This window comes from Echiichthys vipera (genome assembly GCF_963691815.1).
Source record: "Echiichthys vipera genome assembly, chromosome: 12".
Lineage (NCBI taxonomy): Eukaryota > Metazoa > Chordata > Actinopteri > Perciformes > Trachinidae > Echiichthys > Echiichthys vipera.
The window spans coordinates 30102524-30390881 of record NC_139837.1 but is presented as its reverse complement, the minus strand read 5'-3'; the positions used below and the strand labels follow the sequence as shown (position 1 = coordinate 30390881).

At 43.0% G+C, this 288358-nt stretch overlaps 2 protein-coding genes across 2 annotated transcripts in view; both read left to right on the top strand.

Moving 5' to 3' along the window:
• Window positions 1–47280: 47280 nt before the first annotated feature.
• adck1 (aarF domain containing kinase 1) lies at window positions 47281–184361 on the top strand (the record flags this gene model as incomplete). The annotated part of the gene is made up of 11 exons (XM_083924799.1): window positions 47281–47404; window positions 52577–52716; window positions 53873–53956; window positions 91235–91438; window positions 113524–113682; window positions 116516–116674; window positions 129786–129902; window positions 138898–139047; window positions 168210–168407; window positions 177143–177336; window positions 184202–184361. Exons 2-11 carry the CDS (start codon window positions 52585–52587, stop codon window positions 184359–184361), a joined length of 1557 nt encoding a protein of 518 aa, XP_083780925.1. The 5' UTR covers window positions 47281–47404; window positions 52577–52584.
• Window positions 184362–267872: 83511 nt separating this feature from the next.
• Window positions 267873–288358, top strand: part of nrxn3a (neurexin 3a) — a gene marked incomplete at both ends in the record, with an annotated part of 319661 nt that continues 299175 nt past the window's right edge. The window contains 1 exon segment of the mRNA XM_083924038.1: window positions 267873–268557. Within this exon segment, the coding sequence (XP_083780164.1) occupies window positions 267873–268557 (685 nt within the window).

Genomic DNA, 288358 nt, shown 5'->3' with positions numbered 1-288358 from the left:
CGGACATGGGATGCTGCTGCAGAATTTGGGTCACAGTTTCATCCAGATTGAGGTCCTCTATTGGAGTTAATAGATTGTCAATCAAAAATATCATGAAAAAAAGTCACGCGGCAACAAATAAATGTCACCTATCTCACAGTACAAACAAAACCCATTGATCACAAGGAGTCTGTTGGTCTTTCGTTAGCTGCCTGAGCAAGTTAGTCACCAGTCCACCTATCATTGAAACATATAACATTAACATATCATTAGTTAATGTTTAGTTGACTTAAATTCGGGTTAAAGAGCAGTGCAAGGAGACATATTATTGTAGGGATACATGCTCTATGATGATGTACAATTCATACAAAAATATGCGCACCTAACGTTATACTTTATAAGATTAACAGTATATTTCCCAGTGGTATTTGGAGATAAGGTGAGCAACGTTAGCATCAATAAACACTAGCTGGTTAAATATCTCTGTGAACAGATATTGCCACCTTTAAAAGAAGATAAACGGGAAACCAGACTAATTTTAAATATTCCGTGCTGTGCCATCATACGATGAATTGTTCTCTCGCACAGTCCGAACACCTGTGCTATTTTCTCGGCAGTGTGTCCCCAGAGTAGGTGTGCTTCGATCAAAGTGGGGGGTATATTGTACGACGGACGTCCAAGGGTCCCTTCTTCTATGTCTGACAGGATGTAAAGTTGGCAGGCGACTTCTTCAAGACTGTTTAACACGGAACACATGGATTTCCGTATCCATATCAGCATTGAACTGAGCCAAGTCATCCACCAATCTATCCAGACGAAACTGAACATAGTCGTAGGTTGCATGGTCCTCTAAATCATTCGCTAATGATCGTAATTCAATCGCAATCACTCATACAAAAAATTACTAAACCAGACCTACATGAATAGCAAATGTCAACAACTGCACCTAACGGCTAGCTGAACGGGCGCTAGCTAACAACATTGCTGTACATGAATCAGCGCCGCTCGTAAGGCAGAAGTAGTGGACCTGAATCAAGCACACTCCTGTTACCAATCATGCTGTTGACTGAGGTTAGGACCTCCTACCTCATTAACATATTGACACAGAAATACAAGAAAAAATAAATGTAGGTGAACAGAAATGTAGAAATAAATATAAAGCATTTATTTATTGTTTTAGTCATTTATTTATTATTTTATTCATTTATTTATACATGTATTGATGCATTTGTTTATTCATTTATTCATGCATTTATTTATTGATGTATTTATTTATGCATTTATTAATTCATTTTTTTATACTTAAGTCATGTTTAGTCCTCCACAGGGCAGCAGCAGGACACACTGCATGAAAAGTGGGATTTGTCGCAATTATCGTCTCAGTAAATTGCTGTGGCCCAACCAACTGGAAATTTCAGTCAGCTCCCAATAAATGCCAGGAATTGTTTACTGTTAGGACTAGGCGAAATGAGGACTCAGGGGCAGTCAGGGTACAAAAAAAGCAGGCTTTATTTCTGACAGACACGGCTGTGGTAATGGCTGGAGGTACACAACGAGACGATATACTCTGGCAACAAGACAGGGACTATATACACATAAGGGAGGATGACATGTGGAAGAAAACATGATTGAGAAAGTGAATAACAGGACAAGGTCACAGTGTACTTGGGACATAGGCCTGATAAGCACACATTCTGTTTAGAGAATAATAGAACTATATTTGGGCATGACGACGTCTGGACACAAAGTAGATGGTAAATGTATGAGTGTGTATTGGAAAGACCTGATGGGAGTTGTGAACGTTGTCAGTACACAAACCTCAGTATAAGAGGGGAAGTTCTGTTAAGAGACACTTGGAATTTTGAATTTAGGATTTGGAATTCTGTGATGAGAGTGTGTTGACTTTGATTCAATAAATTCCCCTTGATAGCTGTGAGACGTCTCTGCTGACTCCTTCTTGTAGACCTTTCTATTTTAAAATACATTGTATTGTACTGCCCCGGCTCCGGTTGCGTACCGCCAGCAAGCTCGGTAGACTCGATCACCTCTGGTGGGGGTGGGGAAGTGGCGGCCGGAACTAAGGTGCTTTTCTTGGCTAGCACCCAGACCAGGTGTTTGCTACATATTGAGGGATTCTGGCACACCACACACCGGAAGGCCTGTTTCCAGCTGCTGGTTAAGGCGTTCTGTCTGGCCGTTCGCTTCCAGGTGGTATCCCGAGGTCAGGCTTGCCTCGGCCCCAATGAGTCGGTAGAACTCCTTCCAGAACTGGGATACAAACTGAGGCCCCCGGCCTGAAACAATGTCCTTGGAAAACCCATGAACTCGGAAAACATTAGTCATCATGATCTCCGCCGTCTCCTTGGCGGATGGTAGTTTTGGCACAGCGATGAACCTGACCATCTTAGAAAATTTGACGACAACAGTTAGTACAGTAGTGTTACCTTGCGAGACCGGGAGACCCGTGACAAAGTCCACAGAGATGTCTGACCATGGTTTTGAAGGGATGGGGAGCGGCCAGAGAAGACCCATTCGGGACCTGGATGAAGTCCTATTCGGCACAGACCGAACACGCTTCTATGTACTCCCGGACCTCCGACTCCATGGACAGCCACCAGAACCGCCGGGAGATCACAAACATTGTACTTTTTACTTCCGGATGAGATGAAAGCAGTGAGGTGTGGGCCTATTCAGTGGGCTATAGTCGATGCAGGGTCTTAGGGACCCGTCTTTCTTCTAAACAAAGAAAAACCCTGCCTGTGCTGGAGATGAGGATGGACGAATTAAACCCGCTTCTAGTGAGGCCGAGATGTAGGTGCTTATTGCGGCCCTTTCTGGACCAGAGACGGAGTACAGGCGTCCCTTGGGAATAGTTGCAGTGGGTAGCAGGACTATGGAGCAGTCATATGATCGGTGAGGAGGGCCTTTGTCTTGTTGAAGACTTGTCCAAGGTGGTGATAACAGGAGGGAACAGAGTTCAGGTCTGTAAATTCTGGGTCTGTGGCAGGATTGGCAGAAAAAAGATTAATCTTCTTGACTTTTCTTAACACAGTTTGCGGTGCATTCCTTTCCCCACTCTCTGATCTTCCCTGTTTGCCAGTCAACATGAGGGTTTTGCTGACACAGCCATGGATGTCCCAAGACAAGAGTATGAGAGGATGAAGTGATTAGATATGGACGAATGTGTTCCTGGTGTTAATTTGGACAGGTTCGCTGATGTGTGTGATAGTGAAGCGCTCCTTACCATTCAGTGCCCTGGCTCTTATTGGTCTGGCTAGCAGTTCAGATTTGAGTCCTAGCTTCCTAGCTAAGCCCCAGTCCATCAGACTCTCGTCTGTCCCCGAGTTGATTAGCGCCTCTATATCTGTGGCCGTGTGGTGAATTACTGTGACTTTGGTGAGGGGGCGGGGCCTCTGGCTTGCCGCCGGAGCACAACTCACCCCCTGGGATCCCTTGGCCAGACATGAAGAGACACGATGGTCACCTTCTCCACAGTAAAAACATCTCCCCTCCATCAGCCGCTTTCGACGCTCCTCTGGGGTCAGTCGGGCTCTTCTCAGCTGCACGATCAATGCGGAGATGAGGTAGCGGCTCCCGTGAAGAACGCTGGGTGGTTGACCAGCTAGGTGCAGAAGGATGGGTGGTTCTCCCTGCAGCAGCCGACCCTCCCCCTCGCTGTAGCTTGAGCTGGGCAAGCCGGTTGTCTGTCCTGATGGCGAGTGCAAAGAGGGCATCTAGGTCGTCGGGAAGGTCCAGGGGAATGAGGAGGTCCTGTATGGAGGCAGTGAGCCCTTTCAGAAAAACAACATAAAGCGCCATGTGACCCCACCTCCCCTCGCTGCTAGGGTGTGGAAGCGGACGGCGTAGTCGCAAACGGAACCGCTGCCCTGCTTTAAACGGGTCAGTTCTTGTGCCTTTTCCCTGCTGGAGGACACCGGGTCAAAAGTCTTAGTTAGGGCAGCTTGAAAGTCTGTGAAATAATTGCAGAGTGGCGAGCCCCGTCCCCACTCAGCGGAAGCCCATGCCTTAGCTCTGTCAGCAAGGTAGGAAATCATGAATGTAATCTTGAACCGGTCAGTGGGTCAATGCATTAGGCATCATCTTATAGTGAATAGAACAGTCATTAAAAAAGCCTTGCACAAACCGGGGGCTCCAGTGTACGGAGTCAGAGGTGCCGACTTGCATCCGGCTCCGGGGAGAGGAGGTGAAGTCGGGGCGGGAAGACGAGGACTATATACAGATGAAGGAGGATGACACAGGTAGACAAAATCAGGTGATCAGGGAACACAGCAGACCAGTGACACAGGAGGAAGGGCATGTGACCTGAAACTAGAGGAAGATCTATTTTCAAAATAATTGACACAAGACAAAAAACCAGGACACCTCTCAGTTTACTAAGAATGATAAGTTTACAGTTTATAGTTTACTATGAATGATAAGAAACATAATAAAAATAAAAGTTCAAATTTTTAAGAGTGCCTGACAATTCAAAACAGTTTACATGTTTGAAAGTATAGAAGTATCTATATAAAAAGCAAAAAAATCCTATCTGACAAAATTATTTTACACATAAAAATTATTTGAATATTTTCACCGAAAAGGTTATAATAATTACACAATATTATTGTGTGTTGTGTTTTCTGTGGAGTTTTGTTATAGATAGTTTTGTTATTTCTAATTTACAATCCAATTAAATGTTTACATTAAACCAGAGCTAAAAAATGCTGTAAGTAACACTCATTGATAAACGGGTTTGAAAGGCCAAATAGTGTAGTGCCTCTTTAAGAGAGGAGTGCACTGCGGGTCCATGTGACCGGTGTTTACCCTGTGAAAAGGAAGAGCGAAATTAGTTTTCTTTGAACGTGATTCAACCCGGTGTGCAGCCACTTGGTAAGCTCTGTTAATTGTTTGTTTGCTTGCCTGTTTTCATGTTGTACGCGTTATGTTGTCTGTTTTCATGTTGTACGCTGATGTTGTCTGCTACCATGCTGTATCGTTGCACTGTTTACGTCCGCTCCCGCTTGTTGTACGGTAAAGTTACTCCGGTAGATTCAAGCAATTATGAAAGTTATAAAAGTTAACGAAATGCCGAAGCTGTGGGACATAAAGCTAACACTCGGACTTAAACGTTGCTGTCTCATCCGTGTCCATCCATGTTTGTTTTCTTTAGCTTTGTAAATGAATGAATGAATCTCAGGGACCGCTGTTTGACGTAGTGCTGTACTTCCTGATTTACCGCGGGGCACCTTGGGAGCTGTAGTTTCTTATAGAGAAAGACTAAATGCTGTTTTCCATAGGCCTTTCAGTAGGATTTGAATATGGTGCATAATATTTGACATATCAAGCGTGTACATGAAATAATTATGTATTATTATTATTATATATTTCTAATTCTTAATTAATACATATGATATTTATTATGCTATCACTAGCTGATAAATATTTGGTGATATTTGTTATGGAAATGGGTTGATATTTATTAATTATTATTGCTTATTGTTATTGGGCTATTGTCGTGAGAGGTGATGTTTGTGTTTTGCATGAAAAGTAAAATGTTGCAATCCTTATATTTCAGGTTTATTACCTGCTTTCCCCTTTTAAGGAATAAAATAAACAACGAATAAAACAAACAAAGTGGAAGACTGAGTAGTATCCTTTGTGCACCGGGTTGCCCTTTCCGTGGGGAGAAAAACGGAACAGTAATAAACCAACGGTTCTGAGCGTGTCAAGCCAAGTCTGCCACTATCCTATCAGCGTTGACCTGTGAAGGGGCACCGGAAGAGGAATAGGCCGAATAGACCCCTCTGTTTGACAGCGCCTTGGTCAGTTCGGGAGAAGGAAAATGGAGTTGGCAGAATTAGTGGCTCTGAAAGGAAAACGCTCAACAGCACAAACCCTCTTCAGCAAGAGAGCCAATAAGCTGTCCCTCACTGTGGATCTTCTAGAAAAAAGGGCACTTATCGACGAGATCAGAGCACTTGGTGTGGACTTTGGAAGAGTGCACGATGCTGGTCTCGAATATGCTGATGCTCTGGAAGAAGTGGAAAATGAGGAAGAAGCGGCTCATGCAAGGGAGAAAACGAAGAAGTGCCTTGCTTTATATACAGATACACTCCAGCTCGCTAAGGAGACATTATGGTCCAAATTCGCCTATGTCGATCTAAAACTGTACACTGACGGTGCAGAGGAGAAATGTGCAGAGGTTGAGAACACAGACGTGAAGGAGTTGCCGGAGGAAGACTGTCAAGTCCTGAGAGAGATCCTGATGGAGAGGATCAACATGCTTGAGCGGAAGGTACTTGAATGGGAAAATCTTGTCTCTGGGGCCAATACAACAGTGTACAAGCAGCAGCTATACAAACTGGGAAACAGACTGCATGACTGGGTGCAGAGCTGGCAAAAGTTGAAGCGGACAGAAGAGCTTAACGGGGGAGCAAAGGTTGAAGAAGCAAGTGCTGATGGAGAACACAGTGAGTCTGGCGAGAATCCCACCGGTCCACAGGCATCTGTATTCCCGAACCTCCCATATGCACCACCACAAGCAATCCCTGGCACACATCCAGGGGTGTATGGCTTCAGACCGCAGATCAGTCTTGAAAGAACGCGCCTGCCCACGTTCTCAGGAGACATGACCGACTTCTACCGGTGGAAAGCTGAGTGGGAGGAGCTGGAACAGCTGGGAAATCCACAGAGGACGGCTGGTGTTACAAGGTTCCACCTCCTAGCAAGTCTCAGCGACAGGGTGAAAAAAGACCTGGTTCTATCCAGCTGCGCGATGGCGGATGAAATGTTCAGGCGCCTCGACAACCGTTTTGGAAACAAGGCGAAAATTGTCCTTAAAATATCTGAGGAGGTTCAGAGCCTACCCCCAGTAAAGGGAAACAACCCCAGGAAAGCAATTGAGCTGATCCAGGCTGTGGAGCGGGCCCTTAGCAACCTCGTGGTCCTGGGAGAAGAGGATGTTATAAAGAACCGTTGGGTAGCTCAGTCCCTTGAAAGCAAGCTCCCAAACTCTCTGAAAGAAAAATGGATTGCACACAAGTCTAAGAATTCTGTGAATGGTTTTGCTCCACCTAACCACTTTGACTGTTTACTGCGCTTCCTGAAAAAGCAGGAGGCAATCCTGGAGGAGCTGGATCTGCTGGAGGCAAGTCCTGGAGAAGGGTGCTCCTCAGTGAAAGGCCCAACAGACAAGCCAGAAAGAGGAGTCAAGAAGGCGTTCTCCAAAGCCACCTCAGGCCAAAGAGGGCCTCAGTCGAAGCCACGCTTGGGCTCATGCACTGCCTGTGCCGATGAAACACACGCTGGCAGGCTGTTTGCCTGTAAAGCCTTTAGGGAGATGGATCTCCAGAGGAGAAAGGCTCATCTAAAGACCCATAGCATATGTAATGGATGCCTGTGCTTCCACCTAAAGGATGGCCGTTGCAACCCAAAGTTTCTCTGTAGTAAAATGGACTGCCGCAAAGAAGAGCCTCACCACTATCTGCTTTGCTCCAAGTCCATCGCTCAAGAGAAAAACGCTGGCAGCGAGGAGCAAGGTGCCAAAAGGGTGGAGAGAAGAGGTCTTGGGCTGACCAGCCAGCAAGAAGAGCTCCTGGCGAAAGTCAACCCGGAACTAAGAGCTGAATTCAGGAAGGCATTTTCCAACAAAGCCTCAACTACGATCTGCACTGCTGGAAGTGGACTGAAAGAGTACCCAGTGATAATGATGTTGCTAGAAGTAACAACTAATTCAGGCCAGCTGATCGGCACTCTTATTGACCTTGCCTCTGACACCAACTATATAACAAACAACGCTGCTCAGCGACTTGGACTGATTGGTGAGAGCATCAGGTTAATAGTTCATGGAATAGGTGGAATGAAAAAGACCGTCACAGCCAAGAGGTACTCCCTGCGACTAAGAGTGAAGACAGCCAAGGGGGCGGTAGCGGAACATAAACTGCTCTGCTATGGCCTGGAGAGTATCGCAGAGATAAATCAGCCTGTCACTCCACAGCAACTGCAAAGAATCTTTCCTGGTGTCACTGCAGAAGAGCTGGTCCGTCCTGAGAACATCGATCTTCTGATTAGCCACAGGGAAGGTCGCCTAGTTCCACAGCCATTTAAGATGGAGGGAGATCTAGTCCTCTGGGACGGCCCACTGGGCAAAACCGTTGGCGGCACTCACCCTGATCTCTTCGAAGCGGTCGACCTAATGCTGCACCAGTCCGAAACTCACTTTGCAAGGTCCATGAGAACATCCTCAAGAGTGTACAAGGAGGTCCTTGTAGACACCATAGACCTGAGTGAGGGAGACCCAACGAGGATGGAAGAAGTAACCTTCAGTAGCACCACTGCCACAAATAAGGAGGTGTTTGAGTGGTTCAAGTGGGATAGTATTGGAGCAGCATGTGACCCGAAATGTGGGAGCTGCAAGTGCAGCAAGTGTCCCCCGGGAGGCAAAGAGATGACCCTTGGAGAAGAAAGGGACTTAGAGAAGATAAAAGACTGCCTCTCTTATGTGCTAGCGGACAAACACAGCGACGCCCCACACTGGGATGCAGCCTATCCATGGAAGGCCAGCCCAGCGATTCTGCCAGATAACCGCCGAGCAGTAGAAGCAACCTTCCGTAACACAGAGGCTCGACTGGCAAGAGAACCTGTATGGAAAGCAGCATATGGAGAGCAGATCCGTGAGATGGTATCAAGAGGAGCAGCCATCAAGCTCTCAAAAGAAGAGATCGAGGACTGGACCGGGCCAATCTGGTACATCAGCCATTTGGTCGCCCCAAATCCTCATTCTAGCTCCACACCAGTAAGGATAGTCTGGAACAGTAGCCAGGAGTTTAAAGGGTTGAGCCTGAACAACCTCCTGCACAAAGGCCCTGATGTCCTCAACCCAATCCGAGGTGTCCTCCTGAGATTCAGGAGCAGATTATACGCTGCTCTTGGAGATGTTAAAAAAATGTATAATTCAGTGTGGCTGAAGGACGAGGAAGTACACCTCCACCGATTCCTCTGGAGGGATGACCCTGAAGATGAAATCAGTGTGTTTGCCGTCGTCAGGGTCAACATCGGCGACAAGCCTGCCGGATGCATCGCTCAGGTTGCAATGAGGGAGACAGCAAACCTGCCCCAGTTCGCATCCATGGTTGCAGAACGCCGAATTCTAGCTGAGGACTGCTATGTGGACGATATATTGACATCACATAATGACCTCCAAACCCTGATTAAACTGACCAAAGGAGTGGAAAAGATCCTAAAAGCAGGCGGCTTCTCCCTCAAGCCCTGGGTCCTGACAGGCCAAAGTGGGAGGAGTGAAAAGTCCACTGACCCCAGCAAGATTGGGTCAACAAAGCCCAAAACCCTGATACTCCCCAACCAAATGCGGGATGAATAGAATAAGGCATTGGGAGTGGGATATGAACCTGAATTAGACAAACTTCGTGTGCTGACGTCGGTGAACTTTTCAAAGAGGCGAGGGAAGATGAGGACCGGGCTAGATCTAAGGGAGGATGAGATCAAAGACAGCACCCCTGACCCTCTCACCCGGCGCATGCTGCTGAGTCAGATCGCAGGGTTCTATGACCCCATCGGCCTGGCCTCACCTGCCAAGCAACGAGGAGTGATGCTCATAAGGGAGTCCTTTCAGGAAGCAGGTAGAAACCGTCACTCCAAGGACACCTGGGATGATCCTCTCTCCCCATGTCTTCGAGCTGCTGCAATAAAACTCTTCGAGCAGTATGTGAGGCTTGGCCAAGTCAGATTCGAAAGGAGCCTCACACCCCATGGAGCCATAGGCCGCCCGATGGGGATCACGTTTTCCGATGGCAGCGAAGCTTCCTATGGAGCCGTTCTTTACCTTCGGTGGGAGACGGAAAAAGATGGAGTCATAGTGAAACTAGTTGAATCAAAGGCAAAGCTCACCCCGCTAGACCAGAAAGGAGATGCCATTAAAGCAGAACTGTGCGGGGCTGTCTTCGCTATCCGCTTGAAGACATACTTTGAGAAGCACTGCCACATCAAGGTTGATCGGTGGATCCATTTTGTCGATAGCCAGACAAACCTGGGAGCCATCCAGAAGGATAGCTATGGCTATCAGACATTTTTTGCAAACCGGATTGGAGAAATCCAAAAGGCGGGACCAGTGGATAATTGGAGGTGGGTCGAAGGAAAAGAGAATATCGCCGACCTCATCACAAGGGGAGCATCCCCTGAGGAGCTTGCAGAGGGATCGGTCTGGCAGGAAGGCCCTGGATTTTTGAAATCGCCTGAATCAGATTGGCCCGTGAAAACTGCCAGAGAGATTAACCCCTCTGTCGCTGAAGAGATCGGAGGACTTCGGAGGAAAGCGTTCTCGGCCCTGGTCACAGCGGGAGCTCAGCTCAAGAAATGGTCAGGCCCAACCAGTGTTAAGCTTGTGCGCCTTGTGGATCCCCGAGGGTTCAGTTCACTGGCACGCTTATGCGGGACCATCGCCTGGATGAGACGAGCAGTGGAACTCTGGCTGGGTGGCAACAGCCAGGCCCCAGTTCAGTCGAAGTGGGAGGAAAAGCCATACCTGTCTGTGAAAGAAAGAGCATCGGCTTTCAAAGATCTAGCTCTTGCAGCTCAAGACGGTGTCGAATTCCGCGACACAACCCTGGATCGCTTGGTGGTTCAGAAGGAGGAGAAGACGGGACTTTTGCTCTGCGGAGGAAGAATCCAATGCTGGGATGAGGACAGGGTGTCTGTACCACTAATCCCATGCCAGTCGTGGCTGGCAACCCTACTGGCTAGGGAGGCACATGAAGAAAACCATGAAGGTGTCGCCTCTACCCTTCTACGGACAAGAAGGAAAGCCTGGATTGTGCAGGGACGAAGAACGGTTAAAAAGGTGCTGAACAACTGTGTCACCTGCAGAAAGCAAAGAGCTGCGATGTGCCAGCAAATAATGAGTAATCTCCCCCATGAGCGTACTAAAAGGGCAAGCCCATTTGAGTATACAACCCTCGATCTTTTTGGCCCCTTCGAGGTAAAAGATGCTGTTAAACGAAGGATAAGCAAGAAGGTCTGGGGCATTGTTTACTGTTGTATGGCCTCGAGAGCAGTCCATGCGGACCTCACCGATGACCAGTCGGCAGAAAGCTTCCTCCAAGCTTACTCCCGCTTTGTTGCTCTGAGGGGGCATCCGAGAAAATTATGGTCCGATAGAGGCACTAACTTTGTTGGCGCCAAGCAGGCTCTGTGTGAGCTGCATAAACATCTGGCTTGCTTGCAGGCTGCTTCTATGGAAGATGTAGCCGCCAAGAACGGGACCGAGTGGAAGTGGGAATTTCACCCTGCAGATGCACCCCACAGGAATGGAGCCGCGGAGGCTGCTGTAAAGCCTTTGAAGAGGGCACTCACGAGCCTCGGAGGAGCTACAGGGTCTCTCACATGGGGAGAACTCCAAACTCTGTTCTATCAGGCAGCCAACCTGACAAACGAACGCCCAATTGATGCCAGAGAACAGGAAGACTCAGTTGAGTATCTAACTCCCAACTCCCTAGTACTGGGTCGAACCTCGCTTGGAGGAGACACCAGCGGGCTTGACCGAGAGATCCATCCCTGGCGCCGACTAAGGGCTATTCAAATCGGAGTGGACCGGTTCTGGGCAAAGTGGAGAGAGCTAGCTGGCCCAAATCTGTTCGTTCGACATAAGTGGCACCGGACAGAGAGGAACGTCCAGGTCGGCGACATCGTCTGGATTGCTGACCCAAACGCTCTGAGAGGTCAGTTTCGTCTGGGCCGGATCCTGACAGTCTACCCCGACAGTAAAGGGATCGTCAGGGATGCCGACATCGCAACTTGTGCTGGCCTTCCTGTTCTCTTGGCAGGTGGCCGAAAGAAGAGTTCTTCACTGCCCAAGGCAGTTCTTAGAAGAGACGTGAGAAGGCTGGTGGTCCTTCTCCCGGTTGAGGACCAAACTCATCCACCCCAGCTGCCATGACACTTGCATCTTCCTGAGCCCTTCTCATTTTGCACACCACTGTCACGCACACACTCCTACCCAAACCCCAGTCACCGCTCTTACGCTTGTTGGCTGGCTGGTGTAAGCCTAGCGCTGCCACAATGCCCATCACTTTGGTGTAAGAACCAGCACATCCCTTGGCAGCGCACCACACAACTGCCAAAGGGATGTGATTGACTTGGACATTGGACACTTACATTTACTTGTGGACATTGTGCAAAGCTACAAAAAAAAAAAAAAAAGGTGTCACTAAGAGGGGTCTTTGAGTGATTTTGGTAAGTTTCCTAGATCATAAGATCAGGAACTTAAGTGGGAGGTGTTGTGTTTTCTGTGGAGTTTTGTTATAGATAGTTTTGTTATTTCTAATTTACAATTCAATTAAATGTTTACATTAAACCAGAGCTAAAAAATGCTGTAAGTAACACTCATTGATAAACGGGTTTGAAAGGCCAAATAGTGTAGTGCCTCTTTAAGAGAGGAGTGCACTGCGGGTCCATGTGACCGGTGTTTACCCTGTGAAAAGGAAGAGCGAAATTAGTTTTCTTTGAACGTGATTCAACCCGGTGTGCAGCCACTTGGTAAGCTCTGTTAATTGTTTGTTTGCTTGCCTGCTTTCATGTTGTACGCGTTATGTTGTCTGTTTTCATGTTGTACGCTGATGTTGTCTGCTACCATGCTGTATCGTTGCACTGTTTACGTCCGCTCCCGCTTGTTGTACGGTAAAGTTACTCCGGTAGATTCAAGCAGTTATGAAAGTTATAAAAGTTAACGAAATGGCGAAGCTGTGGGACATAAAGCTAACACTCGGACTTAAACGTTGCTGTCTCATCCGTGTCCATCCATGTTTGTTTTCTTTAGCTTTGTAAATGAATGAATGAATCTCAGGGACCGCTGTTTGACGTAGTGCTGTACTTCCTGATTTGCCGCGGGGCATCTTGGGAGCTGTAGTTTCTTATAGAGAAAGACTAAATGCTGTTTTCCATAGGCCTTTCAGTAGGATTTGAATATGGTGTATAATATTTGACATATCAAGCGTGTACATGAAATAATTATGTATTATTATTATTATATATTTCTAATTCTTAATTAATACATATGATATTTATTATGCTATCACTAGCTGATAAATATTTGGTGATATTTGTTATGGAAATGGGTTGATATTTATTAATTATTATTGCTTATTGTTATTGGGCTATTGTGGTGAGAGGTGATGTTTGTGTTTTGCATGAAAAGTAAAATGTTGCAATCCTTATATTTCAGGTTTATTACCTGCTTTCCCCTTTTAAGGAATAAAATAAACAAGGAATAAAACAAACAAAAAGTGGAAGACTGAGTAGTATCCTTTGTGCACCGGGTTGCCCTTTCCGTGGGGAGAAAAACGGAAGAGTGTGTGTGTGTGTGTGTGTGTGTGTGTGGTCTGTTTCCATGGAAATGGCCCCATGACTATGACGTCGGGGGCTGGGGGCGGTTATCGTGACACAATATATAACCACACAATATAACATGATATAACCTCCTAGTATTAACATTAACTATGGATGCAAAATCCAAGCAGTGGTCGTCGGTGGGGGAGACAAACCGTCTCCTTGGAGTATGGTCGTCGTCAAAGGTAAAGAACAAAGTAGAGGGAGCCTCGGAGAAATCCCCATTTAACGTTTACAGACACGATGTGACTTCTAGACCACGGGGATTAAACTCAAGCAACTTCACTTAACCTGGTAATTTTCACTTTTCAAATTTTTCGCCTTGTTGCTATTTAGCCGATGTTACAGAGAATGAAATATTAGCTGATGTTCACAAACTTAAAAACAAGATATCAAAGGACAGTGATAGTATTGACATGAAAATAATTAAAATGACTATAGATTGTATTCTCAAACCATAGATCTCATCTCATCTCATCTCATCTTCAACCGCTTTTCCGGGGTCGGGTAGCGGGGGCAGCAGCTTTGGCAGGGGAGCCCAAACTTCCCTTTCCCGGGCCACATTAACCAGCTCTAACTGGGGGATCCCGAGGCGTTCCCAGGCCAGTGTGGAGAAATAATCTCTCCACCTAGTCCTGGGTCTTCCCCGAGGCCTCCTCCCAGCTGGACGTGCCTGGACCACCTCCCTAGGGAGACGCCCAGGGGGCATCCGAACTAAAGTCCCGAATCACCTCAACTGGCTCCTTTCAACGCAAAGGAGCAGCGGCTCTACTCCGAGTTCCTCACGGATGGCTGAACTTATCACCCTATCTCTAAGGGAGACTCCAGCCACCCTCCTGAGAAAACCCATTTTGGCCGCTTGTATCCGCAACCTCATTCTTTCGGTCTTGACTTTCATGACCATAGGTGAGGGTAGGAACGAAGATTAACTGGCAGATCGAGAGCTTTGCCTTCCGGCTCAGCTCTCTTTTCGTCACAACGGTGCGGTGGAGCGACTGCAACACCGCCCCCGCTGCTCCGATTCTCCGGCCAAACTCAAGCTCCATCGTCCCCTCACTCGTGAACATGATCCCGAGGTACTTGAACTCCTTCACTTGGGGTAAGGACTCATTCCCTATCTGGAGTAAACAATCCACCGGTTTCCTGCTGAGAGCCATGGCCTCTGATTTAGAGGTGCTGATCCTCATCCCAGCCATTTCACTCTCGGCTGCGAACCAATCCAGTGAGTGCTGAAGGTCACTGACCGACGATGCCATCAGGACCACGTCATCGCAAGCGCACCCCTGGCAGAGGCCAACCCCCACCTGGAACGAATCTGACTTACTGCTGAGGATCCGGACACAGCTCTCGCTGTGGGTGTACAGAGATTGGATGGGCCACAGAAGTGACCCCCTCACCCCATACTCCCGCAGCACCTCCCACAGTATCTCCCGAGGGACCCGGTCATATGCCTTCTGCAGATCCACAAAGCACATGTAGAGTGGATGGGCATACTCCCGCCCCCTCCAGGATCCTTGCGAGAGTGGAGAGCTGGTCCGTTGTTCCATGTCCAGGACGGAATCGGCATTCCTCTTCAATCTGAGGTTCGACTAAAGGACAAACCCTCCCTTCCAGCCCCTTGGAGTAGACTTTACCAGGGAGGCTGAGTAGTGTGATACCCCTGTAATTGGCACACACCCTCTGATCCCCCTTTTTAAATAAGGGAACCACCACCCCGGTCTGCCACTCCCTTGGCACTGTCCCAGACTTCCACGCAATGTTGAAGAGACGTGTCAACCAAGACAGCCCCTCCCAACCTAAAGCTTTCAGCATTTCTGGATGAATCTTATCAATCCCTGGGGCTTTGCCACTGTGGAGTTGTTTGACTACCTCAGTGACTTCCGCCAGAGATATTGACAATGATTCCCCATCAGTCTCCAGCTCTGCCTTTACAAAAGAGGGCGTGTTAGTGTGATTAAGGAGTTTCTCAAAGTGCTCCTTCCCCCGCCCGATTACTTCATCAGCTGAGGTCACCAGCGTCCCATCCTTACAGTATACAGCTTGGACGGTTCCCCGTTTCCTCCTCCTGAGATGTCGAATGGTTTTCAGAAGCACCTTGGTGCCACCCAAAAGTCCTTCTCCATGACTTCTCCGAAGTCACCCGCTGCTTTGCCTCTGACACAGCAGAGGCTGTAGCCCTTCTGGCCCGTCGGTACCTTGCAACTGCCTCCGGAGTCTTCTGGGATAACATATCCCGGAAGGCGTCCTTCTTCAGTTGGAGATCTTCCCTGACCACCGGTGTCCACCACGGTGTTCGAGGGTAACCGCCCCTTGAGGCACCTAAGACCTCGAGGCCACAGCTCACCGCTGCAGCTTCAGCAATGGAAGCTTTGAACATTGCCCACTCCAGTTCAATGCCCCCAACCTCCACAGGGATGCCAGAAGAGGTGTGAGCTGAAGATCTCTCGGACAGGGGCCTCCGCCGGACGTTCCCAGTTCACCTGCACTACTCGCTTGGGCTTACCTGGTCTGTCCAGAATCTTCCCCTATCCTCTGACCCAACTCATCACCAGATGGTGATCAGCTTACAGCTCTGCGCCTCTCTTCACTGGAGTGTCCAAAACATACAGCCTCAGATCAGATGATACGATCACAAAATCGATCATCGACCTTTGGCCTACGGTGCTCTGGTACCACGTACACTTGAGCATCCTTATGTTCGAACATGGTGTTAGTTATAGACAATCCGTGACCAGCACAGAAGTCTAATAACAGACGACCGCTCGGATTTAGATCAGGGAGGCCGTTCCTCCCAATCATGCTTCTCCAGGTGTCTCCATCATTGCCCACGTGGGCGTTGAAGTCTCCCAGCAGAACTACGGAGTCCCCTATTGGAGCCCCATGCAGGACTCCATTCAGGGTCTCCAAGAAGGCCGAATACTCTGAATTGCTGTCCGGTGCATATGCACAAACAACAGTCAGAGTTTCCCCCCTACCACCCGCAGGCGTAAGGAGGCGACCCTCTCGTCCACCAGGGTGAACTTCAACACTGCGGCGCTCAGCCGGGGGTTTGTGAGTATCCCCACACCCGCCCGGCTGCTCACACCCTGGGCAACTCCAGAGAAGAATAGGGTCCAACCCCCAGAACCGAGACTGTGTGTGGAGGTAAGGCAAGGTTGTATTTGCTGGAAACATCTGTAAGCACAAAGACGTTCTCGTTATTGATTGGTTCAAGCAGGATGAAATCCATTGCCAGGATTTCATTAGGCTCTTAAGCAAGCAGATGTCCAATGAAGCTACGAACGGGTGGCCTGGAGTATTTAGCCACTTGGCACCACTCACAAGTTTGACACCAGCGCTACACATTAGATGACATCCCCGGCCAATAACACCACTGCCTGAGCAATTCCAAAGTCTGGCCTACTCCCCAGTGGCCGTGATTTTGATGAACCTCCATGAGCACTGTCCCTCAGAGCAGCTGGTAAGCCTGTGAATATTCTCATTTGTCCAGGTCATCATTATCCCAAAAAGCAATTTTAGTAAAAAGCAACTGGACTTGGTTATATGTCTAGGAAGATGTTTCAACTCTCATCCAAGAGGCTTCATCAGTTCATGTACCCATCTGACCCGGCTGGGACTGGTCCAACTATCTGGTGTGGAGATCCAGGTATTTAACCTTTCACAAGGCCGATGATGTCACAGGAACCCTGTGGGCTCCAAGTGCCAACGACTGTCGTTGGAGCGACAGTTGTTGGTGGGAAGTTGGTTTCGACTTCATTAGTGCTCTACTGGGTTATAACGACAGCGGTTGGAGTCACAGGAGGCCATTTGTGAACACTTGTTCTTTGAGGTTAGATTGTTGAATCTCCTGGGAAGGGATGAAAAGGCAGCAATGGAAATTGGAGATAGGTGGTGTCTCAGACCTCCTCCTCCTTTTAGGAGTGGTTTCTCTACTATTACATTGATGGCTTCTTTTACTCCTCTTTCAAACCATCTGTCCTCTCTTTCCAGAATGTGGACATGGTTGTCATCAAAGGAGCGGGCTTTCTCCTTGAGATGTCAGTGGACAGCAGAGTCCAGGCCTGAGGAGTTAGCTCTCCTGTGTCGGGCCATGCGTTTATGCAGTGGTTGTTTTGTTCCTCCAATGTGGAGATCTTTGCATTCCTCGTTGCATTGGACAGCATAAACCAGATTGTAGCTGGTAAAAGCACCTGGAGAACTTTTTCTCCCCCATCAGTGCGAGAGACTTGCCGGTACACCACCCAGGTCTGTTCAATCAATCAATCGCTCCCACTGCTTGAGAAGCACCAAGCCTGGTGGAGAGAACTGCTTACGATTGTCATGATTCGGGTAATGTTTCTGCTGCCAAAAAACAAGAACTTTATGGATAACAGGATCAGCTCGGTTTCCAATATCTGCTGGCAGATGCTGGGGCAAGGCCTAAACAGCAGCCTGACAGGCTGCAGGCCCACTGACCTGAGAACCTGTTTCAAGGGCTGCGGAAGTGAAATACCAATGGCAATGACCTCAAGGGCCGTGGTTCTGGGACGATGCAAGCGAGACAAAGCATCCGCATTTGTATTACTCTTGCCAGAGCGGTAACGGATCTCAAAGTTAAATGACGCAAGTTAGGCTGCCCAACGCTGTTCCAGGGCTCCAAGCTTAGCTGACGACAGGTGGCTAAGCAGGTTATTGTCTGTGAAAACAATGCATTTGTGGCCAAGAAAGTATTCACGAAATTTCTCAGTAATAGCCCATTTTAGCGCTAAAGACTCTAGCTTCATGGAGCTATAATTGACGGGGTTCTGGCAGTCGGCCTTAAACTTCGACTGGCGAAGGCTATGGGCCACACCTTTCCCTCAAACTCTTGTGAGATGACTGCACCCAGGCCTCCATGGCTTTTGTCAACTTCCAAAATGAATGGAAGTGAAAGGTCGGTGTAAGCCTGCACGGGTGCAGAGGTAAGCTTAGATTTTAAAGCCTCAAAGCTCCACTGGTGTTTTCTTGCCCACTGTTCTACAACAGGTTCATGCCGTCTGGACTTGGACCTCACAAGTTTAGCTACCAGATGATGTAGAGGGGCAGCCAACTTGGCAAAGCCCTCCACAAAGCAACCATACTAGCTTCTGAAAAGTAAAAAGTGCTACAGCGCCAAGATGGTGGTGAGAGGCTGGCAGTTGGCTACCACCTTAGGCTTGCTCGAGTCAGTGGAAACACCTTCAGCTGAAATAATGTGGACCAAATAACGCACCTCCTATTTAAAAAAGGAGCACTTTGACAACTTTGCTTTCAGACCCTGTTGTAACCGCCGCATAACTACTTCCAACCTATCTAGATGTTGTTGAAAGGTGGATGAGAAGACCATGATGTCATCCAGGTACAATAGCATCAACTGACATTGCTGATCCCCAAAAACTTGTAACATGAGCCACTGGAAAGAGCTGGGTGCATTACACAACCCGAACGGCATAAGATTCCACTCAAAAGTCTGAAAGGAGTGCAAAATGCTGTCTTAGGTCGGTTGGCTCCCGTGAGTGCATCCAGCGACTCCTTGATCCGAGGGAGAAGGAAATGCGTATTTTCAGTTACAGTGATTTCTCCAATGTAGAGATCTTTTCTTTCCTCGTGCTGGTAGTCTAAAAATAAGCGCAGACAACCATCCTTCTTTTTAAGCAGCACGATCAGTCAAGCAAATGGACTGCAGCTTTCTCTGATGTCCTGCCCACCCAACAGTTGGTTGATGTGCTCCTTGACCACTTTGTATTCTGATGGCGGAATACGCCGATAGCGCTGATGGATGGGAGTATCGTCAAGAGTGGGATATCATGCGCTGTAAAGACAGAAGGATATTTCCAAAGAAGAAGTCGGGCTTCCCTCTGTTTATTGGCTGACAAAGACAATAGATCCACTGCATCCATTTGATTCTGCAGCGTAGGAACCACACCTGGGATGCAATGGTGGCCAGATAAGATGGAACCTCCTTAACACCAGAAGGTAAGCTTACAACACAAACCCCACGCAATGCACCAACCTCTGTACAAGGGTAAAGCAACACATCAGAATTTCCGACATTCACTAGAGCTGGGAATGCAAGCAGTCCAGCAGGCAGGCCCCTATCTAAGGGCTCAAAGAGCACAGCAGTAGCAGACTGCTGTGCAGAACAGGTGGCTAGAACAAGCTGCATGGTGCCACCAAAGATACGGCAAGCTTTCTTGCCTTGCAGCTTAATCTTGCCAATGGTGTCGAAAAAGGAAGTCAGAGAGCCTTGATGGCATCTCTACAATGCCTGCACCACAGACTCAGCACCACAGAGCAGGGGGAGATGCAGCAGCTAGAGGGTCCCTGACCACCAGTAGCCCACACCCTGGCAGAGTCCTACCACAGAACTCACCTTCTAGTTCCAAGTAGCCGAGGTATGGGATAGGCAGACCATTGGCGGCTTGAAGCTGTAGCCAATGGCAAGATTGAAGTTTCTCATGGTCCCAAGTCTCAAAGCTGGAAGAAGCTTTCTCTGACAGTGGAGGAAGCAAGGAACCTTTACTTCCCCTATATCTAGGTCATGTGTGGTCAAGGGCTGATAAGCTTAGCTTCTCTCCCACCCCCCCACATGACAGGTGAGCCAGTGGCAGCTCCCCTTGAACTTTGGCTCCGCAGTTCCACGGGCACTAGTTTCCTGAATGCTGAGCTGAAACTCAATGAGAGGCTGGCCGCAAGGAAGCAGACCCTAAGGGTTGAGGAGGGGCACACTTTCCTCTGCCCTCCCTGGCGAAGTGGCCAGGCTGCTGACACTGCCGACAGATGACTGGACCACGGTAAGGAGAATGGTTACGCTGCTGGTTGATCTGCAGCTGACCAAAAGTTTCTGTGAGATGCTTAAGCTGTTCCTGTTGGAGCTTCAGCATTTGTTTCACCTCCTGTAGCTCGGAAGCCTGGGGTGGATGAGCCACTGAAGGAGCAGTCTGGACACCACACTGCCCGCACATCCCCTAGCAATCCCTCTCGCTCCCAAAATAATTGCCTCTGCCCTAGCATCCAGCAGAGAGATGGTAGGTCGCCTGCATACTAATTGTTTTAATCTCGACAAACCATCAATGAATTTCTCGATAAACTGATCGGCTGGCAACTTCCCACCAACAACTGTCACTTCAACGACGGCCGCTGGTGGAAAGGTTAAATACCTGGATTTTCAAACCAGATAGTTGGACCAGTTCCAGCCTGATGAGATGCGTACATGAACTGATGAAGCCTCTTGGATTAGAGGTGAAACGTCTTCCTAGACAAATAACCAAGTCCAGTTGCTTTTGAATGCAATTGCTTTGGGGATAACGATGACCTGGACAAATGAGAATATTCACAAGGTTCAGCAATAAAAAAAGGAGAAGTGAGCCCAACTGAAAAGGCTGAGGCTTACCGGCTGTAGGAAAGGTTTGGTAGGGGAAGTTACATCCAAAAGAAAGAGAATACCCCATGCACACAACAAAAAGGTATGTGCAAACAAAGAAAATCTTAAAAAAGGGGATCACACAGCACCACCACCCAGGAGAACCACCACCACCACCACCACCACTGTTGGGCTTCAGCACTAGGAGGAAAGATGAAACACAATTTACAGGGCTCAAAATAAAATAAAAATATTCTATAGTGCGTGCCAACCATTGGTTAATTAATGAACTGAAAAGGGTTAAATTAGATTAATAAATCAACCTGGCAAAAGAAACAAAAGAGTCTCTGACCAGAGATATCAAATCACCAACTCAAATTGATCAAGTAACAGATATTCAACCCTTAAACAGAAAGTAAATAAATAAACAATTAAACCAAACCTTGACAGCTTTTAAAACACAAACACAAACACACACACACACACACACACACACACACACACACACACACACACACACACCAAGCAGTCTTAATGAGTGACTGACAGTCCTGGGAAAACTTGCCGCATCATGGGGCGGGTTACAGCCACACACACAAATATACACACACACAAAGCAGTGTCACACATAGCAGCAGAAAGCAGGCAGAAGGGCAGCAGCAGCAGCAAGGCAGCAGCAGGACAGCGGCAGACAGCAGCGAAGCAGCGGCGAAGCAGTAGCAGCGTACTTAGCGTTAGCTTTAGCGTCAGCCCTAGCTTTAGTGTTAGCTTTACAGTTACAGTTACAGTTCCAATTATAAGTCAGGGTGCATTGGCATCCCTCCCAAAGAGGGAGAGGGGTTAAGAGAAGCAAACATAGCGGGGAAGACAACCACCATGAAGCACACGACCAGCAGGTCATCAATCACCAATGCTCTGGTCTGCAGCGGTAGACAAATCTATTAATGAGCGACGGTTTTAATTAAATGAAACACAGACAAATATATGCAAAACAGCATGGCAATGTGTGCCTACTTGTGCTCGGACGCCAGTGGCAAACACAACAACCCGGAAGTGGGCGGGCCAAAGAGGTAGGAAACAGTTTTTTTTTCTTCAAAACTTTATTCAGAACCTTTTGTAATCAACAAAATCCTTACAAACATATTCATATGGTTCTATTGACAATACAATAAAGTACATACAAAAAAACAAAGACAAAACAAAAAAGAAAATAGAAATAAAATTAAATACGCAGTACATATATGATTAAGTCAAAATATTTAAGGCTTTCTTTTTTTCTTTTTTTAAACAAGGGGGAAAAAACAGTTTAATTAGTTAGCGGACAGAGTGGGGAAGTGTTTAAAGATGTTATATAATTTTTGTGCTTTAGTTCCATTGATCAATTTTAGAGATTTAACATATATTTTAAATCCATTCAGGAAAAAAAATTAAATTGGGGGAAGATTTCAGAATTCTATTTTTGTGGATGAAAAATTTGAGCAAACATAAAATTACATTACAATAGAGTTCATTGGTTTTGTTTTGCAAAATCAAACCAAATGTGATATTGTCTCTGGAGATAGAAGCTTGAAATGAAGAGATTTTTATTTTGATCTAGTTGTGGATGTCAAAACAAGAGAAAAATATATGGTCCGTCGGCTCAATATCACTTTCCCAGAGTGAGCACATGTTATCATCAATATTAAAGCGTAGCCTCAGTAATTCTTTGGAAGGATAAATGTCGATCATAGTCTTGAAGTGTATTTCTTTCATCTTGGGTGGTATAGGGAATGTTCTGTACATAGTTCTCAGTTTATTTATTGAGTTTTTATCAAATTTGTGTAAGATGTTGTTTTGGTTTTGTCTCCCAGGGAATAATTTATCACTGAGGCTGTTTCTTATTAAATTATTCTTACATTTTCTGTCCAGAATTGAGATTCCCTGAATTGTAAGCGGGGCCGGTTGCGGCTGTAAAGGTTGATGTGCCATAATATTTAGTGTTAGAAATACAAATTCTTTGGATGGCGCTTTATGCAAATTTAACAAAGTCTGATTTCGAAAGGGATGAAGTCGTGTTTAGTGCAGAACTGATCGTAGGCTAGTAAGTGACCCCTATCATCAATTAAATAGACCCAAACCAGTCTCCATAAAATAAGGACTTATGTAGGTACAGTATGTATCTGTTGTTCCAGTGTATAGTATTATGAGGTGAGAAGTTATATGCATATAACATTTTCCAGTACATTAATATCTGTTTGTGGAACTCTGATAATGAAACAGGAAGTTTATTAATAAATGTATTTTCAAAGTTCAAATAAGGCAATCCAAATCAATAACCTTTAGGCCTCCTTCTGCTATTTGTTGCTGCTATATGTTTCTCCAAATAAAATTGAGGTTAATTTGGTTTATGGATTTTATGAGTTTATGTGGGATGGCATGAGAGTAGGTTGGGTAAATGTATCTTGACAAACTTTCCAAAATTCGACCTAGTATTGATAAATCTCTCTGGAGAGCTTTTAGTTTGTTATCCACATTCAATGACTGACCTACTTTGTGACCTTTGTTATGTGGACTCCTAGATATTTGATTTCTGATTTGATAGGGATATTACATATATTATCTAGCAGTGTGTCGTGAATTGAAAATAGTTCACATTTTTTAAAATGTAATGATAATCCTGAAGCCTTAGAGAATTTTTTCAATAGTCATTGGGATTTGATGTCTATTTTCCGGAAAAATTGTTGTGTCATCTGCCAGTTGACTAATGTTAATATCTGTACCTAAGACATTTAGTTTTTTAATTTCATTGCATCTTTTAATATAAATTGCTAACATTTCAGTGACTAATGGAAACAAATATGGGGAGATGGGACAGCCCTTGGGGACTCCCACATCAATCTTAAAGCTGGGAGTAGTTCCGTTGGACAACATTACACAACTGTTAAAATTTTGGTATAATCCCCTAATCAGATTTCTAAAGTTAACTCCAAACCCAAAATGTTCAAGCACCATCATTGGAAATGTATGCTCCACTGAATCAAATGCTTTGTAGAAATCTAAGAAAAGAATAACCATTACCATTATCTTCAATGAAATTTCTGTATTGGATTTGATAGATTCAAGATTCAAGATTCAAAATTCAAGAAGCTTTATTTATCCCGAGAGAAATTATTGTGCAACAGTTTCAATACAAAGGTGGGAAAGGATCAGAGTGACAATAAGCTAACATAACATAATAAATAATAGATTAGAGCCTTATATTATTGTTGATTGATCTTCCTTTTAAGAAGCCTGATTGTGTTTCTGCAATAAGATGTGAGATTCCTGTTTGAAGACGGCTCGTGAAAATGTAGGTTAGGAGCTTGTAATAGATAGATAGATAGATGGATAACTTTATTTATCCTCGAGGGGAAATTAGGTCATCGTTGCAGCGGTACAAAACAATCAGAAGTACAAAAAATAAAATACAATATAAAATACAAAATATGAACTACAATAACAATACAGTATCGCAGAAAACACTATATTACAATATACTAAGTGGATTTTAAGGTGCAAGAGAGAGAAAGGTGCATTTCAGTAATAAGTCACTTCGAATAATGTGAGTTTATTCCCTGAGTGTTGCTCAGCGTTGCTGTGCAGCGTTGTACAGTCTGATGGCAGCAGGTAGGAATGATTTCCTGTTCTGTTCTTTAAGGCAGCGAGGTTGACGGAGTCTGTTGCTGAAGCTGCTCTTAAGCTTGTCCAGGGTTTCGTGGAGGGGTGACAAGCTTAGACCCAACAACAGACCCTGCCTTCTTTATAAGTTTGTTCAGTGTGTTTGCGTCTTTTGCTTTGATGCCCGCACCCCAGGAAACCACAGCAAAGATTCTTCTTCTCTTTGCTGGGGATGGTGTTGTCTATGCAGAACCCAATGTAATCAGAGACGCAATCAGTGATGCCATCAATGTCCTCGCTGTGTGGTTTGTAAAGTGCATCCCAGTCAGTGGCTTTTAGGGCACCCTGCAGTGACTCCATGGCCTCAGGAGACCATTTCCTCACAGTTCTTACTGTCACTGGTTGCTGCTGAACCACAGGCTTGTATGATGGGGAGAGCAGGACGAGGTTGTGGTCTGACCTTCCCAGGGGAGGGAGGGCAGTGGAGCTGTATGCCTCTTTGACATTTGCATACAGCAGATCTATGGTTTTATTGTCCCTTGTTGTGCATTTGACAAACTGGTGAAACGTTGGGAGAGTGGATGAGAGAGAGACGTGGTTGAAGTCACCTGTGACGATGACGAATGCTCCGGGGTGTTTCGTCTGTAGTGCTGCGGTCGCGGAATGTAAACAGTAATGGCGATGGCGCTGGTAAACTCCCGTGGCAGATAATATGGACGCAGTCCGATGGCGATGAGCTCGATGTCCGGGCTGCAGAACCGGTCTTTCACGGAGATGTGCCCTGGGTGACACCACCTGTTGTTGACGAGCACGGCGAGCCCTCCTCCTTTCTTCTTGCCGCTCTCGGTGGTGTCTCTGTCTGCTCGGAAAGTGTGGAAGCCGGGGATAGTGGCGTTTGAGTCCGGTATCTGGTCGTGTAGCCACGTTTCTGTGAAACACATGATACTGGACTCTCTGTATTCCCGCTGCGTCCTGGCGAGCGCTTCCAGTTCGTCCATCTTATTTGCCAAGGAACTTACGTTTCCAGTAATAACTGCCGGGATGCAGGGTTTAGACTTCCTCCTCCGTTTAACTCCTGCTCTGCAGCCTTGCCATCTCCTCCTAAGCTCCTTCAGAACTGTGGGTCTCTCCCCGACGAAGAGGGTTTTGGGCCCCAGGGCGATTAGATGTTCGCGACTGTAAACAATGCCGGCTGTAGAGCAGGCACGGCTTTCAGTCACCAGGAGAGACCAAAGCATGAAAAAAATAACTAAGAGATATCCAAATTGTTGGATAAACATCTTGATGTGTGGACAGTGTGTATCCACAGCGCAGGGTACAGATAAATAAATAAATAAATAAATACGCTAAAAACACAATAAATTAATAAAAACTACAAAGTACCGGGAGCTGCTACGATAGGCTGCCACTAGCATGGCGCCATCTTGTTACATTTATATGAATTTCTTAGCGTAATAGGCCTTCTGTTTTCTATAACTCTGGGGTCTTTATTTGGCTTTGGAATTGAGACGATAACCTCATGTCTCATTGTGGGTGGGAGCATACATGTCCTGGAAATTTCTAAGAAGGCTGGATACAGTAATTTTCTTATATCTTCCCAGAAGTGTCTGTAAAATTTTCTCGTGAGACAATCTTTATTAAGAGAGACACGTCCTATTACTGCATCAAGTTCTGTGATTGTTATTTAATTTTCACATGTTTTTTAATAGTTGTCATCGATTTGGGGAATGTATTCTGCTGTATCCTTAAAAAATTTATGAGAATCCTCTTAAGAAAGTTTGGAGCTGTACAGCTGGCTATAAAACGACTTCGGAAGAGATTAACTTTTCATCTGTGATTTCTTTGTTATTAACTGTCAGGGATCTGATATTATTATTATTTTGTCTTCTTGTTTTCAAACCACAAAAATATGCTGTGTTTTTCTCTCCCTCTTCTATCCATTTAGCCCTGGACCGAACAAATGCTCCTTGTGCTCTATGAGTTTACATTTCATCTAGTTTGGGTTGGAGGTTTAGTATTTTCTGTCTGTCAGCTCCATGAAGGGTTAGGTTTATTGCACTATTAATTTAGTTGTCTGATAATATGGGGGAAGCTGGTGATGGCTTCCCCCGCTCTCTCTCCTGCTCTCTCTTGCTAGCGTTGGAGGCGAGGCTCAGTGAGAGGCTAGCCGGCCACCTATAACTTTAGCCGGTGCGAAGCCACATAGTGTAGTGTTAGCCTCTGCCAGCCCTCCCCCGGCAATCCCTGAGCAGCCCAGGTCCTACAGTAATGTAGGTTGAGTTAGCTGTACAGCTTACCTCCGATTATCCAAGCTAATGTTGTTAGCAGCAGCGGCGCAAATATGTCAGGTTGCCGGTAGCAGTGGGCGTGCACATGGACCCCCAACTCAGGATCCAATTGTCAGCGGTTGCAAAACTTCAACATCCGGGTAGGTTTCTTTTCGGAAGTTGGCAAACCTGAGTGACGTCATCGTGGCTCCGTCTATTCATTATAAAGTCTATGGTTGGACCCCACAAGGGATCCATGTGCCCGCCCACTCCTATTGGCAATCTGACATATCTGAGCTGTCCAGGATGTGAGCCGCTTGGATAATCGGAGGTAAGCTGTACAGCTAACTCAACCTACATTACTGTAGTAGTACTATGTTTGGTAAACATGAAAAATAACTGTTAACCTTGTATTGTTATTGAAGCTGATGTTACACAGTGTAAGCTGTCAAGTGTTTCCCACAGACCAGGTAGCAATGTGTGGTGCAGGGCCGTACGGAGACCTTTTGAGGGGCAGGGGCTCTGACCTCTCACCTGTGCAGACTCTGACAACAGATATGTGTACTGCTTTTATCTGACTCATAATATGCAAATATACATGACTATATGTCTGTGGGTATAGTAGGTAATATACTGTATGTCTTTTTTTAAACTTCCATGTTTCTTGGAACTGAATAATCACAATCCAATTTGAAGTTTATAGCGTGATGGGGCGGACATTTATGTGATTAAGACATCTATTAGGCTATACTTGTATATATTTATGTGGGACACATTCAAGCCACCCAGTCCTTTTGATCTATAGTAATACCTTTTTATTTGACTGAAAGATCTTTTTGACAATTTCATCAATAACAGTTATAACGATAACAATACTGCAGCTGGACCAGAAGCCTGTTATTTAACACAGTTTAATGAGACCAATCAGTAGGGATGTAAGGATACACTTGTAGGAGATAGAGCCTACACGTATTACGGCCAGAATAGATTAGTCACCGAAATAAATATGAATTAACTCGACTCGTTAAAATTTAGGATTTATTTTACCTCGAAGTAGGGCACCACAACAAATTAAGGATGTTTATTAAACTTTGGTGAAGGTTTAAAACCTGTTAGCAACTTAAAGTAATTGATTGTTTAAATTTTATCAGTCTCGTCTTGAACGCGTTAATTCGTACCACCTTATCAGGGACCATCAGTTTCTGCACAGAAAGGAAGACTCTCACGACGACGTAAAGTTATAAACATTTATTTGGTTAACTAGCAAGGATAATACAGAATAGTGCAATACTGAATAGATGAGTGACAAAGGGTTAAATGTGGATATAAAAAGTTTGAGACCAGAGTGAGTCAGACCTAAGGGGCTGGGTTATAATATTACTGGCGGACTTAAACCGGCTCTAATTAGCCTCTCAACAGAACTTGGATCAGGACTTAATTACCACCAACATTTTTTATCCGGGAGTTGTAGTAAAAGGCTAACCTTACTTTGCCGTTGATATTACAATCGCCCGGGCGTCTTACAGGACAGTTTGAAGGTCCGTAGGTCCGAGTCACAGTGTTTGGCGGACCTGATGTCTGGTCTGTAGACTGGGTCAACTGCGTAGTTGGGTCAGCGGGGCTTGTTCCTTCACGTCCCGGCTTGGATTCCGGCCCTTCAGGTGACTTGCCTCTGGCTGTTGTTTGGTGGTCAAAAAGAAGTTCTGTTGCTGGTGTTGCACAGAGTTCAATGCCATTTGCCGGCCGGACAAAATGCAAAGACAGCACGAGGGGATTAACTATACTAACAAGATAAAAACGTATCGTGGAAAAAGTCGCGCATTAAAATAGTTTAATAAACGAAAATACTTTAGTAAGAAAACAAAATATAACGTAACGTTTCTTGCAAACTCTTGAGCAACAAAGTTGAACAAAAGAAACAAAAGAAAAACAAAAACGGAATAGAACTGAATATAGAGGTGCGGAGGAAGAGCAGAAGAGGGGGAGAAGTAGTAAGAGGGCAGAGAGCGAGGTAAGAGCAGTAAGATGAGTAAGAGACTAGAGTCACCTCTGTGGCAACCCTTTATTCCCTGGGGGCGCGAGAAGGGGAGTCTTGGGCTAACCCAACCCTCTGCGTTTGGAGCGAATTAACTGCTTTATATTCCAGCATTCTAACGGGGAAGGTTAAACTATCTCTGGGTGATTTTCCGTTATTAATCTTTCTGATATCCAATTTAACCAAAATCTTTAGACAGGCAGTTTTAACAGATAACCTTACTGAGTGAAGGGAAGTATAATTAAAACACAGCATATTCAGGAATTAGACAGAGACTTTACTCCCCTCCTGTGACCCTTTACCAGATGGTCACAGAGGGCAATCAGGAATGTGTGTCCTACAGGAGAGCTTTCGTCTCAAGGTTCCTACACACTGACCAAACTCACAATTGGATTCCATTCACAATATGATGTTTTCAATAAAAAGTGATCAAATCTACAAAATGTATAGGCTATTCTCTTCTCTTGTCTCTCTCCTTTTTCAAATGAAAGAATGATTATCTCTGAGGTATAAACTTCAAAACAGTGCACAATTCCTTTTCTATCAATCCAAGGAAAACTTTTTTGAGCGGGGAGATAAGGCAGGGAGACTCCTGGCACAGCAGGCCCGCGCAGATAGTGCTTCTAGACTAATCTCTAAAACTCAACTACCAGACGGTAGCCACACTTCTGATCCAGTGGTGATCAACAAGTCTTTTTCTGATTTTTACACCGCGTACCCTCAGATTGATATAAACATCGCTAGGGAGCTCAGTAGACCCATCTCTCTGTTGGAGGTGCATGAAGCGATCAAGTCTATGCAGAACAGGAAATCTCCTCATCCCGATGGTTTTACAGTGGAGTTCTTTAAGACATACTCGACACTATTAGCCCCCATCCTTGTGAGAATGTTCAATGACTCCTTTACTGAAGGCAGACTGCCAGCAACCTTGTATGAGGCATCTATTTCATGCTCCTGAAGAAAGACAGGGATCCTACTTCATGTGGCAGCAACAGACCGGTCTCACTTTTAAACATAGATTGTAAGATCCTTGCTAAGGTCCTCACCCTCCGCCTCCAAAGTGTGATGTCATCGATAATTTCACAAGACCAGACAGGCTTCATATTAGGGAGACATCCATTCTTTAACACCAGAAGGCTGCTCAACATCATATTCTCCCATGGATCGGACACTCCCGAGGTCATAGTGCAGGGACACGACTGTGGTCGCCAGTGGAGAACAGCGGAGTTTATGATCATAAAGTGTCGTCCTTTCTATCTGCCCAGAGAAATGACTGTGATTCTATTAGCTGGAGTCTACATCCCTCCCCCAACAACAACAGTGATAGGAACGCTGCACTTAATGAACTGTACCAAGCCATCAGTGAACAACAAACAGCACATCCAGATGGTTTCACTATCCACACAGGAGATTTTAACCATGCTGATCTCAAGACTGTACTGCCGAAATTTCACCAGCACGATAACTTTCCAACAAGGGGAGTTAACACCTTGAATCTGGTCTACACCACACACAAAAGAGCGTACAAAGCCACCCCTCTCCCCCACATTGGCCTATCTGACCACCTCAATGTTATGCTAATGCCAGCATACAGACAAACAGTGAAAGCCACCACACCTGGCCAGAGGGAGCCTTCTCAGCTCTGCAAGACTGCTTTGACACCACAGACTGGGAGATGTTCAAACAGGCAGCCACTTACAACAACACAGACATTGAGGAGTACATAAACACTTTGACCTCCTACATAGCCAAGTGCACTGATGATGTGATCCACACCAAGGACATTGTCACTCGGGAAAACCAGAGGCCATGGTTGGCGGGGGACGTCCACAGGCTATTGAGGGCCAGAGACATGGCCTTCAGAGCTGGAGACGAATCTGGCTTGAGAACAGCAAGAGGCAATCTTTCCCGGGGCATCAGAAAAGCAAAACAGGATTACACACACAGAATAACATCCCACTTCAACGACAGCAAAAAGGCACCAAGCCTTTGGCAAGGCATTCAAGCTATCACAGACTATAAGCACGCACCATAGAGCTGTGAGAATGACTACTCCGTGCTCAACAACCTGAACAGCTTCTTTGCACGCTTCAATGCACAAAACAAAACTCACCCACAGAAAACCTCAACACCTCCCCATGACCAGACTTTGTGCCTGTCTGCCGCCAGCGTAAAGAGGACCCTCTCTACCATCAACACCCAGAAAGCAACAGGCCCAGACAACATCCCTGGTAGGGTACTGAAATTCTGTGCAGAGGAACTGAAGGATGTCTTCACTGACACCTCCCTGAAGCAAGCCATTGTCCCACCATGCTTCAAAGCTGCCACCATTATACCTGTGCCAAAGACATCATCCCCATCCTGCCACAACGACTACCGTCCTGTGACACTGACACCCATCATCATGAAGTCCAGTCCAGTCACACATCAAATCCCCCCCCCCCCCCCCCCCCCCACACACCCCCACACACACACACACCCCCACACCTTCGATCCCTTCCAGTTTGCATACAGGGCGAAACGATCCACAAAGGATGCAAATTGCTCTGCCCTCCACCCGGCTCTCACCCACCTGGAAGAGAAAGACAATGTGAGAATGCTGTTCATAGACATTTAATACCATAATACCACAACAGCTCATCTGCAAACTGGACAAGCTGGGCCTCAGCACTTCACTCTGCAACCGGCTCATCTGACCCAACTGACTCATCATCAAGGGCGACGAGACAAACTACAGGAAAGAGGTAGACCTTCTGTCCACGTGGTGTCGGAACAACAACCTCCTGCTAAATGTCAGCAAGACAAAGGTCATTGTTGTTAACTTCCAGAGAGGCCACACCCACCACCCACCACTAACCATCGACGGTTCTACTGTGGAGAGAGTGATTAGCACCAAATTCCTGGGGGTGCACAGTCACATCAGTGAGGACCTGTCATGGACTACAAACACTACATCACTGGCAAAGAAGGCACAACAGCGCACAATAGCAGTTCGATAATTTATGTTTTGTCACTTACCATTGTGTCTTGCCACTTTACTTATTGTGTCTTGTCTTTGTCTTGTCTAGTCTACGCATGGGATAGTGAGAAACGAAATTTCGATTCCTTGTATGTCTTGTCCATGTGAAAAATTGACAATAAAGCTGACTTTGACTTTGACTTTTCCTTGATCAATTGTTTTGGCCTGGTCCACAAACTCTCCTTATATGCCAATGACCTTCTCTTATTTATTTCAAACCCCACAACCTCCCTCCGCCCCAGTTTTATCAATCCTGAATCAGTTTGGACACCAGGGAATTAATTCAATATTCAGAAAAGTGAGTTGTTCTTTGTCAACAACCTGGCGAGATCACTCCCACAATCTATGGATTAAAACAGCTGACAAGGGGTTCAAGTATTTGGGGGTGTTTGTCACCAGCAAGAACTTCTATTGCCGCTATTGGATAAATGCAAGTCAGACTTGTCTAGAGGGGCAGGCCTCCCACTGTCCCTTGCAGGCCGTGTTAATCTTATTAAGATGGTCATTTTACCAAAGTTTCTGTGCCCTTTTCAACACCTCCCAATTTGTCTTAACAAATCATTCTTCACTAACCTAGACCAACAACTTAACGCCTTTATCTGGCGAAATAAACCAGCCCGTATCAAAAAACATATTCTTCAACACTCTAAACCTTCTGGTCTTGCAACATTAATAAGCTTTTATATTGGCTCCGCAGCGAAGTTGCAGACACCTGCCCGCAATGGGCTCATACTGAGATAACATCTTCCTCCTGCTCTTTGCACTCTACGATTTGCTCACAGCTCCCCATAACTGCCCATAAGGTCTCACCTAATCCGGTTGTCGTTAATGCCATTAAAATTTGGATCCAGTTCAGGAAGCAGTACAGCTTGCTTCGGTCTGGCTTCGGTCCATGCCCCAGTTTTGAATAACCATGCGTTTCTCCCTTCCTGCACCGACCCTGCATTCCACATATGGTCAGATAAGGGCCTCAAAACTCTAAAGGACCTGTATGACGAAGGTTTTTTTTGCGTCCTTTGCATCTATGTCGGACAAAAACAGCCTGCCTAATAGCCACTTTTTTGGTACCTTCAAATGTTGGGGTTTTTCCTTTTTTGTCTGTGTTTTTTCTTTTTTTCACCTTAAAGCAGACGTACTGTACATGTGCAAGGTTCCCATGACCCTGTCGCTAGTAGGTAATCATGTTGAAACCATAGCTTTTCACATCATGCCATCTGCTAATGCCCCTGTAGTTCTTGGTCTCCTCTGGCTCATTGATCACAATCCGGTTATTGATTGGGTAGCAGATAGGGTTGTGAGTTGGAGCAGCGGTTATCACTCGTCATGTCTTCGTTTGGCCCCTTCTAAGAGCCTAAGGGCGCACTCATACTGTCCATCCATACCGTGCCCCGTGCTCTAGGGTACCGCATTCAACACACCATAAGGTCCTTTTGAATACCTGGTCATGCATTTCGGTTTAACTAATGTCCCTGCCGTCTTCCAGGCATTAGTTAATGACGTACTTTGGGACCTGTTGAACCGCTCTGTCTACCTGGATGACATTCAGATTTTTTCCAAAGACGTGTCAGAGCACATCAACCATGTCCGCCAAGTCTTACAGCGTCTACAAGAGAACTGGCTGTTTGTCAAGGTGGAGAAGTGTGAGTTTCACGTATCATCAGTGACTCTCCTGGGCTATATCGTGGAGAGCGGATCTGGCCAAGGTCCAAGCCGTGACGTGAGTGGCCGCCTTCTTCCAGGAAACAAGTACAACGTTTTCTGGGGTTCGCTAATTTCTATCGTCGGTTCATCTGAAATTACAGTCAGGTTGTTTCCCTGATGACCAGATTAACCTCTCCGACTACTCCCTTTGTGTGGTCTCCTGCTGCTGAGAATGTGTTTCAGGCTCTGAAGAAGTGCTTCTCTTCCGCACCTGTGTTGGTCCAGCCCGATCCCTCATGCCAGTTCATTGTGGAGGTGGTTCGGACCTCAGAGTGGGGGCTGTTTTGTCCCTGGGCCATGGATGGCCATCCGGCGTTCAAGGTCAGTTCAGTCCTGGATGTGCAACGCAGAGGGCGTGTCTTCCAATACCTGGTCGATTGGGAGGGATATGGCCCTGAGGAGAGAAGTTGGGTCTCCCGGTCCCTGATTTTCGATCCATCTCTCAGGGATTTCTACCGGGCTCATCCTGGGAGGCTTCGTTGATGGAGGGTGGGTGGTTTGTACTGTCAGGATCCAGGTTCTGGCAGCCTTTTCCTTTTGTGCTTGTGCTTGTCTCCCTCTGTCTGTGTCTCCCTGTATGTGTCTCCCCTCTCAGTGTTTGTCTGTGAGGCGTGGTTCAGGACCAGCTGGACTCAATTCCACTAATCACCTCCCCAACAGTATAAGAAGCCGGATGTTGGACACGTCCGGCGCCAGATCGTTTTATTAGCTACTTGGTATCGTGTCTCGTTTGTTGGCTGCATTGGTTAGAGAAAGTTAGTGTGTTCCATGTTTTCGCTGTTCATTGTTTCTTTGTTTACTTTTGTTTTAGTTTCCCGTGATCCTGTTTCCCTGTCTGCACCCCTGCCTGCTTGCCTACCACATGTTTTTCCTGTGATCACCTCGTTGTTGTTTATTCATTCACCGTCACTTGACTCACTCTGGAGAGCTGCACCTTCACTTGGACCTCACCCCCCCCCCCCCCCCCGCTTCCTGGACACTATTGTACATAGTTCTTTTATTAAAGGCGTTTTTGAACCTTAACAGCGTGCTCACACTGTCCTTTTGGCCGCGGCCAAAACCGGTTTTTCAGCTAAAGTCTAGTACCTTTAAGTAGTGTGAGCGCACCCGCTCCGCGCTCAACTGCGGCCAGCGGACCGTCCACGGCCCGCTTGAAAGAGGTGGGCTTTAGCGGAGCCGTTTGCACATGTACGAGCACGAGCGTGCGCACGTGCACGCGCACGCGCACGAGCCCTACGGCAGTAGCGTTATGTCCGCCTGTTCTGACATGTAAATAGAAGGACGGACCATGCGCGGACATTTAACTACAACAACAATGGTGGTGAAAGGTTCACGTTGGTGTGGTGCGGAGGTGGAGTGTTTACTGCAGATTTGGTCGGATGAAAATATTCAAAAACAGTCGACAAGACGCACAAAAACTCCGAGGTCTATGGAAAGATTTGTAAACAAAGCCACACACCCGATCAATGCGTGTGACGTGTTACGGCTTGATGGCGTGTGGACAGCAAGAAGCATTGGCCGAGGCCCTGGTAGTGTGAGTACAAACGGGGCTGGGGCGCGGGGGGGAGAGGGAGGGGGGACAAGTACCCTAAAGTCCGGGTCTCGGTCCGGGAGGACAGTGTGATCACGCCCTGACTCAGTTTCCATGTCTGCATTTGGGTCCCAGCTCTCTGTGTTGTTCTGAGAACCGTTCATGACATATGTGTCTGTCATCGGGTTTGTAATCAACATTGACACCCTAATGCAGATTATTCCTGAGCTGCTCCAAGTCCAGCGGTATGTCTGCATCTACCAATTCAGCCATCACTTGGAGCTTCTCTTTAATTCAATCAGAGCATCAGGTAGGCTTCACATTTTACAGCCTTTAAAAAAAAAAAGAAAAGATCTTTGTTGTAATTATAGTGCATGGGTGTGTGTTGTTTTTTTCCTTAAGGGGGCTGGAACAACAACCCATCTGCCTGCCAGTTCCAGGGCACCTTGGTGGTCCGGTGTGGTGTCTCACCAAGTGGGCTAGGAAACGTGGCAGCACAGGATGAAACAGCGTCTCTTTCTGCTGTCGAGATGTCATGTCCCGAAACTGCAGGCGAACTCCCTTCCCTATTTGTTAACTTTGCAGCCCCTGTGTGCAACCACAACTACCTTCCCACGCGCTTTGGGGGCCTTGTGGACAGTGCTGTGGTCTACATTGCAGGGTTTGTGGTTCGGCAGGTTCTAAGAAGGCTCTCTCGCGATGTGTGCTGTTCCAGCCTGATGACAGACGGCGTACATTCTTCACACGATAAGAGCTACCCCCTACTTGTGCTCAAAAATAATGGTGGGCTGATGATTCCATCAGAAGGCACAGTCCAGGGGCCTCATGTACCAAGACTTGCGTGGATTTCTTACTGAAACATGGCGTATGCTAGAATCCAGAAACTGTTGTACGCACACAAAAAATCAGATGTATCAAAGAATGGATCCAAGCACTTTTCCTTTGTACATCCTGATCATCATGGAATTGAGCGCACATGTAGAAGTGCTAAACTCCTCCCTGTCAACGCCCCCATTTAAATATGCAAATCAATTTAAATAGGGCCTGCACCAGGGATTCCCTCTCTGCACCATCAGATTTAAACGATAAGTAAAGGTAAGAAGCGCAACTTCAACGAGTGTGAGCTCGAAATTTTATAAAATGAAGTGGAGACCCGAAGAGCTGTTTTAATTGGTAGCCTCTCTTCAGGGATAAACACAAAGAAAAATACATTTGAGTGGGAGTGTGTGTGTGAAGCAGTGACCGCTGTGGGGTCGGAGCAGTGCACACCCACTGAAATAAAATAAAAAAAGTGAAGCGGAGGATTTTGGCCCACCGCCAAAGTATCACCGCAACGGGCAGGGGGACAGTAGGGGAGGAACTGACCCCCTTTGATCAGTGAGTGGCGGCTATTGTGGGGGACACAGCTCTAAGCGGAGTTGTGGGGGCCCATGAAGGCGACACAGATCATCCTCAAGATAAACGTGTTAAACTCAGAAATGTCATTATACTGGTCGTACAATAGTCTGCTCACATTACACATGCTCGTGCGTTAAGTTGCCAGGATATAAACAACTTGACTCATGTTTAATTATTTCATTTTTTAAATTATTATTTGTCAATAGACGATGAACCAGGAGAGGGCTCCTCTCTCTGCATCGTGCGCCCTGGCGTCTCCACCGACACCTCGCACCCTGGCGTCTCCACTGGCTCCTCCAGCACCACGAGCCCCAGCGACTCCACGCCAGCTGCTGACGTCCGTCCAACTGGCCGTGTCCTTTCACAAGCTGTGCTGGAATCACAGGAGGAAATAGTGAGAGCAATCCGTGGCGTCAGTAATCGTCTTGATCAAATTGTCAATGCACTGGGAGATATTTGTCACGCAATAAATGCACTTAAAAAGTAAATTGTGTCCTTGCCTCTTTACATCGTTGAAATCAGATGCTGCCGGGCCCATATCACTTCGCGGGGTGGGTCAAGGTTGACGGGTCCGGCATCCGGTTCCTCCGGTGGGGGGAGGTGCTCTGGCAGTGGTATGTCATGGTGGTGTGCCAAGTTGTGCAGGACACCACAGGACAGCACGATGCGGCACACCTTCTCAGGTGTGTACAGCAGCACCCCGCCCGACCTGTTTAGACAGCGCCAGCGCCCCTTCAATAGGTCAATTGCCCTCTCCAGCACTGCCCGAGTTCGGGAATGGCGGTCGTTGTACCTCCCCTCTCGGTGCCGAGGTTAGTCAGAGGGGTCAACAGCCAGGTTCTCAGGGGGTAACCACTGTCCCCTGGAGCTAAATAAAGGAAGAATAGAACACGTGAACTAGATTTAATTTCCTTTGTTCATGCACCACTTGATTAAATCACTTACTTTTCTAAAGATATATATATATATAATCACACTACTGTTCGTGGATAGACAAACAGGACAAAACAACTTCATTACAAAGATTGACAAGACTGATCACACTTATATTAATGACTGCAGAGTTGCGCCGTGGCTACTGCAGTGTGACATTTCCAACTTTACGCACGCGTTTATTGGAAAATAGCGTACGCCACGTTTTTGTGCGTTCACAACATTGATACATTAGGCCCCAGGTGATGAGAGCAGCAATGCAGGTGATTCGCCAGGTCCACTCAGGGCAAGCTCCTAAAGTGTCAGTGGCCAAGCATGTGGTCTGTGAGGAGATTGGCAGAGAGGATGTGTTTTTGCTCGGGGAACATACTGGAAACACACAATTTGGCATTGACAACCACCATTCTAACCTACTAAAACTAGTGGTGTCTGTTCCTCAAGATGAGGCTGCATCACATTGCAAAACTTACCATGTTCAAATACCAGAGTGGCAGCACAAGAAAGAAACTCTGCACAACAGTTTTCTTTCAGGGGTTTTAGCTCCAATTCATGAAAGGCTTGTCAATACTCATGTAATTAGTTTTCTGGGGGTAATGTTAATCTTCTTTCTCTTGAATATTTTAAAGTTCTGCTACTTAGACCCCTGGTAATTCAAATAACCTGTTTAATTTGAATATTTGTTATCAATCAAATCATTGTATTCATAGAGATGGTGATACTGTTCAGGGGGTTGTGGGAGTTTAGGAGCTGGACAGCCATGAGGAACAAAGTTCTCCTCTGTGTCCTGCAGCGTGCAACAAAGTCTGGGTCCTCAGGGGAAAAGGGTTCCTGCAAGCTGTTCTGACAGTCTGATATTCATATATCTGGAAAACTAAGCGATGGTCGATTCACTGTTTTAGATTCTCACACTCTTTATTCCACTTTCAAAATCGGATGGTTAAAAAGATATTTAACTAATCCAACCTCATTATGGAATTTTATTTCAACATATATAGTTGAAGCTTAAGGATGATTTAATTTTTTTATTAAGATGATTTCAGATTCCCATAAAGTTGATTTTAAGATGGTCCTTTGTGTATAAACATAATTTTCCCCTCCACAAATGTTACATTTAGAATAACCAAGATATATGTTTTAAATGCAAGTCATTGTTTTTAAAGAATTGGGTTGATAATGGTATAATACTTGTCTGCCAATCGCTTAACACTTAACTTAACTTAAGGACAGACATTTGTTTACATATTTTTGAGTATAAAACTAATAATAGATGTATAAGGCAATTAATACAAAGATGCACAATTAGTAAACCTGCTTCTATACATTTTTGAGTAATCTGTATTTTGATATAGAATGGGGAAAACATGGTTATTACACAGGAAATCTCTCTGAAATGATTGCACAGGTGTTATCATGTTAATTCAGTTATTGTAAGATTTATGTTAAATATTGATCCTCTCTGCTCCTTTTGTCACATCACAGATGAAACAACACAACATCATTTTAGGGAATGCTCTTTTAGTCAAACACTGTGAAATTTCCCTCTTTGTAAACAGAAAGTTAGGTATACAACTCAAACGCAAATTTGATTTTGAAAATACATTTCCCATACAGAAAGTTGTATTTTTTGATTCTTTTGTTATTATTAGGAAAATTATATATACATACCACAAATTTGCAAATCAGAAACCTACTTTAACTCTTCCCTGGACTCACTAAAGTACTGCACCAACTGCAAAGCTGTGAAAACCAAAGACATTTGTAATGTTCAAAATGGCGCCGCTGATGGCTGCCTCGATTTGTTGGTGCGTTTTGTTTTGTCTTGTTTTGTTTGTAAACAGTGTTTTTTGTCTGGATTCACGGCTGTCTTTCACCAGAGAACAGCTCATGAACATTCGGGTAACAACTCCGCGGGATTTGTTTCCCGAATTTCTGGCTCCCACATCGGTTCTTGTGAACTTTTTAGTCCAAGGTGCCCTCGCCTTTACAACTGCGCTTGTGCGCCTTCGCCAGAGGGGAAGACGCACACCGCTACCTGGAATATTTCTCATATATATACATATACTCATACATATATAATATACACCTCATACATCAGCTTCTGTGAGGACTGCTGTGTACCAACACGCACCAGGGTGACTTATAACAATGACAAGCCCTGGTTCACACCCAGACTACAACAGTTGAGGTCTGACAAGGAAAGGGCTTTCAAAAGTGGCAATAGAGCAGAGTACAGAGAGGCCAAGTACAGGTTTAGCAGGGCGATGAGGGACGCTAAACAGCTGTACTCCAAGAAGCTACAACATCAGTTCTCCTCTAACGACTCTTTCTCTGTCTGGAGGGGGCTCAGGTAGATCACCAACTACAAGCCAAGAGCCCCCCCTGCTGCTAACGATCAACGACTTGCCAACAACCTCAACGACTTCTACTGTCGCTTTGAAGATCACCTGGACAGTACTCACACCACCCCCCACCACACTACCCACCAGCTCCAGCCCATCCGCCCTTCTCCCCCCACCACCACAATAGAGACTGTAAACCTCCTACCACTACAGCTGCCCCTCCCTACCCCCCCTCCACCGACACCTCTGTCTGTCCTTGAGAGAGACGTTAACAGGCTCTTCAAGAGACAGAACCCCCGCAAAGCTGCTGGGCCAGATTCCGTGTCACCATCCTGCCTGAAGCACTGTGCAGACCAGCTGTCTCCTCTGTTCACGGACATCTTCAACACCTCACTGGAGACATGCCGTGTGCCAGCTTGCTTCAAGGCCTCCACCATCATACCAGTCCCCAAAAAACCAGGACCCACTGGATTAAACGACTACAGACCTGTCTCCCTGACCTCTGTGGTCATGAAATCCTTTGAGCGCCTAGTTTTGTCCCACCTCAAATCCATCACAGACTCACTCCTGGACCCCCTGCAGTTTGCCTACAGAGCCAACAGGTCTGTAGACGATGCTGTTAACATGGCTACACACTTCATCCTCCAGCATCTGGACTCTGCAGGATCCTACGTCAGGATCCTGTTTGTGTACTTCAGCTCTGCATTCAACACAATCATCCCGGCTCGTCTGCAGGACAAGCTTTCTCAACTCAACGTGCCAGACTCCACCTGCAGGTGGATCACCGACTTCCTGATGGACAGGAAGCAGCACGTGAGGCTGGGAAGCCTCAGCTCGGACTCCAGGACCATCAGCACCGGCTCTCCGCAGGGCTGTGTTCTTTCTCCCCTGCTCTTCTCCCTGTACACTAACAACTGCACCTCCAGTCACCAGTCCGTCAAACTCCTTAAGTTCGTGGATGACACCACCCTCATTGGACTCATCTCTGGTGGGGATGAGTCTGCCTACAGATGGGAGATCGACCATCTGGTGACTTGGTGCAGGGAGAACAACCTGGATCTCAATGCTTCGAAAACAGTGGAGATGACTATAGACTTCAGGAAGAGCACAGCCCCACCCTCCCCCATCATCCTGTGTGACTCTCCAGTGGACACTGTGGAGTCCTTCCGCTTCCTGGGAACCATCATCTCCCAGGACCTCAGGTGGGAGCCAAACATCAGCTCCCTCATCAAGAAGGCTCAGCAGAGGACGTACTTCCTGAGGCAGCTGAAGAAGTTCAATCTACCGCGGACAATGCTGGTCCACTTCTACACCGCCATTATCGAGTCCATCCTCACCTCCTCCATCACCGTCTGGCACGCTGCTGCCTCTGCCAAGGACAGGTGCAGACTGCAGCGTATCATACGTTTTGCAGAAAAGGTGATTGGCTGCAACCTCCCTTCTCTCCCAGAACTCTACTCTTCCAGGACCCTGAGGAGAGCAGGGAAGATAGCTGCTGATCCCTCCCATCCTGGACACTATCTGTTTGAACCTCTTCCCTCTGGCCGGAGGCTGCGGTCCATCAGGACCAAAACCTCCCGCCACAAGAACAGTTTCTTCCCCTCGGCCATCAGGCTCTGGAATTCTGTTAAAGACACTTAACGGTCTTTCGTTATATTAACGACATCTGGAACTCATACGTTATATTAACGTACCCAAATCACAGGTGTTATATTAACACCCCCCCCCCCCCCCCTTTTTCACTGGACACTTTAACTTGCACATTACCACCTGCACTGGTCATACAAATACAGTCACTTATTTCATGTATATAATTCAATGCCATATGTTTAGTCTTGCTTGTGTTCAATTTTATATTTATGTAGGCACTGTCAAATCAAGTCAAATTCCTTGCAATGAAAATTGTCTGGCAATAAACCTGATTCTGATTCTGATTCTGATGAATTTGTTCGGTAATGATTTATGTACTTCAATGTTTTGTTTAATGTTTAATGTTCATATGATATATGCACTACCTCAAGCGATATTGTTACTGTTCTATTGTTTGAAGATTGAACAGTAATCAATGGTGTAAGTCTATTTGTGTGAATCAAGTTACGAAATGAAAAAAAAAGAATCATGTGAATAAAACTATGCTTTTTTTTCATTGGTTGTTGCGTTAAATCTTACCCAGATACAATAGGGCTATTTTCTGATTGGCCATTGTGAGGCCCCCGTCAGCTCGACTAACTTTCAGAGCGAGTAGCATCCAGCTGCAGACCAGGAGCACAAGCCCCTCACTTGACACAAGTCCCTCACTTGACAAAAGCCCCTGGCTTGACGGAAGTGACGTATGATATCAGAAAGTAGGCGGGAATTTGAGCATACTCGCTGTCACGACTGAACATGATGAAGATAATGGAGACGTTTAAAAACAACGTAAGCTTCGCTATGTTGATAATGTTGCTAACTACGCGCTAACTAGCAATCTTTGATGTGCGGGAATTTGAGGATACTGCTGTCACTCTGTGGCAAATACATTTTTGATAAAGTTTTTTAACAACCTGTGAGATGTGTAAGGGTTTTTCCTGCGCTGAGATTGTTGTGTTGGCCGCTAAAGGCTTATTAAATTGTCAGTGCTAATGAAAACCATGAGCACCACAATGATGAAAAGACAAGCCAGCCTTGGCATATTTCTCTTTAACCCGTATATGGATGCACCATTTGACTTCACTGTTGTAAGTAGACATTATCAAACAGAAATAATATCTCTTTGGAAACATACCAAAGAGATATTACCGGAGGTTACCGTGCAACATAGAAAAACACAAACATGCACTTTGTATTTGTGGCAATGTTCTTCCTTTAGGATGACATGGCAGCTCTGTGGAGATGGTGGTGTGCAGTGCTAGAGGAAAACCTGCACCTGGAGGGGTCTGTGTCTGTTTTTGTCTGTCATATTTTGACTATTTGTTTTTTCTACAGACAATGCAGAAGGTTAGCCCATTTTTTCCAAGGAGGCAGAAAGCATGCTGAATGGTCTTCTTCCATCAGTCTTTAGACTAAAATGAAAAAGAGGTGAATTAAGTGTCCAATATTATAAAAGGCTATGTATGTGAATCACCATAACAGTTTGACATGGTAAAAAAATATATACTTTCCTCAAAAGGACACAGCTGTTTTTAATGTCCAGGAGGGGGTGACAAGCCAAGGGGAGGACAAAAATGGAAAGGTTTGGGACATTATTTGTTTAAGAAATGAATGTGTTTTTTTTTACAATTTTCAATAGTGGTAGTAATGTAAACTATCATGACATTACTAAAAGTTCATTATATTATAAATGTGGCCAACAGGAGACAACACAGGATGATCACATCATCAGGGAGCGCAGTGACTTAAAGAGGCCATGCACAATCAACCAGGCTGAGTTGGTTAGTATGTGATTTAGTTATTAGTATCAAGCATGCTATCTAGTCTCCCCAATTTATATCAAGCATTTACTAAACATAACTAAATTTCAAAATGTTTACTTTTAGGACAATGGATCTAAGGGAGCATGAAAAGACTAGAGGTCAGTAAAAAGCCATCTAAGTATGTGGAATTAACAGCGCTTAGTATAATTTTAATATTTGTTTTATGAAATTACAGGAAATGGTAGAAGAGGCACAGGATAAGTGGAAACAGCAGTGTTCAGTACTGATTGACTTCATAACAGGGAACACTAAACTAAGACAACACCTTGAGGTATCTATATGGTACTTAATTAATTTGCAGTCATGGCATTCATTGGATGTCCATCTTAAAGCATTTATCAGAAGATAATCAATGCCATGTAGTCTTAAAGTGATGATTATTTGCAGGCCATCACCACCGGCTATCTGCATTCACTGTGGGAAGGAACAAAGCAAATGGCCACCATCTACTTTGATGATGACACGCAGCTTGATGAAGTTGTCTCTTTTCTTTTTGGAATCCTTAAAGACACACCAGGAGCGAGACAACCTATAGATTCTGTTGCCTTTGTCTTTGACGTGCTTTTGCCTGAGGTAAAATGTCATTGTTCATCATTCAGATCCAGATTGGTAGAAACTGGTATATTGCCTTACCCTACATGACTATTGGTGTTAAAGATTTGAACGGTGTAGATGTGAACCTCAGTGCAGGACACCCCTGTGGCCTCCAGGAAAGGAAGACACCTACTTTCACTTCAGTGTGAACGTGGAGATCCAGAGACATGTGGAGAAGTTACCAGAAGGAGCCGCTATCTTCTTTGAATTCAAGCACTACAAACCTAAAAAGAGGTTCACCGGCACTAAATGTTTGGCTTGGGCCCCATTGTCATGGAACTGTACAAGAAGCCCACAGACTTCAAGAGGAAGAAACTGCAGCTTCTAACAAAGAAATAACTCTATCTCCATCTTCACAGCCACTGCCTTAAGAAATAACATACAAACGGCATCATGTTTTGATCCATCCACCTCCACCGGAATTCTGTCCAGAATGGTTTCAGTGTGCCATAAAGACTTTTTTGATGTTTAATTATTACCATTTAAATAGATGAAATTAAAAAAAAGCTAGATCGGCTCCAGCCCCCCGCACCCCGACAGGGACAAGCGGTTGAAGATTAATGAATGATTACAAACTGGTTAACTTTGCCTCATTAAAATCGAAGTAAAAAGTGACAAAATAACTTTTATGTAGGTTGATGATTATTGAATTCTAAAATTGGATCATAAAATGAATATTAAAAGGCTATTAAATTAAACTTTGTTAATCCATACTAATGTGTCTGCTGATCAAACTCGGCACCATCTCACAATTTGTCTGCTTTAACATTTACAGTTTCCATTTTGTGATTTCTTTAAAATTAACTGACCTTTCACATTAAATATAGTCATTTATTAATATAAATGTATATATTTTTCAATTTCATTAATATTTATTGGCAGTCACAGGACTGTTGTGCTCGTGGACTGACTAAGTATCATCCTTTCCTACAGCCCACTACTTTTATTTTGAAATTTCATGTCAGTCTGTTATAAAGGGCTTTTAAATTTTTGTTTATTGAAGTTGCATTTAATTTTTGTTTCCATTAAAACTTTGCAGATGTTTATCTTCACTAAAACATCCACATTGTAATATTTGATTTTAAGTTTTATCTTTGTAATGTCACAATATTCAGGACTAAATTAACTGTCAGATACGCTCTCTTACTGTGTATAAAGGACTGAGACCTGACTGAGGGGAATTGTATGTTCTTTTTCAAAAAAACGAAAACTTATTTTTTTCAATAAAGTTTAAAAAAACGATTTCCTTTAACTTGCTATGTTTTGTGCTTTTTCAAAAAAGTAATAAAGTTAAAAAAAAGATTTCCTTTAACTTGTTATGTTTTGTGCTTTTTCAAAAAAGTTTAAATAACCTATTAAAAAAACTATTGCGTGACTTTCAATAAAGTTAAAAAAAACTACATTTGCGTCACTTCCGTCAAGCAAGGGGCTTTGTCAAGTGAGGGACTATCTACCATAGACATAAAGAGTAGACGCCTCATCGAACGTTGGGCCTATTGGCGCTGACGAGCGGTGGAGCCGCCATCTTGGCCCGGTCGCCCGCTCCACTCAGTGTAAGGACAGGACACGGTTCAGCGTATTTTAATATTCACAGTGGGATTAACAGTAATAGAATATTCTGATATATGATATATGTGATGTATGATAGGTGTTTTGCAAACACTATAAATATAAACACAACAAGAGAAATCATTTATAGAGTATTAATAGGCTGTATTTCATACATGAATACATAAATCTCTCTTTCACTCACTCTCTCTCTCTCTCTTTCTCTCTCACACACACACACACACTCACACACACACACACACACACACACTCACACACACTCAGAGAAAATTAAAATACATATAAATCAAGAGTATCAATACAATTAGGTCAGAGAGAGAGATGACATTTTGGACACATCTAAATACAAGTCAAACAGACACACTTTCATTTAAAGCACTAAAAAAAAGCAAGAGCCGAACCCTATATGTTAATAAATATTCAGAAATGATCCATGCTCTGCCAGTCGCATAGTCGTGGTAGTGGAGAGGAGAGGGAGCGAGTGTGTGTGGTATAAAAATATATATAACATTTTGTTAAATCGATCATTTTCACACTGTTTTGTTATTGCACAGTTACCAATGAGAGTGTAGCTCTAATTGGTAAAGAAAGTGATGTTGTAGGAGTACTTTGTAAAGTATCTAAAATGACTGTGTCCTTTGTTTTTAGGCAAGGTCTAATTATGTGAATGTCTTCTTTATTACATATTTTAATTATGTAGTAATTGTATTTAATGTGCAAACAAAAACACGGGGCATAGTTCAGTAATATCCATTTTAAATTATACAAACCATTTAAGATTTTTCCTTAGTTAAATAAATGTATGATTTTTTCTTTTCAGACTGTTTCAACTTCTGTGGTACAACTGAACTAAAAAAGCCTGGACTCATCAGTTCTGCTTTACAAACATGTGACGTTCGTCCTGCTTTAAGTGGAGATGTGGAGAACCAAGTAAAAATGTATGGGACATTTTGTTCAGCTGTGAGAATATCGGGCACAGAGTGGAAATACATGTTAAATCTCTGATTCATTCTTTATAATAAAGCCCACATCATGTTGCTCCTGTTTGATGAAACAGTTTAACAGCAAAGGATGTTTATCAGATTCTGCCACTTCTCCTTTGATAGTCTAAACTTAAAAAAAAAGTGACATGACATGAAAAATTATCTCATAATTCATCTCAATGTCATGTTCAGTATTTAAAAAGACAAAACTGAGAATATCTGAGGTGACCTGAGATGAACTGTCTCTGAAGTGTCTTCCTCTCATGAAACCACAGCACATCCTCCGCTGACCTACTGCTGGAAATGTGTAACCATTTACACTGGACCACATGTACGACAACCCCTCTCCTCCCTGCTTCTCCTTTAATATCTACACAGGCTTGCACACACACACACACGCACACGCACGCACGCACGCACACACACACACACACACACACACACACACACACACACACACATCTGGCCGGGGGGTAAATTAACTAAGATTCCCACAGAGGCTAATCTCCACGCCTCTACTGTGACAAGATAATAATAATAAAATAAGGGACAGCAGCTCCTCTGGCAGCTAAATATGTATCTACCTGCCACAGCCTGAGGGACTCACTATAACATTCAAAAATGCATGGATTTATGTATAATTGTTTAAAATTGTACTGTACTGTACTGATTATGAATTGTAATATTGTAATATTAGATTAGAGCAGGAACACGCTGCACAGGGCTCTGGCATCTTGTTCCTTCTGCTGCTCAACTCAGAGGCTCAACGAGTCACTCATAGAACTGATCTGGGAGAAGGACCGGTCCAAGATGGCGGCCGCATGTCTCGCGGCCCAACGTTCGATGCGGCATCTACTCTTTATATGTCTATGCTATCTACGGCCATGGGCATAGAAACAAGAGGACATGGACGCACCCCCGTGTGTCGCGTGTAAAATACGTCATCGTGGTCGACCGAAGTGTAGTTTTATCAATCATAAACAGCGACAATCAAGACATCCATTTTTCTTACCATATCAGCGCATACAGCTTGACCCATTGATAGGCAACACGAAGGAAACTCCTCTATAGAGTATCGTGGGAGATCGGCAGCAAATGTGAATGTAGCAGCCTTCGTCTCTAGTAGTACTACACTAACCAGAAGTCTTTGCTCTCATGTCGAAACTCGGCTCGTGAAGAGGTCAAGACAGACAACGCGCGCGGAACACCGGTAAGGTAACCTTAACTAGTATTTCCACACACAGTGTTCTTTTTGACAGCTGACGGTTCTGTGTGGATGCAGGTGACTGTGCTACTGTGGGGTAGTTTAGTCTACAACACACGCTTGTTATAAAATACAGCCAGTTTGCATAATTTCGCATTGGCAGACCACAGGCTGCTCCAGTAATCTGTGCACAACATAAATTAGAGTCCACGCGTGGTTTCTAAGGCGTCCAGCTGCAGCAATATAACGTAACAGCCATGGGTGCAGATCACGGGAGGGGGGACGGGGCGACATCCTCCCCAATTTCTGAAAAACATGAATTGTCCCCGCCAATAAAATGCTCGAAATTATTCAAAATTGAACAAATGTATTTTCAGACTTCACATTCTTCAGATTTTAGATTCACATCTAAACAGAAATGATCTAAATGGTGGAACAAATCATTTTGTTGGGTCAACTTGCGATGTGTTTATTGTGCTTTTAGAACTGCTGGGCTCTTTCTTCACTAGGAGCACTGTGGCCCCCAACCGAACATTTTACGGATGTAACCAGAAATTTTAGGGGCACACACGGTAAATCAATAATAGATGCAGAAATTACAATATGCTGTTTCAAATTCAATGTCACATTTTTATTGTGCTCTTTTGAAGATCAAACATAGAAGGTAAACCTGTGATGCCAGTTAAATATTAAAAAATATACCATACATTCAGAATAAGGGGTGTGACAAGATACACGATATTAAGTCCACAAAAACGATACACAACAACATTTTAACAATTTAAATTGTCAGTATTTTATTTTAGCAGAGAGCTGTGGTGGGGCTGCAGGTGTCTTTGCATAGTACCTGTGTTAGCTGCGGTGTAGCCTACGGTACTCACAGAGGTAAAGTATAACCGCCCAAAAATACCAGACTAATATGCAAAAGAACAGATTGTTAATGATTGAGTCTGAATTACAGAGAGGAGGTGACAGACTCTCCTAGGGATGCATTGTATAGTTTAATGACCACAGGCAAGAAAGATTTCCTGTGGCTCTGTGGTGCATATGGGTGCAAGGAGTCTTCTTCTGAAGATGCTCCTCTGCTGGGCCAGTGTGTCGTACAGAGGGTGGGAGACATTGTCCAGGATAGACGGGAGCCTGGACAACATCCTCCTATCTGCTACGGTCGTCAGGGTGTCCAGCTCCTACCCCACGACATCACCGGCCCTCCTGATCAGTTTGTTCAGTCTGTTGGTGTCTGAGACCTTCAGCCCACTGCCCCAGCATGTGACAGCGAAGAAGATCACACTGGCCACAACAGACTCATAAAACATCCTCAGCATCGTCCGGCAGATGTTAAAAGACCTCAGCCTCCTCAGGAAGAAGTGTCGACTCTGGCCCTTTTTTGTAGACAGCCTCTGTGTTTCTAGTCCAGCTCAACTTATTATTGAAGTACACCCCCAGGTACTTATACTCCTCTACAGTGTCCACAGGGACCCCCTGGAGACAGGTGTTTTTACCCTCCTCCGATCCACTTCGAGCTCCTTTGTTCTAGTCACGTTGCGCTGCAGATGATTCAACTCAAGTGACAGAGTTGCCCACAACAGTCCTGTATTCACTTTCATCCGCCTTTCCAATGCAGCCAACTATTGCTGAGTCATCAGAAAACTTCTAAGGGAGGCAGGACTGCAATAGTTGAAGTCTGAGGTGAAGAGAAAGGGAGAGAGGACAGTCCCTTGTGGTGCCCCAGTGTTGCTGACCACCTTGTCAGACACACAGTTCTGTAGGCGTACATACTGTGGTCTGCCCATCAGGTATTCCCCCATCTAGACATTTTTGGGACCTCCACCTACATCGCAGCCATCTTCTCACACAGTAGAGATAGACGGATGGTGTTGAATGCACTGAAGAAGTCAAAGAACATGACTCTCACAGTGCTCGTAGGCTTGTCCGGATGACTGTAGACTCTGTTCAGCAGGTAGGTGATGCAGTCCTCAACTCCCAGGCAGGGCTGGTAAGCGAACTGTAGCGGATCAGTGAAGGGCCTGACCATCGGCCTCAGCTGATCCAGGACAAGTCTCTCCATGGTCTTCATGATGTGGGACGTCAGGGCCACCGGTCTGTAGTCCTGAGGGCCACTGGGACGCGGCGTCTTTGGCACAGGCATGAGGCAGGGTGTCTTCTACAGCATAGGGACCCTCTGGAGGTGCAGGCTTAAGCTGAATAATTGACTCAGTACTCCACGAAGCTGGGGGGGCGCAGGCTTTAAGCACCCCGGGAAATACGCCAGGGCCTGTAGCTTTGCCAGAGTGGAGTCTTGTCAACTGTCTTCTCACCAGGTCAGGCGTGAAGGAGACTGAAGAGGTGTCCTTTCGGGGAGGGCTGAGTTTGTCAGGTTGTGGAGGACATGATGTAGTGCAGGGGGAGGGGTGAAATAGGTAGGTGGAAAGTGAGGTGGTGAGGGGCAGTCAAGGGGTCTGTTAGGAGGAGTAGGGTGACGTAGAGTGGCATTAGTTGAGGGGCCTGCAGAAGCAGAGTCATGGGGGAGATGGGCCACAGTAACAAACCTATTGAAAAATAGTTTCAGTTCATTGGCCTGGTCCGATGGTCTGAATGATTTCTTGATTTTATTCAGGATGGCCTGAATGTCCTTGGTCATCCAAGGTTTATTATTGTCGTAGTAGGTTACAGTCCGAGCTGGGACATTGCAGTCCACACAAAATTGAATGTATTCTGTGATGCACTCAGTGAGCCCATCGAATTCAAAGCAGCCATGCAGTGTCACATAAGCCTCCTCAGACCCCCTCCTCACAGTCCTTGTGGTCGTAGGCTTCCTCTCCACCAGAAGCACATAGCAGGGTTTGAGGTGAACCAGGTTATGAACTGACCTGCCCAGAGGGGGGAGAGAAGAGAAGATATATGCATCCTTAATGTTGGCATTCATCAGGTCCTCTCCTCTCTGGTAGGACAGCTCACATACTGTTGGAAGGTCGGCAGAACTCTATCCAAGGTGACTTGGTTAAAGTCTCCCGACGTGACTCCAGACTCGCTGGTGTGTTGAGTCTGGAGTCTGGAGATAGTGGTGTGTATGATACAGCAGGCAGATGTCAGGTTTGCAGAGGGAGGGATGTACAGAACAACAGTGATGACATGCGGGATCTCTCTGGGCGGTATGGACGTCCAACAGCCAGCAGTTCAACATCCGGGCTACAGAGTTGCACGGTGATATGACCAGGATACACCATCTGCTGTTTACTAGAACAGCAAGCATCCCCCTCCTTTCCTCTTACCACTCTCGGTGCAGTCCCGGTCAGCCCAAATGGTGACGAAGCCATCCACAGAAACGTTCTGGTCCGTAATGTCCCTGTGCAGCCATGTCTCTGTGAAACACATCAGACTGCGCTCACGGTACTCCAGCTGGCTCTGCGTTAGCACCGTTAGTTCATCCATTTTGTTGTACAGAGACCGTACATTTCCTATAACAACAGAGAGGACACACAGCTTAAATCTTCTCCTCTCCATAAGCCCGTCCTGTCTTGACCCTCCACTATTGCCCCGATGTTACTTCCCACCTCTGCATCCCCGGTGTGTTTTTCTCTAGAGTTTGGGTAGAATCTCAGTTTGTGTGGCCGATTTGCCCGCTGGCATTGGGGCGATCCCTGGAGTAAACAAAGACAGCGTGTCTTGGCGGAAGATAAAAACAGCACGAAAAAAACACGAAAACAATTGAAAGTAACCTCATTGTAGAGGGAAGAACTTCACAGACGTTAGGGGGAAGAAACAGAACGAACAAAAAAGAATAGAAGTTAAGAAAATTTAAAAAAGCGAACTCAAAGGTTGGAGTAGCAACAGGCAGCATGCAACTTTTCGCGCATGCAACTTTTTCGCGCATGCACACGATGATTGATCTGTATATGTGTTTTAAAAATATGAACCGTATCTACATTGACTGATCAGATCAGTCTGTATATGTGTTTTAAATGTATGAACCGTATCTACACTGACTGATCAGATCAATCTGTATATGTGTTTTAAACATATGAACCGTATCTACATTGACTGATCAGATCATTTTGTGTATCATCTGCTGCCTCACTCGCTGGGCGGAGAAATAAAGTCAATGAATCAGTTAAACACCGTTCATTTCTTACCATAGTGCTGACATGAAAACTTTTTAGTAATGCTGTCACTCCGCTCGGGAGCTGCCGTCTGTCCCAGCTCGCTTTTGGTGTGACTGCACGGTTACGTTTTTGTGTTACTGTGCTGACGGCACTATCCTCTTACAGTTCTTATTGTTCCTGTCTTATTGGTCACTCTGTTGCTGTTTAGCCTCTTACAGATTGATATGGCAAGACATCTGGGCGCGCATGTGCAAATGGACATAAAATTCAGTCACACTCTCGCCTCACGCCCGATGTCAGCTGGGATCGGCTCCAGCACCCCCGCGACCCCCCCCGGGATAAGCGGTTGAAGATGAATGAATGAATGAAGATGCGACCATTCGGTCGCCTTCTTGAGCCCTAGAACTGTTTACCAGTGTAACTGCATTGTAAAAAACATGATCAGTTAGTTTAGTCAGTCAGTTAGGGCGTGTTGATATTCATCCATATCACTGAATCATGCATAAAGTAGTCCCGTACGCTGGGAAAAAAGCAAGATGGTGAGAAGAACTGGGGGTGAGTAGACATTACATGACAGGGACCCTTTACTAATATAGAAACAGTTAAGTAAGCAGTGATACTCTGTTAGCTGTTTAGGACAAATAAACAAGAAAGGTATGAACAGTCAATGATTCCATGTGCAGTACTTTTTGAAGTTGTGATTTATGGTGGCATGGTATGCGTTACATACTGGCAAAAATTTAACTTACTGCAGCATCTCTGAGTTTTGTGGCTTGCATAGTGCTCTTCCTTCCTATTTTGTTCTCACATGGCTTTTCTCCCATCATTTTGTCTTTGTTTGTGTGCTTTGTAAATAAAATGACTACACAATTATTTTTCAAGTCCATTTTTAGCCCAAAACGAAAAACCATTTAATTGTGTATAAAAATACAGTGGCAGTGCTAGGGCTTTGTGAATGGTGATAACCAAAGATAAATGACTTCACTCTAAATCACTTTTCTTACAACTACTTTTAAGTCACTTTTTGAACTGCTCTTAAAGGACTTATTTCTCATACTCATTCTTCCTCCCGTAGTGGGTCTGATGGCGAGTCAACTCCTCAAAGTCTCCTCTCTGGCCACAGCAGTGTTTGCCTCCTCTGGGGTTTACCTCTACAACAGACATTTGGATCTTAATGACCTGAGTGTCATCCGCTTCGGACGAGCTGCAGCCACTGTGAGTTGCTGCACACCTCTGCCCTGAGAGTTTTTATTTGGGGATTTTGTATTTGATGCACCCCCAATTTAGATATTTGATGTTTTTGTCCTGATGTGTTTGTGTTTTACATTTTGTCAGTTTTTGCAAGCAGAGGCCTATACAAACAAGCAAGATTAGTGGGTTAAGCCAGCTATTTTTGGTCCTAACTCAAGTTCAATTTTTAAGCAGGGTAGCTCACCGTGGCAACAGTTAACCAAAATTAGAGAACAAAGTATTAATACTTGATTTATTCTTAAAATATTGTTATTTTTTATTGTTCAGAATTTGATGAAATATCTGTTGTGGCTGTACCACTGCTTTACTATCCATCCATCCATCCATCCATCCATCTTCAACCTCTTGTTGATCTCTCGGGCCGATCCCAGCTGACATCGAGCGTAAGGCGGGGTACACCCTGGACATGACGCCAGTCTATCGCAGGGCACATAGAGACAAACAGAGACAGACAACCATTCACACTCACACCTACGGGCAATTTTAGAGTCATCAATTAACCTAACACATGCATGTCTTTGGACTGTGGGAGGAAGTCGGAGAACCAGGAGAAAACCCACACAGACATGGTTAAATAACCAAGGCACTTCAACAAAAACCTTGTTGAAGAGCGAGAAAAATTAGAGAACCATTGTGTCAGTAGATTTCAACAATGTTTTCTTCGGGCTATAGGATTAAAAAACCATGAGGAAGGCACAATGACTTCTGCTGTTATTATTATTATAATAATAATGCAAGGTATTGCAGCTGCTATCCCTTTTCATACGACTTTGAAGGATTTGGTGTAAAACTGCAAAACACATTAATTCCCTATAACTTCTTCACAATAGAAGTCCCCTGTGATTTTAAAGCATTTATTGTGAAGTGGTCAATTCAGGAAATGTTGTGTTTCTATCAGCAATAACTTCTATCCTGTCACCCAGCCCTTTGCGAACCAATTCATCCTATTCACAAAGATTGTTATACTGTAAAGCTGATAATGTCAGTATTATTCTATGGTAACACTCAAACCTAAATTAGTTTTTGCTCATTTTCTGATTGACTGTACAGTGGTTTTCAAAGAAAAGTGTAATTACTGACATCTCAGTTCTTTATATGTCACTACTCTCTTCATCTGCAGACGGCGGCAATCAGTTTTGACTATCTGACTGCTTTCAAACATGTGGAATACGGCACAGAAGATTACTGGGCACTCAGGTCCAAGGTAGGTAAACAGTGCCATAGTGTAGAGTGGGGATACTTGCACTGGCTCAAGCCGTGAGCAGTGCGACCATTCATGCTATGCTTTTCACAGCACAGCAAGGTGAAAGGAGATGTGCTGATTTGCACAGATCACAGTTCTAACAGCTCAGTGGGAATGTTTCCGCTTGTTCCATTCTTCCCCGTTTGTCAAATGGCACAGAATATGTCCATATCTGGTTGTCCGGACCACTTTTTATTTAACAAGATGAGTTCCCCTACTAAATGTAAGTCCAATATTCAATATATAGTGATTTATGCTGGAATTTGTTTGCTGGACGGCCACAGCTCAGTCAGCTTCACTCGGCAGACTGCTGCTGGAAAGGTCAGTGAACTGGCAAAAATTACCAAGTTCTGCAGTGATTGTGCTAGGGCATGGCCAGCGGGCTCCATAGCGTCCCCAAATGAATAAGTTCCTTTGATATTCACAAATTTGGTATGATCATTACTCTCTCGTTGTTTAATTTTTCCCCCACCTGACAAACTAACAAAACGTTACACCCATGTTCAAACCTCTGATTTTTCCGATTTGATTTTACAATTTGGACTGGGCATAGCAAGTCGCAGTCGCCTCTATGGTGCCCCCCGATTACTTTTAGGCCTTTGCAGACAGGAAAACTTCTGAAATCTTTGAACTTTGAATATACAGCGATTGGGTCCATAGCGTGTGCTAATGTGTAGAAGGCCTTAGCTGGGGCAGTGTTGCTCAGATATTTACAAAATTTGAAATCAATGTAGCTCTCATCATTTCAAACTTATTTAAAATTGCCTTTTACTAGCTCTACCTAACCAGAAGTCAGCAATTTAGAATTTTGTGCGTTTTTATTGTATTTTATGAAAGAAAATCAAACTAGTATCGAAGATCAAAATTAGAGAAAAAATTATCAATACTTGATTTATTCTGAAATATTGTCTATTGTTTTTTTATTTAAACAACACTGTTTACAGTAACCGGCTGGATTGCTTCAGGTCAGTGTAAACCGCTTGCGTTCTGCCAGCCGGAAGTATCTTAACACCTATTGTTTACAAACATTCTGAAATGCTGTATAGCAGGTTGGTTGGAATGAAAAACTGCAGCCACAGCAACTGTGGCATCTGGTGGTTGAATGTCATCGTGCTATACATTGTGTCATCATGCTAAATGGGTCATATTTGACTTGGAATTTATATAGGTTTTCACAGTATTCCCTAAATTCCCTGTTTATGCCAGCAGGATCTATTATTGTATCGCCATTATTGTTGATAATTGATGGATGCTGCCCTTACTGCTGATATTTTTTTATATTCTGCTTCTGGGGTTTTATTCCTGAATACCTTCTCTTGAAGAATTTGTATTCTGGATTCTAGTTGTTTTCTTGTCTGGTGTAACTCCCTGGATTTGGACGATGTGTAACTTATTATATGTTCCCTCATCCCACTTGATAAATGCTGCTGTTTGTGTTGTATAATCCTTAAAATAATGATCTATTTCTGTTCCCAAGTACTGTAAGCATTTCTGATCCCATCTAGATGGATCTCTAATAAGGTTCCCATCTGTGTATATCATACAGCACATATACTGCCGTAACAACAATCCTGTATTTTTTTAAACCAATGATGCAGATATTAAAAGGTAATCTATACGTGAGTATGTCTGATGATAGGAGTAGGCAACATCATTAGGTTTCAAGTGTCTCTAGATGTCTGACAGATTTAATTCTTTAATGAAATGATTAATGGTTGTTCTTCTATTATGAGTATGATCGGTACCTGTAGATCTGTCCCTGACTGGATATAGCGCACAGTTCCAGTCCCCAGCAATTATATACTCTCCTGGGAGGGATGCAAGTATGAGAAATACATTTATAAAAAAGCTGGGGTCATCTATTGTGGCCGTATATATTAACCAAATTAAAGTTTACTAAGAGCAGCCTGGACTATCAAATATCTACAAAATGTAGCCTCGATTACATTAGAAACCTGGAGGGAACTGACTGATGGATTAGTGTCACAACTCCCCTGGCCTGTGATGTAAATGATGCTGCATAGATGCTCCCCAGCCACCTCCTTCTAATTCTTAAAATGTTTTCTTTTAAGGTGTGTGTTTCCTGCAGAACTTTTTTGAATCGTGTCTTTAAACTTATTCATAACATGCTTAGGCCTGTGAATGTTCTCATTTGTCCAGGTCTTCGTTATTCCCAAAGCAATTTCAGTCCAAAGCAACTGGACTTGGTTATTTGTCTAGGAAGACTTTTCACCTTTCATCCAAGAGGCTTCATCAGTTCATGTACGCAACTGATCAGGCTGGGACTGGTCCAACTATCTGGTGTGGAGATCCAGCTATTTAACCTTTCACAAGGCAGATGATGTCAGTGGAACCCTTTGGGCTCCAAGTGCCAACGACCGTCGTTGGAGTGACAGTTGTTGGTGGGAAGTAGGTTTCGACTTCGTTAGTGCTCTATTGAGACTTAACGATAGTCGTTTGAGTCACAGGAGGCCATTTGTGAACAGTTGTTCTTTGAGGTTAGATTGTTGAATCTCCTGGGAAAAGATGAAAAGGCAGCATTGTAAATTGGTGATAAGTGGTGTCTTAGACCTCCAACTTCTGCACAGATGGCTTCTTTTACTTCTCTTTAAAACCATCTGTACTCTCTGTCCAGGATGTGGACTTTGTTTTCATCAAATGAGTGGGCTATCTCCTTGAGATGTAAGTGGACAGCAGAGTCCAGGCCTGAGGAGTTAGCTCTCCTGTGTTGGGCCATGCGTTTATGCAGTGGTTGTTTTGTTTCTCCAATGTAGAGCTTTTTTGCATTCTTCGTTGCATTGGACAGCAAAAACCAGATTGCTTTTGTGGGTGTGTAGTGTTCTGTCCTTGGGATGTACTAGTCTCTGTCTGCGTGTGTTACTGGGTTTGAAATACACAGGGATGCAGTGTTTGTTGAAAATCCTGCTGAGTTGCTGGTGGGTATGTTATCAGCTCTGTGTTGCAGGGTTATGGCAACTCCAAGCTTGTGTTCCAGGGGGTGGTGGGTGTCAAACAGTAGATATTGATCTGTGCGAGTGGGTTTTCTGTATACCTCAATGTGGAGGCTCCTGTCATTCTCCAAATGGACGTCACAGTCGAAGAAAGGCAAACTATTGTCCTTGACTTCTTCTCTCGTGATTTTGATGTTTTTGTCCACTGAGTTCGGTAAAAATTTGCACCTCTTTGGATTTGACTTTAACCCATGTGTTGTCCATATATCTGAACCATTGGCTAGGTGTTATTTCTTTGAAGGAGTTCAAAGCCTTGTCCCCTCTACCTCCTCCATGTATAAATTTGCCAAAAAAGGGGATACCGGTGAAACCATGGCACAGCCGTGTTTCTGCCTGTAAAAAGTGCCATTAAACTGGAAATATGTGGTATTCAGGCACAAATCCAGAAGTTGGCAAATGTGGTCTGGTTTGAGATTTGTTTGGTTGTGTAAGGACTTGTCCTGTGTGAGCTGCACTCTTACTGTGGCCAGAGCCTCCATGGTTGGAATACAGGTGAACAAGGAATCACGTCGTAGGATGCCATGGTTTCATCTGGATCCATTTTTAAGTCTCAGACCTTGTTCACAAATTCTATTTAGTTTTGGATGTGGTGTGGGGTGTTGCCCACCAGTGGTGCCAGGATATTGGCTATGTGCTTGGCAATGTTGTAGGTGACTGCTGACAATGGGCCTGAGCGGGGCTCCTTCTTTGTGGATTTTTGGGAGTCCATATAAGCAGGGGACTGAGTCCTGGGGATAGAGTAATATCAGGCCCATTGACAGCAGCATAAATTCAGCATAAATGCCGTGTCTGAGAGCCAGGCTCAGCAGCTGCTGGCGCACCAAGTCGTACTGCCTCCGTTGTTTGTGCACCCCTGTGGCAAGGTTGATGTCTTTCTTTACCTTAGCCGCTTTCATCACTGTAACTTCTATGCTTGTAGTTCAGGAATCTCATTATCAACGTTCTTGGTTGAGTTTCGTTGTCTCTTCTCGGGCACGGCAGGAGAGCCAAGTTTAGCACCTTCGGGAGCTAGCCCTCCAGGAATGAGCAAGGGTCTGGGCCCTCGGTCCCCTCGGGCAAGTCCACCAGCCTCAGGTTATTCAGGCGCAATCTCATTTCCATATCTACAACCTTATACTCCAGAACTTTTCTTTCTTCAGTGCTTTAGTGATTTAGTCTATTTTTATTTTTAATTATTAATATGCCGATTGCACTGGGTCTGAGAGGACTGTAATTTCATTTTTTGCATTTTGTATGTCATGCATATTGCAATTTTTGACAATAAAACTGACTTGACTTGACTTGACTTTAGGGGTTTCTTGTAGCTTGGCGTGAACGTCCTCCACAGTTGATAAACGCACCTCTGCTTGCTTTATCCTTTCGGTGCAGTCGGCCAGTTCATTCCTGTTTTCTTCAATGGTTTGGTTGAGAACTCTGACTTCAAGCTGTGTATTGCTGCCAGTATCGCGGATTTAGCTCCTGTTAGGTCGCTGGCGCTTCCCTCAGGAGCCTCCGTGCTCCGGTAGCCTCTTTGCTAGCTAGATTTTCCATGCCTTACGTCCTAACGTCAGTTAACTTCGCTTGCGTCTGTGTTTTCCCTCCTTTTCTGCTTGGTTTTACAAGATTTGACTTCACCGCTTTAAGACCAAGGGTCGCCTGCACTTATAGGTGCAGTTCTGTATTGTATATCAGGGTTTTCTTTTTAGGATTTTTAGCGGAGCAGGGTTGAGCGTAACTCACTAACTCATAGTCATACCGGAAGTCCCCACTAGCATGTTTTGGTAAATAACCAAGGCACTTCAACAAAAACCTTTACTTAAAGGCAGTAAGCAAAATCAGAGAACACTTTCAGATACCTCCCAGTTATTGGTGTTAATCTGGCACCTGGTGACAATTTACTTAATTGTTGTACAAACATTTATGTATTTGGGAGCTCTCCAGGGGCCTCATTTACAAAACTGTGCGTAGAATCCTTCCCAAAACATTGTCCTCGCACAAAACCATGAATGTGCTGCACGGAAAAATTTGAGATGTATAAAACTGTGTGCCGCACATTTGCACGCAATCATTCCTTTAATAATACCGATAAATTCCCACCTGTGGTGAATTGTGCTGGGATGATCTCCGCCCAGTGTCATCCCACTTTTCCTCCCACTATCGACCATAAATGGTGTATGTTAAATAGCTTATGAATATGGACGCTATCTTAATGAGGACATCGCATTGACTGAGGTGAGGAGAATGACACAGAAGAGGGCGGAAAAAGCAAGGTTCTCCAAGGAGGAAATGGAGGTGCTTTACAAAGGTTGAGCACTGCAAAAAGGTTATTGTGTTGTTTGGAAGCCTCAGTAGAGGCATGTCAAAAAATATAAACAGAGCGCGTGGCAACATGTAACTGCAGCTGCGATTCAATTAAACATGTTAATAAAAACATGTAGACTTGATATTTTATTCAAACTGCATCTTATCTCTTGGTAAATGGACTTTTACTTATATAGCGCCTTTCTAGTCTTCTTAAGGAGCTTTCACACTATTTGTCACATTCACCCATTCACGCAGACAGTCATACTGATGGCAGTGGACATCTACATACCATCTAAACCAGGAATGTCAAAGTCAAATACATCAGAGGGCCAAAAAAACAAATTTGCTACAAGCCGAGGGCCGGACTGGTTCAATGTTTATTAAAACATATTAAAATGATTGCATATAATCTATTGAACCAAGACCTAACACAGTGTACTGTATTTTATTTAATAATTAAATTAATAATCCAATATTTTTGAAAGTTGACATCTGCCCTGAATGCTGATGAATAATGAAGCCGAGGCGGCCCACTTGCGGCGCTGCAGTGAGTTCGCAGGCTACCATTGCATTGTGGGTAATGTAGTTTTGGTGCAAGAAACACACCAGCAGACGGCTGTGGCGGGCCGGTTCTAATACTAATCGAATATCATCACCGGATCTGGCCCGCGGGCCTTGACTTTGACACCCATGATCTAAACTATCTAACCATTCACACCACAGTCACACACCCATGCGCAGCACGGGGAGCAATTCGGGGTTCAGTGTCTTGCCCAAGGACACTTAGACTTGCGGACCAGAGGAGCCGGGGATCGAACCACAGATCTCGCGAATGGAAGACCTCTGAGCCAGAGGTACAAACAATACAACAAATTATAATACAATTTACACAGATAATTAAACTAAAAGCTAGAAAGAATGGCCTTCCCTGGTTAAATAAACTTATTCTGAAACTCATGAAAGAACGAGATCACTCTTTGAAGTTGTCAATCAAATTAGGACACCACAAGACACACCAATTAATTTACCCCGCCTCACGCCCGATGTCAGCTGGGATTGGCTCCAGCACCCCCCGCGACGCCGACCCCGGGATAAGCCGTTGAAGATGAATGAATGAATGAATAGGGTAGTGAAAGAAATCTAAAGAAAAATCTAAAGCTGACGTTTTCATTACTGCCTTGAATAGTGCAAGGGGGAATTCAAAAATAACCTGAAATTATATTAAAAAACTATTGGGTGACCCCCCCCCCAAAAAAAACCTCCCCACAAATAATGCAAATTCAATTAAATGGAAATATCTTGACAGAACCTCAAGTAATGGCTGATGCTGAACTACTTCATTGAGTCTGTGTCAGAAATTTCTGATAAGTTTACAGTAAAACAAAGGAGGGAATACCCTGCATTGTCTGCAACATAGCGTTATTTTTGCGTCTGTTTTACTTTTAGTTTTAGTCTAGTCTTTGTGTCAAGCTGTCATTTTAGTTTTCATTAGTTTTAGTCAAGGTTATATTCTTTTGTGTAGTCAAGTTTCAGACGACTAAAAGTCTGAGCATTTTAGTTTTAGTTATTTTAGTCAGAATAGTCCATGACTATTTTGTCTAGTTTTAGTCAAAGAAAATTGTTTATTAGTCTTTTTTTTAGTAATGCAATTATATTTCATCAATATAATAAAAGTACGTAGTAGTATTGACCAAACCAACATTTTCTTTTAGCCAAACCCATGCAAATATCTTTTGTTTACATGCATGTACGGGTCGAGAATAAGTTATTCAAAGTCATGTTGATGCCAAATTCAGTTCAGTGGGATTGCTCTGTGAATAACAAAACTAGTGAAAGTATTTGGCCAACAAGGGATGCTTAGTACACTTGTAGAGTGAGTCAGTCAGGTAGTAACTAAAAACCCACTTTACACTCACACACATTAACCCACAATACACTCTCTCACAAACAAATATACATACACATGATAGTCACACACATTTGTTCTCAGCTCCAGTGGCTAACATCTAAAGCTAGCGTTAAAATTCGACACATTAACCGTAGCCTCATGAGTTGGCATGTTGCATGCGCTTTCTAAAATATAAAGTATCGTTACTTTAATGTCTTGACGTACCTAAATTTTATTATGGAATGCCCTGAGATGTCTCTTAAGATTTGCTTTTTTCCTGTGATTTTGTGGCCGCGCTTCTCCCCATCTTTTTCCACAACACAATCCATTTTCTTTTCCACATCTAAGTAATGAAAGTGTTTCTTCTTTTTCCCTCAAAGACAATCCCCGGCTGGCCAACCATTGGTCCCTTTCTCGGTGTCAGACTTTGTTCTAATTTTTCTTTCTTAGTTGTCGTTAACGCTAACCCACAGCAGCTGGATCTTCTGAATCTAAATAATGCTGCGTGTGGGGATTGAGGAAGTGACGTCGCCCAGATGCGAGACACAGGAAACAGAAAAATTGCTAAATAATAATATTAACGTAACTAAACGAGACGAAAAAACGTTATTTCGCCTCTTTTTGATCAACAAAAATGAAGAGATATTTTAGCATAGTTTTTATTTTGTAAACCACATTTCGTCTCGTTTTTATTCGTCAACTACATTGCATTATATGTTTAATTATAGTTATCGCCACACGACCAGCATTTACGTTGCGTCTCGTCTAGTTTTTCTCACGTGATAAAGGTTCATTGACGACAATATTTTGTCATTTTCGCTGACGAAAGCAACCCTACTGCAACGCAGTCGGTTACCCTTACAAGTATTACTGAGACTGAAGTTATCGATTGAGTTTGATCACTTAAACCATCTAAAGCAAAGGATGTTTTTGGAATGGATCCGAACATGCTCAAAGATCTAGGTTCAGCTCTCGCCACTCCTATTGCTTCAATCATTAATCTTTCAATTTCATCGGGTCACTTTCTAAAGGCCTGGAAATCTGCTATTGTTACCCCTTTCTTTAAATCTGGTGACTCAACTTCTCTGCATAACTATCACCCAATAAGCATTCTTCCGACCATTTCCAAAATCGCAGAAAAATGGGTGGCACAGTAGATTGTCCATCACTTTAAAGCAGCTCCCCCTCTCTCCACGCCGTGCAGTTTGGTTTCAGATCCAAGCATTCCACTGAAATGGCTACATGCCTCTTGGGTGGAGTTGTAGTGGCGGTGTTTTTGGACCCAAGGAAAGCATTTGATACAGTAAATCATTCTGTTCTTCTTACCAATCTCAAAATTTTACCTCTCTCAAAACACTGTGAGCTGGATTGAATCATATCTGCATGATCGAACACAATCTGTATCAGTTAATAACTGCAGATCTGACTCTCTTAGGCTAACCTCCGGAGTCCCTCAGGGGTCAATATTAGGCCCCCTTTTATTTGGTCATTATATTAATGATTTGCCCACTGTTTGTTCTAAAGCTGAGTGCTTAATGTATGCAGACGACACGGTTTTGTTTTGTTCATGGTGACACCAAAGACACTGTTGCTGTCTGCAGCTAAACGTTTCTAAAACTGTAGGCATGTATTTCACAAAAAAAAAAGAGTATCATCTGACCCCGACATACATGTTAATGCAGAAAGAACACAAATTGTCAGCGAATATTAAGTTATGGATAAAAAACCTAGGCACTATCATCACTGTGCAATTTAAAAAACAAACAAAAAAAAAACAGTATTGGGACATTGGGACAGTCTTCACACATTTGGAGACTTAAAACTGACCTATAAAGTACTGCATAAATTGGCTCAGAGTTCATCAGCCAAAGAAACAGCCTTGAGGCTCTGTCAGAGGTGACTGTTATATTCCTCTGCGCAGGAGTACTTTCAGTTAGTCGTCCTGGTCAGTAAGGAGTGCAAATGTGTGGAATTTGGTTTTGGTGTTGAATACAGTGATGAGGGAGTCCACAGAAAAATTACTGTCTGCAAGCATTGCTTCACATATCTCTGATGCAAATTGTAACACTTCCAATATGAGCGCACATTTGCGGGGCCGCAGCCCAGCAGAACTGTCTGTAAATAGCTTGGATAAGCAGGTAACAATGTCATTTAAGCAGCAGTTTCCTCTTCCAACAAGCCTATTCTACCAGTTCAGATAAACACAAGAAAATAACAGGTGCAGTTGGGTGTTTATTGCAAAAGATTTGCAGCCCTTTTCCTTGATTAGAGATGCAAGATGCTTTCGTCATCTAATGAAAACGCTCAATCCACGCGCATTTTTTAGCATTAACGTAATTACCGACCTCTATAAAACAACAAAGGCATTAAAGTGGAACTGGCTCTAGAAGAAGTAGCACTTTTGCATTTGAAAGTGTTAAAATATTTTTTACATACTTTTATTTCTTTTATTATAGATGTAGAAGAGAGAACTACATGTATTATAATAAATAATTAATTACCTTATTAAGTTCTAATTAGGCTAATTATATCTTGATAAAAGGGGCACCACCATAGACATAAAGAGTAGACGCCTCATCGAACGTTGGGCCTATTGGCGCTGACGAGCGGTGGAGCCGCCATCTTGGCCCGGTCGCCCGCTCCACTCAGTGTAAGGACAGGACACGGTTCAGCGTATTTTAATATTCACAGTGGGATTAACAGTAATAGAATATTCTGATATATGATATATGTGATGTATGATAGGTGTTTTGCAAACACTATAAATATAAACACAACAAGAGAAATCATTTATAGAGTATTAATAGGCTGTATTTCATACATGAATACATAAATCTCTCTTTCACTCACTCTCTCTCTCTCTCTTTCTCTCTCACACACACACACACACTCACACACACACACACACACACACACTCACACACACTCAGAGAAAATTAAAATACATATAAATCAAGAGTATCAATACAATTAGGTCAGAGAGAGAGATGACATTTTGGACACATCTAAATACAAGTCAAACAGACACACTTTCATTTAAAGCACTAAAAAAAAGCAAGAGCCGAACCCTATATGTTAATAAATATTCAGAAATGATCCATGCTCTGCCAGTCGCATAGTCGTGGTAGTGGAGAGGAGAGGGAGCGAGTGTGTGTGGTATAAAAATATATATAACATTTTGTTAAATCGATCATTTTCACACTGTTTTGTTATTGCACAGTTACCAATGAGAGTGTAGCTCTAATTGGTAAAGAAAGTGATGTTGTAGGAGTACTTTGTAAAGTATCTAAAATGACTGTGTCCTTTGTTTTTAGGCAAGGTCTAATTATGTGAATGTCTTCTTTATTACATATTTTAATTATGTAGTAATTGTATTTAATGTGCAAACAAAAACACGGGGCATAGTTCAGTAATATCCATTTTAAATTATACAAACCATTTAAGATTTTTCCTTAGTTAAATAAATGTATGATTTTTTCTTTTCAGACTGTTTCAACTTCTGTGGTACAACTGAACTAAAAAAGCCTGGACTCATCAGTTCTGCTTTACAAACATGTGACGTTCGTCCTGCTTTAAGTGGAGATGTGGAGAACCAAGTAAAAATGTATGGGACATTTTGTTCAGCTGTGAGAATATCGGGCACAGAGTGGAAATACATGTTAAATCTCTGATTCATTCTTTATAATAAAGCCCACATCATGTTGCTCCTGTTTGATGAAACAGTTTAACAGCAAAGGATGTTTATCAGATTCTGCCACTTCTCCTTTGATAGTCTAAACTTAAAAAAAAAGTGACATGACATGAAAAATTATCTCATAATTCATCTCAATGTCATGTTCAATATTTAAAAAGACAAAACTGAGAATATCTGAGGTGACCTGAGATGAACTGTCTCTGAAGTGTCTTCCTCTCATGAAACCACAGCACATCCTCCGCTGACCTACTGCTGGAAATGTGTAACCATTTACACTGGACCACATGTACGACAACCCCTCTCCTCCCTGCTTCTCCTTTAATATCTACACAGGCTTGCACACACACACACACGCACACGCACGCACGCACGCACACACACACACACACACACACACACACACACACACACACACACACACACACACACACACACACACACACACACATCTGGCCGGGGGGTAAATTAACTAAGATTCCCACAGAGGCTAATCTCCACGCCTCTACTGTGACAAGATAATAATAATAAAATAAGGGACAGCAGCTCCTCTGGCAGCTAAATATGTATCTACCTGCCACAGCCTGAGGGACTCACTATAACATTCAAAAATGCATGGATTTATGTATAATTGTTTAAAATTGTACTGTACTGTACTGATTATGAATTGTAATATTGTAATATTAGATTAGAGCAGGAACACGCTGCACAGGGCTCTGGCATCTTGTTCCTTCTGCTGCTCAACTCAGAGGCTCAACGAGTCACTCATAGAACTGATCTGGGAGAAGGACCGGTCCAAGATGGCGGCCGCATTTCTCGCGGCCCAACGTTCGATGCGGCATCTACTCTTTATATGTCTATGGGCACCACCACCGTAATTTGGAGTAAGCCCGATGGAAACCTATTTACCTGCAAGAATTAAAAGAATAGTTTTCTACCAGTTTCTCTTATTTGTCTCAATTCATTTCTTTAAAATATGAAAGCGTTTGTTCTCGTAAAACAGTGACCTCAAAACGTTGCGAAACGGAATGAAAGCTCACAGACAACAGCTGGGGTTTTCGGGGTTATACTACAAAAATATGATTAATAATAATACATTTTATTCATAGGTGCCTTTCTAAGCACTCAAGGACACCGTACATTTGTTAAAAACAGTGCAGCACAAACAATAATAAAAATGTGGAGTAAACAAAATGATCAAATCAGGTAAAAATAACAACATAGTGCAAATGAGATCAAAGGGAAAAGGCAGTTGAATGAGAGGAGGAAGTGGTCGGTGATGGGGAGTTCAGCTGCTGCACAGTCAACAGGGGTGACACCAGAGCAGCAATATTAAATCCAGGATGTGTCCTTTGGAGTGTGTGGGAATATGGGTGTGCTGCTGAAATCTGGAGCGCTCAAGGCAGGATGTAAAGTCTCTGGTAAGAGGATGGTTTATATTGTCAAAGTGTATGTTTAAATCTCCCAGCAATATTGTGTTCGGTGAGAGAGTGGAAAGGTGTGCGAGAAAAGCAGCAAAGTCATTTAAAAACTCGCTATTTGTTTTCAGGGGGCGGTAAACAGTTGCAATAGTTGTAGGAGTAGGTCGAGGCAGTTAGCAGACATTGGATTCGAAGGAGCTGAAGGCAGGGACAGCCAGCGGCGAGACTTTCCACATATAGCAGTAAATTATCGCAAGACCTCCTCCCCTGCCAGAACAGTGGGGTTGACAGATGTAAACAAACCCTGGAGGAGTTGAGTCGTTGAGTTGGGAAAAGTTGTTGGGCTGTTGCCATGTCTCAGTTAAACAGATAAAATCAAACTTCCGATCACCGAGGAGATCCTGGATGAGATGCCCCTTGCGGATGTTTATCAGACCAAAGTTGACAGTGGTGGTGCCGTACTTAACAGCTGTGTTCCGGGCTAGGCTGGTTAGCACGCTGTGGTTGGCAACACGGCCGGTGTTGGGTGGAGAGCGACGGGAGTGGGACCAGATGGACTTGATTGTTTTCGAAGAGTCCTCTCGGAAGCTCCGACGGGGCAGGAAAGAGATGTCCGGTCGGAGATCTCCCCTGTGGAGAAAAAGGAGAGGGAGAGCTCGACAAGCTCCAGAGTACAAACTTATTTATGGAGATTTTCAACTCTGAACACCAACACCTTCAAATAGACTGGACTGGCCTCCCGAGTAAAATGACAATAACAGATATGGTGGGTACAAAATACATAACTGAAAAGGAAGGCACAGAACTTTTGAAAATATTAAAAAACAAATACCTCTCAGAGAGCATCAGAGATGTGCGCTGGCTCTTATCTGTCAACAGACTTGCTGTCAGAGCTGTTGTGTCTTGTGGATGCTACGTAAAAACAAAAAAATGACCAATGATCAACTGCAACGATGATGAGACACAACAGCATCTATTAATGGATGCTACAGAGCAAAGGAAGTCTGGGACAAACTTAAAGTGTACGGGGTAAACTTTGATTTGTCCTATAAATCTGTGATGTACTGTGTCCTGGAAAACATCCCCACAGTAAAACACAAAGAACTGATACAGCTGATCATCTGCATCATCTGCGTGACACTTTGGGAGACCAGATGCATAATGATCCTCCATCAGACTGTAATAGACAGTGACTGTGTGCAAACAGGTGCTCACTAAGCTCCGGAGGAGAAGAACCCTGGTAAACAACTGAACTTGTAATTACAGCACTTTGTAAAAACCTCATGGACTTCATATGCACTTTTACTGACTTTGCAGTATTTATTTATTTTTCTTTTTTTATCTGTACTGTATGTTCCCTTTTTGAGTGTATATAATATGCAAAATTGTAAACTTCAATCATTTTTTTAAAAAAGGAAATAAAAAAAGATAATGAGATGCATTCATTTAACACCCTCTTTCCTTTGTCTCCAAAGAGATCGGTTTTCATATACATATACAAATCCGGCCAAGTGTAGGAATTTAACGGTGAATACACACACATTAAAACATAATGTGAACATTCCTCTTAATAATCATGTGGGAATGTTGTCAATGACAATAACGTCAAATAATAACATATTTATATGTTAAAATAATCATTCTTTGATAGTAGTCTAAATATATCTTGATAATGTGTTAAAATAAGATCCTCAATGATAATACATGGTATTATTGAATGATACATGCATACAGACTGGGATGAACTTAAAAGATAATCCTTGGTGGATCCTTAATGTCAATACTTACATGATAAGGTTTAATCATTACATTTTCTGTAACTTTGGCAATCTTGATCATAGAACAACCAGAGTCGTCCCAAACAAAACAAATTTCTTTACACATGAATAAAATACACATAACAGTTTAAGAATATTAAATGGTGAGTCGCTGGTCTTATCAGATCAGGTATGCGGGTTGCTCAGAGTCATAAAAACTGTCAGGTTTTTGTGAGGAAATGCGGGGGTCTTGAGTTAGAGTCAGGGTGCAATAAAAGTTTTCTTGAGAAAGCCTTTTCTCCATTAGTTAACAGATACATTTTCACAAACAGTGTCTGTTTGTCTAACAAAGTCTCACATGGTCCTTCATTTAATGACCTTGACGTCATTTTGTTCACTCTTCAATGAGTTCCCGGTTCATCTAAAAGGTCAAAAGGTCCTGAGAGTAGAGCAGGGAGGGCCAGTTCGTAGCTGGGTCAAGGAACAGAGATAAGGCAAAGACATTCTAAAGAGAGGGGGGTTGCGATGTCTGATAAGGCATCAGAGATTTCTCATTGACTGGCATCTAGGGGTGCCATAAAATGTGTCCCCATACTTTTGATGACGACCTACTGTATAAGAGCAATGTTTCCTACATGTTACGGCCACCAAGTCAAAATGCCACAAAGGCCAATAACATAACAACAACACCAGGTTCAAATGCCAAAATGATTTATTGTTTCCTACCAAAAAGAACTAAACCTGAACTAAAACAACAGAAAGGCCAGATTGGCTGGTAAAAATAACAATAACAGGTGGTCTGGCCAACCACGCAATGGGCCGTCAGACCAGAGACTCTGAACTACCTAAATAATGACCTAAACTTGAAACAAAACCACGAAAACAGTAATGCCAGCCCATCCTTCCCAATCTAAGTAAAATTAAATAATAAATTAAAACTACATAAAGAAAATTATGTAATGAATCATACCAAAACACCAGGCTGCTGCCACCAGTCTGAGTGGAGAGAGACAGAGGGCATAGCTCTCTTAAAAGGCTGAGGCCTCATTAGGCCAACATGGTGCAGCTTGGGACAAGAGTCTTCAATCAGCCAATCAGGGTTCAGGAACAGCAAGGCAGCCTGAGGACCTAATGGAGCAGAGACACAGGTTAATACAATACTAAGACAAGCAGAGGGAGTGCATAACACCCTAAGTCACTGAAAAAGTTTCTGAATATACAATACCCCCCCCCCCCCCACCAAATTTCAGAAACTATTTAGTAGCTCAAACATCACAGGCGCGGCAATGCATCAGCCAGGACATTATCCCTGCCACGGATATGCCTGACTTCCAGATTGTAGCCCTGCAACTGCAAACTCTAATTCAATAACCGTCGGTCTTTATTTCTCATCCTACTTAAGAACACCGTCAGATTGTGATCAGTGTATACGATGACAGGAACATTTGAGGAGCCCACATAGACCTCAAAATGGTCTAGAGCCATTAGCATCGCAAGAGTCTCTTTTTCGATGGTAGAGTACCATTTCTGATGGGGGTTAAACTTTTTAGAAAGATACTCCACCAACTCCACTATCTCTAGCATCCACTGCTAACTTAAAACGACTGCTCAAAATCAGGTGCTACGAGTACAGGTATGCGCACGAGAAGGCTTTTTGTCTGTTCGAAAGCAGTTTGACACACATTGGACCACTCAAAAATTACATTTGGACTCTGTTAAAGGAGCAGCCACTACAGAGAAATTTGTACAGAACTCTCTATAATAGCCCATCATTGCCAGGTAAAGATGAAGCTCAGTCTTAGAGGTAGTAGCTGGAAACGCAACAATATGCTCTACCTTCACCTGGAGAGTGCGAACCTGACCCTGGCCAACCACCTTACCAAGATATGTAACTGTAGCCCAGCCGAATTCACACTTTCCAAGATTGATGGTCAAGCCATGACAGTATATTGAAGGGAATCATCAGTTCTAACGAATGCAGAGATTTATTTTGCACGCTCAGTTAGAGGGAATTGCCAATATCCCTTCAATAAGTCCAATTTTGTAAAAAAGCAGCACTAGCCACACAATCCACACAATCCTCCATACGTGGGAGAGGATATTGGGTTTGGTTATGCCATTAACCTGCAAAAGTCAGTACAGAACCGGTTGTCACCATTAGCCTTATCAGTCAACAGACGAGAGCTCCATGAACTACAGCTAGGTTCGGCAAGGCCATGCTGCAGCATATAGTCAACTTGATACTTTAGACGGTGGCGCTTGTCTGGATTAACGTGATACGGGTGTTGCTTGATTGGCTTATTATAAGCCACATCAATGTCATGTTTCAGAACGGAAGTTTGTGATGGCACATCAGAAAAGAGCGACATATGTGACAGATCTCTTTGCTGACTCTCAGTCAAATTGGATAAACACAATGGAAGTTTCTTCAGTGCCTCAGAATTAGACAGTTTACCATGCGTCATAGCCACAGATAAACCAACTTCAGCACCAGTGTCTGGGGGCAGCACCATCGCAGCCAAAACAGGTTTGGACAACACTGTCCGACAAACCGTCTCACAGACTTGTCGTGATATTGTTTTAGCATGTTTATATGGCAAAGCTGATTCTTATGCCTCCGATCAGGAGTGGCAATTAGGTTATCTCTCTCACCCATTTTCTTTTCCACCAGATATGGTCCACTATAATGAGCTTGCAGACTAGACCCAGGAATTGGAAACTAAACACCAAAAATTTGTCACCTGGCAAAAAGTCTCTGCTCTGAGCATTCTTATCAAACCATTCTTTCATTTTTGTCTGGGTAGTTTCAAGATTTTCCATAGCCAACTCACATGCCTGCCGCAGTCTGAATCTAAAGCAACTGACATGTTCAAAAACATTTTGCTTAGTGTCTTCCTGTAGCCACTTCTCTTTTAGGACTCTTAAAGGACCACGTACCGTATGAGCAAAAACCTTACGTATGCAACATAGACTTCAATGTCTGAATGAAACGCTCAAGAGCGCCCTGGCTCTCAGGATAAGCGCTTGAAAGACAATGTTTGATGTCTAATTGCTTCAACACTTGAGCAAATACTTTAGACATAAAGTTCAATCCCTGGTCACTTTGTATCACCTTAGGTAGACCAAACAAGGAAAAAAACTTAGTAAGAGCCATCACTATTGTGGTAGCAATTATCTTCAATAATGGAATCACCTCTGGAAAGCGGCTAGATGCACACATTATGGTTAACAAAAACTTGTTGCCAGCTTTTGTTCAAGGTAGTGGACCCACACAGTCTATCATAATGCGCTCAAAAGGCTCACCAACTACAGGTATCGAATACAAGGGTCCAGGGACAATAGTCTGATTTGGTTTGCCTGCTACTTGACATGCGTGACAACACTTGCAATGCTGCACTACATCCCTCTTTGTCCCAGGCCAAAAAAAATGTTGTATACGGTCGTATGTTTTATTTACACCTAAATGGCCAGCAAGAGGATTGTCATGAGCCAAAGTAAGAATTTTGTTCCGATACCTACGTGGGACTTCAATTTGCTTAACAATGCTCCAGTCATCCTGATCAGATGCATTAAAGGAGACCATTTATGCATCAGCAAGTGATCCCTCAGAAAATAAACCTTTGACAAGGAATCCACTTCCACCTCTCTGACACTGCACTGTCAAACAAAGCAGACAATTCAGCATCACCTTTCTGCTAAGCAACCAACTGATCACGTCACAACAACACTGGTTTATTCTCAGACCTACCAACTTGGAACGCAGCCACATCCTGCACAACACAGGATCCACCATCATGCTTCATAAAAAACACTCACTCAAGTCAATTTCATCATAGAATTTAGCTTGGTTTTTAGCCATAGCGTGAGTGACAGCACATGAAGCAAAAACTTTCGGATGCTGCGCAGCAAGTTCATCTGGACACTGCAACATTGGAACTGGCATCACTTCAGGAGTAACCAAAACTTTGCCCCCAGCCAAATCGTTTCCCAGAATCAAAGATACTCCCTTTATGGGAAAATATGGCCGTATTCAAGGTTAACATTATGCAATGGCACTCCCATGCTTTCCATGCCAAACCCTACAACTGGTACACTAGAACCAAGAGAAGATTCAGCTGAAAAAGGTAACACATCTTCCAAAATGAAGGACTGAGAGGCAGCCATATCACGCAAGATTGTCACAGGCACCTTACTGTCCTCTTCCCCCATATACACAAATCCTCTCATGAGAAAAGAAGAAAACTCCACCAAATCATCAATCTCAGGCACCACAGGAATTGCATGTGCCTTCTGTGTGTTGACCAAAACCACCGTCTTTGCTTTTTTTCTTTTTTTTAAGAATGTGACAAATGTGTCCTCTCTCCTTACAGTAGAAACACATTGGACTTTCCTTAGCCCCAAAATCACCGTCAGTTTTATCAGGTTTGACTTCCCATTGTTTTGAAGTGCTGCTATCAACTGGTACAGAAAATGTTTTCCCACTGTTACCAGCACCACCACCACGATCAGATGGTCTCACACTGAAACCAGAGGATCGCTCCCCAAAAAACGCCTTATTTATGAGCACATATTCATCTGCCAATAGAGCGGCCTTAGACACATCGGATACTTTATGCTCATTGAGGTATGTTGTCACTCTTTCAGGAAGACCATTTTTAAAATCCTCCATTATCACCAAGATTTTAACTTGGGAAAATCTTTTCAACTCAACATCATCAGGAATAACAGTAGGTAAAGGCCAAGACACGTTGTGTAGTAATGGGCAGATTTTTTAGACGGAGGGAGCCCAAAAAGAGCAATCAGAGGATTTGGTTCCAAATTTGTGTCAAGAGCCTGTTTGAGGGTTTGAAATATATCGGACCAAAATTCAGCAAGCTTCGGGCACGATCAGAACATGTGTCGGCTGAGGACTGCTTACAGCAGTTACAAGCGTCACTGTGACTAGGGTATATCTGAGCCAATTTAGCGTTGATGAAATGGGCTCTATGAAACACCTTCCACTGTAATAGGCCTTGCCTGGCACAAATCGAAGAGTGTGGACCAGTATCAGAATGTCCCTACACTGGTAATCAGTAATGTCTACCCCAAAATCCTTTTCCCATGCATTTTAGGTGAGGCAGTGGGGACTGGGCTCAGAAGAGTGATCTTATTATAAATTACAGATATCAGTCGTTTGTGTTGTACGTTGAGAGACAGGAATTGGTCCATTTCAGCTTCAGGGGGGCGGTTCGAAAAATGTGGGAATTGCTTTTGGAAAAAATGTCTCATTTGAAGGTACCGAAAAAAGTGCCTACTAAGGCAGGCTGTATTTGTCTAACATAGATGCAAATGACGCAAAAACCCCTTCGTCATACAGGTTCTTAAGAGTTTTGAGGCGCTTATCTGACCATATGCGGAATGCAGGGTCGGTGCAGGGAGGGAGAAACACAGTTATTCAAAGCCTGGGCAACGACGGAAGCCCTTTGCAAGCCGTACTGTTTCCTGAACTGGATCCACATTTTAATGGCATTAACTACAACCGGATTGGATGAGACCTTGTGGACAGTTACGGGGAGCTGTGAACAAATCGTAGAGTGCAAAGAGCAGGAGGAAGATGTTATCTCAGTACGAGCGCATGGCGGTCAGGCGTCTGCAACGTCACCGCAGAGCCAATATAAAAGTTTATTAATGTTGCAAGCCCGGAAGTAGTGGCGGAAATTAGGGAGTGCTAGTCCCTCTTCAGGCTTAGGGAGTTGAAGAATATGTTTTTTAATACGGGCTGGTTTATTTTGCCAGATAAAGGCATTAAGTTGTTGGTCTAGGTTAGTGAAGAACGATTTGTTAAGACAAATTGGGAGGTGTTGGAAAAAGGTACTGAAACTTTGTAAAATGACCATCTCAATAAGATTAACCTAGCCTGCAAGGGACAGGGTGAGGTCTGCCCATCTAGATAAGTCTGACTTGCATTTATCCAATCGTGGCTGGAAGTTCTTTTGAAGGAGCTGGTGACAAACACCCCCAAATACTTGAACCCCTTGTCAGCTGTTTAAAGGGGAATATGGATTGTGGGAGTGATCTCGCCAAGTTGTTGACAAAGAATAACTCACTTTTCTGGATATTCAATTTATACCCCGATAGGTGTCCAAACTGATTCAGGATTGATAAAACTGGGGGGAGGAAGGTTGTGGGGTTTGAAATAATAAGAACAGGTCATCGGCCTATAAGGAGAGTTTGTGGACCAGGCCAAAACGAATGATGCCTTCAAACTCATTCTGGTTTCTAAGCCAGATGGCTAACGGCCTGATGACTATATTGAACAACAAGGGTGAGAGTGAACAGCCCTGCTGGGTCCCACGCCTGAGAGAGAAACATGCTGAACGGACGCCGTTAGATTCAAGATTCAAGATTCAAGAAGCTTTATTTATCCCGAGGGAAATTATTGTGCAACAGTTTCAATACAAAGATGGGAAAGAATCAGAGTAACAATAAGCTAGCATAATCAAATCAAAATAAAGCTAACGTAAAATAAATCAAACAATAACTAAGTGTGACAGAGTGTAACAGACATTGTGGTTAAGCGTAGGTTTATACAATATACAACAATACGCACCGTGCAGCAGTAAGTTACAGTACCACTAAATAAAGTGATGTAGTGGTGATATAAAGTGACAGTGTAAAGTGTAGCAGCATTTCTTACTGAAGTAAGTGACAGTACAACTGAATAAAGTGGTGCAGTGATGATATAAAGTGACAAAGTGACATTTTCTCATGATACAGTGTCTCCACTGTTCCTTACCTGACCGGGGGGAGATTAATTATAAAGTTTGATGGCCACCGGAAGAAAAGACTTCCTCCGGCGTTCAGTATTACACCGGGGGAGAATGAGTCTATGGCTGAAGGTGCTTCTGCTGGAGGTCAGCAGATGGTGGAGAGGGTGAGAGTTGTTGTCCAGGATGCTGTGCAGTTTAGACAGCATCCGCCTCTCAGACACTGCCACCAAAGAGTCCAGTTTGACCCCCAGGACGGAGCCAGCCTTCCTGATGATCTTACTGATTCTCTTGGCGTCTGCTGCCCTCAGTCTGCTGCCCCAGCACACAACAGCAAAGAAGATGGCACTGGCTACCACCGACTGATAGAACATCCTCAGCATGGTGTTACATACATTGAATGACCGGAGCCTCCTCAGGAAATAGAGACGACTCCGGCCCTTCTTGTAAACAGCCTCAGTGTTCTTGGACCAGTCCAGTTTGTTGTCCAGGTATACTCCAAGGTATTTGTAATCCTGGACAACATCCACAGCCACGCGTTGATGGAGATGGGCGTGGGGGCAGATTTACTCCTGCGGAAATCCACCAATAGCTCCTTAGTCTTGGTAGGGTTTAGAATCAGGTGATTAGCTGCACACCAGTCGACGAAGTCCACAATGCCCCTGTATTCCTCCTCCTTTCCCTCACTGACACAGCCAACAATTGCAGAATCGTCAGCAAACTTCTGCAGGTGGCAGGACTCAGAGAGGAGCTGAAAGTCTGAGGTGTACAGGGTGAACAGAAAGGGGGAAAGAACAGTTCCCTGTAGAGCTCCAGTGCTGCTGACCACAGTGTCAGACACTCCGTCCTGCAGTCTGACATACTGGGGATGAGGTTGTGGTCTGATCTTCCAAGAGGAGGAAGGGCAGTGGAGCTTTAAGCCTCCTTAACATTAGCATACAGCAGGTCCTGTGTCTTGTTTTCCCTGGTGGGACAGTCCACAAACTGCTTGATAGTGGGCAGTGTTGCAGCCAGAGTGATGTGGTTGAAGTCACCAGATATTGCAATGAATGCGTCTGGGTGCCGTGTCTGAAGGCCCGCGACGACGGTGTGGATGACGTCACTCGCGTGCGCCGCGTTTGCAGTCGGAGGAATGTAAACAATCAGTACGATCACGTGTGAAAACTCCCTCGGCAGATAGTATGGCCGAAGACTCACGGCAAGCAGCTCAATGTCCGGGCTGCACACACGCTCTTTTACAGTAACGTGTCCAGGATGACACCACTTGTTATTAATAAGAATAGCAAGTCCCCCACCTTTCCTCTTGACACTCTCACGGTGACTCCTGTCCGCCCGAACAGTCTGAAAGCCGCCCACAGTTACGTTAGAGTGCGGGATGTCCTCTTGGAGCCACGTCTCCGTGAAACACAGCACACTGCTCACACGATACATCCACTTAGTCTTCACCAGGCCCGCCAGCTCGTCCATCTTATTAGCCAGCGACCTCACGTTCCCCATGGTGATGGAAGGGAGAGATGGTTTATATCTCCTCTTCTTTTCCCGGTGTTTACGTCCAGCCTTACATCCCCTGTACTTTCTTCTCAGTTCTGTCGGGATTTCAGGCCTCTCCCGCATTAGCGCTGTTGGTGTTAGCGACAACAGCTGTTCGCGGGTGTAAACAATGGGGCCGCCGCATTGTTGCGTCCAGACGGAGACGCGGTCGGCAAAAATAGTCAGAAGAATGAGACAAACGGACAAAAAACATTTTTTGCAGAGGGGGTTGCATTGTAGGAACCCCAATACGAAGTGCTCTTTTGTGAGTTCTTTGTGTCTGTTTTTCTGCTCAGCGTCACAGGAAGGGAGTGGGAGATTTTTTATACTTGTTTCAATGTGAGATAAGGTGTGTTTTACAACCTCAAACCCTCCTAGGGTAATTAAAACCCAGCACTTCAGGACAGAGGACCTTCTATCCTAAATCAACGTCCAATCTGACCGCAATTTGAACTGGAGGGTCAGTCTCTGTTCTGGAGACAGAGGGACGTTCAGTGATAAAGACAAGAAACAGGACTTAGGAAAGTTTGAAAAACAGTTAAAGTTTGATGTTTCATCGCAACTGGCTTCAAAGACATTCTTGCAAATGTGTGTATGTGTATTTGTATCTTGTTGTGACTATGTTTGTGGTTTTAGAAGTGCAAAGTCTCTGTCTAATTCCTGAAATATTCTGTGTTTTAATAATACTTCCCTTCACTCAGTAGGATTATCTGTTAAAACTGCCTGCCTAAAGATTTTGGTTAAATCGGATATCAGAAAGATTAATAACGGAAAATAAACCAGAGATAGTTTAATCTTCACTGTTAGAATTCTGGAATATAAAGCAGTTAATTCAAGCTTAACTCAAGAAATAAAATTAGAACCTAAGCCAAATTTCTCCAAAATATAAAATAGGAAGCCCCACTCTACCCGGTCAAAGGCTTTCTCCGCATCTAGCACCACTACGACCTCAGGAGTGTCCGATCCATGTGAGAATATAATGTTGAGCAGCTTTCTGGTGTTGACAACTGGATGTCTCCCTAATATGAAGCCTGTCTGGTCTTGTGAAATTATCGATGACATCACACTTTGGATACTGAGGGTAAGGACCTTAGCAAGGATCTTACAATCAATGTTTAAAAGTGAGACTGGTCTGTAGCTGCCACATGAAGTAGGATCCCTGTCTTTCTTCAGTAGCAATGAAATAGATGCCTCATACAAGGTCGCAAAGGAGTCATGGAACATTCTCACAAGGATGGGAGCTAATAGCATCAAGTACTTCTTAAAGAACTTGACTGTAAAACCATCGGGACCAGGAGATTTCCTGTTCTGCATAGACTTTATCGCTTCATGCACCTCCAACAGAGAGATGGGTCTACCGAGTTCCCTAGCGATGTTTATACCAATCCTAGGGTACGTTAAGCAGTCTAAGGGGTTGGGGGTCGCTGCAGTAATTGGGTTGCATTCAGAAGCATAAAATGCAGTGTAAAAATCTGAAAAAAACTTGTTGATCATCACTGGATCAGAAGTGTGGTTACCGTCTGGTAGTTGAATTTTAGAGATCAGTCTGGAAGCACTAGCTGCGCAGGCCTACTGCGCCACGAGTCTCCCTGCCTTATCATCCTGCTCAAAAAGATTGTTTGTTTGGATTGTCGCAGCTGTCTCTCCAATTTGCGTTGAGAGGCTGTGTTCTGAACGTAGTAGTAGCCGTTTCTTATATAGAGGGGGTGATTCAATTCAATTCAATTCAAAAAACTTTATTTGTCCCCGGGGGGCAATTCAGGGCACACAGAGCAGCAAATAACGGCAGTGCAACTATACAAAAAAACATTTTAACCTATCAACAAGAATAAAGTGTAAAAGAAAAATAAGTGTGAGGATGTGATGGAGAGGTTAGTAAGTTCCATCGAGTTTTACCAGTTCCTCCGCAATTTCCACCAGCCTTGCCCGTTCAGCCCTTCTCATTTGAGAAATTTAGGATATCAGTTGTCCTCGAACAGTAGCTTCAAGTGCTTCCCACAGAGTGCCGCTGCTGACATCAGGGGTGTCATTAAACTCTATGTAAGAGCGGATTTGAGTCGCAACAAAATCTTTAATCTTACTATCCGACAGTAAGTGTGAGGTGAACCTCCATGGTGAACGTGGAATTGTATCTCGGGGAAAACTAATGTCAACTGTGGTAGGAGCGTGGTCAGAAGTGACTATTTGGTGATATTCACATGTATTCATGCAGTCGAGGAGATTGTTAACGGGTAAGAAGAAATCAATTCGGGAGAATGTGTGGTGTACATGGGAAAAAAAGGAGAAAGCTTTCCCATGGGGGTTTCTAAACCTCCAGGGATTAGAAATTCCCAACTGTGGTGCATATGTTTTTACTGTGTGTGCTGATTTGGATAGCGTAACCTGTTTAGGAGAAGATCTGTCAAGAGTCACATCCTGCACCAGGTTGAAGTCTCCTCCTATGATAATGCCATGATTGTCAACGTTGGGATTTTGGCGAATAGCCTCTTAATACGCGAGGTGTCGGCTGCTTTGAGATGTGTTTCCTACAGAAACCTCACATCCCCCTGAAGGTGCTGCAACTGTGTCAGGACCTTACCGATTTTGATCGCTTTGTTCATTGCCTTAGTATTCCAGGAAATCAGATGCCTGTCTTTACAGCATTAGCCATAGGAACAGAATTCATAATTTAGAATGACAAAGTAAAGTAATCTGTAGTAGGGGAGGAAGGGTAAAAAAAAAAAAAAAAAAACCCACAAGACAAACAAACAAACAAAAAATAGGCCCAAACGCACTTAGAACATATCAAAAACAACATAAAACAAGACAGTAAGAATGTGAACAATCTGAGGGCTACTCCCATAGAAAAAACACATTCTGAGCTCTCTAGCTCAAACTAACCATTAAACTGAACTTCTGGGGTCTCCTCCCTAAACAAGTGTTTGACCCCTTAAAGTCACATGAGAATAGGTAAGGAAAAGGTAAAGAATAAAACATAAAAATAGTATTAATAATTATTCCAGAACAGACATTAAATTAGTCAGCAGAGGGCGCCAAGATGCCATGGGGCAGGCAGGCCATGAGGGTATTTTTCTACCTGAGCTCAGATATATAGAATGCATTTATAAAACCCTCAAACCTGCGCTAGAATGCACGCTGTATCGATACAGGTCACCTCTGCACATCAGACTATAAAAAGTGACAGGCTTCAGTAAATCCCTTTGACCGAACAGAGAACAAGAATTCAGATAACACTGTGGCGGTGGGCAATAAAAAGTTTATAAAAAATAAAATAAAACTTTGAAAGAAATATGTAATAACAAACTGAAATCCACATGCATATGAGCTTCCAGTGCTTGGCCCGAAGGCCGACCAAAGACAAACTGAATTCACATAAGAGTGTGATCAGGCACAAAAACAGCAAAGAGAATTTCAAAAGCATCAGAAAACACCGGACCTCGAGTCAACATGTCCACAGTGCGTTAAAAAGACCACTTAGTGATTCGTGTTCAAAACTTTAACAGACAGAAAATTGGCAGCCTGTCAGGACTTTAACTGTTAACCAGGCGGTCTAAAAATAATATAAAATATATAAACTCCGGTCAGTCCGGGGCTGTCATAGCACAGCGACACAGTCAGCACCACTCACGGTTATCCAGACAACATGACAGCGGCCCGTCTGCAGTGAAATCAACAGCTCTCCTACGGTCATAAGGGCATCTCTGTACGGGTGGATGTTATGAAGGCTTTCGCCTCTGTGACTGTGGAGAGCCTCTTCCTGCCTCCGTCCTTCATCATGACGACTAGTCTGGCGGAGAACAGCAGCGCGGGTCTTAAGCCCCGTTTGTAAAGCTCCGACATCACCTCCGTGTATTTCTGGCGCTGCTCAACCACCTCCGGAGCGTAGTCCTCGTAGATGGCTATGGGAGACCCTCTGTATTGTAGCTGGCCTCTCCTGGCGCGGGCTTTGAGTATGATTTTTCTCCTTTATCTGGTACCTGTGCAGCCTGATGATGACTGTAACATGCTCTCTGCCCCGGCTTCGGTTTCTCAGCTAGTGTGCGGTGAGCTCTTTCACACTCCGGTGGTGATTCCAGGAAGCCTTCTCCGAAAACCTCTATGAGCAGCTCTGTGAAGAAGGCTGTGGGCTGCGGACCTTCAACAGATTCTGGTAATCCAATCACTCTGTTATTGTGCCGGCTCCGGGACTCCAGATCAATTAATCAATCAATTGGGCGGTAGTAGCTCAGTCCATAGGTGACTGGGCTGGGAACCGGAGGGTTGCTGGTTTGAGTCCCTGTGTGGACCATGAATAGTGTGGACTGGTGGCTGGAGAGGTGCCAGTTCATCTCCTGGGCACTGCCGAGGTGCTGTTGAGAAAGGCACCGAACCCCCAACTGCTCAGGGCGCCTGTCACTGGCAGCCCCCTCGCTCTTACATCTCTCCATTGGTTGCATGTATATAGGTCCTGTCTGTGCATGTGTGTTTGTAAATCAAAAAATAATAGAGTGAAAATTGAATTTCCCCATTCGCGGGACTAATAAAGGAATTCTTCTTCTTCTTCTTACTTTAGCCAGCAGCTTAGCTTTGTTCTATGTTAGCGTGGCACAGGAGGCCTCCAGCCTTCGCCCCCTGGTCTTTTACAGTCTCTGGTCGAATGTGTCGGAATATTTAGGTGGTGTATCCGTTAAACGAGACAAATACTACTATTGTTGTGATTTTCATGGTCAAATTATCAAAAGTTGCAGGAGCAAGACTCGACCCGTGTCTACTCCATCTTAGCCAAACCGGAAGAAGGCAAGCAATGTGAAATATTTGTCAACATCTTTTTCACTGAACGGTGGAACCAAACGAATATTTCTGCTCACAACAAAACCATGCTCTTTAGAAGAGAACCGGGAAGTATCCAATTGCTGAATTTCAGCCATTTTGGTTTCTTCCTCAAGCCATTTCAAGAACATTCTCATTTCAAGAACATGTAGAACTCTTTCTCTTTAAAAGACAGTCTCTGTGACTCAAGCTCCATCTCCTTCAACTTAATGACTGCCTCCCTTTTCTGGCTGTGTAGGAGGCTTAGGACTGTTAGGACAACTTGGCAACACCTCTTTGTCAACCAAAGCAGTCCATAACAATGTCTTAATTGACGTTTTGTTTGCGTGTGTGTTGATAGAAACGCCATAGGTATCTGCAAGCAACACTAAATTGTCCTTAGTACAGCGAAGAAACATCTCTAGGCTAGGAGCCTAAATTTCCACCTTGAATTCCATTTTCAAGGAAATTCACCTGCTCAAAATAGGACAACCAGTAGAAGCCCATATCAACCACAATTGAGTACCAAACCAAAAATTACTTTGCTGCCCACAAATGCTACCAAAATAGCCAAAACCACAGGTTACCAGAACCCCAAAACAGCAAAAAGGATTAACTGACCTACTAGGCTACCACTGTCTCAAGAAGCCCATTACCATACACAAAACGTCTAGAGTTTACTCAAGAAAATTTGGACGAGCTCCCATAATTATGTTACGGCCACTAAGTCAAAAAGCCACAACGGCCAATAACATAACAACAAAACCAGGTTCAAATGCAAATATAATTTATTGTTTCCTACCAAAAAGAACTAAACCTGAACCAAAAAAACAAAAAGGTCAGATGGGCAGGCGCTCTGGCCAACCACGCATGGGCCATCGGACCAGAGACTCTGATCTACCTAAATAATGACCTAAACTTGAAACAAAACCACAAAGACAGGATTGCCTGCCCATCCTTCCCAAGCTAAGTAAAATTAAATAATAAATTAAAACTACATAAAGAAAATGATGTAATGAATCATACCAAAACATCAGGCTGCTGCTGCCACCAGTCTGAGTGGAGAGAGACAGACACAGCTCTCTTTATAGGCTGAGGCCTCATTAGACCAACATGGTGCAGCTTGGGACAAGAGTCTTCAATCAGCCAATCAGGGTTCAGGAACAGCAAGGCAGCCTGTGGTACTAATGGAGCAGAGAGACATGTTTATAACATAAGTAACGGTGTAACTAATGCTGTTATTTTTTCAGTAATGGGGTAATCTAACAAATTACTGTTTACTCCGCTACAACGCCGTACTGAACTTTAAATGCGGTGCGTTACTATGAATTGATTGAATCAAGTGTGTAATCTGAGGGTTAACAACCAGATAAGCGATTGGTTAAGGCAGAGTCACGTTTCATGGTAGCCAATCAGAGCCAGTGTTTTTACACACAAGCCAGGACATGCGCTGATCTATTTAATTTGCCAAATTTACTGTAAACACACTTTATATTGTGTAACTGTTTACTTTTGAAGAAAATAATTGAAGAATGTCTACCAGACCAGTCCTGTGAGATTGGGAGTATGATTTATGTAATTAAGACTTCAGACTTTATGCACTTTTTTGGTTTAAATGTTGACTTTTGTTGTGGACAAAATACTTGGAAGTACAGGTTGTTTACTTGAACAGTTGTCTCAGGTTGTGAGAGTTTGATTTAATTTGTTATAGAGTTAAACACACTTTATGTTGTTTACTTATATTGTTTACTTTTGCTACAAACAATATTGAAGGTTATGTACAAGTACCTGCCTGTTCTACTTATTTCAACTGTCTTGTGAAAACTGCTCAGAAAAAATCTAAATTCTTTGACATATAGCAACTTTTTAGGAACAGTAACGCAAACAGTTACTTTCCCTAATAACTAGTTACTTTTATTATAGAGTAATTCAGTTACTAACTCAGTTACTTTTTGGATAAGTAGTGACTAACTATAACTAATTATTTTTTAAAGTAACGTTACCAACACTGGTAGAGATACCCAGAGGCATTCTGCACTAAGCTCCTGTGTCTTTGTGTTATACCACAAATTAAGCTGTGTGTCTAATTTGCTTGTGGTCCATTTGATTGGATGGCACATGTGTGGAGATGGTAGGTGGAGGACAGCATCAGCCCATCTCAGAGCAGCGTACCCCTCAGGCTGTGAGCAAGCAGCATTGCCATGGTGATGTCATCATCAAGCTGTGAGCCTGCCTCTATCAAACAAGGCATTCTGATTAGTAGGAGAGAGGAGTGATGATGAATCTAATGATAAGGATAGAAGCCGTGGGTAAACTGATATAAGATTTTCATACTGATCAGCCCCCCAAATCAGCTAACAAACATATTCTGTCAGAAATAGCCCTGATATGACTTCAGGTGATCCGGCTGTTTGAATATGTTTTTGTAATTGATTTAAAACCTGTTTGAGAACACTAGTACTCAAACACAGCTTTCATTTGCTGTACATTTACAGAGGAGTGAAAAAGCCTTGTTAATAAAGAAATGCCCTTACAATTTCTCTGCAGTTAAAAACAAAACATTAAACAGACTAAAAATGGCTGCCATTTAAAACTGAATAAACAGGGTAGTGTTTCATACCATGTCATTCAACCAGATGGCAGTGTCAACAATCTAATAACTATAATAATTTTCATTCATTTTTCATTTAATCTCATCAGAATTAAAAATCCTGCAGAAAAGCATTGACTTTTGTAACTTCAGTTTGCTTGTGATTATACAGTATGTACACACTATTTTAATACTGTTGGATCATCCACTTGTTATGATTAGGTGCAATAGTTTCATCAAGATGCTGTCGTTGTGTTGTTACTAATTTTATTAACTCTCAAACCTCCTTGCAACTGAGTAAATATGGCAAACTCACAAAATCACATATTTAAAAAGCAAGTGATATTCACTCCAATAAACGGTGTTGTTAAGACAACAAAAACAACTATCTGATTTTGTTCGTTTTGATTACAAATGGCTTTGAACTATTAATTTGCACCCCAAACAAGTATTGAACACGGTATGATCACTCAATGAAAGGAAGACTGTATACACAAAAGGAGATTTCAGACAGACCCTAGGAAAATGTTTGAAAATCTCTATTATCAGATTTTTTTTTTAAATTGCCAGCATTGTGTGATTAATATTTGAAATAATGACACATCTAATATGTGTTTTTGTCCCCATGTTGACCTTATGAAAAAGCATTGTTTTAAAAAAAAAAAATTAACCTTCAAATATTATGATTGATTGAAAATAAACAATCAACGTTTTGGTTAAAAAGCTATATAAAAAAGATTTTACTATGAAAGTCGGGTATTAATTCAAGGTTCACCCCAAACATTTGTATAAATAATAACTTTGTGTGTGTGTGTGTGTGTGTGTGTTTGTGTGTGTGTGAGATCAACCGCATTAATGTTTTTGCCAATAATGTTTTGAAGCTTTTACCGCACAGTCAGACAAGAATAGGTGGTTCTGATGGTGTTTTTTTTAAGGAGAAAGTCTGGTGATCTCTGGTGACTTGTTTCTGCCATAGATGTGTCATGTGTGTGTGTGTGTGTGTGTGTGTGTGTGTGTGTGTGTGTGTGTGTGTGTGTGTGTGTGTGTGTGTGTGTGTGTGTGTGTGTGTGTGTGTGTGTGTGTGTGTGTGTGTGTGTGTGTGTGTGTGCGCGTGCATGCGTTTTGGAGGGTGTTGTGTAATGAATGAGCAAGGGTGAAAGAATAAGGGAGTGAATACTTTCCAGCTTATCAGTTCTGTTGTATGGTTGTGCTCTATAGATTTTATTGCAAACTATAACTGTTTTTCAAGTTAAAGATGTGCTGCTGATAACAGCCTGAAGTGGCGATGAGGTCTTAAAATATTTTGAGAAGATCTTTAAAGTGTTATTGAAATCAACTTAACGATTCCCACATACACTGGAGACGGAAATTAGAGAACTAATTATTCATACTTGATTTATTCTAATAATAAATAAATAATAATAATAAATAATATAAATTAAAAAAAATCTTCTCCTCACCCTCTGCGGGTGTGCAGGTTATTGACCCTCTCTCTAAGCTCGGGTCCTCTACCAGAGGCCAGAGAGCTTGAGGGTTCTGCGCAGTATCTTTGCTGTTCCAAGCACTGCACTTTTCTGTACCGAGATGTCCGAGGTCGTTCCGGGAATCTGCTGTAGCCACTCCTCCAGCTTGGGGGTCACTGCCCCTAGTGCTCAGCTCACCACGGGTACTACTGTCACCTTTACCTTCCAGGCTCTCTCCAGCTCCTCTCTTTTCAAGTTTCGTGTTTACCTTTTTGCGGCTGTTCCCATCGCTTGGTATCGCCACATCCACCACCACGGCTTTCCTCTGTCCTTTATCCACCAACACGATATCTGGTTGGTTTGCCATTACCATCCTGCAGTGGCGGGCCGTGCATTTCAGACCTGCGCCTGCAGCGATGCCCTACCAGACTTAATCCACCTCTTAAAACCATAATTATGATGCCATGGCTCTACACATAATGCATTTAGACCAAAACGCAGTACAACTGGGCGTTGCATCACCTTAACATATAGTCAAGTACAACAGAGTTATATTACTCTACTGAGTTTTATTCACTCCACCAACAGTATGAGCTTTAACAAGTTTGTTCACAAAACAGCGCAGAGCGCACTGTCAAATCAATTCAATCAACCAATCAATCAAGTCGCAGCCGAAGCAGCGTCACAGAAACACTCGTTAATATTTTTTTTAACAATAATATTAACTCAGCAAAATAAAGAAAGCTGCAAAAGTCCCCAAATCACATGCAAAAATAACTCAACTATAAGCTGTACTGTCACGTTCATTTGCTCCATGTATTCCACCACGGGCTCACGCGCCATTATATATCACACAAAGGCATCATTTCAGAAATAAATAAAAGGCTTTTAAGGTATAATACAAAGTTGTATGAAGTCCAGCAACACTATAGCCATGAGCTTTAACAAGTCTGTTCACCAAACTGCATCATCCAGTGGTGGACCCTCAAGGCCAGCAAGGCCTTCTCTGCTGGCCTAAACATAATCAGGAATATACTTTTTTAATATATAGTCTTTCCACAAATATGTATTAAATTGTTCCCCATAGTCTATACTCTTCATTTCATAGCTTTGTTTCATAGCTAAGTTGGTTGCTCTGCTTCCAGCCCCGAGTAAAGATCTGGGGGGCTGGCGTTTATGTTAGAGTTTTTATCCAATCATTATTCAGCTATCATGTCTTGCCAGGGTCCCAAATCTGCCCATAGGCCTTCAGAAGCAAGAGTGCAGGCGCATGGTAGCTTAAAGTCAATGATAACGGACCTGTGGCATTAACCAATCAGCGTCAAGTTGGGTCCACTCTGCGCCTGCTAGCAGGCCTACAGCGTCATCGCGTGCACGTCTTTTGATTGGATACGCGCTAGAGAGAGGCAGAGCTATGCAGAGCTATGCAGAGCTATGCAAAGCAGACCTGAGCACACATGTCAATGTGATAAACGGGAAATAAGGACATTGCTAATTTGTGTAGCGCGACAAGTTGTTTTATTTTTTTCAACACTATAGCCATGAGCTTTAACAAGTCTGTTCACCAAACAGCGCATCATCACACACAAACCGACGCACATTCATTGCAAAATAAACAATTTACAGAATATTTGCCAATTTAGGTTGTTAATACATATTTAACATTATTAAATAAAATGGGGAAAAGCCATACAAATCTAATAAAAAATAAAGTGCTTTGTACTCACTCAGATCAAGTGTGTTTGAATAATGCTGAGTTAGGCTTGCTAGCGTCGGGGTCGGACGGCCTCTCTTTACAGTGTCTAGCTTATCTTGAAAAGTTTTTCTCGAGAATGGCGTTGTAATTAAATCTGCGATCAAATCGTTATTTTCGCCTCCTTCAGCCATTGTGGGTTGAAAAAAATAAAACAACTTGTGGCGCTACACAAATTAGAAATGCCCTTATTTCCCGTTTATCACATTGACATGTGTGCTCAGGTCTGCTTTGCATAGCTCTGCATAGCTCTGCCTCTCTCTAGCGCATATCCAATCAAAAGACGTGCACGCGATGACGCTGTAGGCCTGCTAGCAGGCGCAGAGTGGACCTAACTTGACGCTGATTGGTTAATGCCACAGGTCCGTTATCATTGACTTTAAGCTACCATGCGCCTGCACTCTTGCTTCTGAAGGCCTAAGGGCAGATTTGGGACCCTGGCAACACATGATAGCTGAATAATGATTGGATTAAAACTCTAACATAAACGCCAGCCCCCCAGATCTTGACCCGGGGCTGGAAGCAGAGCAACCAACTTAGCTATGAAACAAAGCTATGAAATGAAGAGTATAGACTATGGGGAACAATTTAATACATATTTGTGGAAAGACTATATATTAAAAAAGTATATTCCTGATTATGTTTAGGCCAGCAGAGAAGGCCTTGCAGGCCTTGAGGGTCCACCACTGCCATCCTGTCAGTCTGTATCTGGAAGTCCCACAGAATCTTAGCTCGCTCATTCTCCACCACCTTTGGAGGAGTTTCCCATTTGGATCTTGGGGTTTCCAGTCCATACTCTGCACAGATGTTTCTGTACACTATGCCAGCCACTTGGTGGCATATATATATATATATATATATATATATATTAGTTTTTTTTTTTTTTTTTTTGTTCCTAATTTGATAGAATATCAACTGTGGCTATACCACTGCTGTACTAGCATGTTTTTTTTTTTTTAATAATCAAAGCACTTCAACAAAAACTTTTATTTTGTAAAGAAAATACAGTGATCTAAATTAGAGAACAGTAACCATTATGTCAGAAGAGAAGATTTTAACAATGTTTTCTTCTATAGGATTTAAAAAATGAATAGGAAGTGTAGAGGCCACAGCTTTGAATGACTCCAGCACATCTGCGCCCACAGGACATCACTAGCTTCTCACACTGCTTTGGTTTGATCTGCGTCCATTCTTCTTCAGTCTAAGGATTTTCAAGAGATTCTCTATGGGGTTTAGATCTGGACTCTGGGCTGGCCATTTCATTGTTTCAATATTCTTAGCTTCAAGAAAGTGCTTCACCTGTTTTACAGTGTGACAAAGGGCATTGTCTTGTATGAAAGTTGCAGCTGATTCGGAGACAATTGCAGTGAAGGTATTCACATGGTTCACATAAACATTTTCATTGACCCTGCCATGTAGTTGTACAAGAGGCCCAACTCCTGCTGCAGAGCACATACCCCAAACCATGACGTGATATTGCTTAAGTTCAATTTGTTTGTGTCTGATGGGAAACATTATGTTTTGGTGTCAGACTGGGAAATGACTGATCCCCAAAGTTTCTAAAGAAGTCAGTTAAATTTGGAGCAGGAAGTGTCCAGATCTAAACACCATAGAGAATCTCTGTAAAATCCTTGGCAACAAAGTAATGTCTAAGAAACCCACTACAGTTAATGAACTGTGAAACAGACTGTAAGAAGAGATTCTCTATCATCATAAGTAATGCTGTTATTTTTGAACGCCATTATTCCCATCACTGAACGTAACTACATTCATTGATCAGCTCCAAGTCTGTCTGAGTGTCTGTATCTCTACAAGCGTGCAGGAAAATAAAATCAATTACTCAAAACAGAAACACTGTTGATTTCTAATTGAGCAAATATGAAAACTATTTTGGAAGGGTCTAAAATAGTCAGTGATAACTAAACAATGAATATTGTGCTTATTTCATATCACACACCATGCACACCTGTAACTTAAAAAAGTTGTGGGAAAAAATGTGGTTTTGTGTTACCTCATCACGTGGTAGCGTCACTTGACGGCAGTATTGCAGGACAGGATGAGTCTTTTGAAGTACTTCATGTCTGCAGATGTCAGAGTATGGGGTCTGTAGTCAGACATGTAATTCCTGTACGCCTGGGTAGAAGGTGGAGAGGGGAGGACATGATGCAGATTACAGCATGCTGATAGAGCTGATTCTTAATTTGGTCTCAATTCTTTGAATTTATCTGATGATTTTGGTTTTGGTCCCCACTGACTGAAGTTTCTGAATCTTGTCGTCTCTCCAGTGAGACATTTTCGTTGTTGACTTTGTGTAACTCACCCTTCTTCACCATCAGAGGTTTTTTTTGCGCTACTGTTTGCCAACGCATGATATAAATGACATCAAGATGCCCCATTCAACTCTGTGAATAGACCAGATCATAATCAGCTGTATTCACACATGAGCCTACTCAGAGATTACCAGTTTTTTTTTACTAGGGAGCTGGCAGGGTAAACTCTGATTGATGTCCGCTCTGACTGAATCGAACATCTGTTTGCTGTCAGCTGTTTGGTAAACAGGCTTATGGTTATTTAACCTTATGATGGTCTTGGTTGGTAGGAAGACCTACTCATAGAAGTTGATATGTGAGCAAACTATGTCAGCCGGGGTGTTGATTCCTTAGGGCCACTAAGGGCGTGATCACACTGTCCTTTTGGCCGTGGCCAAAACCGGTTTTTCAGCTAAAGCCTAGTACCTTTAAGCCATGTGAGTGCACCCGCTCCGCGCTCAACTGCGGCCAGCGGACCGTCCACGGCCCGCTTGAAAGAGGTGGGCTTTAGCGGAGCCGTTTGCACATGTACGAGCACGAGCGTGCGCCCTACGGCAGTAGCGTTATGTCCGCCTGTTCGGACATGTAAATAGAAGGAGGGACCATGCGCTGACATTTAACAACAACAACAATGGCGGTGAAAGGTTCACGTTGGTGTGGTGCGGAGGTGGAGTGTTTACTGCAGATTTGGTCGGATGAAAATATTCAAAAACAGTCGACAAGACGCACAAAAACTCTGAGGTCTATGGAAAGATTTGTAAACAAAGCCACACACACGCGATCAATGCGTGTGACGTGTTACGGCTTGATGCCGTATGGACAGCAAGAAGCATTGGCCGGCCCTGGCAGTGTGAGTACAAACGCGGCTTGGGCGCGGGGGGGGGGACAAGTACCCTAAAGTCCGGGTCGTGGTCCGGGAGGACAGTGTGAGCAGACCCTAAGAGCGTGCTCACATTGTCCTTTTGGCCGCGGCCAAAACCGTTTTTTCTGCTAAAGTCTAGTACCTTTAAGCCATGTGAGTGCACCCGCTCCGCGCTCAACTGCGGCCAGCGGACCGTCCACGGCCCGCTTGAAAGAGGTGGACTTTAGCGGAGCCGTTTGCACACGTACGAGCACGAGTGTGCGCACGTGTACGAGCACGAGCACGAGCCCTACGGCAGTAGCGTTATGTCCGCCTGTTCGGACATGTAAATAGAAGGACGGACCATGCGTGGACATTTAACAACAACAACAATGGCGGTGAAAGGTTCACGTTGGTGTGGTGCGGAGGTGGAGTGTTTACTGCAGATTTGGTCGGATGAAAATATTCAAAAACAGTCGACAAGACGCACAAAAACTCCGAGGTCTATGGAAATATTTGTAAACAAAGCCACACACACGCGATCAATGCGTGTGACGTGTTACGGCGTGATGGCGTATGGACAGCAAGAAGCATTGGCCGGCCCTGGCAGTGTGAGTACAAACGGGGCTGGGGCGCGGGGGGGAGAGGGAGGGGGGACAAGTACCCTAAAGTCTGGGTCGTGGTCCGGGAGGACAGTGTGAGCACGCTCTAAGACACTCCCCAGTCAGTGGACTTACTGTAGTTCTGGAATGTTTAGTCCTTTTAAGCTGCTGTCTGTATGCCGAGACCATCTGTATTATGCAGTGTGAGTGTCCACTGGGAATGGAGTGGAATATAAGTTTTATGGTGGAGTAAACATGGTCCACACTTTGGCACACTTCTCCAGCTGTTTGTAGCTCAGCTGTTCATGTTATAGAATAAGTCAGATGAAATCTCCCATGACAAGAACCACTGAGTTTTGCTGAGAGTTTTCCACAGAGGAAACTGCTCCGCCAGGAGGTGTTGTGCTTCTTGGACAGGGTCTTGGGGGGGGGATGTAAACACAATGCTACCAAAAGAAAAAAAAACATTTAGAGTTTAATGACCCTTACAGCCTTTCCCTGCCATCCTGAGACTTTGTTTCCTGTTTTTGACATTTTGTGTTTTTTATCTGTTCCATCACCTGTAGGTGCATTTGCGGTCAGCAGAGCGTCTTCGAGACTTGTGCTGTGCCAACAGGGGTACTTTCATCAAGGTGGGTCAGCACCTTGGAGCTCTGGACTACCTGCTGCCTGAGGAATACACATCCACGTTGAAGGTGCTCCATAGCCGAGCTCCTCAGAGCAGCTTGGATGAGATCCGACAGGTCATTAGGGAAGACCTCGGCAAAGAGGTAAGTTAAAATAGAGTGGTTTTCTATGCATTAACATCATGGTAATGGCTCGGATTCTGTTATTCAGGTGACCACAAAACAGATTTTTAATCTTTACCTCTATAAAAAACTAAAGTGATTATCTGTCTAAATTAATCTCCACTAGCTACTATTTGAGATTAACATAATGAAGAGTTTCAGTATAGATTTTACAGTTATTGTTCTACAGAATGGTGTCACAGAAAACAAGAGAAAAGAGAGAAGGAGCTGCTAGGGCAGTCCTGGTCCTGCCCCCTGTCGGTCTATCCCTGCCTCCTACAAGATATCTAGTGCTGATTCGGGTAATAGATAAATATTGATCAGAACAATCAAAAACTAAACTGTGTAGAGACACTTCAGTCAATACTCGGGGGTTTGGTTAAATGATACAATCGTTGCATTTGTCCCTTGTATCATATCTGTTCACATGGCAAATTTCAACAGCGGTTCAAAGTTATAAACAAAGGCAATGCAGAAGCAAACTTCTTCTCATTTGTCAGAAAATCTCCTGATTACCTCTTTTTTTGTGACCTTGACCTAAAAGAACTCACATTATTGGGAACAAAAGAGGGTTTTGACCCCAGAATAGCCTGTGGTTACCACTGTAGAAACAGCAAGCAATAGGGCTGCACCAACAAAGTGGTTAGTGCACATACTTGCTTAGTTGAAGTAAGTGCAAGCAGCAAAGCAGTCTTAAATGACAACGCCTTCAGAGGAGCGCTCCAGATGCTTGATGGGATCCTTCACTAAGGCCTGGAGCACCAACAATTGTTCTCGTTAAGGGGAGGAGGCACGAATCACTGGGTGTTGCCTCCTGACCCCTAGAGGAACCACTTCACAAGAGGGTGGCAAAAGACTTTCGTCTGTCACCAAAACCCCTTGATGTAGGACGGGGTGGCTGCTGAATACACCTTAATGGTGGAATGAGACAGCGCCCTATCCATCAAACATTTCCAAAATGAAAGGTTAGAACCAACTGTACATGACAGGGGAGCTAGCTTCTCTTCCTTTCACCAGTGTTAGAACCCCAACCCTTTACCTTGTGACAGGCAGAGGTGGGTCCTGCTCTTGTCACCTGGAGGGTCTGCACAACCTGTACAGACAGTACAGCACCCCTTGTCGTGCCCCTCTCAGGAGCCAGGACTGGAGTGGTTTTCCTAGAGGGTTTAACTACCTATCAAACCATCTCCTGAGACAGAGCCCCCCAGAACTGGTGGATTTTTCAGGCCTGGGCTGATACCATTTGAGTCATTTCTGCATTTCTGCATTCAACATCTCGCCGAATAACTGATAACTGCTCCAATCTCACCCTCTCCAAAAAAGGAGAGATGACACAAAGTGGTGGAAAGGCGTAAAGCAGCTTCCTTCACCATGGTGCATGCGCAATTGCATCGACCCCCAGATATGGCTCATCTTGTGGCGCAATGAAGAAACCATAGTGGTCAGTGGGTGTCAATTGGCGAACAGATCCACGTCTGCTTTCCTGAACTGGATCCAAATCAGCTTCACCAACTCGGTGCGAAGCCTCCACTTGTCTGGTATGGGGTCCTCTTGAATGTGGAGAGCCTTCAGAGACAACAGGTGCTTGAGTAAGTTAATGTGTCGTACCTCTCTCGGAAGCTGCACACCACCTACTGCTTGCCCCGGCTTTGGTCGGCTTTGGTCATCCTCCATTCCAAAGATCGGTTCCTCCAGTCAGCTTGTCGAAGTGGCAAGACTCTGAACCGCAAATTGCTCACTGTGGTGCACATGGGTGTCTGAACGTGGTTTAAATTATTAGATTAAATTAGATGCCCTCTGCCATCAGTGTATGCATGTCTGTGTGAATGGGTAGTGTAAAAGCGCCTTGGGTGGTCAGACGATTAGAAAAGTTCTATACAAGTTTACCATTTCCCACCCCACCCCATCTGGGACGCATACGTAAAGACTATGACATTGGAGGTAACATATACCAGTGACGTTCCCTTCACAGAAAAAAATAATGTGACCTGGGAATGGGTTTAATTAGTATGAATGTCAATGAAAAGTTTTCAATATTATATGAAAATTGTTGAAAATTAAATGTATTATTTAAAAGCAGATGTAGGGCTCGGCAATATACCGGATATATTCTTTTTATCGTGGCTTGTTCTATGACTATATTGTATTCAAGTGTAGGGAATATAGTCTACACGTATTATGGCTCGAATAGATTAATCGCCGAATTAATTGTGAATTAATTTGACTCATTAAAATTTAGAATTTAATTTACCTGGAAATAGGGCACCACACCAAAATAAGACAGAATTTGGTAAAGGTTTAATACCTGTTAGCAACTTAAAGTATTTGATTATTTAAATTTTATCAGTCTCGTCTCACTGGATGTCACTCTATCTCCTTAGGGAAAGACCGACCCTTAGTTCAATTAGCGGTCATATGTCCAGTTGATTTAAAGGGAAGGGGGTTCTTCATCCTGGGAGGAGACTGTTCAAATCCTTATCTTACATTGCCAGGGTTATAAACTTCTTATCTCACACTCCCCTCCTGTGAGACTTAGCAGATCAAAAAGGGGGGTGGGGGGTGGGGGGTAAGGAATGAGAGTTCACAGAGGAGCAGTTCACATCGAGGTTCCTACGCAAGTATATATTTCATATCATCTTTTTGAGATGCTGGTGTTGTGCCGATCAGCATACGTGGACGATTCTGTTTTCTTTTCACTACTAGCTGGTCTCTCGCCAGATAAATAATATTAGGTCCAAACAGTGACTCAGTTGAGAGGGGCATGTTGAGAAGGGCGCATTGGTCCTCATCATTGATGGAAGATAGGCTAAGCCAAAGGCACTGCTGCCCCACCTGAGCAGCAAACATGGCCTGGCCACTGCCGATGGCAGGTGCTGATGAGTCATCCGGAAGAAAGCACAAGCAGGAACCTCTTTGGCTCTACTGTATTGTGTATTGACAGGGGGCCCCTACTAATTGTTACACCGTCCAATTAGCTGCCGCCAGGACCATTGTGATTGGTTTAAAGAAATACAAAAAAGCCAGAGCGTTTTTTTGCATCTCAGAATGATAAGCAGGTTTAGCCAGCAACATCTTTAGGAAAGTTAGGCAGTAATGGAAAGCATACATGAAGTTTGCTAAATATTTTTCCTCGTATATATAAAACCAGTCTTGGGAAAGTTCATTTTCTACATAAACAAGTTTAAAGTTCAGTTCACAAATTTTAAAATGAACTATTTCAGTTGTTCACAGTTCCAAAAATGAACTAGTTTTTTTTCAATATGTTGCTGCAAGCTATTATTTTTAAAAATTATTGCCACAGTATAGAACACAATATAGAACCACAGACAGTAATTATTTAAAAATGTAACACTAAAACTATGCGTCAGAATCCATCTTCATATCCAATTTTAAATCCTTATCCAACCAGGGTTTACATTAGAATTGAGGAGACAGCATTTCCCCATTGTTGCTTTAATACTTTGCTGCTGTCCACATTAGTAGCAGCTGCAGCTTTCACACCTACAGTTTATTCTCAAAACTTGCTGCTTGAATGGTCTTTTGTAATGAAGAATTTTCCATTTCAGTACATACAAAAAATGAATACTGGAATCCTGGTTCAACAACAAGTTACATGAATAGTAAAACCAGGAACCAGGCTGAGGTAGGAAATTAAGGTTGAACTTGAAATTCATTTTATGAAAGCTGGGCTTTCCACTTTACTCAAAGGCTGCAGGTCTCCATCAGTATACTGCACCACCAAGCCATCCAGCCGGGGCTGGGAGATGACAGCGGAGCTGCTACTGGATCTGTCTTGACCGTTTTTTGATTTTTGATTTTTTAAACCTGGCGCCCTATTGAACAAAGTTAAACTGAGAGAGCATGCCGTTCACAGACACGGGAATGAACACGTTCACAGTTATGTTCATCAGGCAGTAATACAGTACGTTCAGTTCACCCAAAATATGATTGAGTTCATGAACTTTTGTTCAATGAACGCGTTCAGGCACAACACTGTATCAAACCATTAGAAACCAGTGGAATCTGCTAATAAGATAAATTGAATCCCGGTCAACTCAAATAGCTCCACTGCAATTCAAAGCCACTTTCTTATTCATGTTTTTTTTAAATTAAGGTGTGTATTTAGTTGGATTTCTTCCTGTATCTGTATGGGCTATCATTACCCTTGAAAAGACGGCAATATAGCTCCTCTGTCTACAAAGAGGGCAGCAGAATGAATCAGCCCTCATCCTACTTGGAGTAGCAGGAGAAGAAGTGACACTGATGAGCAGTGCCAAGCAGCTCTGGAGTCAGGCTGGCATCATTTCCGTTTGACTTTCTTTTTTTCAACACGTGAATGCATTCTCATGACTGTTTGATATTTTCAAATACAATTTGTGAGTAGTGCCATGCTGTTTTCAGCACCATTTGTGGTGACATATGCATTCTCACTCTGCATGGATTTGGAGAGCTTAGTTCTGAGGGTAATTTCTCCTGTGTGAAACTGAAATATGTTTCCATGCCAAATATTACACTAAGTTGGTGCTGAGGAGGCAGGAGTGCATCATGGATGCCTCGGGTCTTGTCAAGGCAGGGTGGTGAGTGGAAGGACATGGAGATTCAGGAAGTGGCACTATGTTCTCATAACCAAACTGGTATTATCCACCTTGAGCCAAAAAAGTGTGTGGCTTGTGCATGAACTGTGAACTTCGCTGAGTGGTGAACGTAGAGGCGCGTTTTTTTTTCTAAAACCCGATGATTTATGTTGGCGGTTTCAGTGTATATGATCAAACAAATGTTGACGACTGCCTCTTTAAACTGAGGACTACAGTGATGTTCTGTATATTGACTAATCTGAACAAATTGTAGCCTATACTTTAATACTCTTTAGTCACTATGATTCATGCTGGAATTAATAAAATAAATGCTACAATTTTATATACAAAAATGAATCAAGATGTAATTAGTTTTTTAGGTTGTTACATAATGCTCCATATTATTACATTTTCATTTAAAAAAAGTGCAACTCCTGCATTTTGTAATAACTACTTCATTATTTAACATTTATCACAAAATGCAGAAAAATTACTATCTTCATCGTAATTTAGTCTGTTGTTGCGGGAGAATACCCAGAGTTTTTTCTGCATTATAAAGTTTGAGACGGCCGCCTCGCTGAAATATTCTGCCGCCGCGCTGGAATATTGATTGAAAATCAATGTAGTTCTCCCTTTTGCCACTGATTTTTTAAAAATGTATTTAAAATGTTTTGCAAAATGTATAAATTCCGTATAAATATTTTGGGAAATAATTTTGACAAACGCAGGCTATTATTTTTTTTATTTTAAGGCCTTATCAACACAGGTTCACAGAGGTTCCGTTGTCAACGTCAGGCAGGCTCTTGTTTGCCAAGTAAAGAGGTTTCCTGCACGTTCCATGCAGCACACATCCATGGCAGAAGCAGACTGGTAAATTTACAGTCTAATGACAGAATGAGGAGGAAATATGGCAAAGAAGCGCATTTTGGATTTGTTTGAAGAACACTAGTACCGCAACCACAACGGTAAGCAGCCGGAGTGAGGAGACTGCCCGCCGGCCTCTGCCTGCAGTTGCACCGGCAGGCCCAGCCCCAGCACACGCAACCCAGCGTAGTGTGATTGGATTACACGGGCCTTTCCAGCCAACATTCAGTTTCACATTTCCTGCACGGCGCTGTGGTAATGGAACGTTCTCATGTTCTGTGGCACCGGCTCGGTACTTGAAACTCCAGCTCAAAATGCTAGGCCCAAGCATCGCCAAGCAGCTTACTAATCTCACAAAAGACAGGGACTAAGTGTGTTACAGTCAAAGATGTAGCGCATGTGTGACCAAATATTAGTGAATCTCATTTTATATTTAAAATATTTAAAAGGCCTATGTTTTTTAAATAGGCCTATAGGCTCATGGTTTTTTTTATAAAAAAACAAAACAACCAAAAAACAATTTTTTCACAGCACCCCCCTGTCCAAAATTATTTCCAGCAGCCCTGGCGGTATGTGAAGATTGACTGAAGGAAACGTGCAAGTATCATAAACGTGAGTCGCAGATCTTATTTTCTGACATAATCTATTTTGGATCATGCGAACCAGTGCAATGCTAAACTTAAGGGTTTTGATGTCAGCCCTGGCACACTTACTGCTCACAAATAATAAGGCAGAGGCTAATGCGACAAGGGAACATAAAAACCCTTTTGGGGAAACATCGGACTCGGGGAACATAGGGATGACCCTGTTGCTGCCCTGTTAGCTTAACCGAGCATAGCCTTTTGAGCTTTGTGAATTAATTTTCTTAAACTAAATAAAGACCACACATATAAACACGAAACTGCGTTGCTAGCTTAATCCTGTTATAACTAAGATAGCTGCGGGAATTTTTTTTTTCTGTGGGCAGACTTAGCTACTTCATCCTTTATAAATATGTTGTAAAAATTAAGACTAACCATCACTTTATAAATATGTTTTACTAAACAAGACTAACCAATCACTTCAAAGGCATGTTGTCCCTACATTGTATAAAAGGATGAAAGCGGCGTTACATAGAATTGTGAGAAGGAATTGGATGTTATAGCCATGGTATTCAGGCTATATACCATGTCCAAAAACCATTCAGATTTCTTGATTTAAGCCATCCATTTTATATTATTACATAATGAAGGGAAAATGTATTACATTTTGCCATTTCATTACATAATGCGTTATTACATAATGCGTTATTACATAATGCGTTATAACATAATGCGTTATTACATAATGTGTTATTACATAGGCCTGTGAATGTTCTCATTCGTCCAGGTCATCGTTATCCTCAAAGCAATTTCAGTCAAAAACAACTGGACTGGTTGTTTGTCTAGGAAGACGTTTCACCTCTCATCCAAGAGGCTTCATCAGTTCATGTACGCATCTGACCAGGCTGGGACTGGTCCAACTAACTGGTGTGGAGATCCAGGTATTTAACCTCTCACAAGGCCGATGATGTCACTGACACCCTTTGTGCTCCAAATGCCCACGCCCGTCGTTAGAGTGACAGTCGTTGGTGGGCAGTTGGTTTCGACTTCGTTAGTGCTCTATTGAGTCTGAACGACAGTCGTTGGGGTCACCCGGGCCATGTGTGAACAGTTGTCCTTTGAGGTTAGATTGTTGAATCTCCTGGGAAGGGATGAAAGGGCGGCATTGTAAATTGGAGATAAGTGGTGTCTCAGACCCCCTCCTCTGTTTAGCGATGGTTTCTCCACTTTTACATAGATGGCTTCTTTTACTCCTCTTTCAAACCATCTGTCCTCTCTGTCCAAGATTTGGACATTGCTGTCATCAAAGGAGTGGGCTTTCTCCTTGAGGTGTAAGTGGACAGCCGAGTCCAGGCCTGAGGAGTTAGCTCTCCTGTGTTGGGCCATGCGTTTATGCAGTGGTTGTTTTGTTTCTCCAATGTAAAGATCTTTGCATTCCTCATTGCATTGGACAGCATAAACCAGGTTGCTTTTGTGGTGGTGTGGTGTTCTGTCCTTCGGATGTACTAGTCTCTGTCTGAGTGTGTTACCGGGTTTGAAATACACAGGGATGCAGTGTTTGTTGAAAATCCTCCTGAGTTTCTCCGATACCCCAGCCACATATGGGATGACTATGTTGTTTCTCCTGTTATCTTTTTCTTTCTCAACCACTTTGGTTTTCTTTCTGGAGGCAGCTGCCGTTTTAACAAAGGTCCAGCTGGGGTAGCCACAAGTTGTGAGGGCGCCTCTCAGGTGCTTGCGTTCTTCCCCTTGAGCTTGTGAGCTAGTGGGTACGTTATCAGCTCTATGCTGCAGTGTTCTGATAACGCCAAGCTTGTGTTCCAAAGGGTGGTGAGAGTCAAAAAGTAGATATTGATCCGTGTGAGTGGGTTTTCTATGTGGAGGCTCCTGTCATTCTCCATATGGACGTCACAGTCCAAGAAGGGCAAGCTGTTGTCCTTAACTTCCTCTCTGGTGAACTTGATGTTTCTGTCCACTGAGTTGATATGTTCAGTAAAAGTTTGCACCTCTTTGGATTTGATCTTATCCCATGTGTCGTCCACATATCTGAACCAATGGCTTGGGGTTACTCCTTTAAAGGAGTTCAAAGCCTTGCCCTCTACCTCCTCCATGTACAGATTTGCCACAATAGGGGATACTGGTGAACCCATGGCACAGCCGTGTTTCTGTCTGTAAAAAATGCCATTAAACTGGAAATATGTGGTATTCAGGCACAAATCCAGAAGTTGGCAAATGTGGTCTGGTTTGAGATTTGTTCGGTTTTGTAAGGAAATGTCCTGTGTGAGCCGCTCTCTTACCGTGGCCAAGGCCTCCATGGTTGGAATACAGGTGAACAAGGAAGTCACATCGTAGGACACCATGGTTTCATCTGGATCCATTTTTAGGTCTCGGACTTTGTTCACAAAGTCCATGGAGTTTTGGATGTGGCGTGGGGTGTTTCCCACCAGTGGTGCCAGAATATTGGCAACATGCTTGGCAATGTTATAAGTGACCGAGTTTATGCTGCTGACAATGGGCCTGAGCGGGGCCCCTTCTTTATGGATTTTTGGGAGTCCATATAAGCAGGGGGTTGAGTCCTGGGGGTAAAGCCTGTAATACTGTGGTTTGCTAATGACTCCTTCTTTTTGTAGTTGCTGTAGACATTCTATCACCTTCTTTTTGTAACCGCTGGTAGGGTCTCGTTTCAGAGTTTCATAAGTGTTAGAGTCACTGAGTAATGCAGAGATCTTTGCCTGATAATCAGTTGTATTGAGAACAACTGTGCATCTACCCTTGTCTGCTGGAAGGATAGTGATGCTGTGGTCTTTGCTCAGTGCCGTTACTGCTTTTCTCTCCTCAATGGTGAGGTTGGATGGGGGGACCTTAGCCTGGAACAACGCTGCTGACACTTTCAACCTTAGCTGTTCAGCCTCAGTTCCATTAAGGTGGTTGTTCTTTATAGCTGATTCCGTAGCCGTAATCAACTCCACAACGGGTACCTCTTTTGGTGTCATGGCAAAGACCTCCTTCTCTGGGTGGGAAAGATCTCTGTCCGACAAATTCTTAACCCTCTGTTTTGTGTTTCTTCCTTTGCTGGGAAGTCAGTTTTTTTGCCTCCAAGTGAGTATTTCTGTGTTTTTGCCAGTGTCCCGGGATTGCAAAATGTGAAATTTTTTGGTTTGTCTCTCTTTGCTCTTGTTGTGCTGAGATAGTTGGGCTTTCTGGGTGAAATCCACAACTCTTTCCATGATAGAGACAGGTAGGATTGATGTCAGTTTCTGGAGTGAGAAGTCCGCTTTCTCTTTAAGCCCTTCAATGGTGAAATTGACCTGCCTTATTCGCTCACCGAGGAGTTGGTTTTGAGCCTTTTCTATGATTCAATGTTATTACATAATGCGTTATTACATAATGCATTGTTCAGAGTGTCCGCACATCCTTAAAAAGTCTTAAAATGTCTTAAATTCATTAAAATGTTATATGCTGGTCTTTAATACATTACTCAAAGGTCTTATTTGTTGGGCAAGACTATTTAATGTTATATATTTCCTTTTTCTTGTGGGACTTTTCACGATGCAGATTTAGAGAGGCTACTTTCTTACGAGCTGCTAATATTCAATTCAATTCAACTCAAACTTTATTTGTCCCCGGGGGGCAATTAAGGGCACACAGAGCAGCAAATAACGACAGGTTAAAAATGTTTTTGTATAGTTGCACTATCAACAAGAATAAAGTGTAAAAGAAGAATAAGTGTCAGGATGTTAGTGTGTTAGTACAGGTAGAATAAGTGTCAGGATGTTAGTGTGTTAGTACAGGTTAGAATCCAGTCACAGAGTTAGATACGGAGAACATCGTCGGCGTGAGATGTAGAAAGACATGCGTGTATCAGATGTAAGCAGACATGTGAACGGGTGTATATGATGTAAACATGCAGTAGACTGATGAAACAGGTATAAACAGAGCTGTAGTGCAGAAAAGATGGTGGACAGTGATCGGATTCAGATGTGGTCAGACATGATACATATATGTAATGAGCAGACGTAAACAGAACTATAGTGCAGTAATAGAGTATAAATATAATATATAAATATAAGCTATGTGCAGATACTAAATAATAAAGTGATAGTGGTGCACGGCAGGAAAACAGCAGTCTAAGTATATGCTAGCTCTGTGTAACCAGATGAATACTAAAAAAATAAAGTGACCATAGTGCTATGATGGATACAATATAAGACCTGATAGACAGAATAAAGTGGAGTAGTGCATTAATACCATAAATTAAAAGTAACAGAATCAAGTAGACCAGTAAGAACATAGTCACAGAATAAGTCCGGTGTGAACATAATAACAGAATAAATAAGTAAGTGGAGTAGTGCAACAGACCGGGGTAACATAGTAAACAGAATAAGTAAGTGGAGTAGTGCAACAGACCGGAGTAAAATAGTAAGCAGAATAAATAAGTGGAGTAGTGCAACAAACCAGTAATAAACAGAATGAACAGAATAAAGTGGAGTAGTGCATCAAACCAGTAGTTCACAGCTTTGAGGACAGGAGTGGAGGTAGGTAGCCAGTGCACGTGTCCGGTAAGTGTCCAGGGGGTGAAGGTGTCCAGGGAAGGTGTCAGGGGTGGGAAGGGGGGCTGATGGTGATGGTGTCCAGGGAGGGTGTCTGAAGAGGGGAGGAGGATGGGTGATGGGAGGAATATCCGGGGTGGAGAGGGGGGTGTGGTGTCCAGGGAGGGTGTCTGGAGTGTGTGTGGGGGGTGGGGGGGGGTCCAGGGAGGGGGGGGGGGGTGAAGTGTCCGGGGGAGGGTGTCAAGAGTTGGGAGGGGGATGGTCAGAGGGGTCAGGAGTTGAGGAGCTGGACAGCCCTGGGGATGAAGGTTGCTCTTCTCCTCTGTGTCCTGCAGCAGGGACAGCCCCTTTGGTCTATATAAATGGTTATCTGCGTGCTTGCTAGCTGTTCTTTGATTATGGTGAGTGCAAATTTATTAAGAGCTGGCTGGACTACGTATGTTGGCTCACATCTGTTGCCAACAGAGACGAGGCCAGATGTGTTACAGGGTTTAAAATAGACAGCAATGCAGTGCTTGTTGAAAATCCTCCTGAGTTTCTCTGATACCCCAGCCACATATGGCATGATTATGTTATTTCTCTTGTTTTGTTTTTCTTTCTCAACCCCTTTGGTTTGCATTTCTGGAAGCAGCTACCATTTTCACAAAGGTCCAGCTGGGGTAACCACAAGTTGTGACAGCGCCTCTCCGTTACTTGCGTTCTTCCTCTTGGACCTGTGAGCTTGTGGGTATGTTATCAGCTCTTGTTTCAGAGCCAACCTTTCATGTTTACTGCACCATTTTAAGGGGTGCCGACCCAAAATGTTTTGCAATAAGCCTGAAACCGGGGTAAGGTTACTGATATGGATGTAAACACATTGAATGTCCACATCCTGGACAGAGAGGACAGATGGTTTGAAACAGAAGTAAAAGTAGGAAAACCATTGCTAAACAGAGGTCTGAGATACCACTTATCTCCAATTTACAAATCTGCCCTTTCATCCCTTCCCAGGAGATTCAACAATCTAACCTCAAAGAACAACTGTTCACAAATGGCCATCTGTGACACAGACTGTCGTTAAGACCCAATAGAGCACTAGTAGTGCACTCCAGTGAGTCTGCAGCTTATTTGTGCTTTACAATTTTTTTCAAACTTTCTGTCATTTTATTTTACGGTGTAAAAATCCCACAGTGAAGACACGCTGACTCACTGACCGTGACCATTGACCGGGACTGTCGCTGCGGGTCTGTGGGCGTGTAAGTCAGGCTGTGCACTAACAAAGTGCAAATGAACTTCCCACCAACGACTGTCACTCCAACGACTGTCGTTGGCACTTGGAGCACAAATGGTTCCAGTAACATCATCGGCCTTGTGAAAGGTTAAATACCTGGATCTCCACGATCGTAAGACCAGTCTTGTCAGTTGCGTACATGAACTGATGAAGCCTCTTGGATGAGAGTTATAACGTCTTCCTAGACAATAACTAAGTCCAGTTGCTTTTGAGTTAAATTTCTTTGGGGATGTCTGTGTGTGTCTTTCTGTAGCTGTCATGGGCTATGACAGGCAGGTCATCGACGATGCAATTTTGATGCAATTTTTTGCAATCTGGGGAAGCTGCAAACATCTTCTGCGCTCGCCTAGGAACGCTGGTGGCTTTCTCCTCGCTGTCGAAGGACTTTATAGCGTCATTGACGTAGAACTCTTGGTCTATGAATCTTCTTGCATCGCTGCCATAGTCAGCCTCCGTTTCTTTAGCGGCTTACAGTAAACATACACAGCCACGGCAGGTGAGGGACTGTTCACGAAGAGGTGAACTCATATCATGTAGTCGACAACATGGGAGGTAAGGTCATAGTTCCTATACCACAGGAAGCGAGGAAAGTCCCGGTGATTCTCCTTCATGACAAAGCAGTGGAACATGTGCTCGATGTCAGCGGTGATTGCTACTTGTTTCTTCCTGAACCTGATAACACAGAATGGGCTTTTGTTAAGGTCAGGGCCAGTGAGCAAAACATTGTTGAGCGACATTCCTCAACATTATTTATTTACTTTGCTCGTCCAGTATGGCGTACATACTCTTAGACTCCTCTCTTTGTCTGGTTGGGAAGACGCTGACATGGCAAATCTTGGCGCATACTGTGTGCAGCTCGATGAGACCTCCTGGTTGTGCACTTTGTCCTCCTCCCCGCGATCCCTGAAGTGGGAGGGACCGACTTAGATTTCCAGTTTGCTTGTCCGGGCTGAACATTCTGTACATTTTACGTCAATAGTGCAATTCTTGGCGAGATGCTCTGTTGAGGAGCAACAACGAAAACAGATGTAGTGTTCTGTCAAAAACTGTTCGCAATCTATTCATGCAGGTGGCAATTTTTGTTCGGGTCAGCTGGTTTGAACTTACGCTTGTCAGTTGCTGAAACATGTCTTGTGAACACGTACAGCCGTCTTCATGGGCCTCTCCCATTTATCCTTTCTTTCTGCTGAAGCTTGTGTGAAGAGGTTAAAGCTTGGGTCAGTGTGAGCCTTTGCTTCAGTGAGAATTAATTTTACCAACACAGAGAAAGGTGGGAAGGTGACGAAATGATCACGTTTGTATTTTGTCCCAAAGTACAGCCACTTTTCTTGAATGTTTTATGGGAGTTTCACAATGATAGCGTTTACTCCTCTGGAGGTGTCCAAGTATGACAAGCCAGCGAGATATCCATCTTCCTTGGCGGCTTGTAGCTCTGATATCAGGTCGACTAAGTCTCTGAGTTTCTGTTGATCCTTTGTTGTGATTTTAGGAAAGCTTTTCTATTTGTTGAAAAGAGCTTGTTGAACAGCCTCCGGCGAGCCATAGATGTCTGCTATTAACCCATTTATTATTTTTACCTGCTATGTTGACTCTTTTCCCAGTTGGTTAGGTCGAGTTATTCTGCCGCAGACATGTCGAGATCAGTGATAGCATTATGGAATGATGTTTTCCACGCCCAATGGTTCATTGGCTGGCCGTCGTACATAGTGAGACCTTAGGTCGCCAGGTGACTGCGGGCAAGATTCTTGGCGAGGTAACTGGTGGTTTTAGAATGGTCAAGGTTAGCTCCATAAGGCATCTCATGAACAGTTGGGTGCGTTGGGGATGGCAAACGCTGTTGTGAGTCCTGTTGTGGCGGTGCCACACTAGGCAGAGGAGCCTGGAAGGAGTGGTGGGGCATATTGGCAACAGAAGGAGCAGCTTGGATTTGGTTGGGATTGAAAGGGTGGAGTGTTGAAGGAGTAGCATTGGTTTGTTGAAGACTTGAAAGATGAAATGTTGGTGAAATGTCATCACTCCGCTTTATGATGGAAGACCTATTGCTGCATAGGCTGACCTGCGCGGACACATAGGCAGCGATCGCTGGTCTTTGACAGATTGCGGGACAGGGTTGTTCGCCTAACTGCGTACTTCAAGGCCAAGGTCTAATAAACCAGCAACAAGTGTGTTCGCTTCAGCTATGGCAACATCCTTTTCTTTTTCATTGTTTAATGCATCTTGCTTGAATGCGTGCATGTTCCACACGTTCAATTTCCCTTTTTGAATGTGCTGCCCTAGCCTGCGCTGATTCGGCTTTTGCCTTTGCCATGGCGATCGTCATGTTGATCTTTGAGCTGGACGATGAACCAGAGGAGCTGAACTACTCCATGAGTGTACAGATTGTTTATAAATATATATACATAAGGCAATAGAATGACTTTAATGATCCCAGATTGGGAAATTATTTTGTAACAGCAGTAGTGGGTCAGCAAATAAAAACTTTGTACATAACATAAATCGAATCCAATATATACATAGTGTATATATACAGTGCACAGTGTGCTATAAACAATAAACAATAATAATATATACAACAAAATACTCAAAATATACTATAACAATAATAATATATACAAAATAAAACAACAACAACAAAAAAAACAGTAGTGAGAGGGAATGTTAGGATGCAGCGTCTGTATCTGGGCAACAGCGGAGTGGATGACGTCACAGGCCAGCGCTGCATCAGCTGAAGGAGGAACGTACACACCGATAATGATGGCAGATGTGAATTCCCGTGGCAAATAATAAGGCCTCATCCCCACAGTCAACAGTTCAATGTCCGGGGTACAGAGACGTTTCTTCATGTGAACGTGTCCGGGATTACACCACCTCTCACTCACGTACAGTGCAATCCCTCCTCCTTTTTTCTTTCCGCTGCTTGTCACGTCCCTGTCCGCCCGAACAGTGCTGAAACCGGGAATCGGCATGTTGTGGTCCAGGATGTGTGAGTGAAGCCATGTCTCCGTGAAACACAACACACTGCACTCACGATATTCCCTCTGAGCCTTTATCAGTGCGGCGAGCTCGTCTTGTTCCCCAGAGACCTCACGTTTCCCATGACGATCGCCGGTACAGCCGGTCTGTGTCTCCTCCTCTTCACCCTCTGTTTCACTCCAGCTCTGCAGCCACAGCGTCTCCTCCGCAGCTCCTTCAGGACCTCAGGTCTGGCTCCGGGCAACAATACAAGTTCACACAGCGCAATCAGCTGGTCGCGTGTGTAAACAATGCGCTCAGTGATGCGCTCCTGGCCCTCCGTTGCTAGGGTTAGCAAAACCATCACAAAAACAAAAACAACACAAAAGTGCAGTGAAAGTTCAAAAAAAGAAAGGTGTTTGTCCTCTCCCAGTCTCCGGAGAAGAGTCGCCAAAAGTTGAGCAAAAACCAGAACACAAACACAACAAAAACTTTTTAAAAACTTAAAAACCCACAGTCATGGGCTATCTTTCCAATCAGTTTAAACACTCCCAAAAAACTCTGGTGTTTCGGTGATTAATCTCCATAAAGTTTACTGGGAATCTTGTGAAACTGTAATCAAAATACAACCAAAAACGTATGCATTATTAAACAGATAAACTTACAGTACAGTGCAGTCAGTACAATGCAGTAGCTAGGCAACTAGCAAGGCCTGGCTAGCATAGCGGAGTAGCTAACATGACCAATGGATTATTGAGCTAGCTCCGCTCAGCAACACAACAAGCATACAGCTGTATTTACGTATATTCACACAAACACAAAATAACTCAACGGTCTAATGATGTTAGATGTATAATACTCACAGACGTTGCCTTAGCAAATGGGGGAAATGGAGAATAATGCCTTAGCTGAGGAGCTGATAACTGCTAATGATGAATGAGTCAGCTGAACTGCATCTCTAGTGACATCTCTGGGGGCATAACAGTAGCTCAGGGGTAGAGCGGGTCGACTTCCATTCAGAAGATTCTAATCCACATGTCAAAGTGCCCTTGGGCGAGATATTGAACCATAAATTGTGAATAGGGTTTAAATGATTAGATAAGATCCGATAATGGGCAGGTTGCCTCTGAAAAATGCTATAGATTGATTTTCTTATTTAGAAACAAGGAAAGTGCATGTTAATAAACATATACATGTAAATATGTAAGATTATAGCCTGTAGCTAATTTTCCATATTTACTCCCTTGGGCAGGTTGATGTTAATAAGAAGGTAAACACATCACAACACTATCAAATCCACCTCATCTGGATCCGATCACTGTCAACTTATATCTTTTCGGCACTACAGTTCTGTTCATACCTGTTTTAACAGTCTACTGCATGTTTACATTGTTTACATCATATACACCCGTTCACATGTCTGCTTACATCTGATACACATATGTCTTTCTACATCTCATGTACCTGTTCTCACTATTATCAGAATGTGGACATGTGTGGCCTTAGCCACCTCCAAATGTGGGTTTTCACCTCCCATTGCAATGTGATCATGGTGTCATACCGTCAGTGAAAAAATCAGTCCCCCCACACCTCAGGTCTCCATTTCAACACATTATTGGCTCCTCTTGGTAAATAATTGTCCACTATGGTGGCACAGTGGGGCATTGAGCACATCAGCTTCACACTGCACAATAGTTAGAGCTCATAGAGAGCAAAATCTAGATCAAATAGAACATTGGTTAGGTACTGTAATCTCAGATTCTTTGAATGCACTATAGAAAAAGTTGGCTTATTTGGTACATGTCTCTGGTCTTGCAAGTATTATATACCCTAGATGCGTCCCTGAGAGGGGCAACTGTGCTGGGTACAGGGAAATCTTCTTGATTGCGCATGCATGCAGGGATAAACCTAATAGCGACAGTTTTTAGAGGGCTATGCCTATATTAATATAATTTGGGATTATAATACATAACTAATTTCCCTTCTGCTGAGAGGTCCAAAATCAAAATCCGAAATATTCTGATTCGTGACATGGTAATTTAGTATAATCAAAAACAGTCACAGATTAACAGCATGTTGACATGTTCTTGTTGTGATGAATAGGTGCTGTGGAAATGTACATTATACTGAAATATATTATACAGGTAAAATATTAAGTTATATTCTATTATTCATCTAGTCTATTAAAGCAGTTCTTACCTTTCTGCCATTTTTACACTTTTCTTTTGTAATCTTAAAATGCTCCAAATAAACGTATGGCACACTAAAATGTTAAAGAAATCCACCAGGTGTTAAGACTCGTCAATATTAATTTCTCATATATTTCTGAACAATCAGTCTGACCAATCATCTTATTCAGTCCAAATTGCCAAGCTCATGCTACGTTCAAGGGCCATGGTAGGTCAGAATTTTTGGACCTCTAACTAGACAAAGTGAAATCGAATACCTCAAAATGGAACATCCCACTAGCATAGATTGGTCTCCCCCTCGAATTCGCTAGTAGTAGGTTCCACTTTGAAAGGCATTCCAGTGCACTTTGCCTAGTTGGAGGTCAGAAAATTCAGACTTCCAATGGCACTTGAACGCAGCATTTCTCTCTCAACGCTTGTGTTAGGGGAGGAGGGAGTGTCAAAGGTCAGGCAGGGGGAAGAGGGTGGGACTGTGGAGGGAAGCGCTGTGACATGCAAGAAGGTAAGAATTGCTTTAATAGCAAATTAAAACAGATGAGAACAACAAATGGGGGCTTCTCACTAAATTATGATTAAGGATACTTGTAACAGTGAAAGGCCTCTCTCTAATATGAGATTGTCAGATACAAGTCTGTTTTCTCTGCAGCTGAGTCTATATTAGAGACCACTCTGAATTTGAGCATTCACAGTAGTCACAGGGCCTGTTCTCACCTGGTATTAACATTCAATCAATTGTGATCTGATCACAAGTGTTTAGCTCTCAGTACCTCTGTTCTCACCTGGCAGCAGCATGTGTCTCTACATGCGTCTTCTGTGATCATTTGTGATCCGTTTCCACTTCCCTATTCTGTATATAAATAAACATGTACATCATTTCCATTACCATATAGATAACCTGCATATTTGAATGAAAAATTATTTTCATTGTGTGTATAAATTGTAATAATACCCTGTAATAATGTAAGCGTAATGCTATTACTTTCACATTATTACAGAAAAGTATTATTTTGACCTTTTCACCTTCGCTTTCATCCCTATTGAGAATGAACAGACACGTGACAATTTCGGAGGGGTCTGAGCCCATCCATATTGGAATCCCACGCTATTGGTTGCCAGGGCAACACTGCACTGGAGGGTGCTACAGTATGGAATTTGAATCACAACTTGAAGCACAAAGAGACGGATCACTGCGTTTAAACTGAGATGTGACGAGACGATTGTGAAGAGATGGAGAGGAATATGGCAAAAGCAAAGGGTCCTTACAGGGAAAAACTTACAACCAGGGCTGAGCAGAGATATTTAGAATAAGACCAAAATAAAATGATCCTTACAGGGAAAAACTTACAACCAGGACTGAGTAGAGATATTTAGAATAAGACAAAAGAAAATGGTCCTTACAGGGACAAACTTACAACCAGGGCTGGCCAGAGATATTTAGAATAAGACAAAAGCAAAGGGTCCTTACAGGGGCAAACTTACAACAAGGACTGAGCAGAGATTTTTAGAATAAGACAAAAGAAAATGGTACTTACAGGGACAAACTTACAACCAGGACCGAGCAGAGGTATTTAGAGAAGCTGGCAGATAGACATGTTGACCCATACGAGATGGCTGACATGTCTTGCAGCTACTTTTCATTTCTTGCCGGTACTATTATATTGATCAATAGTGCGCATAGCGCACCAAAAAATACACTTCATTATTTATTATAGTCAACTTATCAAGAATTCACCAGGACTTCCTATCACTCAAGTATTTTTATCACACTGCTAGTGTTAAAGTCTCAGACTTTGCAACAAACTGTCTGTCTGCTAAAACACTTTGATTACCAGCTGAGCACGTTGGCACAAGATCTAGTTAAGCCGTACACGCGCTGCTCGCTCGTTGTCTGTCCAGCGAAACATTGCACACATAAAAACAGAATATTGAAACTTCAACATATTTTTTTGTATATGTTGTTTTTATTTGGGAGACTTTGCAACAAACGTCTGTCTGCTAAAACACTTTGAAATCCAGCTGTGCATGTTGGTGCAAGATGGTTAAGAAGTACGCGCATCTTGCGTGAAACGCTGCACGGAAGGTTCAGACAATTCAGAGACAGTTCAGAATGATTTATATGCAAGGTATACTGGGGACAACGTGTTGCTTCTGGTAATTTGACGTTAGCAGGTGTGTTGTCATGCTGAAAGTGCAATCTTTTTCCGAGACAGAAAGAAAAAAGCACCCCTGAGTGTGAGACAGAGCAAGATGTAAATGTTCTTGTCAGGCTAAAGCCATTAATGTTGTGAATACAAGGTGAATAAGTTCTGCCCCTGCCAACAAAACAAAGAAGGCGTTTGATGGGACCCTGCCACAATGATGAATACCATGATTTTGGGGTGGGCCGCTGTGTCGTGACAACAGATTCTCATTTTCACTACTGGGGTTGTGTTAAGTTACTGCAGATCGGACTTTTATTGTAAAGGAATTTAGGAAATTATTTTTTATCCATGTTAGAACGGCTCTGGCTCCTAAATAGCAACGACAAACAGGAATATATGTAGTAATATATCGTACTTATTTGTGAATTCGGGTACATTTTATGAACCTAAAAAATAAGGCTACTATCCAGCAGCTACCTTTTAAAGGCAACAGCAAAAAAGCTGCTCCAGAGAGCTGTTTAAGTTCAATTCAATTCAATTAATGTTATCTCAGGACACTGTACAAACTAGGTAAAGACTACACTCTATGACTTATTTATGATTAACATAGACCCAACAATTCCCCCGTAGAGTACGGTGGCAATGAAAACCTTTCCTATAACAGCCAGGAACGTCAAACAGACCCAGCTCTGTGGAGGACGGCCATCTGTCTTGACCGGTTGGGGAGGAAGAAAAGGAAAGAGAAAGAGAGAAAAGACAGACAGATGGACAGAGAGAGACAAAGACAGACACAAAGACAGAGACAGACACATTTCCAGTAACTATAATAATATCTATAGTAATGTGAATATGACTTATATGTTATGGCAGTTAATACAGCCGAATAGTAGAAACAAGCACAGCTAAGGTTATAGATTGTAATAGTAGCAGGAAGCGTCATGCAGGACCACGGCAGCAGGCACCACCACGATCAGCAGAGACCTGCGAGATTACAAAGCACAAACAACTCCGGGGAAGAAGTTGAATTAGTTACATGCATTGATGAGACATGAATGATACAGACGGAGAGAAGAGAAGCTCAGAGTATCAGGAAAAAAGTATTATCCCCTGGCAGACTAGGCCTATAGCAGCATAATTAAGCAGAACAAAATCAGCTTAAAAATAACAACATAGCTGAGGGCTCGTAAGCCCTAGCTGTAAGCTTTATCAAAAAGGAAAGTTTTAAGTTTACTCTTAAATATGGGGACAGTGTCTGCATTCCGAATAACACTTGTAAGTTGGTTCCACAGGAGAGGAGCGTGGTAGCTGAAGGCTCTGCCTCCCAACGAACGACGAGTAGCCCTGCATTCTCAGAGCGCAGCGATCTAGTCGGGTAATACGGTACTATGAGCTCTTTAAGATACGACGGAGCCTGACCAATAAGAGCTTTGTAGGTAAGAAGAAGGATTTTAAATTCTATTCTAGATTTTAAAGGTAGCCAGTGCAAAGAAGCTAATACAGGATAAATATGTTCTCTTCGATTTCTTTTAGTTAGTACACGAGCTGCAGCATTTTGGACCAACGGGAGACTCTTAACAGACTTATTGGAGCAGCCTGATAATAAGGAGTTGCAGTAGTCCAGCCTAGAAGTAACAAATGCATGGACTAGTTTTTCTGCATCTTTCTGAGACACAATGTTCCTGGTTTTCGCAATATTACGCAGGTGAAAATATGCATTCCTAGTAAGTTTTATGTGAGAATCGAAGGACATATCCTGATCAAAAATAACACTCAGATTCCTTACTGTGGTGCTGGAGGACAACACAACATCATCCACAGTAACAATGTCTTTAGCTATTGAGTTTCGGAGGCCTTTGGGGCCAAGTACAATGACTTCAGTTTTATCTGAGTTTAACATCAGAAAATTGCAGGTCATCCAGCTTTTTATTTCCTTAATGCACATTTGAAGTTTATCTAACTGATCGGTTTCGTCTGGTTTGATCGACAAATATAATTGTGTATCATCAGCATAACAATGAAAGTTTATGGAGTGTTTCCTTATAATATTTCCTAAGGGAAGAATATATAAGGTGAATAGAATCGGTCCAAGGACAGAACCCTGTGGGACTCCGTGACTAACTTTAGTGTGAATGGAGGATTTGTCATTAACATGTACAAACTGAGATCTATTTGATAAATATGACTTAAACCAGCTCAGTGTGGTTCCTTTAATGCCAATTAGATGCTCCAGTCTCTGTAGCAGGATGTGATGGTCAATAGTGTCGAAGGCAGCACTAAGATCTAGTAAAACAAGTACAGAGACAGGTCCTTTGTCTGAAGCTATTAGAAGGTCGTTAGTAATTTTTACCAGTGCTGTCTCAGCAAGTGCAGGTGAAGCCTGTGAATGAGGACAAACTTCCTCTCACACACAGGTAGGCAGTGGAGTAGGCGCTCCTTAATGTGGACATAGTCACATACCTGTTCTCACTACCATCAGAATGTGGACATGTGTGGCCTGAGCCACCTCCAAATGTTGGTTTTGATCTTCGATCACAATGCGATCATGGTGTCATACTGTCAGTGAAAAAATCAGTTCTCCCACACCTCTCCTCTTGGTCTCAGCAAGTTTGGTTTCAGGTCAGAAGTCTCTAGCATAAGCCTAATACAACCATTATCATTACATCATTGCATATCAAACAGTTCACCTTGTTTCAGTTGAGTTGGTGTTTTATTGCCACGACATAACAAACGTGTACTTGGCCAAAGCAGAAATTGAGAGAATGAATCACATTTATACACACATTTACATATCTCTGCCTGTTATTTGTTTAGCCTCATTCGTTGTAAAGTACAATTGCTTGCCCACTCCCAACTCCACACCCCTTCACCTCCCATCTTCTTTATTATTCATTTTATCCTGTGCTCTCTCCCACTCTTTTCTTCTTCATCCTTCTCTCTCTCCTGCAGCTGTCAGAGTTATTTGTCTCATTTGAGGAAAAGCCTCAGGGTGCAGCCTCCTTAGCCCAGGTCCACAAGGCAGTGCTGCATGATGGGAGGACAGTGGCCATCAAAATCCAACACCCCAAAGTTCAGAGACAGAGCTCCAGGGACATAGTTGTGATGGAGGTGAGTCTGTGTCTGTCAAACTACTTTGAAATGATAGAAGTGTTAGGGTGTCTGAGACAGAGACTTGTGTAACACGTCTCGAATGTGATATTCTTTATCAAAGACCTAATATTCAACTCGCAAAATGTGCAGAAAAGAATAATAAAGTCATGAAAAAAGTCAGGTCAATTTTATTTATACGTGCCAATATCATAAATCGCACAACTTGTGAAACCATTCAAATTATTGTGGTACCTGGCATAATTTTTTTTTTCTAAAATCACATGTTATAAAATAGTTTTATAACTTCTCTTCTTTATAGCATCTATAGTCTAAGTGTAACTACGTTGATTATTTCAAGTTTCGATCTGCTTTCAAGTTTATAACTACAGTCTTTTTTTGTTTTGCTGCCTAAATGTCCCAAACTAATTAATGCAGTGACATTACTGGAAATGTTTACAATTACTAAAAGGAGACTCTCATCATTTATTTAAAATAAATCATTTAAGAAAACACTACCACGGCGGAAAACTAAAACATCATCAAAAGTAATACAATAAAATAGTAGATGACAGAAGTGGAACTTAAAATTATTCATAAAGCTGCTGAGCTTAATAGCTACTTAACTTGTTATAACACTAATGAAATGATTATGCAGCTGTTTAAAAATAAAAAAGATTTGTCACGGAAAATGGACACATGAAAACAAGAACATGTTTGTTATTACCTGGACTATTCTTTGGCAAATTTAAGGTTCTTGGCGTTGTTGTGCTGTTGATCATAAGGACATCAGCAAAAGTTCTGGTAGAGTTAATGGGCCTCATTTATCAAACTTGCGTGGAAACGGGTGCAGATCTGAGCGCAGAATTGGTTGTAGGAAAGGACCCACGTGTGATTTATGAAACATTCGTATCTGACCAATCTCAGCGTATGAATGAGCAGGCCTTGATAAATGCGGCGGCTGTATAAGAATAACGGAGGAAGTCAAACCGAGGCAGCGCTCCACTGAGACCCGTGTGCGCCTGTGCGCACTGTTGGACAGGTGTGCCATATTCAGCACCCCTGCCGTGAAATGCACCCCCTCGCTATATAGGTGATATTCTGGATCAGAAGGCTGTTGTTTCCACCTATAGGAGTAGTTTATTTACTACTCTACCGCACAACACCGGCGCTACCGGGGGGTTATTAGGTATTCCGTAAGAAGATACCTTTGTCATCTAGAAGAACCATACCAAGATGTTAATCATCTGATACCTTGTTTGATTTAATGCAATTTATCAAGGGTAGCCACGAACCGAGGAGATGACTTTGGCTCTGCAGTGTGTCTTGCTGCAGCCTTGCGCCAACACATTCATTCATTCATTCAATGTCGGGGTCGCGGAGGGCTGGAGCCGAGCTGTTGTGAAATATAAAAGAATCGTGTGTCCCCCCCCCCCGGCCACCTGGCCACCTGGCCACCACGTTTAAAAGCGACAGCTTGGCATCACAAATCACCTGTACATTTATCGAGTGGTAGTTTTGGCGATTGATGAATGCGTAATCATTCATGGATGGTGCCTTCAGACGCACATGAGTACAATCAATCGCTCCAACCACAATTTTTATTTTTTTATTCGTTTAAAGAATCCCTTTTGATCTGTTCTTAATATGTGACTGCTTATGCTTAATGACAGCTGAGGTTTGTTAATTATTTTCAGCCAGATTCTGCTGTGCTGCACCGCAAATCCACAGGCTGAAGTTTGCGTACACGACCTCAGACCAGATGTGAGATTTGATCGTAGCTCCCGCTCACGTCCAAATTGATAAATGCCGACGTTCGCCAAGAAATGGTCGTACACACGTTTTTCTGCCTTACGTTCGTTTGATAAATGAGGCCCATTGTCTCCAGTGTGAACTGTTTGCATATGAGAGATGTGTGAACCACACCGGTCAGTTAAGCAGTTAGATTTACCCCTGACTGCCTTGTGCAACTCTGATGGGGAAAAAGATTTGTCACTAAATAAATACTTGCTCAACTTAATGTTACATCTGGGGATATTTATGTTATCTATCTCTAACCTGCAGCTCTCTGAACTCTTTGAACAAGTCCTCATGTCTGTCGGTAATTGGTCTGACCGGATTTGTGATTTCGGTATGGACTGGAAGTAGAGAGGTGAATGTGTGTCAATAAAGTTTACAAAAGAGAAAAAAAATACAATAGTCAACACACATAGTGACCATAACCGCACCTGTGGCTTGGTGGCAGAGTGGGTCGTCCTCTGTTCAAGAGATTGGTGGTTCGATCCCCATCTCCCCCCGGTCCACATGTCGAAGTGTCCTTGGGCAAGACACTGAACCCTGAATTGCTCCCCGTGCTGCGCATGGGTGTGTGAATGTGGTGTGAATGGTTAGATTAGATGGTACGTAGATGTCCACTGCCATCAGTGTGAATGTCTGTGTGAATGGGTGATTGTGACAAACACTGTGAAGCGCCTTGAGTAGTCAGATGACTAGAAAGGCGCTATATAAGTACAAGTCCATTTACCATTTACCATTTACCATAAATGTGACAAGATGGAGGCTCTGAAAGAACAGGCTCACCTGCAGTTACAGATTACTGCCACAGAGGCCGCTAGAAATAACATATGTCAAATCTTAGGGAGTACAAGTCTAATATAAAGCTGTTTTACAGCAGTTTTCTGTCCTTACATGTCATATACAATGTTAAGATCTTTCAGTACCGAATCCCATGAATTGGATTCGTTCTGAAATTAACACTGGCATTAAATAGGGCATTGATAAGGCCCCACTCAATATGTACATGCCTATTTTATTGTACTTGACTCTAAGACTTATTCTGATTTGTAATTTGAAGGTGCTGTTGAGAACAGTCCATTGGGTCTTCCCAGACTTTGGCTTCATGTGGTTGGTGGAAGAGGCCAAGAAGAACATGCCGATAGAGCTGGACTTCCTTAATGAAGGACACAATGCTGAGAGGGTGGCCAACATGCTGTCCCACTTCCCCTTTTTCAAGGTACACTAGTGAAGGCGCAGTTCTCGCCCCTCTGTGAGCTCTGCTTAAAGTTACGCTATTTGTTTATTTTTTTAAATATTACTGTGCTTTGTGTGATCACTATTGGACAATGATAACATATGAATACAAATCACTCATCAGGATAGGGCAATCAACTCACTACATTGCAAAAATTCTGCATGCTGACTCTGGTAACTGGCGTAGGGCTTTTGACTCCTGATCAGATTATTATTGAGTATTCTCAATAGTCAAGTCAAGTCAAGTCAAATTTATTTATATAGCACATTTCATACGACAAGTGCTTCAAGAAATTAAAACAAAGATACATTGTATAACATAAAATAGCATATAGGATAAAAATAATTAAACACAAACATTAAACATAAACTTTAAAACAAAACATTTAGGACATTATACAATCATAAAAGAATATATTATTATCATTTAAAAAGGAGATAGTAATAATAATGATAATAAAAATTCTTAAAGCAAACAAACAGGACAGAATTAAAACATAATTTAAACATAATTAAAAGCTTGCGAAAAAAAGATACGTTTTTAGTTTACTTTTAAAAGAAGACACTGTTGGAGCAGACCGTAGTTCATGTGGAAGAGAATTCCAGAGATTAGGACCATAGTGGCTGAAAGCGCCATGAGCAGATTTGGAGTTGATTCTGGGTATAGTGAGGAGCTCTTTAGCTGATGATCTAAGGGATCTCACTGGTGTGTATTTAGTGAACATGTCAACAACGTAAGAAGGAGCTTAGCCATTACAACATTTAAAAACAATAAGAAGTATTTTAAAATCAATTCTTTGTTTAACTGGGAGCCAATGAAGAGATGATAAAATAGGAGTGATGTGCTCAAACCTCTTTATTTTTGTTAGGACTCTGGCTGCAGCATTTTGAATATGCTGGAGTTTATGTAAAGTCTGCTTATTCAGTCCAGCAAAAAGAGCATTACAGTAGTCCAGTCTCCTGAAAATAAAAGTATGAACCAGCTTTTCAGAGTCTGACTGAGACAGGAAACATCTAACTTTTCATAGGTTTCTAAGATGATAAAAAGCAGAGATATGCCTTTGGAAGGTAAAATCAGCATCTAAAATCAAACCCAAGTTATTGACATGCTCACAAGGTTTTTACAGACAGGGGAGTTAACAAGGATTGAATATTTTGCCTCAGAGCCTCAGGACCTACCAAAAGAATCTCTGTTTTGTTCTCAATGAGTTGTAAAAAATGTTTTACCATCCAGCATCTGATGTCTGTGATGCAATGGATGAGATCATTTATTGGGCATAGATTATCGATAGAAACAGAAATGCATAACTGTGTGACATCAGCATACCATTGATATGAAATATTATGTTGCTGTATGATGGACCCAAGTGGTAGCATGTACAAGTTGAACAACAGAGGACCAAGAATTGACCCCCCGGGGACTCCATATGAAATGCCAACCTCATCAGATTCATAATAACCAATGGACACAGAGAAAGATCTTCCAGTAAGATATGAAGAAAACCAGTGAAGAACTGTGCCTTTAAGGCCTGGACAGTGTTCAAGGCGCTGAAGAGAAATTTTATGATTGACATTTTCAAAAGCTGCACTGAGGTCAAGAAGAACTAGAATAGAAACTTCACGATTGTCTGTACTAATTTTAAGATCATTGACAACTCTTAGCAGGGCAGTTTCGGTACTATGGTTAACTCTAAAACTGGACTGGTAAACATCAAACAAATTGTGGTTTGACAGATACCTATATAATTGTCGGTGCACAACCTTTTCAAGAATTTTCCGCCAAAATTGAAGGTTTGATATTGGTTTGTAATTTTTGAATACAAGTGGATCAAGATTACCCTTTTTTCACAGAGGTGTTACAATAGCATGTTTGAGACATGAGGGGAAGATTCCTGAGTGTAGGGAGGCGTTAACAATATCAAGGACATCCTCTATCAAACAGCTAAAAACATTTTTGAATAATTTTGTAGGCATCAGATCAAGAGAGCATGTTGCAGAACTGAGCTGCTGCACCACATCTTGAAGCTCACTGGACTGAATCAGTGTGAAGCTGGAAAGAGTGCTGGTAATGCTGTGTTGGGTGCAGAGAAGTTGGTCACACCCATCAGTAGGGCCATTTGCGTTCAGATTTGCGGCAGGTTCTTTTTAGTGCCCTCACTCTTTCCATATTCCTCCAAGGAGCTTTTATTTGACCAGAAATTAGATTAGTTTTCATAGGAGCAACATCATCCATAATTCTTGTCACTGAATTTTTAAAATTATTGACCAAATTGTCACATAAGGGCAGAGAGGACAAATTAAAACCAGACTGTGAACTACTACCCCTAACAGAGTTTGTATATCTAGTAATAAACATGTCAGATGTCTCTGCACAAATGGCCCGTCTTTTGACTAGCTTTAAACCAGGTACATGTCAGCAGAGCAACATTAAAAAAAATACAAAAATGATCTGAAAAGCCAACATCCTATATGCACTTTGGGGTTAAGTCAATGCCTTTTGAGATAACCAGGTCAAGAGTATGACCTTGATTATGTGTCGGCTTGGTAATGTGTTGGGTAAGTCCAAAAGCTGATAATGTGTCAGTGAACTGGTTGGCAAAACAATCAGTAGCATTATCAATATGAATATTAAAATCCCCAGAAATAAGGATAGAGTCAAATTCAACAGTAATTAGAGATAAAAGCTCACCAAATTCAGATAAAAAGCCTTTTTTGAGTCTTGGAGGGCGGTAAACTGTGAGAACTAAACATGGATATACAGATTTGATTATTAGAGCTAAATATTCAAATGCTGAATAGAAACCAAATGAGATGTTTTTACATGATAACATATCTGAAAAAATAGCAGCAACACCACCACCTTTCTTGTTAGATCTGGAACAGTGTGAAAATGAAAAATTAGATGGTGAAGCTTCAATCAGCTCTTTACCACCAGTCTCATCAAGCCAGGTCTCAGTGAGGAGAATACAGTCAAGTTGATGTGATGTTATAGTGTCATTAACAATGAAGGTTTTAATGTTAAGGGATCTTAAATTGAGGAGAGCCATCTTTAAGGAGCTTGCCGAGTGAGTAGGAGTGTCAGTTAAGGCAGATTCTGGCCTAGGATGGCAGGAATTGTTCACTGACAGTGTTTGAGAATCAAAGCACACAGTGGCAGGACTCATGCTGTTAAGACTTTCTGTGTTATTTGGAGAAACAGAGGCCTGGATCGAGTCCTGCCATAGTGTATAACAGAGTGAGAATGCTATAAACTGAATAAAATTAGTGATCAACGGATTTGTGCCCTTTCTGTTAGGATGCACACCATCTGCTCTGTATAGGCTTGTATTAGTCCAAAAGTCATCAAAGTTTGAGATGAAATCATATCCTGCTGCAGAGCGAAAGTTTTGTAGCCAGTGATGGAGACCGAACAGTCAACTAAAGCGTTCTGAGTTTTTGGAGAGAGTTGGAATGGCGCCAGACAACAGACAACATTTTCCCAGACTCTCAATTGTGTAGCAGAGGGACTCCAAGTCTGCTTGCAATTTGCTCAAATTTCTAGCCATGACGTAATTCGTGTGCTAGAACAATATTAACAGTGGGCTGTAGGTCAATGAGCGTTGGAATGAGTTTGATTGAATCGACTACCTTTCCACCAGAGAGACAATAGGTAATAGCACCAGGGAGAGTCAGATTCCTAACGATAGAGTCACCAACTATCAAAATCTCCGGATTGCTGCCTACCGCACTGTTGCTGTAGACGGCTAGTTTCATGAATGAAGGAGGGGATGAACGTCTGAGATGTTTTCCCCTGGACATCAGTGGACTGGTTGGAGGAGTGTGACGCTTTCTGTTTTGGGAACTGAGCGGTGCTGGCTTTTGCAGAGCGGTGTGTGGACGTGTGGCCGCTCGCTCCGTTTGCTTCTCCAATGGGGTGAAGAAGTTGGACAGCGGGATAAGATAATCATCTTCATCTTCTGAGCACGGAGTAAATAGGGGGAGAGAGACCGGTCTCCTTTTCATGGCGACGGTTGCCCACGAGGGAGATCAACCTCCTTCCTCACTCTTAACAACACAGCAGCCCAATGCTATGTTCTGAGCCCCCTGCTGTTCTCCCTGTATACACAAAACTGGGAAGCCATTTTTTATGCCATCAGTATAAATGTCTGTGGGAATGTGACAAGTAGTGTAAAAAGCACCTTGAGTAGTCAGAAGACTAGAAAGGCGCTGTACAAGTCCATTTACCATTTACAATTAGACCTGTGCACTACATATTGACTAAATGGTAAGAAATAATTTCTACTCCATCCTCAAGAGCACCCTGACGTGCAATATCACCACTGCATACACTAAGCTGCTCTATGCTCTTCTATGCTCTCTATGCTGCCTAAAAGATATTTACACCAGACACTGCAAGAATAAGAGAATCATTAAAGTTTTTAACCACAGGCTTTTTACTGAAAAAGAAGGTAGAAGAAAACAACTTCCAAGATTACATTTCATTAGAATTGTGTTTTTAAATGATATTTCATAAAAAATAAATAAATAGGTTCATACACATTTCTACAAGGCTACCTTTTATGATTAACAGGTCTATTGGGTCCACGGTGGAATAAAGTTTTTACCCTGTGGGTCAAAGTCCCCACATATTAGTAAGCATCTGGTAATAGGGTATGCAATGGAATAATAAGGGTCTTTAAATTTAAGATCCTAGTATTTAAAATTGTACCCAATACAGTTAATGGAGGTCAGACCTTTACAACGTGTATGACAGCTTCCTCTGTCAGCTTACTCACGTCGGCTCTTACTAAATGCTAACAGAGTTAGCAGAATTTCGCAAAATCTTGACTGCCACGTCAAGGATTTTTAGCCTCGGTATATGGGGCACCCGCTGTAACCACTGAGTCACCAGGTGCCCCATTTTTCACCATTTTTTAAAAGATTTAATAGCTTTAGATTTTCTTGTTCATTTGAACTTTATTTATCTTTTGATTTGATTATATTAACTGTTTCCAAAGCCTTGAACAAATGCCGAGCAAGTTTTCTAAAGTATACTGTATGTGCACCATCTCGTGATTAGTCCTAAATGGCTAGCTATTATGCAACCTAATGCCTCTCGATATGAGTTGTGTTATATGTGAAAAATGTGGCCTAGAAGTCCCTGGGCATCACAGCCCTTGCGTCTGGCGACCAGCTGTGCGGCATCAATCCGGTCAGCCAGCCTGATTTTCAGTGGGGGTGTTCAGTTAAAATTTTGTAAACAAAGTTTTGTGTGAGAACACCTTTTTGAAGACTGAAGAGAGAGAAGAGTCTTGCCTCTGGTGTCTTCCTTGTGGCATGTCTGATCGAGCTCAAAAGTTCCCAAGTGTTTCCACACAGGTGCCACTGATAACGGCTTATGAGTCAAGGCTGCCACCCGCCAAGTGTGACATCAGTGATTACGTTGCCTCTTACTGCTTGCCTAAACCACTCCTACATCTAAAAAGTTTTTCTTTGATTTCTCAACACATTTTATTTACATATGTGCACTGCATAATGTTTGAAGACAGTTGTTACAGTAATAGCACTATTAAATATTCACTATCTTTTGCTTACGAAAGAAAAAAGTGTACAAACTAAACCTCCAAAAACTGTTTACAGGTAAGCTCCCCTACTGGCATACGGGATAGCCTATCTGCCAAGACTTTATCCTGTCCAGCAACATGTTATGCAACATCCAGTGGCTAAAACTAGTGCCCACCTGAAAAAAAAATGGTTGACCATGAAGACAAGAACTCTTTAAAGCTTTCTTCTCAATGGCTAAATAAGGCTTCTGACGTTTGTTTAGCTTTTTTAGAGAAATAAGCTACTGATCTGTCTAGTCCAGCTGCATCTGCTAGCAGTACCATCCCCACTTGAATGTTGTAGGCATTCACCACCAGCTTGAAAGGTGCATCAAAATTTGAGCAAACACACAGGTTCACACACCCTGAAGACCAGGAAAGGAACTAAAGACACATGGTAACGAAAATAATTCACCATGTTTGGAAAGGTGCTTTCAATATTCCAAAAGAAAAAAGTAGGAGGATAGCACTGTACGTGAGTGAGAGGTGGTGTAATCCCGGACATGTTCACGTGAAGAAACGTCTCTGTACCCCGGACATTGAACTGTTGACTGTAGGGATGAGGCCTTATTATTTGCCCCGGGAATTCACGTCTGCCATCATGATCAGTTGTGTACGTTCCTCCTTCAGCTGATGCAGCGCTGGCCTGTGACGTCATCCACTCCGCTGTTGCCCAGATACAGACGCTGCATCCTAATGCATTTATTGTCATCACTGGGGATTTTAATCACGTCTCACTGGATAAAACCCTTCCAACATTTCACCAATATGTTGACTGCCCCACCAGAGACTGTAACACACTCGATCTGTTGTATGCAAATGCTAAAGATGCATACAGTCCCACAGTCCTCCCCCCTCTTGGAAGTTCTGACCACAACCTGTTTCTGCTGACCCCTAAGTATATTCCCCTTGTTCAGCGGCAGCCTGTCTACACTAGGAGCGTGAGGAGGTGGACTCAGGAGGCTGCTGATGCACTACAGGACTGCTTTGAGTCGACAGACTGGGATGCACTTTGTTGAGCCACATGGAGAGGATCTGGACAGCATGACCGACTGCATCACAGAATACATCAGGTTCTGTGAACACACCACTACGCCAACCCGGACTGTACACAGCTTCCCTAATAATAAGCCGTGGATCACCAATGACCTGAAAGCCCTTCTTAACAAGAAGAAGAGGGCGTTCAGGTCTAGAGACTGGGAAGAGCTGAGGAGAGTGCAGCATGAACTCAGGGATATGTTGAGGACCTTTAAAGACGTCTACAGGAGGAAGCTGGAGGCCAAAGTCCAGCAGAACAATGTGAGGGATGTGTGGACTGGTATGAAGCAGATCACTGGGTGTAAGGTGAGCGGCAGACAGTCATCAGGCAGCCTGGAGAGGGCAACGTGCTGAACAGATTCTTCAATAGGTTCAGCTCACAGCCTTCTGTCGTCTCCATGACACCTCCAGACCCCCACACACCCTCACTGCCCCAAATGCTTCCTCTCCCCCTCCCTCAGTCCCCTGCTGTGAGCTCTCCTGTGCAGCACCTCTCCTCCTCCTCCACCTCCTCCTCCTCTGCCTCCTCCTTCACCTTCACCTCCTCCTCCACCTCCTCGTCCTCCACTGAAGACACCAGCAGCCTCCCCCGCATGACTGTGACTGCTGGCCAGGTTAGGAGACAGCTGGAGAGACTCCACCAGCATAAGGCTGCAGGCCCTGACGGTATCAGCCCCAGGATCCTGAAGACATGTGCCAGCCAGCTGTCTCCTGTCCTACAACACCTCTACAACCTGAGCCTTGGTCAGGAGAGAATACCAGTGCTTTGGAAGACTTCCTGCCTGATTCCTGTTCAAAAGAAGTCGACACCATTAGACTTCCATGACTATCGACCAGTGGCCCTCACATCTTACGTCATGAAGGTGCTGGAGAGACTGGTTTTGGTCAGCCTGAGGCCGCAGGTGAGAGCCCTGCTAGACCCTCTGCAATTTGCTTACAAGCCCCACTTGGGAGTTGATGACGCTGTCATCCACCTGCTGCAACGAGCCCATTTGCACCTGGATGGTGGAGGAGATACTGTGAGAATGACATTCTTTGATTTCTCTAGTGCTTTTAACACCATTCAGCCACTGCTACTGGGGGAGAAGCTGCGAATGATGGGAGTAGACGACACAATGATCTCCTGGATTACTGACTACTTGACAGGCAGGCCACAGTTTGTCCGTATGGGCAGTGTTCTGTCTGATGTGGTGGTTAGTGATACAGGAGCTCCACAGGGGACTGTACTGTCTCCTTTCCTGTTCACCTTATACACCAGTGACTTTCAGTACAACACTGGGTCGTGTCAACTGCAAAAGTTTTCCGACGACTCGGCTGTTGTTGGGTGTATAAGTGAGGGACAGGAGGAGTAGTACAGGGCACTGGTGGACAACTTTGTAAAATGGACTGGACAGAATCACCTGCGGCTGAACATCAGCAAGACCAGAGAGATGGTGATAGATTTCAGGAAGAAGAGGATGACGGCTTTCCAACCTCTGTGCATTCTGGAAAAGGATGTGGAGGCGGTGGAGGATTACAAGTACCTGGGTGTTACCATCAACCACAGACTGGACTGGAGATCTAACACTGAAGCTGTTTACAAGAAGATGATGAGCAGAATTTACTTCCTGAGGAAGCTGAGATCCTTCAGCGTGTGCAGCATGATGTTGGAGACCTTTTATCAGTCTGTGGTGGCCAGTATACTTTTCTTTGCGGTGGTTTGTTGGGGAAGCAGCATTGGAGCCAGCGACACCAACAGACTCAACAAAGTGATCAGGAAGGCTGGCTCTGTGATAGGCTGCAAACAGGACTGAAAAACTGTTATCCATCATGGATAATCCTCTCCACCCTCTCCAACTCACACTGGTCAGACAGCGGAGCACCTTCTCCAGAAGGCTGCTTCAGCTTCGCTGTCGTAGCAACAGATACAGGAAATCTTTCCTTCCACAATCTATCACTATATATAATAACTCTCACACCTCTACCTGACAGAGAACTCTGCTCTCTCTACTGTTTTGTTCTATATATTATTATTGTTATAGAATATTTTAAGTATTAAGTATTTAGTATATTGTTTATTGTTTATAGCACACTGGGCAGTGTATAGATACACTATGTATATATTGGATTCTATTTAAGTTATGTACAAAGTTTTTATTTGCTGACCCACTACTGCTGTTACAAAATAAATTCCCAGTCTGGGATCATTGGAATGAAATTCTATTCTATTCTATAAAGTAGGTCAAGCTTGACCAAATAAAGCACCATAGTCATAGTCAAGCACTGATGCTGTTTTTCCATACACGTGTGCTGGCTTGGCTCAACTTGATTTGACTTTGCACTTTAGCCCAACACGCAGTTCTATTACAACAGGGCTACTCTCTTGATGATGTGTCTTCGGTAGCTTGGTTTTTCAGAGCTTTTGCTCCATGGTAGCTCAGTGTATTTTGGCCGTTTTTGTATTTTTAACACAAGTATTTTTCAAGTATTTCTCATGTCAGAGAAACCACTGAGTGAATCTTGTGTTGTTGTTAGTGATGTTATTATCGTACTGTCACTGATATGTCTGTGTTTTTCTTCTAACGTTCTTTAAGGGTACAGCCACGCGATTGTAAAAACATTGAAACCCCCCCCCCCCCGTCGTTCTTTAAAAAAAAAATTGTCCACACGGGCTTGGCTCAAGAAATATCTGCGGCCACACGAAACCAGTCAAATCCAGAAGTTGGCAAATGTGGTCTGGTTTGAGATTTGGAATTTCCCCGGCCAAACCAGGACCAACCCTAACAAAGGATTTATTAAATTCTCCTGCAGCTGAAGCCATATAGTCATATTATTAATGTCTAACAAAGGCCCTGGGGACTATGCAGAAAATTTTCCAACAAATGAATATTGAAATGATTATGAATAAAGGCCAGTTGGGTTTTGTGTTTCATCTGCATGTGCAACGGATAACAAATTGATTTCAAACTAGAAACATTTACTGGGGGTTTAAAACCCCGGAGGAGGGATATGTGGATTATGGCCAATGCAGTCCAAATACATGTACAGTATTTTTGTGTCTTTAAGAAGAGATTATGGACTCTGTCTGAACTTTACTTTGATAGAGCATAACAGCACATGTTTTTTTTTAGGTCAGAGAAAGTACCAGTACACTGAGAACAGCCAAGAACAGAATAATAGAACTTTAATTGTGAAAACAGGATGTTGCTAAACACACTGCTTGCAGAAGGTGCCAGGTTTTTCGTTTATCAAGGTTACACTGACATTAGGGCCGAATCAGGAAATGGCCTTACATGAACAATTGGAAGATGGCAGGGACTCAAAAGGTTGGTATGATAACAGGTCATTCGAAAATACCTTCCAAAAGGAATGATATTTGTTACACAAATGCTGACAACAAGGTTGTTTGTAAAGGTGTCATTGATTATCTTTGAATATGGAGCTTGACATACCCCCCTCCAACCACCCACCCACCCACAGTACTAGAGCTATGCTGCAGCTGTAACCCAGCCTGCTGTCACAGTCCCTTCCCTTGCTACCTCCGAGCTGAGAGACATCAGGGGATTTCTATGGACAGAGGCCTCACGTTTGACGCGTCATCAGAGAATGGTCAATCCTACTGTGATCAACATGGGAAACACCGTGAGATCCCCGCAATTCTCAGCTGGATGGATTTCCTGGTGTGGATTTTAATGTTTTGCGACCTATACCGAGATTCACCCCACAGTCATTGGTCGAATTTGAACTTTTTGATACTTAATCCATCAACAATAAATCTACCCTTATTGAAGAACACATACGTTGAAAAGGAGTTAACTTCATGTGTCTGGCAAAAACCTAGCACCAGCAAGGGGTTTACTCCGCCTTCAATGAAGCCTGTCCCCCCAGTTACACGTACTTGGAGGCACCACCGCAGCACTGGCCGCGGTGGTGGCTTAGCTGTCATCCACCGACTGGACCTGGAGTTGTCCCCAATCCTGCTGACTACAACATTGCCCTGTGAGTGTCTTAAATTTAAATGTTAGCCCCCCTTTTCGATGACCGTTCTGACTACCTACTGACTTCCTCTCTGTTGCTGACTCAGTGGATTCCCCGCAGTTGTATGTACCTCCCCGCTCCCTTAAAGACCAGATCAGTCTCCTGCTCATGCTCAGCATCCTGGTACACCTGTGAGCAGCGAAAGTTAAAGGCGGCCAGACGTGTCCTTGAGCGCCGACTTAAGGCCTCTGGACTGAATGTTCACAAACAGACATACAGGGACCAGAAGAAGGCATACGCCCTGGACCCCTTCCCTTCAGCCCTGCAAAAGGCCAACCTCTGCCATCTCTCCATTCATCACCAAGATCATCAACCACTCACTCCTGAATGTTATCAGACCACTACTGAAAAAACCCACCCTGGATCCAAAAGTCCTTTCCCATTACAGGTCTAATTCCAATCTTCCATTTCTTTCAAAGGTTCTAGAAAAAACAGTTGCCTCACAACTTCAAGATCATCTCAAAGTTAATAACCTTTTTGAGAAGTTTCAGTCTGGTTTCCGCTGTGACCATAGCACAGAAACAGCCTTGGTCCGAGTGACCAATGACCTTCTGATGGAAGCTGATACTGGTTCCCCATCTCTATTAACCCTTACTGGACCTAGCAGCTGCCTTTGATACAGTTGAACACAAATCCTCCTCCACCTGCAGTACACCCTTGGACTCTCAGAAAACGCACACAAATGGTTTACCTCATATCTGACCAACAGAACCGAGCATGTTGCCCCGTGCGGTGTCCCTCAGGGCTCGGTGCTGGGCCCCAACCTCTTCGTCCTCTATCTGCTCCCACTGGGCAAAGTCATTCGCAGACATGGAATATCCTTTGTTATGCTGATAACACGCTTTGAATAAGGACAACCCCCACTGTTTCTGCTTCCCTGCCAACACCCACATTGACCATCTGCATGGAGGGGATAGAGGAATGGATGAAGTTCAACTTTCTTCAGCTGAACAGAAGCCACCCTAGTCTGCACTCCACATCAGCTATGCTCATCCACCATCACCAGTATCACCTTCTCCGGCCAAAACATCCCCCTTTCCACATCCGTCACTAACCTCAGTGTTAAAATGGGTCCTCAACTCTCTTTTGACACCCATCAAACACATCTGTAAGACATCCTTCTACCAACTCAGGAACATTTCCAAACTCACCCTGGCAGATGCAGAGAAGCTCGTCCATGCCTTTGTCTCCTCCAGGCTCGATTACTGTAATGCACTACTCATCGGGCTCTTTGGCAAGAGCATCCAAAGGCTGCAATACATCCAAAACAGTGCTGCCAGGATCCTGATGTGGTTATGCAAACACAATCACATCGCCCCCATCCTGAAATCTCTTCACTGGCTCCCTGTCCCACTCAGAATCGAGTACAAGGTCTCTCTCCTCACCCACCAGTGCATTCACGGACATGCCCCCCTATACCTGAAGGAACTCCTCGTCCCCCAGAACTTCTCTCGCTCCCTCCGTCCCTAAAACCAAGCTCCACTCCATGGGTGATCGGGCCCTTTCCACGGCTGCTCCATAGACTGTATTAAAGCGTGTATGATCTATCTATGATTTAAACTGATATTCAACACAGTACCATGCTCATAGACTGTAAAACACAGACCCTCGCGGCTCAAATTCTCTCGGTGCTCCAGATTAGCATCTAGTGTATGTGCCATTGATAAAGGCTGTATGCAAGTCATGGTGCAAGTGCGGCTATTTAATTAGCATAACAAAGCTAACTTTGACATAGTGTGTTCCTAAACCATCTGTTTGTACAGTTGATCAAAGAGCAAACCATCTTGTCACTTATAGTAACATCACCACACGAATGACCACAGTCGAGGTTGAGATCACGCAGTTCGCATGCTAATCCTGACAACTAGCCTCCGAGATGAAGTGAGGGCCAGAGGCTAGCTGTCACTCAAGGCCGCGCCCCTAATTATTCATAAACTTTAACCTCCAATAAAATACAAACTAGCCTGTTACAAAATTCACCCTCCTAAGTGTTATCATGGCGATATGACGGAGAACTGCAGTTTTTGGCACTTCCGTATTGGATCAACCAGGAAGTCGCTGTATTGGGGGCTTGAGCGGCTCTGAGGTTATAGAACGTCCTCTCTTTTAGATGTTCTCCTTTTAACTTATTACTTGTTTTTCATTTTACCTATTATTTTGATATTGTTTCTATTCAAAGTGCTACAGAGCAGAAGCACTTTAAGATTGTTAAATGTTAAGTGCAATACAAATAAAATGTATTATTATTATATATTCCTTAGCCTGTCTTTGGAGTTATGCTTTGAGTTACTTTACTTTCTTTAAGTAACATGATATCTGAGCACAGATATTTCAGATCTAGTTCTACAAAATAAAATCTAGTGAAAAGAAGTTGACCACACACTGTCAACAAAAAATGTATGAAAAAATAGCAACATTTTGGTCTCTTCCTCCCCTCTTCTATCTCTCTCTCTACAGGTTCCCATGATCCACTGGAATCTGTCTACAAAGAGGATCCTGACCATGGAGTTTGCTGAGGGTGGACAGGTCAATGACAGGGACTACATGAAGAAACACAACATCAATGTCAATGAGGTATTGCCTCCCTGTCAGGTTATGTCTTTACAGTAGCATAGACAGACGAACGGAAAGTGTGGCTGAAAGTATCTGAGTGAGAAAAGACTCACTCATGTGATTTGCACATTTTGCCTTACAACATTCCAGTGAAATTTTTTTTTTCAGAATTTCTGAAAACTGATAAAAAAAATGAAAAAGTAGAATAGCAGGGTTGGAAAAGTGATGAGTCCTCGGATTTAATAATTTATAGAGGCACCTTTTGCTTTAATTACAGTCATCAGTCTGTTTGGATTTGTCTCTACCAGCTTTGTGCACCTAGATTGGGAAATAATTCCCGATTCTTCCTGCAGAACTGTTCGAGTTCAGTCAAATTCCGTGGTGAGTGGTGATGGACTGCACTCTTTAAGTTCATCCCCAGATGTTCTGTAGGATTCAGGTCAGGGCCCTGACTAGGCCACTCTAGGACATTCACCTTCCTGTCCTTTAGACACTGTACTGTTTTTATGGAGGTCTGTTTTGGGTCGTTGTCATGCTGGAAGGTGAACCACCTGCCCATTTTCAAGTGTCAAGCAGAGGGCTGCAGTATTCCTCAAGAATTTGGGTGGACTTGGCAGCATCCATTTCCCTTCAATCCTGACCAAGTGCCCAGTCCCCGCTGAAGAGAAACAAGCCCACAACTAGTGGTGGGATATGATTACAAAATAAAATTAGAGGCTTTGTAATTATTTAATCACAATGAATTGCATATCAATATTTGACACAAGAAGCAACATTTTGCAATTTAAATGGATTTTGGTATATAACTTAATTGATGAATAGACAACAATGAGTTTTAACAAGAAAATGTGTTTATTTTTATCAGTGAGCACTAACTTTTTGTAAACTTTTACATCTTAAACACAACCCAGCAACGACTCATCATCTTGCTTCCCATTGGTTTCATTACTCCCGTGTTGTGTCCTGTGCGGCAGTATTACGGGCCGGGCAGAAACTCATGCAATGAGCAACGTTCTGCACTGAGTGTAAAAATAAATTACGTTTAATTGCGTTATTTTGTTTTTGTTGCGTTATTTTTTCTGTAATTAATTAATTGTAAATAACGTGTTAAAGTCCCAGCCCTACCCACAATATAATGCTGCCACCACCATGCTTTACTGTAAACATGGTTTGTTTTGGGTGGTGTGCTCTGTTTGGTTTCTCCCAAACATAGCACTTGGAGTTCAGCCCAAAAAGTTCTATTTTGGTCTCATCTGACCATATAACCTTTTGCTCTACTTTTACTTTAAACGATATAAATTTTTTCAGAAGAGGCTTCTTTCTTGCCACCCTGCTATACATTCTAGTACAGCAGTGGTATAATCACAGTGGATATTCTATCAAATGATGAACAATAAAAAAATAACAGTATTTAAGAAGAAATCAAGTATTTATACATCTCTTACTCATACTTATATATTCTCTTATTTTTATCTCCATTGTAGTTTTAATGTCTCGGTCCCTGTCTTGGTGAACCTCTTTTAGTTCCTGAAGTTAATTTATAAGAGAGTCTTTCAACTCACCAAACAAGTCTTCAAGCTCACATTTCTCTGCAATGTTGTTTGCGTCATTAGTTTGTTTGTGTTTCTTGCTTTTCTTCTGTAATTTAGGTTCATCCAACTGGCAGCGCAAACATAGATTAATTCCCCAACTTTAGCAACGTACATTGACACAGTATGCTATATTTAATTAAGCGCTACTCTACATTTTCCAGAGGGACGGGGACATCACAGCAAATGCGCAATCACCCTTGGATTTACAGACAGAGCGGATAGGGATATGAGTCCTTGGTCAAATGCTACGAGTGGCCTAGAGGTGGTGTAGGGATGTAGGAGTTCAGAATTATGAAGGGGCAAAACAAAGTAGGATCTTCCAAATTGAGATATCGGCGGTTTGATCCCCAGCTTCCCCATTCCACATGTCGAAGTTTCCTTGGCCAAGACACTGAACCCAGAATTGCTCCCCGTGCTGTGCATGGGTGTATAAATGTGGTGTGCATCAGTGACGTGCAGTGAAGGTTGGGGTTGGGGAGGCACTGACTCACAAGTAAGATTTACAAACATACAGTAGGATGCCAATAGGATAGGATGAGAGAATAGGAGCGAATAGGATGCTGAAAACCATTTTAAAACACCAGTGCAGCTGTATATTGCAGTATATCTTACCTTTACTGACTGAAAGTCCAGCTTTGAAAAAATTTTTAGTTTTAGAAATCAAATCCTCAATTTTCAGGGCGAGAAATGACAGCTTATCGCTAAGCTATACAGCGTTGCACAGCACATTTCTTGTGTTTACTTTTGCACACGGGTTAGAGTTCACCGTGACCTGGCTGGTGGCAGGCTATCAGGCTGCTCACTATCGCCGCCTTCCTTGAGGCAGAGGTACTGCCTGCCTCAAGGCAAGCATTTTCCCTGTGGATTTATGTCATATCAATAAGATGTAAATATTACACACATACGTAAAACACATTACTGAACACCATGGAAAAGAAGATGTATACTTTTATTACATAAAAGTGTCCTCAACCATCATATTGGAAACATACACAGAAATGGGAACAAGCATGCGCCATTTGCACGCGCTCAATCCAGTTTGTGAGTGATCACGCAATCTGGAGGGAGGCTCGGCTGTCCATGCCTCACCTCTCGCCTCCGAAGGAGACTCCGTTTATTTAAGCAGGAAATACAGAATTTTCTGCCATTTTACTATAAAAATTGTCAAAATACATTAAGAACCACAACAAAATCATAGTCAAGAGGACAAATATTAATACTTGTGTTATTTTATTATTTCGTTTCTTTTTCCTCTCATGATGACAGGGGAGGCTGTGCCTCCCCTGCCTCCCCTGACTGCACGTCACTGGTGTGCATGGATCGATTACATTAGATGGTATGTAGATGTCCACTGCCATCTGTGTGAATGTCTGGGTGAATGGGGGAATGTGACAAGTAGTGTGAAACGACTTGAGTAGTCAGAAGACTAGAAAGGCGCTATATAAGTACAAGTCCATTTACCAATTACCATTTACCATTTACCATCACAGGAAGGCCATTTTAGCCAATCACAAGGCTGGAAAAATCATACTGGAAAAACAACAATAGTGAACTGAGGCCGGGCAGCGATATTTTCTTTTCCCAGGACTGTAGGGGAAGATCCTGCCTTTTTTGCCTCTGATTGGCTAGAAGGGCTCTCCTCCGATAGGTTATTTGATTTGGCCGTGAAACGTCATCTCACTTTCACGGTGCTGACAGCAGCTAGTCTGTTTTGGATCATCTTTGCCGCCAACAGAGAAAAACTAGAGGAAAACGATGTGATAAGTGGGTGCCATCAGATTCAAGTTAGGACCAACACATCTCTCGTCACCTTGGGAGACTTAATAAACTCTGTGTTGACTGTTCTCTTCATTGAGCTGCTGTACTAAGCCTGTTTGCTGGTTGGAGCCTACTTGTTGTTGTCAATGTTACTCCAATGCAGTGTACATAGTCATTACATGTCTCGCTGCTTTCCATACCTAGTTCCCTCTTGTTTGATTTATTTAATGGACCTTAAGTCAAAGCTTAGCATGATGATGCATTACTAGTTTCCATTAGTCTAGAGGACCAGCAGTGACCTCCATCCAATAGTGCAATTTATGGTTAAGAACTATAACAATGTCAGAGTACCACATCAAATTTCAGCAATCTATGATATTTTAGAAAATAGCCACAAACAACAAGATACAAGGGCAAAGTTACAATGGGAAGAATAACTTAATATACACATATCTTGGGATACCTGGAGGGAAATGAATAGGAATGTACACACAACTACAGCATCTCCTTATTGAAGAGAATACGCATGGAAAATACAACATCAGTGCAACATGCTAAATATAATAATAAAATATGACATAACTGCTGGAGGGAATGTGGTGAATCCTATGCCAATTTTGGTCAACTCTTTTGGTTCTGCCGATCATTACAATTGTTTTGAAACAATATACGGAAGGAAATGAATACCTTTTATAATGGTGTTATTCACTTGAATACAGACTTTCATTTGCTTCAAAAAACATGTCCCTTGATAGCTTAATGGAGAGAAACGGTTTAACAAATACATCAGATGGAGCAATTAACTTGTAAAATAAGGGGAAACTTGAAATTCTTTGACAAAAATGGCCTTAGTGGTCAATATATTATGATATGGTAAAAACACAATGAATTGAAATTACTGGACTGTGATTCTTCATATCAGGGATGACACTACACAAACCATACTTCAAGTAAGGTCTTGTATTTTTATTTTATTTTATTCGATTTGGTTATTTTTTCCACGTTTTCTTTTTTTCTCTCTTTATGTTTACTTTTATTTATTTTCTTTTTTTTCCGTGTGTGTATACAATTTTTTGGTTGATCTGTGTTTTCTGTCTGCTTTGTCATACTGGTGCATAAACTTATTTGGAAAAAACGTATGTGTTTATGGAATAATAGTAGCCAGTCTTTCAAATAACAATTCTTTTGTATGAATTTAATTCTCTATGTATGGATTTTTCAAAATACTGTAATAACCTAAACCTGTACGGTAAATATTGGTATCACCAATTTTTAACTTACATCGACTGTCAGTTCAACTAAGGCAATCACTGGGTGTTACACCTGCTCCTCTTATTTATGTAAAAAATGTATACAAAAAATTATTTTTACATAATTTATATAAAATGGGTAATGTATGATAAGATACCATGACAATAAAGTATTAAAAAATAGTCAGTAGATTAAAAACAACCTAGTCAGCAGGCTAAAAACAAGCCCAGATAGGCTAGCCAATCCGCCCTGACAGGTGAGGCCCAATAGAATTCAATGTAGCCAGTAAAACCGGATAAGATCTGTAAAAGTTTTCAAAACCAAGCACTATAGACGTTGTAACTGTACAGGGGTTTAGTAGGCTGGTCAGTTAGTAGCCAAAAGAAGCCAAATAGAAGCTTAGCACTGTGAGTGTGTGATATTCAGTTTGTTTGTGAACATCACAACTATAGCAGCCACTGACATCCCTCCCCTCTCACTCTGTGTTTGTGTGTGTGTGTGTGTGTGTGTGTGTGTGTGTGTGTGTGTGTGTGTGTGTGTGTGTGTGTGTGTGTGTGTGTGTGTGTGTGTGTGTGTGTGTGTGTGTGTGTGTGTGTGTGTGTGTGTGTGTGTGTGTGTGTGTGTGTGTGTGTGTTGCATATCAGGTATACAATGAAATTGAAGCGCTTCTTCAGCCACTGCATAATGAATATAAATAATAATAGTAAAAAGAAAACAGTAAAATAGTAATCAATAAATTAATAAAATAACGAAGGATATAAGAGAGGTAACAATACACATCATAGCAGACACACAATACACCAGAGATCAACAAATTATACTTGATTTATTATGAAATATTGTTATTTTATATTGTTCAGAGTTTGATAGAATATCAGCGGCGTCCACTGCTGTACTAGCATGATTTTTAAATAACCAAGGCACTTTATCTTGTGAAAAAAACAGTGGGCATTGTGTCAGGAAGGGAAGATTTCAACAATGTTTGCTTCTATAGGATTCAAAAATGAATAGGAAGTGTAGAGGTCACAGCTTTGAATGACTTCAGCACATCTGCGCCCACAGGACATTACTAGTTTCTCACACTGCTCTGGTTTGATCTTGGTCCATTCTGACTCAGTCTCTTCAACAGTTCAGTAACTGTAGTGGGTTTCTTAGACATTACTTTGCTGCCAAGGATTTTCCAGAGATTCTCTAAGGGGTTTAGATCTGGACTCGGACACTTCCTCCTCCAAATGTAACTTCTTTAAACACTTTGGGTTCAGTCTTTCCCCAGTCCTACGCCCAACATAATGTTTCCATCAGACCCAAATAAATTGCACGTCCTCACATCACTTGTCACTCTGGACCACTTCCCTTCTATCCACACAACATGCTCCTCAGCAAAGACGAGTCCAGCCTTTGACCCAAACAAATTGAACTTTAGCAATGTCATGTGATGGTGTGGGGGATGTTTTCTGCTGCAGGAGTTGGTCCTCTTGTACAGCTACATGGCAGGGTGAATGCAAATGTTTATGTGAACCTCCTTCAGCAACATGAAATACCTTCACTACAATTGTCTCCCAATCAGCTGCAATTTTCATGCAAGACAATGCCCCCTGTCACACCGCAAAACAGGTTAAAGCAGTTCCTTGAAGCTAAGAAAATTGAAACAATGAAATGGCCAGCCCAGATTCCAGATCTAAACCCCATAGAGCATGAGTGTCAAACATACGGCCCCTTGGGATGACTTGGGATGAGTGCAAAAAATTAAATACATGAACTGCAATTTTTCAACAACAGTGACTGCTATTTCAAAGCACGCAAACTATGCTGGAGCTGCCAGTGTTCTTTTGCTTTCAGGTAAACTCTTATTTATAAGTGTTTTTTATCTCTAACCCTAACCGTGTTTTTGGTGCGTTGTAGCCTTTTTGCTCACTTTTAAAGGGTCGACTTCCAGTCCGTCACTGTCTTTTGCTTTACGAAACCTGGATTTCAACTATAAATGCCATATTAAAACAGAGATTTTATTATATTTAGGATTAGGTTAAAATAGTTAACTAAATGTGAATTTTCACAATGTACTTGTACTTTTTTGCAAAAAAACAAAAAAGAAAAATCTGTTGCCGTCGTTATTTGTGGTCATTATGCTATGGCTTTACTGGTCCGGCCCACTTGAGATCAAATTGGGCTGTATGTGGCCCCCGAACTAAAATTAGATTGACACCCCTGCCATAGAGTATCTCTGGAAAATCCTTGGTAGCAAAGTAATATGCTAAGAAAACCACTCCAGTTAGTGAACTGTGGAAGAGACTGAAGAAGAATGGACCAAGATCAAACCAGAGCAGTGTGAGAAACTAGTGATGTCCTGTGGGCGCAGATGTGCTGAAGTCATTCAAAGCTGTGGCCTCTACACTTCCTGTTCATTTTGGAATCCTAGAGAAGAAAACATTGATGAAATCTTCTCTTCTGACACAGTGGTTACTGTTCTCTGCTTTTGATTGTTTCTGCTATTTCAGAATAAATCAATATTTAATACTTTGTTCTCTAATTTTGATCTCCACTGTATATGGGCCTTATAATTTGCCATTCTCAGTTCAACAAACTAAAAGTCTAACTTGAAGGATAGTAATAAGGGAATTTAAACATTATGCTATTCAAACAAACACATCAAGAAGGTTCACTTTAACACATAAGACACACAAATATTGAATGATTACAGAACATTTATATTCCTACATGAATATTTGTCCATGACAACCATGCCTTACCAGGTCCTTCCACTGGGTGTCGCTCTGGCTGCACTAAAGAAACATTACAGATGTATTGTCCTGTTAATTCCCACACCCACAGGATGAAGACAGAGATTCAGGCAGTCCTCGAGGGGAGAGGAAAGAATCTGAGGTGTTTTCTCCTGTCCTGCTCTTATCAAAAGGTCACTTGGTCTGAATGGAACTTCATAAAGGGGGTCTAGTTGATTTACCATGAATAAATGAGTGTTTGGGTTAGGAAGTTGAGAAGGTGCATTCCAAGGTTCAGAAAGGGCCATTACAATAATTTCCAGGGATTATTCATGGAAGACTGAAGGGTCAGTTCTACATTCATCATGAGAGAGGAAATCAGAGAGGAGGAGGGGGCCAAATGCACAACTTTTCCTACACCAACTCAGTGTAAGAGCATATTGTCATTTATAGTTTATGTATTGGTTTTGAAAAAGACAGGCTAATGCTTCAATTGTCCAAATCAAATGCTTGATTTAAAAAAAAAAATTAAAACAGTTTACGGATGGCATTTTGTCCGAGATTACGACATAATTTATCAAAATGCCCACAAAAGTTTACTATATAAATAAAAATAATATATACTCTAGACAAGGAATGATATTGTTTACTAATTAATGCATTTGTGAGGAAAACGATTCAACTGGAAGTGCATTCATAATTTTATTTTGAAATGTATCTTCTGCATTTCTTGACCTGACAGTAGAGTTGTTCTGACAGTGGAGCCTGCGGCGGAAGTGACTTTACAGTGGAGGTCTGCAGCCAGGACCTCTTGCTATCTTTTGACTGTACATGTGTGAGTGCAAGGTTGATGCCAGATTTAAAAAAAAAACACTGAATAAAATTTTTTATCTACATTTTGCGACCTGGACACAGTAGAGTTCGGTTTGTCTAAAAAGAGCCAAAGATCAACTCAAGAACTTCTTGGGTCTTAAGAAGCTGTTTTCATTCATTGGCAAACTATTACCTACACTATCACTTGACAACTTCACTGCTAACCTTCTCCTCTGCTCCTATCACCAACAATCCTTGCCCAGCTGCTCAAGGATCCTGGTCCTTACCCACAAAGCTCTCCACCATATATCCCCCATATCTCACTGAACTCTCCCTCTACCAACCATCACGGCCCCTCAGATCCACATCAGCCGGTCTCCTCTCCATCCGCAACTCCGTAGTTTTCGGGACAGAGCTTTCTCCAGGGCAACTCCCAGGCTCTGGAACTCTCTCCCCTAACCGATCCATGATTCTTGACACCCTCACCATGATTCTTGACACCCTCACCATCATTCAGTCCTGCCTCAAGACCCATCTCTTCTCCTCTGTCTATCTTCAGCCCCACAACCCTTCCCTCTTCACTTGTGCTTGAATGTTGCCCTTTTTTTGTTTTGCTTTTGTTCTGGCTTTGTTATGTTTTTTAAAGCCACTTTGAATTCCAAAAAAGGGCCATATAAATACATTGTATTATTATTATTATTATTATTATAATTATTTGAAATTACTGGACAAGAACTGGAACTGCAGTGTTGCATGAATGTCTTTGCCTTGCAAGGGTGACAGTGACATGATGTTTGTAGTCTAGACCTGTGGTAGTCATAATAATTAATAATGATAACAACAATAAACCAATATCGTTAATCATTAATGTCATCTCCCCCACAGATCTCAGAGAACCTTGGTAAAATATACAGTGAAATGATCTTCATCCATGGCTTTGTTCACTGTGACCCGCATCCGGGTAACGTGTTGGTCCGAAAGTGTCCTCAGAGCAAGAAGACTGAGATCGTCCTGCTCGATCATGGCCTTTATCAGGTGAGAAATCTCCAGGCTGCCATTTGTTATAAAGTCGCAGTCAATGTTTTATCATGCTGCTTCGGCCTTGAGTTCATGAGCAGAATAGCAAACACTCAGTGAAGATGCATAAAAAAACACATGGATGCTACACACACTCTCATAGGCAGACACTTTAATCAGAGCTACAGCAGGATAAAAGCTTTTTCATAAACAACTGATTTGATGTTGTTCCAAGCAAAGTGCAGTAAGCTGTGTTTGAATTGGTGCACCACAGCCTTAATCATACAGGCGCATAGGTGCACTTTCATGTTCTACACAAACACACACACAAATACACACACGCACACACACGCTCTTTGATTGTTAACGCACTTGCTCTTACAAACAAGCGCAGGCTGTTGCAGACATCCGCAGGTCTGACATGAGTTTGTTTACTGCTTGTTCCTGTAGTCATGAAGAGAATTTAGTGATAAATATGCACCATCTTCATCTTTGACACACACACACGCACACACACAAGCGTGCACACACACACACACAAACACCCACACACACACACACACACACACACACACATACGTGTAGAAGAGGACACTGGTGACCACAGACTGGTAAAACATCCACAGCAATTTGCTGCAGATGTTGAAGGACCGCAGTCTCCTCAGGAAATACAACCTGCTTTGTATCTTCCTGTACAGGGGGCTGGTGTGTGTTGTCCAGTCCAGTTTATTGTCCAGCCACAGCCCGAGGTATTTGTATGGATCCACAGCCTCCACCTCAGCTCCCTCTAGCAGGACTGGTCGCTGTCTTGGTCTGGACCTCCTAAAATCAATGCTCCTTCATCTTGGAGGTGTTGACCAGAGAGCAAAGTCCCCAAAGAGACTCCGATACTCCTGTTCTCTGTCACCCCTGATACATCCCACGATGGCTGTGTCATCGGCGTACTTCTGTATGTGACTCCGAATTGTAACAGAAGTCTGAGGTGTCCGACATGGTGTCCTTCAGCTGTGGCCTGTTAGTGAGGTAGTCTCTGACCCAGTTCACCTGATGGGGGTCCACTCCCATCCTGTTCAGCTTGTCCTGAAGTATAGGGGTTGGATGGTATTAAAGGCACTGGAGAAGACCAAGAAGAGAATCCTTGCTGTGCCACTTCCCGAAGTGTATGGTTTTTGGACACTTTTGCCTATACAAACGTGTTGCCATTGAACCTGTACGGCGGCACTGTACATGCCCTGGTGCATTTTGGTCCCAATGGCCTGTCTGACCGTCTTGGCACCGGGACCTGGCTTGTGCCTGCAGACAAGATCCACCGGGTGGCCCTCGCGTGACAACACAAAAACAAGTCTTGCCATAGGGCCAGGGTCTTCCGTACACTGGCTAGGAGCTGCCATTGGTCCGGCGCTAAAACGTGTGGCCATAAGACGCTTTTTATTTGAATTTGCCGCCAAAGGGGTCATGTGATGCCCTTCTTTTTTTTTTTTTCCCCGACTGTGCATCAAACCATTTATTTACAATCTGTTTATTAAGTTTTCAGCCATATCAAACATAGCAGGAACAATATTAATGTATGCGACCACGAGAGTCCCTTGTTTCCAAGAAATAAGTATGCAAACAAATATTTGAGAATGATGGCTCAAACGTACATATTAAGTATTCAAGATAAATGAAGATGTATCTTTGTAAACTTAGGTTTGTAAATATAAAAATAAAAAGGTTAAGATACAGTCTGTTTGATTAAACATCAACAGTAAAAAACAAACAAAGTATACAAAAAAAATACAATTTCATCTTGAAGGCAGCTCCTGAGGACCCACAAAGAGTACCATTAAGTGTTTTGTAAATATCAATAAAGAAATTGTTTAGTTGCAGAGGTAGTGTTTAATCTCCCCTAGCTGTGTCCAACATACTAGAAAAGTATTTTTCTCTATAAATGGGCCCCAGATATGTTGAAACTGTTCTTGCTTATCTTTAATTGTGTATGTGATTTTTTCCAAAGGTAAACATCTTGACATTTCCTTGAGCCACTGTCCAATGTTTGGTCTATGGGAACTTTTCCATGTTTAAGCTATTGATCTTTTGGCATGTAAAAGACACAAGTCTATAAATATCTGTTCTCTACATTTTATTTTATGTCCCTTTGGATAAATGCCAAGAATAAAGAATCTAGGATCTGCTACTAAATGGATTGATAGTATCTCCTGAATTGTACGACACACAGTTTGAGTTTGAGCCCTCCTACATGCCTTGTACCATTCTTCAATTGTCAGTTCGCCCTGTAAATCATTTTTCCATGCTTTGAACTTAGATTCTGTGGATTCCCGTGAGTAAGTCAACAACAAATTGTACACTTCTGATATGATTCCCCTATCAAAAGGGTTCTTAATTAAAACTTTCTCTAATAAGGATAGAGTAGGAATGCTGATGACTTGCTTTTGATTAGAACCTATAAAGCTTCTGAGCTGGAGGTATTTAAAAAAATGCTTGAGGAATATCATAAATATCACTAAAAAGATAGACTAAAAAGTAATCAATTCTGGAGTACGACTTATGAGTGTTAGAAAAACAAGAATAAACTGGTACGTCAGGGTTTCTGTCTCTCCATACATCACATAAATTTAGTGACTCAATAAATAAGTGTAGAATTTCTCTACTTTTGTTATGGGAATTGTCCACCTTTGATGACCTGTCCTTATTGGGGTTAAGGGTACTGTTAAAATCTCCTGCTATTATGTATTGACCTGGAAGGGCTGACAAATTAAGAAATAGGTTGTTAAAGAATTCAGGGTCATCCTGATTTGGCACATATATGTTGACCAAATTTAGAGATTCTGATAAAAGCACACCCTGAACTATGAGGTACCTGCCTGCTTTATCAGCAATCACGTTGGTGATTTTCAAAGGAATGGATTTGTGAATGAGAAAGGAATGGATTTGTGAATGAGAGTCACAACCCCTCTTGCCTGGGTATTAAAAGGTGCCGACAAAACCTTACCTTGCCACCTCCTTTTTAATCTAATGTCTTCATTAATAGAGAGATGGGTTACCTGAAGAAAAATTATTTGAGAATTAATGCTTTTCAACCTCCCCATTACCTGTTTTAGCTTTCTATAACTTTGTAAGCCTCTGCAATTCCATGAAGTAAATTTAATCTCAGATTCTTTAGTCATTACTAAATGTGTCATCACTGTTGGTACCTGAGGGATAAAGTGCAAATTCTGCCTCCAGATGCAAAAAAACAAAAAAACAAGCGAAGAAAAGTCATCCAAAACAAACCTGATGAAACATATCAACATTTTCCCATGAACAAACCACACAAATCCTGTTGCTCTAGAACCGAGCTTACCCCCTCTCCCAAATGTACACTTCTGCAACGTCGAAGACCACACCACACTTGGTGAGGAGTGATCAAGCAGTGCTACTTAATAGTTGCTTCTACAGAAAAAAACTAAAAAACAAAACATAGATATCCTCCCTCCACAAATTATGACAAAGAGAAACCTAAAGCACAACAAAAAGGGTCAGTGAAGTATAGCAAATATCCCATCACAGAGTCTCTGGAGTATACTTTTCAAGTATCTGGTAAAGTGCTAACTTCTCCAAGGGCTCATTTAAATTATAAGTGTGCATTTTCTTATGATTAGAAGATAAGGAGAGAAAAAAGAACAGAACAGAACAAAAATGCAAAATGCATTTCTTTCTCCCTCCTCCCTCCCCTTTAGAACTGAAAACTTAAGGCTTGATTTTACCTTGCCTAGATATTGATAATCGGAAAATTAGAGATGTGCACTTAGTCACCCATACTAACCCGGACCATAGTAGTATAATAATGACATAAGCCTTGAAAGCTACAAACTTTTCAAGGCTAAATGTTCATTCATTACCATTTTCCTCTTGGATTTGCCTGACGAAAGCCTCTGCTTCGGTGGGTGTTTTAAAAGTTTGTGTGCTGCCCTTAAATGTAATCACGAGTCGAGCAGGAACCAGGATGCCGTGCCTTATTCCCATATTGCGCAGCTTTTGTCTGACACCATCAAATTCTTTCTGTCTTTGGTGGACTCCCGGTGCCAGGTCTGGGTAGAAATGTACTGGATGACCCTTGTAGAGAGTTTCTTTTGGTGATATCATTGGTCCATAAGGCTGAACTTAACAGGGTATAGTCCATAAGGCTGAAATTAACAGGGTATACTCCCAAAGGCCCAGTCAACAACATATCTCAACCCCACACCTCCTCCAAACGTTTCAATACAGCTCACCGAGTACAGAGCCGGCACCCACCATATGTTTGTCCCTGTGATGACAGGAGTGTGCACTGTTCATTTCAGACTTATAACCCAATGCCTTATGGCTGAACTGCTAGTACACCACTATGGCGTTGGGTTATAAGTCTGAAATTGATAGGGCACTCTCCAGAAGCCCAAGGGACCCAATGATATCAATGCCAGCTCTTGGGTACTTGGCACTTGGGAGATAGGCCCCGTGTCATACCCAGGCACGCTGTAACATTTAGAGTGTGGGAAAGGGGCCAGGCTATATCTCCAGATGGGCTAGGGCTCTGATACTCGGGGGGCAGCATCCCCCCTCGGTCAGCGTTCAGCCCTAAAAATTTGGAGCAGATTGGACGACCTTTGATTTTGACCCAAAATTGAGATTCAGCCTCAGAATGTTTAAATCGAGTCAAAAATTCGACCTACTTTGAATTGTTCCAAATTTGGCACACTTGATGACCGTGGGGCAAAATGTGAGTATTCCAAATTTTCAGTCTCCTAGGCCCAATACAGACCCTGCGGTGACCCCCTCCCACTCTAGCTATGATTTAACATTAGGGTGTCACAAGAGGGCCGGGCAAGAGGGATCTCCCAAGCGCACTGAGATCCAAGGCTGAAATTGGGACATGCTGCCATTGGGCCACCAATGGCCCTCCGCCAATACGTTGGAACAGACAGTCAGTTCAAAGTTGTAATAATAATAATAATATAAATTATGACCCCATGTATAATGAATGGGCCCAAAGCCAACACTTTCTAAAGATGCCCAATGGCCACATGTTTCAACGGGGGCCCTATGGCAGCATGCATAGCGGGGTCCAAATCGCGGCATGCTCCGCTGCATTCAAACGTATGAGCGCTGGACCGGCCCGGGCCAATTTTTGGCCCAATGGCAGCACGATTGGTAGGGCGTTACATGTGCCAGTGCCACTGGCGGAAAAACGGCGGTACTGCAAAAATCACCCCAACTTAGGAGGGCCGCTGCGGCCCCCCCCCCCCCCCCGGGTCCCAGGGACACGGGAGGTCCATGGGCAGCGGGAGCAATTTTAATGTGGGTCCCTAAAATTTACTTTTCCCCCAATGTTAGGGTGCCTGATCTGGACAGCCAGGGTCACCAGTTCCGTAAGGTAGAATGAAGAGGATGGCATCCTCCACACCAACATCTGGCTGACAGCCAAAGTAGATTCCAAAGTTGAATGATTAAAGTCCCCAGAGGTGATCATAAATGCCTCAGGATGCTGTGTCTGCAGCCTTGCAGTGACTGAGGGCGCACTCACACTGTCCATCCGTACCGTGCCCAAGCACGTTTCACGGCTAAAGTCTAGTTCGTTTGACCAGTTTGAGTGCAACCGTACCGTGCCTAGGTGCGGCACGCTTGCCGGCCACGGACCGTTTGGTAGAGGTGGGCTTTTGTAGAGCACATGTACGAGCACTAGCGTGCACATGTGTACGAGAATGAGCATGAGGCCTACGGCGGTTCTGACGTCATTTTATGTGCGCCTGTTCGGACATAGAAAAAAGAAGGACGGACCATGCGCGGACATTTAGAACAAGGGCGAAAGGTTCACGTTGTGTGATGCGGATATGGATTGTATGCAGATTTGGTTGGATGAAAATATTCGAAAAAAGTTGGACAAGACGCCCAAAACTCTGAGGTTTATGGAAAGATTTGTAAACAAGGCGATGCACCGTGATGATGTCATTCACTGCGTGTGACGTGTTATGGCGTGATGACGTATAGGCAGGCAAGAAGTGTTTGCTCGAGGCCCAGGTAGTGTGAGTACAAACGGGCCTGGCCTGCGGGGGGAAAGAGGGAGGGGGGGACAAGTACCCTAAAGCACAGGGCACGGTACAGATGGACAGTTTGAGTGCGCCCTGAGTGGATGTTCTCATAGGCAGTGGCTGCGTCCGCTCTGGGAGGGATTTAAACACAGACGGTGATCATTTGACTGAACTTTCTCGGTAAATGATATGGCCGTAGGCTAACAGCCAGCAGCTTGAGGTCCTGGCAACATGAGACTTTTTTTACTGAGATATGTCCTGGGTTACACCATTGGTTGTTCACATACATGATGAGTCACCAACCTTTCCTTTTCTGCTCGCTTTTTTGTCTCTGTCGGTTCTCACAGCGTGGTTTAGCCATGTCTCCGTAAAGATGAACTAGCTGCTCTCATGGTAGATCCGCTGATAGTTCTGCGCGAACAGCTCGACAATCTTGTTCGGCAGCGAGTTCAGATTCCCCATGATTACGGAGGGAATCGATGGCTTGTAGCGCCTCAAATTCTCCACCATTGGTCTGTTTCGCTGGTTCTTCAGCGTGGACAGCTCGTAAATCTTGTTCTGCAGCAAGTTCACATTCCCCATTATTACGGAGGGAATCGACGGCTTGTAGCACCTCCAATTCTCCGCTAGCTCGGCCTTTAGCTTTGCCCCAGCCTTGAAGCCCCTGGGTCCTCTTGTCAGCACCGCTGGGACGGGGTGTCATATCCCAGCTCGTCCCTTTGTGCGCAGAGCCAGCAGTTCCCCTCTTGAGTAATTGAGAAAACTGCCTCTTGGTTGCATTTTAGAGTTAGAAATATCCATAGGATATATATAAAATACACAATCTCTTTACAAGAAGAGTAAAAAAGTAGAAAGAGAGAGGTTAAAAATAGGGAAGCGAAAGCTTTCATAACATCCACCCACACGGACGAGACCTGATGACCGCGGAGGGTTGTTGATTTCACAGATGAGCCACTGTCGGGTTATATGTATAGCCGTGAGATGATGTGGTACTAACTGCATAGCTGTGCTTTAGCCAACCAAGACTGACTCAGTTTGTTATTATATATTTTCTTCACAGCTTTATTTTATTTTATTTCTAGTTTTTATCGCCCACCGCCACAGGGTTATCTGAAGTATTTTTGTTAACTGTTTGGTCAAAGGGCTTTACTGAAGCCTGATACTTATCATCGATTGATGTACAGAGGTGACCTACTGTATATCGAGACAGCATGTGCATTCTAACCCAGTGCGGATGGTGGGTTTCATACAGGCATTCTATTCATCTTAACTGATGTAGAAAAATATCCTCATGGCCTGCCTGCCCTAAGGCGTCTTTGCGTGAAGTTTGCACTTGCGCCCCAGAGCACACTTCACACAGTTGGCTCTGGAATATATATCTTTGCATTTTATTATTTTTTCTCCTTTCTTGTGGTGACCTAAGGGGCCAAACACAGACCCCAGAAGTTTCAGTTTAGCTGTTAGTTGCGAGCTGGAGCGCTCACAAGGTTTTTTCTACGGGAGTAACCCTCAGATTGGTCACAATGTCATTGTCCTATGTTGTTTTGTTCTGTTTTATGTGTTTTTTGGCCCTTATTTCCCTTTTTATTTATTTTTTCCCGCCTTTTATTATTATTATTATTGTTAAATATTATTATTAATTGTTTTTTGTTAGTTTTGTTTTGTTTGTTCTGTTTTACCTTCCCCTCACTCTCTTCCTCCACTGCTACAGAATACGTCCGGTCACGCAGTGTCATTCTAACTTATTATTGTTCCTATTCCTGCTAATGCTGTAAAGACAAGTACTGGAGTGCGTCTGATTTCCTGGAAAACTAAGGGAATGAACAGTGCGATCAAAATCGGTAAGGTCCTGACACAGTTACAGCACCTTAAGGGGGATGTGATGTTTCTGCAGGAAACACATCTCAAATCAGCCCACGTATAAGAAGGCACGGTTGAGTCACTTATTCCTTTCCAAATTTACGGATAGAGTTAGAGGGGCAGCTATCATCATTCAAAGAGGTTCCTGTTTGAGCCGACAAATGTAATCCTAGATACTGACGACCGCTATGTCATATTTTCAGGCACATTCCAGAACACAAGTGGTTTTAGTTTCGGTTTATGCACCCACCTGGGACGATGAACAGTTTTTTTAAAGGCTATTTGCAAAAATCCCAAACGCCATTGTATTATCATGGGTGTAGATTTCAATCTGTTGCAGGATGTGACTCTTGACGGATCTTCTCCCACACAGATTATACTATCCAAATCAGCACACACACTAAAAACATATGCATTTAGAAATCCCCATGGTAAAGCTTTCTCCTTTTTTCCCCCTGTACACCACACATTCTCTCGAATTGATTTTGTTTACTCAATAACAACATTCTCGACTGTGTGAATCCGTGTGAATATTACCCAATAGTAACTTCTGACCAGGCTCCTACCACAGTTGACACCAGTTTTCCATGGGATACAATTCCACGTTCACCATGGAGGTGGTTTAGTTCACACTTACCGTCGGACATTAAGTTAAAAGATTTTGTTGCGACTCAAATCGCTCTTACATAGTTTAATGATGTCTGCAGTGGCATTTTGCCCCCCACCCCCATGTAAGAAACGGCTACTACTGCATTCGGAACACGGCCTCTTAATGACACTTTAAGTTGATAGATAGCTGTGACAATCCACACAAAGGATTCTTTTTTTTTTTTTTTGCTTCTAGACTGATCTCTAAAATTCAACTACCGGACGGCAGCCACACTTCTGATCCAGTGATTTTCAACAAGTCTTTTTCAGATTTTTACACTGCACTATATTCACTCACCAGCCACTTTATTGGGCACACATGGTGCTTAACAAAGTTCCAGTGTGGTCTTCTGCTGTGTTTACCTATCTGCTAGAAAGTTGAGAGATTGTGTTGTGTGTTCACAGATGCTCTCCTGCATTCCTCTGTTGTAACCTGTCGATATTTGAATTACTAATGCCTTTCTATCAGCTTGAACCAGTCTGGCCATTCTCCTCTGACCTCTGGCATCAACAAGGCATTTGCTCCCACAGAACTGCCGCTCACTGGATATTTTCTCTTTTTCTGACCATTCTCTGTAAACCCTAGAGATGGTTGTGCGTGGAAGCTTCTGAAATACTCAGACCAGCCCGTCTGGACCCAACAGCAGCATTAGCAGTTGGACATGTGTACCTAATAAAGTGAGTGTACTTCCGAATGCAGCCCAATTACGGCAACAACCCCTAATCCCTTGGAGTTTGACTCGTCTTGGCCTAGTCCACAAACTCTCCTTATATGGGGACGACCTCATCTTATTTATTTCAAACCCCACATCCTCCCTCCCCCCAGTTTTATCAATTCTGGATCAGTATGGCCACCTATCAGGGTACAAGTTGAATATTCAGTTAGTTATGTTTTGTCAACAACTTGGCGAGATCACTCCCACAGTCTATATTTCCCTGTAAAACATCTGACAAGGGGTTCAAGTATTTGGGGGTGTATATCACCAGCTCTTTCAGGGACATACTTCAAAAGAACTTCCAGCCGCTATAAGATAAATGCAAGTCGGACTTGTCTAGATGGGCGGGCCTCCCCCTGTCCCTTGCAGGCCGGATTAATCTTATTAAGATGGTCATCCTATGACAGTTTCTGTATCTTTATCAGCATCTCCCAATTTGTCTGAACAAATCGTTTTTTTTACTAATCTAGACCAACAATTTAACACCTTTATTTGGCAGAATAAACCAGACCATATCAAAAAACATATACTTCAACTCCCTAAACTCTGCGGTGAAGTTGCAGACGCCTGGACTCATACAGAGATAACATGTTCCTCCTGCTCTCTTCACTCTACGATTTGCTCACAGCTTCCCATAATTGCCCACAAGAACTCAAGAATCTAATCCGGTTGTCGTTAATACCATTAAAATTTGGATCCAGTTCAGGAAGCAGTACGGCTTGCAAAGGGCTTTGATCCTTTCCAGAGTTTTGAATAACTATGCGTTTCTCCCTTCCTGCACCGACCCTGCATTCCGCATATGGTCAGATAAGGGCCTCAAAACGCTTAATGACCTGTAAAGGTGTTTTTGCATCCTTTGCATTTATGTTGGACAAATACAGCCTGTCTAAGTCACAAAGACTCAATGGACAAACTATGAAGAAGAAGAGAGACCCTGCCCTGAGGAAGCCCGGGGCCCCCATCTGGAGCCAGGCCCAGATGGAGGGCTCGCCCGTGAGCGCCTGTTGGCCGGGTTTGCCACAGCGCCTGGATGGGCTCAGCCAAAAAAGTGACGTGGCGCCTCCCTCCTCTCCATCCTGTGGGCCCACCACTCGCAGGAGGAAACAATTGGCTCTGGGGACGTGGAATGTCACCTCTCTGTCGGGGAAGGAGCCGGCGCTTGTGCGGGAGGTGGAGCAAGTGTGGGGATACTCACAAACCCCTGGCTGAGGGCCGCGGTATTGGAGTTCACCCCGGTGGACGAGAGGGTCGCCTCCTTACGCCTGCAGTTGGTAGGGGGGAAAACTTTGAATGTTCTTTGTGCATATGCACCGAACAGCAGTTCAGAGTATTCAGCCTTCTTGGAGACCCTGAATGGAGTCCTGCATGGGGCTCCAGTAGGGGACTCCATAGTTCTGCTGGGAGACTTCAACGCCCATGCGGGCAATCATGGAGACACCTGGAGAGGCGTGATTAGGAGGAACGGCCTCCCTGATCTAAATCCGAGTGGTCGTCAGTTATAAGACTTCTGTGCTAGTCCCGGATTGTCTATAACTAACACCATGTTCAAACATAAGGATGCTCATAAGTGTACGTGGTACCAGAGCACCCTAGTGTGGGTGTGGGAGGAGTTCGGAGAAGTCATGGAGAAGGACTTTCGGGCGGCACCAAGGTGCTTCTGGAAAACCATTCGACATCGCAGGAGGGGGAAACGGGGAACCGTCCAAGCTGTTTACAGTAAGGACGGGACGCTGGTGACCTCAGCTGATGAGGTAGTCGGGCGGTGGAAGGAGCACTTTGAGGAACTCCTTAATCCGACTAACACGCCCTCTTTTGTAGAGGCAGAGCTGGAGGCTGATGTGGAATCATTGTCAATATCCCTGGTGGAAGTCAGTGAGGCAGTCAAACAACTCCACAGTGGCAAAGCCCCAGGGATTGATGGATTGTCACCAATCCTGTTCGTGATTTTCATGGACAGGATATCGAGGCGTAGTTGTGGTGGGGAGGAGGAGGATCTCGTCTCTGCTTTTTGCAGATGATGTGGTCCTGATGGCATCGTTGGTCAGTCACCTTCAGCACTCACTGGATCGGTTCGCAGCCGAGTGTGAAACGGCTGGGATGAGGATCAGAACCTCTAAATCCGAGGCCATTGCTCTCAGCAGGAAACCGGTGGATTGCTTTCTCGAGGTAGGAAATGAGTCATTACCCCGAGTGAAGGAGTTCAAGTACCTCAGGATCATGTTCACGAGTGTGGGAAGGATGGAGCGTGAGTTTGGCCGGAGAATCGGAGCAGCGGGGGCGGTGTTGCAGTCGCTCTACCGCACCGTTGTGACGAAAAGAGAGCTGAGCCGGAAGGAAAAGCTCTCGATCTACCGGTCAATCTTCGTTCCTACCCTCACCTATGGTCATGAAAGCTGGGTCATGACCGAAAGAAAGAGGTTGCGGGTACAAGCGGCCGAAATGGGTTTTCTCAGGAGGGTGGCTGGAGTCTCCCTTAGCGATAGGGTGAGAAGTTCTGCCATCCGTGAGGAACTCGGAGTAGAGCCGCTTCTCCTTTGCGTTGAAAGGAGCCAGTTGAGGTGGTTCGGGCATCTAGTAAGGATGCCCCCTGGGCGCCTCCCTAGGGAGGTGTTCCAGGCACGTCCAGCTGGGAGGAGGCCTCGGGGAAGACCCAGGACCAGGTGGAGAGATGATATCTCCACACTGACCTGATAACGCCTCGGGATCCCCCAGTTAGAGCTGGTTAATGTGGCCCGGGAAAGGGAAGTTTGGGGTCCCCTGCTAAAGCTGCTGCCCCCGCGACCCGACTCCGGATAAGCGGATGAAGATGAGATGAGAAATACAGCCTGCCTAATTGCCACTTTTTTAAGTACCTTCAAATGAGACATTTAATGCAAAAGCAATTTCCACATATTCTGTACTGCCCCCCTGAAGGTGAGATGGACCAATTCCTGTCTCTTAACATACAACACAAGCAACTGATATCTGTAATTTATAATAAGATTGCTCTTCTGAGCCCAGTTCCCACTGTATCGCCTAAAAATGCGTGGGAAAAGGATTTGGGGGTAGACATTACTGATGTCCAGTGGAGGGACATTTTAAAACTGGTCCACTAATCCTCTATTTGTGCCAGGCACGGCCTATTACAGTGGAAGGTGCTTCATAGGGCCCATTTCACCAACGCTAAACTGGCTAAGATATACCCTAGTTACAGTGATGCTTGTAAGCGCTATAAGCAGTCCCCAGCCGACCACCCACAGTTCTGGACGTGCCCGAAGCTTGCTGAATTTTGGTCTGATATATTTCAAACTGTCAAACAGGCTCTTAAGAAAAATTTGGAACCCAGTCCCCTGACTGCTCTTTTTGGGTTCCCTCCGCCTAAAAATCTGCCCATTATTACACAGCGCGTCGTGGCCTTTACCACCCTGCTCGCCAGACCTAAGATTCTCCTTAAATGGAAACATGGTTCTCTGCCGACTCATAATAGTTGGATACATGAAATTTTACAATGTCTCGGTTAGAGAAGTTAAGGTTTTCACAGAGGAGATCTTTGACCACATTCCACCAAACTCGGGACCCACTGCTAACCCACTGCAGATGGAGAGGTGTTGTACAGAAGAACGCTGGGGGGAGGGTCAAGCCATTTGGGACAGCGTGAGTGTGTGGGGGGTTGTGGGGGTGGAAAGGCCAGCAGGAGGTGAGCTAAACATTTTGAAAAACTGGTTATACTGGTTACCTGTATCCAGGCTCCCAGATGTCTGCATGTATTTCTTCTTCATCCCTGTGATGTGCTTCATTCCTGCCCACACATCCCATCCCTTGGAGTTTGGCCTCCAGATTTCTCTCCTTTTTCTTCCTTCACACAGACATGTTCGGGATTGCTGTTCACATTACGTCTTTAAATGTGGCCTGTCTATGGATTGCTGTGTGAACAACTCACGTCCCTGAAGTCGCCCACATGTGCAGTTGATCAATGATGACATCATGCCACAACATTATTTACGGAAGCGAACATGGCAACGGCAACCGGAAAACAGATCGGTCACGATAAGACCCTTCAAGTGTCACACCAAATAGTAATGATGTCTAAAACCTTGTTATCCCTCCACTGGCTGCCTGCTTCGTTGCTGTCCTCCATGTTTGAAAAGATCGGATTCCGGTCACTTGGAACTGCTGCGTGAACATAGCCTTAGCCTCTGTATATGGAAGTGTTCGCCCCAACGACTGAGCCACCGGGTGCCCTGCCTTCCAGGATTTATCCTGAAGCCAGACTACTTGGCTACTCGATTATGGCAAAAATCATAATCACCAAATATTTTGGTCAATACTGAGACAATTAATTACCATGATTACTCTGACATTGGAAACACCATGCAAAAAAAACAAAAACAAAACAAATGAAAAACAAATAAAATAAATGCAAAGACAAATAAATAAAATAAAAAAATACTATTATATGATAATAATATAACTATATCCTTATTTCAGTGTATGTTCTCAATGTGCTGATGGATAATTATTCTAGGAGACTTAGACTTCTCTTTATTGAGTCTAAGTCTAGGCTGCTGTATTGTTTAAGGTTGTTTCTAGATTGTTTGATTGTTTCATACATCATATAATGCAGCTTCTTCAACACATCATTAGTGATAGTACCCGGTCAAGGAGGGTTTTCGGGTCTATCAGTCCCCCTCACCCAGGCAACCCAACCGGGAGTAATCAGCTCCCAGCCTATGTCCAAAAAGCGCTCATCCACTGCTTGTCCCTCTGGTTTCATAGCCATTGTGAGACTCTCTCAGCAGCCTCGGAAGCTGTACAGATAGCTCTCCTCTTGCGTGCACCTGTGATGCCCAGGAGAGCGTAGGCCTTGCAGAGTGACTTCCCTGCAAAGCCCCTTCCCTCAATGGGAAGGCATCTCACACGCCACCCCCATCTGCGGCAACCTCCACCAGCTCCCCTCTTTATCTCACTGGTTTCCTCCATTCTCTGTGATGATCTAAGGCTGGTTTCCATGATGTTTTCAGGAAATTTCAGTTGTTTACCCAGGTCCACCCTTACCTGCCAGTCCTTTGCTGTTCCCAGGCCTGTTTGGGCTTTGGGCCTGAAATGTGGTTGTTCTCTGGCTCTTACGAATGGAATTCCTAGCCTTGGTGGTTGCACACGCTTGCTCTGGTCGATGGCAATGTTGATGGCCTCAGCAACCACCTTCAGCACCCGGTCATGGCACCAGCGACAGCGTCCATCTCCAAGCGCCTGAGGACAGCTACTGAGTCCCCAAAGCAATTTCAGTCAAAAGCAACTGGACTATTTGTCTATGAAGACGTTTCACCTCTCATCCATGAGGCTTCAGTTCATGTACGCAACTAAATAGGCTGGGACTGGTCCAACTAACTGGTGTGGAGAACAAGGTAGTTAACCTCTCACAAGGCAGATGATGTCACTGGAACTCTTTGTGCTCCAAGTGCCAATGACATTTCGTTAGAGTGACAGTCGTTGGTGGGAAGTAGGTTTCGACTTTGTTAGTGCTCTATCGAGTCTTAACAACAGTTGTTGGAGTCACAGGAGCCTTTTGTGAACAGTTGTTCTTTGAGGTTAGATTGTTGAATCTCCTGAGAAGGGATGAAAGTGCTGCATTGTAAATTGGAGATAAGTGGTGTCTCGACCTCCTCTGTTTAGCGATGGTGTAGTTGGTTTCTCTATTTTTGCATAGGTGGCTTCTTTTACTCCTCTTTCAAACCATCTGTCCTCTCTGTTCAGGATGTGGACATTGTTATCATCAAAGGAGTGGGCTTTCTCCTTGAGATGTAAGTGGACAGCAGAGTCCAGGCCTGAGGAGTTAGTTCTCCTGTGTTGGGCCATGCGTTTATGCAGTGGTTGTTTTGTTTCTCCAATGTAGAGATCTTTGCATTCCTCGTTGCATTGGACAGCATAAACCAGATTGCTTTTGTGGGTGTATGGAGTTCTGTCCTTGGGATGTACTAGTCTCTGTTTGAGTGTTTTACTGGGTTTGAAATACACAGGGATGCAGTGTTTGTTGAAGATCCTCCTTTCTCTGATACCCCAGCCACATACGGAATGAATATGTTGTTTCTCTTGTTTTCTTTTTCTTTCTCAACCACTTTTGTTTTCTTACCGGAAGTAGCTGTCGTTTTCACAAAGGTCAGCCTGGGGTAACCACAAGTTGTAAGGGCGCCTCTCAGGTGCTTGCGTTCCTCCCCTTGGGCCTGTGACCTGGTGGGTACTTTACAAGCTTTGTGTTGCAGTGTTCTGATAACTCCAAGCTTGTGTTCCAGGGGGTGGTGGGAGTCAAACAGTAGATATTGATCTGTGTGAGTGGGTTTTCTGTATACCCCATTGTGGAGGCTCCTGCCATTCTCCATATGGACGTCACAGTCTAAGTAAGGCAAACTATTGTCCTTGACTTCTTCTCTGGTGAACTTGATGTTTCTGTTCACTGAGTTTATATGTTCGGTAAAAGTTTGCACCTCTTTGGATTTGATTTTAACCCATGTGCCGTCGACATATCTGAACCAATGGCTGGGGGTTACTCCTTTGAAGGAGTTCAAAGCCTTGTCCTCTACCTCCTCCATGTATAGATTTGCCACAATAGGGGATAATGGTGAACCTGTGGGACAGCCGTGTTTTCGTCTGTAAAAAGTGCCATTAAACTGGAAGTATGTGGTGTTCAGGCACAAATCCAGAAGTTGGCAAATGTGGTCTGGTTTGAGATTTGTTCAGTTGTGTAAGGAGTTGTCCGGTGTGAGCCGCTCTCTTAATGTGGCCAAAGCCTCCATGGTTGGACTACAGGTGAACAGGGAAGTCATGTGGTAGGATACCATGGTTTCATCTGGATCCATTTTTAAGTCTCCGTCGCGCCATCACCTCCGCGATGTAGTCAGGAAAGATTAGGATTCGATTACCTTCGTATTCCATTGAGCTCTGCCTCCCAAGCCGCAGAATCTCTTCTTTCTCCTGTGTAAGATGCACCCATGCGATTATCATGCAGGGTTGAGATCCTTCTGGTCTGGGCAGTTGTGTATGGTGTGCTCTGTCAATAACGACTGGCGTGGTGAAGTTGTCGTCCCCAAGTAGCTTGGGGATCAGGTTAGACACAAACTCAGTCGGCCTCCCCTTCTCATCACCTTCGGGGACGCCAAGAATTCCTTGTCTCCCTTCAAGATCGGAAAGCCTGCCCCGTAGCTTCTTATTCTCTTGCTGCAATTAAGTGACAGAAGTTTCCACTTTGTGGATACATTGCTCATGGTCCACAGCCCTGCTCTCGGTGGTAGTCAGTCTCTCGATTAGCTCCCGCTGGGTGGACCAAATGTTCTGAAAGCTCTGCTCGAACTTGACAAACACGCTCATTAAAGGACTGCAAAAGCATATTTGACAATTCATGCCAGGCGGGTGGAAGCTCGTCTTCATCTTCAGCTGGTGAGTTTCCCGGTGATTTCTTGCTAGCTTGATTACGACTAGCATTAGCCACGGTGTCGGCTTGCGGGCGGCTGGCTCCCTTTCCGCCTCGTGCAGTTTTACTGGACATTTTTGCGTTCCACTTAATGGTGGTGTAAACACGAAATAAAGTTAGTCCGAAAAATTGAGTAAAGTGTGCAAAAAAAGCTGTTTTAAATAATAAGATTTGGCATGAGGAGCTCCAAAAAAACACGTATACACTGCTCTCATCTCACTAGCGCCCCCATACCCTTTCATGTTGAGCGTTCATCTTGGCAAATCTCTAACAAATAATAGCACACCATTCCCGATCATTCAGCATGTTTTGGTGTATGTTGTGCATGTGTTGGCAATAGGGCTGCAACTAACGACTATTTTAATAGTCGACTAGTCACCGACTATTGAAACGATTAGTCGACTAATCGGATAATTATTAATTTTTTCTTAAATTTAGCATGAGGTTGCTTTAATTATGTGGCAAATGATAATAAACAATAAACAAATAAACATGAGGCTCAGGCTATGTCGTTCAGTTTATTCATACTAAGAAAAGTCAGCATATCCACATGGTCTCGTGTGAGGCTTGCTCTCTTCTGGGAGCAGATATTTCCTGCTGCTGAGAAGATTCGCTCTGCCGGGATGGATGTTGCAGGAATGCACAGAAGAGATCTTGCTAGGTTTGACAGTGGGAAAACGCCCCTCATTTTCTCTCCACCAGCTGAGAGGGTCATTGTTTTTGGCTATTGGTGCCTCTGTGAAAAACATCTGAACTTCCCTCCTCGCCATTTGGATTGTTTTGTCCTCCAGGGTTTCCTCCTCTTCCTCACTCAGACTGTCAGTGTCAGACTGAAGCAGGTTATCCAGCGCTGACTTTCCCCCTGGGACATGACCCCTCCTCTTCTGCTGTAGCTCAGGGTCATCATGTATCCCAGTCTTGGCCTTTGCTTCTTTTATGGCGAGAACTTCAACTGTACTTTGCACCCTTGTGCCATCTTCAGGTGAGATAAACTTCATCTTTCTGAATCTTGGGTCGATGGCAGCTGCAAGAACAACTGGGTTGTCTCTCTCTGCAGACACAGTGTTAAGATTCTCCCATCTCTCACTTATTCCTTTTCCTGCAATGGCTCGAAAGGCTTTTCCTGAGCTCGTCTCATACTGGGTTTGGTGTATGGACCGTTGCAGCCCTTTGACTAGCTGTGGAAGACATGAAGCAGTAGCATACTCCTGTCCACTGAGGAAAACGGTCGCACATTCAAAAGGCCCCAACCCTTGCACCAGCTCTTCAAGTAGCACCCACTGTTCTGGTTTCAGGTCAAAGTAGTGCTTGCCTCTTGGTGTTACCTCAGGGTCAGAGAGAGTTGCAGTGACTGGCCAGCGCTGCTCCAGGAGTCTCTCCACCATGTAATAAGTACTATTCCATCGCGTACTGACATCCCGGATCAGCTTGTGCTCTGCGGTGTTCATTTGCTGCTGCTTCTTCTTTAGTTTTGAATTTGCCAGCTCACTTCTCCTAAAGTGCTCCACTAAGTTTCTTGCAGCAGCAGTAGCTTTGTTGATGCGGGGCTCTTTGAGGGCACTGTTGACGATAAGTTGGAGGGTGTGGCCAGCACAGCGGACTGAAGACCAATTGTGTTTTTCTTCCAGGAGTCGAGCTGCCGCCACCATGTTAGACCCGTTGTCATTTACTATTGCTTTAATTTTGCTAGGCAAGATGTCAAATTTCTCCATCACCTCTTCCATCCACATCATGATATTCGCAGCAGTATGCCTCTCCTCCAGAGGTAGAGTGGCGAGGTTCAAAGTTTTCATTTGCCAGTCTTTGGTGATGAAGTGACACGAAACTCCAAGATAAGCCTCTGTGGCACGGCTGGTCCAAACATCACACGTCAGTGCGAGGGAGCTGTTGACCTCTTTTAGTATCTCCTTTACCTTTAAACACAAAAGTTGATTTTTGTAAATATTTAACGTGCAAAAACCTACATGTCAACAGAAACAATTAAACATACAAGTTTTACAGTTTTAATAATTGCAGCAACTCTATGATTTTACCAAAATTAAGTTATGTATTTAATCTATTTTAATATATATGTATATATATATATAATTGCTTTTATGAATGAAATATATAATTGCTTTTAAATGAAATTTGCGATTGCTTGTATGAAATATATGTGTTGGTTTATATGAATTATGATATGTGTGTGTGTGTGTTTGTGTGTGATTGCTAATATGAAATATATAATTGCTCTTAAGTGAAATGTGTGATTGCTTATATGAACAGTGTGTGTGTGTGTGTGTGTGTGTTTTAAACAATTACCTTCGGAAACGTTTTACTGTATTTCTGCTCCATCAAGTGGGTGAAATGGGTTCTGGATGGCAGGACGTATTCTGGGTTGAACTGGGCAATCATCTGTTGAAACCCGGCACCCTCAACCATGGAGAGTGGCCTCATATCATAGATGAGCATCTGCAACACTGACTCAGTGAGGGGAGTCGCCTGTTGCGGGGTGCACGTCTGCTTCTTTTGCAGAAAGGGGTCCAAGGTGGCTCTCCTCTTCGGACTGCATGCATTTAATTTAAAAAACGTTCGTCAGGCATAACGTTAAAGCTCTCTTTTAAAGCGAAAATACGCTTTGCAAACCTTGCAAGTAATCTTTTTATCCGCCGTATCCAGGCTAAAATGCTCCCAAACTTTGGAAGTTTTCGTGCGCGCAGTTGCTGTGTTGGATGCCGCCATTTCTGTGTGTGTTACCGCTCGTCAGAGACGCTATTGCGCATGTGCGACTCGGCAGAGATTGTAATGAAGTGAGATGCCTCACTCTGTTGGAAAAACACGTCTAGCGACGAATGTCGACAATTTCCATTATCGATTTTTGTCGACAACGTCGACGAATCGTTGCTGCCCTAGTTGACTAGATGCCAATCAAAGTTTTAGGGCAGAAGGGGGAGAATAAGCAGAAAATGCATTTCCTGCGGAAAATGCATGGAAATGCTAAGAAGCTGTATTGCTAAAGCTAAACTGTAGTAGGAGTAGCAGTATTATAATAAACAAGTAGGAGACACATTGCTACATTTACGCATTTATATATTTATTTGGCAAAAAGGTTAACAATTGTTTGCCTTCTAGGTAAAAATATAAACACTTTTACATTATCAAATCTTAGAAAAAATGAAGAAAATAGGTTTTCTTTCACTAAAATACGCACAAACAGCAATCCCTGAACTGACTGGATAAAGGCTAGGGTTATTCAATTAATATGGAATTGAGGCTGGTTGACGAAAATTATCCAAAATGATGGGCTGTAAAAATATGAGCATCACATTAATGGATATTGTAAAACAATGCAGCGACATAGGAGTACATATATTGTCTTTATTTTATCAATGTTAATATTAGTCATGACCTCAAAGTGCAACAAGCTTGTCAAAAAACAGTCCTTGTTAAATAAACAAACCTGTTAACCAGAAGTTTACACTCAATTATTGGAGTTTGAGGCTCTTGTCCTTTACTTGAGTATTTTATTTACATGCTACTTTATTCTTCTACTCCACTACAACAAGTGGAAATATTCTACTTTTTACTCCACTACATTTATCTGAATACTTCAGTTACTAGTTACTTTACCAGGCTTACAAGTACACATGAAACATTAGTTTTTTCATCAAAAACTGGACTGACAAAAATGAATGTAACATAAATGCAGAGTAGCATGATTTTTATTAGAATGCCTTCTCAGCTTATCCTCTTTACACACAGATATGGCTGCAGAGTAAACACAGGCTTCACAGTGACAGAAACAAAAACTTCTCTGTCCATTCTCTGGTGAACTGACGGTTTTCTGTGACAACCTTTCTTTTTTCAGAGTAGAAAGAGACATTGATGTGGGGATTTAACCACGGATTTAACCAGACAGAAAGGAACAAACAGAGCAGGGCTTAGCGAGCTGTTGCCAAGAGCATTCAGAAACCCACGAAGAAGAGCGTAGCGAGAGCGTGCGTAGCAGGAACGTACGTAGCGGGAACACGCGTAGCGTTGAGGCCGGGTGTCTACAGGGAGCGCGTGGAGCAAGTCTCCCAGCATGCTTGGATTTGACTCGCTGAGACGTAGCGCTGAGATATAAGAAAGGACAGCGGTCATGATGACTTAAGCTACGTTGCACCTCACAAACCGAACGGTACACACGTGTCACTGCACATTAACTTTAAAGGCGAGGCAAGGCATCTTTATGTATAAAGCGCATTTCAAACCAACGTGCTTTACATGAAGACAAAACATTTTTTTAAAAGAGTATAAAAACAAAAAAGACAGTTAAAAGCCGGAGTGAAGAAGAATAAGAAATTAAAAGAAAAGAAAATAGATCAAGCACTAAGTTATTAAAAAGAGCTCATCTATAAGCACATTAAAAGAGAAGTGTTTTTAACCTGGATTTAAAAGTGCTCACACTTGGGGCTGATTTCAGTTCTGCTGGTAGTTTGTTCCAGTTGTGTGCAGCATAACAGCTGAATTCTGCTTCACCATGTCTAGTTTGAACTCTGTGCTCCACTATCTGACCTGAGTCAGTAGATCTCAGAGCTCGACTGGGTGTATACTCTACTAACATGTCATTCATGTATTCTGGACCAAAACCATTCAGTGATTTGTAAATAAGTAGGAAAACCTTAAAACTCTATTTTGTAGCTGACTGGGAGCCAATGTAAGGTCTTAAAAACTGGGGTGATGTGATCTGATCTCTTTGTTCTTGTTAAAACCCGAGCTGCATGTTCTGAATGAATTTTGGTTCATCCAATTTTTGACTTGCTCTAAACAGTGACATAATAACTCTACTGGACTGAAGTCATCTGGAGACAGTGCAACAGAAATCTGTGTGTCATCTGCATAACCATGGTAGTTGACATTAGAATTCTGCAGAATTTGGCCCGAAGGCAGCATACAGTATATAAGTTGAACAGAAGGGGTCCAAGGACTGACCCCTGAGGAACTCCACATGTCATAGCCACTCGATCGGATTGATAACTACCAATGGTCACAAAATAACTATGCTCCTCTAAGTTGGACCTAAACCATTTTTGGACTGTACCGCTGAGTCCTGTCCAGGTTTCCAACCTATTCAGCAGTATACTGTGATCCACAGTGTCAAAGGCCTGTCATTTAACACTCTAATAAAAGCTGTTTCTGTAGTGTGTTGGAGTCGGAAGCCTGATCGAAATTTGTGAAAAAGTCCACTGGAGTTCAAGTAGTTGCTGAGTTGATTAAACACCACTTTCTCAACAATCTTGGCTATAAAGGGGAGATTTTAGACAAGTCTGTATTTGGTTAAAATGGTGGTATCCAACGCTCTCTTTTTTTAGAGTGACTTGATGGCAGCTACTTTTAGGGGTTTAGGAAACGTGCCTGATTGAAGTGAGCAATTTATTATTTGCTGCAGATCTGTTTGGACAGAGCTTACAATAGTTTTAAAAAAAAGTCAGATGGCATTGTGTCAAGACAACATGTTGATGATTTAAGATGCTGAACTGTTTCTTCTACTGGGTTTTTTGGGGGGGTGTAAGCTTGTCAACCAAAGCACACAGAGCGGGAGTGTTGTTGATGTTCTTATTAATCATTTCAGAAAAGTGTTGCTGTCTAGCCTTGAATAACCCATGGTTAAAATTAGAAAGACTTTGTTTGTAGAGGTCATGGTGAATTTGAAGTTTAGTTTTTCTTAATTTATGCTCTGATTTCCTGCATTTTATAATCAGAGCCTTTACCATCATAGTTCTCTGTCTGGTCAAGGTCATTTTAGTTTTAATTGGTGCAATGGTATCAATTACATTTGAGATTTTGCAGTTGAAATTATCCAGGAGTTCATCAACTGTCACTGCACTCACATATGGTGACATGGCTATAGCTTCCATAAACTTTATACAGGTATTCTCATTAGGGATGCATTAATCTATTTTAATCGAGTGATTTCAATAAGAAGTCATTTCAATAAGAAATTACTTGATATGGAGGTATACCAGAGATTATCAGAGATTATCAGTGAACTACGAAAGTGCGAACAAGCAATGGAATATTTCCTGGCCCTTTGAGTAGAAACCTGTATGAAACAGTAATTCATGGCTATAGTGGCCAATGTTGAATGCTGTCCTCTCTGATCTAAGTGCGTCAAATACTGGTGCATTGGGAGACTTGCTCCAAGTGCTCCCTGTAGGCGCGCAGCAACAATGCTCCTCACGCTCCCACTACGCTCTTCTTCGTGGGTTTCTGAATCCTCTTGGCAACAGCTTGCTAAGCTCCGCTCTGTTGTTGTTCTCAATCGTTTCAGTTTGGTTATATCTGTGGTTAAAACACCACTTCAATGTCCCTTTCTACTTTGAAAAAAAAAAAGTTTGACAGGAAACTGGCAATTCACCAGAGAAGTTTTAGTTTCTGTCACTGTGAAGCCTGTGTTTATTCTGCAGCCATATTGGTGTGGTAAGAGTATAAGTTGAGAAGGCATTTGAAGGACAATCATGCTATCTTCAACACCATTTTCCCACTGAACCGCTCTGCATTTATGTTACGTTAATTTTGTCAGTCCAGTTTTTTTCATGAATAAACTGTTTCATATGTGCTTGTAAGCCTGGTAAAGTAACTAGTAACTGAAGTAATCAGATAAATGCAGTGGAGTAAAAAGTAGAATATTTCCCACTGAATTGTAGCGGAGTAGAAGTATGAAGAAGCATGAAAATAATATACTCAAGTAAAGGACAAGAGCCTCAAACTTGTACATTAGTACAGTAGTGAAAACCTCTGGTTAACAGGCATTTTTTCATTTAACAAGGATTGTTTTTTGACATGGTTGTTGCTTTGAGTTGGCCTATCACTACTTGTTTTGATCAGCTGTTATGCTGTTGCACTCTGAGGCCTATTGCTACTGTTTATATTGATAAAATAAAGACAATATAAGCACTCCATTGTCACTGTAGTGTTTTACAATATCCATTAATGTGACATTTATATTTTTCTGGACCCTCATTTTGGATTATTGTCGTCAACCGGCCTCAATTTCAAATAAATTGAATAGCCCAGCCCTAATATATATTCATACTTATGAATTTTTCTCTCAAAATGCATCAGATTGATGCTTGTAGGTGGATAATATTGCACCGCCCCTTCTCACCTTTTTCTCCCCTGACCCGTTTTCACGACTGAAGTATTTTAAAGTACAACTCCACAACTTCGTTGAATTACCACCTAATATGTCACATTGGCCCTCACAACAGAAAGCTACATCACAGTTACATGCCACTACATTGAACCGGACTGGCAGGTAATGTCAGCAGTCCTACTCACAGAGAGCATGTCACTAAGGCATACGGCCTCACTGGCATAGTATTGTATTATTCTATTCAGGATTTCTTTTTTTTTTAATGATTCCAATGTCAAGGATGAGAGAATTTATTTTCATGTTAAGTAGCTTGTGTAATATTTTTATATCTTATATTTAGAATATGTTTGATATGCTACCAAAATGTTATTCCCTGCTCTCAAGTGAGTTATTAAGGAATATGATTTGCATTTTTATGTTTCGTATAGACCTTTTCAAAGTTGTAAACATAAACATTCTAAATTGGTCAATTCAATTCAATTTTCAGTAAAAAAAAATTTATAGTGCCAAATCATAACAGAAGTTATCTCAGGACACTTTACAGAGTAGGTATATACCACACTCTACCACAGGAATGTCGGAAAGACCCAGCTCTATGGTGGACAGACATCTCTCTTGACAAAATCATCTCAAAATAACAACGTAGCTAAGGGCTCCTAAGCCCTAGCTGTAAGCTTTATCAAAGAGCAAAGTTTTGAGCGTACTCTTAAATATGGCGACAGTGTCTGCCTCCCGAATAACACTTGGTAGTCGGTTCCATAGGAGTGGAGCTTGGCTCTGCCTCCCATTCTGCTTTTGAAGATTCTAGGAACGACAAGTAGCCCTGCATTCTCAGAGCGCAGCGATCTAGTCGAGTAATACGGTACTATGAGCTCTTTAAGATACGACGGAGCCTGACCAATAAGAGCTTTGTAGGTAAGAAGAAGGATTTTAAATTCTATTCTAGGTTTTACAGGTAGAAAGCGCAAAGAAGCTAATACAGGTGAAATATGTTCTCTTCGATTTGTTTTACTTAGTACACGAACTGCAGCATTTTGGACCAACTGGAGGCTCTTAACAGACTTATTGGAGCAGCCTTATAGTAAGGAGTTGCAATAGTCCAGCCTAGAAGTAACAAATGCATGGACTAGTTTTTCTGCATCTTTCTGAGACACAATGTTCCTATTTTCGCAATATTACGCTAAACTAAGAGAGATTCCTCCAATTTAGTGGAAGCCCATTTACTTTCCAATTTTTCCGCGATATTTGTTTTAATTCACAGGTTTGTGAGTTATACCATGGAGCTAACTTCCTCTGTTTCATTTATCTTCTTTTTTAAAGGAGCAACAGAGTCGAGTGTTGTTCATAGTGAGCCTGCAACACTGTCAACAAGGTGATCAATTTCAAAGAAACTAACATTAGTACAGGAATCTTGAATATTAGGAGAAGGCATTCAATTAAATGCAGATAGAATCAATTCCTTAAATTTGGTTAAAGCACTGTCAGATAAACATCTAGTGTAGAAACCTTTGCCCTGAGGTGAGTAGTCCTGTAATATGAATTCAAAAGTTATTAAATGATGGTCTGATGAAATAGGATTTTGTGAAAAGACTATTAAGTCATTGATTTCCACACCATAAGCCAAAACAAGGTCGAGGGTGTGATTAAAACAGCGAGAAGGTTAATGTACACTAAAACCAATCAAATCTAATAGAGAGATAAACGCAATACTAAGGCTATTGTTATCAACGTCCACGTGAATATTAAAATATCCTACAATGATTACTTTATCAGATTTAAGGACTAAAATTGACAGAAACTCTGAGAATTCAGATAGAAATTCAGAGTAACGACCAGGAGAACGGAACACTATAACAAGTATAATTGGCTGCACAGCTTTCCAGGTTGAATATGAAAGACAAAGAACAAGACTTTCAAATGAATTATAGTTTAGTTTACGTTTAGGGTTGATTAATAGGCCTGAGTCATAAATAGCTGCAACGCCTCCTCTTCGACCACTGTCTTGAGGAATATGAGTAATTATATGACTGGGAGGAGTGGATTCATTTAGGCTAACATATTCTTCATGACGCAGCCAGGTTTCAGTCAGACAGAGTAAATCAATATGGTTATCTGATATCAGATCATTTATTAATACAGCTATAGATGACAGAGATCTGATGTTTAAGGGTAACTGTATGTTTGGAGTTATCTGTAAGTCAAAGATCACACAGAACACTTTTGTATTGAAATTGTTGTACAATAATTTCCCTCTGGATAAATAAAGCTTCTTGAATCTTGAATCTTGAAGTGATCAAAAAGAGCCGAGTCTTTGATATCAATAGAAGTAATGTCAACACCTCTAGATATAACCAGATCCAGAGTGTGTGTGCCCTTTCACATGTTGGAAGATGCCAACTTGTGAAGGTGTCAAGAAGAGAACAAAGTTCTTTTGCATTTGTGTCCATGTTATTGTCTAAACGAATGTTAAAGAAAAGTTGTAGTCAGTACAGATTACTGACAGCAGCTCAGCAAACTCATCAAAGACTTTTCCTGGATATCTTGGTGGTCTATAAATAATTAGGAAGATAACTTTTGTCTCCCCCACTAAAAACAGAGATATTGAAAAAAGCTAAAATCACCAAATATAGTTTCCTTGCACTGAAATACCCACTCACTCACTCACTCACTCACTCACTCATCTTCAACCGCTTATCCTGGGTTGGGTCGCGGGGGCAGCAGCTCTAGCAGGGGACCCCAAACTTTCCTTTCCCGAGCCACATTAACCAGTTCTAACTGGGGGATCCTGAGGCGTTCCCTGTCCAGTGTGGAGATATAATCTCTCCATCTAGTCCTGGGTCTTCCCCGAGGCCTCCTCCCAGCTGGACGTGTCTGGCACATCTCCCTAGGGATGCCCGAACCACCTCAACTGGCTCCTTTCAACACAAAGGAGCAGCGTCTCTACTCCGAGTTCCTCACTGATGGCTAAACTTCTCACCCTATCTCTAAGGGAAACTCCAGCCACCCTCCTGAGAAAACCCATTTCGGCCGCTTGTAACCGCAACCGCGTTCTTTCGGTCATGACCCAACCGACAATGCCATCAGGACCACATTATCTGCAAAAAGCAAAGACGACATCCTCGGCCCACCGAACTTCAACCTCTTTCCACCAAGACTACGCGGCGGAGGCCCACCCCCACCGGGAATGAATCCGACTTACTGCCGAAGATCCGGACACAGCTCTCGCTTTGGGTGTACAGAGATCGGATGGCCCACAGAAGTGACCCCATCGCCCCATACTCCCGCAGCATATGCCTTCTCCAGATCCACAAAGCACATGTAGACTGGATGGGCATACTCCCAGGCCCCCTCCAGGATCCTTGCGAGAGTGAAGAGCTGGTCCGTTGTTCCACATCCAGGACGGAATCTGCATTGTTTCTCTTCAATCTGAGGTTCGACTATAGGACAAACCCTCCTTTCCAGCACCTTGGAGTAGACTTTACCAGGGAGGCTGAGTAGTGTGATACCTCTGTAATTGGCACACACCCTCTGGTCCCCCTTTTAAAGTAGGGGAACCCCCACCCCGGTCTGCCAATCCCTTGGCACTGTCCCAGACTTCCATGCAATATTGAAGAGATGTGTCAACCAAGAAAGCCCCTCCAAACCCAAAACTTTCACCATTTCTGGACGAATCTCATCAATCCCTGGGGCTTTGCCACTGTGGAGTTGTTTGACTACCTCAGTGACTTCCGCCAGAGATATTGACAATGATTCCCCATCAGCCTCCAGCTCTGCCTCTTCAAAAGAGGGCTTGTTAGTCGGATTAAGGAGTTCCTCAAAGTGCTCCTTCCACCACCCGATTACCTCATGAGCTGAGGTCACCAGCGTCCCGTCCTTACTGTAAACAGCTTCGGCGGTTCGCCGTTTCCCCCTCCTGAGGTGTCGAAGGGTTTTCCAGAAGCACCTTGGTGCCGCCCGAAAGTCCTTCTCTGTGACTTCTCCGAACTTCTCCCACACCCGCTGCAGCCCTTCTGGCCCGTCGGTACCTTGCAACTGCCCCTGGAGTCTTCTGGGATAACATATCCCAGAAGGCCTCCTTCTTCACTTGGACAGCTTCCCTGACCACCGGTGTCCACCACGGTGTTCAAGAGTGTAGGAATAGTCTACACGTATTATGGCTTGAAAAGATTAATCACCGAATTAATTGTGAATTATCTCGACTCATTAAAATTTAGGACTTAATTTACCTCGAAGTAGGGCACCACACCAACTAAGACAGGGTGTTTATTACGTTTTGGTGAAGGTTTAATACCTGTTAGCAGCCTAAAGTATTTGATAATTTTAATTTCATCAGTCTCGCCTCGAACGTGTTAGTTCGTACCGTAACCTAACAGTGACCATCAACTTCTGCACAGAAGGGAAGATTCTCACAACGATGTAAAGTTATAGGCATTTATTTGATTCACTGGCAAGGATAATACAGAATAAGGCAGTACTGAATAGATAAGTAATAAAAGGGTTAAATGTGGATATAACAAGTTTAAGACCAGAGTAGTTCAAACCTAAGGGCTGGTTTATAATATTACTGGTGGACTTAAACTGGCTTTAATTAGCCTATCAACAAAACTCGGATCAGAACTTAGTTATCACCAACAGTCTTAACCAGGAGCTGCAGTAAAAGGGCCGACCTTACTTTTGCCGTTGGAGCAGCGGGATTGCTGCTGTTTCACAACCCTGCTTTGATTCCGGCCCTTCAGGTGGCTTGGCTCTGGCTGTCGCGCAAAATTCAATGCCACCTGCCGGCCGGACAGATGCAACGACGATCAGTACGAAGTGGCTTTACTATAGTTACAAAAAGAAGATAAAAAATTATCATAGAAGACTTACAAAGTAGCGTGATAAAAATAGATTAATAAACGAAAACTCTTGAGTAAGCCTGGCTCCAGACGGGGGCCCCTGGCTTCCTCCGGGCAGGGTCTCTCTTCCTCATTGTTCCATAGAGTCTTTGTGAACCATCCTTAGTCCGGCCCCTCGCCTGAGACCACTCTGCCATGGGAGACCTTACCAGGAGCACCAGGGTCTAGACAACACAGCCCTCAGGTTCACAGGGACACACAGACCTCTCCACCACGATAAGGGGATGGTTCCTGGAGCTGTCATTTACTAACAAGTATTTGTTGGCTAGTGCACGTCATAGCATAGATGCTTAGAAACTTTACTTAAACATACATGCAGAGTGCAATAGAAGATAAGTGTGCAAAATGTACAAAAATAGTTGTTTGCAATACAATTTACTGTTTACAGTTTACTATAAATGATCAGTAAAATAAAATTAAAAATTCTAACAAAAGACACCTCCTCCCCTTCAGGTTCTGCAGCCAGACTTCAGGTTGAACTACTGTCGTCTGTGGCAGGCTCTGATTAAAGGTGACATGTCCGGGGTGGAGCGTTACAGCCTCAGGCTGGGAGCTGGAGATCTGTACCCACTGTTTGCCTGTGTGCTCACAGGTCGCTCCTGGACTGCCATCAATGTTGGCATCACTTGTGTGCCCATCACAAACTCTGAGGTATGGTATATGAGCTCACACACAGATGTAGATAGTATTTTCATAGCTATAAAACATCAGTCAAAATTCTCATTGTATTACAACTGTTATTATTGCTACTCATATCACTGATCATATTTACCACATTATTATTATCATCATCATTCATTCATCTTCATCACCTAAGCTGTAGTGGTTTCTACTATTTATATCACTCTGATATATTAACTGCCGTAACAATTAAGTCATATTCACATTATGCGCATTTCCCCTAGCCCTATAACGTGGCCTCCCGGAAAGTTTGAGGGCACGCCCTCTCAAATTGCCTCTCACTCACCCAGTTTCCATTACAAAAAAAGGCCAGAGAGGGATTTACGAGACTCCGGAGGTGACGTATCACTCTGAATGGGTTTCAATCGCCGTTGATCAGCTGATCAGTGATGCCGTGGCGCGCCACTCGTCCTCTGAGTGAGAAATACAAAATAGTTGTAGTGTGATTTAAGGTGGCCCGTATGATTCACAACATTAACTTATATACAAGTAACATGGAAGAAAATTCTCCACCTTAAAGATTTGAGGCACTGTAAAAGTGTTTGTTGACAGGCTGTCAACCTGCTGCAGTACGGTGTGTGTGTGTGTGTGTGTGTGTGTGTGTGTGTGTGTGTGTGTGTGTGTGTGTGTGTGTGTGTGTGTGTGTGTGTGTGTGTGTGTGTGTGTGTGTGTGTGTGTGTGTGTGTGTGTGTGTGTGTGTGTGTGTGTGTGTGTGTGTGTGTGTGTGTGTGTGTGAGAGAGGTATAGAGCATGCATCAACCACAGGTCGGAAATTAAATCCAGAATCTGTGCACAAATCATTTTCTGCGCTGCGTTCTTCTACACCACTGGATAAAAGTGTCTACTCTACTTCGCCGTGTTGTGGTGGCGTCTGTACTACCACGTCACATCCCGCTGAGAGCTACATCCAATCAGCAATCGGGTATATCTCAGGGTACAAAAGAGGCCCTGCTCTCCGATAGGGCCATTTTCTACCCAGTCAAACGGACTCTTGAGCTACTCACATGCAAATTAGGGGCTTTTTTGGCAAGATAGACGCGCCTCATTCAGGGTAGTCGACCATAGAGGAGCACCTATTACTAAGTGGCCAAAATTAGGTTTTCAAGGATAGGCTTAAACTCACCCTGAGTTGTGAGCAACCACAACTATTTAAACCAGGTACAAAGGCAAGTATTACTCATGAAAATGAAAAGCAAAATAAGGCAGCAACTTAGCTCTCCATCTAACAGCTCACTGAAACAGGTGTCCATGGCTTCCACAGTGCAATAAAAGCAGGCTCTACTGGGTCCATGGATAAATGGCTTCAGATGCATGATGTTTTGCAAAGAAGCTGTATAGTTTTTGATAACTGTTGGCTTTGTGTTCATCCATTCATTGCCAGGTTTCTCATTATTGAGGGAACAGGCTACAGTTGTGTGTGTTTATGTGTGCATTTTAATGGTTATTTAATAGTTGTATTCCAGTGTGAGAATGTGAAGTAACATGTTCTATTCTCCCTCCCTCTCTCTCCCACTTTAGCAGAGATGAAAGCTCTCTCACACACACAGACACACAGACACAGACACACACACACACACACACACACACAGACCCCATTAGGCAGACTCCACTCAAGTGTTCTCTACTTGAACACACTTGTTGATTTTGTAGCACATTTGAAGACATTTCCTTGGTCACAGCCAATCATCTGTTTTGCTCTGTCTGTGTTATCCCTTCTGTAATATCTCTTCTATTATTTGTTGTCCCATCTCTCCTCTTTTTTCCTTACTATCCACTCTTTTAGTCATGGATCAATTTTAAGTCCTTCTAACAACTGATGGTGCATGCCATTAGTGTTAATGCAATCATGTGCACTAAGCAAATGTTGAGTGGCTTTTTGCTGCCTTTCTTTCACACAGGATATTTATTGTTTTAATCAATGTTTCTCTACTTAACACTGAAAACAAAATAATTAGTCAAAAATGTAATCAGGTGGTGTTTTGAAGTCAAGCATATTTAGGTCCCAAGCACCGACAAAGTCGGGCTGCGAAAGCCCTATTGTTTTTGAAGAAATTATATATATACTTTTTTGTTATTCATGCATATAGCCTTTTTGGGGACGTTAACAAACTCCTCCTAGTGATTTAACACAATCACCTACAAAATCAGTCAGTACCATTTAAAGACATGTCTGATCAAACGATACTTTGTGTTTTCACTCCACCGTGTACACTTGGCGCCAAAGTTACGCATTTCACCATGAACAGGAATTTATTATATATAAATATGCCTCCGTTATTCTTTTCAATACAGCGTTTTTATGGGCCCCTTTTATTCCACTCTTAAGACTGCCAAAAAGCACATCTTTATTTTGCTCCATCTCGGATGTCAGGATGCCGATCTGTGTGTCGGAAAAGTTTCTTTTCCAACAAGGGTTTCGTCTCTCCGTGTTTGACCTCAGTGGGCGAGGCCTCCGAACCAGGAATATTTAGGGGCGTAACATGTTAATGACGATAGAACTCAGCCGCCGCATTTATCAAGGCCCGCTCATTCGTGCGCTGATATTGGTCCGATACGAATGTTTCATAAATCACACGTGGGTCCTTTCCTACGACCAATTCTGCGCTCAGATCTGCGCCCGTTTTCACGCAAGATTGATAAATGAGGCCCATTGAGTTTCAGAGGCATATGGGGCCAAGTACAATAACTTCATTTTTATCTGATCAGAAAATTGCACCGTATCCAGCTTTTTATTTCCTAAATGCACATTTGAAGTTTAGTACCATCTCAACATGTTTCTGATGAAAAGTTGTTAAAAGCTCGGGTTTTCACTGAATTGTCATACCATGGCAGTGGCGGGAAGTTTGATGTTAAGCCGTGAAACAGGAAGTTGTTGTAACTTGACCATACATTGACAGATCTGGTCGATCTGTACCAAGTTTTAAATGCCTGACAAGACTCAATGCCTGAACACACCTACACCTCGATATTTATTCACAGTGAACAAGCCAGACAACAATCTTTTTTCAAGGGATACACCCTTAAGTTAATATTCTCATTTGAGAAAACTACCACACCAGTAATGAGCATAGACTGTATAAAAAATGGATGTAGCCTCTACGTCGGAGTCCGTTCTCTGAACTTGACCCAATCGTTGGGGCCTACGTCTCCATCTTGTCAGACTTTGACTTCGCCTCATTTCCTCTTTCCAAAATAGGGCATGTAAGTGACGTCCGGGGGAGGGAAAAGATGCCAGTTCACTTCCAAGGCATTGAGCATTCAGCTTTTCTATACTTTTGCACAATTTCAGCTTTTTTAATATTCTTTTCAAATTTAAAACTTTTTTATACTGTTGCACATATTCAGCTTTTTAAATATTATTTTAAAATTTATCTTTTTCATGCTTTTGCACATATTCAGCTTTTTTAATATTCTTTTCAAATATTCAGCTTTTTATATTTGTTGTTGTATTAGCTATATATAGTATATATTAGCTGTTTTCACTGTAACTTCAGCATTAAAACATTTACACCTATTTCCACAGGAAATGCATGTTATAGTTGGTGGTAATGCTTATGCAGCATTTTCAACATATGTTATGCCAAGGTTAATTATTCTTCATACTTCTCCGTATGTTTTTCAGTATTTTCTAGCTTCTGCATACTTTCAGCTAAAAAAAAAAACATTCAACTATCAAAATGTTCAGCTTTTTCAGCTCTTGTGTGCTGACTTTCAACCGGGTGTGTATTTGACGGAATGTTCATCCACAGAGTCGGGGGCTCAACCATTAGAGTGAAGGGCAACAGAGAGAAAATCTCTCCTAAACTGCTATGATGACCACAATTTTTACTCTTCCTACATCATTTTGACAATAAAATGAAGGCAAACGTGTGCCCTTTCTTAAGATGTAGCTTTGGAAGCAATCAGACTCATACATTTGGCTAGTGAGCCTCCAAGTGACAGAGAGGCAACCACCTGCTGCATTGACTCCAATAATAACTTATGGGCATTCCATCAGTTTCAGGGTCTTTCTAAAAACTGCTCTCGCGCTCACAGTTTTTGGACTAACCACACAAATTTTTACAAACATTGTCCAAGTCCCGTCTTCACTCTGACCACCAGATCTAAGCGATCAGAGGTACGGTCTTTGATCTAGAAGACTGAGTTTGAGAGGTGCGCTCCAATACATTCTCTATTAGTCCCTGTCTGCCCCATGGGTCAAAGAGCACTGACCATCGCTATGGCAACATCTCACTGCAGTCTGACACGCCCTTCAAAATAAAACCCAAATATGGTATATTCACCGAGTCTGTGTTTCTGTCTGTCAGTTTGTCTTACTCTCTATGTCTGTCTACATGCCTGCCTGTCTGTCTTGCTTTTTCTTTCTGTCTGTCTGTCTGTCTGTCTGCTAGTCCGTTTGTGTTACTCTCTCTGTCTGTGTTTCTGTTTGTCTGTCTGTCTGTCCGTCTAACTGGCATACAGAGGGTTTTACTGGCATTGAATAGAAGAGTTTTGCCAAAACAATTACATAAAATAATAAAAAAAAACACAAAACCTTTCAAATATTAAAATATTGAGCTCTTAAATTTTTTTTTATAATGCAAACCAATGGAGATCAGCTAAAAATACTCTTAAACATGCCCCCCTTTGAACCTCATCTAGTTCCACATACTTCCACCTATAGACTTCCATCGATTCAGAAGACTGTCATCTATAAAAATTATCAGACAGTTTTTAAATATCTCTTACAGTTTTTTAATAATCATGGTTTGTGTTTTATGGTTTGTTGAGACCTGGTCCCAAAGAGAGTGTACAGGAAACCATTTGATCTTGCCTCACAGGAGCTCAAGTGTTCAGTTATCTTTCTGACTAAATTTTAAAGTTTTTCAGTGAGAAGGAGTTGGTTCGAAGCATGTTTGAGAGGTTTGCTCTAATGCATTCTCAGAGTCCCTGTCTGCCCCAGGGGTCAAAGAGAACTGACCATCTATGGCAACATCTCACTGCTGCTGACATGACATCATCACTGCAGTCTGACACTCCCTTCAAAATAAAAGCTCAATATGATATATTAACTGATGGGGTCTGCATGTCTGTCTGTCTGTCTGTTTGATTGTTTGTCTTACTCTTTCTCTCTCTCTCTCTCGCTCTGTCTCTCTGTCTGTCCGTCTGTCTGTCTGTATGTCTGTCTGTTTGTCTTACTCTGTCTACCTGTCTGTCGGTCTGTCGGTCTCTGGCATGGAGAGGGTTTTACTGGCATTGAATAGAAGAGTTAACTTTGCCAAAACAATTGCATACACACATAAACAACACAAAACCATTCAAATATTAAAATATTCAGCTCTTTAAAGACATTTTGATTTGTCTTCAACATTTCTCTGCCTTTCATATTCTTTGCAAATATTAGCCTTTTACCATATTTGCTCAACTATTTAGCTTATTTTATACTTTTACAGATATTAAGTTTCAATATTCTTTTCAAATATTCAGCTTTTTAATATTTTTGCACAAATTCAGCTTTTTTATTATTCTTTTCAAATATTCAGCCCTTTCGTACTTTTGCACATATTCAGCTTTTTGATACTCTTTTTAGGTATTCAGCTTGTGAATATTATTTTCAAATGTTCATTTTTTTCATACTTTTGCACATTTTCAGCTTTTTTAATATCCTTTTCAAATTTTAAGCAGTTTTATAGTGTTGCACAGATTCAGCTTTTTGATACTCTTTTTAGGTATTCAGCTTTTTCATACTTTTGCATATATTCAGCTTAATAATATCTGTTTCAAATATTCAGCTTTTCATACTTTCAGACAGTAGCTCTCCAGGAGCAGGATTGGACACCGCTGGTCTATCCTGTACTATTACTGCTGCTACTACTACTACTACTACTACTACTACTACTAGCCAACTTCTGCTACTTTTGATCTTAGCATTGGGATGTGCACCAATTATCAGAACAAGTAAAAGTGAAGCCCACAGTTAAAATTTCTTGCAGAATTTTCTAGTTATACTTGGTCCAGAAGGCGTCCGAAATTCAATATCTAAAGATATTGTAACTCTGGATGGTGTTGTGTTCTCCTCCAGCACCACAGTAAGGAATCTGATAAAAAATAACACCCATTCTCATATAAAAACTAAAGACAAGGACTGCATATTTTCACCTGCGTAATATTGTGAAAATTAGGAACATTGTCTCAGAAAGATGCTGAAAAACTAGTCCATGCATTTGTTACTTCTAGGCTGGACTATCCGGCTGTTAAGTCGTGATGTAAGGCTCTTTCAAAATATAGTTTCTGGGTCAAAGCCGTTCCGAGCCCCGTATTTCTACAACGCAGCAGTGCCGTGTTCCCTGTTGTTTGAACTGATCTGAGTTAAAAAAAAAAACAACCGTAATTGTCATTTTACCTCTTCCTTATGGATGAAAAAGGTGTCTAACGGACGTTAGAGGTGATCTTAATTGTTCACATGTTCAGCCATTGTGTCTGTTTTATTTCAACGGAGCGCTTGGACCCGGTAATCGATGAAAAAGACGTAAATCAGAATTAACAGCCGGATTGCAACTCCTTATTATCAGGCTGCTCCAATGAGTCTGTTAAGAGTCTCCAATTACTTTCCAATTATGCTTCTCAGATGGTTCTGTGAAACAAGCCATCTGATGAGCAGTGGTGTCTAGACTTTTTTGACTGGGGTGGCACAGGTGGGGCACTGACTTATGCAGGGGTGGTATGAAGTATGTACATGTGTGCACACACTCGTTGGAATATCATTAACCTCTTAAACGGGCCGCTGGCAGGGCCAACCTCTATTAGTCTTTCAAAGTGGGCTCAGAGAGTGTAAATCTAGAGTTAAGATGTTTGTTGACTACCCAGAGTCTCTAGTTTTTGGTGATTTTCCTTGAGGTCAGCAGTTAATTTTATACAGTGAGCTCAAGTTTCAAAAAATTATCTCACTACAGTGAAATTACTACTACTACTATGGGGACTAACATCATCACATATGAATTTAACTCAGCTCAGTCTTAGCTTTCCAGTCAGACCTAATTCCTGCAATTCAAAACTCATCTCATCTCATCATCTCATCTTCATCCGCTTATCCGGGGTCGGGTCGCGGGGGCAGCAGCTTTAGCAGGGGACCCCAAACTTCCCTTTCCTGGGCCACATTAACCAGCTCTAACTGGGGGATCCCGAGGCGTTCCCAGGCCAGTGTGGAGATATAATCTCTCCACCTAGTCCTGGGTCTTCCCCGAGGCCTCCTCCCAGCTGGCCGTGCCTGGAACACCTCCCTAGGGAGGCGCCCAGGGGGCATCCTTACCAGATGCCCGAACCACCTCAACTGGCTCCTTTCAACGCTAAGGAGCAGCGGCTCTACTCCGAGTTCCTCACGGATGGCTGAACTTCTCACCCTATCTCTAAGGGAGACTCCAGCCACCCTCCTGAGAAAACCCATTTCGGCCGCTTGTACTCGCGACCTCGTTCTTTCGGTCATGACCCAACTTTCATGACCATAGCTGAGGGTAGGAACGAAGATTGACCGGTAGATCGAGAGCTTTGCCTTCCGGCTCAGCTCTCTTTTCGTCACAACGGTGCGGTAGAGCGACTGCAACACCGCCCCCGCTGCTCCGATTCTCCGGCCAAACTCACGCTCCATCGTCCCCTCACTCGTGAACATGATCCCGAGGTACTTGAACTCCTTCACTTGGGGTAAGGACTCATTCCCTACCATAGCAATTCAAAACTGTTTAGTATATATAGATATATTAAAATACTCTATTTCAGAATAGACCAAAATAACACATTTGTACTGCATGCTTTTCGCCCCAAACTGCATGGGATTATCATAAAGTATTTAAAAATATAATATGGAACATTTTTTGTTTTAAAGTATGAAAATCTATACCTATGATATATATTTTCTTTAACGTAACCAACGTTTCCAACAATATGATTACCCAGAGAAATCCTTAATTTTATTCAGTAATGTGTCCGTTCTTTCGACACTCCTCTCGTTGCTGTAATGTCCGGTGTAACTCACACATAGAAGAATAGAGCCTTCAGGCCTCTGTCAGAAAGCCAAACGCAAAAATAAGAAACGCTGCTGACATTACAGAATAATTGTAAATCACAACTTTGCAGAATTATACTCAGTAAAAGTAATAAATCATTCTTGCCTGCCACACAGCATTTTTGCATCAACTACGGGCTACTTTGCAATACGATAACATTAATCGGGGTAGAGACCTATTTTATTTCTGTGATAATTTAAGACCGTTTAATGTTACTACGAGCTAATGCCGTGGAGGAAACGAACGTCTGCTCTGAGACAGCATTGGCATTAGCTTTTTGGTTAGCAACAGTACCATCTCCAAATACAGCCAGCACAAACCGATCTGGAATCAGAACTATCAAAACTAACCAAGGAGCCAGTTACTCAAGACAAAAAAACCCCACCTTAGTTAGCTAGAATTATGACTCAATTGCACAAACTTAACTCCCCACACTAATCATACATGAACACACAAACTTAACAAAAGCCATTAACAAGAACATTATGTCCTCCTGCCCTAACAGATCTAGAAGAGTCAAGTAAGGTGGGCCTGTGCATCCACCCGGAAGAGATCTATTCAGTCAAAATCATTAAAAACATCAGTGTGGGTGTCTAGGGCCTTTGACTTGTACATAATATAACCAGTAAAGTGATGACATGTCTTCCTGTCCGTCTACCTTGGCAGAATGTTGAAATACGGACCAGTGCAGCTCTTTACCTGCCCCAGATCAGCAATCTGCTGAATCGAGTGCCCAGGCAGATGTTGCTGCTGCTGAAGACCAACGACCTGCTGAGGGGCATTGAGACCACCTTACAGACCAGAGCCTCCTCCTCGTCCTTCATCAACATGTCCCGCTGCTGCATACGTGCCATGTCAAGGTCAGAAAATCAGTTTTTTTGTTTATTTTTATCTTCATTAGACATTTTGTCTTGCTCTGTATTGACACCAGAAGTGACACAGAAACACTAAGCAGTGAGCCATCGGTCTATATAGATTTTGACCTTTTAGAAGAAAACCTTATAGAGAAGTAGGACAGTAGCTAGATTACTTTTTATTTTTTCCAGAATTTTTTATTGAATTTTGCAGACAATCAAACAAGAACAAGTATAACAGTTGTACAGTGTATCAACACTGTATAAACAGGAACAAAAACAAAAACCCCCAACATAAATCCCACTATCCCTCCCAACAACCCATGTCAGACGTAGTCACAGTAACCAACTAAGTAATTGAATAACATACAACATAAGTAGAAAAGTAAGGTACAATGAAACCAAATAGAGTAAAAACTATAGTTAATATCGAAAATAAAGTAATTTAAAAAAAAAAAAAAAAGGAAAAAGAATAAAAAATAGGAAAAGGAGGTAGGGGGTGTCTGTCATTCCACGCATCCTCAGCATCATCAGGAATACCAGGGAGCCTATTAATAATAAGAGCCAGCAGTGGGTCCCAAGTTTTGTGAAATGCTGTCAAAGAGCAAAAGTCTGACTTGCATTTATCCAATAGTGGCTGAAAGTTCTTTTAAAAAAGGTCCCTGAAGGAGCTGGTGATAAACACCCCCGAATACTTGAACCCCTTGTCAGCTGTTTTAAAAGGGGAATATGGATTGTGGGAGTGATCTTGTTGTTGACAAAAAATAACTCACTTTTATGAATATTCAACTTATACCCCAATAGGTGCACAAACTGATCCAGAATTAATAAAACTGAGGGGAGGGAGGATGTGGGGTTTGAAATAAATAAGAGAAGGTCATCAGCATATAAGGAAAGTTTGTGGACTAGACCAAACGAAGATTTTGGACTATTTAATTGTCTTTTAAGTTCCTTTCTATTAAATAGTGAGTTGAAACAATGGTGATCGATCATATGACCATCTAATGAAAGTACTTGTTGCCTTTTTGCTGAGTATTCCAATATCCGTGTCTATGGAGACATTCCCTCTCTAAACCACTACACTTTTCTATCTTAGATGTATGTATTTAGATGACTACAGACAAACTACAGTGCCTATAGAAAGTTATGATACCCTTTGGAATAGTCTGTAATAGTGTGAAATGAAAATACATTGGAAAAAAAAAATCCAGCATGATTTTCACATTTTTCCTTACAACATTCAAGTGAATTTCTTTTCTAAATTTCTGAAAAGTAAAAAATAAAAATAAAAAACTAGAATAGCAGGGTTGGAAAAGTAACGAGTCCCCAGATGTAATTCTTTGTGGAGGCACCTTTTGCTTTAATTACAGCCATCAGTCTGTTTGGATATGTCTCTACCAGCTTTGTGCACCTAGACTGGATATATATATATACCCATTCTGTTTTAAGGAACTGATTGAGTTCAGTTAAATTCTGTGGTGAGTGGTGATGGACTGCACTCTTCAAGTTCATCCACAGATGTTCTGTAGGATTCATGTAGCACCGGTGTCACACCACTTGCTGCGCCACTGGACCAGTTCTAGGTTCTAAGGAGTGGGGAGCAAAAATAATTACACCAGAGACCGTTGCTTTAAACACAAAAAGCCAGCAATTTACTGAATTCAAAAAAACACAAAAAAAACAGTGCATACAATGAAATATCCTGCAGGTTACTGATATTGAGGGGAGTATAAATAAAAAATAATTATTTCAATCTTTCTTTTAGTTCTTTAGTTAACCTAGTTATTCAAGTCAGGCTAATTTAAGTCAATTGGACCGGTCTATTTCTCTTAGGTTGCACCTATTCAGAATTCCTATTTTTCTTCTTGAGTTAACTCTTTTCCTTTCTTTTACAGGTAAGAAAATACCTTCATTTAAACAATCAAATCATAGTGGACCACAATCCTTTCAGATCAAATTCAAAAATATGAACTCAATGTGCAAATAAAACTATGACACTTCCAAATCAAGTTCAAAGTCCAAATGTGAGTTCAAGTGCTCAGTTCAAGGAAAAGTTTCAGTTTAATTCAGTCCGAAAATAATATTTCAATCAGTTCTCTGTTCAATTCAAACCCAATTCTGATACTCCTTCCACTCTGGTAGCGAGTCACCATTCCCAGAGGACTTCCTCACTGATGGGATGGAGAAGATGAGTTGAGGGTCTCGGTCTGGCTCGCCATCTTGAATCCCGTCTCTGCCTGTGCACGCCTGCACACGGCTGACCAATCCTCGCTCCAACCGAGCTTCAAACCAAGCAAAAAAACCTGACCTGTGTAACAGGTCATAAACACAATAAATCTCTTTAAATCTTCAAATTATGCAAATAAATGTTTCACACTCTCTGAGTTTTGTAACGTTACTGCTACAGCGCTTTTTCATCTCAAAATGGCAGCTGAGAGGTCTCTTTGAACTCACGGCTCCATCTCACACATTAACTACTGCACACAACTTTCATTTACACAGCATAAAGTCACTTTTATAACATTCACAGTCTTCATAAACCCAAAATATTACTGGTACAAAGTTTATGACGGATCATTTCCTTGTAAACAGCTACGTTTTTAGTGTTAGCTCTCGCCAGAAAAAAAAAGTACAACATGGTAAAAATGAAAAATAAAATCAACACAAATATCACCACAACCGGTGTGGCTTAGTTCTCATGAAATCCCTGTTAGTACCCGACGAGGCAAGTTATGTTTTTTAAACTGCAAAATCCACTTTTTCACTCCTTTTCCTGTTTATTAATCACCACTCTCTCTCTCCGATGTCCTCCTCTACTCTCTCCCTCCGGTCTCTGCTGCAGCGTCACTGATGCTAGTCCCTTAAAGGGCAGCGATATGAATTTCCTGTCGGCATACTTTTAATCTTCAACTTTAAGTTATTGTTGTATTAACTTAAATTAACTCTGATGAATTGATTTACATGAAATTAATCACTTTTGACTTTTAAACATATTTATGCAGCTTTTTAACTGTTTTTTCTTATTTATGCCATATTTTAACATGGGTTACATTCAGGTCAGGGCTCTGACTAGGCCACTCTAGGACATTCACCTTCCTGTCCTTTAGACACTGTGTTGTTTTTATGGAGGTGTGTTTTGGGTCGTTGTCATGTTGGAAGGTGAACCACCTGCCCATTTTCAAGTGTCTTAACAGAGGGCTGCAGGTTTTCCTAAAGAATTTGAGTGGACTTGGCAGCATCCATTTTCCCTTCAATCCTGACCAAGTGCCCAGTCCCTGCTGAAGAGAAACAAGCCTACAACATAATGCCGCCAGGCCAGGTCTGGGTGGATCCATATGCCTTCCACTTCTGGACAATACTCTGAACGGTCCTCAGAGGGATAGTTAAAGCCTTTGAAATCTTTTTATATCCTTCTCCTAACTCGTGCCTATCCACAACTTTGTCCTGGAGCTCTTTTGAAAGCATCTTTCCAACCATGGTGAATTATTTGTGTTACCATCCACTATTTAAGTGAAAAGGAAAACACTGTGTAGTCCACAGCAATACAAATTCAAGTTACTCAAAAGTGCAATATGCGCAAAATACAAAATATTGCATGGACAAGCACCATCATATTTAACTGACTTTATCACACTCTATATCGCCCTTTGTTCCCAAAATGCTGGCCTACTAAAACACCTTGGGTCAATAAGCAGTCAGCAGGCAGCAGAGCCTTCTCTCACCGTGCTCCACTTTTATGGAACAAACCACCAGCTATGTTTAGGGAGGAAAGCTCTGTTGAGATTTTTAAATCCAGGCTTAAAACCCATTTTTTGTCCATTACCGATGATCAGCCATTACTTGTTTTTAATTGTTATTATGCATTTGCGTTTGTGTTTTTTATTTATTTATTGATTGATTTTTAATTTTTAATGGTTTTATGCCACTGCATTGGTTGCCCGCTTCAATGTGCCTTTGTGAAGCCAATTGGAGCATGTAATGTGATTTTGGGCTATATAAACTTGACTTGACCACTAGGAGTTGTATTCCTCAAGGAACAGCTGATTTTATTCTGAAGTAATCAAAGTCAACACAGTTGATGTCAGGTGGAGGCAAAATAACTTGGTGTGTGATTTGGAAGGTGATTGGTTATACCTGAGAATGTTTATAATGGTTGTTCTAATGTGACTCATCTCTTTTCCATCCCTGCTATTCTAGTTTTTCATTTTTTATAATTTTTTCAGAAATTAAAAAAAAAAAATCACTTGAACTTTGTAAGGCAAAATGTGTAACACTGGAAAAAATAAAATAAATAAATTTATATTTATATATACACGTGTGTATTATCATTTCAGGCTGTAAAACAAAAAAGTGACTATTTCATAAGGGTATCATAACTTTCTATAGGCACTACAAGCTGACAAGTAAGTCGCTTTGGAAGAGAAATTGAAATTTGCCATAATAGGTTGGGAGAGGGGAAATGTGGGATGTCACACAGTTAGTACTTTGATGGCTCTGGGCCTCTGGGCTCTGGACACACACACACACACACGAAAAAGGATCTTGCCTTGCCTGGTGCTGTGCTGCTGACAGTGGTAGAGCTTATCTGAATAAGCACATCTTATAAAATATTAACCAACTGTAGTGCCATGTTTAGTAATGTAATACAGGCAGGCACCAGGGGATCATGCAGTACCAACACATTCCCACATCTCAATTCTGGCATTCTGTACTCATAGATGCTCTGTGTCACTGTAGGAGTACCTTTCTACAACTCACTGTGTTCATGTGCTGCCAGCACTCAAAATGATCAGAGGTGTAGCATAAGGTTGATCAAAGTGATTATCTGTCTGCAGACTGTGTGCAGTTTGCCTGCTCTTATGTTTGCATGGGTTTTCTCCTACAGGCCAAAGACTCTTAGTATCTCCTAGTATACTCCTGTATCCTAGACGGGATAAGTGGCCTGCACATGACATTATATTTATTTAGCCAACACTTCAGCCAATTCAGCCAAGTGGGTACAACCCCAAAAACTGCAGGAATTATGCAAGTACATCTGCATTATTTCTGCTTATCTATTTCTGCTTATTTTTTTTGATTTTTTGATTTAATGGTTTACGGTGCACTCTAAACAGACTGCAGACAGTTTCAGTCTGCAACAGAAGATGTGACGATTTTGTGCCAGGAGCCAGGACAGCAAACAGTTGTCTATGACTTCATAGAGCAGAAGCTGGGCCCCGTTGGTAGTGAAGGATGAGCAAGCAGCATGGCGCATCCATGCAGAGCACAATCCAGGCGCACCATGCAGAGCACCATCCAGGCGCACCCTCCAGGTGCACCCTCCAGGCGCGGCTTGAACCGGCTGTGGTCACTGAGCTTGCGCAAATATCCATACCTAAAAAAAACTGGAGTACAGAGGATGCCATCAACACAGCACTTCACTCCACACTCTCCCACATCGACAACAGGAATAAACCAATATAACCAGTCCACTTGTCCTCTCTGTCCCAGTATAACCAGTCCACTCAGCCTCTCTGTCCCAGCATAACCAGTTTACTCAATCTCTCTGTCCCAGTATAACCAGTCCACTCAGCCTCTCTGTCTCAGTATTTGGCATGAATGGGTGAACGTGACGTACAATAAAGCGCTTTGATGGCTGGAAGACTATTCAATTCTATTTTATGTATAGTGTCAAATCATAACAAAAGTGATTTCAAGACACCAGAAATGTTTCTTGCCTCTGGGGGGCCTTATGCAAGATATGTTTGGGGCTCTATTATCTATTACACTTTAGGAGGAAAACAGCTTGTAATGACCCTTTTGCCTTAAAAAAAAACTAACAACTTAATTTCTTTTAGACGTGTCCAGTGTATATAACCATTGATTAAAATAACTTTGTCCAATGGACCATGCACTACTGCCTCAAGTGGAAGGGGGTTCAAATCAAACAACACAAAAACCAATATGGGTCTTACACAGCCTATATTTGTAAAAACCTCTCTCAAATTCAAATTAAACATCTCAAGTTGACCCCAAACAAGTTAAACCTACAGAAAATAATATAAAAGGTATTAACAATGAGGCTCCTTTACACCAATAAATGCTACAGATGCAGCATTTTCCTCAAAAATGTTTATTTTAAAGTTTTAGAAAAAAAAGGCAACTTAAACATGAAACAAAACTCAATATAAATATAAATAAATTTTGTTTGTGTAGCTTGAGGCATGCAAATTAACTGTGACTGACAGTCAGCTCTCACACAGCCTGAGTAGACAGGATGATATGGCCGCTTCCTAGTTTTGCAAAACAAACAACAGGCTCTACGTGCACGTAAAGGCACCTTTTTTTCTAAACCAGATTCGGCCATCAAAAAAGCCATCAAGACAATTTTTTTCGTGCATGAACTATTAACGTTGATTTTCAGGAGAGTCGCCTAAAGCCTTTTTGCGGCTAACACCGATAAGCTAGGGGCGGTGACTTGAACACATTAAAATTACTTTTTTTAACCACTAACACTGTTCCAAAAAACACAAAACCTCTGCAGTAGTAGGAGTCCCTGGTACCCGGTACCAGCTGCTCCGTTCAAGTTGATTACCAAAGTCAATCCAAAGGTAAGGAGCCTATTGATGATTTATCCCAGCAAAACACGTAAACGTTGTGGTTTGTGGCAGTTTGGTGAAATATAAGTTAATAATATACGAAAGCAATTCATTGAAAATGCTGTTATTTGTTCAAACTGATGACCATGCATTGATGTGTCATAATGAAGTTGTGAAATATGTTTTGATATGACTCATTAGCAAATTGTTAGAGAACTGAGGAGCATTTGTAATAAGCATGATGATTGTGCCTAACCCTTCACTCTTTCCTTCTTTTGCTGCTCCGGCTGCAGGCACAAGAGGAGTAAGAGTCAGTCCAGGAGGAGGCATCTACAGATTATGCTGGCAGAGTCTCTCAACCTGTGGAGACTCACCTTGTATGAGCTGTTCCTGTGGGTGAAGGGCTCCACGTTGGGGCACTGGCTCACTGCTCTTCAGTCATTTCTGCACTGAGACGCATCTGGACATCACACTGGGACATGGGACAGGCTGCAACTGTTGGCTCTCACAGGGTTTATAATACACTGCATGTTAACACATTTTGAATATATGCTCATACACACACACACACACACACATACACATACAAATGTGTGTTCCATTTATGTTAATGATCCAGTTTGTAACTCTATGGATACATAAAAGAACACAACATGCTGATGTATTTGGATACCAGGAGCAGCTGGGGCAGCTGGTAATCACAACTATTAACTATCTCAACTAAATACTGCTTATTATTACTCAAGATAAACACTTTTTGTTTTGTACTCTTTCATCCATTTAATTGTCTTTTAAGTTAATATCTATCAAATAATAAGTTAAAACAATGGTGATCATGTGACCCACTAATGAAAGCACGTGTTGCCTTTATGCTGAGTATTCCAATATATCTGTGGAGACATTCCCTCTCTAAATAAGCCTCCATGTTAGGTACTCTGCTGACAGCAGTTGGTCTGCCGGTGTAGCTCGTCACTAACGGTTATGCTGCGTTTACTTCTAATCGGAAATCGGGAAGTTCCAACTTCTGAGTCAGGCTTAAAGTAAGGGCAGAAGTATAATAGGAATGTGTGTGTGTTTATGGAGGGGAACATATAGGGGACCGACTAAAAGTAGAGAGGTGAATGTGTTTCAATAAAGCTTAAAAAAGAGCAACAAAAACCAAGACACATGGCTGTGTCACCGGGAATGTGACAAGATGGAGGCTCTGAAAGAACAGGCTCAGCTGCATTTACACCTTACTTTCAATTCTATTTATAGTGCCAAATCATATCAAAAGTTATCTCAAGACACCTTACAGAGTAGGTATAGACCACACTTCATGACTCATTTGTGATTTACATAGACCCAACAATTCCCCCGTAGAGTACGGTGGAAACGAAAATCTTCCCTATAACAGGCAGGAACGTTGGACAGACCCAGCTCTATGGAGGACGGACATCTGTCTGCACCGGTTGGGGAGGAAGAAAAGGAGAGAGAGAGAGAGAGAGAAAAGACGGACATATGGACAGAGAGCAACAAAGACAGACAGACAGACACTTCCAGAGATGCCAGCAACCACAAAAGTAACAGTAATCTTACTGCCACAGAGGCCGTTAGAAACTTATGGAGTACAACTTTAGGGCAATAATTGTCTGCTGCTATTTTTAATAAACTTGAAATTGACATATACCATTGTAGTGTGATCAGACAATAACTTGATTCATATGAAGATGATCTCAGTGAGGTGCGATCCGACATGTGACCCTTGGTTCAGCTGATGGAATTGAGTGACAGAATCTTCAATTTATGACAGGGCCTGGTCAGGCTCCTCCATGACAGCAAGATAAAATGGGCATCACTCGCTAACTCAAAGCCCAAAGACTTATATTATCAGTTTTAGAACCTGCTTATCTTCAACAGACAAGGCGCCAAAGACAAGTTGAACCTATGAACTCACATAGGGACTTCACAATTAAAATGTACATTCATTAAAATTGCATGTTTAACTAATCATCTGACAAGTACTGAAGTTGTTTACTTTTCAGGGCGACATATAATGTGAATAAAAAGACTGCATCATGAAAATTTAATCAGAATAAGGACGTTGTGTTAAGGCTATATGATATAACTATAATTATGCAGTTATACAACCTTAACTCAATTAAATTATGCTGCTTTAACTTTTGTTTGCAAGATAAGAAATGAATGACTACTAAACCTAAATGAAATTATAATTCATTTGAAAGTCTTGTTCTTTGTCTTTCACATTCAACCTGGAAAACTGTGCAGCCAATTATACCTGTTATAGTGCACCGTGCTCCTGGTCCGTACTCTGAATTCACAGAGTTTCTGTCAAAATTAGTCCTTAAATCTGATAAAGTAATCATTGTAGGAGATTTTAATATTAATGTGGACGTTGATAATAATAGCCTTAGTACTGCGTTTATCTCTCTATTAGATTCGACTGGTTTTAGTCAGAGTGTACATAAACCTACTCACTGTTTTAATCACACCCTCAACCTTGATTTGGCTTATGGCGTGGAAATCAATGACTTAATAGTCTTTCCACAGAATACTATTTTATCAGACCATTATTTAATAACTTTTGAATTCATATTACAGGACTACTCACCTCTGGGCAAAAGTTTCTACACTAGATGTTTATCTGATAGTGCTATAACTAAATTTAAGGAATTGATTCCATCTGCATTTAATTGAATGCCTTATCCTAATATTCAAGATTCCTGCATTAACGTTAGTTTCTCTGAAATTGATCACCTTGTTGACCTTGTTGCAGGCTCACTACGAACGACACTTGACTCTGTTGCTCCTTTAAAAAAGAAGATAATGAAACAGAGGAAGTTAGCGCCATGGTATAACTACAAACCCGTGAATTAAAACAAGTATCGCGAAAATTAGAAAGTAAATGGTGCTCTACTAAATTGGAGGAATCTTGCTTAGCTTTGCATGAAAGTTTAAAAACATATAGGAAGGCCCTCCGTAATGCCAGAGCAGCCTATTACTCATCTTTAGTAGAAGAGAATAAGAACAATCCTAGATTTCTTTTCAGCACTGTAGCAAGGTTGACAGAGAGCCACAGCTCTATTGAGCCATATAACCCTCAGTAGTAACGACTTCATGGCCTTCTTTAATTACAAAATTATAACTATAAGGGAGACAAAATCAACTCGCTTGGCACCAATTTTTCTTCAAACCCAGGGACCAACTGTACGACCTGATATGTTCTTGGACTGCTTTTCTACAGTCAAACTTAACAAATTAACATGTACTATTTCGGCATCAAAGCCTTCTACTTGTCTCCTAGACTCTATTCTAACTAGGTTACTTAAAGAAGTGTTACCTATAGTTAGCACTCCTGTATTAGATAGGATTAACATGTCTTTATCAGCAGGTTATGAACCACAGTCTTTTAAAGTAGCTGTAATTAAACCCCTTTTAAAAAGCCCAGTCTTGATCCTGAGGTACTAGCCAACTATAGACCTATATCTAACCTTCCATTTCTCTCTAAGATCCTTGTGAAAAGTTAGCCCCCCTTTTCCCCCAACTCGCCTGACATCCCCTGTGACATTTATACTCACTACCTTCTCCTACACGCACACACACACGCGCTTAGTTTCAGATGGTTTGTAATTACGCGCGGTGCCGGCAACCGAGCAACCGCAACGTAATTCATTCATGCGCACTCGCTATTTCCACCCATATTTCAGTTACTCACCAAACTTCTGCAACTATCATAGCCAACGACACGGTACCCGTCGATTCTGCTCCATAACCCATTTCATTCTGTTAGTCCATACATTGTGCACCCAAACACTGACAATACACTGATACACTCACTTTCACTTCCTGGTCCCGTATCATTTGATTTCCCCAAGGAACACGAGCCTTGTCAACAGGCTATTTTATTCCCTGTTCGGGATAGGGGAAAGTTTGGATTTAAGCGGGGGAAGCTATTTTGGACAACACAAAATGATTTTGTATTGAAATGTGATTATTATATAATATTATTTAAATATTAAGTTTATTTTTTATTTTTTTGTACTGAAATGCAGGGGAAATTATTTCAATGTATGTGGGATAGGTAAAATATCAGCTGCAACCTTAAACCTAACCAAAATGCCCTGTCACCTTGGTTTCTCCCAATTATCTGAGCCCAAGGGCTCTATTTAAAGCAAGGGTTTTCTGTCCTCGGGTGGGAGTCTGGAGAGTGTGAACTTGCTGAGAGGTTGTTACAGAGAATTGAGAAAAAGAGAATTGTGCGTGGGGTTTTTTTTGCGATCGAGAAACCTGTGGGTTCATTTTTGGTTTGTTTGATTGTTTGATTTATTTGTTTGTTTTTTTGTTGCCATTTGGGCTGTAACACATTTTTTTCTCACGGTAAATAAATCTGCACTTTTCACCGTCATCCACGTTTGCTGGGCGTTGTGTCTGCACCCCATCATCACCCAACCTCAGTGTGTCCTTGCCGCCACCATCCTGTGTGGAGGTGGACTGCAAAGTCCATTCTTCACAGTTGGTGTCAGAAGTGGGATCGTCGCGTCCTCAAGGACACTGAGAAAGAGGCCGGGAAGACGGGTCAAAGTACGGCAAGCAATGTCGTACAGACGACTGGCCAAGAATGCCCTGCAGGAGCAGGAGGAGGAGGAGGAAGAAGAAGGAGCCAGAAGAGGAGAGGCGGTGGAAGAGACTGTTGGGACACTAGACCTCGCAGATCAGGTGGCAAAATGAGCAAGTGTAGCTCAACAACTTCCGGGATGAGCTGGAGCAGAGAGGTGACGGAGCAGCAGCCCCACCAGCACCAGCCGTGCCGCCAGCAGCCCCACCAGCACCAGCCGCGCAGCCAGCCGTACCGCCAGCAGCCCCACCAGCACCAGCCGTGCAGCCAGCCGCGCCGCCAGTAGCCCCACCAGCAGCGTGACTAGCAGCGCCACCAGCAGCCCCGTGGATGCCTGCAACACCGTGGATGCCAGTGTAGGACCTCAAGAGGAAGTGCTGTTTAATGAGTTCTTTGTGTCTGTTTTTTCTGCCCAGCGTCACAGGAAGGCAACGAGAGATAAGACGGTTTTATACTTGTTTCAATAGGAGATAAGGTGTGTTTTACAACCTCAAACCCTCCTAGGGTAATTAAAAAACAGAAGTCCAGGATGAAGGACCCCTTTTAACCTAAATCAACGTCAAATCTGACTACAATTCGAACCGGAGGAACGGTCTCTGTTGGGAGACAGAGGGACTTTCATTAATAAAATCTAAACAACAGAACTTTGTGTAGAAGTTTGGAAAACAGTTAAAGTTCGATTTTTCATCGCAACTGGCTGTTCAAAGACATTCTTGCAAGTGTGTAACAGTATATGCATTATTTGTTTCTTGTTGTGATTTTGTATGTGGTTTCAGAAGTGCAAAGTCTCTATCTAATTCCTGAAATATTCTGTGTTTTCATAATAGGCCCGTCACTCAGTATCTGTATCTGTTAAAACTCTGCCTAAAGATTTGGTTAAATTGGATATCAGAAAGCTTAATAATGGAAAATCAACCAAAGGTAGTTTAATCTTCCCTGTTAGAGGGTTGGGTTATGCCAAGACTCCCCCTTTTTCTTTAGTAGAAAAGGAAGAGACTGCTGTCTCACACCTCTCTCTCTGCACCACCTCTTCGCACCTCTGACCCCCTCTGTTATTTCACCTCCTGCACTTATCTCTTCTCCCCCTCTTCTGCTCTTCCTGCGTTTCGTTTCCTTTGTTCTTTTGTTTAACTTTGTTAACCCAAAGTTAGCAAGAGACGTTGTTTTCTTACTTAAGTATTTTCGTTTATTAATCTATTTTTATCACGCAACTTTATAAGTTTTCTACGTTAGTTTTCATCTTTTTAAGTATAGTAAAACCCCTTGTGCTGTCCTTTCCCTTTTGTCCGGCCAACAAATTGCATCAAACTCTAGTTCAGAAACGGTCAGAACATTTTTGTCAACCCACAAACACCAGCCAGAGGCAAGCCACCTGAAGAGTCGCATCCAAGCCGGGACGGGAGCAGACAAGCCCCGCCGATCCAACCCAGTCTACAGAACCAGAACTAAGGTCCGCCAAACACCGGGACGTGAACCTACGAACCTGCATCGGTACTGTAAGACGCCAGGGCGACTGTAATATCAACGGCAAAGTAAGGTTGGCCTTTTAATGCAACTCTTGGTTTAAACGTTGGTGACAGTTAAATTCTGATCCAAGTTCTGTTGGCCGGCTAATTAGAGCCAGTTTCAGTCCGCCAGTAATATTATAAACCAGCCCGTAGTTCTGAATCACTCTGGTCTTAAACTTTTTATATCCACATTTAACCCTTCACTTGTCTATTCAGTGTTGCACTATCCTGCATTCTCCTTTTTAGGTAGTCAAATAAATGTTTATAACCTTACGTCGTTGTGAGAGTCTTCCATTCTGTACAGAAAGTTTGATCACTGATAAGGCTGTGGTACGAATTAACGTGTTCAAGACGAGACTGATAAAATTTAAATAATCAATTACTTTAAATTACTAACAGGTATTAAACCTTCACCAAAGTTTAATAAACATCCTGTCTTATTTTGGTGTGGTGCCCTACTTCGAGGTAAAATAAATCCTAAAATTTAACGAGTCAAGTTAATTCATAACTAATTCAGCGACTGATATATTCTAGCCATAATACTTGTAGGCTTACTCTCCTACACCAGCCGCACCGTGGATGCCAGCAGCACCGCCGGCAGGTATGCAGATGCCTGCTGCACCACCAGTGATGCCATCTCTAGCGATGCGGACCAGAGCAGCCTTGCCAAGTCTGGAGGAACGGGACGACGTAGAGCAGTACCTGACCACCTTTGAGCGACTGGCTACAGCCTACAGGTGGCCCCAGGCTGACTGGGCTATTTTCCTGGTGCCATATCTGACCGGTAGGGCACGGGCTGCGTATGTAGCCATGGATCCATACAACGCAGTGCAGTATCACAAGGTGAAAGATTCCATATTGGCAAAATATGAAATTAATGCAGAGGTTTACCGGCAAAGGTTTAGAGAACCAAACCTGCAACCGGGAGAGACACAGAGGGAATTCTACAATCGGCTGAAAGACTTCTACCACAAGTGGATTAGGCCAGCCGAAAAGACTGTTGAGGAGATTGGGGAGACCCTCATTTTGGAGCAGTTCCTGTGCTCCCTATCTCCAGAGGTGCAGGTGTGGGTCAAGGAGCACAACCCGCACACTGGACATTAAGCAGCAGAGCTGGTTGACTCTTTCCTGGCTGCTCGCCGTGGAACAAAGGACATCCGCCAGCACAGCTCTAGCAGGCCAATAATTAAGGGTATGTCTGTGAGGTATGGGAGTGGAGTTGGTCCTAGACACAGCGAACAGAGTAGGGGTCCAAGCACCAGATATTACCCAACACAGCACAAGACTCACGCCAGACCTACTAGCCCACCTACAACCAGACCCATGAGTAGAGACAGCGTTGTATGTCACTTTTGTGGAAACCCAGGTCACCTCATCAGAGAATGCCCGCTTAAGAGAGCAAAAGCACTAATATGTGTACCGGTCCCGGGACTAGAAAGGAACCCTCTTTTGTTGGCGAAATACAGACCATATAGAGGTAACGGTAAACGGCAGGCCAGCAAGGGCTCTTCTTGACACCGGCAGCACTCAGACCCTCGTGCAACCCCACATGGTGGATCAGCCCGAAACGCTGACAGGGGAGCGCCTCAGAGTGTGCTGTGTCGAAGGTGATGAGCATTAGTACCTGATAGCAGAGATCTGTCTTGAGGTACAAGAGCAGACGTACAAACTTAAACCGGGCATTGTCAGAGGGTTGAGCCATCCAGTTGTTTTGGGTCAGGATGTGCTCATACTGCCAGAGCTGGTGCAGTCTACTCTGCCAGTGAGTATGGTTGCTACCAGGTCTCAGACACAGACCGATATGCAGACGTTACTAGAGATGATGCCATACAGCCAAGAGGAGATCAGTTCTCCAGAGAACTGTAAAGCAGTAAAAACCTGTCAGCAGCACAGACGAGAAAAGCTGTTAGGCACTGTAAAAGTTATGGCTGACTTAGAGCCAGAACCGCTTCCCGTTGTGAGGGAAGAGCAATGGGAAGTTCCCCTTGATTTAAAAGAGCTGCAGAGGCCAGATGAGTCACTAAAAGAGCTCTTCAGTAAGGCTACAGAGGTTGAAGGGGTGAGCACAGGCCAGGCAAAAGCTCTTTCGGGAGAATTTTACTTTGTGCATCAGGGCCTGCTATATCACCAGCCTGAAGGGAGCAGCAGTGAGCAGCTAGTAGTCCCCTGTACCCTGAGATTAAAGATACTGAGCTTAGGTCATGACATTACCTGGGCAGGTCATTTGGGTAGTGTAAAAACACTCCAGAGAATAGCTTGCGAATTTTTTGGCCAGGCATTTATACTGATGTCCACAGACACTGCAAAACCTGTCCCACATCAACTCAACTCACGAGCAAACACCGGGTCAAGCCTTTTCCACTACAGCCGCTCCCGGTTATTGAAGTGCCCTTCACGAGGATAGGGATGGACATTGTTGGCCCCCTAGAGCGCACACAGGCTGGCCACCAATATATACTGGTAATCTGTGATTACGCCCCCTGCTACCCCGAAGCTTTTCCACTACGAAAGGTCACAACTAGAACCTTTGCCCCTGTACTTTTGCAGTTATTCTCCAGAGTAGGGATTCCCCAGGAGATATTAACCGATCAGGGAACATCTTTTCTATCAAACAACATGAAGCAGGTGTATGGGTTATTGGGGATTAAGGGTATCAGAACCACTCCTACCACCCCCGGACTGACGGACTGGTAGAAAGGTACAACCAGACATTGAAGGGCATGCTGAGGAGGTTTGTGGCTGCCAAGGGCAAGGACTGGGACCGCTGGCTCCCCTACCTCTTGTTCGCCTACCGAGGGGTCCCCCAAGCCTCAACAAGGTTCTCCCCATTCGAACTCCTGTTTGGCAGACAGGTGAGGGGCCCTCTTGATCTCCTCAGAGATGCCTGGGAGTCACCAAAGCCTACCACCACTAATATCCTCACCTATGTCATCACCATGAGAAAGAAGATGGAAGAGATGACCAACATGGTGAAGGACAACCTTCCAACCAGCAAGCGCAACAGACCCAGACCCGCTGGTATGACCAGAGAGCGAGGCAGCAAACCTTCCAGCCAGGCCAGAAAGTTCTTCTACTCCTACCTACGGAGGAGAACAAGCTGTTGGCCAAGTGGCAGGGACCTTACAGCATCACCAGGAAGCTGGGGCCCACCACCTACGAGCTGGAAATGCCAGAGAGGAGAAAGTAGCGGCAGGTGTTTCATATTAACCTGCTGAAAGAGTGGCACGAGAGAGAGTTGCCACTGAGCCAACAGCTGCTGGTACAAGCAGTGAAGGAGGAGAAAGACACTCCGGAGCAGTTCTTCCCTACTGACCATCCAGCAGGGGAGATTGACATTAGCCATCTCATCCCCCAACAGCAACAGGAGTTGCTGGCTGTCATCCCTGACGGCCTGTTCAGCAACAATCCTGGAGCCACCTCTATGGCTGAGCACCATGTCCTGCTGAAGGACACCACACCACTCCGGCAGCGGATGTACCGAGTTCCGGAGCGAGTGTTGCCTGCCCTCCAGGAGGAGCTGCAGGTGATGCAAAGACTTGGAGTGATTGAGCGGTCAGAGAGTGCCTGGAGCAGCCCTGTCGTCCTAGTTCCAAAGAAAGACGGCAGTATGCGTTTCTGCATTGACTTCCGGCAGGTAAATGCTCAATCTCACTTTGACGCATATCCCATGCCTAGGCTGGAAGACCTCATCGAGCGTCTTGGAAAGGCGCACTTCATTTCCACCTTGGACCTGTGTAAGGGATACTGGCAAGTGCCAATTGCAAAGGTGGCCAGGCTCTGCACAGCTTTCAGGACAACCAAGGGACTGTTCCAGTTCAAAGTTTTGCCGTTTGGCCAACAGGGGGCGCCTGCCACATTCGCCGCGGTTGATGGACCGTGTGCTGGATGGGACTGGTGCCTTTGCAGGAGCATACCTTGATGACATCGTCATCTTCAGTGCCACCTGGGAGGAGCACCTTGCGCATCTTGCTGAGGTGCTACAGCGGATATATCAGGCTGGGCTGACTGCCCAGCCCAAGAAATGCACTTTGGCCCGGCAGGAGGTGCCGTACCTGGGACTCATCCTAGGTCATGGGGTAATCAGACCACAGAAGAACAAAATCAAGGCTATCCGTGACTGCCCGCAGCCCCAGACCAAGAAGGATATCCGGTCCTTTTTGGGGCTTGCTGGATGGTACAGGCGGTTTGTGCCAAACTTCGCGAGCAGAGCTGCGCCCCTCACTGACCTGACCAGAAAGTCTGGTCCGGTGAAGGTCAAGTGGGAGGAGCAGCATGAAAAGGCTTTCCTCGATTAGAAGGAGGCTATGTGCAGCGGCCCTGTGCTGCAGAGCCCAGACTTTTCCAAGCCATGAACTGTACAGACCGATGCCTCTGGGGTTGGTCTGGGGGCAGTACTACTCCAGGGTGAGGGAGAACAGCAACGACCAGTGGCTTTCATTAGCCACAAGCTGTTTCCCCGGGAGACACGGTACTCAGCCGTAGAGCTGGAGGGCCTTGCCGTCAAGTGGGCACTAGACACTTTTAGGTACTACCTTTTAGGTAGAGACTTTCTTCTGGAAACGGACCACCGAGCCCTGAAATGGCTGGGCAAAATGAAGGACACTAATGCCCGCATTACCCGTTGGTTTTTGGCGTTGCAGCCCTTCAGATTTGAGGTGCAGTATAGGACAGGAAACCAGAACCTGGTGGCAGATTTTTTGTCTCGCCACCCTAGTGGCGAGCCTCCAGAGGAGGTAGGAAGTGTGAAAAGTTAGCCCCCATTTTCCCCCAACTTGCCTGACATCCCCTGTGACATTTATACTGACTGCCTTCTCCTACACGCACACGCACTTAGTTTCAGATGGTGTGTAATTACGCGCGGTGCCGGCAACCGCGACGTAATTCATTCATGCGCACTCGCTTTTTCCACCCATATTTCAGTTACTCACCAAACTTCTGCAACCATCATAGCCAACGACGCGGTACCCGCCGATTCTGCTCCATAATTTCATAATTTCATTCTGTTAGTCCATAAAGTTTGGATTTAAGCAGGGGAAGCTATTTTGGACAACACAAAATGATTTTGTATTGAAATGTGATTATTATATAATATTATTTAAATATTAAGTATTTTTTGGGTTTTTTTGTACTGAAATGCAGGGGAAATTATTTCAATGTATGTGGGATAGGTAAAATATCAGCTGCAACCCTAAACCTAACCAAAATGCCCTGTCACCTTGGTTTCTCCCAATTATCTGAGCCCAAGGGCTCTATTTAAAGTGAGGGTTTTCTGTCCTCGGGTGGGAGTCTGGAGAGTGTGAACTTGCTGAGAGGTTGTTAAAGAGAATTGAGAAAAAGAGAATTGTGCATGTTTTTTTTGCGATCGAGAAACCTGTGGGTTCATTTTTGGTTTGTATGATTGTTTGTTTGATTTATTTGTTTGTTTTTTTGTTGCCATTTGGGCTGTAACACGTATTTTTTTCTCACTGTAAATAAATCTGCACTTTTCACCGTCATCCACGTTTGCTGGCCGATGTGTCTGCACCCCATCACCACCCAACCTCAGTGTGTCCTTGCCGCCACCATCCTGTGTGGACGTGGACTGCAAAGTCCATTCTTCACAATCCTCGAGAAATTAGTCGCCAATCAGCTGTGTGACTTTTTACATTATAATGAGTCATTTGAGGACTTCCAGTAAGGATTTAGAATGAATCATAGCACTGAGACAGCACTGGTAAAAAATGACCTTCTAATAGCTTCAGACAAAGGACTTGTCTCTTTACTTGTTTTATTAGATTTTAGTGCTGCCTTTGAAACTATTGACCATCATATCCTGCTACAGAGACTGGAGCATCTAATTGGCATTAAAGGAACCGCACTGAGCTGTCATATTTATCAGATAGATCTCAGTTTGTACATGTTAATGACAAATCCTCCATTCACACTAAAGTTAGTCACGGAGTCCCACAGGGTTCTGTCCTTGGATCGATTCTATTCACCTTATATATGCTTCCCTTAGGAAATATTATAAGGAAGCACTCCATAAACTTTCATTGTTATGCTGATGATACACAATTATATTTGTCGATCAAACCAGACGAAAACAATCAGTTAGATGAACTTCAAATGTGCATTAAGGAAATAAAAAAGCTGGATGACCTGCAATTTTCTGATGTTAAACTCAGATAAAACTGAAGTCATTGTACTTGGCCCCAAAGGCCTCCGAAACTCAATAGCTAAAGACATTGTTACTCTGGATGATGTTGTGTTGTCCTCCAGCACTACAGTAAGGAATCTGGGTGTTATTTTTTATCAGGATATGTCCTTCGATTCTCACATAAAACTTACGACAAGGAATGCATATTTTCACCTGCGTTTTATTGCGAAAATTAGGAACGTTGGCCCTCATTTATCAATCTTGTGTGAAAACGGGCGTAGATCTGAGAATTGGTCGTACGACAGGACACACGTGTGATTTATGAAACATTCGTATCTGACCAATCTCAGCGTACGAATGAGCGGGCCTTGATAAATGTGGCGGCTGAATTCGATCGCCATTAACATGTTACGCCCTTAAATATTCCTGGTTCGGAGGCCTCGCCCACTGAGGTCAAACATGGAGAGAAGAAACACTGTATGTATCATTCATGTCTCATCAATGCATGTTACTAATTCAACTTCTTCCCCGGAGTTGTTTGTGCTTTGTCGTCTCGCAGGTCTCTGCTGATCATAGTGTTGCCTGCTGCCGTGGTCCTGCATGACGCTTCCTGCTACTATTATAATCTATAACCTTAGCTGTTTCTACTATTCTGCTCTATTAACTGCCATAACATATAAGTCATGTTCACATTACTATAGATATTATTATAGTTACTGGAAGTGTGTCTGTCTCTGTCTTTGTGTCTGTCTTTGTCTCTCTCTGTCCATCTGTCCGTCTTTTCTCTCTTTCTCTCTCCTTTTCTTCCTCCCCAACTGGTCAAGACAGATGGCCGTCCTCCACAGAGCTGGGTCTGTCTGACGTTCCTGCCTGTAATAGGGATGGTTTTCGTTGCCACCGTACTCTACGGGGGAATTGTTGGGTCTATGTTTATCATAAATAAGTCAGTAAGTCACAGTTCAGTAACTGGAGTGGGTTTCTTAGACATTACTTTGTTGCCAAGGATTTTACAGAGATTCTCTATGGGGTTTAGATCTGGACTCTGGCCATTTCATTGTTTCAATATTCTTAGTTTCAAAGAACTGCTTTAACCTGTTTTGCAGTGTGACAAGGGGCATTGTCTTGTATGAAAGTTGCAGCTGATTGGGAGACAATTACAGTGAAGGTATTTCATGTTGCTGAAGGAGGTTCACATAAACATTTGAATTGACCCTGCCATGCAGCTGTACAAGAGGCCCAACTCGTGCTGCAGAAAACAAGTCCCCCAAACCATGACACTTCCTCCTACAAATTGAACAGATTTCATAACAGTAAATAACCAACTGAAATAAGTCAGTGTTGTCTGTAGTGTTCTTCAAGATATGAGAAGTCTTTTTGAGGCATGACATGTCAGGTGTGATGGAAATATCAGGGCTATTACGTTTCATTTATTATCTATCACATTAATTATGTCGGGAAAACAAGAAAATTATATTATTATATTATATTATATTATATTATTATTATATATTATTTTGTTGTGATACAAAACAGAGGACATAAAATGTTTGTAGGAATTTGGTCAAAAAATTCTAGCAGAGAGAGGAAAGGCTAAGGTATCACCAAAGTTATTATAATTAAACCAGTAGAAAACATGAATGCCTGTATTTTTGTATGTCAAATTTAATGTAAATAAGGCAGAAATCATAATAACTATAATAAGGTTTTGGGATTCCTGAAATAAAGCTGTTAGTGTCTTTTGACAACTTTCATGGCAGTCCATCAAATTGTTGTTGAGATATTTCATTCTGAACCAGGCCAAACTATCAATGTTCCCATCCCAAGACTTCCCAAACTTAACTGGCTGATAAAGAAGAAAATATAAAATAATGGCTTTTAATTTCTGTTCTTTCTTTTTTTTCTGAAATTCAGCCAAGACTGTAAATATCAGCCTCACATGTTATAATCCCTGCACAGCCAATCACACACTCACTAGTCAGGCTGCTAATAATTTGCCTCTCTGTGCAATGATTGCAAAAATGTACAAAAGTAGGAAAGTATTTATCAACCACAAATTGGCCATCCAAACCAGTGTAATAGGTATTTTAACAGGATAGTGGCTGTTCTTATTTGTGATTCCCCATCAGGTGAATTCAAATTCATTTCAGTTTTGCTGGCATGTGCGCTACATGTTGGGTACACATTTACTACTGCCATGCCGCTAATTTTTTAATGTGGATTTTACCAGGGTTGCACAAGCTACGTACAATGGATACACACTTCTGCTAAGTTCTTCCACATGTTTTGGTGATAAAATATACATTTTCACTATTGTCAAAACACAACCTACTTCCACTGTTTCCCAGAGTAGTAAGTGTTTTCTCAGCAAGGTTTGTGTGTTTGTGATGTGTAGTATAATCTTGGTGTGTGAGTGCATGTGTGTGTGTTGCGATGTGTTGTGTGTGTTAGCCAGAAGAGGACCATCCATCTCCATCACACACAGCCACCCAGGCTCTCTCTGTCCCTATCCTCCTCTCAAAGAACAAGGTTAGAGTGAACACTTTAACCATCCCTCTCTCCCTCCCTTTCTCTGTGAAAGTGGTCTGGAGGAGGCCGAAAGGTCACACACTTGCATATTAAAGTCAAAGTATCTTCAGAAAAAACGTGTTAAGACCAGTGATGGGAATAACGGCGTTGCTTTTTTCAGTAAGGAGTTATCTAATTGATTACCTTCCCATCATTATAACGCTGTTACTGCCAAAAAATGCAGCGCGTTACTATAATTATGAGCTCATTGAAGCTGTTTTCATCAGACCAACTAAATCTCTAAGCCAAATGGCAAAGACTGTTATTCCTTCGTAAGGGGGGACGAGACATAATAAATGATGGTGTCTGGCTCAGGTAGAATAAAATTTCATGCTAAACTAATCAGAGGTAGAGTCGGGCGGGTGTTGACAAAATCGAGAGCATGAATGGTTACACACACACAACAACAACGTCTCTTCTTCTTCTCCGTTCTTGGTGTATTTCTGTGGCTGTGTTACAGCACAACACACAGGCCTGGCATGTGTACTACAGCGTTGTGAGTCGGTTTCAAAGGCATGGACGCAGATATTTCTTGAGCTGTTTTTTTCATGCAATTACAGTGTGACTTCTCTTAATATAATATAATAAATATCGAAAACTCCAGGTATTTTTATTAATGCACCGTATAAACATAGTTATTTTAACTGTTTTGACTTATTTTGCTTTTCCAAGATAATCACAGTCCTTTGTGGTTGTGGCTTTTAGACATCTTGCATATTAAACAATCAATCAAACAAAATATCAAACCAAAATTGGCTCTAACAATAATATCTACAAAAATACCTTAAATTTCACGGGAGACTAGTCTCACTTTGTCCCACAGCAACAATCAAAATGAATGAATTAATTAATTTATTTGATTTGGTTGAAGCAAAAGCTTAAATTCACCTTTTACCTCAGAAAAATTACACTCATTAATACAAAAGGATCAGATAACAGACATTTGAAACTAATCAGTACACTTAAATGTCTGATCACAACAAAATAAAAAATAGCGCACAATTCATAACCCCAAATAGTACAAAATCATTACACCTAATTTTCCATACTTTAATGAGAAATTATATAATTCTTATCAAGTCTTTTTAAGCCCACAAGAGTACAGGATAATTTAAGATTTTGAGGGAAATTATTCCAGATGTTAACCCTTTTAACAGAAAGACAGTGATTTTTTTTTACAGTATTTTTAGTCTTTGGTTTCTCAAATAATAGTGGTCTTCTCAGGGGATCTACACGTATTATGCCTTGAATAGATTAATCACTGAATTAATTGTGAATTACCTGGACTCATTAAAATTTAGGATTTAATTTACCTCGAAGTAGGGCACCACACCAACTTAAGACAGGGTGTTTATTAAACTTTGAAGGTTTAATACCTGTTAGCAACTTAAAGTAATTGATTATTTAAATTTCATCAGTCTCGTCTCGAACGCGTTAGTTCGTACCGTAACCTAACAGTGACGATTAACTTCTGCACGAAAGGGAAGATTCTCACAATGACGTAAAGTTATAAACATTTATTTGATTAACTGGCAAGGATAATATAGAATAATGCAATACTGAATAGATGAGTGACAAAGGAATAAATGTGGATATAACAAGCTTAACACCAGAGTAGTTCAAACCTAAGGCTGGTTTATAATATTACTGGCAGACTTAAACCAGCTCTAATTAGCCTATCAACAGAGCTCGGATCAGAACCTAATTTTCACCAACAGTCTTACCCAGAAACTGTAGTAAAGGGCCAATCTTACTTTCTCGTTGAGGTGGTACAGTCGCCTAGGCGTCTCACAGTAACAGCGCAGCTGGGTCCGTGGGTCACCGAGTCCCGATGTTTGACGGATCTGCAGTTCGGTGTGGACTGTCGACTGTCGGACTGGCGCAGTTGGAGCAGCGGGACTGCTGCTGCTCCACATTGGTTCAGGCCTGTCAGATCACTTGGCCCTGTTTGTCGTTGGTGGTCAAAAGAGAAGTTCTGACCGGTTCTGTTGAGTTGGTGTCGTGCAAAATTCAATGCAACCTGCCGTGTCATGAACGGTACAGAAATAACACAAAGGTGGACTCAAATGCAGACACGGACAAAAAGAAAGTTACAAATTAAACGTTTAATAAATGCAAACCAAAAAACACTACAGATAACCAAACACAAGACTAACTAAACAAACACGTAAATACAAGAACGGGGAGACGACGGGAGATCGGGAGACGGACGGGAAAACGGGAACACGGGAAACTACGGAGAGAAAACAGAACACAAAACCAGATTTGTAAGCTTACAACGGGGAGCGTGAAAATCACTACGAGAAAGGGGATGCCAGTCCGGGGGGAATAGTTTTACCAAGGTTGGGTCGACAACGGTCCGGCGCTGCATGCCTGCCAGCCTCAGGCTTTTAAGGTGGTGGTGTAATCAGCTAAACAGGCAGCAGCTTTGGGGAACGCCTACCGGACCTACAGACAGACAGGGGAAAGCACATGCAGGGAAACGCAGACAGAGGGAGACAAACACACACAAGACAAAGGAGAGGAGGGCACTGACAGAGCCAGATCTTGACATGCCGGCCGGACAGATGCAACAGAAAGGTGAAAAGATGTTACAAAAAGGGAGATAAAAACTTATCATAGAATACTTATAAAGTTGCACGATAAAAATAGATTAATAAACAAAAACACTTTAGTAAGTGATTTGGAGGTAATGAAGTAGCGCTGACTTGTATGGGATTAACAGTAAACAAGAATGGTGTGTCGATCAGGATACAGGAATGAAGAGAAGGAGACGTAATTTCTTCTTAGACTGTTCCAGCCGTATTTATTTCCAATTCTCCAGTCCTCTGTATTGTCATCAGTCTAGAACAAAATAATTACCATAAGTCGTAAATAAATATTACTATTAACATAACTCAAACAATGCATCTCAGCATGAACAAATACTTCCAATTATATATCTAATGGAAAATGGTAACCTAAATTACATACAGTCTTTACTCAGATAACAACATGGCTGTATGCTACACAGTTTATATCAGGAAGAAACGAGCACGACGGCTCCACTCGCAGGTCATATAATGCACTACCTAATGTCAACATAAACACGTGAAGGACATTCCTCTCTCACGTGAAGAGCCATCAGGCAACTACACTTAGCTGAGAAAGAACTATGTTAAATTAGCTTCATGCTGCGCTAGCAAATATTAAACGTCGAACTGGCACATACAGGAATGTTATTAAACTCACAAGAAAGGAATAACAAAGCAACAAACACCAACTTTCTGTCAAGAACTCAATACCCGGAGTATCACTCACAGGAGAAACACGGGGAAAAAGAGGCTCAGGAATTATAAGCAGAAGATGATGCGCACTGCTTTCCAGCGCGAAAACTTAACTAAGGAACGTCATTCTCTCTGGTGAGGAGGTATAGGTAGTGACAGTTACTCATGGAAGTAAAAGCCTTTCAAACAGTAAGAAAACAAAATATAAAAGTAACGTTTCTTGCGAACTCTTGAGCAACTAAGTTGAACAAAGGAAAATTATAACTTTGAAGTTAAAGGAGTGTTCTCCACGGGGAGTAAAGACTAGGTAGTGCAAACAAAGGGAAAAAAACAGCAGCGAGGAAAGCGCTGAAGAGAGAGGTGAAGAGGCGCACGGAAGAGAGCTGAGAAGAGAGCGTAAAAGTCGCGTCCGCTTGTGATTTTATCCCCAGGGGGCACAGAGAGGGGGGTCTTGGGCGGACTTAACTTTCGGGTTCAGAACAAATTAGCTGCGTCTATATTCCAGCATTCTAACAAGGAAGATTAAACTATCTCTGGGGGATTTTTCGTTATCAATCTTTCTCATATCCAATTTAACCAAAATCTTTAGAAAGGCAGTTTAACAGATAATCTTACTGAGTGAATGAAAGCATTATTTAAAACACAGAATATTCAGGAACTAAACAGAGACTTTGCACTTCTGAACTACATAAACATAATCATGAACAAAATACTCATAAGCATACACAGTTACATATTTAGAGGAATGTCTTTGAACAGCCAGTTGCGATGAAACAGTGGACTTTAGCTGTTTTCCAACTTTTACCAGGAGTCCCTTTTAACTGTGCTCCTCTATTACAGTCTGTTCCTTGTCCTTACCCCGTCCTACCATTGGATGTCACTCTGTCACCTTGGGTGGGACAGCCTCTTGGTTCAATTAACGGTCAGATGTTTTGCTGATTCAAAAATCAAGGGAGTTCTCCATCCTGGGAGGAGGTGTTCCGGAGTGCATCCTAGCAGGAGGGCAAGAGTCGTAAAACTCCTTATCTCACATTGCAAGAGTTATAAAACTTCTTATCTCACATCGCTCTCCCTGTGAGATTTAGCAGATGGCCAAAGGGAAAATCAGGAATGAGTGTTCACAAAGGAGCAGATAGATTTGTGTACACTGTTTCTGTTAATAATTTATCGTATTAAGTGTCTTTTTCATTATTATATTCAGATATATCATAAACAATTCAACATGTACATGTATTTTAATTCTGTTAAAGAGGGTGAGGGTGGGGTCTAAATTCTTTGACAAATTTGAGCATTTAAAGTTTCACTTAAAAGTAACACACTAGTTACTTTCCATAGTAATTAGCTACTTTTATAATTTGTAACTCAGTAACTAATTCAGTCCTAAAGGACCAGTGTGCACAATAATGGGCAAACTTTGAAAATAAGAGCCTAGTTGTATAAGCTAGGATTAGCACTATTATTAAAAGCACTAGTGGAACAATATCAAGCTGAGCCCTTATATCCAAACCAAACAGTAATTCATTCTCTAACTATTGGTGAAAACTTTGTAGGTACTTTGGGTTTAATTGGATACAATAGTGTGACTATCAAATGAAATATTTGATAGGGAAAATTAATAAAGAAAAATTTATAAAAATTAATAACTTCAATTTATTAAAAATGTCACACGGAGAACCAATCGAATGTAGGCCCTTGACTCACGTTCAGATTATGAGATTGAGTATTCTCAATAAACTTATCGTTAATCAAGGAAATATTAGTTATCACCAATAATTATCAAAGATAATAATAAAAATGACTCTAGTCAGAATCAGAATCAGAATCAGAATCAGAATCAGGTTTATTGCTAAGTATGTTGGACATACAGAGAATTTGACTCTGGCTTATGCTTTTCTCACAGTTGCCAAACATTTAACAGGACAAACCTAAACATAACAATAACAATAACATTTACATAACAATAACATAACAATAACAGAACAACACAGAACTTTTTTAAGATAAAAAATAGAGGTAATATTAAAAATAGGTTATCAAGTAAATATGAGAAATTTAAAATAGAAAGATAAAATAATTGTGCAAAGTAAAGTGAACAGGCTGTTATAAATATCTTTGTTATGTTATTTACAGTGATATACATAAGGTGCATTAGGTGCATTTGTCTTGTATGTCTGGCATGTGTGTGTGATGTGTCGGGTGGGGTCAATTGTTCAGCAGTGTGATGGCCTGGGGGTAGAAACTGTTTTTATGTCCGGCTGTCTTTGTGTACAGAGTTCTGTAACGCCTGCCAGAGGGGAGAAGTTCAAAGAGGTGATGTGCAGGGTGTGAAGGGTCTGCAGAGATGTGAACTGCCCTTTTCCTGATTCTGGATGAGTGCAGGTCCTGGATAGTGGGCAGTTTGACACCAATGATTCTCTCTGCAGTCCTGATTGTCCGTGTCAGTCTGTTCTTGTCCTGTTTGGTGGCCGATCCAAACCAAACAATGATGGAGGTGCAGAGAACAGACTGAACTATTGCCGTGTAGAACTGGATCAGCAGTTCTTGGGGCAGGTTGAACTTTCTCAGCTGACGAAGGAAGTACATCCTCTGCTGGGCCTTTTTGATGATGGAGTCCACGTTGTGGCTCCACTTCAGATCCTGGGAGAGGATGGATCCCAGGAACCTGAAGGTTTCCACAGCAGACACGGTGTTGTTGAGGATGGTGATGGGGGGCAGTGTGGGGGGGCGGCTCCTGAAGTCCACTGTCATCTCCACAGTTTTGAGCGTGTTTACCTCCAGATGGTTCTGACCGCACCAGAGGGCCAGCTGTCCCACCTCCCGTCTGTAAGCAGACTCGTCACCGTCCCGGATGAGACCGATGACGGTTGTGTCGTCTGCAAACTTCAGGAGTTTGACAGATGGGTCACTCGAGGTGCAGTCATTTGTATAAAGGGAGAAGAGCAATGGAGAGAGCACACACCTCTGGGGAGCGCCTGTGCTGATGGTCCGGGTGCTGGATGTGATCCGCCCCAGCCTCACCTGCTGTCTCCTGTCAGTCAAAAAGTTAGTAATCCACTGACAGGTGGAGGCTGGGACGGTGAGCTGGGAGAGTTTGTAGTGGAGGATGTCCGGGATGATTGTGTTGAAAGCCGAGCTAAAGTCTACAAACAGGATCCTTGCATAAGCCCCCGGGGTGTCAAGGTGTTGCAGGATGTGGTGCAGTCCCATGTTGACTGCATCATCCGCTGACCTGTTTGCCCGATATGCAAACTGCAGGGGGTCCAGCAGGGGTCCTGTGATGTCCTTCAAGTGGCTCAACACCAGTCTCTCAAAGGACTTCATGACCACAGATGTCAGGGCCACAGGCCTGTAGTCATTTAGTCCTGTGATTGCTGGTTTCTTGGGGACCGGGATTATTGTGGAGTGTTTGAAGCAGGAGGGGACTTCACACAGCTCCAGGGATCTGTTGAAGATCTGGGTGAAGATGGGGGTCAGCTGGTCAGCACAGACCTTCAGACAGGAGGGTGACACACCGTCTGGGCCTGGAGCTTTCTTGGTCTTTAGTTTCTTGAAGAGCTGACACACATCCTCTTCACAGATCCTGAGTGACGGTGGGGGGGAAGGGAGGGGTGATGAGGGTTGTGTGATGGTGGAGTGGGTGATGGGTGTGAAAGTTGGCGTCTCAAACCTGCAGTAGAAGACGTTCAGGTCGTCAGCCAGTTGACGGTTCACTGCAGTGTGGGGGGATGGTCTCCTGTAGTTGGTTATGTCCTGTAGACCTCTCCACACTGACGCAGGGTCGTTAGCTGAGAAACTGCTCTTCAGCTTCTCAGTGTAGCACCTTTTTGCCACCTTGATCTCCTTTGTCAGTGTGTTCCTGGCCGTGTTGTACAGGACTCTGTCCCCACTTCTGTAGGCTTCCTCCTTGGCCTGGCGAAGCGTCCTGAGTTTTGCAGTGAACCAGGGTTTATTGTTGTTGTATGTGCAGAAGGTTTTGGTCGGCACACACATGTCCTCACAAAAGCTGGTGTAGCTTGTCACAGTGTCAGTCAGTTCGTCCAGATCTGTAGCAGCAGCCTCAAAAACACTCCAATCAGTGCAGTCAAAGCAGGCCTGTAACTCCAGCTTTGACTCTGTGGTCCATCTCTTCACAGTCCTCACTACAGGCTTGGCAGATTTGAGTTTCTGCCTGTAGTTTGGAACAAGATGGACCATACAGTGATCAGAGAGCCCCAAAGCTGCACGGGGAACAGAGCGATAGGAGTCCTTTAGAACAGTGTAGCAATGGTCCAGAGTGTTTTTGTCCCTGGTGGGACACTTAACCTGTTGTCTGTATCTAGGTAGTTCACGGCTGAGGTTTGCTCTGTTAAAGTCCCCCAGCACAATGAGCAGGGAGTCTGGATGCTTCCTCTCCTCGTCCGTTATCTGGTCAGCCAGGTGTTGCAGGGCCTCAGTGACACAGGCCTGAGGTGGGATGTACACACCACCCAGAATGAACGAGGAGAACTCCCGCGGTGAATAAAACGGTCTACAGTTTATTCACCGCGGGAGTCAAACCAGAGTTCCTCGGGGCACCACCGTCATAGACGGAGTGATAACTAATATTAAAGTCTCATGTAATATATTAAACTACTAATTAAGGGTTGAACACCGATAAATGTAATAGTTTAATTAGTTGAATGATTTAAAAGTTCTTTTCTTAGTAGAAGCTGGCTCATTCATCTTTGTGTAATATTAAATAAACAGACATATGGTAAACACAAACATTTATTAACAGATTAATAAATGCAACAAACAAGACACAATAAACTAACTAAATATAACAGCAAACGTATGTTTGTGTGTATGTGTGTGTGTGTGTGTGTGTGTGTGTGTGAGAGAGAGAGACAAAGAGAAGAGGTGGGGGCTCGGAGAAGGTGTGAACATTCTCTTTGTTACACAAATGCCGGAAGCCTGATCTCTCAGTTCTTATGACAAAGTTACAATGGTATCTAGCCGTTGATACAGTCCTATAACATGTAGTAATGCCCAGTTGGTGATTAGTTACCAGTCCATGAGATGGGAGATGTTTTGCGTTGCTTGATGCCAGCGGCTGGGTGAAGAAAGGAAGCTTTGTGGTGAAGAGGTTCTTGTCTTATTTGTGGCTGTTAGGCAAAAGAGGATTCGGATCGTCTGTGCTGTGCTCAGTTGAGGATAACCGGTTGGTTAACCTTCGTGGTGATCCCACGCCATAGGCCAGGTCCAGGGCCGAGGGGACAGTTGGAAGCTGGTCTCCTGGAGTTGAGTGATCCGGGAGAGAGAGCGGGAGGAAGATCCGGGAGCAAGATCCAGTAGAAAGAGAGCGAGAGATGTGGGGCTTCACTTTATATAGGCCCGGATGATGTCATCACCTGGGGGTCAATTCAGCCAATGAACAGTTTGGGTGCCTTGGAGAGTTCACACCTGGGTGTGACCTGTTGTGGGGGAGAAGGCAGCCTGGCTTTTCGGGCCTAGTCTTTGTTTCAGCAGGCTGTGGGCCTACTTTTAATCAAACTGACAGTTCAAGTTAATCCAGAAAATGAACAATCATCTTTGGTTGCCGGTTGCACCTACATATCCCCCCGATGTCCTTGAGACTGCACCCGATGTGCGGTTTTGAGGGCATCTTTCACAGTCCATAGATGTACAGAGTTCATTTGTCAGTTCATTTAGTGTTTGCAACGTTTTGGGCAGATATTTCACCAACTGGGAATTGGCTAAACACTACTAATATCTCGACTAGGCAAGAACAAAAGTTACAAAACAAAATCTAAACATGACAATGGCACTATACGAAATACATAATAAACATTGATTCTCAACTACTCTTCAGGTTAGTGAGAACAGAAGTGTTAGTTATGTAAATGTCTTAGGGTGAGATACAGATGAGATGCAGCTGTCAGTTGCATGAGGACAGGTGTATGACTGGTGCTTCAATCACTAGATGTGTCCTAAACTAGTGTTTACCAGTGAGCTTATTACAAAATACAAGGAGTTGATCCAAAAGTATTTGCAAAGTTTGTACAAGGTGTTGTTTCCAATCATAATTTGGGTCTTATTGAGTTTGCTGCGGCTGCTAACAAATCAAAGTTTACCAATTTAACTGTAAGGGCCTGCTCACACTATCCTCCCGGGCCGAGACCCGGACTTTAGGGTACTTGTCCCCCCTCCCTCTCCCCCCCGCGCCCCAGCCCCGTTTGTGCTCACACTGCCCCGGCCTCGGCCCCGGCCCATGCTTTTTGCTTGTCCGTACGTCATCACGTCATCACGTATGCGTGTGACGTGTCACGTCGTAACACGTCACACGCATTGATAGACGTCATCGCGATGCGTCGCTTTGTTTATAAAATGCGCGCGGTCTTTCAGGGGCGCACTCGCACATAATGGAAAGCAGCGCTGAAAACATGGCACAATTTTTGGCTTTGTGGTTGTTTTGGACTCATTGTTGTCTACATTTACTTGTTTTAAACTGTGTTGTTTTACATCTCATAACCTGATCTTTATGTATTGATTGATGCACTGAGGCTTACAATAAATTGTTTCCAATAGATGTATGGACCTTATAGGTTTATAAAAAGACAAGATGTATGGTAAGACAGTTTTATTAAAAGTTGGCAAAACAAAATTATAAACAACATATCTAGAAAAACACTTAAAAAATATAAAAAGTCACAATCACGTTATATAAAAGGTAAAAACTATTTAAAATAAACATGCATGGAAGTTGTTAAATACCTTACAATAACAAAATTAAATACAAAAAATAGTGCACGCAGCAGTCTTCTGGCAGACTCCGGCTCTGTTTTTTAATAATTTTAATGTCACAACTGACAGTAGCTCAGGTTTTCCTGTGACATAGACCTGGCCGGTTGTGTCATGGCACCCAGAAGCTGCTGAAACATGGCATCTGTCCGCTGCTCGATGCTCCTGTTGTAGCCATTGTTTAGGAGATGGTCACGAATCTTGCCATAGACCTCGGAGTTTTTGTGCGTCTTGTCCAACTGTTTTTGAATATTTTCATCCGCCCAAATCTCCAGTAAACACTCCACCTCCGCATCAAACCAACGTGACCCTTTCGCCGCCATTGTTGTTGTTGTTAAATGTCCGCGCATGGTCCGTCCTTCTATTTTCTATGTCCGAACATGCGCACATAAATGACGTCAGAACCGCCGTAGGCATCGTGCTCGTGCGCGTACACGTGCGCACGCTCGTGCTCGTACATGTTCAAACGGCTCCGCTAAAGCCCACCTATTTCAAGCGGGCCGTGGAGGGCCAGCTGGCCCCAGTTGAGCGTGGAGCGGGTGCGCGCACACTACTTAAAGGTGCTAGACTTTAGCTGAAAAACCGGTTTTGGCCGCGGCCAAAAGGATAGTGTGAGCAGGCCCTAAGAAAAGTAAGGCTGCTGAGCTTGCATTAATCTTACTATCAGTGCAGACGGACTGTTACCTACAGAACCGGGAAGAGAGGACTCTGGAGCTCTGTTGTTTGAAGTTCCTCTTAACTCGTGGCTCAGGGCTGTAACGCTGCCTGTAGCCGTGTACAGAAAGACACTCAGAGGCACTGTCACTGTCGGATTCTGAGCTGTGGTCAGAGATGCTGTGGTCATCATCTGAGCAGTGGTTTGGCAGGTCATTATGCTGGGCCAGGATCTCAGAATATGGCCTTCTACAGCTCCTGCTCTGGGCATGACTATCCCGTGGCAGCTGGCGGACATGGCGTTTACGCTCTGCGTCCCTATGCTGTGTTCTGTCCCCCCCTTTCGATCTGTTCTGAGGGTGGGGTTCTGAGACAGAAGGTCTGTGTGACCTCACGGTGTTTGAGCTGCTGGAAGCAGATGTTGTTTCCCTTGCTTTGCAATTGACAACAGTTTCCCAAGCCACCTGTGCTATTTTCCTAACCTCGTTAAGAGAGAGGTTATCTTTTCTTGTCTCAAGAATAACGTGCGTACGTATACAGGGATGAAGATTCTGCAAGTACAGGGACTTAAAGGTTGGGTTCTCTTCTAAGCCTGGTGCATTCTTTCCTTGAAAGTATACGTGTCTCAAACGTCTGTAGTAGTCTCTGGGACTCTCTTGACGGGAATGTTTTATTTGACTAGCTGCAACCAAAGAAGCGATTTCATCTGCAGTAGAAGCAAATTCTTCTGTCAGTGCATGACGGAGCTCATTGTAGTAATTTCTGACTCTGGCTGGTTGAGACTGTATAACTTTACGGACAGCTTTTGAGCTAGTTTTCCACACAAGTTTAACTTTCTCTCTCTGAGTTGCATTAGGCAGGTCAACTAGATTTTGATCTAATTCCCTAAAATGGTCCTCAATGTTATGATCGCAGTTGTCTGGATCAAACACGTCCATATCGTTAGCTAGAAGCTCAAGCTCTTCAAGGCGGGGACATTGTGAGATCACCGTTTGTGAAGGCAAGACTATGCTAGCTCTGTCATCACTCTCAAAGTGATGCAGTGAGGAGGTAGAGCAGGACTGAACTTCCTTGGTCTGCTCTGGAGAGGGCGTTAATCTCTCATTGAGGGAGGAATTTGAATTTGAAAAGCCAGAATCAGCAAGGCTGAATGACTTTGATGGGGCAAGAGTTTCTGATCTAAGTCCTAACAATTCCTTTTTGTGGGAGAAGAGCTGTGACTCTGCTTAGTGCAAATCTTCTAAATAACGCATGACTTTGTGATTTGCTATCTGAACTTCACTAATGAGATTAGCATTTTGAGCTTTAAGGGATTCTATCTCCTTTTCTAATGCTGTTTTGCTCTGACAGACGATGTTAATTTGCCGGTGGAAGTTCAGGAGCAAACATCTCAACACAGACCCTTTTGATGTGTCGCTGAGAAGGGAGTCTATTTCTTTACTGCACTCACTTAAGTTCAATGTGTTAATGAACTCAGGGTAGCCAGGTTTAAGGCTCTGTGCTAGGGAAGAAATGAAATTCTCTACACTTGGGTTCTCCATTGTTTGAAATGGAAGGTGAGAATAAAACTTGTTGTCTAGTACAACAATGCAATTGTTTTGGCTCTGGTGTTGCTTGGCAGACACCTTGTGATGTAAATTGGGTAGTACACTAGCCTAAAACAACAGTTCCTCTGATCTACACTTTGTGGGTAGCTTGCTTCCTGCGCGGGGAGGGGCAACTACAGCACCATGTGGTTCTGGGACCAGAATTTACACTACCTGAGATGCAGGGCAGTCAGTCAGGGAATAATATCTGTAAAGTACTACTCAAGCTGAGACACGTGGAAGAAACAGCTGGGCATGTAACTTTATTTCACAGGGGCTGGTAGCACACTGTGGCTCTATCTATCTCCACTCAGGTTGAAATGCAAGGCAGTTCCAACGGTTTAAGCTCTCGGGTTCATAGGGCCGGGGGCACGCTATGAGTTAAGGGGAAGGAGCACTTAATTTAGAAACAACTTATGACAAGACTCATTAGATTGCATTGAATATGTGATATTCAAATGCTAAACCAAACTTCAATAGCTAGCAGCAATAGCAAAATCTTAAGGGTAACTATCAGGCTTACAGAGGTTATCAATATTCTCAAATCGCTTTAGCTAAATTTGGAGAATTAATCAAATAACACCACTTTATACTTGTTTGTAAGTACAGCTGGATGTCTACTCCTGTGGAAGACAAGTGGGGTTAAATGGAACAACTTTGGAAAATTTTGGATGAAAAATCCAAAAATTGTAAAATGTCCAAAAATATGACGAATATTAATATCACACAATTACGAATTATTGCCAAGCCAACATAACTAAGCCTCAAACGGGGCACCAATGTAGGTACTTTGGGTTTAATTGGATCAATAGTGTGACTATCAAATGAAATATTTGATAGGGAAAATTAATAAAGAAAAATTACTAAAAATTAATAACTTCAATTTATTAAAAATGTCACACGGAGAACCAATCGAATGTAGGCCCTTGACTCACGTTCAGATTATGAGATTGAGTATTCTCAATAAACTCATCGTTAATCAAGGAAATATTAGTTATCACCAATAATTATCAAAGATAATAATAAAAATGACTCTAGTCAAACCAGAGTTCCTCGGGGCACCACCGTCATAGACGGAGTGATAACTAATATTAAAGTCTCATGTAATATATTAAACTACTAATTAAGGGTTGAACATCGATAAATGTAATAGTTTAATTAGTTGAAGGATTTAAAAGTTCTTTTCTTAGTAGAAGCTGGCTCATTCATCTTTGTATAATATTAAATAAAAAAGACATATGGTAAACACAAACATTTATTAACAGATTAATAAATGCAACAAACAAGACACAATAAACTAACTAAAGCTAACAGCAAACGTATATTTGTGTGTATGTGTGAGTGTGTGCGTGTGTGTGTGTGTGAGAGAGAGAGACAAAGAGAAGAGGTGGGGGCTCGGAGAAGGTGTGAACATTCTCTTTGTTACACAAAGGCCGGAAGCCTGATCTCTCAGTTCTTATGACAAAGTTACAATGGTATCTAGCCGTTGATACAGTCCTATAACATGTAGTAATGCCCAGTTGGTGATTAGTTACCAGTCCATGAGATGGGAGATGTTTTGCGTTGCTTGATGCCAGCGGCTGGGTGAAGAAAGGAAGCTTCGTGGTGAAGAGGTTCTTGTCTTATTTGTGGCTCTTAGGCAAAAGAGGATTCGGATCGTCTGTGCTGTGCTCAGTTGAGGATAACCGGTTGGTTAACCTTCGTGGTGATCCCACGCCATAGGCCAGGTCCAGGGCCGAGGGGACAGCTGGAAGCTGGTCTCCTGGAGTTGAGTGATCCGGGAGGGAGAGCGGGAGGAAGATCCGGGAGCAAGATCCAGTAGAAAGAGAGCGAGAGATGTGGGGCTTCACTTTATATAGGCCCGGATGATGTCATCACCTGGGGGTCAATTCAGCCAATGAACAGTTTGGGTGCCTTGGAGAGTTCACACCTGGGTGTGACCTGTTGTGGGGGAGAAGGCAGCCTGGCTTTTCGGGCCTAGTCTTTGTTTCAGCAGGCTGTGGGCCTACTTTTAATCAAACTGACAGTTCGAGTTAATCCAGAAAATGAACAATCATCTTTGGTTGCCGGTTGCACCTACACTTTGCAGCCAATGCATGCAGAAGACTATCACTTGTAAATATACACCTACCCCTCCCACCACCCAAGCAGCGATCGATTTGGGTCACTTAGCGTGCATTCAATTCGTAATTAATTGGGGTAGATACCGAGATAAGGACAATCTCCTTTACAATCCTGTTGTCACGCCGCGGTGAGGTCTGTCCTGTCTTTCGTTTTTTTACGGAGTGATTTTTTGTTTGTGGCTTTTGCTCTGTGCCACGTTCTTGTTGTCAAGCAAATAAATTCAGTGTTGATCCGCGAACCTCCGCATCTGAGTCCTCATTCCAGGTCGCTTATCGGAGGCGCCGCGCACCCAGGAGGCCTGCTTCGTCCAGCAAGAGGAGTTCCAGACGGCGATGGCCACCGAAATGGGCCGTCTCTCCTCGCAGCTACAGGACCTGCTGGGGCAACTCACTCGACCTGTGACCTCAGCCCCGCCTCAGGCTGTGAACGCCACACCAGCTCCCACCTGGCCAGCTGGAGGCGCTAGTTGTAGGCTGGCTTCCCTCGCTCAGTATTTGGGGAAGCCCGGAACCTGCAAGATATTTTTAATAGACTGCTCTCTCCACTTTTAATTCTTGCCCCATGCATACCCCACGGACCGGTCCAAGATTGCCTTTATGATTTCAGACCTGTCTGGCAGAGCCAAAGCCTGGGCGGCAGCTGAATGGAGCCAGGGCTCAGCCGTCTGTAACTGTCTCCCTGATTTCCAGGCCGCGCATTAAGATATTTGACCCAGTTACCACGCACAGAGAAAAGGCGCAGGATCTGAGCGCTTTTAAGCAAGGCAGCGGGTCACTATGCGACTATGCCATCCGTGTCCGCACTCTGGCGGTGGAAAGCGGGTGGGACGCCACAGCTCTATATGATGTGTTTTTGAAAGGACTCGCAGCACCGATTTAAGACCTCCTTGTACCTCTGGATCTTCCCACCGATGTGGACGCACTCATCGCGCTCGCCATCCGGACAGAAAACCGGTGCGTACAGCTCAGACCACAGCGGGGCGGAGGAACAGCAGCGACGGGGCGACACTCACGCCTTCTTCCTCCGAGCGAACAAACTTACCGTCGTTCGCCGCCGGAGCCACAACCTCACCTCCTCGACGGTCACGAGGAGAAGCCCATGCAGCTGGGGAGAGCTCAGCTGACACCGGACAACAGTCACTAGTCACTGCTCGGAGCGACTAGCCAAACTCATCCGGGCGAGGTCATTCAACGGCAAGGAGATTTTTGCCATAACCCACGTCGATGAGCCTGTTAGAATGCGGATTGACGACCACGAGGAACACATCCGTTTTTATTTATTCATGTAATCACTGATTTGAGGACATCCATGGCTCATACGTCACAATCCACACATAGACTGGAAGACTGGAAACATCATTAGGTGGGAAAAGGGGTACGCCAAAGTGCTGTGTCCAGCCATCCGACAGATGTTACCCCAATTAACTAACCCTGTCACAGACTGTGAGTACCCGGACCTGAGCTCGGTCCCGTCTCCCAACCACCATAACCACGACCGCCTTGTGTCGAATGTATCCAGCGTTTTTTCCCACAGTCTTGTTCATGCCATCGAGTTCTTTGTTTCCACGTTCAGGTTTTTGTATTCCTTGTTTAGTCAAAGTAAGTTAAACATTTTTGAATTCTCTTGTATCCTTTGTTTTTCCCTCCTGGTTGGAGCGTCCTTGTTTGATTATTTATTTTGTTCATTTTGTTTTTTTGTTATTCCTCCCGTACGGAGCGACTTAGTTTAGAGATTTATTTGTTAACTTTGCCTTTTGTTTTTTCCTTACTGGCGATTTTTGTTTTGTTCCTCCTGTGCGGAGTGATTTTTTGTTTGGGGCTTTTGCTCTGTGCCACGTTCTTGTCGTCAAGCAAATAAATTCAGTGTTGATCCACGAACCTCCGCATCTGAGTCCTCATTCCTGCCTGGGCCTTAAACCTGTGGCTTAACAAGGATAAAGTTTGAGCCAGGAGGAAAGGTCAGTTTGTTCCAAAAGTTATTGTGACTGACCATGGTTAATTACAGTGAACACATTCTAAACTGGAAGAGGCATGACTTTTAAAAGTGCATTATCAATCTGAGCTTGGCGGAGCAAGATGTGAACAACTTCTCTATGTGGCTTTCCTAAGCAGACAAGTTCACAAATGCACTCCAGCATGAAAAACAGTCTACTTTGCCAGTCTCTGTTACTCATGTGATGTACTTTAAAATCAAATGTCAACCGGACCAGCATCATAACGGACAATAAAGACAGAAGGAGGAAAACACATACGACAAGCCCTCACACGTTGCCAATACCACAGCTGGGCCATAAACAAAGGAAAGAGGCAAGCCAACCAACATGAGCAGAAGAAAAAAGAAAAGAAAATGAAATATTACATTAAAAATAATACAAATAAAAATTGGGACATAATAACACTACTGTACGTGAGAGGAACAACAGAATCCATACAACGCTCCATGAAAAAACATCAGATAAACACAGCCATAAAACCATACAAAAAACTCCGACAACAACTTGTACACCCAAAAGACAAAATAACACCGGACAAGAAATGTGGGTTCATCCATGAGATTCCTTGCAAATCGTGCAATAAAACATACATTGGAGAAACTGGACGAGCTTTCAGTACAAGAAAAAAATAACATCAGAGGGAATGTGAGCAAGAGACAGCAGGCAGGCTTACCAGAACAAAGAAACACACAGCAGAAAAAGGAAAACAAAAAATCAGCCATAACAGACCATTGCAGAAGAAACAACAACATCATGGACTGGGACAGAGGAAAATTCATCACATCAGAAACAAACAGATACAGAAGATGGATAAAGGAGGCCATAGAAATAAGGAGGCGTGAGGGCAACACCATGAACAGGGACGAGGGGGCATACATGCTCCCACACACCTGGGACACCATTCTCTGCCAACGGCACCAGGGCGAGGAACGGACACAACCGGGTCGGGGAACTTTATTTTGAAGTTTCCCGGCCCGGTCAGCTGTTTTCATAAAACAGGTCATACCCGGAAGAAAACAGCAGCTCTGAGGAGGGCTAAACTTTTCGAGTACAGCCGAAACTGTCAGCTAAAAAAAGGTAAGAAGACATCCTTACCATACAACTAACTTGTCTGACTAGAAGAAACTTTAACCTTCAAAATGGATAAAGAAAACATTAGGAATACAATCGAGCTATTATCTAATCTGTCCCAAACGTCTCAGGCATGATTGGACTCTTGGCCTGAACACATTTATGAGACAGTATTTACATAAAGTCATAGCGCCCCCTGCTGGTAACAGGAAATTACATGTTTTATACCTTGATGTCATTGGCCTGACTCGTTTATCACATCCTCCTCAAAAGTGGTGAGGAGAGCCTTAAGACGTATATGATGCTTCACTGTGACCATGGGACGATGGCGTGTAACGGCACAGCTGTGCGCCGAATTTCGATGGAACTTTTCCAAACTTCACATGTTTGATAAGACGCCTGCCCTAAACACGTATGTAGGACAATTTTGTATCACTGACGACAGGAAGTTACTTTTTATATATTTTGATGTTTTCCTTGCCGGTTGAACACATCCACCTGAAATACTGTCAGCACATACTCAAGACATGATGCTTGATCATGTAGCTTTTGGCTTTTCATCAAATTCTGTTGTCGTGGCGACCATCCTTGGCTGTGAAACAGGAAATGGTTGTAACTTCAACATACAGTACATTGTCCAATATGCCCCAAATTTATCTAGATTCATAACAGTCCAGGCCTGAACACATCTGCATCTTAATATTTAGTCATAAGCATAGCGCCCCCTACTGGCAACAGGAAAAATGACAAATATCTACCGATTTACATTAAACTTATATTGTGGGTTCTACACTTGGTAAACATGGTGCATGTTTTGTGTATGTCGGGTATGGCAGGCGTTTTGTGCCGCCTGCCATAAACAGGAAGTTGCTCTAACATTAGCATTAATTGTCCAAACTGCACCACATTTCCCAGAGATGTTTAGAGTCGACCTTGCATCAGTCGCCACAACGGATTTCCGTCAATTAGACTCAGTACTCAAAGTTTCGTGTGGGCCGTTATTATATTTGAAATAGATTTATTTCTATAAAAAATATTTTTGCATTTTTTAAATGTTTTTCATTGGAGTGTACACAGGAGTAACAGAGGCACTTCAGGACACATTGGTGTTGGCATTAGACATATTTGTATACACCCTTGAATCAGATTTACATTTCTAGGAACAAACAACGATTACAAAGAATAAAGCCGTATAGACAATGGACCTACGGTGAGAAAATGTATATAGACAGTCTGTATAAAATGATTGAACTGGCCACATAACATAGTAGAGAAGATGAATAATAATAATAAAACGGTTGTCATTTATCGTAGAATTTGTCCAAGCTCCCCCGTCTCGAATATCTCATTTTCTCTACTTTTAAAAAGGACATTGCGTGCCTGATCTTGTGGATTTCCAGTTGAGAAGGAGGTGGCGCCTGGCAATCAGGGAGGTAAAGGTTTGTTAGAGTTAATCAAAAATATATTGACAGATTGAAGACAGTTGTCTTACTTTGCGCAGTGATTACGAAAAATAATACAGATTTTTATACATTTGCACAAGGAAATGCTGGGTCTCAAGATAGTATTGAAGAATTATGATGAAGTAAATTTCTTACAAAAAGTACACCCCATTTTAATTTTAAATTGTTATGTCTAGGGATGCTCGATATTGGCTTTTCTGCCGATATCCGATATTCCGATATTGTCCAACCCTTAATTTCCGATACCGATATCACCCGATACCGATACATGCGGCCTTTTTACACCAAAATTCATCACATATCACCTATTATGGAATTAACACATTATGCCTAATTTTATTGTGATGCCCCACTGGATGCAAACATAAATGCAACATGGCTTTTCAAATGTAAACACAGTCAGTACAAAATAAGTTATTGAAAAAAGTGCCATTCATTTAATTGTTTGTGTTTTTAGAGAGAATATTTTGCCTCAAACACACTACAGACATTATCAACACAAGGAAGATGCATAGCTTCAGTCCAGAGTAGTAAACAAACATAGTTTTCTTTTTCCAGACTGAGTAAAGACTGAGCCGTAACTTGGCAAATAATACAATCAATAAATCAGCAGTTAAGCTCAACATGCTAACCTGTATTGGATCTAACGGATACAGCACCAGAAATTAGCTTCTCGACGTGACAGTAAACAGGGCTGTGCAATTCAGGTAAACACTGGTCTGAGAAATACTTGCGACTGGGCGTTATACAGACATAACGGGGCTCGAGGAACTCCACGCGTTTGGTGAATCCGGCATCCTGAACGATAGAAAAAGTTTGTTTCTCGGTGTCGGCTGTTGCTTCTTTTCATCACTTTGCTGCACAGATGTAGCGTTTAACTCCGCATGATTCTTCTTGAGGTGGATGATCAAATGTGATGTATTAAAGGAAGACGCCTTGTTGCCTCCTCTCATAACTAACGCCTTGCAGTCATTGCAAAGCGCACATTCACTGTTAGTAGATGACACTTGGAAATACTTCCAAACCACGGACATCTCATGCACCGGGAGAGCTGAAGCTTGTTAGCCACGGTTAGCAACCTACGAGTGAAGCGTGTTGTTGTTGTTATACGTCATCAAGCACGCGCCTGTAAACGGCCCGTGTTGCATTCAGGTACACTCGGAAATGCTGAAGCCTACGGCCCGTGTTGCATTCAGGTACACTCGGAAATGCTGAAGCCTACAGAACTAACATCGGTTGTAAAAACCCGATACCGATAATTCCCGATATTACATTTTTAACTCAATATCGGCCGATAATATCGGTGGGCCGATATTATCGGACATCCCTAGTTATGTCTGTGCCGCAGTCATTATATGACTCCATCTGGCTGCTAGGCTGCAGCTAGCTCACCAGGTTGTGTTTTTAGCATCTGGTTGTTGTTGCTGGCACATCACTAAACTGCCTGTGATTGTCTGATTTATTTGCAAATGTACATCGATACCAGCTAATGTCAGCTCCTATCTAAACCCCACTCTCCTCGGTACCGCTCGCTCACTTGGGTGAGAGAGGGAGACAGGCACGTTGTTAGACCTGGGCATTCAGGGCTATAGCCCGGACCTCTGTGCCGTCTAATAAAAATAAAAAAACATAATGATGATGTAAATAGCCCAGTACAGTAGGCTTGTATGTGATTGCATTACCAGCAGCCACAGATGCAACATTGTAGCAGTGAAAACTGCAAAATTCTGACGTGTCCACGCAAACAATTTTGTTCGGTTCCGGACCTCCGACCGACCCTGTTAATTTAAGTGTGACCCAAATTATTTTATGAGCTTGGGGAAGAAATAATTATTGTTTGGATTTGCACTTTTCTGCACTTTTGTCGGACGCCCGTTGTGCGTTGAAAATGCCACGATGGACAAAGTAGAATTGGTTATGAAGTTGAAATTATGAATTATAATGATATTAAAATGAAATAACTCTTACTACAGTGTGTGTGACTGTGTTTGGGGCTGAGATCACACTACTGCCACAGAAGCGAAAACTTTTTTGTTGTTGCTTTGTGTTGTTTACAAAAAGCAACGATGGAACAGTGCAAACGTATTGTCCATATTATCTCTATGTGTAGATGTCATGTCCATATTTATGACTATGTAACAACACAGCAATGATTGTTTGTGTAGCAGTATGAAGGAGTGTTTGATGGGTTTCAGCTGTGTGGCTCTTTCCAGCCAATCACTGTGAGGGAGCACCTTATAAAGGCAGGCATAGGGCACCTGGTTGTCCTCTTGCCTGACGGAGTCGTTTTCATGGTGGTCATTTTATTTCAGCGGATCGCTTGGGTGTTGCTGCTGGCCGCACGTTGCTCGCTGCTGGTTGTGTGCTGCTTACTGTCCGCTGCTGGTTGCTGTGTAGCTGATTGCGTTGCTCCACACCGTGCCAACCGTGATTGCCTGACTGGTATGTAGCACAGTGACTGTAGCTTCCTCCTCCAGACATTCGTAAGTTGCTAATATCTGTTCTCTTATTGTAGGGTGAAGACACCTGTGTAGCGGCATAGCAACCGCTAACCTGCAGGAAATCGCTGCTGCTTTGCCTTGCTCGCTGCTTCGCCTTGCTCGCTGCTTCGCCTTGCTCGCTGCTTTGCCTTGCTCGCTGCTTTGCTTTGCATCGTTGCTTTGCTTTGCTGCTTGGCTTTGCTTCGCTGCTTGGCTTTGCCTCACCGCTAGCTGCCGTGCTGCTAACAGCTGCATTGCTTTACGTAGCTATTGCTTTGACTCATTGCTTGGCCTCACACTGCGCTGACACAGACTTGTATTTGCATCCGCGGTTGCGGGGCGTCAACGCTGTCTGCCTGGCTCCTGGCTGCACACTGCGCTGGCTAAAAGTGTTAGCCTTCGTCCAGGCTTTGTTTAAGCGTTGCCGTGGCCTAATCGTCGCTCGGCAACCTCATACTGAAATTGTGTGCTGTCAACCCTGTCACTTGTTTTGTGTGTGTATGTGTGTGTGTGTATGTGTGCGAGAGAGTACAGTAGGATAATTTATTCCATTCTTTGTGATTAGTTGCATTAAATGTTTGTGTTCTCACCTGCTGTCCTCTGATTTCACCCATTAAGGTGCTGAGCTTAGGGTGGTCGATTGGTGTCCTGGTGGCGGTGTCCCTCTTGTGTTTTGCATTCTTTTAGGTTGATTTTGCATCACTTTTATTTTCTTCAAGTGGGGTGTTCCTGGGATCCCCTTTGTTTTGGACCTATCTCCCCCCACTAAGTCTCAGCCCTGATTGGTCCCCATTTTTGCCCCCAGTGAGTGACTTCTTAATACGTTTTTAAGACTATTTAAACTAAAACAATAAATGTTTTGTACCGAGTTATGCTGTTAGGAGTCAGCCCTCCTTCCTCCTTTTTTTTCCCCCTGGTCTCATCTTTACGGTAGGAAAGCTTTAGTTGTTACAGGTTGTCATGGAGGCAAAATTGCAGGAACTGAGGGAAGTTGTCGCTCAGCTAAGAGCAGATAACAAAAGGCTGAGACAGGAACAGGTTGCGGCTGTGCCTGGCCCTAGCACAGCGCCCCCAGTTTCTCATACACCTGCTTCTTCTACTGCCAGTGCTCCTTTAACAGAGCGACTGATTTTTGTGCCCCGAGAAAATGTCCCACATTTAGGGGAAAGTCAGGGATGGGGTTAACAGAGTGGTTCGAGGAGGTTCAAGCTTGTATGAGAGTGCGTCACTTGTCGACATCCGATCAGGCATTCTTCTTATTTGACCACTTAGAAGGTGAGGCACGTGAGGAGATTAAGTACCGTCCCAGTGGAGAGCGTTCAGATCCAGATAAAATCGTAGAGGTTCTACAGGAGCTATATGGGTGTGTAGAGTCCTATGTAGATTTACAAGAAGCCTTTTTCTCCTGACGGCAGGAAGAAAGCGAGACCGTTAGAGTTTTCACTTGTGTTGATGGGTCTCATGACATCTGTGAAGCAGCGTGCACCCAGTGGCATACCCAATGCAGAGGTTTTGTTACGTGACCAGTTTGTGGAGCATGTGCTGGATGGGGCCCTTCGTCGTGAGCTGAAACAGTTTGTGCACCGGCAGCCTACCGCTACCTTACTTGAGGTTAGGACTGAGGCCATCAGGTGTGAACGCGAGGGATTACCCGGGGGTGTTAGGGGTAGGAGTCATTCTGTCCCTTCTATCTTCGGTGCTCAGTGCGTGGTTCAGGGTAGTAGCCAGAGAGGTGTTGATTCCACACCAATACCTGAGCTGCGTGAGTTGCGTGAAATGCTAAAGTTATAGCAGGAGCAGTGTTCAGCGTCCTTTGCCAGCCTCCCAGTCAAACAGGCCATTCCACCCTGCTCAGGTGCCGGAAAACTAGCGCCCGCCGAGCTGCAGAGCCACAGTTTGGGCGGGGCAGTTACGGGCTCCAGGGGTGTAGGTGACGTGGAAGTGTCCAAGCTCATGTCATCTTGTCCCCATTTAGATGTGAGCATGGGCGGCATTGCCGTTTCTTGTCTGGTAGATACAGGCTCTATGGTGTCAACCATTACAGAGTCTTTTTTCCAACAGCACTTCGAGCCATGGGGCCAAGAAAGCCTGAAATCGTGTCACTGGTTGCAGCTCAGAGCAGCCAATGGCCTGGCTATCCCCTATGTTGGTTACCTTGAGTTAGACGTGGAGCTTTGTGGTAAGAGGTTGCCAGGCTGTGGGATTTTGGTGGTCAAGGATCCTCCTGGCTGTGTGTCTTCCCAGGTTCCAGGTGTTATAGGGATGAATGTTATACGTAAGTTATACGTGAGTTTTTTGGGCATCATGGCCTGGCTTTGTTCGACCTGCCGGTGATGTCTGAGGTCCCCAAGTGTGTCATGCAGGCTCTGCAAAAGTGTCATCAAGCCAATGTTGAGATTGAACAGAGCGCAGGGAAGGTAAAGGTTCGTGGCAAAAGGGCTTGTCGTATCTCAGGTGGGGTGCTGAAGATTGTTGCGGCCACCTGCTCGGAGCAGTACTCTGGCACTACTGTGTTGTTTGAACCATTAGACTCTGGCCTGCCAGCCGGACTGCTGGCTTCTCCTGCCCTCTTGCCGGTGGTACAGGGCACAGCCTACATTCCCATTGTGAATGTCGGCGCTTCCGATGTGTTGCTCTATCCTCATGCAGTTGTTGGCACCTTAGACTAGGTGCGTGTTGTCAGCTTACCTGCTGGTGTTACTGAGGTGCCACCTTTGGTGGCTACAGTGGCTTCTCAGTCGGTCTCCCCACCAGTGCAGGATCCGATAGCAGCCATTGATTTGGGTCATTTACCTGCTGAAGTACAGGATAAGGTGAGGGCTCTTCTTGGTCAGTACAGTTCCATCTTTTTCGGCCCATGGCGGGGACCTTGGTTGTACTTACCTGATTTCCCATGAGATCCCTCTCTTAGATTATGTCCCAGTGAAGCAACGCTACTGCCGCATTCCTCCATCTGAGTATGAGGTTGTTGAAGACCATATCAACCAACTGCTAAGTGCTCAGGTCATTAGGGAGAGCAGCAGCCCCTATGCCTCTCCAATTGTTTTGGTCAAGAAGAAGGATGGCACTGTTCGTATGTGTGTTGATTACAGGCTCCTTAATGGGAAACCAGGAAGGATGCTTTTCCGTTGCCTTTAGATGTCTTTAGATGCATTGACTGGGGCCCATTGGTTTTCGACCATGGACCTGGCCAGCGGATATAATCAGGTCCCTGTGGTCTGATCGTTCCAAAACTGCCTTTTGTACTCTCTTTGGCCTCTTTGAGTGGAACCGTATGCCCTTTGGGCTTTGCAACACTCCCAGCACCTTCCAGAGGTTGATGCAGCGGATTTTTGGGGACCAGCAGTGCTCTATCTGGACGACATCGTGGTCTTCTCCTCTACCATCGAGCAACATCTGGAGAGGTTGAGTGTGGTGCTGGGGCGTCTGCAGCGGGAAGGGCTAAAGGTGAAGCTCAGTAAGTGTGCCTTCTTTAAGCAGGAAGTCAGTTACTTGGGCCATGTCATTTCTGACAAAGCAAAACTACAGCTCCATGAAGTTGGAGTTTTTGGGCGATGGGAGTATCTGATGGGCCACAAATGTGTTGTCTACACCGACAACAACCCCTTGAGCCACCTGTCATCCGCTAAGCTGGGGGCCACTAAGCAACGCTGGGCAGCCCAACTGGCGTCCTTTGATTTTGAACTTAAATATTGCTCTGGCCGAAGCAATAAGAACGCGGATGCTCTCTCCCGCCAGCATCCCCCTGAGCCACAGGACATGCAAACGATGGTCCGTGGCACACTGCACCCTAAGCCGTTGCCACAGGCCTTGCAGGTGCAAAAGGTGGGTGCAACACAAGCTGCTGTTGCAGCCTTGCCCCATCATCCCCCATCTGACATTGTCACCCTCCAGTATAACGACCCCGTCATCAAAGAAGTTCTGGTTTTCTGGAGGCGTAAACAACATGCAAATAAGGAGGAGCGCAAAAATGCGTCTCACTTAGCCTTGGTGTTGCTTAGGCAGTGGGATCGGTTGGTGGAGGAGAATGGTGTGTTGTATCGGCAGGTTTTCCGGCCGAACGGGGCAGAAGCCGTGTTTCAGTTGTTGTTACCTGCTGCTTTAAAAGCAGACGTGCTGAATGAGGTTCACCAGGGGCATGGTCATCAGGGGGTCGAGAGAACCTTAGAGCTCCTGCGGCAGCGGTGTTACTGGCCAGGCATGTCGGCTGAGGTGGCACAGTGGTGCCAGGCATGCGAGAGATGCCAGGTAGCCAAGGAGAGTCAACCGACTGCCCGTACCTTCATGGGGCACTTGCTGACATCTCGGCCTAACGAGATCCTCGCCGTTGATTTTACTGTTCTGGATTCCAGCTGGAACGGCATGGAAGACGTCCTTGTAATGACTGACGTTTTCAGTAAGTACACGTAAGCTGTTCAGACCCGGGATCAACGAGCCACCACTGTAGCTCGAGTGTTAGTAGTTAAATGGTTTTCAAAATTTGGTGTCCCGGCCCGAATACATTCGGACCAGGGGTGAAATTTTGAGAGTTCCCTCATTCAGCAGCTTTGTGCTTTGTATGGCATAGAGAAGTCTCGCACTACGCCATACCATCCGTAAGGGAATGGGCAGTGTGAGCGTTTCAATCGCATGCGCAAGCTACCAGTGTCACGTAAGCATGACTGGAGTTCCTGTCTGCCCCAAGTTTTGTATGCCTACAACACCACCCCACATCAAGCCACCGGTGAGTCTCCTTTCCTCTTGATGTTTTGCCAAGAGCCTAGACTCCCAGTTGATTTTTTGTTAGGCCGTGTTCAAGATCCTGTTGGTGGCAGTGTTCACGAGTGGCTCCAGGAGCACCAGACACGCTTGCAGATGGCTTTCGAGGGAGCTCGGGACAGGCAAAAGGCTGCGGCAGAACGTCGGAAGAGGAATCATGACCAATCTGTCTGTGACATTCCCCTAAAGGAGGGCCAGTTGGTGTGACTGCGAGATCTTACTGTTCGGGGGCGCCATAAGATCCAGGATCAGTGGGCCTCGGTTGTGTATCGTGTCATGAGGGCACAGAAGGAAGGGGGGCCAGTTTACACCATAGCCCCAAGGGATGATCCAGCCAGAGCCAGGCAAGTCTATCATACTCTGCTGAAGGCCGTGGTGGGGGTCGAGCCTCCGGGTAGGGGCAGCAGTAGCTCAGTCCATAGGTGACTTGGCTGGGAACCGTAGGGTCGCTGGTTCACGTCCCTGTGTGGACCATGTATGGAGTGTAGACTGGTGGGTGGAGAGGTGCCAATTCATCTCCTAGGCACTGCCGAAGTGCTGTTGAGCAAGGCACCGAACCTCCAACTGCTCGGGGTGCCGGTCACTGGCAGCCCCCTCGCTCTAACATCTCTCCTTAATTGCATGTATAGGTCCTGTCTGTGCATGTGTGTGTATTTCGGGCCTGTGTGTGTAACACGATTAATAATAAGAGTGAAAAAATTTAATTTCCCCATTCTTCTTCTTCTTCTACCGCTGTCTCTATTCCGTCTGCTGAGCAGCCTCAGTCAGAGGATGAGCTGTTATGTGATGGCTGTGACTCAAACCACCCCCCAGTTATTGCTTCCACAGTCTATGCAACAGGAAATCCGACTTATATGACAAAATTAATCCGATTTACATGAAATTCTCAATATCTAACGCACACTGCTGCGAGGGCCGGTGACCAACCACCTCCTCGACATGCACCGGGTGCGAGGGCCCGTTCATTGGTGTTTGCCGCTTTAATTATTATTATTATTTTTTATTATTATTATTTTTAATATGGGAGGGGCATACAACCACATGTCCGAAAAGTGACCAATGAGTAAGGGATTTGCTGTCAAATCACAAGTGATTTTATTTATGAGCTCTCTGTGGTTTCCTCCAATCGTTGTTTGTGTTATTCAGGCAGTCCAGATGAGTGTGACATTGAAATGCTAATTAGAGCTATTTGCACCTAGCAGGGCTGCGCGTCTCCCCCTGCCCCCACCCCTCACCAGTCTGGTTTTGGCAGTTGTCAATTATTGGCACGGGCGAACTTCCCAGTAAACTGCTGATAACTGCCAGGAATCAGGGAGGTTTGCGGGAATTATCAGACATTGCACGGGGCCGATAATCCGGGTTTTCATACAGTGATATGTAAAGTGTCTTCAGAAAACTTTTATTATGACTTGGCACTGTAAATAAAATTTAATTGAAGAGATTACTCTTCAATGTGCATAGTAAGTATACTGTAAAAGTCTGGCAGATAATTTGTTAGAGTGCTGTGAATCATTTCCAGAATGTTTTCATCTTGTTTCTTCCATTGCTTATCTGTACTTATCTGGACTGCTCACATGTGCCACCTGGCATGCACTGCAGCTACTGCAGCCAATGAAACTAAGACCCGAATAAATAATTTCTGATCTCCCTTCACTCAGTGATCTGGTCAAATGAACTGAGAAAATCTGTATGAAAAAAAAACTTGCCTGGTACTCTGGGGGGTACTGTGGGAATATGGGTGCTGGGGTCTTTGCTACAAGCCATTCGGTCCTTTAATGACCAAAGTGAGAGTTGTGTTCACATACTCGGCACAAAGTCAGGCACTTTTCCAGTGCATGTTGGCCTCTGCCAGGGTTGCCCCTTGACACCAATTCTGTTTGTGGTTTTTCTGAACAGGATCTCAAGGCATGGCTGGGGAGAGTGTGCAGTTTTGGAACCTCAGAATCACAGCTCTGCTCTTTGCTAATGGCGTGGTTTATTCCTATAACCCTCACTAGTAACAACTTTATGAGCTTTTTTAATCATCTAAGCCATCTACCAGTATGCTAGACTCAATCAGTGGCGGCTAGCCCATAGAGGGCACTAGGGCACAGCATGCATTCACATTTTTATCATAACTCTTAGAGACTTCCTTTGGGAATTACTCCCGCAATGAAATTGAGTCTTATCTCTATCTCTGCAGAGCCGAGCCGAGCCTGCTGCTTCCGAGGCAAGGAAAGCTGTTCTTGTTAATTTACAGGGCTTGGACGAGATTTAGGCCGATATCGGAGCACCCATCACTTCCGCATAGACACTCATTAATAGTTTGCACACGCAGCTTGCTGTGCTCTATGGGACGGATACATGGGACCTCAGGGCGATATCTTTATCAACCCTAATCTAGCTCCCCAAATCTCGCTCGTAATTTTTTTTAATGGGTGACTGACAGCCTATGTGTGACCAGAAACTGAAAATGAGAGTTGTGGTGGGACATGGAGCCCACTGGTATTCTACTACTATACTATCAGATAACCTTGTTGTTAAACAATTTGGAGTTGATCAGTGCAACGTTAAAGTTGTCATGACAACCAGTGAGAGAGGAAAAGAATATGATTGATGGTTTAACAAGATGTTTGTAAAAACTTCACAGCCAACTGTCTGTTGTGATGCTCAGGAACTACCCTGCTTTACTTCTACTTGCCAAATCAAAATAACAGATCAAGCCTGGATTAATACTGGAGCAAATGACCTATAGGATAAACAACATATATATATATATATACATATAAAAAAAGGAGATCCCTCATTGAAAATTCAGTAAAATTTGCAAAGTTGAATACGGAAACATTTAAAGAAGTATGTTTAGTGATGTTCAGTTCAGCAACAATGTGTCAATAAATATCTTAAAACTTTATTTTTGAGGTTATTGATAGAAAACTTATAGGGACAATATGAACTGTAATAATAATAATAATAATAATTCATTTATTTTATATAGCGCTTTTCAGAGACCCAAAGTCGCTTACAGAGTAGGACATATAATATACAGACGAAAAAACAACAGGAGACAAGGATGACAAGGATGACAGGGAAGCAAGGCGAAGGGGGCATGGGGTAATGGTGATACAGACAAATAGCCAGAAACAGGTACAACAATAGAGGTGGGGGGATGGATTGAAGAGCAGTGGGGGGGGGGGGGGGGTCAAGGGAAGGGGCTGAATGGGTGAGGAGAGCGGAAGGAGGGTGGGGGGGGGAGTCGGGGGGAGAGGCCGGGAGTGAATGTAGTTATGGGTAGGGGAGGTTGTAGGCTTGTGAGAAAAGGAAGGTTTTTAGACGGGATTTAAATGTTGTGAGTGATGGAGAGTCGCGGATGGGCTGGGGGAGAGAGTTCCAGAGTCGGGGTGCAGTTCTAGAGAAAGCTCTGTGTCCGAAGGTTTTGAGTTTGGAAGGTGGCATGGTCATAGTTAGGGAGGAGGAGGATCGGAGGGCTCGGGAGGGGCGCTAGGGGGTAAGGAGGTCAGAGAGGTAGGGTGGTGCCAGATGGTGGAGAGCTTTGAAGGTGAGGAGGAGTATTTTGAAGTCGATGCGTTGTTTGATCGGGAGCCAGTGGAGGGTGTAGAGAAAGGGGGTGATGTGTTCACGGGAGCGGGTGTGAGTGAGGAGGCGAGCAGCAGAGTTCTGGACCATTTGGAGTCTATGGAGGGAATGGGAGGTGATGCCAGTGAGGAGGGAATTGCAGTAGTCGAGACGTGAGGAGATGAAGGCGTGGATGAGGGATTCAGCGGCAGGGGGGGAGAGGCAGTGTCTGATTTTGGCGATGCAGCGGAGGTGGAAGTAGGAGGTCTTGACGATGGAGCGGACGTGGTGATCAAAGGAGAGCGTGGGGTCCATGATAACACCAAGGTTGCGTGCAAGGGGGGAGGGAGAAATGATTGAGCTGTCAATGGTAAGTGAGATGGGTCCGGTTTTGTTTAAAGTGGATTTGGTGCCAATGAGGAGGAGTTCTGTTTTGTCACTGTTGAGTTTGAGGAAGTTCTGGGACAGCCATGTTTTTATTGCAGAAATGCAGGTTTCAATGTGGTTGAGTGGAAGATTTTGGGTGGGTTTGGTGCGGATGTAGATCTGGGTGTCGTCAGCATAGCAGTGGAAATCGAGGTTGAGTGAGCGGATGAGGTGACCAAGGGGGAATAGGTAGCAGATGAAGAGAAGGGGGCCAAGGACTGAGCCTTGAGGGACCCCCTGCGAAACAGGAGAGAGGGTGGATGTGTGGCCGGAGAGGGAGACGAACTGTTGCCTGTTGGTGAGGTAGGAGGTGAGCCAGTCGAGGGCAGTGCCCTCAACACCCTGCTGGCGCAGCCTTTCGAGGAGGATGGAATGGTTGATAGTATCGAAGGCTGCGCTGAGGTCGAGTAGTAGCAGGATGTTGAGGGCACCGGAGTCTGCAGAGGTGAGGAGGTCATTGACAACTTTGACAAGGGCAGTTTCGGTGCTGTGAAGTGGGCGGAAACCGGATTGGAGGGGTTCATAGAGGTTGTTTGACTGGAGGTGGGAGTGAAGTTGGGCGGCGACAATGCGTTCCAGAGTTTTGGAGAAGAACGGCAGGTTGGAGATAGGACGGTAGTTGGAGAGGTTAGCTGGATCAAGGGTGGGCTTTTTAAGGATGGGGGTGATGGAGGCAAGTTTGTAGGTGGAGGGAACGAGACCAAGGGACAGAGACTGGTTGAAGAGGGTGGTGAGGTGGGGGATGAGGACGGGGAGGCAGGCCTTGGTTAGAGCTGTTGGTAGGGGGTCGAGGGAGCAGGTGGTTGTTTTGGACGCAGAGATGATGTCCAAGATGTAGGAGGGGTCGATGGGGGAGAAGGCAGTGAGAGAAGGGGGGGGCGGGTGGTCAGGGAGGGGGGAGGGGACTGGGATGGTGTTGGTGGAGGAGTTGCCAACAGTGGCAGTCAGGGAGCTGTTGATTTGGGAGATTTTATTGTTAAAGGCGAGGAGGAAAGAGTTGCAGATGTCGGGTGACGAGAGAGGGTTGTGGTCTGGGGGTTGGAGCAGTTTGTTGACGGTGGAGAACAGGATGCGGGGGTTCCTGTTGGTGCTGTTGATGAGGGTGGAGAAGTGGGCGGATTTGGCAGCGTGGAGAGCATCACGGTAGGAGGAGATGTGGTGTTTGTAGGCTTCACGTGAACGGTGAGATGGGTTCGTTTGAGGAGTCGTTCGATTTGTCGGCCGGTCTGTTTCATGGTGCGGAGTTCGGGGGTGTACCAGGGGGCAGAGCGGGTGAATGAGACAGAGGACGTTTTCCAGGGGGCAAGGGAGTCAAGTGAGTCAGAAAGGATGGAGTTGAGCATGGTGGCGTAGTCATCAGGGGAAGAGGGGGCAGAGTCGGGGGGGAAGGCAGAGGATATGAGCTGGGAGAGGGAGAGTGGATTGACTGATTTGATGTTACGGTAGGAGATGGCACGCTTTTTGGGATTGTGGGGGGAGGGTAGAGGGGCGGAGAAGATGATGCAAAGGTGATCAGAGAGGGGAAAGGGGAGGGGATGTGGGTTAGAGACGGGGAGGGAGGCAGAGCAGACGATGTCGAGGATGTGGCCTTTGGTGTGGGTGGGGAAGTCAATATGTTGGGTTAGGTGGAAACAGTCAAGAAGAGAGAGGAAGTCAGATGTCAGTGGGGCGTTGGGCTGATCGATGTGGATGTTCAGGTCACCAGTAAGTAGGAGGCGGGGAGAGAGGGAGGACGCAATAGTGAGGAGGTCGGACAGATCAGAGAGAAAAGATGGGTGTGGCTTTGGGGGACGGTAGATTAGAACAGCAGTGATAGAGTTGGGAAGGGAGAAGGCAAGGTGTTCGAAGGATGAGATAGATGGGAGGTTGAGATTGAGTTCAGTGATGGTCAGGGATTGTTTATGGAGAACGGCAACGCCTCCCCCTCTGCCGGAAAGGCGGGGTTTGGCGATGTAGCTGTAGTTGGGAGGAGTGGCTTGGTTGAGAGCGTAGTAATCCAGCGGCTGTTGCCAGGTTTCACAGAGGAGGAGTAGATCGAGGTTATTGTCCAGTAACAGTTCAGATATAACAGGTGATTTGTTGGAGAGGGAGCGACAGTTCAGTAGCGCAAGGGAGATGGATGGAGGAGCGGGGGAGGGGGAGCGGAGGTTGTTGAGGTTGGCAGTTCGGGAAGTGGGAGCGCGGGGGGGGGGGGGGGGGGGGAGTTAGTCCAGAATGAGGGGATAGGTGAGCCAGCGGGGAGGTGATGGTTGCGGGGGGGGGCCAGGGCCTCGGTGGATGAAGCGGCGATTACGGTGGATCCCAGCTTTGCTGGCTGCGGTGGCAGCAGCAGCAGGAAGGCGATGGTTGTTGTTGAGGCGGTGGAGATCGGCAGCAGTGTAGGTGAGAGGGGGAGGAGTACGTGGAGTGGAGGAAAGGGTCGAGAGAGTGTGAAGTAGCAGAGGTGAAGATCCAAGGTGTAGATGGGTCAGTAATGGTGAAAGGAGGCGAGGTAGGATGTTGGCAGTGGCTAGCATCTGGGTAGCTAGAAGCTGGTAGGCAGTGAGTTGTGTGGGCGCAGCAGTGAACCAGGGGTTGAAGTCGGTGGAATGGGTGGTGTTGGTTGGCCCGGACCGTTCCCGGGCGGTAGGCAGAGCCCACATTGCCGTGTCAGCAGTTAGCCAGGCGAGCTGATGGAGAATGGGGATTCCCCCGAGGTACGCCTGCTTGGTGGTGGTAAGCTAGGCAGACAGCTAGGCTACCGCTGACGAGCAGGAAGGGAGTGTCTGTGCACATTATATTGACACAGAATCTGCTCACTGTTTTTGAACACAACTGGTTCTATTTTTATGAGAGAAAGTCTGCTTTAATATTGACAAAGCCCCCCCTGAAATAAATTCCACCTGCCGCCACTGAAACCCATCCCGACTGGGTTACTTAAAGAAGTGTTACATTTAGTTTGCACTCCTTTACAATATAGGATTAATATGTCTTTATCAGCAGGTTATGTACCAAAGTCTTTTAAAGTAGCTGTAATCAAACCTTGGCGGAGGGTATAGCCAACTATAAACCTATATCTAACCTTCTTTTTCTCTCTAAGATCCTTGAGAAATTAGTCATCGCACAATGAAGCTTTGTTTGGAACAAACCTGACAAAAGCACACAATATAGCACTATGAGTTGAAAAATATATACAGTAAATAACGAGTATAAACATATAAACAGTATGTGTCAAAGGAATACTTAACTGAGGGATTAATTGCAGCATCACTGTAGGATAATAAACAATCAAATATAAAATGAGAGTGTGTGTGTGGTAATACTGCAGTCAAGAATGCAACAGTAAAATATATATGCATGTATATATGTTCTGTGTGAAAGGCAGAGTTTCCCCCTCCTCCTGGTTAATTCACACCCTGCAATCAGTGATTGGCACCAGGTGATGCTTAATCACCTCTTGGTCCCTTTTTAAAGGTAGTTTTGAGCAACTAGCAGCAGGATTACTTAGTCATTTTGTCCTGTCCGTCATAGACATTATCGGCTCATTCATTGAGGTTCTCCCTAGTGTCTGTACAAGTGTGTTTGTTGCAGCACGAGAGCTTTGGGAAGCAGTGGCAGCTTCCTCCCTTACGCGGTACGGCACTGAGAAGAGGGTGGTGTGCTCAGTGCCCTAGCACACACACTCATGAAGCTCATGATTCTGTGTGTTGTTTCTTTTTAAATTGATTTAAATGTTCTTGTATATGGTTTGGGGAAACGCACTCCTCAGGGGTTTGCTAGTTGCTAACTACTGAAATGTTGCATATGTAACATGCCCTCGTACTGGTTTAAAATGTCTGTTATGTTAAAAGTATACTTTTCATACAAGGAACTGGAATATGAGGCCAATCATCATCTTTGTTTATTTTTTGATATTTCTGGTTTCCTGGTTTTGCTTACTTTCCAAACATTAATTATTCTGATAGTGACCTGTTTTCCTTGTTAATTTAGTTTGTTTCAGAGTTTTATTTTGGGATTAATTCTATAATTATAGTTTTTTGTGGGTTTCTTTTTTCGTGCCAGTGCAGGTGGGCTGTTATTGGCTTAGAGGTGGAGGGGTTACTGGGTGAAAGGTTTCCCCTCTCTAGGTCAATTCCATTATTAATTTGCTGTGCCTCTTATGGTAGTGAGTGTGAATACGTATTATAATTGCATGAGTTATCTGCTGTGTATTTAAACCTAACCTGTGTGTCCTCTGTGTTACGGTATGTGACTCCCCTTCCCCTCACTCACTCCCACCTGTGGCCTTTCCTGACACCCCACTCCTGCACTGGTTACCGTCTTAGTGTGTGTTAGCATCTTTTAGTGGTTTTAAAAATATTTTGTAATACATTTTCGACATTTTTTATTTTTTATTGGTATTTATTTATTTGAACCTCACTTCAACCCCATATCTAAATAAAGAAAAAAATATTTGAAACTGGAAACTCTCGTCTCTGCTCCTTTTCCTCTATAGAATAACTTGTTTATTAGAGTGGGTATACTCATTTGCTGTAAGGGGCTTACAGTTGCCCTTGTCATATGTTAAAAAAATAAATACCAGTCATTACACAGTACCAGAATTTTAAACTTCGATACAATAGTAGTAGTTAAAAAAACTGTCGTTTTTGACACTCGATATATTGATCTTTCGATACTTTTTATAACCTGAGAATAAACTTTTTAAATTTTGACCCAACACCAGAAGTGGTATACAGCCTTGCAGGACCCAAACAGTTACAATTTAAATTGGCAAGATTGGTCAAAACAAATCAATCGAAACTTTACAAAGGACAGGGCTTAACGGGAAATTTGCTAAAGTCATAAACGTCTTGTCCAATCATCACCAATTTTGGAACATATGTTCAGTCGATCATGAGGATAGACCAACCAAAGGATGTTGAGCTTATGTGTACCTTCAAACCTGCTGGGACATAATTTCACCAAATTGATGGATTCAAGTGAGCCACAGTAATAAACTGTACAAACCATGGCGATTCTTTAATAAGAGCCTAAAGTGCACTGAAGCATAGGCGAACATACGCTGTGTGTGCGTGTGTCGCTTACGAGCCTGTACGCCTTTAAATGGCGTGTGCGGAGGGCGGACTCGAGTGGCGCGTGTGTGCGTGCGCCTCTTGCCTGCAGCCGCTGCAATTGGCACCGAGGTAACAACAGCGGCTTCTGAGCGTATGATGCACCGTGGTCGACGCACCTGTGAGGAAGGATAAAGCCAGCCCGGCACCGCCTGGTGCCCGCCGTCCCGCACCACCACCAGCACCGTGAGCAGCGGAGACGCCTCTGCTTTTAAACAGGACCCTGGATTTTAAAAACTACGGCTCTGTGGACTTTACAGCTGGAAATTAGCAGTTGGATACTCTTGACGGTGTGTTTAACTAAGGTCAGTTGCATTGTCCCTTTTTATTTATTAATTCATTTTTACTCTTACCTGATCATGTTGCTTGTCCGCGTAACCCCCCCGCCCCATGCATTTAATGTAGTAAAAGAGGAGCAGGTGCCGGAGGAAATATGAGGCGGAGAAGGTTCCAGTTTCCTCCCCTGAAGCGCAGGTAGGCTGCCGCGGAACCCGCCACTTTTATCCGACTTTCCCCAGGTTTGTTCGCATCGATACAGAGAATTTGGCGAGTCGGTGCAGCTATGTGAGTCTCCTTTAAGTAACAATGGCATTTGTGGGATTCATAATGGGAATTTGTGCCATGATGGCCTCACCCCCCCCCCCCTCCCCTCCCCTCCCCTCCAACAGAAGCACCGCGACAGGCAGGTATGCAATTACGCCCTCTCCTCTGCTTTATAAATAATCATATTTTATTTTTTCCCTTGCAAATTCGACCGTGCAGCGTTCAAACCACGCGTGTGAATTACATGAGAAGGCCATCAACCCTTAAAAAAGACTCAAAGCACAACTTCAACAGATCCCTTCACCTTATTTTAAGGGTGATAAATAATAAATAGCATGAATGCAAGTGTCCTGTTTCCACGCATTGTTCTCGGCTGCAGCTTCATGTTGAAATGTCAACAAATGCGCCCTTACGAGCAGCGCGCACTCCCCTCCGCCCAGCAAACACGGCTAACACACTCTTTACATATACATCCATATTTTGATGTCAATTGAGCGGTGCAATATCACGCTAATGCATGACCTTCTGTGTTAAGGGATATGGCCAGCACGCAAACTACCCCTCCATGTAACAACCATCACATTCCTCCATTATCCTCCTCCTGTGTCTGGATCTAAAATCCAGCTGCTGTTTTTACACTCCGTTTTTTGACTTCCCAGATACGCCACGGAACTAAAATGTGGAGGTCTAAAAAAATGTCATTTAAACATTATCTGTCATATTTAAATCCCCACGAAGTGTTCAAATAAATTAAACCAACCCGTTAGTATATTTTAAAAGGTGATTTTAGAATGAATGTGTGTAGAAATTAAGTGAAAGGATGATTTTTATGATATTGCAGTTCCCTTGTGGATCAAATGGCGTCCGCAGGGACAACGGGGCGACTGCTGAAATGTGACTGCCTCGCTCCCAATAAACTGCGCGTTGAAGAGACCCCCCCCCCCCCTTCTTTTTTTTTCAAAGCCACAGTCTGGGCCTGCTTTGTCGATGAGGCTCAAATCCATTTACAGACAATCATGTTCATTTAAATGAGCAGCCCACCGCTTTTTTTTTATCATTTACACTGCGACGAATGCAGCGTGTCCTATTTCTGCAGCAGATCTGACCATTTTCATTGCAGGGAAATTTGAGGCCTTATGCGGTGCGCCAGAAATCCGCCACCATGCCGCTGAATAAGCCGAACGGTGTTCAGGCCTCAATCTTCTACCCCATGTAATATACACACACCTGTGTCAAAGGATCAGCAACTCTAGTTTGACTCTAAATTGGTGCGAATTCACAAAGAAACGAGGAGTCCCATTTTTCTTCATCTGCAGCACACATTTCGATGTGTCGGATTTTAACAGTTAATATGATTAGATGATTATTCTGCGTTTATGCAGGGGGAATTCTTAATCAGGTGTTTTCCAAAACGGGCTTCAGAATGTGCGTGACCCCCCGAAGAATGCGTCTCTTTTCCCTGCAAAGTGCCCAAAGGTGCTCCACCACCTGCTTCTGAACGGACAATTATTTACAGTCTCATGTCATTTATTTCATAAAACAGAAAAATTTGTCCAAACGGTCGTGTTTATAAATTTTTTTTTTTTTTTTTTTACTTTAATACTGCATGGCTGAGAATTAAAACATTCAGGCTAGATTAAATATGAATGTAAATGTGTGATCATTTCTATTCCGCTATGAATATTAGCTAGGCCCGTGCTATTTTAAATACAAAATACTTCAAAGACCAATTCAAAATGTCACCTACATTTTTCTGCAACATCTGAGCCCTCCCATTGAATGTTCTCATGGTTTTCTTACTCCCCCGTAAATTTGAGGCTGGGTGGGGGTTGTTTGGGGTAGGGTGGAGGCTGTTTTGGGTAATTTGGCTGTCCTGCTTTTTTTTTTTCTGGTTGGCAGCCGATTAACTGCGCTGACAAATCAGGCGCAAAAGCCAAGGGCTCTCAAGGTAACACTAATCCCTCTGGGCAGGGAGAGTCAAATATTACGCAGGAATTTACAGAATGCTTTTTTCTTTAATTTGGTCGTTTTTCTGGGTTCAGATGGTGTATCTCTTCCCTCACGCATTTGATGTTATGTTTTTTTTTTTAATTATTGCTTGGCAATAAATATTCTTTACTCTGGTTTGAAAATCCCTGCTCTGCCATCTTTATAGACATCAATTTAAAGAGGCTTTACACATTTAAATTAGATATAAAGGACAATGATTTCCTCTTGCAATGCAATTAGTTTTGATTCATCCAGGCCTAAAAATAGCATGTAATAGATGCCGTTTAATTTGTGCAGACGGACCACTTAGAGTATTGTGAAAACGCTAAAAAAATATGAAAAAACACATCGGTCAGGAATGTGAAACGTCAGCGCGTGTGCGTGCGTGCGCTCGTGTGCGTGTGTGTGAGTGTGTGTGTGTGTGTGTGTGTGTTTGTGTCACATATCCAGGCTTTGATTTGTAATGTGTCATTTTGTCCATGTGTGTCTCTCTGCAGTCATTTGTGTGTGTGTGGGGCTCTGGCTCTCTGACTGGGTGATGTAATGCCGTGAAGGGTGCTGCAGCAGAACCAGCGAGCCCAGAGAAGGCGTGTCCTGCCTGCAGAGTAGCTGGATAACAACACGGTGCCCACGCTGCACCCACTGCCAAACCAACAGCAAAATAATGACAACAAATGGTTACAGTCATTCGGCCAAAAAACAATGAATATTTTCCCTATTAAGATTTGAAGGATATCTTTACGTTTTTAAATAGTCTTTTGCTGATGTATTTTAAAAAGAAGTTGCTGAGGGTTTGTGTCTTGACTTACCACTTGGTGTATAGAATTCTGTTATGGTAGGATGATAATATATGATAGTATGTATCATGAAACAGTATATACATTTGTACAGTCAGAGATATTGTGGTATTTACCAAAAATCAAATCGTTGCATTCCTGTTTATTTACTAGCTCTCAAAGAACCTTTACTATATTACAATATAAACAATAAAGTGATAAATTGATACATGTTTTCATACAGTATCTACCATGATAGAAACTGTTGGACTGTTGATGAGGTGGAACATTGCTCCCTGTTTCTCTATTTCCACTAATCTTTCCCTTAGCTATCTCCTCCCCTCGACTGTTTTATCACATGTATTGGTCAAATGATTTCGGATTGTACCATTGCAGCAACAAAAATGGCCGATAGAAAATGGCACCTCTTTAAATCTATTGTGAGACGTAAACAGCAACGTTAGTTTGCATGTTTGGAGGGCCTCACACCGAGAGATGCTAGCAAATCAGGACCTTTGTAGCCTGTCTTTTGAGATATCATCCGCAGCCTGATTCAGGACATTTTGTAACTGCGTCTGGACAGCGGTACTGAATGTGTGTTTTTGTGTGACAAGTGTGTGATCAGGGCACCTGCTGTAAATGACTGGCAAGTGGCAGCCATTTAAGCGCAAAAGGCCTACCGGTGGGCGGCTTTTATTTGCATTTAAACACACACACACACACACACACACACACACACACACACACACACACACACACACACACACACACACACACACACACACACACACACACACACACACACACACACACACACACGGCCCCAGTCCGTGTGGTTGTTAATAGGATCTAGAGTGTTGCTGCCTTTTGTCAGCATGTGTATGTGGACTCGTCCCCGTGGGGTTCGTCAAAGAAACCCTTTTACCGAGAACAATGATCCATGCCGTTTAGCCTTTTAACCCCTAACGCTCCCCGCACTGCAACAAAAGACACACACGCACGCGCACACACACACACACACACACACACACACACACACCCACCCACCCACCCACCCAAGTGCAGTATTTATAGTCTTAAGTGTGAACGCAGAGTAGGACAGGAACGTGTGTGCATGATACATACCTGATTAGCTGACACCAATCAACAGATAATATTCATAAATATACTTAATGCAAATGGACTGTTGTAAAAATGCTGCTGCTGCAGAGAAACCAAAGTCAAAACTGAACCAGAAAAATAATTTTTCTTTGTAATATATTTTTTTAGCGAGTACTGTCAGACCGTCATAGCTGGGCTGAAAGTAGTTTTTAAAATCATTGATTATATTATTTTGGACTGAAGTTGCAGAAGGCTGATATTATGGGCCATGTTTCAGTACTCCTGGATTCACTATTAATATTTTTTATTTATCTGATTTAATCCCAGCTCTGTGTCATTGCAGTGTGGGCAGATGAATGGTGTTTGGCTTCCCTCCATGGCTGCAGCACACAGCTTCGAGCATCCGAGGTATGCCGAAATCCACCAGATCGACAAACTTTAGATGCTCCAAGCCCTGCACGCTCCAAGCTACACGGGGATTTCTGATTCCCATGGAGGGAAGCCAAGCATTTAATTTGTGAAAGTATCCCCTTTCCCCATGAAACAGAAATTGGAGCATCTTTAGCATCTGTCCTGTGACGTATTGCCCAGTGAAACAGATTTCTTTGAGAGGTATAAAGTTACAAGAGGAATTTTAATCAAATCCTGAGCATTTCATTGTTTTATAAAAAGTGGCTTAGAATTTAGCACAGTCGGAACTTCAGACAGCAAAGGACTGTGGGCTCCACACACCATGGAGGAGGAGGAGGAAGAGGAAGAGATTACAGGGGCTTTCAACCGGCTCCGCGTCAACACAGGCAATTCAGGCAGCACTCACAGACGTGCCCGGCCCCCAGGTCCCTCATGCTTTTGAGGGACCTATGGCCCGGAGCTCCTTGTTCACCTGACATCAAAAGTCAGCATGTACCGCCAGCCTTCAGCCGCACAGAATTGGCCTAAAGCCTTCCTGAATCGACCTCAGCCACGTTGTTTTGGAAATGAAAACCTTGTTACGTACTATAACCCCAGATTCCATAAATATAATGGAACGTTTTTGCCAACTAATATCCAAACACATCTCTTTTATTTGAATGATAACTATTTGAACTGTGTTGCAGTTTACAAATATTTTCAATCTTCAATCTTTTTCAATCTTTTCTGTGAGAATGGAAATTTCAAATTTCAAATATCTAAGAGATTAGTGGAGTGTAAAAATGATCAGTATTTATATTTTATTCATTTAGTATCATTTAATTAAACACATTGCTCCAAAATGTCAATGAATCTTAAGATATAAAACAAATAGTCTAATCCTAATACATAATCAAATATAGAGTATATACTAGCTATGGTTAAGGAGGAACCTCTATGATGTCAGAGCTGGACAGCGTTGGTTGCTGATATAGTTGTGTGTGAAAGATGTTTTACTTCAGAACATACACTGACTTTTTACTTCAGCCTCATGTCTAGATCAACACTTCATTTGTTTTCTCTTTTCACGTGCTCCACGCGTAACGTAGCATCCCATAGTAATTACAGTCTCTTAAAGGTCCCTTAACCACTATGTAGCAACATACAGCAAACCCCATGTATCATGGTGTGACCATGTTATTAGAACATAACAGATATCTCTTAGTTAATGCGGTTGATAAGCAGCTCAAGGCACTAGAGAAGGTTCTGCTGGCGTTTAATAACATCTCAGAATAATGAAAAAACGTTTGTTGGTGGAGGATATAGTATATCTCTGTGTGAATGTGGACACCTTGAAATTACTTATTGGTATTCAACCTAGAGGTGTGCGATATATATCATCTATGATAGTATCTTAATTGCTGCGTGCGTGGCTGAGGTTGAAGTGTAATGCCGGCATAAAATCATCCCATGGTCTTTTCCGGCATTTGCATACATTCAATAAGCCATTGAGACAGGTTTTTTTCCCTGTATAAACTATTAACAAAGAAATCGTGAGAGTCGCTGACAGCCACACGTGGCTAACCCTGATTAGCTTGGGGCAGTACGGTAAAGGCATTAAAACGTCTTTTTTTTAACCACTAATACTGCTCAAAATAACACCAAACCTCTGCCGTAGTATGAGAAGAGTCCCTACACATAAAACGAAGCACCAACAACATAGTTAGTGAACCCGGAGTTTATCAAAAGAGTGTTTTAAAGACTTACCAACTGGCCCCTGTACCAGCTCCTCCTCATAGAAAAGTCCATTCAAGTCAATTGCCAAATGTAATCCAAAAGGAAGGAGCCCATTGATGATTTATTTAGGAATTGTTCGCCTCTTCCAATTTGTTCTGGGGAGGAGGTCTAGCATTGAAGCTGGAGCTTGCGTCTGACTGTGCTACGCGCGGCTAAATAAAGCTCTCCAATCTGTCTGCCTGACTTTATATACAGTCTATGGGAGTAACGTTACAACAAAATCCTTTCCCTCCAGTGCTGAAAAGAATCCTCGAGGAGACACTGACGTGAAATATATTGTGATATTGTAGTTTCAACTAACTAATGTTAGCTTGCTTGCTAACGCGGCTGAAATGCGCATTAGCTAACGCAGCAAAATACTGTCTCGAGTGGCTAACTAATTAAACTATTAGATCAAGATTCCCGGGGCTGATCTGGCTGGTAAATTGACTAACGTCAGAATGCGATTTTCAAAATTAATGTATCAGTTTATGTTACTCCATGCATGTACATGTATCTAGGTCTGTTGCAATTATTATGTAGCAAGATTCAAGAAGCTTTATTTATCCTGAGGGAAATTATTGTGAAACAGTTTCAATACAAAGGTGGGAAAGGATCAGAGTGACAATAAGCTAACGTAAAATAAATCAAACAATAACTAAATGTGACAGAGTGCGGACATTGTGGTTAAACGTAGGTATATATAATATACAACAATATGCACCGTGCAGTTAAGCAGCATGTTGAAATAAAATAAGTACAAACTAAATAAGTGAGAAGGAGCGATAAGTGATAACAGTGTTAAAAATGTAGCATCATTTCTTACAGAACTAAGTTACAGTAAAGTACAATAAAGTGTAGCAGCCTTTCTTACTGAAGTGAGTTACAGTAGGTGTACAGTAAAGTGTAGCAGCCTTTCTTACTAGTAGTAAGTTACAGTACAGCTAAATAAAGTGATGTAGTGATGATATAAAGTGAAGTGACATTTGCTCAGGACACAGTGTCTCCACTGTTCCTTACCTGACCGGGGGGGGGGGGGGATTATACAGATTGATGGCCACCGGAAGAAAAGACTTCCTGCGGCGTTCAGTGTTACACCGGGGGAGAATGAGTCTGTGGCTGAAGGTGCTTCTGCTGGAGGTCAGCAGCTGGTGGAGAGGGTGAGAGTTGTTGTCCAGGATGCTGTGCAGTTTAGACAGCCTCCTCCTCTCAGACACCGCCACCAAAGAGTCCAGTTTGACCCCCAGGACGGAGCCAGCCTTCCTGATGATCTTACTGATTCTCTTTGCGTCTGCTGCCCTCAGTCTGCTGCCCTCAGTCTGCTGCCCCAGCACACAACAGCAAAGAAGATGGCACTCGCTACCACCAACTGATAGAACATCCTCAGCATGGTGTTACATACATTGAATGACCGGAGCCTCCTCAGGAAATAGAGACGACTCTGGCCCTTCTTGTAAACAGCCTCAGTGTTCTTGGACCAGTCCAGTTTGTTTACAGGTATACTCCAAGGTATTTGTTATCCTGGACAACACAGTCACGCCGTTGATGGAGATGGGTGTGGGGGCAAATTTACTCCTGCAGAAATCCACCACTAGCTCCTTAGTCTTGGTGGCGTTTAGAATCAGGTGATTAGCTGCACACCAGTCGATGAAGGAGTCCACAACGCCCCTGTTTTCCTCCTCCTTTCCCTCACTGACACAGCCAACAATTGCAGAATTGTCAGCAAACTTCTGCAGGTGGCAGGACTCAGAGAGGAGCTGAAAGTCTGAGGTGTACAGAGTGAACAGAAAGGGGGAAAGAACAGTTCCCTGTAGAGCTCCAGTGCTGCTGACCACAGTGTCAGACACTCCGTCCTGCAGTCTGACATACTGTGGTCGACCCGTCAAGTAATCCGTAATCCAGGAAACCAGGGGAGGGTCCACCTGCATCGCCGTCAGCTTACGTCCCAGCAGAGCAGGCCGGATGGCGTTGAACGCACTGGAGAAGTCCATAAACAAGATTCTCACTGTGGTTCCCGGTCTAACCAGGTGGGCGCAGGCACGGTTGAGCAGGAAGATGATAGCGTCCTCCACACCTAGTCTCGGCTGGTAGGCAAACTGTAGAGGGTCCAGTGATGAGCTGACCAGGGGCCAAAGAAGTGAAAGGACCAGCCTCTCCAGGGCTTCATCAGGACCGACGTCAGCGCCACCGGTCTGTAGTCTTCGGAGGTGCTGGGACGCACCTTCTTTGGTACTGGTACCAGGCAGGATGTCTTCCACAGCACAGGGATCTTCTCAAGACTCAGGCTGAGGTTGTAGATGTACTGCAGGACTCCACACAGCTGGATCGCACATGCTTTGAGGACCCTCTGGCTGACACCGTCGGGACCTGCTGCACAGCTCCTTCCTCACCTGCTCTGCAGTGAAGGTCTGTCTGCTGTGTGTGTTGGTGGGGGTGGAGAGAGGTGATGGCCGGGGGGAGGGGACAGGTAGGGCAAAATCAGGAAGGAATTGAGGGGGAGGGGGGGTGTCAGCAGGGCTGGAGGTTTGGAGGTGGATGGTTGTGGAGGAGCAGTGGGGGGGTGGTCCAGAGCCCTTTCGTCAAATCTGTTGAAGAACAGATTCAGCTCATTGGCACGTTCAGTACCACCTCCTACTGTCTGTCTACCAGATGGTTTGTAGCCAGTGATGCTCCTCATGCCGCTCCACACGTCTTTTAAATTGTTCTGCTGCTGTGCTTCCTCCTGTAGGTGTCTTTGCCCTGTTGGATCCTCTCCTTCAGCTCCCTCTGGACCTGCCTCATCTGCTCTCTGTCCCCTTCTCTAAAGGCCCTCTTCTTCGCATTCAGCAGGACCTTGATGTCTCTGGTGACCCACGGCTTGTTATTTGGGAAACAGCGTACAGTCACTGTCGGAACAACGCTGTCCACACAGAAATTGATGTATCCTGTTATGCAGTCCATGAGATCATCAAGGTCCTCTCCATGTGAATTACAGAGCAAATCCCAGTCTGTGAGTTCAAAGCAGCCCTGTAAAGCTTCATCAGTCTCCTGTGACCATCTCCTCACAGTCCTGGTGGTCACAGGAAGCCGCTGGACTTGGGGCTTATACAGGGGCTGCAGGTGGATGAGGTTGTGGTCTGATCTTCCAAGCAGAGGAGGAAGGGCAGAGGAGGAAGGGCAGTGGTATACTCCAAGGTATTTGTTATCCTGGACAACACAGTCACGCCGTTGATGGAGATGGGTGTGGGGGCAGATTTACTCCTGCAGAAATCCACCACTAGCTCCTTAGTCTTGGTGGGGTTTAGAATCAGGTGATTAGCTGCACACCAGTCGACGGAGTCTACAACGCCCCTGAACGCATATTATTGTAGCAGAATTACGTGAATAATTCCAGGCTAACGATGCTTTTTTTCATTGGTTGTTGCGTTTTAGCTTACCCAGATTCAGTAGTGCTATTTGAGTGGCTATTGTGTATCCCTTTTATCTTTTTTGAATGGCTGGTAAGAGGCTCCAGGGGAGAAGTTCCTGGAAGATTTCTGACGGTTCCATAGTGAGAGTGGTGCTACTGCAGCCAAAGAAATTTTGGGCACTGCGGCATATTATAAATAGTTTTTCCACGTTAGAAATACAATCTGTGGCGGAAGTGCGTGACAAAAGACCAAAAAGAGAGCTTGAGAGATCATTTACAGACAGTCCTTTGCTGCTGTCAGTAGCTTATGTTGTAATTCAATCTATCAAATCAATTAAATTGTATTTGTGTAGCCTTTCACAATAGCCAGACGGTACCCAAAGTGCTTTACATCAAAGCAATAAAATAATACATAAAAACAATACATAAAAACACAAGAAAGTGCTACAGTGCTGACGGAAAACACAAGAAAGGTGCTACTAGTGCTGCAGGGTGTTATTGGCCCTCTAAAGTGCATGAAGTAAAAAAAAACTCCTATTATCCAGGTAAGACCTAAACCATTGGAGAGCGGTGCCACAGATGCCTACACACTGCTTTAGGTGAGATACAAGAATTGCATGGTCAACTGTATCAAAAGCCGCTGTGAGGTCCAGCAGTACCAGCACAGCGTCCACGGAGAAGGCAATATCATTATGTACCTTTAACAGTGCTGACTTGGTGCTATGTTGGGATCTGAAACCAGACTGAAATTTATCCATAACAGAATTAATCTCTAAAAATGTCTGTAATTGAATAAAAAACAACTTTTCCTAATACCTTTAGAAAGAAAAGGCAAGTGGGAGACAGGCCTAAAGTTGGACAGCACAGAGGGGTCAAGATGTGTTTTTTTTTGAGGAGGGGCATTGAGTTAAGACAGGTGTTTACAAAAGCCAGCAAACTTGATCCAACAGAACTAAAAACTTCCTTCAGAAACTTGACTGGGATAATGTCTAAGGGACAGTTAGTGGGTTTTAAGCCACTTACCACCTTAGTGAGAAATGAACAGAGAAATGGTCTCAAATTGTTTGAAAGCAGCTGATTGTGCAGGAGGAGCCAGACATCATCAGGGGACATAAGCATATTACTGATATTCTGCCTGACTGAGACAAACTCTTCACAGGTTGTGGTGGAGGCATTGGACAGGTCAGTAGAGCATGGGTTAATAACAGAGTCAATAGTTTTAAATAGCACTCACGGATGATTAGAGCTCTCACAGCTCTCTCAAAATCAAAAGCAATGGGGAAGTGATCCGAGATAGCAGTATCCACTATTTCTCTAAGGGAAACTGAAAGCCCATGAAAAATGACAAGATCAAGAGTGTGCCCATGTTCGTGTGTTGGTGCATTAACAGATTGTGTGAGGCCAAACAAATCCAAAAGGCCTTTAAACTAATTTGCCAGTTGATTTGCTGCACAACAAACATGAATATTAAAGTCCCCACAAATCAATAGTTTATCAAATTTTGGAATAAAATTGGACAAGAACTCAGAGAATTCTTGGAGAAAGTTCTTGTTAAAATTGGGCGGGCGATAAACTGTGGCACACAGCACAGGACAAGAGAGGTCAATCACAAACAAATGCAGCTCAAAGCTGGAATAATTAACAGTTATTTTGCATCTGAACCTCTCTTTCAATATAGCAGCCAGACCGTCGCCACGACCGGCAGTTCGGGGCGTGCTGAAGAAGGAACAGCTGGGTAGGAGGAGCTCCAAGAAGGTGCTGATCTCACCTGGTTTCAACCAGGTCTCTGTAAACAGGAGGAAAACCAGACAACCACCATGTGTTGTGAAAAAGTAATTCAAAGTAAATGTCTTATTTGAGAGAGATCTGGTTTTTAACAGCGCCATGTAAACTGAGCATCGACCAGACATGTGAGAGAAGCGGCTGAGCGGGCGGAGATTCCCCGGCACACAGCCCGCGGTAATCGGAGCTGCTGTAGTCTGTGAGGGATCAGGGTGGCAGACGATGGGGATCCTGGAAGGAAGAAGCCAGATAAGTTTTCACTTTAATAAGGATCCCTCCTTGCTTTCCGCGCCTTCTGCTGCGACTGTTGCAGTGTACCCAACAGAAGAGATGCCTTATATGTCGGTATGGACGTCAGGAGAGGTGGTGGTGTCATGAGTTTTCATCAGAGCCACGAATTGGTAACTTTTCGAAAGAGTCACGAATATTAAGAAGTGTCAGGCGTTCATACACCTGCAGTGGTGACAAAATCCGTACAACAAACAGCAGGCACGAGAAAAACAGCAACACAATCAGCAGAGGGAGATGGCCAGCCAAACACAGGGGCGCCATCTTTTCACTGATCCAAAAAGCTTAGATTCATTGTGTAATGTAATCGGTCCAAATGGCTAATCTGTCATGTATTATTTGCTACATTTAGACTATTTGACTAAATTTTCAAGGCTTAAAAGACAAATGAAGAACTGAATAGATGGAGAGGAAAGGTCAGGGGCAAAAATGTTGTGGCCCTCCCAGCAGGTGATACACGTGACACTAACTGCTGTAACGTTGCCACTCAGGTGGCTTACTGTAAAGTTGTATTCTGTAAGATTGTCATCTACTATCTATGAAAGAGTGAGTTCAAACAATGGTGATCGATAATATGACCCATGAATGAAAGCGCTTGTACTTGTCTGTGTTCCAAGAAATAGGATCTGACAAAGGCAATGCAGATAGCTTCACCTCTTCCATTCTTACTTTCACAATAAAAGCTCTATATACACATGACGTAATTAACAGTTCACCAGAGAGAATTTAAATTCATCCAGAGCATTTCACTGAAAGTAAACTCAGTACATGTCCTACAGGTGCTTCGGCTTCCTGACTGTTCAGAAAGGAGGAGACGCTTTTATTTTGTCTCCTGGACGGAGTCTCTGGAGTGAACCTCACAGGACAGGGCAGGACTCCTCCTGCGCTGCTGTAAATGTTCAAACCTTTTATGTCGCACATTTGGTGCTGCTGTCAGTCAGTCTTCCCCCACTATTGTTCAGTCTTTTACCGCTCTTTGACAGCAACTGGAAATGTTAAGGTAGAGTTTAGTTGTAAGGTAGAGTATGTTATTTAGTGTCTTCAATCAATCGAGCCAACTCAAATATCAAAATGATGACAAACTATTTGTTGTGACTGAATGTCAACCGAATTATACTTTTCTGTTTTTTTTACTTGGAGAAAAAAGTGCATTATATTTTTTTTCTACCACTTGCTACCTATTCGTAGTACACCCGTAGTACACAAGTGTTTACTATCAAATGAAAATAAAGCATTTCAAGAAAACATTCACAGCGTTCCTGTAACAATCTGATGAATTAGTCCAGAGCAGACGGCCATGCTACTTTAAGTGACGGTGGCCCAGTGGTTAAAGCAGGCTCCATGTACAGAGGCTAAACCTCCTCAGCAGCACAGGTTTGACTCCGACCTGCGGCTCTGTGCTGCATCTTATTCTCGATACACTTGAAATACCCAACCGTGAAAAATTTACGAGTTCCAGGTTGAACTGAAACACAACATAAACCAGTGTCATTGAGTCCTGCTGCTGTATTAAACGCTACTTCACTAAAGAGTGAAACTTGATGATTTGAACAGTATAGTTTATTCGACTCACCTGCAGACACACAGACCCTGTAACTCTAGTGCTAACTATTGTAGCTCGGTGAGCAAAGTGAGCGCAGTATTTCCAACGGTCAAAATGTGCCAGTGAAGTGTGATGAAGTGAAAACACAGTGAGGCTCAAAGTCCTGAGACCTTAACACAGACAACACCCGAAAACAAGTCAAGACTATTTTAATGTTCACAGTGCCATGGATACACATACAACTATGTTTACACATATCCTGATTGACAGGTGGCCGTGTAGCTCTGCCCTAAAGCATCCGCTGCCTAATGGTCTATTTTACTCTAAATGGGATCATAATTTACTGAATGAAGTCCATTCTGGATTGAAGAATACTTGAAACTAGAGATTAAGACAAACTGTGTGAATGAAGGTTAAGGCGCACACTCAGACCCAGAAGCACGTCTGTCCACTTATTTTATTATACGTCTATGGTCATTACACATAACATAACATGTCCACTATGAAATTAAGACCATGTGTAAGAATACTGTATAAGTCCAGCAGATAATTTGATGGAGTGCTGTGATTCATTACCGAAGTGTTTTCATCTCGTTTTCCCATTGTCATCTGTACCATAGACTGTATAACTCATCAGAGCTGCTCACGTGTGCCGCCTGGTGGGCACTGCAGCTACTGCAGCCAGTAAAATGAACAGAGAAAAATCACGTTTGCCCCCTTAATGACGCCAGGGCATTCATACAGAGCTAAGGTCAAATGAAAGGAGGACCATCTGTACACTGGAGATCAAAATTAGAGAACAACTTATTAATACTTGATTTATTATGAAATGTTGTTGCTCTAAGGTGACTGAAACCCTGAGGCAGCAGGTTGTCCAGATGAAGGCCAAAGGGATGACCCTCTCAGCCATCAGAGAGCAACCTCTCTGAAGTCTGTAATTTTAAGAATATTTAACCTTTACAAGGACACCGATTCATTTAAGTCCCTCAAAAAGGCCGGTCGTCCACGTAAAACTAGTGCACGAGAGGACAGGATGAAACACATCAGCCAAATCAGGCATTTCAGAGTTCAGTTCATCCTCGTTCACTTCAGTCAAGTCAGCTCTTGAATGCGGGATTTCACAAACAATGGTTATGGTTGGGAATTTGACATCCTCTTTAGCAGTTTGTGGGTAATGGTAATCTATTTCCTCTTCATTTTCCCATGACTGCTCTGGTTCAGCGAGCTCTTGAGGGATTTTGCGTGTCTGGGGAGTTAGAGTTTTACTCCTTTTTTCTGTGTCTTGCCTCAACTCATCTTGAACAGAGGAAGCTAGGAATCCACAGGGTAGCAACAAGTCTCTATGATGTGTCCTCTCTGGACCTTCAGAGTTCACAGGAGTAACAACATAGACTGGAAAACCATCAATGTGCTTGATAACTTTGTAGACTGTGCTACTCCATCGGTCTGCTTTCTTGTGCTTACCTCTGAAAGAGACATTTTTTGAAAGGACATGGTCTCCTTCCTCAAGGGTGGACTGTGACTTTGATGTCATATCTTTGCTTGTTACGCTGGCAGTTTTTTCACTGTGTTCAATGGAGAAAATCCAGTGGTGTCATTTTTGGTTGTGTTATATGCATGAACCAGAGGCTGAACATGATCCCGCCCGTTGACTTCGTCCTCCTCTTTGAGAGTTCCTAACATCTCCAGGAGTGTCCTATTGAACCTCTCGACAGGGTTACCGCAAGGGTGATATGGAGGTGTCCTTGTTTTCTTTATACCCAACAGTTGACAAAGGGCTTTGATAAGGACAGACTCAAATTCCCGACCTTGGTCGCTCTGAAGACGTTCGGGTAGACCATAATGATCAAAGAAACTGTTCCATAAAGTCTTGGCTACTGTCTTGGCTCTCTGGTCAGCTGTGGGAACAGCGACTGCGTACTTGGTGAAGTGGTCGGTTATGACCAAGATGTTCTTTGTTCCACGACCATCAGGTTCCAAAGACAAGTAGCCCATGCATAAGAGTTCAAGTCGATTTGTTTGGATGTTCACAAGGCGAGCGGTTTTCTCAGCCTTGGCCTTGGGACGTACACACCTTTCACAGGTTCGGACTTTCCTCTCAACATCCTTAAACATTCTTGGCCAATAGAAATGTGTGCGGACAAGGTCCAAAGTCCTGTCCATTCCCATATGACCAACTGAGTCGTGGAGACCTTTGAGTGCCATCTCTCTGAATTTTGTGGGTAGGACTAACTGATAGAAAACATTCACCCTGGTGATACGTTTCCCCATATTGACAAGGTCAATGGTTCTGCTGGTCTGAGGATCGTTTCTTTGTTCTGCAGCCCAGTCCTGCTGCAACATCTAAGGTAGAGTGCTGGATCCAGGCAATAGGTCAGCCTGAGAGAACTCAGCTGGGATAGCGTTAACATCAACGGCGAGACACTCTACTGAAACAGGTGAGTGGCTGCCTTCTTCATCATTTGAAAAACAATATAGCTTGTGTCTCTGACAGATAGCTTTGAAAGCTTCTTTGGGGAAACTTGACTCACTCCCTTCATTCATGAACCTTGAAATGAATGGTTTCACGTTGTCGTGTGGGCGTCCGGATAAACCGCCGGCATGGGCGTTTCTGTTGCCAGCTCTATACTGCATGTTGAAGTTGAAATTGGACAGGGCAGCGAGCCACCTGTGTCCTGCAGCGTCAAGCTTGGCTGATGTCAAAACATAGGTCAGAGGATTGTTGTCCGTCATGACTTGCCATGAACTCTGCATCGTAAAGGTTAATCAAAGAATGTGTCCATGACAGCCCATTTAAGTGCTAAAAATTCAAGTTTGTGGGTGGGGTAATGCCACTCACAGTTTGACAAGCCTCGACTTGCATAGGCAATTACCCTCATCTCACCATCTTGCTCATGATACAGACCTGCTCCAAGCCCATGCAGGCTGGCGTCAGTGTGCAAGACATATAGCTTCCTGGGGTGTGCGAAGCCAAGGACCGGAGCAATCGTCAACTTTCCGATGAGTGCTTTGAATGCACCCTCACATTCTGAGGTCCATCGCTCATTGAAGGGTCGTTTCAGGTCAGAGTTTGAGAAGAATTTTGAACTTTTGGACTTCTTCTGCGTATGAAGGTAACCACCATTCAAGGCGTTAAGAGGTTTGGCAATTTTTGAATAATCTTTGACGAACCTTCTATAATATCCAGTGAACCCTAAAAAGGATTTCAGCTCACTGATATTGGTTGGACGGGTCCAGGTCTGCAGAGGGGCAATTTTCCTTGGGTCAGTCTCTACTCCATTTACTGAGACAACATTGCCTAAATATTTGAGCGTTCATGTTCCTCAAGTGTGTCAGCGAAAACAATGAGGTCATCGAGGAACACTAAGGGCGTACTCACACTGTCCTTCTGGCCGGGGCCAAAACCGTTTTTTCAGCTAAAGCCTAGTACCTTTAAGCAGTATGAGTGCACCCGCTCCGCGCACAACTGTGGCCAGCCCACGGCCCGCTTGAAAGAGGTGGGCTTTAGCGGAGCCGTTTGCACATGTACGAGCACGAGCGTGCGCACGTGTACGAGCACGAGCACGAGCACGAGCACGAGCCCTACGGCAGTAGCGTTATGTCCGCCTGTTCGGACATGTAAATAGAAGGACGGACCATGCGCGGACATTTAACCACAACAACAATGGCGGTGAAAGGTTCACGTTGGTGTGATGCGGAGGTGGAGTGTTAACTGCAGATTTGGTCGGATGAAAATATTCAAAAACAGTCGAAAACTCTGAGGTCTGTGGAAAGATTTGTAAACAAAGCCACACACACACGCATCAATGCGTGTGACGTGTTACGGCGTGATGGCGTATGGACAGCAAGAAGCATTGGCCGGCCCTGGCAGTGTGAGTACACACGGGGCTTGGGCGCGGGGGGGGGAGGGAGGGGGGACAAGTACCCTAAAGCCCGGGTCGCGGTCTGGAAGGACAGTGTGAGTACACCCTAAGACTTCCTTGAGATTGAGAGAGCCCATGCATTTTTCCATGACTCTCTGGAAAGTTTAGGGCGCATTCATGACTCCTTGGGGCATTCTGTTAATTTCCCAGAAGCCCATGGGTGTAACAAAAGCCGTCTTGTACTTAACTACTTAATGAAGCAATAATATCTGCATCAGTGTCTGCTTTGGTTAATCTAGTTACACAAATGGACTGCTCTGCATTAATGCCATACATTTGTTCAATATCCATGTTGGTTTGTTTTAACTCTTTACGCACACAATAATATGAAATGAGAAAAAATAAAATGTCCATCAAAAAGTGCAAAACTGAGTCCGTCTACTTTTAATAATCCTCCTGGCTAACTCGCCACTTAAAGGATGTAACGCATATCTACTGTACATGAGCTAAGGTGACTATCATGTACCTCAGTGGTAAACAACAGCATAAGCAAATGTACAACTTACAAAAAATGTTGTTCGAATTGAAATAGAAAAATATTGTTCAAAGTAAAATTAAATAATAAAATGTTGTTAAAAGTGCAAATGAATGAATGGGCCCAAAAAAAAAAATGAAACAGTCCAATAAAGTCCAAAAACAAGTCAAATGTCCAATCTAGTCAGTGTCCACAGTTTGGGTGTTAGTCCTTTAATGAATTCGAGTGCAATTGTAGTGGGATTTTGTGTCTTACCTGTGTGATGCAATAGGTGCGCTTTCTCCAGATGCACGATGAGCTGTTCCGACGTCACACCTTCCACGCATGTAAGCCGGTGTCCTGCTCCACGTTCCTCGGGTTTGGGCTCTGGCTTGCCATCAGAATCATGAGCCGGAAGGCAAAGCTCTCGATCCACCGGTCAATCTTCGTTCCTACCCTCACCTATGGTCATGAAAGCTGGGTCATGACCGAAAGAACGAGGTCGCGGGTACAAGCGGCCGAAATGGGTTTTCTCAGGAGGGTGGCTGGAGTCTCCCTTAGAGATAGGGTGAGAAGTTCAGCAACCGTGGGGAACTCGGAGTAGAGCCGCTGCTCCTTAGCGTTGAAAGGAGCCAGTTGAGGTGGTTCGGGCATCTAGTAAGGATGCCCCCGGGCGCCTCCCTGGGGAGGTGTTCCAGGCACGTCAAGCTGGGAGGAGGCCTCGGGGAAGACCCAGGACTAGGTGGAGAGATTATATCTCCACACTGGCCTAGGAACGCCTCGGGATCCCCCAGTTAGAGCTGGTTAATGTGGCCTGGGAAAGGGAAGTTTGGGGTTCCCTGCTGAAGCTGCTGCCCCCGCGACCCGACCCCAGATAAGCTGATGAAGATGAGATGAGATGAAGACACCAAAAAAAAAACAACCTGCATAAAGCAGCAGTTTTATATCTATTGTTAATCTCTTTATCTCTCTCTTTTTTAATAAATTTATCTAAATCAACTGTAGAGTATTTATTCTCTTTTTTCTTAAATCAATGGACTTGACTATTCACATTGACAATGTATCATAAACAGCTATAAAATTATTTTTTTTAGACAGCCAACACACACAAAAGTGTGTATTATGAAATATTTTAAATAGTTTTTTTCTCTTTGGCTTTTATCACCGCATAGTGCACACAAATATGAATGAAATCAGGACACACAACCATTGTTATTAAAACCACAGTTTAACACCATCGAAATTTCAACAATTTATTTAGGAGTTAACATTGAAATTAACATCAACATCAGTACAACCTTTGACCATCCTCCTGAGAGCAGGTTTGTATCATGAACAGACCGTTAAGCAGGTTTACAGCTCCGTTTGTTTACACGCTTCTGTCACATATATCCGGAACATCTACTTACGCAACGATTTGTGAGAAAAGTTCAGTGTAGTGTAGGGGTGAAAGTAGTTTTTATTTCTTGCCATACTGACCAATTGTGCACATAGTGCACTGAAAAATACCCTTCATTATTTATTATAGTATACTTATCAAGCATTCACCAGGACTTCAATCAATCTAGAACTTTTTACTGTATCACACTGCTAGTGTTAAAGTCTCAGACTTTGCTCAAACACTTTGAAAACCATCTGCGCACGTTGGCACAATCTACTTAAGCCGTACCGGCTGTGGAGCTTGCTGTCTGTCGAAACGTTGCACACATACAAACAGAATATCGAAACATCATATTTTTCATCATATTTTTATTTGGGAGACAACAAACGTCTGTCTGCTAAAACACTTTGAAAACCAGCTGTGCATGTTAGGGCAGAATGGTTATGCACACTATCTCGCTGTCGAGTGAAACGCTGAATGGAAGGTTCAGACAATTCAGAGACAGTTCAGAATGATTTATATGCAAGGTATAATGAAGCTTTGCTGCTCCCGCACAGTGTCTCCCCACTGCTGAGCGGAGACTGCTGCATTGTTCAGATTATGAGAATTCTTATGATAACTATGGATCATAGGGGTAGAAAGATCATGTGTGCAAAGTTTCGTGCTGATTGGACTTTTGAAACAGTAGGGTTTTTTTGTGTAACAGCGCCAACTAATGGCTGATTCACATCAAATTTTGGTGTATTTCAGTATGACAGATTAAAAAAAGAAAATGTTAATTCATTAAAACATTTGGATGTTATTAAAATAAATCAAAAATCACCTTGAATTAGCAGCTGGACCATAGCTGTCCTCATGAATGCCTCCTTGTTTAGTTTTACATTACAATGTTAAACATAATGTTACCTATCTGATCCGTCTTTATAGTTTTGTTAGCATCGTTTGCATAGTGGCTTCAGTGGATGGATAATAACTCCACCCCCTCACACGTAAAATACTTCCATACACGACTCTTGGTGCCTTTTTTATCAACAAGTCGGGGCGAAGCGATCGCTGTAGTTTAGTTCCACATGGGGTCTGTCATGCCTGTGACCTACACTTCTTCATGACCTCATACTTCTGAATCCAAGTATGACTGGAACACTATATACTGCTCAATTAGTTCCGGAAGAGAGAAAGCACCGAAACTTACGGTGCCTCTAGGCATTGTCTGTGTTTTTTTATTTTAGAACCTAAAGGTATCTCAAGTTTAGGTTCTTGTGACATCCCTATTATATTAATGAAGCTTTGCTGCTCCTGCACAGTGTCTCCCCACTGCTGAGCGGAGACTGCTGCACTCTTCTTTTGCTTTTGAGTTGGCAGTTGACAGCCAGCTTTAAGGTGTATTGCCGCCACATACTGGGCTGGTCTGCTCCACTCTTATAAAAAGTAAAAAGTCAATGCTAGACTCACTATTACTATACTATACTATTACTCCAAATGATGACAGTATAACATCAACGTAGTGTTGAGCGTTTTGCGTTGCTGTGATTGCATGAGGAAGAACAACATGGCCGACGCTGTTAACAGGGCTACATCAAATATTAACTCTAAAGTTTGGAAGATATTTGGATTCTATAAGGCAGAAGGAAAACTTGACCTGTCAGGTCTGTAGAACAGCTGTTAAGTCCAGCGGCAGCATGACAAATCTTAAAACTCACGACACGGGAAAACTACGTGGTTGCAGAGGATTATGTGGATGCTAGTAACGTTACAGCGGGCACAAGCAAGAATAGGAAGACAAAGACACAGATTTTAAAACGTGTTTCCAGACAGAACGGGCAAGGTCTAAGGTCATCATGGCATCTATAGCCTGCTTTATTGCTCAGGACCAAAGACCTTACAGTAGAGTCTTTGGTGACATGATAAAAACATTAGTGTGTTTGTTCACACAGTAGGATAAGTGTTTTTTGTCTAACTGTGTCTATTTGAAAAGTCATAAACACAATGGCACATTATTCTGAAATGAGACATTTGCCTTCCCTTTTCTTCCTATGCCATACTTGAAAGGAACAAAACACTTCTTCTTTTATATCTATTTGAAGGAAAGCAACATTAACACTTTTATATAATTGGCTTATTTTAATTCATTGTAGAGAATGAATGTTATTTTATTTCATTATTGTTATCTTTTATACTTACTTTAATTTATAATGGGAAATTAATGTTTACATTAAACACATTTTAATTGATTGAATTGTATCGCACCAAATCAAATTTCCCTGAATCATTCAAAGGTCCACTGCAACCAGATCAATGTTCAACTGATTTGAACTTTGAGCGCAGCGGCAGAGAGGCAAATCTGAGTGGTGCACGGCGCTAGGTTGGGCACACAAATGAATGGAACGCCCGGCGCAAATCATTTTAACCATGTATCATGTTTAAGGGCCTGTAGGGGTACTGAGCACCCAGTGAGCATAAACAAAATTGCAGATTTTTGTTTTTAAAAAAACAAAACAAAAAGCTGTACATTTGAACTTAGTTTTGGACCATCATTCCCACATTTGTGAAAGAGGAACATCAGACTTTGTGTCTTCATGGTAAATGGACCTATATAGCGCCTTTCTAGTCTTGACAGTGGTTGTCACATTCACCCATTCACACAGATGGCAGTGGACATCTACATACCACCTAATCTAATAATTCAAACCACATTTACACACTCATGGAGCAATTCGGGGGTCAGTGTCTTGCCCAAGTACACTTCGACATGTGGACCGGGGGAGGTGGGGATTGAACCGCCGGTTTCTCGAATGGAGGACGACCCACTCTTCCACAGTCACCACAGTCCTTGCCACTAATCATCGTGGACTCCACTGCAATGACCGCAGGAAAATGGAAGCTGCCATGGTATTATAACTATGTCTGGTCTTCCTTCCGGCTTTCTTACAGTGCAGACGCTTTTTTCTCTGCTCTCGCCTCTGCTTGCAATTCTGTGCTGATATTCATGCTTTCTTCTAAGATAAATTACGAGTAGCAGCTCCTGGATACCTATAAATCAGTGGGACTATACAGTTTTTGTGGATAGGAGACTAGTGCCATAATTAAATATTTTTGCGACCATAGTACTGCTCCACCTTGGCCTACCCATAGCAAAGGCCAGCAGTGAGACGGAGCCAAAGCTAATTAGCAGCAAGATGCCTCCCTTCTCTGAAGATGACTACCACAATCTTCTCCAGAAGATTGCAGTACTGGAAACCAAAATACACAGGTTACAAGTTAATGTGGAATTGAATGGACAATGTGGAAATGATACAACTTTACGGTGGCCCCAAAACAGTGGACAAGAAAATGCTAACACACGGCTAGTTAGCTAGCTACGAAGACACAGGAGGACTGTGTACAAGGCAATAAATCCACAAGTTCTCGCTGGAACTCTCTTGGTGCTAAGCTTAAGAGTAAATCATCTCCCTGGAGAATGCGTGGGAAAAACAAACCTCCCCAACAACAATGTGTACAACTGGAGAACAGATTTGCTCCACTGTTGCGGGATCCTGGATCCCCATCTGTTGACCTGGATCATTTTTCATCGGCTCACAACAGGGTGAGAGCAATAAGAAATTCAGAAAGGCCACAGAGAAAGCTAATGACTGGGCCTCAAACTCTGATTGGGGGTGACTGCCTTGAAAGATATGAGAAACTTTGGCAGTAAGAATGCTTAGTTTTCCGAAGGACATGGTATCTGACATGAATGAAAAATCATGGCTATCGTGAAGGAGCACCAAAGGGTGAAACGCATTATACTGCACATAGGGTCAAATGATGTTGTGAAACAGCAGTCCGAAGTACTGAAGCAAGCCTTTTTTATTTGCTAAACACAGTCAGAGTTGAGAAATTCTCAAGATTTCTGAGTCTTAACACATGGCTTTCAGCTGCATGTGCCTTCCACTCAGTTTTTTTTACTCACAATTTCTACTTTTTGGGGGACCGCAGACACCTTTTTAAAGCAGATGGATTTTACCTAAACAGGATGGGAATAAGGCTTTTCATGTCAAACCTATTTTATCTCCTACGTCACTCATCTGCCCCCCCCCCCCCCCAACTCCCACCTTAGTGACAGACCTGCATACGCCCCCACCCTAAACACCATCCACCTCCGTCTTCACTACACCAACCCTGTCCCCCTCCTCCCCTCTCTTGGAGTTCACTGATCACATGAAACATCTGGTCACTGTTGGGACCAAATCCACACCCCGCCCGATTCCTAGATTTCATCTCTCAAATGACTCACTGCATCCTCCCCCACTGACCCAGTTCAGTTCTGGCCAAATCACCAAAGACACGCACCACGCCCACCTCAACGACATTTAACATTTATGTTAACCAGCTTTATGACAAGGGGACTATAGAACTTCATTGTGTCATTGATAACCATGGATTTATTCAGCATTTAACTGAGCCCACACACAACAAAGACCATACTGTGGACTGACACTCATGTCCAAGGGTGTGAGCATTTCTAAGGTTGCTGTGATTGATGATGCTCTTTCTGATCATTCCTGTGTTTTCTTTGAGAGTGCTATCTCTGTGCAGAGTGATGTTCACAGAAAAGTCATCACAAAACGCACTATCACAGAAAACACCTGTGGAGCATTTATTCAGGCTTTCTCCTCCACACCAACCCTCCACTGGGCCCCAGTAAATGAGCTTGTTGATCATTTTAATGGGAAAATTACAAATATTATTGATACCATTGCACCCACTAAGGTAAAAGTGGTCTCTGGCAAAAAGTCTCCATGGAGAAAAGAAAGACTTCAATTCTATAACTTGAAGCTCAAAAATACAAGATAAACCTTCTTCTCAGACATCATTGTCAATAACAATAATAATGCACATGCCTTGTTTTCTACTATTGACAGGCTAACAAACCCTCCTGTGTCAGTAGCACCTGAAATGCTTTCCACTAGGGCCTGCAAAGAATTTGCCTCCTTTTTCAATGACAAAATTAAAAAGAATTAGGCAAACAGCCAGTGCCTCCGCATCAGGTGCAGGACATGTGCTGTCCATGTGTCCACCTAACGCTAACTCAAGTACCATGGCACAATTTCATGTGATTAACCATGGGACCTTAGAGGACATTAAACAAGATTTGAAATCCTCCTCCTGCTGCCTCGATATTCTCCCTGCAGGCCTTTTCAAAGACATATCAAACTGCACGGCCTCAGATCTTCTCCAGATTGTAAACACGTCTCTTCCTTCAGGTGTCTTCCCACAGGCCCCGAAAACTGCTGTTATCAAGCCTTTCTTAAAAAAAGAAGAAACAATTTAGACACTTAACTAATGAACAATTATAGAAGAATATCAAACTTCCCATTCCTCAGCAAAATCGTTGAAAAGGCTGTTTTTAAGCAGCTGAACAACTTCATGATAATGAACAGCTGTTTTGATGTCTTCCTGTCAGGTTTTAGACCACACCACAGCACCGAGACAGCTCTTGTCATTGAAAAGGTCTTCAATGACATCCACTTCAAATTTCAGAATTATTGGATCTCAGTGCTGCATTTGACACAGTCTGAAAAGTGTGTTGGACTTTCAGAATCAGAATCAGAATCAGGTTTATTGCCAGGCAATTTTCATTACAAGGAATTTGACTTGATTTGACAGTGCCTACATAAATATAAACATGAACACTAGCAAACTAAACATGGTTTGAATCCTACTTGAAGGACAGGGACTGCTTTGTGTCTATAGGTAAATACACATCTGAGCGGGCAAAAATTACATGTGGAGTTCCCCGAGGCTCCATTCCAGGGCCTCTTCTGTTTAATATCTACATGCTGCCACTGGCTCAGATCATGAAAAACAACAACATATGTTACCACAGCTATGCAGATGACACACAAATCTACATAACTATATCACCAGACGACTATAGTCCAATACAAGCACTGAGCAGATGCATCAAGCAAATCAATGATTGCATGGAGCAGAATTTTCTCCAATTAAACAAAGAAAAAACTGAAAGTACTGTTTTGGGAGCCAAGGAAGAATGATCAAAAGTCAGCACCCAACTTCAAACAGTAATGCTAAAAACCACAAACCAAGCCAGGAACTTAGGTGTAATAATGGACTGAGACCTTAACTTCAACAGCCACATTAAAACAATTGCAAAGTTAGCCCAGAGCTCCGGACTAACTTTTTTTATTAGGAGCACTGTGGCCCCCAACTGAAAATTTTAGGGGCGCAACTAGAAATTTTAGGGGCACACACGTTAAATCAATTATAGATGGGGAAATTACAATATGCTGTTTCAAATTCAGTGTCACATTTTTATTGTGCTCTTTTGAAGATGAGACATAGAAGGCAAACCGACAGCAACATCGCTGTGATGATAGTACGAAATAAAAAAAATATACCATACATTCAGAATAAGGGGTGTGACAAGAGGATACACAATATGAAGTTAACGAAAACGAGACGTGACAAGATTTTAACACTATTTTAAAATGTCAGTATTTTTTTTACAGGGCGGTTGATTTTAGCAAAGACCTTTGGTGGTGCTGCAGCTGTCTTTGCATAGTACCTGTGTTAGCGGTACACTAAATAAAAGTAAAGTATAGTATGTGTTTTAAACATATGAACCTTATCTACACTGACTGAACAGATCAGTCTATGTGTTTTAAAAATATGAACCGTATCTACACTGACTGATCAGATCAGTCTGTATATGTGTTTTAAACATATGAACCGTATCTACACTGACTGATCAGATCAGTCTGTGTGTCACCTGCTGCCTCACTCACTTTGCTAGACGGAGAAACAAAGTTAATTATTCAGTTAAACACTGTGGATTCTTTCTCATAGTGCCGACATGAAAACTATTTAGATTTTTTTTGCTGCCGCTCGGCTCGGGAGCTCGTCACATATGAGGCTTAGGGTCCGTCAGGTCCCGACACTGTGACTAGCTGCTGGAGCTCACATGTTACTTGCTTGTGTTACGGTGCTGACGGCACTATCTTCTTACACTGCTTACATATTATCCCTGTCTTATCTGTCACTATGTTGCTGTTTAGCCACTTACATATTGATATGGTGAGACATCTGGTTGCGTATGTGCGACTGGACGTCGCACACTCTCGACCATTTAGTCGCAGTCTGGAGCCCTGCAGCCTACTATCACCTAAAGAATATATGAAGAATTAAAGGTCTTATGTCTCAGCAGGACTTAGAAAAACTTGTCCTTGCATTTATCTTCAGCAGGCTCGACTACTGTAACAGTGTCTTTACAGGTCTCCCTAAAAAGTCCATCAAACAGCTGCAGTTAATTCAGAACGCTGCTGTTTGAGTCCTCACTAAGATCAAAAAAGTTGATCATATCACCCCAGTCCTCAGATCTTTACACTGGCTTCCTGTCTGTCAAAGAATTGATTTCAAAATACTTCTGTTGGTTTACGAAGCACTGAATGGTTTAGGACCAAAATACATCTCAGATCTTCTGCTCAGCTACGAACCATTCAGACCTCTCAGATCCTCTGGGACAGGTCTACTCTGTGTCCCCAGAGTCAGGACTAAACATGGGACAGGTCTGCTCTGTGTCCCCATAGTGAGGACTAAACATGGGACAGCTCTGCTCTGTGTCCCCAGAGTCAGAACTAAACATGGGACAGGTCTGCTCTGGGTCCCCAGAGTCAGCACTAAACATCGTACAGGTCTGCTCTGTGTCCCCAGATTCAGAACTAAACATGGAAAGGCATCGTTCAGTTTTTATGCTCCACAAATCTGGAACAAACTTGCAGGTCTGCTGCAACTCTCAGTTATTTAAAATCAAAACTTAAGACTTTTCTATTTGCAGCTGCTTTTCAGTAAACTGCACTGTAACGTCTTTAACTGTAACCATTTAAATTACCTTTTATGTGATATAAATGTATAACACTTTGAATTGCCTTGTTGAATTGTGCTTTACAAATAAACTTGCCTTGTCTTATGTGGTTGACTTACATTACCTGTCCATTTTCTCACCTGGCTCTTGCTGTCCATTCTGCATTCTCTCCCTCTTTGTGCTATCAACCAAAGAGCAAATATAACAAACAAACAAACAATCAGTATTTTTATCTAATAAAATATAAGATATTCATAATATTTTTCTAATTGAATATTGGGCTGTGGGCGACCAGATGAGAATGGGTAAAATTTGGGACAGGAGATTTTAGGAAAGGGCGTCATGTAAGAAAATTTTGAATAATTTATATTCAAATCAGACACAAATTCTAATAATCCGTTATTAATATTATGAAGACAATTTACAGATTCTCAGGATATGATTGAGAAGCACAAACTATTAAGCACAGGTGACAGGTGTGTTAGTCATTTTAAAGATCTTTCAGCATAAAAGAGTGTCATTAAACATTTTTTAATCACAAATTCCTCCCACAGTGGCAGCTGTACTCTTTTATTGTCTTATTGCCAACTACCTGAAAAAAAAAAGTGACACCTTATTGGCAGGGCCGGCTGGTACCCTAAAACACGGGGCACGGTACGGTTGGACAGTGTGAGTATGCCCTTACATACCATATCTGCCTCTGGCATTGCCTGGTGGACAATAAATTGGTCTGGGGTTCCCCTAGTTTTGGTGTCCCTTTTGTTTCTTGTGTGCCCACTGCCCACCACTGGAAGCCTGTTTCTTTTGATCAGTTAGGCCACCATGGGGTATGGGAACAGTCACAGCGCAGTGCACTTCATATATGTTATCGTGCACTTTTTCCACCCACATTTTTCCTTCTAACCATTCCTCTCAGTATTTTTGCATTCTTTTCTGTTTTTTTCTCGGAGGAGTAGTTGCATTGCTGCTAGAAGTACCGACCGAGACCTGTAACGTACGGCATCACTGCCGTCTATGCTGCTTTGTTTTCTTCCGGTATCTTCTTCGCAAGCAACAGTACCTCGACCAATGATATGAGCAGAATTCTGGTTCGTCATACTCGTGTGTGCTGTGAGCTCATTTGTCACAGAGCAGGAGATGCTGAGAATAAGTTTGCCATAAATTTTCTTATAAGGCGCCATTTATTCATTCATTCTATTGACATTTTACAAACTATTTTTGATTCTCACGGCTATACGGGACAAAGTGCATCCCTTTTCAGCTCAATACGGGACGCATACTTTTGTTTCTGAATACGGGACGAGTCCGTTTTTCAAGGGACGGTTGGCAACCCAATGTGCTTCCCTTGCTTCCAGTGAGTTATAGCGCACTCCCCCTCTTCCCCCATGGCCCAGGCCTGTTTGTACTTACATTACTTGAATTGATCCGGACCGCAGCTCAAATGCCTCTTGCTTATACGTCATCACCCCTCTAAGTTCTAGTTTTGTCAGACTGATTTTTAACATTTTTATCTGACCAAATTTGCTATAAACATTCCACCTTCGCATCAAACCACCGTGACCCGTGCGGCAGCATCTTTTTAAATGTCTGTTGCGGAGAACAGATGTACTGTATATACAGTATATAGACATCAGGACCAATGTCAGTGCAAGTGCTCATACACATGCGCATGCTCATGCTCATACATGTGCAAACGTGCTTTACAAAAGCCCACCTCTCCCAAACAGCCCGTGGCTGGCAAGCGTGCAGCAGCTAGGCGCGGCATGGTTGCACTCACACTGGTCAAACCAACTAGACTTTAGCTGTGAAGCACGCTTTGGCATGGTACGAATGGACAGTGTGAGTGCACCCTTAGTCAGTCAGTGAGGATGCACATACAGACAGCAGCACCTTGGCTTTGATGTCAATAGCACAAACAGCTAGCTTCCCTAGAAATGTGTTACACATTGTTGTTTGATATGTGCAACCGCACCAAAGACAAAAAGACATATTTCTGCATAGGTTAATTGAGAGTGACAAAAAGCCAGAGTCAAATTCGTTGTATGTGTGACATTTACTTGGTCATTAAAGCTGATTCTGATTCTGGTGAAACAGAGCTATCAGGAAAGTATCCCTTTGAGTGGAATGTTCTGGAACTTGTCCATTTTAAAGAAGCTAAATGTATTACTTAGGGGCGGCTGGTGGCTCAGTGGTTAGAGCAGTCGCCTCAAGAAAAGAGGCTGAAGGACCTTGAGGCAGCGGCATTGGGTTCAACTCCGACCTGCGGCCCTTTGCTGCATGTTTCCTCCTCTCTCTCACCCCATTTCCTGTCTGTCCTATATAATAAAAGGCTTGAAAAACTGCCAAATAATTAAAAAAAAAAAGTATTATGTAAACACCAGAAAACACGGTTACCTGCTACATCATTACAAACACATGAATTTAACTCTTATGGCTGCATGCATTGCAAAATGGCAGCTGAATGCCATTTAGAATTTGAAAGGGGAAAACGACAAACTATCTTTATGTTGGGACGAATTCATTGTACTTTCCCATATTAACTTTAACCAGAGTGTTAAAATCATTACTTAGGGCGCACTCACACTGTCCATCCGTACCGTGCCCAAACACGTTCCACGGCTAAAGTCTAGTTTGTTTGACCAGTGTGTGTGCAACCGTACCGTGCCTAGCTGCTGCACGCTTGCCGGCCACCGTTGGGAGAGGTGGGCTTTTGTAAAGCACGTTTGCACATGTACAAGCACGAGCGTGCGCACGCATACGTGCACGGGTACGAGGCCTACGGCGGTTCTGATGTCATTTTATGTGCGCCTGTTGGGACATAGAAAAAAAGAAGGATGGACCATGCGCAGACATTTAAAACAATGGTGGCAAAAGGTTCACGTTGGTGTGATGCGGAGGTTTACTGCAGATTTGGTCAGATGAAAATATTCAAAAACAGTTGGACAAGACGCACAAAACTCGGAGGTGGAGTGGAGTGTTTACTGCAGACCAACGTCAATGCTCTTGCTAGTGCTCATACACATGCGCATACTTGTGCTCATACATTTGAATCCGGGCATTAGAAAAGCCCACCTCTCTCAACCGGGCCGCAAGCGTGCCGTGCCTGGGTGTGGTACAGTTGTACTTACACTGGTCAAACAAACTAGACTTTAGCTGTGAAGCCTGCTTGGTCACAGTACGAATGGACCGTGTGAGTGCACCCTTAGTCAGTCAGACTGCATGCATTGCAAATTGGCAGCTGAATGCCATTTGGAATTTTGAAAGGGGAAAATAATAGGTACGAAAACAACAAACTATCTTTATGTTGGGACAAATGGGTCCAAAGTTAATTCTATGGATGGGAAACAGTACAGTTGTAGTACCCCAGTGTAAACATAACATTCTGTCAAAGCATTTTCCACAAATATTACAATATTGCCAAAAAATACCAGTGCTGTGTCTTAATAATACTTGCTCGCTTGGGTATACAAGAACAAGAGCTTACACTGTACACTGTGTGTATCACTGAAAGGATGTGTTTTGGAAGCTGTCAGTGCTGATCCAGCATGTTGTAGCCTTTGTGTTAAGACCGATGGTTGTCCAACCTACTCTTTATATAAAGTGTTGAATCAAATTGAATTGAATTGACTGACAGAGCATCCACATAGAGTCTGCAGGTCTGTCCGGGGCAACACATCAGGCTCATGAAACTCTGTAAATAACTCCAGCAGTCGGGTTGCCAGGTTGGTCAGACCCGGGCCAGTAGCCTACAGGAGACCGAAGTCTGTTTGAGCCTGTCTTAACCCCCCCTCCAGCTAAGTAAAGATGATAAAGATCTTAGCGATCAAGGAGAAACGTAGCCATTTGGGTGTGCGTTTTAATGGCGTTTCTCTCCTTTCTCTCAGTCCATGGAATGAATGCTTGGCCTATATTGACTCTGGGTTTTGCCCGTTTCCGCTCACTCAGCTGCTGGGACAAATAACACCGCCTTCACTGAGGCTCTGAAGCAGCTGCAGGATTGGCAAACTCCATTTCACCCAGTGCCAGCCTACAGTAGCTGCACCCAACAACAGACAACCCTGGCAACCAGCAATGCCCAACGCTATTGGCTGCTACAGTGGACACAGAACGGGACAGAAAGTCATTGTTAAACCTGTCAAAAAGTTTAAAATATTAATTCAGACTAAATACTGTATATTTTTTTTTATGGAAAAGCAATACTTTCATTCTGTACCCCTCAAAATGCCCAGTACGTGTTTTATGTTTTTTTTGTAATATAGTTTTTATAAAGATTCTACATACTCAACATTTAACACTTTGATTAAAGCTGCACTCATTCATATCTTTATGGGTCAAATATAATGTTAAAGTGGTTAGTCCTAGTTACAAATATATATTGCATTGGTACTTGCTTGTGTTTCTCTGTTCCTCTAAGAGGATAAAGCAGAAAGCTGTCTCTCCAGGTTGGTGATCAGATAAAGGCAGTCTGCCTAGCTGACTGATAGTAATGCACTGCCATGAGAATAATGGGGCTAATTTACGCAGCAGAGGACCGATAATGCTAAACAACCCTTGTGAAGGAGATAAAAATGCAGCAATATCATAGGCACTTTTAATTAGGGTAGGTGACTGCCTGTACAGTACATGTGAACAGTCCACTAAAATATTTGTATTCTCTCTAAGAAACTGTATGCTCAATATGTGTTATAAAAGGCATGTTGTCTGCATGACAACAAAAACATTTATGTAATTTGTGTTAATTGTGCTATCCATGAGGGCTGTTGCTACCTCTAAAGGACACTGAGGTCATGTCCTTAAAATCATTGTGAAGTAAATTCAGAGATTTATTTAAAAAATACATCAAACGTGTCTGGAAATGATTGCTGTCAATATGTGAAAAGACTGTAATTAATGTAATACTGAATTATAGAGTTGAAAAGTTTTTAAATGGTGATGTCATCCGAACAAGAAAAATAATTCTTATAGGTGGCATAACTGCTACAACCACGAGGCCAAAAATGTGTGCTTAGTCTGCATGATGTTTCTGTTCATTTTTAACATTGCAGATTTACAAAAAGTTAAATTAGAAAGTCGGTTACCTTAATGGAAACACATGATGGGAATTACTATTTACGTTCTTATGGAAATTAGGACGGCGATCGTGACCCCATCGTAACATAAGATCCACTTGACATGCTTATAAAACGACATGTGTATGTGAATACTTTCTGTCAAAATGCTGTAGTTTCACTTACAGAACTCTAATTAGCCTAAAACTATTTAGTTTTTCTTCCTGCAGCTAGATAAGGCATCCGTTTTCCACATCATAACTGACAGTTGAGAAAGGTTTCAGTGCCTCCAGTAGACACGGCACCAGCATTTCAGAGAAGAGAGCTTAGTTTTTGAAACCTAATTTTTTCAAATTTATCCTTCTTCTTCTTATTATTATTATTATTATATTTTATTAATTCAGTTTGGCTAGGTGGTTAATACATTTTTCTGTAATGTGACAAACTCAGATCCCACTTTTGTTATTGCTTTACACAGACTTGAATATTTTTTTCTGGGAATTTCGGGGTGTTAGGGACATGTGGGGAATTTACATTTATAATTCAATTCAATTTTATTTACATTGCCAAATACAAACAAAAGTTATTTCAGGACACTTTACAGAGTAGGTATAGACCACACTATGACTTATTTATGATTTACATAGACTCAACAATTCCCCCATGAGCAGCAGCAAGTTGCAATATCTATAATAATAATAATCATAATAATCATCATAACATCTAGGAAAGGGACATACCTTTTGGGAAATAAAACTTACAACATTTAACCTTTTTTATTTTTTACAATGTATACTGCTGGTTACTTTTTTAAAAATCTAGAATCAGATACACTCAGTTATCTGCCACACTTAATTATTTATTTTCATCAACTGGAGTTGGAGCCTGTAACTGTCTCTGTATTCTCTTTTTAGCATAATTGAGTTTTAGTGCCCTTGTGAGGTTTCAAGATAAGTAACTACACATTTGTAACAAGTCATCTTGCACTTTTAATGAAGCTATCCCGGTGACAAAATCTTTCCACATATAGATGAGATTGTACACATGCATGTGCTGCTATCGTGGGATTTAGATGCAACAAATCACCTCAGGATGTGTGTTCTAGTATTAGTAGTAGTAAAATCAATGCTGATGGACCCATTGTAACCCTCTGCCTCTCTTTTTCTGACAGTGATGGAACTAAGAGAGGCCAGCGGATCCTTTGTCAGCTCCATTTCCGAACGGACAACATGAAGGAGGAAATTCCACTCGCCCTGACAGTCAGAGAAGTCCATTCCATCAGACCTTGCACCATGAGTCTTGAGAGCATCTGTTCTGAAGTTTAAAAAACCCAACATATTCAAACATTACCGTCTCCAACTCCTCTCCCTTTGTGTTTTCTCTTTAACCCTAAGGAGGAAAACAACCATTCCTCCATAAGACCACTGCCCTGCAACGACTGCAATTTACAGATGTAAACACACAAACCCCTAAGACTGTTATCCACAACGACTGTTCTTCTGCTACTGCCATTTTCTCCTTAAAACATATTTTTTACAAGAAATATTTATCAGAATATATCTTTGCACATATTGTGGATAAAATAGTGCATCTGTGACATTCATTCTGACCATCCTAAGATTTAAATCTGACGTCTCTGCAGACACCTTCTTGGATTGATAAATACTTTGCAGCAATGGGTCTTGTAGGTTTTTCTATCAGGCTACAAGTGTTCCTAAGCACATGTCTGGGATTGGAATTTTTAGGCACACCAGGTCAGTGGGCACGCTACCTCCGCTGGGATGCCAGCACCCGTGGTGACCTCAGCTTCCAGTTCAAGACAGAGGCCTCAGAGGCGCTGCTGTTGTACTTTGACGATGGAGGCTACTGTGACTTTCTGCAGCTGTCGGTGGAGGAAGGCCGACTACAGCTGAGTTTCAGCATTGACTGTGCTGAGACCACAGTTGTGTCTGACAGACGGGTGGATGAAGGCAGCTGGCACTCTGCCACTCTGAGCAGGTATAACCTGCGCACAGTGCTAGTACTGGATGGCCAGGCCAAAGCAGATGAGGTACGGCCTCAGCGTCTATTTATGAAAATAGTCAGTGATCTGTTCCTGGGTGGAGTGCCTCAGGATATCCGCAAAGGTGCGCTAACACTGCCTACGGTGCAAAACATGCAGCCCTTCAGGGGCACAATTACGGACCTCAAATATGGCGTCTCACAGCCCCTGTTTCTGGGAAGCTTTGAGGTTTCCCTGGAGTCAGAAGGGTGGTGCACCATGAACCCATGTGAGAATGGTGGTACATGCTCAGTGGTGGATGGAGAGCCGGTCTGTGACTGCTCCAAAACTGAATACATGGGCCGCTTCTGCAGTGAAGGTAACACACGCCCCTAAATTCTCTGACACTGTCATCACTCACCCTGATAGACTTTGGCAGGACTCCAACTGTGAAACACACTCATTCATTTGAACTTTGAATTTAGCTAATTTTTTTGTTTTCTAACCATTATACATTTATATTTATTGAAATTTCAACTGAAGGAAGTATGCCAAAATTGCCTCACAAACCACGGCTGTTCCTGTGGGCTTGATTTGAGTTGCTGAACAAATCAGAATGTGCCAAACCAAAGCTAGTTAAAGCTAGTGAAGAATTAAGGAAAATGACAAAATCCTCCAAATCAAAAAGAAGAGCTGACTTCTTTGAGTGTTCTTTCACATTTGGAGAGCTGTACCAGTCCAGCTTTAATAAAGCACATGGGTTTTGTTGTTGTTTTTCTCTTGTGCAATGATCCAGCTGATTTCATCTGTGCAGTGTGAATCAATTTGTCACGTTACCTTACAGCAGGGGTGTCCAACCCTGCTCCTGGAGAGCTGCTGCCCTGCATGTTTTAGGTTTCTCCCTGCTCTAACACACCTGCGTCTAGTGATGCCTGATAACAGGAGCAGGATTGGGCACCCCTGCCTTACAGGGATGTTAAAGCCCAACATCATGACTTTAGTGATTTCCACTTAATCATTTTAAGAATAGTTTCTGCTATTACAAGTGTCATGGGCTCTGAGGCTGTTTGATTTTGTGAGCTTGCTTGGTTTTCCCAGTGCTTACTATTAAGTAAGTGTGTGTGTGTGTGTGTGTGTGTGTGTGTGTGTGTGTGTGTGTGTGTGTGTGTGTGTGTGTGTGTGTGTGTGTGTGTGTGTGTGTGTGTGTGTGTGTGTGTGTGTGTGTGTGTGTGTGTGTGTGTGTGTGTGTGTGTGTGTTAAAATCAGAGAGCTAATCTAAGCACAGTTAACCAGGGAGGCACAGGTTAATAGCATCAGTCCTGCAGGCAGTGATAAGGACGCCTACAGAGATAATGGGGCCTCCTGAGCCTCCTTTCTTTACCCAATCACAAGATGGCAGGTGTTTTCTATTACATCCCTTTGTGCTCAGAATTTTTGTCAGAGTTGTGTTTCAATTGCCGACTGTACCAAGACTGAAATTGCTCTCTATTAAAACAAAACCTTTTGCCCACTTCCCCCCATGTATTTTTTCTGTAGGCCAAATAAAAGGCACTTTCACTTGCTTTATGTAGAACCTTGGATTTGATAAATCCTGAGAACAGAGAATTCTGTTATAATGACTATTTTGTGGTGGTAATTGGTGAAAATGCAGTCAGTACATGAAACGGATCCAGGGACCTCTGCTCTTTTTCTGTGTTGTGAAAAAACATGTCACAGTGGCTATTAATTATTCGCAATCAATACACATTCTTCAGACCTTCCAAACCAGCAGCTCCCAGCAGCTGAGGAGTACAGGATAACCTGGCTCCTTTTGAGATAATCAATACCACTTAGATTAATCTTTATTCCTTTTAATTAATTCAGATCAGAGGCAATTTGCTTTAATATATTTGTTTACCTTTTTCCTTCCCTCCATCTTTGACTTTCTAGGGCTCCTAACCTCTTACAAATATGGAATTTACATCTCATTTGGGCTGATGCCAAATCCCCGGCACACAGACAAAAGGCCAGGGAATCTGGAATTTAAAGATTAGGTTTTTATTTTTTATTTTTTAATCACTGCCAGTGTTTGAAATAAAGAAAACGATGGAGTGGGGTTTGGGGGGGGGGGCCTTGGCTGATTAGCAGGGTGGCATTAAACTGACAAGGTGGGCTCCAAGGGTAGAAATGTTTGTGCTTCAGTTCCTTTCTGTTAGTTGTCGTTCACTACATACACGTGAGAGCAGCATAAGACTTGCTGGTGTTTAAAGTATTAAAGAAAATCTGCAAGTTCAGCTGGTGCTTTGTCACGACATAAGGCATGTGTAGGACTAGCTGTAGCTGAAGGAGCCACATTTCCTCTATACTCTGAGTGCAGGTCAAACGCATTAGAGAGCTCTGTTCTTGTTATTAAAGCATAATGTGGTCTAGAATCTGATTATATTTGCTCCATCATCGTCCTCTCAGATCCATTGGTCGTTTTAATCCAGTCCATTGCCTTAGCTGTTAAAGACTGATCATGCATCACAAGTAATAGATAGTCACAATAGTTCATCTCTCGCATCTCCAATAGTACTTTGTTTACCATCTTGTCTGTTTCACTGTGTTGTCTTGTCAGTTTGACTGTATCCCATTGAAGGCTGAGTCTTATTTTTTCTTTTAATTTATTTTTACTTTTAATTTAGAACATCACAAGTCTTATTTTAGCTTAGGTTGACCAGACATCCCCCAGATTCTACTGTCCCTGGAAATGTCCCTAGTTTTGTGACTGAAAGATCCGAAAATGAAATATAGAAAAAAATGTTTACCAAACAGTGTGTATAGTTGCACACCCAACAGCCCGCACAGGCTAAAGCCAGAACAAGCGCCTCCAGCCCAGAGCTCAGAGCAGAATGCGCATATATCTGATATTTTGATTGGTGGAATAACTGTGCGGTAGAATATTATTTTCCCTTCACGAGAAGCAGCTACAGGTAGAGGATTATTTTATGTAATTCATGCATCGATTCATCCAGCTATAGCACACACGGCAGAAATATCACTGATTGGATAGGCGAACCAATGGTTTTCTTGTGTTACTGTTTATCATCTTATTACATGTTATTTAACGTTTGATTTACTGTACAGACCAAAAGTTTGGACACACCTTCTCATTCAAAGAGTTTTCTTTATTTGACTATGAAAAATTGTAGATGCACTTCGGGACGCTTTCAAAGTTTTCCCATTTTTTCGGACTGACTGACCTTAATTTCTTAAAGTAATGATGGCCACTCGTTTTTCTTTATCTAGCTGCTTTTTTCTTGCCATAATACAAATTCTAACAGTCTACTCAGTGGGACTGTCAGCTGTGTATCCACCTGACTTCTGCACAACACAACTGATGGTCCCAACCCCATTTATATGGCAAGACATCCCACGTACTGAACCTGACAGGGCACACCTGTGAAGTGGAAACCATTTCAGGTGACTACCTCTTGAAGCTCATCAGAGCAAAAGGTGGCTCCTTTGAAGAAACTAGAATATAATGCAATTTTCAGTTGTTTAACACTTTTTTGTTAAGTACATATTTCCACATGTGTTAATTCATACACTGTAAAATGTAATAGCTACCCTGACATACAAATATTAGTTAACTTTACTAGGTTATCAAAAATATGTACTTATAACTGGTATTTATGAAGTAACAGTAACTTGCATGGTAAAAAAAACGCAAAATACTTAGAGTTTAGAGTGAACATTACTTGATTTAGAGTTAAGCTCACTCACAACAATAAGTAGTAAACACAGTCTCAATCCCACTGCACAGCAGAAGAAGTGCGCATGCGCAGCATTCAGTATCTCCCGCTCAGCAACGGTCAGCAACGCACCAGTCTAGCACACTGGCCAGGGCACTGAGGACGTCCTGCTGAGTCGACTTTTGCGCCGTCCTTTCATTCTTCTGAAGAATAATAAGGTAAGTTATCGAGCAAGTTTGTCTGTTAATATGTTTTAATTACTACTAGACAGTTAGCGTCCGTAAGCTAACGTTAGCATTGATTTTGCCGTTTACTGGGTCTCTGCGCCCAACACCGCGTTGAGTGGTGCAGTAACACACAGCCATAGTAATATTTACCTTACATGGACTAGTGGAGTCGTTTGCTCTGTGCTCATTTGACTACAGTAGTGAGTCAGCGGGGGAGCTGTGGCTGGGCATTGGTCTGTGCAGTCTCCTCAAACACTACTACAGTCGGACTTTGGTCACTGTTTGGGGTCTAAGTTGTTTTTCAAGCTGCAATTTTACTGTGTCAAAAGTATTTTAAATCATGACCTCCGCCACTGATATTTAAATAGAAATCTGAAGACATCTTTTTATCCTGACTTTGAAACAAGGTGCCTCCATTATTAGTTGATTTACTCATCTGTGCTTTTTGCTTTTGTTGCAGTGTCTTTCTATCATGTGCAGCACATTGGGTGTAGAAAAGATTGATTAATTACACGACCTAAGGTCTAATGAAGTTAAAATTACATTTCACATTTTCATATTTTTCTCCAATAGAGAGACTGAGAGAACTACTGCATAATAGGAGTGGGGAAAAATCTGATTATTTCCGATCAAAAATATTAGGAAACTCTAGCCCCAGGTTGTATTTTACCTGAAATTAAACTTTATTATATAAAACACGTTCTTGTAAGACCTGTGTAAAGCATGCACATATTAAGGATCGTGTCAATAATCAGCAAACCACAATATCAGTAGAACTTCCTTTTAACTACAAAATTCTTTGTCATTTTCAGAACAAGTGCTCAGACCAACTGAAAAGCTGCTTTGTCAACGTGGGCCCAGTGCACTGGAGGTGAGATGCCAGTAGCTTATATTCTGGAGGAAATTTCCACTTAAAGGAATAGTTCCCCCCAAAATGAAAATAGTCATCATTTACTCCACCCCTTGCTGAAAAGAAGTCAGGTGTAGTTTTTTAGTCTTCTAAGCACTGCAATAGATGAATACTGTGTTTTTTTGGGGGGTAACTATTCATTTTTAAGGAGTTATAACCACCAGCAGTAGAACAGTTGCTGACAAAGTGCTGCACCTTAATTAGATTCAATTGAGAGACTATTCTTACTTAAAATCTCCCTTGAAAATATTTCTTGCAGATGCATTGGACCTGTAAGCAGTGCCTATTTTCCACAGACAAAAGAGGACAGTTGTTAAAACACTGTCGCCTAAAACATGGAAGTTTTACTCGGCAACAACCAATACCATGTCTTCATCTGGATTGCTTGTGCGTTTTCAAATCTTTTAATGCACTCAAAGTGCATTTATCTGTTTGGCATTCTCAATCAGACATTGGGCAAGCAAGTAAACCCACAGTTGCGTTTAATTGTCAGTTATGTAAATTCATGGAGCCCTGCACTGAAGAGGAGTTTTTCAAACATTTACGCAGCCATTTAAAACTTAAACAAAGAGTTCTATGTCCATATGAAGGCTGCACTTTTCAGAGCAGCGTGTATGCAACATTTAATGCACATAAAAGTAGAGTACACAGTGGGAGTACTACATCACAGTTTAAAACTGGAATAATGTCAAAGATTGAAGGTCCAGATCAGCTGACTGAAGGAGAGAAAGAGAACCCTTTCCAGGATGACATTGAGGGTGAGTTTGAGTCTGTAGATGACATACAGGACTTGGAAATCCAACTGGAACGTAACCTGGCTGCACTTTTTTTGAAAATGCAAGCATTACTGCACATATCTGAAAGTGCTGCACAAGAAGTAATTCAGCAGATCAACCAGATTCATTTACTTTCACAGCCATTACTACAAAGTGCAGTCCAGAGGATTATCAGTCAACATTGTGATGATGTGGATAATTCCATAGTGAGTGAGATTTTAGGTGTAGTTTCACAAAGTAATGTCCTGCTGAAGTACACCAATAAAGGAGGATCCCTGTCAACAGCTGCCAGGAGAGCATCTTATATACTGCGAGAATTTCCAGTTGTAATGCCAGTTGAGTTTCTTATTGACAGAGAGTCAGTCTGTTGTATATGTCCCCATACTGAAAATGCTTCAGGCTTTGTTAAGCAATAAGGATATTTTGGACAAGATGCTGTGTGGAGAAATTAATTCATCAGAAGGATACCACTCATTCAGAGATGGCTCTCATTTCAAAGAAAATGTTCTTTTGAATGTGGAAGAATTTAGGATGGCTCTTGGACTATATATCGACGATTTTGAAGTGGCTAATCCATTGGGAACTTCCAAGAAAAAACATAAACTATGTGCAATATATTGGGTACTTGCTAATCTTGACTCCAAATACCGTTCAGCTCTTCACTCCATTCAACTAGCACTTTTGTGCAAGGTCAACACTGTGAAAGAACGTGGCTATGCAGAGGTTCTTCGTCCACTCCTTCAGGATCTTGCAACTCTTGAGGAACATGGTGTTTATATAGAACAACTAGCTGAAAGTGTCAGAGGCACTGTATTGTATGTAACAGCAGACAACTTGGGGGCTCATTCTCTGGCAGGATTCCAGGAGAGTTTTGCAGCAAATCAGTTTTGTCGGTTTTGTCTATGTAAGCGAGATGACATACAGGATAAGGAGGTCCGATTAGGTCTACACGAGCCAAGGACAAGAGAGAACCATGATTCACATGTGCAAGAGGTTATACGTGACCCTACTACGGCCACATATCATGGTGTTAAAAGAACGTGTCCATTAAATGAAAGCCTGACACACTTCCATGTGGTGGATGGTTTTCCACCTGACATTCTGCACGACTTTTTGGAGGGAATAATACCAGCAGAACTGTCACTATGTCAGAAGGATTTGATTACCAATAAGTATTTTTCCTTAGACTCTTTGCATAAGGCTATTAGGCAGTTTCCTTACACATTTTCTGACAAAGCTGACCAACCACAGATCATTCCACAGACCTTCATCTCTAAGGGCACTACAAGGGGAAATGGCCATGAAAACTGGTCTCTCCTGAGGCTGCTTCCATTGATGATTGGCCATGATGTCCCTGAGGGGGACCAAGCATGGGAGATTCTGATGCTTCTTAAAGATATCCTGGAGTTGGTTATGTCATCACATTTTACAGATGAGTTAATCCACTTCCTGGATTGCAAAATCTCAGAACACAGAGATTTTCTGCAGGAAACCTTTCCAAGCTACAAACTTCGTCCAAAACATCATTTCATTGATCACTACCCTCAAATGATAAAAATCTTTGGCCCACTAGTAGATGTGTGGACGATGCGTTTTGAGGGGAAGCACAAATTATTCAAAAAAGTGGTGCATGACACTCGCAATTTCAAGAATGTGGCACATACCTTGGCTGTAAGACACCAGAAGATGATGGCCTTTCATTTAGACTCCTCAACATTCTTCAAGCCTCCTTTGGAAATTTATAAAGTGAAGTCAGTTTTGGTCGCGTCCTTCCCTGACAATGTTCAGAGTTTGCTACATCAGCGAAATGCCAAGCAAAGTACAGCGCTACTTGCATCCTCTGCTTATGTACATGGTGTTAAATACAGCGCAGATATGATCATTTCAGTTGGTAGTTGCTCAGGTCTCCCTGAGTTCAGGAAAATAACACACATTGTTGCCATCAACACAGAAATCCTGTTTGTCTGCAGGCTTTTTACCGCGTGGTACGTTGAACATTTACGTGCTTATGAGTTGTGCCCTAGTGGGGCAGATTCTCTCACTGTCACCCAGTTGTCTGAGCTGAATGACATTTTCCCCTTATCCTCCTACCGAATAAAAGGCAACATGTATGTGACACTCAAGCGTTACATTTCATGCTGAATGATAGTATGTGGATTATGCACTAAAGTTATTATTATTCACTTTCAGTTAACTTTTTCTAGGACCATGGAAGGCTACAAACTGAGAGTCATCATAATGGAACAGGACATACAGAAAGTGTCACTAGATGGAAAACCAGAAACGGTTGAAGAACTGAAGACCAAAATCAAGGAAAAATGCAAGCTCCAGTATGACTTCAGTGTTATGTATGAAGATCCTGACTTTGATAATGCCCTCTACAACCTTGATGAAATGGGAGACTTGCCAGCTACAAAAGCTACTGTCAAGGTCATTCCGCTGATGGTGACTGCCACCACCACCAGTACATCTGATGCCTCCTGTGCCTCCGATGATACAGAGATTCTCTCCCCACACAGCTCAACTACATCAATGAGACAAGAGCCATGGCCAGAGTTTTTTGACATCCCAAATTTCTCAGTTGATGTGGAATTTAGACTGAGACAGGCCAATATTGTATATCTACGAGACAGAACACACTGGAATCCACCAAAAGATGTGAAGCATTGTATCCTGGAAAAGCTTGCTGAAACAATTTGCAAATTTATTGCATACCCAAGTGTTGAGCGGCTCCAGTCTGTGGCACTTGCACTCATCAGCAAACATCCCTCTTTGAAGGAACCAGGTTCACCAGATGGGTGTACTGGCTGGAAGCATAGCTTGAAATTCAAAATGGGGAACTATCGCGGTAAACTGAAAAGAGCAGGATGTATAGAGGTTGCGGTAAATGCTGGGAAAGGAGGTGGACCACAAATGGCTTCGAAAGGCCTCAAAAGACACAAAAGGTATGAGGTTAATTACCTACCGGATATTCCTGAGGGGCAGAGTGAAGATAGCCTGGAGACTGAGAGAAAACTCCTTGTTGAAGAAATGAAAAAACGAAACCCAAGTGGAGCCGTCATCGCCTCAAAGATGGACCAGACCTTCCCACTGCGGAGAAGGGAGATTATGGAGGCTGGACCTCCAGTGAAAACTTTGAAGGAGCGGTGGCCAGCTCTTTTTACGGAGAGACAAGTAAGTACTGAAATTATAATGATAATCCTAATAAAATAAAATAGTTTTTCCTATATGAGCCTTTTTTTTTTTTTTTTCTCAGTATTCCACCCTGTCCGGAAGAGTTGTAGGGCCAAAGAAATTAATTGGGTGAATTTGTTTCTATTTTTCTCCAAGCCAGAATTCGGACTTTAATCTCAGTATTATACGTTTTCTTTTTCTCTAATTTCTGATATTATAGTCAGAGAAATTTGGACTTTTTCCCTCTGAATTCAGACTTTTTTCTGAAACAGCTTTTTTTCAGTGGCCCTAATACTTCCCATCTTCCAAAGTACTGTCATTCTGCATGGTGACTAAATATTAGAATGGCAGTCTTAACGTTGAATATATTTTCCCACACTGGCCCAACCCCATTTAATCACCATGCTTTTTGCTTGTTGCAGGTGTTTGCAGAGTTCAATAGGGTAGCCACCAAAAACCTACAGGTGGACTTCTTTGAGGCCCTGGACCACCACACACCACACTTTGTCGAGATCTTCAAGGCAAAGAAAGGAAGTGTGGGACAGACCCTGACAGAGTTGGTGCAACAAATTGATGCAGGGGTAAGTCTATGAAAGGCTTCTTCTGTCTTTATTTCTCATTGTAAATTTACTTAAACTAGTGATTGTTGCTTTTGCAACAACAATGGTTAGGGGGTAGAAGATGAGAGGACATGGCTAGATGGACACCAGTAGTATTGTTTGATTTTTAGTCACCAGGAACATCCCTAGTGGGGGTGCATTCTGATGGTGTGAAGCTAGTTCTTGACCTTGAAGAACTTGTTTTCCTGATGAAAGTAAGGATAAACTGATATATGCAAGAGCTGTCTCATAATGATGATCACAGCACTCGCCTCCACTGATGAACTCAGGTGTATTCTCCCAAGAAATATGCAGTATGTATGATACAATATAAGTACAACTCCTGTTGAATTCATATTGACACTCGCCTTTACAGCTGTGAATTGTTTCTTAATTAATTCTCCAATCAGTAACTTGTTTGCGGCACTGTTAAATAATGCAGTGACACTTGTTTCGTATAGACTTTCACAAAAACTTTTGGCCTGTAGCTTTTGAATGTCACATTATCTAGAGCTTAATTTGTTTATCATCCACTTCTAGAAGCCAGATGTGACGGCTATGCGCACCATTGTACTCCGTTGCCTCCCTGTTCTACTTGGTGATGACCCCAGTGACTTCTACAACACCTGCTTCGTAAGTTCTCAGAGGCACATTTTAAAATAGCACACACAGTTATGGGGACATTTCATTTGTATTTACCAATGTATAAATGAAAGTGGGTAAGGACACAGCCTGAGTATGTGATACATGCTCTGTAGGGTGAGCTGCCAGAACCCTCCCAACCTTGCCTATTTGACTTAAGATTTAGAAAATAAAATAAAAAGTATTATGTTTTAAATGCAGGTGCATTTGGTCTAAGCCAGCTACTGGACGTACAGACACAAAGAAGATTTTGATCATGTTGTCTCACTATGAAAATGATAGAGAAGGGGATAACTCCAACATTTCCCCGCTGTAACGTAGTGTTTTTGTTTGGTTTCATCACAGGATTGTGACACTGATGAGACCTGGGCACAAGTATTAGTCGGGGTGCTGACTGTCTGTGAAGATGTGCAACTCACTCCAAATCAGCTCCACCTGAACCTAGTGTCTACTGCCATCATTGTTGAGGGAGGTATTGTAATGGATGATCTTCAGAGTCTACCCAAGGCACTTTGCCTCTTGTTTGGACTGTCATATGCTTTACATTTGGACTACCCTAAAGCCATGAAAAACACCTTCTGCTTTGTTCAAAGAGTGATGCTTGGTTTGGGTGAGAACAAACTCCCACCAAAACTGCAAAGTCTTAAAAATCTCTTGTTGAGTTAGAATGCAAATGTACGAGTAGTGACATTAGGCAAATCTCACTTGTTCATGAGTGGGTTCTGTTGTTTTTTATTGTTCATTCACACTTATGTGAGATCCATTGCCAGTCATTACCCTCTCAGGTTTTTGTGCTTACTGAAGCCATATTAAACTTATATATATATATATATATATATATATATATATATATATATATATATATATATATATATATATATATATATACATACATACACATATATATACACACACACACATATATATATATAAAACTCAAAAACTAAATAAAAACTATATATATATATATATATATATATATATACACTTTTTATTTAGTTTTTGAGTTAGATTATTCAGGGATACAAAAGTGCACTTGTCAGCATGCTGGTTCTTTAGCCAGGGTGGTCTGTAAACTGTTATTACAGTTCTTAAGAAGTGTTTAAGTGTGTTATTGATATAACAGTTGAAAAGGAAGAAAAATAAAAAAGAATTTATATAATTAAACGTTCAACTGTGTCATGAACTTGATTTATTATGTTTAATTGTTATTCAGATTAGGAGATTGGAACCTGTTTTTCGTTTCTGTATAAATATTTGAGGCACTTAGATTCCTGAAGTAACGCTTACTTGCTCTTTTTTATTGCAATCGGTTTGCATTGTTTTAGCAAGTTAGTCACATTGCTGTTCAAGTTAATATAACTTAGAAATGCTAAGTTGGTCCAACATAGATAAGTGTGTTATATTGACTCAACACTGAGTACATTTCACTTGCAATAATTTAGTAGATTAAAATAGAAAATCTGAGTAGTCTTTACTAAGTTGTGAGTATATCTAAAGTAAGTTATCAAGTACACTCTACTTGATTGTTTTAGTTTCTTAAACTCATTTATTAGTTTACTCTACGAAGTAAGCACTAGTTGGTACAACTTAAAACACCTAGTTCTCTGTACCGGTTTGCATGCTTTTTTAAAGTAATGATAACTAATTGGATTTTACAGTGTAGTTTTACGGTGGCCCTGAGGTGCAAATCACAACAGCAAGTAGAAAAATGCAACAGCAAATCCAAAAGCACAACAACATATCGTAAAACAAAACAACAAATCCTAAAGCACAACGACAAATCTGAAAGAACAACGTCAAATCTAAAAGCACAACGACAAATCTGAAAGCACAACAACATTAACTTCTACCGGAAAAGGTAGGCCCATCTGATCAGAGGATGGAGCCTTCTGATTGGACAGACGGACTGTCTGTCTTTTAACAGGACGGAGAGATGGAAAACCGGTAAAAGAGCCTATTTTCAAAGCATGAGTATTTCCGAAGATACTTATTAAGAATTATTTTTGATGCAGGGCATCTGTACGCCGTGCCAGATGATATGTTGTCAACCAACCGAAACATCAGGATGAGTACATCGGACTATGTGGGAAGTACTGCAGCAAAAACACTAGCTGCGTGTTAAACGCAACCTTAGCTCACAGCAGAAAGCCAAGTAGCTGCCCTGGTGCACGCAGCTCGGGGGCTGTAATGAACCGCAGGAGAGCGAGGACAGAGTCTGACTGAGAGAGAACTCGTTTCTTATTTTTACTTTGTTATCACATTTTCTAGACCAAGTGAATCTAACATAAACACTGATGCTGAGTGTTAAGCAGCTTTTAAAGAACCCAGAACTCATTGGTTTTGTACCATACCTCATGTTTCATATGTAAGGTTGACTTATCTCTTTGAACTAAAAAATACAACTAAATAGATGAATGATAACATTAAAAAAAGGGTATCCTATAAATAAAACAGTAAACTTAAGACCATTTTAAAACTGAATCTGGGTTATTTTCTGTACTATTTTTTAAGTATGACATCATCATTACCTATATCTACCTTTGAAATGTTTCTATCATTATTTACTGTAGATATTGTGTCCATATAACCAGGCACTGTTATTACACAGCTAAGATGCAGGTCGTCTGCTCGGCCTGTGGCCAGCACAGAAAGCCCTTACCTTCACTAGGTCCGTCATCAGGAGACAGTTTCCAGAAGGAGGAAGAATTTAGATAATGAAATGTCCCGTTTAGGTGACAATCTACAAATATACTCAAAGTGTCATACTGTATAAAAACATTTTATGCTGTTAAGATCAGTTACTGCATTAATGTTAGGCCTGCATACAGAAGTTAAACTATTTACCAACATCCCAAAATATACAAACTATTAATGTATTCTTATATTCAAGAACTAAAGTTAAAACAATAAGAAACATTCTGTAATACAAATGTAAAATAAGAGTGTATAACTGCAGCAGCAAAACTTAAAACACAAGACTGGATCTTTTTAAAGTATGAATGTGGATGTGCCAAATGGTCAAAAGTAAAAAAAATTAAAAACTAGAAAGCACTCATTAGAATTGTACAATCCTAAATTAACTATTTTATTATTAGAAAAATGTTTTAATTGATCAAAATACACAGACAATCATGAGATATATGCAACATTTTTTCTCAACTTAGTAAAATATGCAAACGTGAATAGTGACAAAGGTAAAAACAAACATCAAGCAATGTTTAGAAAACAAACATCAAGCAATGTTTAGAAAACATTTTTTATTCATGTGAATTGTAGACTTTGATCTGACTTTTTCTTGCCGAATAATAATCTTAAGCAGTAAACTTTCACACTGATGTCCTGTGTTAAACTGCAAATGTTGTGTGAGAGTCAGGCTGTCCAGCTGTCCCCGGTGATGTTTTGGCAGGATGTGGAAAGGGCAGGCAGCATGGCTCTCTGGTACAGCAGTCTTTGATGAGATGATGATGTGATGTAGACCTACCTGTAGAAAAAGCAAATTATGCAGTTCACAATGTGATCATTTGTGAAGAAATACAGAAGTAAAGAAAATATAGTATACAAATAAAATCTAGTATATTGAAAAAAACACATTTTTTTGTATTTTGTAGATTAGGGGATCACTACCACTCTGATAAAACTGTTGCATTAAACACTGACAATAAATAAATAATGTAGCCAAACACAAGGGCCCTGCAATGAATTCAATATGCATGATGTCTATAATGTTTTTGTTCAAACTGTTATAGAGATGATTTAACTTTATTGTTTTTTATGAGTCTGCAGTTGAATCGTATTTGAGGTGTTTATAAGTCCAGCTTTACTGAGATAAGTTCATCACATTATGTCATTAAGATTATCATATAACATTATCATTGAGGTCAGAGGGACTAGTAGAGTTGTGTCTGACTGCATTATACTCAGTGGTGTTATATTACACTACATCATGTGAGTGGTGTGTATACATCTGTTCACTATAGCACCGGAGGCGGACGAAGCTGCTGCACTGAAGGAGCGCCCTAACGTTAAACGGCCATATACAGCTGCAGCGGGTTTCCATCTCTCCTTCCTGTTAAAAATCAGACAGTTCGTCTGTCCAATCAAGAGGGTCCATCCTCTGATTAGAGAGACCTACCCTTTCCGGTAGAAGTTAATGTTTTTGTGTTTTACGATTTGTTGAAGTGCTTTCCTATTTGGCGTTGTGTTTTCTATTTGCTGTAGTGATTTGCACTTCAGGACCACCTTAGTTAGCACAACTCTACGGCACACAGTTTTATTATGATGACATTTCAGTGTGACTATAGCTCGGTAGTTGCTAACTTGTTAAGTTAAAACCACTAAATAAAAACCCAAGAAACTTATTTTAAAATATTCGTCACCAGTGATGCCACTAACGCGTTAGCCTACTTAATAACTCTACTCTAATCCGACTCCTTTGTTTTCAGTAACCAGTAGACTAGTCTATCATGTTACTATTTTTAAATCAGTAGTCAGATTACAGTTACTTATGTAAGTAATTGTGTGTTACTGTGGTGAAAGACCCTCCTCTTCATTGTCTATGTTCTTGAGCTAAGTTGTATTTGCTCTGACATTTGCTTCCTCCAGTCGTATTAGCATGGTTCAAATGCTTAAAGCTAAACAATCTTTAGAATAATATTCCAACAGCAGCAGGATGTACCAAAAGTTTAAAAAGTGTTATGTTAAAAATGGGTCGGCTACATATAATATCAAGTTTAGTTTGACTCGGGTGAAGACTTGAAAGCAGATGAGCATCTGTTTGGTTGTCGATGATGATCATGATGGCCTTTTTAACTTTTTATTCTTCACAGGCTGTAGTAGCCAGTGAAGACACATAGGCCTTTATTATTAAAATTATGACTAGAAACAGATATTAATACATTGAATATATTTTAACATTGTGTTAGGTAACTCAGGTGTAAGGTATTTTGGCTTTCATTTGTCATTTTTAATTTAAAATTGATTTATTTCAAGTAAGGGACCATTAATAAGAAGTTAATATTGTACAATATATATCATGCCAGGTCGTAGCTGTTTGCTATTTTCCACCCACATTAATGGGAAACTGATTCAGCCACCTTAAAACCATATCTTTTCTAAAACCATATTCCCCAGGTTGTCATTTAACATGATCTGTGGCCTTTTCCATTTCAAACTCATCCCCAAATCTTGTGAAAATCATCTGGTATAAGGAGGAGGCCTGAGTTTAGGTGAAGTTTCTGGCTGATATCTGTTTATTACAGCTGATTTTATGGATCTTCTTGAGCTCAGCTACTTTGATCAGAGGAATAAACTCATTGTTAATCGATTCCTTTGTGATTTAGGAGGAATATGGTAAGAGAAACTGCTTTATGAATGGTAAGGGCATTGTCCCAATTTTAGTTTGTCAAAAACACTACATGTTTTGGAGGTTCTACGCCTCTGAACCGAAAATGTCCCCGGATTTTGTCTCAGCAATCTGGTCACCTTAATTTAGCCTAGCCCTAAGGCCTCAAGTTTCATAACAGGGTGTGCTCTCCTGCTTCAGGTGGTCTGGGAAGTGTGGTACCAATATTTCCCCTTGTTATCTGGAGAGCTTCTGGCCAGGATGTATGTCTCTATTTGATAAATTTAGACAACCATGTACACATTGTTCGCAAATGTGGCCCATATCAGATTTGTTTGCTCTCGTGATGTGAAAACACTTTCAGAGTAGTGTGGACACAGAAATTCGATTTCTTTCCAAATCAGATCTGGTCCATAGGCCTACGAGGTCATAAATCCGATACATTTCCGATCACTAGCCATGCATCCGCTGTGATGACAGTCATATCAGAAGCTGAACAATGTTGTCACTCATGAGGCAATAACAATGCGCTTTCCTATGCTGTGACAGCAGTGTGTGCATTAAGCATTACATTGTTAAATTTTACTCATTTATCTTCTGCTAGTTAGCTAATGTTAGCTAGCTTGCTAATTCAACCATGCTTTAATGTAGCAACCAATTACAATATTTTAGCTGAACAGCAGGCTTGCCATAGTTGGTCAGCCGCCCTGTTAAGTACATTAATGGTTTCTCAGCCTCAATCCTTGCCGATAGGAGACTAGCCTACTTTGCTGGGAGGAGAGCAGATGATGGACACATTTCTTAACTCTCAGCTGATGGAGCAAAGAATAAAATGTTGGCATTTAACATTCATGCAAACTACAGATAAGTTGAATCTTAATGTTTCTGAACATTTATAAATATTGTGGGGTGTCTCCTTTTGGGTTGTAACTGCTCTTGGCGTTTTGGGAGAATAGAATGACGGTAAGCTAAAAAAACAACAACATTTTTGGGTTATGACATCACAGAAATCATATATTTTATCAAACACTAGGCATTGAGAATGAGATAGATTTTTGTTTGGAAACCCTTGCCTTCTACCCCCAGTTCTGGTACACACACTTGTTTATAGCCTATGGCCATAATTTCATTATCTGTGTATTTTGTGAAATTTGAAGACAACAGTCTTAACAAACCCCAAAGCAATTGGATCTTGGTACCTGTGATAGGAACAGGACACTGTGATGAGGCGAGTTTATGAGTTCTATCAACCTCTTTCATTCCCATGTTGACAAAATCCTTTGGGCATCATTCACATTGCTGAACCAAGGGTTGGGTAGGGTTCCTTAATGTCATTGAGCCATCTTGAAAAAAATTTCATGATACCCTCAATATTTCTCAAAACAATTCAACAGTACAATGGGTTAATGCAATGGCCATTGGTTTTAACAATTTGGATTCTGAGAAAGTTTATTTTGTCAGTCAAAGGCCTACCAATAATCCCTAGCCCCATTTAGTTACAGTATTGAAATGCATTTTGATAACAATTCTAGCGAGAAACATGTATTTTATTTCAACAAAATCTTTGTTGTTCTTTTGGTAAATGTATATGTATATAACAAATGGTATTTAGTTTGTAAGTTATTATGAAGATTCTTCATAGATCACCATAGTGATCTATGGTGGTTACTTAGGATGCTGTGATGGAGGATTTTTTTAAAGGCAAAAACTGATATGATGCAGTACTATACTAATCTACTGTACCCAGTAGTTTACAAAGTATCTAAATTTAGCTACTCATTAATTAACTTACCTTAAAATGCATGTATATGCATACATGTATTTGTTAGTGATAAAAAACAATACTACAGATAATACAATATTCTATAATAAACAACCTCTCTATCTGTCCACCATCAGAGAAACTTTACTTCATGTCGATGAAAGCACATGATATTTAAAGAATAGTTTTATTGTTTCACTAATTAATGACTGTTCATCAAAGTAGAATGTTGTAGAATGTACACCTGATGAAGATCTTGATGGTTGAAATGACTCTCTAGGTTGATTTACATACAAGAGGCCACATTTGACCATGTTGGGACAGCCATGATGTGCCCATATGATTTGCATTGGTTATGCCACAATAGGAAGTTTTGACGTAGAATTCAACAATATTAAATAAAAATTTACAGGTAGCTAATGCAGAGAAGCTAATACAGGAGAAATATGTTCTCTTCGACTTGTTTTAGTCAGTACACGAGCTGCAGCATTTTGGACCAATTGGAGACCCTTAACAGACTTATTGGAGCAGCCTTATAATAAGGAGTTGCAAGAGGTAACCAATGCATGGACTAGTTTTTCTGCATCTTTCTGAGACACAATGTTCTTGTGTTGTTTGTTTTAACAATATAACGCAGGTGAAAATATGCATTCCTTGTTAGTTTTATGAGAGAATCAAAGGACATATCTTGATCAAAAATAACAACCAGATTCCTTACTGTGGTGCTGGAGGACAACACAACATCATCCAGAGTAACAAGATCTTTAGATATTGAGTTTGAGAAGCCTTTGGGGCCAAGTAGAATAACTTCAGTTTTGATCTGAGTTTAACATCAGAAAATTGCAGGTCATCCAGCTTTTTATTTCCTTAATGCACATTTGAAGTTTAGCTCACTGATCGGTTTCTTCTGGTCTGATTGATAAATATAATTGTGTATCATCAGCATAACAATGAAAATTTATGGAGTGCTTCCTTATAAAATTCCTATGGGAAGCATATATAAGGTAAATAGAATCGGTCCAAGGACAGAACCCTGTGGGACTCCATGACTGACTTTAGTGTAAATGGAGGATTTGTCATTAACATGTACAAACTGAGATCAATCTGATAAATAAGACTTAGGGTGCACTCACACTGTCCATCCGTACCGTACCCAGTGCTTTAGGGTACCTGTCCCCCCCTGCCTCTCACCCCGCGGCCCAGGCCCGTTTGTGCTCACACTACCTGGGCCTCGGCGGAATTCTTCTTGAATTCCTCAGACCTCAGAGTTTTTGCGTGTTGTCCAACTGTTTTTGAATATTTTCATCTGACCACTCGTACATGTGCAAACGTGCTTTACAAAAGCACACCTCTCCCAAACGGGCCATGGTCGGCAAGTGTACCGCGCCTAGACGCGGTAAGGTTGCACTCACACTGGTCAAACGAACTAGACTTTACCTGTGAAACGTGCTCTGGCACGGTACGGATGGACAGTGTGAGTGCGCCCTTAAACCAGCTTAATGCAGTTCCTTCAAGGCCAATTAGATGCTCCAGTCTTTGTAACAGGATGTGATGGTCAATAGTGTTGAAGGCAGCGCTAAGATCTAGTAAAACAAGTACAGAGATAAGTCTTTTGTCTGAAGCTATAAGAAGGTCATTAGTAATTTTTACCAGTGCTGTCTCAGTGCTATCAGTCCTTCTAAATCCTGACCGGAAGTCCTCAATGAACTCATTATTATGTAAAAAGTCACACAGCTGATTGAGGACTAATTTCTCAAGGAGAGAAAAGAAAGTTTAGATATAGGTATGTAGTAAGCTAGAACCTCTGGATGAAGACAGCTTTTTAAGAAGAGGTTTAATTACAGCCACTTTAAAAGACTCTGGTACATAACCTGCTGATAAAGACATATTAATCATATCTAGTACAGGAGTGCTAACTAAAGGTAACACTTCTTTAAGTAACCTAATTGGAATAGAATCTAAGAGACAAGTAGAAAGTTTTGATGCTGAATTAGTTGAGGTAAATTTGTGAAGGTCAATTGTAGAAAAGCAGTCCAAGTATACATCAGGTAGTATACATCATCAAACTTGGTGCCAGTCGAGTTGATTTTTTATAGTTATAATTTTGTCATTGAAGAAGGTCATGAAGTCATTACTACTGAGGGTTACAGGAATACATGGCTCAATAGAGCTGTGACTCTCTGTCAGCCTGGCTACAGAGAGGGCCTTCCTATATGTTTTAAGACTTTCTTGCCGAACTAAGCGATATTCTTCCAGTTTAGTGGAACGCCATTTACTTTCCAATTTTCGCGATACTTTTAATTAGAACGTGGAACAGTCCAGGCTTATTTTAGGCTTTAGTTCTTAAATGGCAGGTTTTATCCAAGCTTTGTCTGAGAGACTTTGAAACCCCCTGGTTTAAACTTTCCATAGGTTTCAGCTGTATACCAGTAGAGAATGTACTTGTAGTGTAGACTATACTGCTGTGCATGTTTTCCAGTTCATCAATATGTGATTAAGACCAGTGCAAACAAGGTGGTGAACTCCTGCTTTTTATAATGAATAATTAATTGATGAAGTCGGAGAGTGAAATAAACAGCAGAACTGCTAAGTTTGAAGATTAGAATTGATGATGTAAAAGAAAGTCAACGATAAACCTCCAGATTTGGTTGTTTTCCTTCAAGCAATTAAGAGGGCTGATGCTCTTAGCCCAATCGATTGAAATTGAGTTATTTATTTAAGTAAGTCTGACATGTATGCATTTGTATGGGTTACGCTGAGGCATAAAAACAACCATTTTAAAGGAAAGATTATGCTTTGGGTTAAAAAAATACTATCTAACTACTTCCCATTTTTTTAAATTCAGAAGATAGAAATACTTTGATTATATCAGTGATACATGTACCTTGGGTAAAGTATTTTTACATTGCTAGTTAACAGCAATAAATTAATCTAATACATGCAACCAGTGACTAACTTCTAAAACCACAGTGGATGCACTGAAATAGGAAAATGTATGGGTCTTTTTCCTTAAGTTCAAAGACATTAACTGTA